The 288,358-nt window shown below is 41.0% G+C and overlaps 1 protein-coding gene across 7 annotated transcripts; it reads left to right on the forward strand.

Moving 5' to 3' along the window:
* The first annotated feature begins 3,799 nt into the window (after positions 1 to 3,799).
* Positions 3,800 to 233,834, forward strand: IQSEC3 (IQ motif and Sec7 domain ArfGEF 3). 7 transcript variants are annotated; one of them, XM_087968569.1, is made up of 15 exons: positions 3,800 to 4,527; positions 89,820 to 89,900; positions 141,023 to 141,311; positions 163,840 to 164,933; positions 174,917 to 175,078; positions 203,616 to 203,738; positions 205,829 to 205,995; positions 209,867 to 210,006; positions 213,331 to 213,456; positions 217,235 to 217,334; positions 221,784 to 221,990; positions 226,321 to 226,413; positions 227,808 to 227,851; positions 227,935 to 228,014; positions 230,076 to 230,190. In XM_087968569.1, the coding sequence occupies exons 1-14, from the start codon at positions 3,962 to 3,964 to the stop codon at positions 228,007 to 228,009; spliced, it is 3,267 nt and encodes a 1,088-aa protein (XP_087824695.1). In that variant the 5' UTR covers positions 3,800 to 3,961; the 3' UTR covers positions 228,010 to 228,014; positions 230,076 to 230,190. The 7 variants fall into 7 exon arrangements, with proteins under 7 accessions (XP_087824695.1, XP_026549305.2, XP_087824696.1 ...); XM_026693520.2 differs by having other exon boundaries at positions 221,784 to 221,945; XM_087968570.1 differs by having other exon boundaries at positions 230,093 to 230,180.
* The last annotated feature ends 54,524 nt before the right edge of the window (positions 233,835 to 288,358 follow it).

A 288,358-nucleotide genomic window follows, 5' to 3' on the forward strand; every position in this document is an offset into this window, starting at 1 on the left:
CTGGTCATCGGGTCTCTGCTGTGCATGCACGGGGGTGTGTGTATATGCCCCCCCATGCGCATTGCATTTTGGGGTTAGGGTTAGGGCATGCATGGGGACAAGGCACATGTATGGGGGCTGCATGCACATTGCATTTTGGGGGTTCAGGCACCCGCTTTGGGCACTCAGTCTGGAAAAGATTAGCCATCATTGTTCTATAAGTTCCCTTTTTTCCCCTGATGATAACTGGACCTTTCTGCTTCATTTCTCCACTTCCTTCTCTTTGCCTTCCTGAGCTTTTTCCCGAATCTTCCTTTTATTTCTTAGTTAGATAAATCTCCTATCTTTCAGTCAAGATCTGTTAGGATATTGAATTTAATAGTAAAGGGTACTATGGGCCAAAACACACACAGTTGTAGTTGATTGATTGGAGAGTGCTGGCTCATGCATGAGGCAATCTATGTTATGATTGGTTGCTGTGTGTGGAGGGGGAGTTTCCCTATTTTCCCGCCTTTTTCTTCTGGGTGTTTTGTCTGATTTACCTCATGATGCTCCTACATTCCTGACTATCTTGTCTGGTGTAAATATAAATGAAAAAATATTTTTATTTGTATAAAACTACAATTTCATGTCAGCCTCTCTGACTTCATAAGGACATCTGCTGTGCAACTCTATGACAAGATCTCACAGCAACATACATAATACTCCTTCCTCCAATTTTCTCTACAATCCTATGAGTTACGATAATCTGAGAAGGGTGGGGGGAAGAGAGAGGACAATTGTCCCAAAGTAATCAGTGATCTTCTGTAGCTATGGATCAACTTGAGCTTGGATATCTCCAGTTCCAACCCAGTACCTTACCCACTACATCCCACTGTCTCAATCCCTCCTTATCCCATTATCAATACTTCCCCTCAATATTTCAAGGAGAAGAATGTCTGTTTTGCAGACAGATTTTAGTCTGAAGTTATAAGCTTTCTTGAACTGTAGCTCATTTCATCAGAACATGGACTAATCTGCTATAGGACGTAAACTGGGGTAAGGGAGAGGGTTTGGAAGGACGGATACTGAAGCTGAGGCTCAAATACTTTGATCACCAAATAAGAAGAGAGAACTCATTAAAAAAGACTCCGATGTTGGGAAAGATTGAAGGCCAAAGGAGAAAGGGATGGCAGAGGATGAGATGATTAGATAGTGTCATTGATGCAATGAATATGAACTTGGGAAAACTCTGGGAGACAGTGGAGGGCAGGGAAGCCTGGCATGCTATGGTCCATGAAGTCAGACACAACTTAGCAAATGAATAACAAAAGGGTGGGGGAGAGACAGATGATTATGCAGACCCAGGTTATGTGTGAGACATATTGTGACGGTATTAAATTATAATTGTATTAAAACTGAGTGTGTTTGTTAAAACCTTCTGAGGTAGCCTGAAATCTTTTCAAGTATGTGAGTTCAACAAAGGAGGTTTTTTTTCATACTTGACAACTGGGCTTTTTTGTTTTTGTTTTTTCCCTTGAAAACATTTTATTTCTCATCCAAGGAACTTCTTCAGTTCTGAGGTCTTGGATGAAAAGCAAAATGTTTTCAAGAAAAACAAACAAACAAGAAAAGTCCAGTTGCCTTTTGAAAAACCACCTTTGGGATAACCATGACCGAGAATCTCCATAGACATGTGAGTTTGACCTTTTATTGTTCCAACTGTCTTGGTGAAATTTATTTGTTCAACAGCTCCTTTGAAATCTGAGAAGAAGTGTCCTGGGATGTTACAATGCTCTGCTTTTGTATTACTTTATTGATTGGGATTCTGGTGTCAAATGTGTCCATTAATTCTTTTGCGCAAAGTCTGGCCTGTTTGCCTTATGCAAAATCCATAGGGGCATGGCTGGAAGATGTTGGCATAGATCACCTTGGAGGAAGAGCATATGAAATGCCTCTAATCTTATATGTGAAGTTGCTGAAATGATAATGCTATTGAGGTAAATGCTTTTAGAGTGGGGAGGGAGAGTAGATATCTAGATCTTTTTACAAGATCTGGTTCCCATTTTAGCATTAGTTTCTGGTTGCTTGTGAGAACTAACTTTAGATTAGGTGCTTTATATGCAAGTATGGGTCTGCCACCTAATGCCTGAGAAAGCTCAGGGTCCTTGTCCATAGGGGTTGTAGCTTATCAATATGCATTTGAGTGACTTGAGCTATGAGTTTTTAATAGGTCTTCTCTGGGAACCAATCTGGCACTCTGTTGATTCTGCTGAGTGGGTAGTTCAGTCTTCTGAAAGCCTAGTTTAATTCCATCAGTTTAACATCACTGTCAAGTGAATCCAATCAAATGCAGTTGTAGTGTGGATCCTGTTTGTAGACGAAAATGTGATTAATGTGTTCTGGGTGGAATCTGGAAACATTTTAGTATGCATGGGAACTGTAGGTTTTTTGTGCAATGTGATACGTATGTGTCTGTTATGCACTCTGACATCAAGAAGTGGGCTTGTTCTGCAAATACATTGAGGTTAAAGTTTATGGTCAGATGGAAGTTGTTGAAATCTTGGTGAAGTTTGTTAAGAGATACTTTTCCACGGGTCCAGATAATTCATTGTCGTCAGTGAATGTCAAGTAAAGGAAGGGGTTTCAGGAGGTAAGTATTGTTGAGGAAACATTGTTCTAGGTTAGCCACAAAAATGTTAGCATGTTGTGGAGCCATGTGAATATTCTATATGCTTTGCTACTGATCTGCAAGTATACGCTGTCACCAAAATTAAGTAGTCACAGGTGAGGACAGGTGATAAGAGTTGGATGGTAAAAAACGGTGCTCTTAATCTGTTTCACATTTTCTTGCATTTGCATATCCATCCCAACTTCTCCTCTTGTTTGTACTTTGCCTCATTCCAGTTTACCTTTGCATCAGAAAGGCTAAAATTGAGTCTGATGAAATGAACAGTAGTTCACGAAAGCTTGCCTTTTCATGAAACGCATGAATTAGAAGCCAGTTTTGGTGTAGAGCTTAAGGCACAAGGCTGGAAATGAGGAAACAGTGAGTTTCTAGTCTTTCCTCAGGCACAAAGCCACCTGGTCAGTTCCCCCCTCTTTCAGCCCGAGGCAGGAAGCAATGGCAAACCACTTCTGAAATCTTGTCAAGAAAACGTTAGGGACTGGGGCACCAAACAAAACCAAACCTAAAAAAACGAACAAAAAAACAAAACAAAACTCTGCCACCAGATTCCTCTTGACTTTGGCTAATCACAGCTCTCTTCGTACAATGTTTGCTTTGAGAAGTACCAATTTCTCTTGTGTCTCTTTCTGTTTCTACCCTCTCCGGTCGCCCAATTTCCAACTCTGTTGTTCTACTCTTAACACAAAAGAGCACTGCTGAATGAGTCTAATGGCAATTATTTGATATTCTATTCTCTTTCTATTATTCTCCGTAAGAATGCCACATTTCCCAGGCCCCGCGATCCTTCTTCCTAAGCGGCAAAGAGACAAGGCGCGCAGCGGCCAGGGAAGCCCTGCTCCCTCGGCTGAGCGGAAGGCTTGAGTTCTCCCCAGGATCGCACCCTTCTGCCGTGGTATCTATCGCGCCACGGCTCATTTGATCCCACCAGGCAACGATGGTCAGCGCCTCGCCGTTCTTTCCTTTCATTTTGAACGCTCTGCCTTTACTCGCCCGGTTTTTCTACCCCTTTCTTTTCTCAAGCGCTTCTGCTCCCCCCTCCCCCGGTTCGGCACAGCGAGGGCCCTTGGGAAGAGGATGGAGGGGCGGTCTTTCTCAGACAAGGGGCGGAGCCTGTCTGCCCCGCCCCCGCTTGTGCGTGACGTGAGGAAACGAGGCTGGCGCCAGCCGCCTTTCCTGCGCGTGTAGGCTTTTGCGCGTGTGTACATACAAGCGAGGGAGCGAGAGGCGAAGCAAGCGCACGCGTGCGGAGGAGTCTCCCGCGAGGCTCGCCGAAGCCCAGCGCAGCAGGCGGGTGCCGGGGTCCGGCCGCGGGGCATGGAGAGCCTGCTGGAGAATCCGGTGCGCGCCGTGCTCTACCTGAAGGAGCTCACCGCCATCGTCCAGAACCAGCAGAGCCTCATCCACACCCAGCGTCAGCGCATCGACGAGCTGGAGAAGCGCCTGGACGAGCTCAGCACCGAGAACCGCAGCCTCCGCGAGCAGTACGCGCTCCCGGCGGAAGCCCCGCCGCCGCCGCCGCCGCTGCTGCAGCCGAGGGTTCCCCCTGCTGCCTCCTTGCCTTGCCGAGCTCCGCCTCAGGGCCAGCAGCAGCAGCAGCCGGCGGCGGCGGCGGCTGAGCAGGAGGAGTTTCAGCACCACAAACAGCTCCCGGCGCTCCAGCCGCCGCCGCGGCACCCGCCGCCGCCGCCACCTCCCAGCAGTAGCAAGCAGGCTCAGGCCGGCCCCAGCGGCACCCGGACGCCGATCTCACACCAGCACCCTTCCCTCCAGCCCCACCAGCACCACCACGAGGACAGCCGGGAAAAGACCTGTTGCCCTGCCCTCCTTCCGCACAAAAGCCCACCAGCCCTCGGCAAAGGCGTCTTAGTCAGAAGGCTAGAGTAAGTCGATGGGGGGAGGGCGGAGGGAGAGCGGGAGGAAGGGGCTGGGATGCCCAGACCCCCCCCATAAGTAAATAAGTAAAACGGATCTAAAGTATCCTTCATTTGGGAGCAAAGATTGATCCTTCCCCCTCCCATCCTGTGCAACCGACCGCTGCAATCGAATCGAGTGGGCGGGTGGGGAATCCCTTCCCAAGTGAATTGTATAGTTTTCCATAGGATCACGGAGGGGCAAAAGCTGCCCAGCCACAGGGGTATCATCTAGCTGATTCCAAACTGGCTTCCTCATGACTGCCCGGTGGCTGGAGGGTACAGTTTTATCAAATTTCGCCACCCATTCACTCGCGGAGTCTTCTTTTGAAAGCATGCGGTGGTGATAGCGACGGGTTTTTCCACCGTCCTTGCTATTTTGTAGGTTGTATGTTTGTGATGAAAATCCAGAAGCAAAGACAAATTTGAATGAAGGAGAGAAAGAGCTGAGCTGTGCGCCTTGTTTTGTACGCCTCTCTGTGTGTAATGTAAAATCTCTTATTACACAACTAGGGTTTCCCTTCCATTAAGGTAGTATGGACATGTTACAGATGCTTAGTGCCATTCAGATGAATCTTGTTTTTATATTTTTGTGAAGACTCAGGTTAGCTTTGTCTGCAGGCTTTATGCTATGCAGTGATGACTTCCAGCTGCTAAAGAATCAAACAATCTTTTTAAAGGATTCTCTTTGGCATAGAAAGTGTGGTTTTCTGTAGTGTGGTCTGGGGAAGCATCACTCTATTGTAAGGAATGCTCTAAAACAGTACTAGTTATTTTTTTCAGGGTGGACACAAACTGCATTTAAATTAGCCAACCACTTAGTCAATGGATCAAGCTAATGATATCTACCCATCACTTCAAGATATTTTCAGGAAGTGATCTTACAATATTGTGTGTGTGTGCTTGCCCAGGAAATTAAAATAACTACACCAACAGAGAAAGATAAAAAAATAAATAAAGCTTAGCTGTGTCTATTTCATTGTGTACAAGTAAAGTTCAAAAATTGGAATCTAGCCTTCGGTTTTGATTTTTAATAGTACAGATGAAAGCTAAAGCTACCATTATCACTAATGATAAGAATTTGTCACTTGCTTTTTGTTTAAAAAGCAGATGGTCTCTTGAAAGAAGGACTATATTTTTAGTTGGCTGCCACAGAATTAGCCATTATGCAATTTGGAGAGGTAGCCCCTTTTCTCTCGGAATCAGACAATATAACACATGGTGGGTGGCTTTCTTTTCCTGAATGTAAAATGTATGTTTTCCTAGCAGCATATAATCAGAATTTTTAAAGTTTTGCATATTGAACTCATAGTAATAAGTGCTTTTTGCGTAACAATTATTGGTATATTGGGCCCATTTATCCTCCCCAAAATGCTGTAGAAGCTCTTCTGTATTCAGTTGTACGTTCAAAGTCTGAAAAGGCATTCATTGGTGCTGTATCAGAGTAAAAGCTAAACAGGAAATTTAGAAGTCTGTGAAAACAACAGCAACAAATCTTAGTTTATTTATAATAGGAAAAAAATGTTACAAAAATAGTATTGCCAAGATTTTTTTTCCATCTCATTCTCATTTCTCACATATGTTTCAAGATTGAGCATGCATATGCTTTAAATGCATTAAATTGAAAATCTGTTTCCTCTTACCAACATTTTGATTCATTAATGTTTTTTCAAACACTGAAGTGGGAGAAAAAGTTGGGGTAGTTCTCATCCAAATGTCCTCTCAAGGGATACATTAAGACTATGGCATGTGTTGTCCCGGGACAGCATTAAGCTCTATATCCTCAGCAAGGTTAAATTAACCTCCTGTTTTATTCTGAAGGTTTGCCAAAGCAATTTTTAAGCTAAAAATGCAGTACTGTATACAACGTGCCTACTAGGTCAGCTTTCCATAATATGACATGTCTATAGATATGTTGGAGCTGCAATATAGTATTTTGCATAATATTTTTGGGAAAGGATAAGCATTTTTGAAAGCCAAGGACTCTATCATCTTAACGTCTTTAAAATATGTCCATCATATTGGAACCTCCAAATGCAGTTTTTTTTTATACTACTGATCCCAAACTGTTTGATTGGAGTGATAATCAAGAGATAAATGTACCATTTTCAAATGGCAATCATGTGAGCTGCCATTTGAAATTGGAAGAGGTTTGAAGGGCCCTTCCTTTCAAAAAGGCTAAGTGTGAATTGTGTGGCTTTGCAATTGCAAACCAAAGAGCAGAAGCAGACGATGGTTATTTTTTTTTGCAATGTATACACATGAATTCTCAACTCAAAATCACTCAGAATATGCGTGTAATAGAAGAAGATCAGGGGAATTTGTACTTTTGTTGGCAAAACCTGAATGAAGATTTTTTCCAGACCTGGAAGCCTTATAGAAAGGTGTTCATTAACTTGTATGCAATTAACAAAAAATAAATAAAAAATAAAAAATCCTGTAGCAGAATAGTGCTTTTATGTGATTATACAGGAGAATGTCCTGATAGCTTGTATCTTAGGCTGTATTCTCTAAAACACTTGAACTTATTGTTTTGAATAGATCAGATGAGAACACTAATTTCAAATGGGTTTGTCTATCAAAAGGAATTTGGGATGAGGGATTACAAAATCCTTTTATTGGTTACACTGTGTGTGTACAGTGGCAATATTGTGTTTGATAAAGGTGATCCGGTGTCATTCTTGACATTGTACATCCTATCCACTTCATATTTTACCAAACTTTTAGAAACAGAGAGTTATTCTTTCTGCAGAGAAAGTAGTTTCAAATGGGAATATTTTTTTTAAATATTCTTCTTGAAACTAGTATTTTGATATGCAAAAAGAGCAAAGTATATAATAGCCAAATATACTGAAAGACATTATCAGCATAAACAGACAGTAGCTTCTCTGTGCCAGTTCTGTGATGTAACGAATTCCTGCTTAAATTAGAGAGTAATCCTCCTTTGCAACTGCATGCTTTCTAAAGATGGTAAAAGATGGCCTTTGATATTGTTTTCCAGGGAGAGAATTAACTTGACTGTTCTAAAAACTGTGGCTCTTTTCCTCAACATGCTTAACAGTATCAATTCACTCTCCCAGATAAATCTCTAGCAGTAGTTCTAGCAGCACACTTACTGGGTCAAAAATCACATTCTGAGAAATACAGTCTCCATTCCGCTTCTCCAGGAAGTGCCTAACATTTGAAGAGTATTTGTAAGAATACATCACTGTAATGGAGAAGCTTCATTACATCACTATCTTCTTTCACATTGGTTAGATAAATGCATAATTATAACACAAGGCAAGAGAGACATTTTTTTAAAAAGCACATGGTATGCTTTTAAAAATAGAAGAGCAAGCAGGTCATAATTTTTAATGACTAGATAAGCAAGCCCCTTGTGTTCATAAAAGATAAATAGATGATAGCTAGATAGATGATAGCTTGATAGATGATAGGCAGGCAGGCAGGCAGGCAGGCAGATAGATAGATTTTTGTGGTTTGGAGAAGTAATTAAAGTAAGGAAATAATTGGAAATGCCCACCCATGTCTCTTCATTAGCAAAGATTTCCCAATCTTTGGAGTATAGTGAGTACATTTGAATGTTGAGTATTTGCCATAAGCAGTTTCAGAAATGGCTGCAATTATAGCATGGATGGACATAAAATTCCTATTTTCCAGAAGGCAAATCAAGCTCTCAGCTTCAGGTCTCCACTATTTTATTTTCTGAGAATATCTCTGAGACATGCATGTGGTCCAGAAGTTTTGTTAGACTATTCATTATTTCTGATTGGTTTGTAGCATGCTAGCATCTCATTCCTTTTTTACTTAAACTAATCTAATAGAAAAAAACACTATATAAGGCAAACAGTTTGGGGAAGATCAGAGAACATTTGGGCAAGCATATTGCCTTCAGGACTTCATTAGGATTTTCTGAAAGAGGAACTACTCCTTGTGGGTAGATTCCTTCTTATGAGTAGATCACTCCTTAGTTGCATGCAATATTTCTGTTCCTCAACTCCAGTCACTTGCACGCTCAGCCTGGGGAAACATGAGCTAGCATTCCAAAACAGATAGCTGAATCTGCATCTTTTAATTGTCTGAGAAGGACCAAATCCATGGTTGTTGATCAGGCTCCTTTAAAAAAGGCTTTTTCCAGGAGAGGCAAATCAATCCCAGGGGATTATCACTTAGTTTATTTTGGAGATGCCAAGATTGAATATGAGCTCTGGGTAATAGAAATAAATATGAAGCGGTATATACAGTATTTATATTTCCCACTAAACATCTGGTTTAACTCTAAATTAGACAACATGTGACCCACTAGGTCATCATTTCAGAGATACTTATCTAAACAGAGAAATAGCATGGCCATAAGCAGCCAAAAATGCATGGGAGTGGGAGCAATTTTCCCTTTCCTGCCAGTTTCCTGATTGACTTCCCTTGCAGGAAGCTGGCAGGGAGTATTGGAAATGCTGATCCCATGGAATGGTAGTGCAGCAGCACTGAAGTGGCAACAACTTTGCCAAATTTCAATCCCATGGAGTCATGGATCCTGGATTTTGGATACATTCTTTAAGTTAGTCTCTTTGAGGTATGTTGATTCAAAAAATGTTGATCTATAGTGCACCATTTCATCCAATTGAAGGTGACAAACTATAAAACAGATGTAGGAGTTTTAGTACTATATAGATTCATATTCTTACATTGGAGGTATGTGCAATTACATTGGTACACCTTTATAATGTATTACACTTATTTCTTTCAGGGGTTGCTCCATTATAGCCATGCAGTTTAAATGATCTTTTCCAAGTGACAATGATGTTCATTCAGAGATATTGTTCCTGTGAAGCATCATGTACAATGATGTGTTATGTACAGTAATGTTCCTAACCATCCTACCAAGGCAGTTTTCCTTCAGTCCCAGTATGCATTTCTAACATTATGATAATTATACCTCACATTCTCAATGATGAAACAGATGACTTATGAAGAGATTTGTTTGCCATTGCAAAAGAAAGAACATGGCTGAGGGCAACTATGGATGGAAGTTTAGATGGAGGAAATACATGGTCCTAATAATTTTGCTATAGAAGTTTATTGTTTTCAGGCATCATTCTTTGTCTTTGAAAATTGCTTATATTAAAAAATTGTGATGATAGTCCAACCCACTTTAAAAAGGGTAAATTGTTTTGGAATATTTAAGCTCTATTCACTAGTTCCGTTCCATAAAAGATTTTTGCATTTAGATGTAGCAGACAGAGGTGCAAAGGCAACCTTGATTGGACAAAAACATCTTGCAAGAATCAACTTCAAAATATTGCTGGATGTATTGATCACAATTTCTGCCCCTGTACCAATTTGGGAGTAAGCAAAGCCATCATATTTCCCTCTCTTATTACATTCTTCCTGTTCCTCAAGGCCTCCTTTATGATAGAATTGTGACAAAGAAAGAATTAAGCTTTCTGTCCCACAATTTGGTGTGTCCCAGATGTGACGGGCTATAACCCTGGATTGCATATGATAGGAGTTGTATGGGAGATACAGAATTGTAACTAGAGTGGAATAATTTAGGAAGGGTTCATCAAACCCTATAACTGAATCTAAATAAGCACCACTCTGGTTTCCTTCATATGCAAGCAGATAAATTTCAAAAACTAAAATTTATAGGATGCAATCATTCATAAACAACTAGGGATGAGTTTGAGGCATAAAATATAACAATACAGTCGAACCTCGGGTCACAAATGCTTCTGTTCGCGACCAAATCAGGTGACAACAAAAAATTTGGGAAAATTGTTGCTTCTGGTTGCAAACATCCTCGGGTGCTGATCAAATACAGCCACGGTGATTTCCCTTTCTGTACATGCAAAGAATTGTAGGCGCATGCGCAGTCAGTCTCGCTTCTGTTCATGACCAAATCGGTTTGTGACCGAAGTCCTGGAATGGTTCCACCATATTATAATTGCTTTGCTTGAAAATAGCCTATTGTGGTCAGAGCAAATAGAGATTGTTACTCTGAATTATTTAAAGTCCCTGTTAAATTCAAATAATGATTGAGGAAAAATAATACTGATTGTTCATCTAGTAAAACATAAATGGCCAATATTAAAGGAGATCAGTGAGACTTAGTTGTCATCTGACTATGTAATACTTGTGGGTATAAAGATGGGGAAAGCCAACAAACCTTCCCGTAACTTGCGTCTGAGTCAAATGTTGAAAGTGGCTCTTATAAACACAAATACTTTTACAAATACATATTTGGAAGATTTTGAATAAAGGAACAGATTGAAAGATAGCAGATGCTGGAGAAGAAAAACCCTACTGGGGAAAAGATTAAACATTGCTTTCTTGGGTCAAAATGATTCCCATTTTAATTCATTTGTGCATAGCATGCTGTTTGCCCCTCAGCTGTTGATGTTGCTGCATCTTTATTTATGACTTGGATATATTTAGGATGTCAATGCAAAAATTAGATGTGTGGACCATGTGGTCTTTTGCTAAGGGTTGAGGCTATTATATCTTGATTTTGTTCAATAAACCAATTATGTAAGTTTCAGATCAAAAGATTGCATTGCAGGAGGTTTTGTTTTCCTACATCTACTCCATGCATCTGTTCTTACCAGAATGGATTTTTTTTCTGAGATAAAATCATTACACAATCCCATGCCACTAGTTTCTTTAGGCACTAAAAATAAATATTATGGGTTATTAGTCATGTTAAAATAATATTTGCTATATTTGCCCATTGCACCAGCAAAATACAATAGGCAGTGATCCTTGCAATCTCATAACTCTAATGGTTTGATGAAAGAGGGGCAGAAATGAATATGTGGGGGGGAAAAGAACTGCATTTCTTCAATCAGAACCTTTTCTTTCTTAGAATTAGTCAGGATTCTTCGACAGTTATTGTTCAGCTTCACTCAATAACATTTACCTGAAAAGAATGTCATAATGCCAGTTATAAAATAAATGTAATTTATCACCATGATAGCTTCCTTTATTCACCTGTGTGGTGGTGTTCCTGCTTTATGGTCCTGTCTTCGAGTCCTAAGTGTAGAAACATGTCTTTCTTTCCAGATGTGAACTTTCAAATAATGATGCAATGGAAATTTAATTCTGGAACAGGATAGTTGGCAACACATTGTTTCAGAACCATGGACAGCAGCAAACATCCAGTTGCTAACAGAAACTGGATGTTGTTGTCTCTTTTTTCATTACTTCAGTCTATAACACGAATGTTTTCAACGACTACTTCAACCATACAAGACCTCTCAGCCACTAGTGTAATGTTCAATTACTACTTTAATACACCTATAGATCTAAAATGAGTACTTGAAACCTGGCAAATGTTGATCAATATTTCCATTCTCTTTCCATATTTTATGAATGAGAAATTCTAAATTCTGAATTTAATTTAAAAGAAGAAATGAAATTGAAATTGAAGAAATGAAATTCTGAATTTAATTTAAAAGAAGAAATGAAATTTAATTTAAAAGAAGAAATGAAATTAAGTTTTCATAATCCTCTAATAATTTTTGCAGGAGATAAAATACAAAATCTCAAGTAATATACCTTGTCATAAACTAATCAATCATCCTAAAAATCTTATTAAATATTACTATGGCATACATATTAAATAAATTATAAATTACCATTACATATGAATCATTAAATGAGACTTGCTGTTACCAAATATTGAAGTAAAATATTATTAAATACCAGGGCCTCATATTTTAAATTTGCATTGGAAAGAATTAAGAATTCGTTCTGATAGCTGTGATCAAATTTATCTTATTTAACAATACCAACTTTTTATATATTTTAATTGGCATTTCTAATATGTGTGTGTGTGTGTGTGTGTGTGTGTATTCGTCCATGGTGGGAATCAAAATATCCTTCCATTTTGGTGCATAAAATAGTCTTGCTGCTTTCAATATATAATATATAGTATAGAAGTAGTTGTTGTAACCTGTCTCACAGAGAGCCATTGTGAGGATAAGTTATTCATAGACAGAATCAGACAAGCTACTTTAAAGTTCCTTGCAGGAAGCAGGGGATTTATAAATGTAATAAATACGCAATACCCTTAATTAACATCATAGTGAAAACAAAAAAGATGCATGGAAATAGCTGAGCTTGTGCCACATGAAATGGTGTCAGAGCCCAAGAAATATGCTTTGGTGAAGAGAGATGAGTAGACCACAGCATGGATGCTGGGTGAAAAACCAGGCAGTGCAACAATGAATCACAGGCCAAAGAATGATCTTGCTGTGAAAATCTAACTGGACCGCAGGAGACCTGAAATCATAGCCAAAGACACTGCATCTTATGCAGGCAATTGTGTTATCTGACATTGCTGAGAAATATTGCTCTAATAAAGCAAACTTAAGGACTTTGTTAATGCACTCAGTGTTCTCCTTCTGAGGCCAACAGGACCTTGTAGACTTGTCAGGCTGATCTTAGTAGCAATGCTTACTACTAATCCCGATCGTTCTTCTAATAATCTCCTATCCGGTTTGTGCATATACTCCAAAGAAGAGAGAACTACAGTACACCAAATTGCACATGAAGATGTTGACCACTTCTTGAGGGGAATATAGGGTTAGAGTAAGCCAAGGTATTAGCTCAACTATTTCCCTGATGTGTGTTACTTTTCTATTTGGGAACAATTTCTCCCACATTCTAGTGCAGTGTTTCTCAACTTTAAGCTGTGTGGACTTCAACTCCCAGAATTCCCCAGCCAGCCAAATAATAGAGCGAAGAATCTGTGGGAGTTCTGGATCCAGAAGGACAGGCAGGCATTAGATAATCAACCAGACACTGTAGTAATAGATGCATTAATAGACAAAGACCAGAAGAAGTTCTCGGGAGGCCAGGCAAGTGGGGCGAGGCAAGGCGCCCCTTGACATGAATGATGTGGAGTTGGCCACGCCCACCTAGTCAATGACCACCCAGCCATGAAAACCCAGTTACATAACCACCAAGCCACGTCCACCAAGCCACGCCCACAGAACTGGTAGTAAAATGTTTTGACTCTCACCACTGGTTGAAGACCACACAGCTTAAAGTTGCTAAGGTTGAGAAATACTCTTCTAGTATGTTATCCTCCACAATAAAAGTTGTTTCCTAACAGTAGAAGAAGATTCAGTATGTGTGAATGTGGCAGCTGGGTGACCCCACTACATGGGAGGCATCTGACGCCTGCAGGTGAATAGCAAATCACAGGTTATTCAAACATAATTCATACATTAAAAGAATATGACATTTCACCTAGAGAGATTATTACTCAATTAATCCTTCTACCGTATTTAGACACTTTGTTATCTTTAATGATGATAATGATAACTTTCCCACCACAGAGATGGGAGAGTTTGAATATGTGACCGTCTGCATTCAGAGTGTAAATTATTGCTCTTTGGAAGTTAATATAAATCTAATTAGTTTAGCTAATATATTGAAATAATGCAGATTTATGTTTTTGTACTCATTTTTGCTTTTCTATTTTATTTGGCTAGGCTTGGAGAGAGGGACAAGGAATTAAATGAAGTATTGGTGCACAGGGCCAATCCCAAATCATTTGTTGTCTAAAGTAGAGCACAGAAGGGCATCTCTCCTCCAATCCAGAGGCATAGTAACCAAGACCAACTAAGCTGTTCTGTTAGTTGGAATATATAAATGCTCACTTTTCCTGGAGTATAAATACAATGAATTGGGTATGAACTCATTTTATTTAATTTCAGTTGGCATATTCTGAGTGTAGAGTCCTTAGTGCTCTTGAGCTGGGTTGTTTGCTTGCAGATGCTTCATCATCCGACTAGGTACAGGTAGTCCTTGACTTACAACAGTTCATTTAGTGACCATTCAAAGTTAAACCGGGGGTGATGACCCAGGGTGTAACAAAACGTAACAATATCCAAAACATAAATAAATGTCCTTTAATGCCTCCAACTTGGCCCCACTGTTCAATAATTCTCAGTTGGACATAAAATGTACTCAAAAATAGTCTTCAAAAGAAAGCAATATAGAACGAACTTAATGAGCAGATAGAAGTTAAATAAAAAACCAAACAAACTGCAATGACGACATTTCCACAACGGAACAAGACAAGAATTTACCAAATTCAAGGAGATAACAAGGCACAGTCTGTTGGAAGGACGCCAGCCAAGATAACTTCAGACCAAAATAAAACACGCTTTGTTTCCAGCGTTTGCCAGTACGCAGGTCCAAACTTTTATTCAGTTCTCACACCTGCAACCCATGAAGAGAATCAAGGCCCTCTCCTCCCAAGTAGACCCCATCTCTCCCTTATCCTCTCCTCCCTGCGTACCCTAGGATGTAGAGGGGATGGGCCTGGGTCCTCCTCTGACTGCTCAACCAGCCTCTGCCCTTCCCCAGCCTCCTCCACAACCTCCAGAGTCACACTTCCACTCCCTGTTGGCTGTTCCTCCTCTTCCTCAGAGTCAGTCTCCATCAGGGACATGACGCCAGGATTGAAAAAAGCGATTTATGACTGTTTTTCGCACTTACAACCATTGCAGCATCCTCATGATCACATGATCAAAATCCAGATGCTTGGAAACTGACTCATACTTATGACCGTTGCAGTGTCCCGAGGTCATGTGATCACCTTCTGTGACCTTCTGACAAGCAAAGTCAACGAGGAAGCCAGATTCCCTTAACAACAGTGTTAGTAGCTTGATGACTTCAGTGATTCACTGAACAACGGTGGCAAGAAAAATTGTAAAATGGGACAAAACTCACTTAACAAATGTTTCACTTAACAACATAAAGGTTGGGCTCAATTGTGTTCGTAAGTCGAGGACTACCTGTAATGTCATCAGTGTTAGTGAGTGTGGGATTTACTCCCTGTTTATATATGGTAGCTTGCCTGCCAGTGTTGCCCTATTTTCTCTTTGGTAGTTCTTTGATTAGGGTGTTTGTGTTCTGCGTCATTGTTTGCTTGGTGTTAATCCCTGCTTATCTGGGTGTTGTCTGCTGGAGAGGATGCATTCTAGTCTTTTTGCTTCCTTTTTAGCTTTTAGATTGTCTCTTTTGAATGGTGTTTGAATATGGTTTATTTGTATTCATCTGTTGATGGCTGGTTTATCTGAATGCCAAGCTTCCAGGAATTCCCTAGCATTTTTGGATTTAGCTTGGTCTAGAATGTTCTCAGTTTCTCAGTTGAAACTATGGTTGAGTCTGTCCATGTGTTGTGACATTAAGTGGTTTTCATTGTGTCTTCTGACTAGTTGTTCTTCATGGATAGTCTTTGCTAATCTTCCTCTTATCCATCTTATATCTTACATCATGGCTTACACAGTGCCTATACTGTATGCTGTAGATGACTCTTGATTATTTGCCTAGCGTTAATCCCTGTTTATCTGGGTGTCATCTGCTGGAAAGGATGTACTCTGATCTCGCTGTTTCCTTCTTAGCTTTTTTTAAAATTGTCTCTTTTGAGCGGCTCAATTAAAAAGCAATGCCCCCATCAGATTCTCAGTCATGCAGATATTGGTTGTCCCCAAATTGCTTTTTTGGGAGGCAACTGGACTTCCTTGGTTTTTTTTTCTTTTGAAGATGTTTCGTTTCTCATCCAAGAAGCTTCTTCAGCTCCTTCCATTCCCTACTATCCCATCAGAGTTGAAGAAGCTTTTTGGATGAGAAGTGAAACGTCTTCAAAAGAAAAATGAGGAAGTCCAGTTGCCTCCTGAAAAAGTAACTTTGGGACAACCAAGGAACCCTCCCATCAAACCTGGCAGGGCAAGCTACTGCATATAAACAGGGAACAAACCCCATACTCACTTGCATGGATGGCAGTGTACCGGGGGGGGGGGGGGGGGGGGGGGGGGCGGCGGGCTTTTTGGGGGGGGGGTTAAGTTGGGTAGTTGGGTAATGAACCATCAGCAAACAAACAAAGAGAGAACCGAGTACAGAGGTGGTATTCAGTAGGTTCTGACCAGTTCTGGAGAACCGGTAGCGGAAATTTTGAGTAGTTTAAAGAACCAGCAAATACCACCTCTGACTGGCCCCACCCCCATCTATTCTCTGCCTCCCGAGTCCCAGCTGATTGGCTGGGTCTTCTTTTGTTGCCCTGCACAGGAGAACGGAGCTGGAAAGCAGGTTAGTGGGCTGGGGAGGGAATGGGAATTTTGCAGTAACCTTCCCCTGCCACATCTACCAAGCCACACCCACCAAGCCACACCATGCTCACCAAGCCATGCCCACAGAACTGGTTGTACATTTTTTTGAGTCCCACCACTGACCGAGTACTCCACCATTCAACCCTGAACCTTACCTCTCACAGCACCTGAATCTAATGTCACTGCTTAAAACCAGAGATGATCCTATTTTTCTTAGCTGTTACTAAAAAGACTGTCAGATTCTTCTCCATTCAAGGCCACCTTCATGCCCGATATGAAAACACTGGGGTTTTCTGATTCGTAAATTCTGCATCAAGTGTTAATTTCTTCCACTGTTAATCTGTAGAGTAATGGGATAGACACATTTATGCTCAACAGTATTCACACACTGTATTAGGCATTCTACTAATATCCAGATGTGCATTTCTACATGGGGTGTGATGAGAATTATCATTTCACAAAGTTGCTTATTTGTTTATTTGACAGTTAATTAAAATTAATATTGGGTTTACCAATAATTGACTTCAGGCTGGCTGGAGGAAGTCTATTTTTATTGTAATAATATTAATTTACTAGGACTATGAGAGATAACAAGTTACTCTCGACTTATTGATTGAATACTCACTTCCTTGCATAATCTCTTATTTTGCTATCTCTGTTTTGTTGTTCAAATTCTTTGGTTATTTTTCATTGTTTCTTTCTCATTATAGTTTCCTTTCCAGACTTTTTCCTCTCAGTATTCACTGATGGGATTGTTTTTTTGTTTTATCTACTCCCAGCAAACATCTTTTATTTTCCTTTTGGCAGGAAAAAGCTACAAGGAAGAGCAGAAAAGAATGTTTTCAGTGCAACAGATGGGAAAAAAATACTTGATTTGTTATAAAATTATCTCCATTCTGTTGTCTTTACTTAGGCCACAGCTGGAGCACAATAGGAAAAATAAAGAAAATAGAAAGAGATAGTACATGACAGATTTATCAGCTTTAGGAAGGATGTGTCAGTTTTTTGTATTATATACACCCAGCACATTGTTGATTAGTTGCTAAATAACTAAGGGATGCTGATTGACAACCAGGAATTTATTATCAAATATGAGTTAGGGCTATCACATAGAGTCCTCCTTTCCTCTCCTCTCTCTTCCCCTCCTTGCCTGTATTGATAATATTTATTGAATATAAACATTGATAACAGGATAATATGATATAGAAGCAGTAACTGCCATGTGTAGTTTGAAATCAATAGTTTGGAGCAAGGTACTGCAATCAGGTATCAGATAATTTAAAATATTATTGTTCAAAGGCTGCACTTCAAAAAAAAAACCCCAATAATGTATGGAAAAGGGCTTCATGGCTGCATCCAACACTGGAATCATAGCTTATCCTGGATGTCATATATATATGTGAGAATAGATTGGGGCAAGGGGAAGACACTCAACCACTCTTATCATTAATGCTTGATCCTTTGCAAACTCCCAAGTTGGTCGTTGTACATCTGAACTCAAGTTAACTGAAAGCAAAAAGACATTTTAAAATTTAATCTTGAACATACATTCCTGAGCCCCTACGCCCTAACATCCCCCTATTCTTGCTTTGGGAAAGCAAAGGCTTTGTTTGGTGTGTAATGCACGGCTTAATTGATTCAGCATGGCAACTTTAGTTTTCAATGATAGGTTGATTGTTTTGCCCCTTCTCTTTGAGGCACTGCATTAATGCCATGAAACATTTTATGCACTCATTGTGATTTGCAGTGACCAGTTATTAACACTCAGGGGCAAGGTTCTCTTTTATACTTCAGACTTCTAATGAGGCTAAACACGACTTTGCCTATTAATTTCATTAAGCACAAGATGCATCTTGTGAACAGCATTTAACTTTGAGCTGAGGATCTACACTGTGTTGTCACACTGATGGCATTTTTTTTTTTGGCAGCGTAGATCCAGGTGCACTTTATTTGATTGCAGCACCTACAGCACTGGAATCTTTTCAACTGAATTGCAGGCCCAGTTCATACATGGAAATTAAATAATAATCGGAATAGATTTTGTACTCCCTTCACGTTACGCACCTGGTAGCTTTTTCTTTGTAAGAAGTGATGACAGAAATGGGTAATGGTTTGGAATATGCAATAATGTCCAGGTGGATCAATATTCCATTGGTGTCCCCAACCTGGTGCCCTTCAGATGCATTTCAGTTCTCCAAAGAAGTCTATTCTAGATTGGCCAACCACAACTAAGAGGAATTCTGACAGCTGCACTCCCTGTTCATCTAGAGGGCACCAGGCTGGAGAAGATTGACATAAAAGTAACTGCATTGTGTGGCAAAGACAATTCAGCCTATCTGGTCTTACTGAAATTTAGATTGTTTTTTTTTAACCTTATTCATAAAAAGAATATGTTTATTTATTTGCCCCATCCCTGTGCATAGGTAGTATAGAAAGCACTTATAACACAGGTGTCTGCCCTGGAGAACTTATAGTCTAAAACCCAACACAGAGAAAATAACAAAAGGATGGAATACAAAGAGATAGGCAGAGTGAAAATGTTTATTTGGTTGAATAACAAGCATGGAGAACCAAAATAGGTATGAATGCAATTAGTTTCAACCCATTTGATGGCAGGTATGGAGAAGGAAAGGGACCTGGTGGCTCAGCGGCTAAAATGCTGAGCTTGTTGATCAGAAAAGTCGGCAGTTGGTGGTTTGAATCCCTAGCACCGTGTAATGGAGTGAGCTCCCATTACTTGTCTCAGCTTCTGCCAACCTAGCATGTAAAAATGCAAGTAGAAAAATAGGGACCACTTTGGTGGGAAGGTTCCGTGCACCTTCAGCATTTAGTCATGCTGGCCACATGACCATGGAGACGTCTTCGGACAGTGCTGGCTCTTCAGCTTTGTAATGGAGATGAGCACCATCCCCTAGAGCCGGAAATGACTAGCACGTATATGGAAGGGGGACCTTTACCTTTACCTTATCGAAAGGGAAAGAATGGTTCCAATCCAGAATAACCTGAACTCTTAAAAAATGGCTATTTCTCCTTGGTTCTCCTCAACTCATAACCACAAAACTGAGCCCAAAATTTCTGTTGCTAAGCAAGACAGTTAAGTAAATTTTGCTGCATTTTACGACCTTTCTTGCCACCGTTGTTAAGTGAGTCACTGTAGTTGTTAAGTTAGTTCTTAAGCGAATCTGGCATCCCCATTGATTTTGCTTGTCAGAAGATTGCAAGAGGGGATCCCAGTCATGTGACCCCGGGACACTGCACCCATCATAAACACGAGTCAGTTGCCAAGCTTCTGAATTTTGAACACATGACCACACAGTCATGTGGAGATGCTGCAGCGGTTGTAAGTGTGAAAACCAGTCCTAAGTCACTTTTTGCAGTGCTGTTGTAATTTCGGATGGTCACCAAATGAACTGTTGTAAGTCAGGGACTATCTGTATATGTGAAGATCTAATAATGACAATAAGGGCATTGTTTGGATTACATCTCATTATTTCAGTGTAGGACAATGTAGAACAGCGTACTCCTTTAGTAAATTAAATATAGGCTTCTATGAGCCGGTTGCACGCTTACATCCACATCTTTAATGCATATACACATGCTACTTATTGCAATCTTTTCTGCACCCTGCCAAACAAGCTTATTTGAAGCTCGAAGGGTAGGAAACAGGCCACAGACTGCTGACACCTGTGAGGTTATGCCTCTTCCTTTATTTTTCTGCTATAGACTAAAGGATAGGTGACACAAGTATTCTCCTGGCCAAAGTATTATTTCTTTTCTAGCTGACACTCACTACCTTGGGGGTACTGTACATCAGTCCTGCCTTATTGAATTGGTCTCATTTCTATCGTGGTTCCTTCTCCAAACCTTGACATTTCCCTTCTGTGTTTCATGGCCCTGTTTTGATTCTAATTTTGTTGGCATTCAACCTCCCTGAAGTCAGTATTGGGACTAATGATTGAAGGGTAGCATGATACAAATATTGGGGAGATGCATTAGTAATTTTTTTTCAGTTGAGATACCTTTTCTTGTCCTGTAATTTAAAGGTATGCAGAAGAGGTTACTGGACTGTGATGGGTACTGAAAAAGGTAACTGCTCCACTGGACTGAATGTCTGTCATGACCCGGGGTGGCACAAAGGCAACACAGTCAGATAAGCAATAAGAGTCCCTTTATTATCTCCAACTTTGCCCCCAATGTCCAGGTTACCTTCAGGCTGGAGAAAAACTCTCCCAGGAACAGCCTTTGACTGCAGAAAATTAAACCCAAAACATGGTCAACACAAACTGTAACTTGAAGTCCAAACAAGCCAAACTGAAGTAATTAGTTTGGCAGGGTAGGAGCAAGAATTTCAGACTTGAAGGCACGGCAAAACTCACACAGTTGGGAAGATGCCAGGAACACAGATAAGCCATGACAACACAGGATAAAGTCACATTTACTTCCAACAACCTGCTGCGTGCAGCCTGCCTTTCTTATCAACTGTCTTCCCAGCTGTGGCTAATGAAGGGAATCAGGGCCCTCTCCTCCCTTGTAAGCCACGCAACCCACATTGCTCTCTTCTCCGTTCTTCCCTGCATGCCCTAGGATGAAGAGATTGTTCCTCTGAACTCCCTCTCCCTTGTTCTATCTATTCCCTGCTCTGCCCAGCTGGACTTTGCCCTTCCCCAGCCTCCTCCACAGCCAACGGAGCTACACTCCCACTCCCTGTCAGCTGTTCATCTTCATCTTCCTCCTCAGACTCAGACTGTGACAGGGGCGTGACACTGAGGATCTCAGATTATCTACCCCAGACCTTCTAATAGAGACACTATTTATTTGTATCACCATTGTGGCTACTTTTTGAACTGAATAAAGATACCACCAGTGTCGGGCAGCACTGAGTTGTTAAGTTAGTAGTACAGTTGTTAAGCGAATCTGCCCCCCCCTATTGACTTCTCTTGTTGGAAGATCACCAAAAGTGATTGATCACATGATTTCTGCAACCATCATAAATATGAGTCAGTTGCCAAGAGTCTGAATTTTGATCACGTTACCATGTGTGAAAAAGGGTTATATTCAGTATTGTAACTTTGAATGGTCACTAAATGTCAAGGGCTATACGTATAAGCCCTAGGCTGGAAGAAAAAGAGCAGCTGTGCTGTGTTTGTTGCCTTAGTTGGCTGAACTGGGGTAGAGAACATCAAAAGTAGAAAATTATACCCTGCCAGTGTTGTGGCAAGCGGCATCATTTTAAAGGCATTTCACAGAGATAAGGGCATTCTTCTTTCTTTTTTCTTTCACTTTTGCTGCCTTCAAAATGAAAGCCAGATTTTAGACATTATGCAAAAGTAAGCAAAGCTGTCTTTCACCTGAAAAATACAGTTTGGCTTTTATTTGTGTGGTTTGGGTTTCTTTTTGCTTATTTACAATGAAATGATTTATTTTAAACGGTTGTAAGCTTCAGTCCTTGCTTTATTAGTGTCGAATCATTAAAAAGAAAATAATTAAAAGCAATAATTAAAATCTAATTCTTAAAACAAGTGAAGTGGCATGTTTCTTTCTTGCCCAACCCTAGCCCAACAAAGAAATCCTAGTCTGAGAACCCCTTTTTTGAGAATGCTAAACTAGGGTGATATTTTTTTTAAAAAATATTCTACTCAATTAATAAAGAATGCAATAAAGACAACACATCAAGCCAAGGAGAAATGGCCACCAAGGATGAATCCATCAATAAGAAATGCATTCAACTCAAGAGCACAAGCCTCTTCCAAGCCCCATGTGTCAGCTTTGGAAGCCATATTGAAACCAGATGCCCCCACGCTGCCACATTTTGAGCCTGGGAACGTGGAAGTTCTTGCGGTATATGTAGTTAGACAAAATAACATTCTTTTTGTAGTTCACGGTCAGGCTATTGTGCGGGGAAGTCATCAGATGGGATGGATGATGATTGGGGCATGTGATGTGATGATGGGTGTAGGGGGTTGGATTTGTAGTTTTGATTATTGCAAGGAAGTCAGGAAGTTTCAGATTCGGGATTCCCCCAGCTGTGCCAGTTACTATCTAATTAAAAGAGAACTTTTGAGGGATAACGAAGAGTTATTGGTTGGAGTGGAGGTTTGCTGGAATGCTGACATTATGCTTGAGAGAGAGAAAAGCTAAATCTTCAGGCAGGAGTGCGATTCAATGGGTGTAACAACCGGTTTGGTGAGCGTGCACTCCCAGCATTTAGAAAAGACCTTTTTTTAGTTATAATACTTACCTTCTGCTGCAGCCCCAGTGAGTAAAACAGCTGAGGCGCGGCAAACTGCTCTGCTGTGAGAATCAGCTGTGTCAAAAACAAGGAAAGAAAGCACAGGAAAAGGGCAGGGGTGGGTGGATGGGGCCAAATGCTCATCGGAACCACCAGTTCTCCCAAACCGGTAGAATCCCACCCCTGTCTTTACGGCCTCGTAAAAGGGCAGCAGGTCAGGGATAATCTAATTTTGGAAGGAATAATATTCTGTAGAGAAGATACTGCTACAGAAAAAGTCTGCTTGGGTCCCGCCAGACGACACTCTTTAATCAACAAGACCTGACCATACTCTTCCCAAATCTGATCAAATGAGTAGAAACAATTGATATAATAGCATGTAGGAATAACCTTGGGATATGTGGGGGGGAAAGAGATGCTGCATAGGTAATTTATCAGAGAAGAGAACCATAGCCCACAGTTGCATAATAGAGAGAGAAAACAAAAGTCAGAAAGGGATCTCCCCAACTTCTCAGGGCTGTAAAAGAGCCGGCTGAAGATTTGTACTACCAGACTTGCAAGACTGATATCAGCTTTGCCAGGGAGACCAGATAGAAAACATGACTAGATCAGCTAATTCTACTTTATCTAATTCTGCATTAACAAAATCTTGCAAGTCTGAGTTCTTTCTGAGTTTTGTCTTTCTTTTTCACACAATGCCCTCCCTTATCTGATCATTCACTGGGCAGATCTTTTCCCTTCTCCTCTCCCAGGATAATACCCACAAACTATCACAGGTGGAGGTAGCTAGTTCTTCAAATAACCTATGAAATGCTGTGAAGGGTTCTATAGGTGACATCTTGAATTCCACTGGGTTCACTTCTTCTTACTCTCCTTCAACTCTCTATGCATCTTAGTTCATTTTATTTCCTTCAGTGCTGCTGTAAACCATCATGCTCTGTGAACTAGGCCAACATAATACAATATTATGTGTATTTCTTTGGATATGGCATATCCAAAGTGGTTTTATTAACTCAGGACTAATCCATTGTGTTAACCCAACCATTGGATGATCTTGATTTGGGTAGTCAAGCTCTCCCAACATATTACACAAGATTGCTATGAGCATAAAATAAGAGAAGAATTTGGGACATGTTTTAAAGAAATAAAATATGGTCTAAAAAGTGAGCAGCCTTGAGCCCAAGTTTTCTTATAAGATTATCTTCCTTCCTTCCTTCCTTCCTTCCTTCCTTCCTTCCTTCCTTCCTTCCTTCCTTCCTTCCTTCCTTCCTTCCTTCCTCCCTCCCTCCCTCCCTCCCTCCCTCCCTCCCTCCCTCCCTCTCTGCAGTTTTTATATTGTATGACAGTTGCAATGGATAGAGTGCTACATCCTTGCAAACAATGTTCTTGGTTCTATTTGTATCTTGTAAACATTTAAACTGACCTTGAACAGAAATGATTGATGTGGTTTCAGCCTCTTTCCCAGGGAATATTATGGTATGCATCTTGTGAGTCAGGTCAAATTTATTAGTTGCTTTTGCTGAACTGATAAGATAAGAAATTTAAATTTAACATAAGAAATTTTGAGAAAGTTGCTTCTGATATTTGGTAGGCTGCAGGAATATGCCAAAGTTTGTTAGAAGTCAACGTCTGTCTTCTCAGGATATGTCGTTGCTACATTACTGAAGTTTTATGGCTTGTGAGAAGAGAAGTAGGAAGAAACAGTATGTAAACTTAAAAAAAAAAAACACAGGGGAAAGAAAAGTGGACCTCACCCCTGGGGCTCAGACATGTTTTAAGCATTCTGTGAAAGGCCAAAACTAAAATAATCTCCAACAGTGGAACTGGCCAAAAGTGTATTGATAGACGTCTCTACATGACAGGTGTTACATAAAAGTGAAGCAATGATTATCAGAAATCATATGTTTAATGAGATCACGATGGTCCCTGTTTGTTTTTCTTTCTTTTAATAAGTAATAATTACTTAATACAAGCATGCTTATTTTGCATCAGTATATAATCTCATTTAGGTGAAAAATTGCATTTTAATCAACATATGGAGGTTCCCATCAGGAGATGTTACAAGGAACAATATGAAACACATGAAATGGTGTCCTTCATTCCCATCAGGAATTGCATAGTTCCAAACAATAATTCAGTTAAAAATAGAGATCTTGTTTACAGTGGTACCTTGGTACTCTGCTGCTTTGAAACTCATAGAACTTGGTACTCAAGTCATTTTGCCATGAAAATTTTGTCCCGGTACTCATCATTTGTTTGATACTCAACATACAACTTGTTGGTGTTGGCCGCCTTGTGACTCACTACATTATTCCTTAAGGGAAAAAGTTGTTTGGTACTCATCATTTTTGATACTCATCGTGTCTCCCAGAACCAATTAACAAGTAGCGAGATACCACTGTACTTGTATGAAACATTTCAAAGCAGTTTGCAGTAAAATAGTTACTTATAATGAATAGGTTATTTATAGGGTAATGACCTGGTTAAGGTGTCAGGCTTCTTGGCAGCAGCCTAAATTTGAAAGCGATTCTTTCTCAGCAAGATGATTATAGAACTTTCTTTAGAAAAAAGAAATATTAAATAAATAAAAGGATTGCTTTACAAGAATTCTAACAACTGAACTCTGAACTCACATGCAGTACTAACATATTCCCACATATCTATCTATCTATCTATCTATCTATCTATCTATCTATCTATCTATCTATCTATTTATTTGTATCCCGCCTTTATTATTTTTACAAATAAGTGAAAGCAGCGAAGATGTCTAACACAACTTTCTCCTTCTCCAAAAATCCAAAGATCACCAAATAATCCAAATACACGCAAGCTGTTTCTTTTTTGCTCTTTTTTTTCTCCACTTTCTCTTCCTGGGGTTACTATTTAGTTACTATTTAGTTACTTTAGATTCTTTTTAATTCCAGGCAGTCTCCTCCCTCTTCCAGATCCTGCCCTTATTCTTTTTCTCTCCCTTCCTGCTTATGAAAAAGAAAGTTTTTAATGTCCAGAAATCTTTATTATCCCTTTGGCATTTTGTTTTATTTTCAGCTTAATTGCCTATTGATGTCAAAGCGGATTTTTCCGATTTCTTATTTAAGTCTCTTAGTTGTCAGTATAGGGAAGGAGAGAGAAGGAAAAAAAAAGCCAAACCTTTCCCTTTTCACTTTCCTTCGCTGCTTCCGACTCTTCTTTGGGAGCGATGTTATTTTTTGTAAGTTTAAATTCCAGGGTATCTTGGTTGTTGCTTTTACAATTTAACCTGGTCAGCCAAAACTTTCACTTCTTATCTTCCTCCTGCACATTCTTTTCCGGTCGAGTTCTTCTTTGTGGTGGCCATTTCTGACAACCGCCTTTGGGAAAGGGAGTAATGGCCAGCTGAGGAGAATATATATTTTCAATGGTCTTAGGAACCGAGCCATAATTTTATGGTTGGGGGTCACCACAACATGAGGAACTGTATTAAAGGGTCGTGGCATTAGGAAGGTTGAGAACCACTGCTGTAAGGTGAGGTGAGCTGAGAGAGAGTGACTGGCCTAAGAACACTCCACTGACTTTCATGGCTAAGGTGGAACCTGACCTCACAATCTCCTGCTTTCTAGTCCGGTATCTTAAGCACTAGACCAAAACTGGCTTATTGGCCAATCTATTATAGGATTTTAAAAAAAAACCTTTCTAACTACTTTCTTGTGATTCAATGAGCAGCTTTTGGCTGGCTATTTATAAAATAATCTCCTGAAATCTCAGTTTGGGAATCAACCATTACCTAACGTCTCTGTTCCCTACTTGTAGTCATCCTTAACCATGGAATTCATTCAGTGGTGGGATTATTTTTTTTTTACCACCGGTTCTGTAGGCGTGACTTGGTGGGTGTGCTTTGCGCATGCACGTGTGCTTTCCACACACGTGTGTCAAATACGTGTTTCACCCACGCACAGAGGGTTTGCCACTGACCTTCTCCTGCAATCCTGCACTCTCCCTGCGTGCTGAACAGCTGACACGCAGCAATCCACTGTGCCGCATGAGGCAGCTGAGCTTCAAAACAGGAAATAAAGGTCAGTATAAAGCCAGGGAGGGTGGATGGGCCCAGCAGTTGATCGTGGGAGCAAACTGGTTTGCTCACAGATGATCCTTAGAGCTATCGGTCTGGCTGAACCAGGCCGAACCAGTAGAATACCACCCCTGAATTCATTGGTTAAGTCTTTACCTATCTCTCTTATGTGTCCAGTCTATCCCAGAATGGTTTTGATTGCTTGGAACAACAGTAAAGCAGGAGGACTCTCTCTCCTTCTTACCACCCAGCCCACTAATCAGATGCTTGTCATCTTGTTTTGAGTTCAGTTTTTAAATCTGTTCTGGAATTTACTGTTTGGTAAAGTGGGAGATATCTCCTATTTAGCTTGCGTAGGATAGATATGCTGAACAAGTGATTGCTGGATTTGTTTGGGGCAGTAATGATTTAATATTCTTTCAAAAATACTCTTTGATGCTTAGTTAAGAGGAGATCCATCAAATTTTAGATTTAAAAAATCAACAACTGTATACCAGGAGCTCTGTTCTCCTTCATTCTTTGATAAAAGTAACAGCTCCTCCCACGAGGGCAAATCATCTGTATTATCTTTGGATTTGTTCATTCTACTCCATGCTTGTCCTCTCATATCTGAACTGCAGTGCTCTGGTAGTTTAGATAAAAGTCTTTCTATCTCAAGCAAATAGAAACCATTTTGGGGAAATGAAGGACAGCAATATGTGAGCACCTTGTGTCACTTGATTTCTAAACATTTCAATTTGTTTTATTTTTTCCATTTTTTTCTTTTTTGTATCCTCAATGTATGTAGAAGCAGCAATAAGTTGGTCGCATGGTAGTTTCTATTAATAGATGCACGCGAATATGGGACGAGTTAAAAAGCACGATTAATTGAATTGTTTTTGATGAAAGATTGGAGGATTAGTGAAAGATACAAGAGTGATGAGAGGTCTGAATACGAGACAAGCTTTTGTTTGGTAGTATTAAGAGTGTCTCTTAAGGCAAATGGAAATGGAAGACAAGGAAAGAAGAGAAACAAGCTAGAATGAAAGTAGAACTGCAGAAGATAGAGTATGAATCCTGTATGGAAAAAAGACAAAGAAAAGAGGCAAATTAATCTCCCAACAAAATGAATGGGTAGTGGAGTTATATGAGCTAATTTGAACATTTGAAAAAAAAATTTAGGGGATGATCAGGGTGAGCCTGAAAGAAGGATCAAACACATCATTAGTCATGAGTCTCTTCAGACCCATAAGAGATTTGAGTCCAGTCCAATGTGAATTCCTTATTTACCACCAAATTACTTTAACTGTTAGTAGTTCAGATTCTTGTAGAGAGTTTAAGTTTACCATAAACCTTTTATATCTATTCGATCTGCCTGGATCTCCTGATTTCCCTGGGGCTTGACCATTTTGAAGTCTTAAGAAATGTGTGATATAATTGAAAAGATAAAAATGGTTGGTGGAAAGACGAAGTGAAAGAATTGTGGATAATATACATAGAGGAACAAAAATAGTTGTAAAGAATGTAATCAAGGAGGGAATGGAAATTAAGAATAAAAGAGGCAGAAGAAAGAGAATGAATTCAAACACTCCAGATGTAATAATTGTCAATAAGAATGACAAAAAATAGTGGAGATGAAATATCTGGAGATAGCCAGGGCTGGGATTCTACCAGTTCGCACCTATTCTCTAGAACCGGTTGTTAATATTCTAAGCAGTTCAGAGAACCGGTTGTTAGAAGAAATTACTGGCCTAATCCTGTAAGGAAGGCAGGAAGGAAACATTCTGGTGTTGCTTACAGAAATTGCCTCTCTGTTAACTCTTATTACATTCTGGCCAGGACTAGACTTCCTGTCTCTGGAACATCTCTGGAGTTTTCCCCCTCTCTTTTGCTGGTACTTTGCTTGTGTGGAGTGACCATTCAAAGTTACAATGGCACTGAAAAAAGTAACTTATGACCATTTTACACACTTACAACTGTTGCAGCATCCCCACAGTCATGAGAGGCTAGGCGAGGAGATGCGTGCCTCAATGTGAATGATGTTGAGTTGGCCACGCCCAGCCAGTTACATGACCACCAAGCCACGCCCACCACCTAAGCCATGCCCACAGAACTGGTTGTTAAAAATTTTGAATCCCACCCCTGGTGATAGCAGAATAGAAGGGAAAGAACAGGAGAAAATCATAAAAGCCTGTAAGTAGAAGTAGAACAATTGTGGCAAAAGGAAGCAAAGATAATACCAATAGTGATAGATGCCTTGGATGCAATTCCAAAACATTTGGAGCACCATCAGTCAATTGCAAAAGGCAGCTTTACTTGGAACAGCTTACATCCTGAGGTGAAACATTTCATATTATTAAGCAACAACATTTGCCTATCCAGATCTTGCTAAGGATTCACTAGGTGGACAAAAACGCCAAACCCAGTCTAAACATAAGATTAAGATCCTTATGGGATATGAAAATCCAGAAACACGGGTACTTTGTTCATAGTGTACCAGATATAATAACCATTGAAAAGAAAAGAAAAAAGTCTGGTTCATTGATGCTAGGACTGAGGAAAAGTAATCCAAAATAATTATGAAATATCAGGACTTGCACATCAAAGCTGAATACATTACCAATTGTGATTGGAGCCCCTGAACACCCTAAAAAAAGTCGGTCCCATACTTGGAACTGTTTATATCCTCAGACACTACCTTAATAATTCTTAGGTTCTTGGTCAGGTTTTAAATTCTTAAGTTTTTACCAGTCTTTGGCTGTGAATCTAATTGTAGATTACCCATATAATAATAAGTGTATATTATGCCTCCTCTCTCAATGACTCTGGGTGGCTCACAACACTCAAACAAAGAAATTAGAATAAAAACAATAAAACATATAAGATGGCAAGCACGATAAAGTGAGGGGTCTTTAATTGTTCAATATCTAATAAATATCTAATTGTCATCTCAGTCCCCATCTCTTTTAAATAAAAAACCACTGCTATAAAGGAAGAGCAACAGGGCAGCAAGGAAAATCCAGCCGGTGCTTATTTATTTGTTCATTTATGAAACTTAATTAGACTCCAAATTACCTATTCCTCTTGGCAGGTTTACAGTATGAAAAGTAAAATAGAACTTAAAAACAATTAGAATTAACAATAAAAATGTCTTGAGGGTGCCGAGGCAGCCTTTAAAGAGCGACCTCCAGGCCCAGAAGAATAATTAGATCTGTCTGCCCTGTCTGAAGATATATTCCTGAACACTCACACCCTTTTCGAGCTGGCAAGACACTGAAATAAAATACTAAGATAATTCAATCCAAATAGAGCTGCAAGGACCTTGGTCTTCTAGTCCAACCAGTAAACTTTTCTGCTGTCCTCACCACTTTCTGCATAGCCTTCCTATCTGAAACCAGTGATGGTATTCAGCAGGTTCTGACCAGTTCTGGAGAACCGGTAGTGGAAATTTTGAGTAGTTTGAAGAAATGGCAAAAACCACCTCTGACTGGCCCCGCCCCCATCTATTCTCTGCTTCCTGAGTTCCAGCTGATTGGCTGGGTCTTCTTTTGTTGCCTTGCATAGGAGAACGGAGCTGGAAAGCAGGTTAGTGGGGTGGGGAGGGAATGGGGATTTTGCAGTAACCTTCCCCCAGGAGTGGGAAGGGAATGGAGGTTTTACAGTATTTTTCCCCTGCCACGCCCACCAAGCCACGCCCACCAAGCCACACCCACCAAGCCATGCCCACAGAACCGGTAATAAATTTTTTTGAATCCCACCACTGTCCAAAACAGTAATACCTCCAAACCACAAAGTAGTACAATATGACAGGATGCTGTTCTGACCCAAACCTTGTTCCAAGGAAACAAACACCAAACAGAGGTAAAAGCAAAACCTTTTATTGCTTCTTTGCAAATTCCGTTCATTCACAGTTAAAAGTCTATGAAAACTAATTGTCTCTGATAAGAACGAACCTTGCCAAGGTTGTGCAAGGCTGCCAAGGACACTAGATTAAGTTGCCAAGAAATATTCAAAACAAAAAGTCTCCAAACACAAACCAGAATAGTCCGAACGTCCAGCAAGGCTTGAACTGCAAGAACTTCTTTGCTTCCTGCAAAAAATCCTGGTCTCTCAGACTGGCTTTTATCTCTTGAGGGAGGGGCCATTACCTTGCAGCCTTATTCCTGAGTCGCCCATGCTGCTGCAGCTGCTCTTTTCTTCAAGCAGCCCTGCGTGCATGCGCACTGGGCACAGGCTCCTCGGGGTCCTCTTCATCGCTGCTGCCAGCCTCCACAATCTCTGAAGGCAGCACCCCACTCTCTGATAATCCTGGCCCCATCCCTACATCACACGCAGGCCCCTCATCTGAGTCTTCACTCTCCGAGGCCTCAGCCGTCCGTACCTGCTGCCGGCGAACCACAACAGATGCTTTTGATTGTCTAAAGAAAGTGGTAAGAACAGAGGAAGGAAGATGTGCTCTTCTCATACAAGAAGATGGCTCCCAAATTCACTAGAGATTTAAAAAAATATTTTATGTCTTTATTATTAAAGATTTTAATTTAAAAAAAAAAAAAATTAATTTTTTTTTACAGATAGCCTTTGACTTATGACCAAAATGGAGCCCAAACTTTCTGTTGCTAAGTGAAACATTTGTTAAGTGAGTTTTGCCTCATTTTATGGCTTTTCTTGCCACATTTGTTAAGTGAAGCACTATACTTGCTAAATTAGTAATACGGTTGTTAAGTGAATCCGGCTTCCCCATTGACTTTGCTTGTCAGAATGTTGCAAAAGGTGATTACGTGACCCTGGGACACTGCAATGGTCATAAATATGAGCCAATTGCCGAGCACCTGAATGTTTGATCACACGACCATGGGGATGCTACGATAGTTGTAAATGGGGAAAAGGGTGATAGATCACTTTTTTCAGTGCTGTTGTAACTTCAAGAGGTCACTAGACGAACTGTGGTAAGTTGAGCACTTACCAATATTTCCTGTCTCAAAATTACCTCCTTTCTTTTTTTCCGAATTGATCAATGATCATATGGAAAGTATTGATTTACTGATGAATTAAAAAAGGCCAACAAAGAGACTCATTTGACAAAGAGGCTATTGCTCCCACAAAGCTGACAGAAGCTTGACTCTAACTTGTCATGGGAGTCAACTTGTCCGGGCGGGGGGGGAGGGGGGGGCAAAAACGTCAAGATGGCAACCAGGACCTGTGTGACGTCTGACCCTTTGTTGGTAGGGATCATACTGAAAGTGGAATTCTGCACGTAATCCAGACCCAAGCCAAAGAAGCTTTAAAAGCAATAACTAGTACTTTATATTTCAGTCTAAAATAAATTCCACAAGCTGCCAATCACTGTGTTACGTGCAGATGCGATAATGGTGTGAATTTTTTTTATTTTTTATTTTTGCAAAGACCACGCTGAGCACTGAGTTCTGTGGACTAATTGTAGTTCTGGACTACAAAATAAAAGCAGCCATTTGTAAAATTTATTACTAAGGCATCCACCCCCAATTTTAAGGTTACTTTCTTCCAGGTTTATCAGCTGAAGCAGATGAAAGGTGGGCTTGTTAAGGCACTTAAAGACACGTATAAATGCATGTCTTTATCAGCAGAACAATTATTTTTAAAAAAATAGAGAACGGGAACTCAGAACATTAGCAGAGGTGAATATCTGGTTTGTTGTAGGGGAAGCAGCAGATTGCCAGGAGAGGGTGGAAAAGTTTGGTCTTTGTGGATGCAAAACCTGTCGGCTACTCAGAGCCATTAATCTCCCTTCACTTGAAAGTTCGTATAAATAATGAAAAGAAAGTTTTCTAAAACATCATAGAAGGCACCCTTTAACCCGTTTCATATTTATTAACTTATATCGATGAGGACTTGTTACTGTATGAATCTAGAAATATGGCATCTCAGTTTTATCTTGCCCATCAAAATGATGAGTGGAGGACAATTACTAGAGACTGACCTGACTGTTTTAATGCTCTGTTTATCCAGGGAGCTACGTGGTGCAATTCTCTCTCTGCAGCACAGCTTGTTCTCAGCCAGCTACTTTCAGTGATGATTCTCAGATAATATAAGTTAACAAAACCCGTTAATGGAATTTCTAGCAAATAATACCAGCCCTGGTTTCAAGGATTATGTCAGCCTTCTTCATAAATGGATTGTTGAGATAGTTATCTCAGAACAAAAACTGCATTAACGTCAAACTCAGATGAAAAATTAAGAGGGGTTTTATATTGGAAATATGTTATTGCAGCCAGAAAACAATATTGTGCACACAGACACAAAAATCCCTTCGTGTCTGTTGGAAAGGGTCAGCTAGGGCTGAAATAAAATAAAGAGCAAACTTTGCACCCAGGTCTGCTGCAGATATTCAGTGGTACCTTGGTACTCATTATTGCTTGGTTCCGGGAATTGTGATGAGTACTGAAAATTATGAGTACCAAGCAATTTTTTCCCATCAGGAATAATGTAGTGAGTCACTAGGCAGCCGACAATGATAAGTTCTAGCTTGTGTGTTGAGTACCAAGCAAATGATGAGTACTGGGACAAAATTCCCCTATCAAAATTCGTTGAGTACCAAATTCGATGAGTTTCAAAGCAGTGGAGTGCAGGTAGTGCTTGATATGCAACCACAATTGAGACCAACAGTTCTGTTGCTAAGCGAGACATTTGCTAAGTGAATTTTGCCCTATTTTACCATTTTTCTTGGCACCGTCATTAAGGGAATCCACTGCAGTTGTTAAATTAGTAACACAGTTGTTCAGTGAATCTGGCTTCCCCATTGACTTTGCTTCTTAGCAGGTGGCAAAAGGTGACCTGGAGACACTGCAAAGGTCATAAATATGAACCAGTTGCCAAGCGTCTGAATTTTGATCACATCGCCAAGAAGTGTGAAAAATGATCACAACTCACTTTTTTTTCAGTACAACAATCACTAAATGAACTGTTGTAAGTCAAGGACTGCCTATACCAAGATACAGGGGTGGGATTTTACCTGGTCGGACCAGTTCTATAGAACCGGTTGTTATGATTCTGCTCAGTTTGGAAAACCGAGAAATCAGGACGCCACGGTCCTGCTCCCCCCTCCCCGCCTACTCACTCCTTACCTGGCATGTGAGCCATCAAACTTGCCTGCGTTTGGTAAGTTGCTATTTTTCCTCCCCCCCCAAGCATCAGCTGTTCTGCTGTGCCAGGAGATTTAGAGTAGCTAGAAAGCAGGAAATTGTTGGATTTCTTGCTTTCTAGCTAATCTAAAAGCAGAGCTGAAACTTCCTTAAGACTGAAGCTTCTGTTTTTCAGTGCAGACTCAGGCAGCAGATTTCAGAAAGATAGATCTCTAAGTGAATCTGTGATTCTGCGAGCAACTCAATCTGCCTGCCTGCTTTGCCTGATTTTAGGTAAAAGTTGCTTTTTTATAAAAAAATAATAATATTTACATAAATATTTATAATATTTACATACAAGCCACACCCAGCCAGTCACATGACCACTAAGCCACACCCACAAATTAGGGCACACCCACAGAACTGGTTGTTAAGAAATTTGAATCCTACCCCTGCCAAGGTACCACTGTAGATCATTGATCTATTTAGCCCACTTTGCTGAATCCAACTTTTCATCCTATCTGGTATTTATAGCAGGCATAAAAAAAAATTAAGAGCTGCCCCCAAATGATCCTGTTTTCTTTTCCTTCCCATGCACTTTTCCTTCTATGTCATGTCTTTTTATGTAGTTCAGTTATTCAGCAGAGATTCTGATTTCTATTATTTCATAAGCTATTCTGGGACCCTTTCAGGTTGAAGAATGGCATATAATTACCTTCAATTAATCATCAAATTGGTAATAACTTTCCAAAGTCTTGCTGTCGGCTTAGCCGAAACAGGTAATTGAACAAAAAGTGCATTCTATTGTATTCTGCTCTACAGGAGAGTACCTTATGAGTGGAAAATAAAATGAATGGGTGCAAACACTGCATTTAAACCCTGGCTTGCTTTATTGTTCGTAATCATTCCCCATGAATCTCAATTCCCACATTGTTCCAAACAAAAATAAAAGTAACTTTTATGTGAAGTGAGTTCCAGCTATCATGACAAAGAGAAGAATGTTCACCTTTTTGTTTTATTTTGAAGGGTTAGCCAATATCTGTTCTGTGCTACTGACTACATTCAAACACCTCGTTCTGTTGATACTTGAATTTATTCTAAGCATCCTTCCCACTCAAATCTTTGCAATGGGACTGATTCTTTTCCCAGAAGTGTTCTGAATGTAGGAGGAAATCATACAGAGGAAGTCAACCAGTTGGCTTCTAGCTCTGCCGAACTACCGTTCCCAATCTCTAGGACGCTTGGCCGGTGTTGGATGATCCTGGACATTGTTGTTCCACTACAACTGGAGTAATACATGTTGTCTGTCTCTGATCTAATACAGCTAGTCCTTGACTTCCAACAGTTCATTTAGTGACCATTTGAAGTTACGACGGCACTGAACCAAAATGACCGATGACTATTTTTTTGCACCCTGGTCACATGATCAGAATTAAGATGCTTGGCAGCCAGCTCATACTTATGATGGTTGCAGTGTCCCAGGGCTATGTTATCCCCTTTTGCGACCTTCTGACCAGCAAAGTTAATGGGGAATCCCGATTGACCTAAGAACTGTGTTACTAACTTAACAACTTAGCAACTGTGGCAAGGAAGGATGTGAAACTCACTTAACAAATGTCTCACTTAGCAGCAGAAATTTTAGGTTCAATTGTGGTCATAATTTGAGGACTACCTGTATGTCTCACCCAAGAAGATAGGCTCAAGATCCAGATGGATCTTGACAGATTAGAATACTGGGCCGTATTTACCAAAATGAAATTCAATGTAGAGAAAAGTAAAGTCCTACACTTAGGCAAGAAAAACCCAAAGTACACATATAGACTGGGTGAAACCAGGCTCAATAGCAGTAACTGTGAGAGGGATCTTGGAGTATTAGTGGACAGCCAGCTAAATGTGAGCCAGCAGTGTGCAGCAGCCACCAAAAAAGCTAATGCAATCCTAAGTTGTATTAACAGAGGGATACAATCAAGATCAAGGGAGGTACTAATACCACTTTATAAAGCCTTAGTGAGACTTCACCTAGAGTACTGCATCCAGTTTTGGTCACCTCACTATAAAAAAAGATGTTGAGACTCTAGAAAAAGTACAGAGAAGAGCAACCAGGATGATTAGGGGACTGGAGACTAAAACATATGAAGAAAGGTTGCAGGAACTGGGTATGTCTAATCTAGTGAAAAGAAGGACCAGGGGAGACATGATAGCAGTCTTCCAATATTTGAGGGGCTGCCACAGAGCGGAAGAGGTCAAGCTATTTTCTAAAGCGCCTGTAGGCCAGACAAGGAATAATGGATGGAAACTGAACAAGGAGAGATTTAACCTGGAAACAAGGAGAAACTTTCTGACAGTGAGAACAACCAATGGAACAGCTTTCCCTCGGAAGTTGTGGGAGCGCCATCACTTGAGACTTTCAAGAAGAGATTGGACTGCCATTTGTCAGAAATGGTGTAGGGTCTCCCGCTTGGGTGGGGGGTTGGACTAGATGACCTATAAGGTCCCTTCCAACTCTGTCTCAGCCAAGGAACCTATCAAGTTTCAAGAAGAAGGCTCTACCAGTACCTTTCCACCTCTGCAAACGTATCACCAAGCTTGGGAGCTAGTGCCACTTAGGAGGACTAAATATTATACTGGTAGATCAGGGGTATCAAACTCGATTTCATTGAGGGCTGTATCAGAATTGTGTTTGAACTTGGGGGGGGGGGGCAGTTGGGCATGGCCAGCTCGATATCACTCGTGTCGGGGGCGCCTGTGGTGACCTGAACGCTCTGCCAGCAAAAACGGGCTACGTTTTCAGCTGCAACAGCCTCCTGAAACCCTCTACCAGCGAAAAAGGAACCCGGGAGGGCCACGTGCGGCTTTTCCGAGCACCATTTTAGCTGGCAGAAGCATCCTGGGCCGGTCCTTTGCTATTTCCAGGGTAGCCCCATGGGCCAGATCTAAGCACTCCACAGGCAAGATCCAGCCTTTGAGTTTGACACTCCTGTGGTAGGTTCATCTATTTATTACTTGTAGAATTCCCAGGCTGTAAGATTAAGGCTTCCAGAACTAAAACGAACACTACATGACCTCAAAGCAATTCAAAAAAAGTTTTAACTGTTTTCTGCCATCTAGTGGTTCTCTGGAGTTTTGCAGCCCACATCTGGTAGTTGGTAAATTCATCATCTGCTTTATTAGCTTGGCTTGGTGCAAAGCAGGTATAGAAGAGATGCAGTCTTTTTTCTGAGCACCCAATTAATGATACCGTACCAGCCCCCTTTTTAAAAAAGAAATTACAAATGAGTATCAATCTTACAGTATGAAATGGATGTCATATCACATATTTTTACAATATTGGCATCTTGCTTAGGGAAAGATCCAAAAAGTTTGTGCTCTCACTTACTCATGGAATATGCTTGGTTGAGAGATGGCTAAACATGGAACTGATGAAATTAGTTCATCCTCAGTTCTTGTAGAGAGTCAGGGAGATGACCTTAAACAGAAATATGCAAGAATTATTGCATAAGCAAAGAGGACCCCCCCCCCCAAAAAAAAAATCTCCAAGCCTTGAGAAGCAATATAGTACTTGGAAGTAATTCGGGCAGACTTTTTTCCTGATTTATTGGTGTGCAATATAAGAAGAAGGTGAGGTAAAGCATCACCAGCCTTGCAAGATTTTATTATTATAGCCTAACTCAATAAAGTATAATTCTAATCTTCTTGTGGAGTTGGGTTTTTTTTTTTGGCCTGATGTATCTAGGCCTGACAGTTCTCTAGCTCCTGTATTGCAGAGCTAGCCCCACGTTTGAATGGACTGTGGGTAGCCACAATAGCATCTGGGGATCCCATTTACCCCATCTGGCAAGACTATTGGGAGATACTCTGGAAAGATTATCAAATTTGATGGAGAATCTCTGTCCTTCTAGATTTTATTTTAAAGAACAGCTGTGGTAGTTAGTTTAGTTTAAAGAACCCCTGTGTTAGGTTCATCTATTTCTTACTTGTAGAATTCCCAGGCTGTAAAATTAAGGCTTCCAGAACTAAAATGAGCATGACTATATGACCTCAAAGCAATTCAAAAAAAGTTTAACTGTTTTCTGCCATCTAGTGGAATTCTCTGGAGTTTTGCAGCCCACATCTGGTAGTTGATAAATTCATTAACTGCTTCATCATTGCTAAGTCATTTCTGACTCTTCATGACCCCATGGACCACAGCATGCTAGTTCCCCCATTGCCCTCCACCATCTCCTGAAGTCTGGCCAAACTCATGCCTACTGCATCAATCATGCTATCTAACTATCTTATCCTCTGCCTTTCCCTTTTCCTTTTGCCTTCAGTCTTTCCCAACATCAAGGTCTTTTCCAATGATTGAAGAACAGCTGCCATCATGCTATTTAGGGCTGATGAAAGTTTAATTCCAACCTCTGGATTTAAAGCCAGATTGAAAGCCACCAATGAGCCATGGTGGCGCAGTGGTGAGAATGCAGCACTGCAAACTACTTCTGTTGATTTCCAGCTGCCAGCAGTTCGGCAATTCAATTCTCACTGGTTCAAGGTTGACTCATCCTTCTGAGGTCGGTAAAAAGAGGACCCAGATTGTTGAAACCAATATGTTGACTCTGTAAACCGCTTAGAGGGGGCTGTAAAGCACTGTGAAGTGATATATAAGTCTAAGTGCTATTGCTGTTGCTATCTGAAGAGCCATACTTAGACTATAATTTCCATGGTTCTATAAAATAAGACACAATTGTCATAAGATCTTTTGATTTTAAAGTGTTTTGATTTGTTTGCATATTATCCTCTCTATTACAAGTGAAGATCTGCAGGTCACCTGCACATCATTCAGAAATAGGATGATGACGAAAAAGGACACCTGGGCAAGAGCTTGTTCAATCAAGAGAAAATTTGACAAAATAAGTATATTTATGACTGCCTTTCTCAGATGCTGGCAATGTCCATTAGCCGTTTTGTTGAGAGGCAATGTTAAATAGAAGGGTAATGGAAGTTTACTTTTTCGTTCAGATATCCGAGTTAATTAAAACAAAGGTCACAGCAGGGTGTTTGGAATAAAATCACCAAGATGGTGTGATGGATCGCTGTTCAGTTATCAGCTTTGTTGCAATGCCAATTGCAGTCAAAAGCTATAAAACTACACTTGAAGTTTGTGTTTGGTGCCTTCTAGATATGCATATATATTCAGCAAAACTAAGCTGCCCGTGAGTATATTTTAAAGGATGCTAAGTCATGCTAAATGGATAATGTAAGTATGCAGACCTTCCATTTTATCTCTTCCCTTTGGCCCTTTGCCATGATCAATGGCTTTTCTATGATGATGTATCTTGTTGAGCCTGGAGTATCATGTCTCGTTAGCACTAGCTGGAATAGGAAGCTGTGATTAATTTTTTATTTCAATTAGTGAAATCATTTGGCTAATGCTATCAGAAATAAGGGGTGTGATGACTCAGTGGTTAAAGACGCAGAACTTGTCAGATGGGGAACTGGCAGTCTGGTTTCAAGTCTCAAGCACCACATGACGGGGTGAGCTTACGTTATTTGCCCCAGCTCTTCCAAACCTAGCAATTTGAAAGCATGCAGACACACGAGAAGATAAATAGATATCACTTCAATGAGAAGGCAACAGTGTTCCGTGTGCCTTGGCATGTAGACATGCTGGCCACATGATCACAGAAGTGTCTTTGGACAACAGTGGCTCCCTTGGCTAAAAAAACAGAGATGGGCATTGCCCCCTAGAGTTGGATACAACAGGACAGAGGAAATGTTTCTTTTCCCCCCCTTTTTATCAGAAATATTGCCAAGTTAGAGTTCAAATGGCATGAGTAAACATTGGAAGAGCTACCAACTAATGTACAGGAACTGCACAATATACAGGTAAGTTCGTAGTGCACATATTCATGCTAATTATCCAGTATAGCTTAATGGGTCATGCAAATATGTTTATTGGTCCTTCTGAAAGCAAACCTTTTCATTTCATAATCAAGGTAGTTTAATCCTTTATTTGGCTTGCAGCGAATGGACAGCATCTTGTCAAACTAAAGCTATAACAATCTAACCTATTAGATATATCCTGAGAGATTCTATGACTCTCCTGAACTTCATCCTCCACCCTCTGTCCAACACGGGACTTCGCAGCATCTTCGTTTTGGACTGCTTTCAGGGTAGGCTAAGAATGGCCAAATCTTCCCCATTTTCTGCCCACAAGTGCACATTCCATCACATTTTTCTGAAGAAGGTACATTCCAAAATCCAAAAGTCTGCAAGATCTATTTTTTCCAGAAATATTAAAGGAAACATAATTGAGACACTAGGGGTTGTGAAGTTTCTACTAAAGTTACTAGTGTCAAGGAATAAAGCTTCCTGTATTTCAGTAGTACTCAGGATGGACTAATGTATCTTAGGGCTTCCAGTTGATCATCATCTTTCCTCAAGCTTTGTATGAAATAAAATATTTCATGAGAGCATTCTCATGTTTCCTTCTTTTTTTTTTTTTCTTGATAAGCTTCTGTTCGGTTGATTGATCTCTTTTACCCATTTTTGTTACATTTCACTTTTGTTCTAGTCACAAGTTAGATGCTTTAAAATGTAAATTGTAACCTCAAAATTTAGAAGCAGAGCATCTTTGAAAAACCAAGAGATTCAGGCAGCCACCAATTGTCACTCAGCCTTCATAGAGTTCCTACTGCTTTTCTAAACTATGTCTGCGGATACCTAAAATGGAATGAAGATAAATATGATTTTTAAAGGACCAGAATCTCATTGTTATTTCTTGCTTTATCCAGTCTAGTAAAGTTGTTCTGAAGTCTTTATGTTAGCAGTTCCTGTTAGGAATAACAAGGTTACCTAACGTAGTTTGGGTAAAATAATATATATAAACTATGATAGTAAGTTTAAGTGTGTGTCACTTTAAACTGCAAAGCATGTAATTTTGGGTGCGGTTGTAAAACCGCCATAAGAGGGAGCAAGAGAACCTGCTGGATTGCTTGCTTGCTGGATTGCTGGATTGATGGTTTGCTAACTGCGTATTCCCTGCTGCTGAGTTTTTGAACGTCGAAGGAAGAAAGGAGGTTTGACTTCTTTATATCTCTACTGCGAAAAGATATATTACTGGATTGATATTTGTAAGTTTACTGACCTCTTTTTCGACACTGGACTTTGCAACTGAATAATCCCCGAACGGACTGAACTATTGAATGATATATGGACTGTTTGACTATGCTAAAACTCTTACTGGAATAAACTATTTAACTAGCACAGTGTATCTGTTTTACTGAGTGTAAGCTACAAAAACGTTTATCTCACATATTTGCCTGCCTGCCTGACTGCCGTGCACATTCTGCTAGGGTGTATCCCTAACAGTTCCCATGAAATTGAATCCATCCTGAGCAGCGTTTGGCCACTTTAAGATATGTGGGCTTCAACTCCCAGAGTTCCTCAGCCAGCAAGGTTGAGAAACACTGATTTAGAATAAGGTCAATTTGCATCGAAAAGCTTATTGAGCTTCTTGGGAAGATCTGCAGAATTTCATTCCATCAAATTGAGGACTTTAGGACAGATAAAAGGTTGGCTTTTGATGCAATATGCACGGTTAATTTATGGAATTAACACCAGAAGTGTTAGCTTGGATGGCTTTAATGGGGAATTAGTGTCATGGAAAATAAATGCATTCAAGGCAATCACTTAGTGACCAAAATTCCAGTCCCAGTTCTTGTCATAAGTTGAGGACTACTTGTATCACCAGCTGAATATAAAAGAGGAAACCCTGAAATTGCTATTATTGCATTATAGCAATATCTGCCTACTGTAGGAATGAGAAGCAGAATAGAGCTGGAAGGGACTTTGGAGGTCTTCTAGTTTCCTGCTCAAGCAGGAGATCCTATATCCGTGACGGCAAACCTATGGCACGTGTTCCACAAGTGGCATACAGAGCCATTTGTGCCAGAATGCGAGCTGCAGGAAAATTTACCTCACTCACAGCTGATTTTTCAGCTGGTTTCAGGCCTTTTTCGGTCTCCCAGAGGCTTAGAAAAAGCCTCTGCAAGGCTTTTTAGGACGAGTAGGCCCGTTTCGTCACTTCCTGTAATACTGGAAGTGACGAAATGGGCATATTATTCGTCCTGAAAAGCCTTGCAGAGGCTTTTTCCAAGCCTGAAACCAGCTGAAAAATCAGCTGTGAGGTGCAGTGTAGGTAAGGGGGTGGCGGGGGGGGGGGGAATTGTGTATGCATGCACAGGAGTATGGGGCGTGGGGTAGGGACACATTGCATTCTGGGTGCTGGCACGCAAGTGCGCACATACTAATGCACGCGCAATTTTTGGCACAGGAGCCCAAAAAGGTTAGCCACCACTGCCCTTTACCATTTCAGTCCAGTGGTGGGTTTCAAATTTTTTTACCACCAGTTCTGTGGGCGTGGCTTGGTGGGAGCACTTTGTGCACACATGTGCAGAGGGTTTCCTCCTAACCTTCTCCTGCAATCCTGCACTCTCCCTGTGTCTTCAACAGCCGATGCACGGCAATCTGCTGTGCCGTGCAAAACAGCCGAGGTTGAAAAGCAGGAAATATAGTTCAGTACAGAGCCCAGGTGAGTGGGAGGGCCCAGCAGCTGATCGTTGGAGCAAAAATGTTTGCTCACAGATGATCATTGGAGCTACTGGTTCAGCCGAACTGGTAGAATACCATCACTGGTCCAGTCTCGTCTGAAAAACTTCCAGTTGTGAAGCACCCACAACTTCTGAAAGCAAATCAAAACCTATTGTCAGATTGGACTGGACTAGTGTTTTGGGGGAATTGAGCAATACTTTCTTTTATTCATCATTTATTTAATGCTGGAATAAGTCCTGAAGTGTCTTTCCCTACTCTAAAAGGACACTTTAAATAATGGAAGTAGAAGGTTAATTAAACTATTCAGGGTGTGCCGATAGGCAGGAGGTGGTCAAAAAATGGTCAAAAAGCTCAGCTCTAGCTCGAGAATTAAAGTATTTTTTTAGAGGCTTGGGAGAATAAAATGTTTTTGCCCGGGGCTGGAAAATTAAGGGAAAAAAGGCCAGCCCTGCATTATCAGAGAAGGCAAACCAGCAGGGAGAATTAAGTACTTAGATACAGTCAGGACAAACAAGGAGAGACATTATTTCAAATACTGTGGTCCCAAGCCATGAAGTACATTTTTATTTTAAGAGCAGCATCCTGAATTCTACCTTGTGCTGGATTAATCTTGGTCTTTGATTTTGTGCTAAGAAAATTATCATGCCTGCTGTCTTCATCTCCTTTAGCTGATATTCTTCCCCCCCACATTCATGTCAAAACTTTCCACTTCTTAACATTAATCTGCATCCCTCTTCTCCAACTTTCCTAAGGCCCCTTTCCTAATGCATTTAACATATATTGATATATTGCTTTTTTAATGCTATCATCCTAGAGCAGCAGGGAGGGGTTGCTTTCAATTAGATAAAAGAGAATGCCTGTCCAATCAAATGGCTTCCCTCTTGTCCTCAAGGTCCCTTTGCTAAGATATGGAATATATTACATTACTTTTTAAAAAATACCCTGTCTTTTGCCTCAAAGCAAGCCAATCAACGGATAATATTCTTTTCCTCCAAAGCAATCAATTTGGTATTATGTAAGTTAAAAAGATTATCCTTTGCCCCACCTTTTCCTTCAGTGCTCCTCTCTTTTGGAATTGATGAGTCGAAAAGCTAGGACTGACCTGTTTTTATTACTCTATTTGCCTTCCTGCATGGCAACCCATTGAGGGCTCTAGGCCTTCCTACAACCATCAAAACCAGCCAACGTAACTCCTAGGATGTTCTCACCGAGATGATTTGCTTCTGGCTGGCAGGCAACCGTCCCCCTCAAACCGCAGAGCAACACAGGAACAAACCTGCTTCTGACTTGGATGCAGAGGGATTTCAAAGACTTGATTTCTCTGGGAGGGCCCTTTAAGAAGATCTGCAGTGTGTTGTTATCGCTTGGCTGCCAACCTTGTGGAACTGCCTAAGCCACCACTGATTTTAAATGTGGAATTTATTTATTTATTTTGGCTAGTCATTAATTGCCTTCAGATTCTTTCAGGCTGAAGAAGGCAATTGTCAGACTGTGCTCCTTCTAAATCCCAAGAAAGAAATACTCAGACTCCATGATGTAGAGCAGAATTTATCTTTTACTGGGAAATGAATGGTAGCAAACAGAATCAATTCCGAAACTAAATTATTGGCGGGTAAAATGCTTATACAAAGGGATAGAATTGCTCCCCCCCTCCAGAGATCAAATGATTCTTCCAATTAAAACTTCTGAATAGGATCATGTGGTCATCTCTAGGTGATGATGAGGCTACTGTCAGTGACCTTGACATATTTTGATAAAAGTTTGCAGTTGCGCAGAAAAAAGGACAGAGGTTAGTAAGAAATGGAAAGTTACCACAAAGAATCCCCCTTCCCTTTCTTTACCCAGCAAAGGAATGCAAAACACCTCCTGCCTTCTTCCCCTCCAAGATTCCCCCCTCCCACCGTTTCATGACAGCCGAAAGAGGAGTAAAGAGCATAGCAACAAATAAGTCATAATTAGGGGCCGAAGATATCTTGATAGATAGGGATGATTATCTCTTGAGGCTGACATTCGGACCCCCTAGAAAAAGGACATTTGTCCCTGTAAGAGAAAACAATCATGTATTAACATTGGCATACATTTCTATGGTTTATCAGGATATTTGGCATAAAACTCCTTAAGCAAGGCAGGGGCCCTAATGTCTTTCTCATTAACCCATTCAGCCTGGGAAGGAGGAAAATGTTTCCACGCTACAAGATATTGGACACGACCCCTCCATTTCCTAGAATCTAGAATCTCTTTAATCTCAAAATGTTGCTCCCCCTCGATCAACAGGGGTACGGGTGGATCAGACTGGGTCGGCCGCAAAGTACTGGTATGTTCTGGTTTCAACAAACTGATGTGGAAAACTGGATGAATACGACGAAGAGTCTTTGGTAAAGTCAGTTGAACAGTCACCGGATTTACAATCCTCTCAATGAGAAAAGGTCCCACGTACTTAGGACCCAACTTCTTCGACTTCTGAGTAGTCTGCAAATATCTGGTTGAGAGGAAAACTTTATCGCCCACCTTATACATCATCTGTGGGGCTCGCTTTCTGTCAGCAAATTTCTTATGAGATTGGTGTGCCTCGTCCAGAGCTTTGCGAACGACCGGCCAATTTTGTTGGAGTTTAGATATCCAGTCGTCCAACGATTGGACAGTGGGGTTTTCTCGAGGCAGTTCAGGTATGGGCACAAAATCTTGTCCCGTGGCTACTTTGAAAGGAGTAAACCCCGTGCTACTGTGTACAGAGTTATTATACGCCACCTCCGCAAAAGGCAGTAAGTCCACCCAATTGTCTTGCTGATAGTTTATATAACATCTGAGGTACTGTTCTAACACCCCGTTTGTCCTCTCACAGGCTCCATTAGTTTGGGGGTGATGGGCGGAGCTTAGGCTCTGGGTGGAGCCTATCAACTTCAAGAATTCTCTCCAAAAGTTCGAGGTAAATTGGACCCCCCGATCAGAAACTACACGCTCAGGAACGCCGTGCAACCTGTAGACATGTATAATGAACATTCTGGCCAATGATTTCGCTGAAGGAATCTTAGAGCAAGGGATGAAATGGGCTTGTTTGGAAAACAAATCAGTCACTACCCAAATGACAGTGTGTCCAACACTCTCGGGTAGATCTACTATAAAGTCCATGGAAATTTCCTTCCAAGGTGCCGTTGGCCTGGCCACATTCTGCAACAAACCTGGTGGTTTACCAGGCGGCCGTTTCGCTGAAGCACACACTGGACAACTCGCCACATAAGTCTCAATGTCCTTTTTCAGCGAAGGCCACCAGAACTGTCGTTTCACCAAATGTAGAGTTTTCACAAATCCAAAATGACCAGCCGCTTTAGAATCATGAGTTTGTTGTAAAACTTGGCTTCTCAGGATTTGGGGTACATACAATCATCGGACAGCAATATAAAAGATTAAATTAGATAAGAATAAATCAAGCAGGGGCTACAGTCCATCCACATTCTTTAAGGCGAGAGAAAAATGCAATGTTACAACAACCTTTTCCCCAAACACAATAGCCCAACTTCCTCCGTTCTTTCATCGGTACTGGGAGTAAAATGGGTGAAAGGGGGCAAGTATCCCACAAGAAATTGCTTGTCCTTTCCTTATCTTGGAAGTTTGGTTTCTTCAAGAAAAAAAAAAACATGTTTGCAATACACATTATATAAGGGCCAGGCCATGTCTGGTACTCCACAAACTGCTCTTGGTTCAGAGGAGTAAATTCTGGTAGGTCTTTGAACCAAATGTACTTTTTGCAAAAAGCAATTGGACTTTGTTTTTCCTTGAAGATGTTTCTCTTCTCATCCAAGAAGCTTCTTCAGTTCTAACTGACAGGTGGGGAATAGAAGGATTTATATTCTTTGCAGTCATCTGGTCATTAGCACTCTCAGGGTCAGTTGTCAACCTATTCTCCAAAGCATCTGAAGGCAGGACAAGAAGCAATGGGTGGAAACTAATCAAGGAGAGAAGCAACCTAGAACTAAGGAGGAATTTTCTGACAGTGAGAACAATTGACCAGTGGAACGGCTTGCCTCCAGAAGGCGTGGGTGCTCCATCACTGGAGGTTTTCAAGAAAAGATTGGACAGCCATTTGTCCAAAATGGTATAGGGTCTCATGTTTGAGCAGGGGATTGGACTAGAAGACCTCCAAGGTCCCTTCCAATTCTGTGCTGACCCAGGGTAGGATACAAAACCAACACAGTCACAGAAAACAGGTGAAGCCCCTTTTATTTGTTCACTTTGCTTCCAAGCTCCGAATATTCTTGACAGAAGACAAAAAAACTCCCACACAAACAGTTACAAGAAGAAGGAAAAAAGCAACACAAATCAGGCAAGATAAGGGCTGGAGGACGTCCACAGATAACACACACTGGGAAGGACACCAAACTCAGAGAGGAACCATAAACTAGAGATATTTCCACACTTTGTTTCCAGCGTTCGCCCGTACGCAAGTCCATACTCTTATTCAGTTGTCACACCTGCAGCCCATGAAGAGGATGAAGGCCCTCTCTTCCCAAGGAGACCACGTCTCTCCCTTATCCTCTCCTCTCTGCGTGCCCTAGGATGGATAGGGGATGGGCCTGGGTCCTCCTCTGGCTGCTCAGCTGGCCTCAGCCCTTCCCCAGCCTCCTCCACAACCTCTGGAGCCACACTTCCACTCCCTGTCGGCTGTTCCTCCTCTCCCTCAGAGTCAGTCTCCACCAGGGGCATGACAAATTCTGTTATTCTGTTCGAATGATTCTAAAGGTACATCAGAGCAAGATTCATTTGCAAGTACCTTGAAAGCAATGCAGTAATTACCAGATACCAACATGGATTTAACAATTCTTGCAAACTAACCATATCTCATTTAAAAAAACAACAACAGGGTACGTTTCTGAATAGATTGTGGGACTGCTATAAACATACCATATCTTGATTTTAGCAAAGCATTTGCTGAATGCAACATGCCATAGGACACGTTGGTTAGCTGGCTAGGCAGTCTCAGAATTCATACTCAAAAGAGTTTTCATCAATAATTCTTTTGCAAAGAGTCAAAGCATTTAAGAGATATCGAAAGAGAGGCCCAAGTATGCATCCTCGGTCTTCTGCTCTTCAATATTTTTATTAATCATTTGGATGAGAGGGAAAGATTTATCAGATTTGCAGATGACCCAAAATTGAGTAGCATATCTAACACTCTAGAAGACAGACCTAAAATTTGAAATGATCTTGTTGTGAACTAAAGAAATGTAATTAATAAAGATTCATTTGCCTAGCAGGATCGTAATCCTGCATGTCCTATTGGCCCATATAATGGCAAGTTATGATTGGTTCATTCCGAGCAATCTGACTGGCTGTTGGCAGGCCGCGCCAAGATTCAAACGCTATAACACTATCCATTGGTTATCCGGATAGCAGCTTACTCTATAAAAGAGTGACTGCTAGCCGGGGGTTTTTGTCTCTGTTATGCTTGTGAATAAAGAGCTGAAGTTCAAGGTTTACAGTTTGGTCTCTGTTCATTAAACCCATGCCTCAAACTTAACACTGGCGACAAAGGTGGGATGCGAAGACAAAAGAGCTGACTAAACCCTACAGAGCACCAACTGAAGCACGTGGCTGAGAGCGCATCTACATCGGCAGGATGTCAGGTGGCGCTATACCACCCGCTCCTTTTGACCCGGAAAAGGAAGACTGGGAGTTGTATATGGATCGGTTTCAAATGTTTCTAGAAACCAACAATTTGAAAGACGCAACACCCGGAAAGAAGCGGGCGGTGTTCTTGACCCATTGTGGACCAGCCATTTTTAGGATGGCGAAGGCGCTCGCGAAACCGGCTGAGGTGAAATCAATGGATTGGGACAACCTCGAACCTATCCTACGGGCTCACTATGCCCCCGCCGTACCAACGTTGGTCCGGAGACACGAATTTTATCAACGGGATCAGCGGAAGGGTGAAAGTATTGCAGACTTCATCGCTGACCTTAGAAACCTGGGAGGCCTCTGTGGTTTTTCAGACCTAGAAGAAGCTATGTGAGACCGCATAGTTCTGGGATTAGATGACCACACAGTACAGAGCAAGATTATGGCAAAAGGGGACATCGATCTTGCAGATGCCATTGCTGACGCTACTGCAGCAGAGGCAACCAAGAAGTCGGCCGCTCGAATGCGCCGCACCAACGCACCGCTCCGTCAATTCGCCCGTGAAGCCTCGCCTCAACTAGAAAGACACTCAGCAACAGCGCACCATGAGGACCTCGAGTCCCAATCCGAGAGTGATGAAGAAGAGGTTAACAGACTTGGGCCGAACGAGATCAACAAACTCTAAAACTTCAGCGCCCATGTGCGGGTTGTGGGAAACCACCCGCGATCCGGTTGCAAATTCCTCAACGCAATCTGCCGTTCCTGTGGGAAGAGAGGCCACATCGCACGGGTCTGCAGAAGTAAGAGGGAATCCAACACAAACAGAAAGGAGAACAACCTCCGCCAAACCACAGGGAACCTCCCTGCAAATCGGGATCGTTTGAATAACCAATGGAACAACCATGCCTACAGCAGCAAAACATCTGCTCTTCCAGCACGACGAGAAGAGACACACCAGACTATTATTATCGGCCACGCTTCGTCATTAGACAAACAAAAGATCCGAGTGGAAGTGGCCATCGAGAACAAACCTTGCCTGATGGAAGTCGACTCTGGATCGTCCCTCTCGATGGTTTTCTGGAAGACCCTTAAACAGCTGATCCCTGCCATCCGTCGTCAAGACCTCAGGACACAGAAAATCATCCTCAGAGATTACCAGGGGAACACGATCCTGGTCGTCGGAGTGAGTCAAGTCCAAGTATCTTTTAAAAATTGTGCCGTGTCACTCCCATTAACTGTCGTTGATGGTGACCGGCCCAGCTTACTAGACCTACAATGGTTCGCCCCACTCGGGATCGAGGTGGCCGGCATTCACCAGGCCGGAAGCGACGATTGGGAAGAGAGCATTGTCTAGGAATTCCACGACGTGTTTTCGGACAACTTAGGCAAGTACAAGGGGACCCCTATATCATTTAGCCTCAATCCAGAAGTAGCCCCTATCCGCCTTAAGCCTCGTTGGGTGCCGTTCGCCCTTAAACCCAAGATTGACGAGCAACTTGATAAGTTAATAGCCCAAGGGGTGTTGGAGCCTATTGACCATGCCCGTTGGGAAACCCCAATCGTAACCCCCATCAAACCGGATGGATCGATCAGAATTTGTGGAGACTACCGTGCCACTCTGAACCACGCACTCCAACAGAGCACTTATCCAGTGCCGGTGGTTCAACATCTTCTCCACTCCCTGGGCGGCGGGAAGATCTTTGCAAAGTTAGACTTAGCGCAAGCATATCAACAACTACCCGTTGATGCGGAAACCGCAGAGGCACAGACTATCGTTACACACCGAGGTGCCTTTAAATGCAACAGACTCCAGTTCGGAGTGAGTGTAGCCCCCGGGATATTTCAGAGTCTAATGGAGAGACTTTTACAGGGAATAAAAGGGGTTGTACCATACTTCGATGACGTGTTAATTGCTGCCCCAAATAGAGAAGAGCTTGAAAGGCGTCTCAGATTGGTTTTACATAGATTTAAGGACGCCGGTCTCAAGGTTAAAAAAAATAAATGTCAACTATGCACTGAAAGGGTAGAGTTTCTCGGATACCTCCTCGATAAACACGGTATTCACCCTACCAAAAACAAACTCAGGGCAATCAAGAACGCCCCAAGACCTAAAAATAAGACTGATCTCCAGGCTTTCCTGGGACTTATTAACTTTTACAACATCTTCTTGTCCCAGAAGGCAACCGTAGCTGAGCCCCTACATAGACTTCTCGACAAGAAAGCCACCTGGGTCTGGGGACATCGAGAAGAACGCTCTTTTCAAAAAGTGAAAGACTTATTAACATCCGATGCTGTTCTAATGCAGTACAACGAGACTTTGCCATTAAATATTACGTGCGACGCATCACCATTTGGGGTTGGAGCCATTTTGAGTCACGTGTTACCAAGCGGGCATGAAGCCCCCATTGCGTACTTTTCGCGGACATTATCGAAGGCTGAACGGAACTATAGCCAACTTGACAAAGAGGCTCTTGCTATTGTATCGGCTGTGAAGCGATTCCACGAATATGTGTACGGGCGGCCCTTTACTCTAATTACAGACCACAAGCCTTTACTTGGCATTTTAGCAGGTGATAAACCAACCCCGCATATATTATCGCCTAGAATGACTCGCTGGTCAGAATTCCTAGCAGCCTACAACTACGTACTGCAGCATCGCCCGGGGAAAGCCATTCCCCACGCTGACGCTTTGAGCCATTCCCCATTTCCGGAAACCGTCAGCGACCCAGCTCCAACCCTCACCACGCTGCAAATTGAAACCCTCAACTCGCCGCCACTAACGGCAAGAGATATCGCTGCCGGCACAAAACAAGACTATCCTCGCAAAAGTTCTCAGTTGGGTCGAACGTGGGTGGCCAGTCGAAGAAACCCCCGCCACTTTTGCGCCGTTCAAGCACCGGCAAACGGAACTATTCTCCCAGAAGGGCTGCATCCTATGGGGAGATAGAGTCGTCGTGCCAGAGAGACTACAGCGACTCGTGTTGCAAACCCTGCACGAAGGACATCTGGGCATCGTCCGCATGAAGGCTCTCACTCGAAGCTACGCGTGGTGTCCAGGCCTCGATAAACAAATTGAAGCCTGGGTAACCACGTGTAGAAACTGCCAAGAGGTCAGCAACGCCCCACCGAGAGCAACCCCCACCGAATGGGAAACTCCTCGAGGCCCGTGGTCCCGCATCCACATTGATTTCGTGGGACCCACGAAAGGACACACTTTTCTCCTAACCGTGGATGCTTACTCCAACTGGCTCGAAATCCACAAGATGAAAAGCACGACTACTGACTCCGTTATTAAAAAACTAGATAGATTATTTGCAACACACGGTTTCCCGGACGTTCTAGTTTCCGACAACGGACCCCAGTTTACTGCTCTCACCTTCGAACAATACTTGGCGGACCGGGGCATCCGCCATGCCTTAACTTCGCCGGCTCACCCTGCGGCAAACGGTAGGGCGGAATGGATGGTCCAATTCCTTAAAAAGACACTACCAAAAAGCCAAACTTTTAATGGGGCGGAAGCTTTGCTCCCACCTCGACCGATTACACCCGTCTTATTCGCCAGAGAAACCTTGTGGATCCAGCGGAACGTATCGCCAATTCAAGGTAGGCGACTTGGTCTACGCCAAAAACCTTTCCGGTAAACCGTTGTGGGTCCCAGCCACCGTAGTCTACCTCACTGGCCCTAGATCTTACCACCTTAAGACGACAGACGGCAAGATATGGAAACGCCACATAGATCAACTTTGATCTAGTTTACAACCAAATATCTGCGACCCCCTGGACTTCCAAATTCAGGGGGGAGGGAATGCTGAGGGGGACGAAGACCGTATAGACGACGACGTAATCGAGGACAGACGGCCGCTAAACCAAGTGCTCGCGCCACCTGAAGAAGGTCCGGGATCGGGGGCATCCTCCCCGCAGAGGAACACCGTAGCGGAAACATGCCCGCCCGATCCAGGAATGGACTTAAGGGACCCTGATAGTGTCGCGGAATCAACCCCGTGCAAAAACGAGCCTTGCGTTCCACCGGAACTGAACTTTAAACAAAAACCGGTGGAACAGCGGAAATCAAATAGGCAGGTAAAACGACCTGCATACCTGCGTGATTACGTCACCACGGCCGTCAAACGGAACCCAGGGGGGAGGGGTGTTGTGAACTAAAGAAATGTAATTAATAAAGATTCATTTGCCTAGCAGGATCGTAATCCTGCACGTCCTATTGGCCCATATAATGGCAAGTTATGATTGGTTCATTCCGAGCAATCTGACTGGCTGTTGGCAGGCCGCGCCAAGATTCAAACGCTATAACACTATCCATTGGTTATCCGGATAGCAGCTTACTCTATAAAAGAGTGACTGCTAGCCGGGGTTTTTTGTCTCTGTTATGCTTGTGAATAAAGAGCTGAAGTTCAAGGTTTACAGTCTGGTCTCCGTTCATTAAACCCATGCCTCAAACTTAACAGATCTTAATAATTTTTTTAAAAAATGATATCAGAATAAAATGTAAATGGTTCTTCCCATTCTATGATTCTGTGTTACCCCATGCTGCCTGAATGGTATCTTAATAGCAAAATTTGATGGCAAATAGCAAAATCTGATTTGTCTATGAAATCGGCTTCTCTGTGAAAGAATAGGATTTGTTTTCTTTGTTGACGGGACACGATATTGTCTGCATAGGATACAATAAAGGACAATAAGATGTTTTATTCAACCTTTCTTTTTTATAGGTGCTGTATTTATGATCAAAGGTCTTTCTGGCCTTCCCAAAATGTGTGCAGTTTTCCAGTGCAAATTGCTAGCAGAAGCACATATCCTTAACTGATGTCAGTAAAGCAAAGAATGATTTTTGTCTTGGGAGCATAGATCTTGGTGTGTTACACCAAAGGAACTGAAGGCATTTTAATGGGATGGTTTCAAACCAAATACTGAATGCTGGCACACAGCTCCTGCTGCTTGATAGGGAAGACAACCGTTGTGAATTTGTATTGATTTCCTTTCTCCCCAGACATTTCATGGTTTACCATCCCTTTTTTGATTCATGGCTTGTTCTCATTTGAGATGTATTTTGAGTAGATCTAAGAACATTCAGCAGTTAGCGCTGAATTGGGAATTCATGCTATTCATGCACTATCCAACATTAGAGCATATAACTACTGGCACAAAGTCAGTGAAATAGAGACGGATAGACTCCCCAAGTTAGGTCTACTAGAGCAAATAAAATCACAACCACAAATCTCCTGAATCACCAAACTAACAAATTTTGTAAGAAGCTGTGGCCCTCCTGTCTCTTGCATAACAGGAGAATGATGTAAAAAAAGTGCTGCCCAAAGAATGAAGGATATAGAAGCACAATATGATACAGGTATTCAGGGGTGGGATTCAATTTTTTTAACAACTGGTTCTGTGGGCGTGGCTTAGTTGGTGGGTGTGGCTTGGTGGTAATGTGACTGGCTGGGCGTGGCCAACTCAACTTCATTCACATCGAGGCACACATCTCCTTGCCTGGCCCCTCATGACTGTGGGGATGTTGCAACAGTCCTAAGTGTGAAAAATGGTCATAAGTCACTTTTTTCAGTGCCATTGTAACTTTGAATGGTCACTCCACACAAGCAAAATTCCAGCAAAGGAGGAAAAAAAAACTCCAGAGAAGTTCCAGAGACAGGAAGTCTAGTTCTGCCAAGAATGTAATAAGGGTTAACGGAGAGGCAGTTTCTGTAAGCAACACCAGAATGTTTCCTTCCTGCCTTCCTTACAGGATTAGGCCAGTAATTTCTTCTAACAACCAGTTCTCCGAACTGCTTAGAATGTTAACAACCGGTTCTAGCAAATAGGTGTGAACTGGTAGAATCCCACCCCTGCAGGTATTCTTAATAAAGCGGGTAATTTGTAATGGCTGATCAAATACAAACATACTTTTCAAATAGACAGCTATTTGAAGTTACTACTGCCAAAACATTTTTGGGAGATATTTACGCGAGTGAGATTTGAACAGCTCAGCACAATGGTCAGATATGGGAGATTCCATTCTATACCCTACAATGGACTTTTTTGCATTTGCGGAGTGGCAGAGGTAGAAGACTTGGCTCACAAATTATTAGACTGTTGCCTGTATAAGAGAGTGAGAGACAGTTATCTCGGTCTATATACCAAACAAATGACCCATTGGGACGCCCATATCAAAACAACTTACCTTATGTGTGGCCAGAATCTGAAAATAACATTTAACACAGCACAGTACTTAAGCAAAATGCCATGTGTCTCTGCGCATACGTGCATGACCCCACCACACACGCCGCGTGTCTCTGCACATATGCACGTGTGCATGTGCAGTAGACCTTCTCTGGGTGAGGGCTTGCATGACAGCAGTAATGACTGTGTGCCATTTCCGGCATGCATGCCGTAGGGTCGCCATCATGGACCTATACCATCAGCGAAACTCTACAGTTCTCTTGAAAGAGAGATGCTCCAGAGATTTTCTAGAGATGGAGATTTAATATCCATGCCACCCAAATCTCAAGTTATGTCCTTCAAAAATTTTTTTTTAATTTCTCATCAACATCCACTCTTTCATCAGCAAAGAGCAAAATTGTGTATTTAATTTTCTTCTCTTTCCATTCATCTTGTAACTTGTGGTTTCTTCCCCTGGCATACAAATTTAGGCATATCTTTTAGCCATTGTTTAAATGGAGTATCAGGTATTGAAATAAAAACATTTTAGGCAAAACATTCATTTTTATCACAGACATTTTTACCAGCAGTGACAGTAGTAGTTTTTCCCATTTTAGTATGTCTTTTTAAAACTTCATTCCATGTCTTTACCTGTTATTTTGAAATAACTTACAGTTCATATTTGTCATAGTGATATCAAGATATATTACTTTCTTCTTAATCTTAAAATCAGTTTTATTCATCAGTTGTGTTTGATCTTCTTTCGTGTTTTTGTTAACATCTTTGTCTTCTATTTGTTGACCATAAAATCTGTTAATGCATCAAATTATTTTAGTTTTTCCATTAATGTTTTAATTCCCTTTATGGGATCTTCCAAAACCAACACTAAGTCATCTGCAAAATCCCTTAACTTAAAAGCTTCTTTTAAATTTTTTACTCCCACGATCTTCTAATCTTGTCTTACATCTCTATTTAGTATTTCAAGAACTAAAATAAGCAAAAGAGGGGATAGTGGGTATCCTGTCTTATTCCTTTTTATTTCCCACAATGTTTTTGTTAGATCTGCATTAATAATTATCTATGTGTTCCATGAAGTAGGAATCATCTTACCCATTTTACAAACTTATCTCTAAGTTCATATCTTTCAAAACTTTGAACAAGAAAGCCCAGTTGATATTGTCAAAGGCCTTCTCTGCATTTAAGAAAATCGATGCAGTTCATTTGTTTTTATTATGTTGCTCCAAATATTCCAAAATGTTCAACACATTTTTATGTCTTTTCCTTTTAACGTATCCCTGAACACATCAACAAGAATGTTAGGTTAGTTTTCTTCTTTATGTAGTAATTTTGTTTTTATTTGATCAAAAATTAACAATTAAACGTAATATATTGTGGTAAACATCATATTTCCTAACTTATTCTTTTCTCCACTGTTTTCATCCCAAACCTTCATTTCTTGATCACATAATACAATAACTTATTGGATAGTATTGTTCTCTTATTGCTTGAAACTGCCTAACAGGAAGTGATGCTTAAATGGTAGGCTGTGATTTCAGAACTGGTTATATCAGGTCTTGATTGTGAATAATAGCTGAAACACATCTAACTATAAGTAATGGCTTGCATCTTTGAGACTATGGGCTATGGTTTTTTTTGTGTGTGTGGATCACCTCAGCTACAAGAATTAATTTTAGTCTTTAGCCGAGCAGGGCACTTTTTTTGGGGGGGGGGGAGGGGAAACTCAGTTTCATCTAGTGTTTAAGGTACCTGGCTAGAAACCAGACGAGTGTAAGTTCTAGTTCTGTCTTAGGCATGAAAGCTGGCTGGCTGTCATTCTCTCTCAGCTCAACTCACCTCAAAGGGTTGTTGTTGTGGTGGAAGAAATAGGACGGAGGAGAATTAGGTATGCTCACCACCTTTAATTATTTAGTAAAACATAATAAAGGCAAGATTTTTTTAAAAAATCTAAAAATCATGAATGCTTCACAGGACTGTATGAATATAAAAGGGGTGAAGAAACATACTAAGCTGAGTTGCATAGGATATGTAAGAACTTGAACACTCAACTCCTATTGCATATACCAGTTTTCTCCAGCCTAGGTACCCTACCCTTCAGATGCATGGACATTAGCTCCCAGCATTCTCCAGTTAGCATGGCCATTGCTAGAAGAAATTGGCATTAAAGATTATACATTTAGAAGAAACATGATTAGAAGGAAAATAAGATTTTCATATTCTCTCCCACAGCTAGATAAACCTTCTCCAACTGATGCCTTCCAAGGGTCTGAGAATACATAGCCACTAAAATTTCTCCTTTGGGTTATTATGGCCATTATCTAGTAAATGTTCCTTTTTTCTATTGAAACTGTGTCAACCATTTGGGGGCTGATAGAATATTATTATAGATGCTGCTTTTTCCTGCACGGAGCCTGGTTATTAGTTGAATTCAGGACCTGCTTTGTGAAATCCTATTGATTTGCAAATGTCATCTTTTGGCACACTGGCTTTTCCCTGACATTGCCATCCTAAGTGCCAGCCTGAAATTTTTCTTGTTCTTCCTAGCCTTTCATGGACAATAGATTTCATATTTCAATGTTCACTGTTTTTAACTCACATTCGTATGCTTCAAGTTGCAATTATTTTAAGTTGCATTGTGCTTTGGAAAAATATAATCCATATAGTTGTCAAGGGGTTTGACCTCAAAAGGAGTCACTAATAAAACAGGGAGGAATAATGAGGGCACAGAAAGATAGAAGGAGCAAATGGAATTTCTTTTTAATACACTTACCAGTTAATCTACACTTCTGAGATATAAAAGCATTCTATGCTACCTCAAAGGACCCAAGAAAAACATCTCCAGATACTTAAATAAAATTGTGGTGTGTCCCATTGTAATTACAGAAGAGGAGTGCAATGAGTGAGGGTTAGTAAACCCTTCCCATCCTGTCCAGGAGTTTCCAAGACTACTGACGCAGAAAGGGGCAAAAATATTCTATGTAATGACATAGCATTCTTCCTTTCATTTTTATTGCACAGCATAGCTTCACCCTTTTTTTATTATGGCTTGTTGCCCGCAGTCAGTCAGAAGTTCAGACTAGATGTGGCATTTTTATCCACTTATCAAGTCCTCTTCAAGAACCTGAAACAAGCAAATGTGGATGTTTGATGGTGTTAAAGGTATTGTCCAAGATGTAAGCTGTTCTAAGTAAAGCAATTGACTGATTTGCAATTGACTGATGGTGATGTTGTCAATGCCAATGATGTTCAAGTGGTGCTCCAGCTATTTTGGGATTGCACCCAAGCAGCCTATTACTATTGGTACTAATTTTGCTTTCTTTTGCCTCAGTTGTTCTATTTCTATTTGCAATGTCTTCTCTGGTTCTTTCTCTTCTACTTTGCTGTTTCCAGGTTCTGCAAAATTCACTATCCAGACTTTTTTTGTCTTTCTTATCAACAATTGGTTAGTCTGGGAAGTTATTTGCTGTCCATCTCATGACTCAAGGTGACTCTGAATTCTTCTTTTGCCTGGCAAGGGAGATTGGTTTGCTTGCAAAGGGAGTTGCTTAGACATGGGGGGCTGAACCTTGGGGCAATGTGTGAGTGTCAGTGTCTCAATGCTGGCTGGGAAATTCTGGGAATTGAAGTCTACAAATTCTACAGTTGTCAAGTTTGAAAAACACTGGCTTAAACATAATATGAGACCCAGAGGTGATATTCAGCAGGTTCTGACCAGTTCTGGAGAACTGGTAGCGGAATTTTTGAGTAGTTCAGAGAACCAGCAAATCCCACCTCTGACTGGCCCTGCCCCCATCTATTCTCCGCCTCCCGAGTTCCAGCTGATTGGCTGGGTCTTCTTTGGTTGCCCTGCACAGGAGAACGGAGCTGGAAAGCAGGCTAGTGGTGTGGGGAGGGAATTGGGATTTTGCAGTAACTTTCCCCAGGAGTGGGGAGGGAATGAAGATTTTATAATATCCTTCCCCTGCCAGGCCCACCAAGCCACGCCTACAAAGCCATGCAATGCCCACCAAGCCACATCCACAGAACCGGTATAAAAAAAAATTGAGTCCCACCACTGATGTGACCCAATACCATGCTTTCATCTTACAATCATGTCCTGCAAGATATGATTAAACATGTAAATCTGTGATGGTCATTCATTGTTTTTGCCATTATTTGAATAGTCTTATTTGAATAATCCCAGCTCCCTCTGGGATTTAGCCGTTTCTTCTTCCTAAGAATGGAATTCAGATTGACGTTTTGGTAGACTTTTAATCCTAAATGACTCAGCAAAGATTGCTACCTGATTTGACATGCTACAAAGGGCGACACAATGTTTGAAGATTACAGACCAAACTTGGTCTTTGGTTGAATGCTGGGGTTAAAAAGCAAACCATTCCAGAACAAATAAACAAGTATTGTCAAACTTATATTTAAATTTAATTAAAGCCTTCTACTGTAAGACTTGTTCTCTGGAACAATATCTCTTGTTCTTCCTCTCCTCTGCTTTCCTTTAAACTAGACTTGAGTTGGGATGGTTGCTAGACACTTTAGACAGGGCATTGTATGGGAAAGGGGGGTGTTATGTATAGTCTTCTTAAGTGACTTGGCTTTCTTTCTACTGACACATTTCTCCTTATTTTAATTTTACAAGCTGCCTAGGCTCCTTCTGGAGTCAGGTGGCTCTAGAAAGGTGTTTTATAAAATAAAAATAAAATAGACTTTATACAGATAGAAGATAATATTTGTAGCTCAGAGTTGAACTGTGAGGTCCTTGGGTGCTCTCTGAGTTGGAGCTATCTCACCAAGCTGTGAGAGCACCAAGGACCTCACAGACTATATAATTTAGCATGCTGAAGATAGATGATCCCAGACTAATGCAAGCTAAATAAACTGGAGGAAGCTAATATCTTTCCTACTTTTTGTGACCAGAATTCTCTTGTGCTCATCTATTATTTCATGTTTGTGCCAGGATAACAAGGGTGCTCCCCACTAGCTGCCTTGCTTGCAGGAATGTGTAAATCAGAACTTTAAGCTCTTAGCCCCATTAATACAGGCTTTCCTTCCCCCCTCCTTCATGTCAACCAGAATTGCACTGTAGAGGCAGTATAATAAATGGAAGCTAACCAAAGGTAATAAATAGTGTACACATCTTAATGTGTATTTAATTCTCTCTGACTGGAGAAGAAGAATGGCTGTAGTTTTAAGGCAAAAGACAAATAGGAATGGCAGTGGTTGCTTGTGGTCTCATCACTTTCCTCAAACCCCCCCCCCCCTTTTTTTTTGTAGCAAAAGTTTTCAGAGTAAAATATTCTGTAGGCAGATTTGGGAATATAAAAGGAAAATGAGACTGAATATATAATCCCATGTGTAGAATAGTTCATGGAGTAGGCAGTTGATAGCTTTTAGGGCCAGCCTAACCCTATAATCACTGGAACAGCTTGCTTTTAGAAGTTGTGGGTGTTCCAGCACTGGAAGTTTTTAAGAAGAGATTGAACAACCATTTGTCTAACATGCTATGGGGTCTCCTGCTTGGGGTTGGACTAGAGCAATAGCAATAGCACTTAGATTTATATACCACTTTACGGTGCTGTAAGCAGTTTACAGAGTCAGCCTATTGCCTCCAACAATCTGGGTCCTCATTTTACCCACCTCGGAGGAATGGAAGGCTGAGTCAACTTTGAGCCTGAACTGCCAAATTGCAGTCAGTCGGCAGTCAGCAGAAGTAGCCTGCAGTACTGCACTCTCACCACTGCGCCACCATGGCTTATGAGGACCTCCAAGGTCCCTTCCAATTCTGTTTTTTGCTATTTGTGGTTTCAAGTTCCCACTGCAGAAACCTGCAGACAAAAAGAATACATTCTATTCTACAACACTTTTCCCCCCAAAAGGGCCAAAAATGTGTCCCTTCAAAGGGCCAGATTTTTATTTCTATTCTCTCTGATAATATCATTGCTTCTTCATCAGTTCCCTGCTATTCCTGCCCTTTAGAGATCAGAGAAGGTAGGCAGAAATGCAGCTCCTGATCAAGAATTTTTCCTGCTTCGGGTTTATAAGTTACTTATAAAAATAATAATGGCAGGATAGAGAAAGGAATTCAGTGGAAACGATGATCTGGATGAGCAAAGAATGGACAGAGCCATAGTTTTGTGGTACAGGCCTATGATTTGAAACAAAAGGTTCCAAGTTTAATCTCCTGGTGTCTTTAATGGAACTGAAAGAGCCTTGTTTGAAATCTTAGAAGCAGTATCAACAGTACTGAGCTAGATGGATCCATGGATTGATTTATAGTAAGATAGGTAACTCATGTGTTGCACCTTTTGTTATTACAATGAATCAAGTATTTTTGTGGGTATAACACATAGATATCTACCAACAAAGCATAAGAATAAGAATAATATTCTTATTCTTAGAATAAGTGGCACAGTGGTTAGAATGTAGTACTGCAGGCTACTTCTGCTGATCACCAGCTGCCAACAGTTTGGCAGTTCAGGTCTCACCAGGCTCAAGGTTGACTCAGCCTTCCTGTCAACTAAAAAAATACTTCTTTGGTCTTTTTAGTTGCCAGCAGAAAGGGAGGTGGGGGAAAGTAGTGCATTCCTCAAATGCTTCAAATAATTGCTAGGCAGTCGAAGATGTTGGCATGCAAGATTATTACTGGAGAGCATGATTGATGACTCTTGGCTATGGATGTGTCCCATTGGAGAACATACATCCAGGGGATGGGGGGAAAACCAGGGTCAAGGGGGAAGTGAATGATGTATCTTAGTGTCGGCTGCACCCAGGTAACACCGACATGGTCACTCCTAATACATCAAGTTTTTTTTTACTCTGAGAGATGCGGCTAGAGACTTATGATTTGAATGGGGGTGGATTTGACACTTCCATCCTTCTGAGGTCAGTAAAATGAGGACCCAGATTGTTGGGGGAAATAGGCTGACTCTGTAAACCAGTTAGAGAGGGCTGTGAAGCATTATGAAGCGGTATATAAGTCTAAGTGCTATTGCTATTGCTATACTAGAGTTGGAAGGGACTTTGGAGGTCTTTTACTCCAACCTCCTGCTTGAGCGGAAGACCCTGTTCCATTTCAGATAAATGGTTGTCCAGCCTCTTTTTGAAAGCCTCCAGCAACGGAGCACCCACAACTTCTGAAGACAATGAATACTTCAGCTTCAACCATAACAATACAAGAGCACACAATAGATACAAACTCAAGGTAAACCGCACCAAACTTGATTGCAGGAAATACGACTTCAGCAACAGAGTGGTCAATGTCTGGAATACTCTACCTGACTCTGTGGTTTCTTCCCCAAACCCCAAAAACTTTAACCTTAGACTGTCTACTATTGACCTCACCCCTTTCCTAAGAGGTCTGTAGCGGGCGTGCATAAGCGCACCAACGTGCCTACCGTCCCTGCCCTATTGTTTCTTTTTATTTTTCTTATATGTATCCATTTCATGTATTCATAACTATGTTTATACTTATACCTGTTATCTTATAATCGCTTGACAAAATAAATAAATAAAAATAAAACAAGCTCTTCCATTGGTTAATTACTTTCACCGTTAGGAAATTTCTCCTTCATTCTAGGTTGCTTCTTTCCTAGAGAATGGATTACAATGGGTTAAAATAGGATGGGCTAGCCAGAACTGGGCAAGAAAGTTAAAGTTCCCAAATGAAATATTTTATTATTTCCAGGAAGAGTAAACAGGATCTCTTTATTTATGCAGAAGCAAGGAGATGGCCCTTAAGACCGACACCACAGTAGCATTTAAATTTATTTGCTGTTTCCAGGATTCTAATCTAATGAGGGCCAAGCTTTTTAATTTTCAATTATGTGTCCATGATGATTCCATATATCTGATGGGATTTCTGGAATTGCATGGGTATATATATATATACCTATACTGGGTTTGCATACACATACACAGAGGATGGGAGAAAATGCTTTGTTATTTAGAGAGGCAAAAGTAATTGCTGCCTTTCTCTGAAAGGAAGAGTAGGGTTTTTCCTCCCTTGAATAATTTACAGTTGAAAGGTTATTTGGGATTAATTGAGGAAAAGATGCTGGAGGCAGATAAAACAAATATTTTCTGGTTTAATCTTCTCTTCTTTTTTGATGTGGGCCTCCTGAAGGTTATCTTATTTTTAGGCAAATGTCATGGTCCTAAAGGTTCTATAAAGGCTGGATTAAACCCTAGATTAAGTGTGACCTGGAATAGAGATGGAGAGCTGGGAAAATAGTCTGTTGTAGAAACATATGGTCTGAATGGATTATGCATGACCAGGACTATTGTGTTAAAGTATAATACTTCTTTTTGTGTGCATGGAATATTATGTGAGCAGAACAGCTGTGTTTTTGCTAACCTGAGTTTAGGGTTTAGCTTATTGTATAAACAAAGTGTCTTGTATTGACTTGATTACGGCTTTAACATTAATAGAGTTGATTGTAGTCCATGAAAATAGAGTGATTCAAAAAGAGCAGTCCAGTAGAAATGCTGAATGACACTCTCTCTCCTCCCTCCCTCCCTTGAAGTCTCAAATAAATAGTATGTACTAAGAAAGGAGAAGTTCCGGATAAAATAGTAAGCTCTTGAGAAGTCCAGACAAAAGTCAGAGTTTCCAAATACTTAGGCCAAGGATATACACAAACACTTTTCTATTCCCAAGCAGAAGTTAATCTGCCAACACCTCTGCTCAAGCATGTGATGACCCGTAGTCTCTCAAAATAACCCCAAACCCAAAACATACATTAAAGTCTGGTAATGCCTTCAACTTAACTTCACTCTTTTATTAGGCACAGTTTAAAGTCACAAAAGTAAATAATGAGGCAAAAAGAAAACCAAAACAAACCGCATTGACAAGAGTTCTGAAGCAAGCCAAGATAATTAATCATACATTCCAGGAAGATAACCGAGGAGAGTCCATGGGAAGAACGCCAGCAAAGGTAAACCTCTTTCAAAGTAAACGCTAAACTTTGACTCCAGCAATTCTGACTACGCAGTTACAAACTTATATACATAGCTCCCAGCTGCAAGCCACGAGGAGGATCATGGTAATCTCCTCTTGAGTAGACCTCGCTTTTCCCTGATCCTCTCCTCCCTGCATGACCTAGGATTGATAGGGGATGGGCCTGGATCCTCCTCTGATTGCTCAGCTGGCCTCTGCCCTTCCCCAGCCTCCTCCACCACCTCTGGAGCCACACTCCCACTCCCTGTTGGCTGTTCCTCCTCTTCCTCAGAGTCAGTCTCCACCAGGGGCATGACAAAGCATAACTACCACTGGTCAATCCTGATTGCGAAAATGGTCTATTGGAGAACAATAACTATTCCTAGATAGACCCTAATTCCTAACGTATTCTCTCAAGAGATAATGGAACCTCTTTATCTCTCCTGCTTTGGCTCTTTGAATGATAACATTTACATTCTAGTGGCCTGGTGTCCAGGTTTGCAGATCAAACTCAATCCGTGGGTCAGGACAGTTGTGGGATTCAATTTTTTTTTACTAAAGGCTCTGTGGGCAAGGCTTGGTGACTGTGGCTTGGTGGGCATGGCAGGGGAAGGATACTGCAAAATCCCCATTCCCTCCGCACTTCAGGGGAAGGATATTGTAAAATCCCCATTCCCTCCCCACCCCACTAACCTGCTTTCCAGCTCCGTTCTCCTGTGTAGGACAACAAAAGAAGACCTAGCCGATCAGCAGGGACTCGGGAGGCAGAGAATAGATGGGGGCGAGGCCAGTCAGAGGTGGTGTTTGCTGGTTCTCCAGACTACTCAAAATTTCCGCTATCAGTTCCCCCAGAACTGGTCCAAACCAGCTGAATACCACCTCTGAGTCAGGAGTTGTGGCTCACGGGCCTGCCTTGTGATGGTATCAGGGCCTGGCTCCAACTCACCATGACCAACTCACCACAGCCAAGTTACCCTTACATCACGAGATACTAATGATGATGATGATGATAATAATAATAATAATAATAATAAAATTACTAATAATATTAAGAAAGGAATGAGTCTAGAGTACAGCCATCTCATGTTAAGTTGTCCCACAGTTAGTTGGCAGGTGCAAGTTGTCCTAGACCAGGGGTGTCAAACTCAAGGCCCGCGGGCAGAATCTAGCCTGCAGGGTGCTTAGATCTGGCCCGTGGGGCCACCCTGGAAACAGCGAGGGACTGGTCTGCGGTGCCTCTGCCAGTGAAAACAGAGCTCAGGTTTTTCTGGCGGAGGATTGCAGAAGGCCGTTGCAGCTGGGAATGGAGATCAGGACTCTGTTTTTGCTGGTCTTAGAGCCCTTAGGCCACCAAAGGGCCCCCAGATATGAGTGACATTGAGCTGGCTACACCCACCCTGGCCACATCCACCTTAGCCCTCCCCAGGTCAAACACAACCCTGATGTGGCCCTCAATGGAATTTGACACCCCTGTCCTAGACCCAGGTGGGACTGCATTATACTTTGCCAGGCTCTTGATCTTTTCTTTGGTGAATTTCCATCAGAGAAGCTCAGACAACCAGGAAATAATAGTTCATCAGTTGCAGAAACATGCTCTGAATTTCCTCAATCCATGTTACATGTACACGATTTCTAAAACACGGATGAACAAGGAAAAGCTGCATATCGACTATACCTCACTGCTCTTGTTTCAAGAAGTTCTGCACTCTGTTCAGTGCATGAATTCGTGACGGGATCCCCTGCTTCTTTGTCCCTGTGGATCTCTAGGATTCTCTGACCACAGACCACACTGCTGCGTTAGAGGAATCCAAAACGATTTTAATTCTGTAATCCTCTGGGTTTTGACACTTCTCCCGAGTGCAAAAGTTAACCGCTGGGCCGATGCCATCTCTTTCCCGTGGGCAGAGAAGTGTCATATCCCTGTTCAGTCACACAGCCAAGGTGCTTTTTCTTTGCAGGTGGGGTGAGAAGGCAGAAATAGCATCTTCTGGTCCTTGGGAACAATGGCATTTCCTCCCTGGTGCTGAGTCACTAGCAGAGAGAACAGGATTGAATTCTAGATCAAGCAAGTATATGGATGGAGCATTAACAGCCCTTTCTCTCTGTTTCTTTGAAAGACAAAGATTCGTGTAAAGAAGAAAGTCTCACCACTGTGCTGCCATGCTGGCCCTTTCCAAATAAATGGAGAATGCCAACGTAATTGTGCCAAATTAAAATGGACGTTATTTTATCCCAAAGGTACTTTTTCAAGAGGCAACTGAACTTTTTTGGGCAACCATGACCTGGTTGAATCTCCATAGAGATTATTTTATATTCAGCCTCATCCATTTATTTATTTAATAAATTTACATTCCCCCCTCCAACACACACACTCCATCACATATACAGCTAGTCCTCAACGTATAGCCACAATTGAGCCCACAATTTATGCTGCTAAGGGAGAAGTTTGTGAAGTGAGTTTTGCCTCATTTTATGACTTTTCTTGCCACGTTTGTTAAAGTGAATCACTGCAGTTGTTAAATTAGTAATACTGTTGTTAGGTGAATCTGGCTTCCCTATTGACTTTGTTTCTTAGAAAGTCGCAAAAGGTGATCACATGACCCTGGGACATTGCAACCGTCATAAGTATTAACTAAATATATTTGCTTATCAATGTCCAAACCAAATTCTTCCATGCCCCACCACAGTGTGATATATTGATTAAAGTTTTGTAGTTGAAACTTCTGAAAATCAGGGTCAAGTCCACCTTCAACCACAAAGAGCTCTTTGGCTAGCCACTGGGAGGATGTCATTCCTTCAAGGTAGACAAGAAGCACAATCCATAAATACGAACACTACCTGTATTGTATGATTATGGTAACAGAGCCTCACATTTCCCTGCTTGCTCCACCCACCTTTCTGGTCCAGAGATCTAGGGAGGGCCAGTTCTGAGATGCTTCCTATGTCCTTTTTGCATCTGTAGGGTGACATACCTTGTGTGCAATGACTGTCTAGGCTGTGACTCTTCTTCCTGTCTCCCATGGTCACTGTCATAAACTATTACAGAGCTGTGATCTGTCAACTCATAAAATTTTTGTTTGCTCTTTTAGAGTTGCCAACAGAAAGGGAGCGGGGAGTAGTGTAGCAGCTGCAAACCTGAAACTGCATTCCAGGGATGTTTTCATAGATAGTTTCCAGGTGACCGAAGTTTCTGCCCCGCAAAATTCTAACTGGAGAGTATGATTGATGACTCCTGGCTATGGATGTGTCCCATTGGAGAATATGAATTATGATACACTCAGGGGGTGGGGGGAAAATCAGGGTCAAGAGTGACAATGAATGATGTGTCTCAGAGTCGGCTACACCTAGGCAGCTCCAGCATGTCTTCTCCTAATAAATCTTCTTTGAGCTTTGAAAACCGGGCTAGAGACTCATGATTTAAATGGGGGTGACTACCGGAGCCCCAACATGGGGTTGCCACTGAAAGAAAAACTGGAGGATGTAGTGCCATGTAAACCATTTGATACCTAAGAGGAAAAGCATGACATAAGCCCAACAAGCAAATACACGAAAAGAACGAAAGGCAATAGCTTGAACTCTTGGGTGCGAAGTGTACATTGCATTGCAATATTGCTACAACTGCTGCTGCCTTTCTGCTTCTGTTTCTGCCAGTGGGCCTGAAAAAAAATGAGAACGGATGCCTGGAAATGTCTCAATTTTGTTTTCAGTGTTGCATGTCTTCACCAAAAGGGAAACAGGCCATCCACGAGTAGTTTAAAGCAAATACTCGGGAATATCTTTTGTATAAGCCACACGGGCATATTGACTGGGCCAGGGGCCAGGCAGGAGAGTCCGTATTGAGTTCTGTTCACCCTCGGGGAACTTGTTCAACTGCCAGGCCCTAAATTAAGAAGAAGGTTCACTTATTTTTCAGGAAAGCATTTGCTGCATCATTGGATGGTTGAGTGCTTAAGGATACAGATGGGTTTGAAATGTAACTGGAAGGCTACACTATATTGTTAGAAGATTGAGTGCCTCTGGATGGTTGAGCACTTATGGATGTTGATGGATTTATGATGTGACTGGAATAGTGTAACCTCCTGCTGTTTCTGTTGTCATTTATGATGTGTTTTAAGAAAAAAAATTGTTAAGGAAAGTCTACTGTATAAAATATGTATGGTGGTGGAACCTTTTTGTCTGAATATGTAGAAATTATTCCTCCTTCTTTTTTGCTCTGAGCCACTACGAGAATCTTACTGGCTAAAGAAAGACATCTTACAAATAAGCCATCGGAGAGACTTAGTGCTCGAAATGCCCACAGATACATTATCAGCAAGCTAATGTTTCTGTTTTTCTTTTGAACCCCCAATTCCCTTCTGTGCTGGCCAGGAACATTAAAATATGCAAAGATCGGTATATTAACAAGAAGAGACACAAAACTTAGGAATAACCACTTTGCCACTTGTTGGACTCTCCACAGAGACCTGTCCCATATGTGCAGAATTAACTTGGCCTACGTTCAAAGCTTGCAGAGTACTTTGTTTTATCCTCTGCATGCAGTAAGGATTCATGAATAAATGAGAGCTACATTTGTAACTTCGAGAGAGGCCAGCAAGCTGAGATGCAAAAAAAGCCACAGTTCTATTGCCTGCTTACATGCACACACACACACACACACACACACACACAGAGAGAAAGACAGAGAGAGACGAGAGAGAGACAGAGAGAGAGAGAGAGAGAGACAGAGAGAGACACAGACACACACACACAGAGAGAGAGAGAGACAAAGAGAGTGACAGAGACAAAGAGAGAGACACAGAGAGACAGAGAGAGAGACACAGAGAGAGACACAGAAAGAGAGACAGAGAGAGAGCAACAAAGAGAGAGAGACAGAGAGAGAGAGAGAAAGGGAGACAGAGAAAGACATAGAGAGAGAAAGACAGAGAGAGACACAGAGGGACACAGAGAGACAGAGAGACACACACAGAGAGAGACAGAGACAGAGAGAGACAGAGAGAGAGACAGAGAGAGAGACAGAGAGAGAGCGACAAATATATATATGTGTGTGTGTGTGTGTGTGTGTGTGTGTGTGTGTGTACAGAGAGGGAGAGAGAGAGACAGAGAGAGAAAGGGAGACAAAGAGACAGAGAGAGAGAGAGAAAGACAGAGACAGAGACAGAGAGAGAGACAGAGACAGAGAGACAGAGAGAGAGCGACAAAGATATATATATATAACCCTAGCCACAGAATCATCAGAGAAGCCATAGAGATTGAAAAAAGACCAGAAAGCATGAATAGAAGAGATGATTCCACCAGGCTGTCAATCATTTGGAAGCCTGCACTCACAAACAAAAAAATCTCCACACCACAAGCCAGGCAAACACCTGGGCACAAACAGATCCCCCCTGATACCTCCAGCTCAAACACACCCCAACCAGGCACCCAGATGAAACCCAGCTTCCTAACTAATGATAGCCGTCCATTTACCCGAAGCCAAGCTGCACTAAAGGCCTCCAATAAAGTAACACAATGCTGACAGCCAATCAAGATACAAAAAGAGCCAAAAACAGACAGAAGATATTAGAGACACCAATCAAGCAGAACACAGCAAACTCCGAGACCAATAAACACAGACCAAGACTCCCAACCAATCAGGATGAAGAAAAACCATTCTGGCACAGCAATAGGCTGCCCCAAATTTAAATCTGAAACCACTGTAAAAGTCTGACCCACAGACGGACACAATACAGAAGCCTGATGATGGCAGATGAGATTCTGTTGAAACGTTGCTACAACTTTAAAGAACAACTACAATGACGTGGGAAAATACCCGAACCAAGCCGAATACCATATATATGGTATATATATATATACCATATATATGGTATATATATATACCATATATACCATATATATGGTATATATATATATATATTGTTCGGGTATTTTCCCACGTCATTGTAGTTGTTCTTTTAAAGTTGTAGCAAGATAGATAGATAGATAGATAGATAGATAGATAGATAGATAGATAGATAGATAGATAGAGAGAGAGAGAGAGAGAGAGAAAGGAGACAGACAGACAGACAGACAGACACACAGAGAGAGACACACAGAGAGACACACAGAGAGAGAGACACACAGAGAGACACAGAGAGAGACACACACAGAGAGAGAGACACACAGAGAGACACACACAGAGAGAGAGACACAGAGAAGAGAGGGACAGACAGACAGACAGACAGACACACACACACACAGAGACAGAGAGAGAGAAAGACAGAGAGATAGGGGAGCTTCTGACAGATGTAATGCTTCCCACAGGTACTACTCCTAGCAAGAGGTATCACTGTTGTCTTCACATAGGCTTGCAATGCCATTCACTTGAGAGACAGTGTGCTACCTCAAGCTTCTCCATATGACAGTATGAGTCAGGGTTGAACAATTCACAGTAACTGGTTGGATGCTGCCCTACAAGGCAGTTGATCTACTCGCACCTGTGTGGTAGACAATCCTCTGGAGCAGGATCAGCCAGGCATCTCCCCCCTTCTCAGTCAGTCTTGAAAAGACTATAACTTCTTCCACTCCTTTACTAGCTCTGGGAAAATGAGACTTCCTCTCCATCCTCCCAAATGGAGAAGAACTAAACTTTCCAGCAAACGTCTTCAAGTCCTTTCAAGAAACATTGGATCCAATTGTTTCAATTGAATTGAATTCAATTATTTCAATTCAACTCAAGAAACAATGGGTGGAAACTCATCAAGGAGACAAATAATCAGGAATTAAAGAAAAACTTTCTGACAGTGAGAACTATCAACCAGTGGAACAGCTTGCCTTCAGAAGTTGTAGGTACTTCATCACTGGAAGTTTTAAAGAAAAGATTGGACATCCAACTGTCTGAAATGGTACAGGGTCCCCTGATTGAGCAGGGGATTCTTCTAGAAGACCTCCAAGGTCCCTTCCAGCTCTATTCTGATTGATCTTTTGAGTTTCATGCTGCTAATAGTATCAAAGAGCCAGCATTCTGTCCAAGGAACACTTGGAGGGACAAATACAAGGATAGCAATAAGCAATAGCAATAGCTATATAGACTTATATACTGCTTTATAGTCTCTAAGTGGTTTACAGAAAGCCTATTGCCCCCAACCATCTGGGTCCTCATTTTACCCACCTCAGAAGGATGGAAGGCTGAGTCAGATAACAGATAATCAGAGTTGGAAAGGACCTTGTAGGTCATCTAGTCCAACCCCCCCGCCCAAGCAGGAGACCCTACACCATTTCTGACAAATGGCGGTCCAATCTCTTCTTGAAGGTCTGAAGTGATGGCGCTCCCACAACTTCCGAGGGCAAGCTATTCCATTGGTTGATTGTTCTCACTGTCAGAAAGTTTCTCCTTATTTCCAGGTTAAATCTCTCCTTGTTCAGTCAACCTTGAGCCTGATGGGATTCGAACTGCCACATTGCAGGCAGCCAGCAGGCAGCAGAAGTAGCTTGCAGCCCTGCACTCTAACCATTGCGCCACCAAGGATGCTTTTTCATCTCCTAACATTCTGATCAAAATGGATGAAACCCGCCATGAGGAATGCACATGGCTGCATGGTTGTGAGTGCACCTCTTTACAGGCAGTCCTCGACTTACAACAGTTCACTTAGTAACTGTTCAAAGTTACGATGACACTGTAAAAAAGGCGACTTATGACCGTTTCACATTTCCAACCATTGCAGCATCCCCACGATCAGGTGATTCAAATTCAGACACTTGGCAACGGATTCATATTTATGACGGTTGCAGTGTCCTGGGGTCATGTGATCCCTTTTGCAACCTTTTGATCAGCAAAGTGAATGGGGAAGCCAGATTTACTTAACCCACCATGTTATTAGCTTAACAACGGCAGTGATTCACTTAACAACGGTGGCAAGAAAGGTCGTAAAATGGGGCAAAACGTAACAACTGTCTTGCTTAGCAACAAAAATGTTCAGCTCAGCTATGGATGAAAACTGAGGGTTACCTGTATATCTACATCTTTAGCCCAACTCATACTTAGCACTATGTAGCGTGCCTGAAAAAAAAAAGTGTATTCTCTGGTAGTGACACAAATGCAGGGGTGGTATGCTACTGGTTCTAGAACCAGTAGCTCTGAAGAGCAGCAGACACCGAACTGGTTCTGTGTCTGCTGCTTTTGGCCCACCCGCCTGCCCGGGCTCTTACCTGACCTTTATTTCCTGCTTTATCAACCTCAGCTGCTTTGTGCGGCACAGCTGTGGTTGAAAAAGCAGGAAAAAAGAGGCTTTTCAAACGCTGTGCACCTGTGTGCAGCGCTTTTCAGCTGTCCGGATGGCACAGCTTAAGGTTTTTTACACGCGCGTGCAGCAAAATGTAGTAACTGGTAGTAACACTGGTTGAATCCTACCCTTGCACAAATGCTATATATCTCTAATATTTGCTTGTCCAGGGAATGTCTCGTTATATTTTGGATAAATAAATATGGATCTATATCCACAATGAGGCACTATTCATATTTCTTACAGAATAAGAAATACCCCTTTGTGAGTGAGCATCTCTGCAAGAAGCTTATGGTATAATGAAATTCCCTTTTGTAGGAATATCTGACCTAGCTTTATACATTAATAGCGAAACCATGAATTACTAAGAGAGGCCATGACATTTCCTAATTAAACAGAGCTAGATAAATAATCCACTGAAAGCACTATATAATTTATTGAGGAAATATTACAAAATTCATTACATACTGCCCGTAGTAATGTTCGCTTGGTTACTTCATTCAGCTGTACAGTTAGCTTAATAATAAAGAAATAAAATTGCTTCTATCAATTATTCAAAGGGATTACTGAACCAGTTTTGCAGAACCAGAAAACCAAGTCATCAGGGCTGATATCGGGGAGAAGCAGCGATTAATTCTGACACAATGAATCCCTTCTTTAAAACTTGGCCCAAACCTTTAATTCAACCATTTATTATGCATTGTTTGAAGCTTCCCCCCCTGTTTTTTTGCATTCCAGGAGATGTATGGTGAGGCACATGCTTGCCATGCAAGCAGCCTTAGAATCAGTCTCAGGAACTTCCCTTTCAAACATTCTCTGATAAAAGGACAAGAAAACAAATGTTGAATCTCTACTTGTTTAGTTATGGACCCAATATATTATTAATTAATGAGGCAACTTCAAGAACTAAAAAAACTACCTCAGCAACCATTCAGAGTTATGACAGTGATGAAAAAGTAACTTTATTTTTATTTATTTATTTGATTTGTCAATCGGTTTCAAGATAATAGGTATAAGTATAAACATGAGTAAGAATACAGGAAATAGAAATAAATGGGGACAAAAGGACAGGGACAGTAGGCATGATGGCGCACTTATGCATGCCCCTTACAGACCTCTTAGGATTAGATTTACAACTCTTAATGCCTTTTTGGCAATGCTGTTATAGTGAGCTCTGGCGCATAGGTGATTTGATATGAGTACATACTTTATGACCAATGTCCATGTTTAGGACCTTTCCAGTCTCTCTCTCTCTCTCTCTCTCCATCTCCCTCCCTCCCTCCCTCCCCCTCTCTCTCTTTCTCTCTCCCTCCCTCCCCTCTCTCTCTTCTCTCCCTCTCTCTCCCTCCCTCCTCTCTCTCGTCCTCTCTCCCTCTCCCTCCCCTCTCTCTCTTTCTCTCTCCCTCTCCCTCCCTCCCTCCCTCTCTCTTTCTCTCTCCCTCTCCCTCCCTCCCTCTCTCTTGTCCTCTCTCCCTCTCCCTCCCTCCCTCCCTCCCTCCCTCTCTCTCTTTCTCTCTCCCTCTCCCTCCCTCCCTCCCTCTCTCTCTTTCTCTCTCCCTCTCCCTCCCTCCCTCCCTCCCTCTCTCTTGTCCTCTCTCCCTCTCCCTCCCTCCCTCCCTCCCTCTCTCTCTTTCTCTCTCCCTCTCCCTCCCTCCCTCTCTCTCTCTTGTCCTCTCTCCCTCTCCCTCCCTCCCTCCCTCCCTCCCTCCCCCTCTCTCCCTCTCTCCCTCCCTCCCTCTCTCTCTCTTTCTCTCTCCCTCTCCCTCCCTCCCTCTCTCTCTTTCTCTCTCCCTCTCCCTCCCTCCCTCCCTCCCTCTCTCTTGTCCTCTCTCCCTCTCCCTCCCTCCCTCCCTCCCTCTCTCTCTTTCTCTCTCCCTCTCCCTCCCTCCCTCTCTCTCTCTTGTCCTCTCTCCTCTCCCTCCCTCCCTCCCTCCCTCCCCCCTCTCTCCCTCTCTCCCTCCCTCCTCTCTCTCTCTTTCTCTCTCCCTCTCCCTCCCTCCCTCTCTCTCTCTTTCTCTCTCCCTCTCCCTCCCTCCCTCCCTCCCTCTCTCTTGTCCTCTCTCCCTCTCCCTCCCTCCCTCCCTCCCCCCCTCTCTCCCTCCCTCCCTCCCTCCCTCTCTCTCTTTCTCTCTCCCTCTCCCTCCCTCCCTCCCTCTCTCTCTTTCTTCTCTCCCTCTCTCCCTCCCCCCTCCCCCCTCTCTCTCTCTCTCTCTCTCACACACACAGGTTAGCCACTATGATCAATTTCATGATTCAGAATAGTGCTGGAAGAGACTGTTGAGGTCTTCTAGTCCAACCCCCTGCTCCTACAGGAGACCCTATCCCATTTCAGACAAGTGGCTGTCCAGTCTCTTCTTAAAAACCTCCGGTGATGAAGCACCCACAACTTCTGAAGGCCAGCTGCTCCACTGGTTTAATTGTCCTCACTGTTAGGAAGTTTCTTCTTAATTCCAGTTTGCTTCTCTCCTTGATTAATTTCCGTCCATTGGTTCTTGTCCTGCCCTCTGATGCTTTGGACAATAAGTTGTCCCTTTCTTCTTTGGGGCAGCCCCTCAAATACTGGAATACCACTATCATGTCACTCCTAGTCCTTCTTTTCTCTGGACTAGCTATATCCTAATCAGTGGTGGGATTCAAATTGTTTTACCACCGGTTTGGTGAGCGTGGCTTGGTGGGCCTGCTTTGCCTAATGCAGGCAAAGTGCAGATTTCCCCACACCAGCGGAGGCCTGCAGCGCAGCTGAGAGGATAAAGAAGAGAAAAGCGCACGGGCGGGTGCAGGATCGGCCCTCCCACCCGCCCGTGCGCTTTTCTCTTCTTTATCCTCTCAGATGATTGTCCTGGCTTTTTTTCCCCTCCTCTCAGCTGATCATTTGAGGCATTTTTTTTTTACTACCAGTTCGATTGAACCGATTTGAACCACCAACTACCCTAATCCTGCAACCGTTCTTCATATGTTTTAGTCTTCGGACTTTTAATCTTAGTTGCTCTTCTCTGCACTTTTTCCAAAGTCTCAATATCTTTTCTGTGATGTGGTGAGTTAGTGCTGTATCATGTTGTCCTTGTCAGCGATGCTATTATAGCAATGTATTGTAGTGTAATAGCAGCAATGCTACACTGGGCAGGTGCTTGGACCAGATTATCTCCAAGGTCCCTTCCAACTTTCCATTGTGTGATTTCAAAAGAACATGGCCAGTGAAATTATTTATTCATTTGACCCACTCTTTTTTCTCGTCAGTCATGTCTGGTTTTTGGAGAATGGGCAGTTTTCTTGGCAAGGTTTTTCAGAAGTGGTAGATAACAGTCCTATGCTTTGGAACTCTGCACAACCTTCTGTCCCTTGGCATTATATAAAATAGTCAAAACAATCCATAGGCTTTTAATCCTAGTTATTTGGTGGTGTTGATTTATGGATGAATTGATTAATTAAGTTACACGTTTGTTTTGTCTCTGCTGCATGCTCTCCAGTGTCACTGGATTTGGGCAGGCTATAAAGTGAATGAATGAATCAATAAATCAATGAATGAATGTTGATGCAAAAAAATTGATGAAAAGCTTAGAGTGCACTCATCATTTAAAAGCTCAAAGTTCACAGATATCATGAGGTGACTATTTAGAATGGTGTGACAAAACACTAATACAAATAATATATCAACATCCTTTTCTATAATATGACTCTCTCCCTTTGCTTACACATTTATTTACCTTCCAGCAAAAATAGCCTTGAGAAACTTTTACTTATTCCATAGAAATATTCCTCAATCCTCCTTAATTGTCTGGAGTTTGAAGTCCCAACATCTAATGGTATTGAATCGAATGAATGATGTGAAAGGCAAAGATGGTAACTTTTACAACACGAAAAATCTTTTCTATCACAAAAAAGGGAACAATTGTTCTTGGAAGCAAGTTATCTCTAGAAGGGGAATTTCGTTGATGATTTATTTTCTTTTATAATATAGACATAACCATTTTTTTAGCACTTGCCTTCTTAATGTTTCAAATGAGACATTTGAAATTAAAAACAAAGCATCCATTCCAATGATGTGGTCACGTAATGTTTTGCATCTATTTTCTTTGTCAGGAAGTTTTATGATAAATGCTAATATAATAAAGAAGCTTTATAGATTCCTCTGCTATTCCATTGGACATCGAAAAATAATTCAAAGGAAGAAATAACAGTTGTATAATTCTTGAACATTCTTGCTATTTTGGATGGGTAAATGGACATATGAAGAGAAGAGAGAATGGAATGGAATGGAATGGAATGGAGTAGAGTAGAGTAGAGTAGAGTAGAGTAGAGTAGAGTAGAGTAGAGTAGAGTAGAGTAGAGTAGAATAGAACAGAACAGAACAGAATAGAATAGAATTGAATTGAATAGCTTTATTGGTCAGGTGTGATTGGACAACAAGGAACTTGTCTGTGATACATAACTCTATAAAGGGAAACATTCAAATATGATGACAGACTTGGAATCCTCAGTTTCTAGTCCAAAAGCTTAATTTACCAGAGCCGACAAAAGTCCAATTCTCCCCATCTTGTTCGATCTCCATGGCACATTAAGCATTCTCAAGTCAGCTCCATTTCATCTGCAGTGAGACAAAACATTGCACTGATGAACTATTCCCAGAGCTCGTTTGCTACGGTGTCTTTGTGATTTATTATTTTCAGAATAAAATGAAGAAATACGAGGGGAAGCATTCCATTTAAACAGTAGTTAGTCGATTGAAATATTCAGGCATAAGTATTTAATAAAAAATTTAAAAGGCTGCTGGGAGTGAAGAGAGATTATGATCTGACTGACTTGTCTCCTAACAAGACATGAGGTAGACAAATATTAATTTAAAAAATAGTTGATCACATCAAATAAGAGTTGGGGAGGCCAAAATGTTCCTAAAATTTGGTAGATTTATGGGTCTCCTTACCGCGGATACTCCTGTGTTAGTGCCTCTTCTATTTCTAGCCAGAGATGTTCACATATATGATTAGTTTATATTGCTTTTCTTTTCCAGTCTGCAGAGTTCTTCAGGCAGGAAGTGAAGCTTGGTTGTAATAATCTTTAGAATACCTTTCAGCTTTTTAATTTATCTGCTGTAGCCCTTTCGGTCATTGCTAGTATTCCTTTCCTTTCCTTTCCTTTCCTTTCCTTTCCTTTCCTTTCCTTTCCTTTCCTTTCCTTTCCTTTCCTTTCCTTTCCTTTCCTTTTATTTTTTAAAAAATGTGATCAGCAAGCCTGGAAGAAAAAGGAAATAAATTCAACAAATTAAGGAATATCTCCCAATAAATGTACTGTTTGTTGAAACCAGAGACATAGTCCTCTGGGCTTTAATCAAGGACATTCTTATTCAAATAATGCAACCTTGCTCTGAAGGAAGCCTATGGGCTAGTGAAGCTCATACGTCCCTGCAGGTCTTTTTCAGAGATAAAAATCTTAGTCTTTTCACAAGGTTTTATTAAGTAAGTGATGTGCAGAAGGCCTGGCTTTGTTTAGTTATTTATTTATTTTACTGCGCTAAGCACCATGTAGTCTTAGGTTGTTACTTCTCCCCCCCAGCCCCCATGGGGTGAATCCATATTCAAAGGTATCAGTATGACAAACTATAATTAACACCCAAAGAATTGAAGAGGATTTAGAGAAGGTTCATCAGCATAATTAAAAGTGAGCGTTTGACTGTTACTAATGTCTTTTGTAATTAAAATGGCTGAGCAGACAAAGGGGGGAAAGAGTTGTTTGGAAGGTACCGGGAGAGGCGGGGAATGTATCTGATGGAAGAGGATACTTTCAGTTTTCTTACCCTGGTGATCTTCCAATGATTGGGATCTCAATGTCCATATTTTCCAAGCAACCTGGCTCATTAATCCGGGAGTTAACGAGTAATCCTGGTTAGTGGTTACCCTTAGGAACTGTCCAATAATTCTGGGGATGCATCATATTGAGAGTACAGTTCAGAGGTGGTATTCAGCAGGTTCTGACCAGTTCTGGAGAACCAGTAGCGGAAATTTTGAGTAGTTCAGAGAATTGGCCAATACCACCTCTGACTAGAGATTTTACAGTATCCTTCCCCTGCCACACCCACCAAGCCATGCCCATGGACCCAGTAGTAAAAAAAAATTGAATCCCACCACTGGTACAGTTACATATTGTTTCTAAAACCTAGTCCCCAACATTTCTTTTTAGTGGACTGAAGGCATATTGTTCATTTGGAGCTCCTATCCCTCATTCTTTGAGCATTTTCAGGAGGGCAAGCAATGCCATGGATCAGATTGCCAGAATCAAAAATGACATAGAAGACTAACTTAATAATATTTCACTAAACCCTATTTTCTTAATTGAAATAAGATGTTTCTGAATAGTGATATTTCTGTAGCAGAAATAATGCACCACCAGGAGCTGATAGATTTTTTTCCCAGTGCTTTTGACAAGAAATATAAATACAAATTAGGCCATTATTTATGTAAAGCATATAATGATATCCTTATAGATGGAAAAGTGCCTGACACTTGGCAAGACTTGAGAATTGTGCTCATTTTGAAACCACATAGAGAGCTGACCAAGGTAGCTAATTATAGACCAATTTCTCTGCTAAACCAAGATGTAAAGTCATTTGTGTCTACATTAGCTATGAGTTTGAAAAAAAATTAATAAAAGAACAGACTAATTTAGATCAATATGAGCTGTGAAAAAGGAAGCAAGTTTCAGATCTTATTAGAAAAATGTTAAATCTTAATAGAATAAAAAATGCAGATCATCTTTGGTTTTTATTACCCGCTTGATGTACATAAAGCCTTTGATAAGTTATAATGTTTTTTTCCTAGGAAAAATCTTGAATAAATATCATTTGGGTCATAATTTTTGCTCAGCTATACTTGAATTAAATCATACCATAAGCACTACCTTAAAACTAATAATTTTGAGTCAGAAAATTCCAGATCTATGAAGGGACAAGGCAGAGATGTCCTTTAGCACATTTATTGCACATACTATAAGTAGAGATGCTTTTATGGAGAATACAGAATAATGAATAGTTGCAAAATAATAGTTTCATGTGAACAAAATGTGAATGCATATGTTGATGATATTGTGCTTTTTTATCCAACAAAAGAACTGCCACTTATTATTTAAGACATTGACAATTGTGGAAAAACTAGAAGATTTAACATTAACTATGCAAAACAGAAGTATGTAGCTGTAAGATCCAGAAATGGAGACTAAGTGGCTGACAAATCAAAACACAGAAGTGATACTTTTTCTGATAGCAAGCGATATAAAATGAGTAAAGTCAACATATATCGGTGGTTTTCTTAAATGTTCTTTGAAGATTTGGAAATAAATTAGCAGGGCTACTTAATAAATGGTAGAGACAGCAAAACCTTCTTAGGTTCAAGACTCTAATTGATTGACTGCTGAAGGCCTTTTTGCCTCCAAAGCAGCTTGCAAGAGCAAGTGTCAACTTGTAAATCATCCCTAAGCCTGTTTCCGAGTTAACATTAAGAAAAGGGGGGGGGAAAGGCCTGAGGGAGCAGTGCGGCTGATGAAGGGCAGAAACACACTTCACGCTTATCTTGTGGAGATTGTAGCGTAGACCAGGGGTCCCCAACCACTGGGCCGCGGACTGGTACCGGTCCGTGGAACATTTCCTACCGGGCCGCCGGTTTGCTGGGCGCCGCCATCTTGTTTGACGAGAAAGTGCTTCCGGGTGAGCTTTTCCGGTTGGAAAGCGGCGTTTGGGTGCTGAAAGAATCCTCGTGCCTTAGTTTCATCGAAGGGGGGGGGGGCTTTGAACGAGACTAAGGCGCGAGGATTCTTTCAGCACCCAAGGCAAGGTGAGCCGAGCGACCGTCCCGAAGCCGTCCCGAAGCGAAGCCCATTGACAAAGGTACAAAGGAGGAGTTGAAGGTGGCGGGGAGAAGCGGGGGATGGCTGGCTGGCCGGTCGCTCAGCTCGCCTTGCCTTGTCATGCGTGCTGATGCTGGTACCGGGCCGCGGATCATTTTGTGATGCCGGTACCGGGCCGTGGCACAAAAAAGGTTGGGGGCCACTGGCGTAGACTACTGGATCTTCTGCCCCCGAAAATCCTTCATTGCAGAGTGTGATTGATGACACTCAGCCTGTGAATGTGTTTTGCTGGAAAGTCTGATTTGTGACGTACCCAGGGGGTTGGGGGAAAACAGGGTTATAGGTCATAGTAAATCACGTGTCTCAGAGTTTGCCTCATATGGGTTAATGCCGGGCATGTTGCTCCTAATAAATCTTTTGGATTCTTTTGAAGCTTGACTCAAGGCTCATGATTTAATTAGGGCAATTGTTGGAACCCTGAAGCAAGTGCAAGTAACCAGTATTTAGCATGTCCTTTTCATGTGCAGTCTTCATTCTGTGTCTGTTTACTCTCTTGTAATCCCTTCCTCTCCAATAAATGAGAGTAGAATAGAATAAAATACTTTATTTGGCCAAGTATGGTTAGATACATAAGGAATTTGTGTCCGGCACAAAAGCACTCGGTGTAGTTGCAAAACACAATAAAGGAAATAATAATAATGCTAAAAGTGTGCAACCAATAGAAAAGGGAAATAAGTGGTAATAAAAAGAATAAATAAACAATTCCCTTCTTATTAACTACCCCAGCACTGGGGTAAGCAGCATTCCCAAAGGTGGGAGTGTGGGAAAAAAAGAGCTACAAGATATGCCCTTTTAATCATTATTTTTATCTTTACTTCCTCATTAATCAAGTTCAGGAAACCCTCCCTGCTGTTTGGGTTCACTCGACTGTTTGGAGGTCATATCCTTCTCTAAGCTGTCAAACTCGTGGCCCACGGGACAGATTCATCATGTGCTGGCCACGCTGGTTTAGCAAAGGGGGGGGAAAAGTCCTGATATGTCACGTGATGCCACCGTGACGGTGTGAGTTTGACACCCCAGCTCTGAGCAAAGGAAAGCTGAAGTAAAATCACCATTGTAGTCATGTAATTTTTCACATAATGTACACATTGCTTAATGATCAGGTTGTCAGTCCTAATTACAGTCACTAAACAAGGACTATCTGTAATTGTTCAATTCATAATGGTTGCAGCAAGGCTGGCAATGGCATAGTATTGGAGAAATCCAAAGCTCCATCATTACTTCCCTGCTATGAAAAAGTATGAAAATGGTTCATAGTGGAAAAATCAACACAGAAAAATGAGAAGCGCTGGGATGTACTAGAAAAGTTACTTCTGACTCAATTTAGGGATTCTTTTTTGCAAAGTCGGCTAGGCCACATTCCTCCTTTTGTTTACTTCAGTAAATACAAATGTTGCTATTGAATCTGAAGATCTTTTAAATAAGTTTGCTGACTTTTAAATTAATAAAGTATAATTTCAGGAAAAAAAGAATTAGCAGATTCACTAACAGCAGAATTTTTTTTTAGAAATAAATGCAGAATTGAAAATATTATTCACAACTAGCCAGCATGGCCAATAGCAAGTACTGTTGGAGAACTGTAATTTAACAACATCTGGATTTCCCCATTTGTGGAATAGCAAAGCAAATTTGAGAGACTGAGCTAGCCGATGGCAGATAGATAGATCACTGAATGATTCTGTGAGCAACTGAATCTACCTGCCTGATTTGCCTGATTTTGGGTAAAAGTTTCTCTTTTTTTAATAAAAAATTCAATATTTACATACACTGTGTGTTGTGAGTTAATTTTGTGAGTTTGCTTGCAAGCAAATTTTATGAGTTTGCTTGCAAGCAAATTTTATGAGTTTGCTTGCAAGCAAATTTTATGTGACAGACTGAGCTAGCCAATGGCAGATAGATAGATTTCTGAATGAATCTGTGATTATGTGAGCAACTCAATGTGCCTGCCTGCTTTGCCTGATTTTGGGTAAAGGTTGCTCTTTTTTATATAAAAAAATTCAATATTTATATAAATATTTATAATATTTACATACAAACCATGCCCAACCAGTCACATGACCACCAAGCCACACCCACAAATTAGGCCACACCCACAGAACCAGTTAGTGGTCCCTGAGATTTAAAATTATGAGTTTGGTGGTTCTGGAGGTCCAAAAGGTTGGCAACCCCTGGAATTGAAGACACTGTTTTGGGTGAATTAGGGATATTATATCTGGGGTGCCAAAATCAAGATGTCTGCTAGGTGACAGAAAAGATCCAGAAACTTCTCCTTGCTATGTGACTGAGATTTCATCTTTGACTACAACCTATGTTGTAGGTCTGTGTTGGTGAACCTATGGCATGTGTGCCGGAAGTGGCACGCAGAGCCACTTCTGCTGGCACATGAGAGGTCACCGGGAAGAGCCACACTGTGCATGCGCATGCCGCCAATCGACAGCTGATTGTCAGGTATCTGGCGCACATGTGCGGGGGCAGGGGTGCGCGGCAGGGGTGCGCGCATGCGCAGAGATGTGCAGCACACATGGGGGATTGCATGTGTATGTGCAGAGATGCATGGCACGTGGGGGGATAGTGTGTGCATGCACAGAGATGTGCTCTGTGGGGGGGGTCACATGCGCATGCGCAGGGGGTGGGGGTGGGGCCCAGCACGCATTGCCTTCTGGGTGCTGGCATGCAAGTGGGCGTGAGCGAGCGCATGCAAAATTTTCGACCCGCGAGCTGAAAAAGGTTAGCCACCACTGTTGTAGGTCAATAGAGTTTTCACATGTTTCTTGCCTAAAAATGATCATTACTGCTGATTTGCAGTAATCACGCTGTTGAATTTTGGCAAGGGCTTGGATTGTGATACAGCTCTGAGGCACAAGCTGTCTATCCTTGGCTTAATGACTTAATATGCTGACATTAGCTGGTGATCATTTCTCTGGCTATGCTTTGTAAAGCTTTTGCTCATAAAATCTACAAATGTTATTCAACTAGCAGTCCTTGCAGAATTACCAGATTCGCAACCTCCAAGAACAAGCTGCTCATTATTACCCTAAAGTCACACACAGCTTTTCTACATGCTGATTCTTTTTTTAGCCTATTAACTACATAGACCACACAGAAGAATGGAGTCCCATTCTCAAAGTTTTCAAAGTTGACCAAAGGTCTTTAAACTTTCAAAGTACTCTAGTGAAGACCAGCTTGGGCTCATATTGTCTTTTACAGTTATTTGACTTGAAAAAACATGAATGACCACAAGAGGGTGCCCAAGAGAGAAAAAATAATCCAACTCTTTGCTGCCATTTAGTGGTGGCTTGGATTTTGCCACATCTGCCTATTTAATCATAATATGTCAATTAATAGCTATATGTAATACTCATACGCATATACTACAGAGGTGGTATTCAGTAGGTTCTGACCAGTTCTGGAGAACTGGTAGTGGAAATTTTGGGTAGTTCGGAGAACCGGCAAATACCACCTCTGACTGGCCCCTCCCCCATCTATTCTCTGTCTCCTGAGTCCCAGCTGATCGGCTGGGTTTTCTTTTGTTGCCCTGCACAGGAGAACGGAACTGGAAAGCAGGTTAGCAGGGTGGGAAGGGAATGGAGATTTTGCAGTATCCTTCCCCTGCCACACCCACCAAGCCATGCCCTCAGAATTGGTAGTAAACATTTTTGAATCCCACCACTGATATGTTACACACATTTTAAAAAAATGAATGAATATGACCATGCACTACATTTACATGGGTTCTTCTGAAAATCGCTTATACCCACTTTTGGTTTGTGTTCTTTATTGTGATTGTGTTTTTGGGAAATAGGCAACCGTAGAGAAATTAATAGAGATTTAGGACTTAGACTTGCCCAGAGCCTCATAGCAAGTCCACACTGGCTTACATTCGCAATCTGTGCGTAAGCAACTGCTTGCTGTGGGTAGATTATGGCACTTGATGTATTAGAAATGATTGTTAAATGTGCAAACCAAATGCAGTCTTTGAGTATGTAATTAATACCCTCACTTTCCAGATTTCATTTACGGTACTTAGTATTTCTTAATGATTGAAACATTTCATGTAATGCTACTTCAGTCATTCTAATGACAATATGTAATTTAAATCCTTATCATCAGTACATTGTAGATGTAACAGATTATTATCAAATTCTCATCATTATCTTTATGTTACAAGGGAAATTTAATGGCTTGCCTAAAGCCACTTAGTAAAGGAGATCTTACATATCATGCTAAATTGTGATGCAGTTTGTCTTTCTTGCACGGTGTTTCTGAACCTGGGCAATTTTTAAGATGGGTGGACTGTAACTCCCAGAATTCTGGAATTCTAGGAGTTGCAGTCCACCTGTCTTAAAGTTGTCAAGGTTCACAAACACTGCTTTAACATCAGAGGTGGTATTCAGGAGGTTCTGACCAGTTCTGGAGAACTGGTAGGAGAAATTTTGAGTAGTTTGGAGAACCGGCAGATACCACCTCTGACTGGAGATTTTACAGTATCCTTCCCCACGCCCAGAGAACCGGTAGTAAAAAAAAGTTGAATCCCACCACTGTTTAACATGTTATGTGAACTCAACTGCGAATTGATAAAACGGTATGATGTGTGAACCTAAACATAATGCCTGAAGATTAGGATGCAAATAAAGGAACAAAAGAATATCCAAGCTAACATTGGGTAGCTTTGCTCTTGGTTAGGATTTTCTTTTTTAGAATTAGCACGATGTATTGCAAATCCAGTTACTTTATGGTTCAATAAATTCAGAAAACTAGCCGCTATGGTGTGCCTGGTAAGCTCATTTGGATCAGGGAATCTTGTCTCCTAGCAATGCAAGATTTTAAAATCAGGCACTTCTACTTTGAACTGCATCTGGAAACATAAATATTTTCCCAATGGTAGGCTGGATTTAATTACCACAGTAGCCTAGCAGCTGTGTATTGAAATCCTGGCATATTCTAAAGAGTCTCCCAAACAAATCTAATCCTTAAATTTTGGGGACAGGATTAAAATTAGCCAATGTCTCATGGTGCCCAAAGATATTTTGTACCTTGGAGATCATGGGAGTCTCCGGTGACAAAGCAAGATGTAGGAACAACTTTGAGTGGTCATCCTGCATCCATCATGTGGTTCCACTGGGATCCATCCTAAGCTTATTTGGGTATCCTCATTATTCATTAAAACATAGTATCTTAGCACAGCTGTTTTGCTGGGACTGTTCCCAAGAAACCTATTTAGTGCTAATGCCATTGAATGGGAAATAGCGGTTGCTTAACCAAGAAGGCGTTTGCATTTAGTTGTACTGGTGCCAGGTGGCTTAATGGTGATTAAAGCCCATGCTAAAATAAGTGTCAGGTTGCAAACTTTGATCTCTTCATATGCAATATGCCAAGGAAAGTGTCTGATGATGAATATTTTTTTTCAGAGTGAGCCATACTACTATCTATCCAGAGAGTCATGTTGTCAATTAAGAAGTTTCTTCTGATTTTCACTGAAAGCAGAATAAAAGGAGACATGGACAGCTGTACACTTTCCAGTTTCTGAAGGAACTGTATAGCTATTTTCACCTAAGACTCTGGATCATAGTTCACCTAGGCATGATTGACTGAATTTATTCCAGGCACTTGTTTAAAAAGCTACGGGGGGTGGGGGGAACCCTCTCTACACAATATAGCATTTCAGGAAATAAAAATTGTTAACTGAATAAAACGTGCATAAATAGCTCTCTGTTTGCTCTCTGTTGCATTTGGAACAAAATGGAGAGAGTCCAGAATGCAGCACATATTGCAAAGGAAGATTCCCATTCAGTTTGGGAGAGGCTATGGAAAAATAAGCAAACAAAATGATTTAAGTGCCGTATCTTGCCCTCTCTTGCTAAAGGAGACCTGCCAAAGGTGATACTCAGATATGGTGCTCAACTCTGAAGTTTGAATCTCAGTGTCTTATGATATGGGGTACCACAGTGGTTAAAATGCAGCAGTGTTGCAGGCTAACTCTGCCCACAGCCAGGAGTTCAATCCTGACCAGCTCAGTGTTGACCCAGCCTTCCATCTTTCTGAGATCAGCAAAATGAGGACTTTTGTAAACCACTCAGTCTGTAAAGCACTATGGAGCGGTATATAAGTCTCAGTGCTATTGCTGTTGCCTTATACATTTCATTAGGATTGTCTAGTCGCTTGGCAACATTAAGATGTGTGAACTTCAGCTCGCAGAATTCTGGCTGGGGAATTCTTGGACTTGAAATTCACACACCTTGAAGTTGCCAAATTCAACTGGCCTGGGTGAGTCATACTAAGATTATGTGACCTTCTTTTGTACAATGGCTTTTTATAAAATATGATTGTCCATTTTATACAAAAAATTCTGGGGTGGAATTGTTTGAACAGCCTGCTTCCAATCCTGTTGGGATTAGTTACCATTTCCCCCAACCGTCCCAGTGATGGCATTTAATAATAATACTGTATAAAGCTTATTGCTGTCTGACTCTTAGTGGCTCTGGGTGGCTTACAACAATCAAACAAAGAAATGGCAATAAAATCAATAAAAACGTAAAAGATGAAGATAAAAGATGGCATGTGCAAGAGACTTGTAACAGTGTGTGCCAATGACCTTGGGAGAAAGGAGAAACAGATGAAGATTAGAAGAGGGTCAGGTAAGAGGCCGCTGAGTCTGCAGAAGGAATGTGGGTAGATATTTCAAAAGGGACCCTCCCTTATTTTTTAGACAGTAAGTCACGATAGCAATAGCAGTAGCACTTGGACTTATATACCAATTCTCAGGGCTTTACGGCCCTCTCTAAGCGGTTTTACAGAGTCAGCCTATTGCCCCCAAACAATCTGAGTCCTCATTTCACTGACCTCGGAGGAGAGAGATGTACTTTTAGACTTGCAACGTTCTGTTAAAGTAATCTTGCAATATAGTTAGAGCTAGTACTTCTGGGTGTGTTTCTTTTCCAGAGACTACCTTGCAAGGTTGACATCAATAGTTTTCATCCATTGCTTCTTGTCCTGCCTTCAGGGGCTTTGGAAATAGGTTGACTCCCTCTTCTTTGTGGCAACCCTTTAGATATTGGAACACTGCTGCTATCATGTCACCCTTTGTCTTTCTTTTCATTAAACTAGGCAGACCCATTTCCAGTAACTTTTCTTCATATGTTTTAGCTTCCAGTCCCCTAATAACCTTTGTCCCCTAATCATCATCTGTACGTTCTAGAGTCTCAACATCTTTTTTTACATTGTGGCGACCAAAACTGGATGCAGTATTCCAAGTCTGGCCTTACCAAGGTATTATAAAGTGATATTAACACTTCTAATGATCTTGATTTTATCCTTCTGTTAACGCAGCCTAGGACTGCATTGGAAGAGATCAAAAGAGGCCACATTGCTTCCTTTGCAGGCTTATGAGCCCGTCTTATCTGCAGCCACAGACCTTGCCATTTAAGTGACTGAGCTCAAAAATTGAAAATAATATAGGGAAAACCTGGAGTAGCAGAGAATAACAAAAGCCACTCTCCCTTGAAATAACAAGGCAGCTTGGAGTTTATAGATGCTGGAGGAAAATTACAGCTGAAAGGCGAGTTGGCCAAGCAGAACTTGCAAAATTGCTTACAGGTAGAAACTTTTATATCGCTGATAAGTAGGAAGGATTAATATTTAGGTCCACGCTTCCTTGCAGAGTTGGGTGTTCTGCAATGGAGCTGGTGGTTTGACTGAAGATACCCTCCAAGTCATAGCACCCTATAATCTGTGAAATGCAGTCCTGGATTTCTCAGCTTGCAGAGAATTATGAGGCCAAAGATTTTTTTTTTTTTTTGGCACAACATGTTTATTCAGGGCTAACCAATCTGTGGCTTATATTATGAATTCATTTTTCTGAGTTCATGCAATATAAGGAGTCATAAAGTAACCCTACCTGCTAGATTTTCATAAGGTGTGGTTGTGTATAAACACAAACAATGCTTGGGATGCAAGAATACAAACTTAAGGTTTTGCTGAAATGTTCAGGTGCCATTAAGAAGGAGCTTGGAATTCTTTTCTAAGAGTAATGTTTGCTTCACTGATGCTACAATAAGGAATGGCTGGAAGAAATGTTTGGCTGCTTATTTGAGGCTTCAATTAATTGTACAAGACACATAAAGGCTGGCAAGGATTCTGTTCTAGTTCTCAGGAAATCAATCTACAACCTAATTTAAACAAACTGTAGTTTGTTATATACTTTCTGGTCTTAGCAAATGGTTCAAGTTACAGTTTATGGAAATAGGCCAAGATCAACCTCAGGGTTTTAGATCTCATGTTCATTAACTGCACTTCTTGGACCATTTCTTGATTCTTCTTCTATCAGACAGGTCTTACAGTACCTAAAGCCAATATTGAAATATTAAAATCTTGACTCACATATATGAATTGAGCTTGTCATTCAGAATGGAGGGACAGTGAAGAACTGGGAAGGTCTTGAAACATGAGATAGGAGTTATGGTGATGTACTTCATGTATTTAAACATTGTGTTGCTCTGAATTATGCTGATGTACTTAAGGCACTTAAACATTGTGTTGCACTGAGGAGTAACCAGCAAAAATAAGACATTCTGGAAGAGCAGTATAATGGGCATTATGAATAAAACTCTGTCAAACCTCACAGTTCTGGTGTGATAGAATTCAATTTCCTAAATCTTAGACGGATTATGGGAGCAACAAGAATTGAGATCTCAAAATATCTGGAGGACAGGGGCTTGGGAGAGACACATTGGATATGCTGAATGACACATATCTTATTAGAACAACTGAACCAAATCTGTCTCTTCTTCAGGATCCAGGGCACAGAATAATGCAGCAGAAAAAGCTTCTTGTGCCTGGAATAGGGTTAGCCTTTGGTGGGTACAATTTAAGAAAGGTGGGAACGTCAAGTAGTTTCAAACCTACAGGAATGCTCTTATCTTCATGTCTGAATCATTGTGTTGTGGTCTGTCGGCTACCGGCCCCTCCAGCAGCCGAATCAGATGAGGAGGAGGCATGGGAGGCAGGGTTACCATCAAGGCAACCTGAAAGCTCCAAGGAGGAAGAAGGAATGGAGCTGTCAGAGAGAGAGAGAGACAAAGGCGGAGCCTGGGCTATCCATCAGCCCTCAGATGGAGAGTCAACAACCCTCAATTCTGGAGGTGGCTGATGAAGAAGAGGGGGAACAGTGGGTCCAGTGCAGGGGTGGGATTCAAATTTTTTAACAACCAGTTCTGTGGGCGTGGCTTAGTTGGTGGGCGTGGCTTGGTGGTCATGTGACTGGCTGGGCATGGCCAACTCAACTTCATTCACATCGAGGCACACATCTCCTTGCCTGGCCTCTCGTGACTGTGGAGATGCTGCAACAGTCATAAGTGTGAAAAATGGTCATAAGTCACTTTTTTCAGTGCCATTGTAACCTTGAATGGTCACTCCACACAAGCAAAATACCAGCAAAGGAGGGGAAAAAAACTCCAGAGATGTTCCTGAGACAGGAAGTCTAGTCCTGCCAAGAATGTAATGAGAGTTAATGGAGAGGCAGTTTCTGTAAGCAACACCAGAATGTTTCCTTCCTGCCTTCCTTACAGGATTAGGCCAGTAATTTCTTTTAACAACCGGTTCTCCAAACTGCTTAGAATGTTAACAACCGGTTCTAGCGAATAGGTGCGAACCTGTAGAATCCCACCCCTGTTTACAGCCCCCTCTAAGTAGTTTACAGAGTTAGCATATTGCCCCCAACAATTTGGGTCCTCATTTTACCCAACTTGGGAGGTTGGAAGGCTGAGTCAACCTTGAGCCTGGTGGGATTTGACCTGCCAAACTGTAGGCAGCTGGCTGATGAAGTAGCTTGCAGTACTGCACTCTAACCACTGCGCCACAGAGGCTCCTAATGAGAGGGAGGGAGGGTCTCAAGGAAGTTCTACCTTAGCACTTGGCCACCACAGGTGCCCCCAACATGAGTACTGTGTCACACCCACATGGCCATGCCCACCCCTGGCCATGCTCATCCAGCCCTCAATGAAATTTACTTTGACACCCCTGCACTAGAGATGTTAACATAGAGGAAGGCTCAAAGCCTCAAACATTTGGTCTAGCAGAGTGAAACAGTCTTCTATCAAGTTCTCAATACACTTTACACACCATTCATGCCAATCCTCAGTTTTAGATAGTGGATCACTTGGAATTGTACAGTGAATATATTTAAAAACAAAACAAAACCAAAGTTTTCCTTTACTTTTGTAAGGACTGGCACTACCAATAAGAACCACTGGCCAGGAATGGACATAAATGAGAGTCAATGAGCTGAATTCTCATCTGCCACTTGTCTGTCTTTTTTTTTACAGGAATGAGACTGTTTTACACCAATTCTGCTGCCCGGCTGCGGATGCAGAGCAAAAGCCTTCATCTGCAGAGTCTTCTTCAAGGTGGGAAAATCCTCAGTTCATGTCCTCTTTGGGTTCTTCTCCCCCCCCCCTTTTCTTGCTCTGCTTCTCCTTGCACATTCAAAGTGTGTCTTTTCACCCAGACTTTAATCCCCATAACAGCCTTTATGGCAAAGTTGTCAGATCTGACAGCTGCTAGCATTAGTCTCAAGGAATTTTCTCCCTCCAGTCTATTTTTTTGGAGCATGGGGTGGTTGTGCCATCTGTAGATAGTGTCCTTGGAACTTCAAAATGATATTTTAAAAAGAAGAGGAAAACAGTTTAAAGCAAACGACCAAAATTTATGGTACCATCCAATCTGGTGAGACGGTGGTGGTACTGCATGAGAAGATCTTCAGTTTTTAGCATTCTCACCTGACTTGGTAAGAGATCCTGCAGGTGAGATTGCTTACCTGGCCATTTTTAAAATACATGTACAGGTAGTCCTTAACTTACAATCACAATTGGGATCAGAATGTCTGTTGCTAAGCAAGGCAGTTGTTGGATGAGTTGTGTCCGATTTTATGATCTTTATTGCTATGGCTGTTAAGTGAATCACTCCAGCTGTTATGTGAATCATGCAGTCATTAAGCAAATCCAGCTTCCCCCATTGACTTTGCTTATTGAAAGCCAGCTGGGAAGATTGCAAAATGGTAAAAATAAAATGACTCCAGGATGTTGCAACCATTATAAATGCATGACTGTGGCCAAACACCTGGATTTTGATGATGTGATCATGGGGATGCTATGACAGTTGTTAAGTGTGATAACTGGTCATTTTTTTTCAGTGCCATTGTAACTTCTAACACTCCCTAAACAAGTAATTGTAAGTCAAGGACTACCTGTATTTATATTGTGGCACTTGCCCTCACACAATGGTGCAAATCTTCATATGTAGTGGCACATGAAAAGGTTACTGAGGCCCATGTTGGTGTATTAAAGAGAAAGGGATGAAAACATAGAAGGGACAGACAAAAAATAATGGGAATTTTTAATCAATTACTCAAAACATTGCTCCCTTTTAAGGAGTTTGGTCACCATCTGTTTAACACTGATGACATGTACATTCTCAATATCATGATTTATAAGAAGAAGAAAAGAGAGAGCATGAACTGGTAGCATTATTAGTTTTATTTTTGTCTTCATTCTGACTTGGCTTCATGGCAAAGCCAATGAAGTACATTTTCCACTACCAGGAAAATGGAGGGATTCGGGGTCAGAGTTAATTAATAATATAGTCTGGTAAATATCACAAGTTCATGAAGGTATGCTGCCCAAAAGTTTGGGCGGGAAGAGAAGAAGTTCTCAAAGTCAAAACAGGAAGTGAAAGGTTATGATTGGGAATAGTAAGAAGCTAGAGCCAGGTGGTGCTATGGTTAGAATGCAGTATTGCAGGTTAACTCTGCTCACTGCCAGGAGTTCGATTCTGTCCAGCTGAATTCAACCTTCCATCCTTCCAAGGTCGGTAAAATGAGGACCCAGATTGTTGGGGGGCAATATGTTGACTTTGTAAACCACTTAGAGGGCTGTAAAGTACTGTGAAGCGGTATATATAAGTGCTATTGCTACCATAATAAATGTCATAGCAAGGTGATCAAATACCTTTTCCAGTGTCTGATCTTCTTTGTCACCTAACACCAGCTTAATGTTATGCAAGAAGCTTTATGGATGTGGAATTTACCCTGTAGTTGCCTCTTTTGTCAAAGCAAAAAATCTATATCTACCTCTGTATGTTGCAGACTCCCATTACATCAATTTTCAGTTCAGGAAAAAACGTGGAGAATTTCCACTCTGATGCCTACTAGCTGCCTTGGCAAGATAACGTTTAAAAAAAAAAAGGGCTTGCAAAATTAAAAAGTCAAGTATAACGGCTGAGGAGGAGTTATCAGAGCCTCAGGCTTCTAGTTCTGCAGTGGAGTAAATACTCAACTTCTGAGCCATCACGCCCCTATCCATTGTTATAAAATATCTGTTTTGTAATAATGGATAAGGGGGTGTGATGGCTCCATGGTTAAAGATTCTGAGTTTGTCATCTGGAAAGCGGACAGCCCGGTTCGAGGCCTAAATGCCACGTAATGGGTGAGCTCCTGTTGCACGCCTCAGTTGCTGCCAACCTAGCAGTTCAAAATAAGAGGTGCCACTTTGGTGGAATAGTAACAGTATTCTGTTTGCCTCAATCCATAGTCATGCTGATCACATGACCATGGAAGTATTTTCAAACAACGCTAGCACCCTAGGCTAAGAAACGGAGTTGAGCACCACTGCCTAGAGTTGGACTTGATTGGACAGATTGGACACCTTTATAATAATGGGTAGGATTAGAACAGGGCAATTTTCACAAGGGAGGGAATGTGCACAGCAGTGATATAATAATATTCACCAAGGTTATTTTCCTCAATCACCCCCAAGCTATTTACCCTAAAAATGGCATTTTTCCTGAGACCAATTAATGTGAGAAGGAACATACTTATCCAGTGATACAAAAGTAAGACCTACAAAATGAAATCATGAAAATGATATTATAAGCAGGAGACTACTTAAGAAGAAATGGAGAAAACAAAATAGAAGGACAAAAAGTGGTTCCCATAATTCCTATCATTTGAACAGATGATAGCAGTGAAAAACCCAAATGAAAATAGAATGGTTTTTTTTCTGAAACTTTTTAAATTCCTCTCCTCCTCCAACAAACTTTTCATTCAAAAGATCTTTTAAGAATCACAATATGTCCTTTTCTTTCTTGTTTTCTTTATGCATGGGCAAATTTTGTATCTGCTTTGTGCTGGATCTGCTGTTCAATTCAGTTTTCTAAGTATGCACCTGAAAAATGTGCCTATCTGAGAATCTTTTTTAAAAAAAATACTATGTATTTTAATTAACTCTATTATGGCGCATCTACACTGTATTTACATTTCTCACTAGGGTATTTACTGTGTTGGCACATGTATAGGTTTGCAAATAGCAATAGTAATAATGCTTAGATTTACATACCACTTCATATTGCTTTATAGCCACTCTAAGCAGATTACAGAATCGACATACTGCCCTCAATAATCTGAGTTCTCATTTTACCAACCTTGGAAGGATAGAAGGCTGAGTCAACCTTGAGTCTGTCAGGATCAAACTCCAGACTGTGGGCACAATTAGCCTGCAATACTGCATTCTAACCACTGTGCTACCAGTGATCAATTCTGGGTCAATATACATACATACATACATACATACATACATACATACATACATACATACCTGCATACATACATTCCCCTTGGGAGTTTCTTAGCATTCTCAAGGAATATCTAAAATAACGTAATAAGTTAATAATTTTCGGGCGTTGTGAAAATGAGAGAATTTTCTGAGAATTCATGTCTGTCTAATGGTCCTTTGTGGACATCACTCAGAAAAAGGGTTTTTTTTCTCTTTTTTAAAATGGTGATCCATAGGTGGGAATTATACTTCCAGAAGTTCCAAGCAGCATGGTAAATTGGAATTCTTGGAGTTTGAAATCTTAAGATTATTAGGTTGGGGAAGACTGTCCTAGATGGCAAGATGATAAGAGGGTGTATGGGAACTCAGAGAAAGCAAGCACAAGTAATCTTGTAAGTGATACAAGAGAAAGAACCCTGTAAAAGCCGAGTTGCAATTGCCATATCATGGAGGAAAATTAATGAAACTAATGACAACATATATTAGAAGTAATTTGCACTGAATTTGCATCATAAAAAGCTGGGGGTGTTGTTACAATAGATATCTGCAAGAACTATCCAACTTGGGTTCTTTGCAATTTTTTTATTTGCTTAATTATTATATTTCCAATTTGTACATTGACCAAAGTCCTCTGGTTGGATTGCAAAGTTAAAAAAGTTTTTTTTTTAAAGATTAAAGCAAAAGAGCAACGTGGGATGAAAGTAACTGATAATTAATGAATAGCACAGGAAAGAAAATGAAAACAAAAGAGCTAAATATACTAACCCAGCACAGAATGGTCACTTAAAATCAAACTGATTATAAAACTATAAAAATGCCTGGAAGAAAAGGAATATTTTAGCCTGATGCTCAAAGGACATCAGTATAGATACCAGATTGGTCTTAGAGAGAGTATTTTATAACCAGAGCCTCACATACATACACATACATACATACATACATACATACATACATACCCATTACAATAAGCAGTGATGTATGGAGTATTGTATAGCAGTTGAAGTTTTTCACATAGTACTTTTAGAAAGATCAATAGAGGTAATTCTCACTTAACGATGGTAATTGAAACTGGCAATTCTGTCACAATGTGACATATTCATGAAATGCGATGTTACATGACCGCATTGATTTATGATAGTTGCAGCACTTCTAGTTGCTGTCATTAAGTAAATCCTGCATGGTCGATCATTAAGCATGATGCCATGCCATCACCATTTGCAACCTTCTGCCAGTTTCCCCACTGACTTTGCTTGCTGGAAGCTGGCAAACAGGAATTGCATGTGATTACAGGGTGCTGCAACTGTCAAAATCACAAGCTGGTTACCAGGCACTCAGATTGCAACCACGCACATGTGTGTGTGTGTGTCACAGGATGTAGCGATGACCACAACTAAAATAAGCGGTTAGAAGTCTCATTGTCCAGTGCCATCATAACCAGGGGTGGGATTCTACCAGTTCGCACCTATTCGCTAGAACCGGTTGTTAACATTCTAAGCAGTTCAGAGAACCGGTTGTTAGAAAAAATTACTGGCCTAATCCTGTAAAGAAGGCAGGAAGGAAACATTCTGGTGTTGCTTACAGAAACTGCCTCTCCGTTAACCCTTATTACATTCTTGGCAGGACTAGACTTCCTGTCTCAGGAACATCTCTGAAGTTTTTTCCCCCTCCTTTGCTGGTACTTTGCTTGTGTGGAATGACCATTCAAAGTTACAATGGCACTGAAAAAAGTGACTTATGACCATTTTTCACACTTATGACTGTTGCAGCATCCCCACAGTCATGAGAGGCCAGGCGAGGAGATGCATGCCTCGATGTGAGTGATATTGAGTTGGCCACGCCCAGCCAATAACATGACCACCAAGCCACATCCACCAACTTAGCCACGCCCACAGAACTGGTTGTTAAAAAATTTGAATCCCACCCCTGATCATAACTGAGAGTGTTGTTAAGTAAGGGCTACCTGTAAGGTTTTCAGCCTTAGCTGTATTTGTGCCCCATGTAGAATTTCCTGTTAAAAATATGGACAATGCCAATAAATTCTCATAGATTTCCACCAATATGCCATAAGACTAAGGCCCAGGTTTACTCTGTGTGCTTGCTTGTGCTAGTCTAGGTAAGCTAGGAAGTTCCCTAGTCAACCTGCCTTGCAAATCTACATCCCACTAATTGAATGTCTATGTGATGATCCTGTTGGAAGAAATATCATTCTGGGTTCAGTTCCAATTGGGGAAAAAGACACTGGAAACATGGAGGCTGTTTGGAAAGATGGTTTAATGGTGGACAGGACCAAATGGCTTGGAGCTCCAAAGAGAAAAGGACAATCACATGCCTCAAAATGTTGGCTGAAGGAAAAGAAGGGCCAAGATGCTGAGAGACCTTTAGTTTTATACCCTCTGTTGGGCCCCACCTTAGTGTTTCCTGTTCCTGTGTAAGAAATGTATCCCATTGGTTGTTAGACTCCCAGGGGTGGGGGTCTTAGCTAACTTTGTAGGCTTTGTCTGGGCCACATGGCTTCACCTGGGTGCTGGCTGATGCAATCTTCCCAGGCCAGGTGGTGAGATGGCCTTTGTTATGTAGAATACTTTGGCCCAGGCCTTAATGGCCAGTCCATTAACAAAGGTGGGGGTGAGCGTCTGCTTCTGAGTTTCTATTTCTCTTTTTAGGGGAAATATTCTGCCTTTTTAGTATTTCCTAAAATATTTCATTTTCCTAGGAGAGGGGTGGGTTGTAACTTCCAACAATCCGATGCAGAAATTGCTAAGTAGCATATTGTTTCATTATTTTACTGTTTTTCTAGTGTTTTAAACAACTTAATTTGTAGTAACTTTGGCCCTAATACAAGGAACCGGATCCTTTAGAAATAGATCCTTTAACAAGGGACTGGATCTTTTAGAAATAGATCCTTTAACAAGGAACCAGATCCTTTAGAAATAGTTCCTTTAAAATAGCATCTCTTTTAAGACCTGTCTGAGTACACTCAGCTAGAGAGAAAGCAGCCTCTCCATCTTGTGTGGTTTCAGTGCGTTGGCCCTAATAGACTCCTTTACTGCAAGCATCTCTAATTAAGCATTTCCAACTCCTTTCTCTGGGTTTGGCGAATAGGTAAGCAAGTCAGCTAATGATGCCTTCCACTAAACCTTCAAATGATCTCACTCCCCAAATTCAGATAGCTGTTTAAACAGAATAGGGGGACAAGGCAGGATCTTGTGAGATCCCATACCTGAATGTTTTGGGCCAACTCACTAGATGAGATAAGTCAGTAACTCAGTTAAGCGTGTTGTAAGAATCCGGAGTTTTCATGGTGGCCAAGGTTATCTGCATGGATAAGGTCAGAAAAGTCAAGCTGAAAAGCACAACCGTGCAATTCAATTCCTTCCTCTTTTTTTGTGTGCATTGCAATGAACGTCGAAAAAGATTTGATCACGCAGTTGCAACGGCCATTTGTTTCTGGCCCTGTTGGACAGGACCTCAAATGAGGAAAAGGCGGAGAAAGTAGAAACAGGGTCAACCAGGGACAATAAACTTGGCATAGATGATGCCAACAATGGTGGACTCACAACCAACAGACTCACAAGCTTCCAAGATATCTTGCTTGCACCCTCAGACAGCCTTTTGGCCTCAGAAGTCCAGCTACCAGTGTGATAAAAAACCAACAATGGAATGCTGAGCTCCATAGATTAGACAGGGTTGCCAAAAAGCTTGCCAACTGAAGAGAAGACTCTAAAGCAGGGGTCTCCAACCTTGGCAGTTTTAAGACTTGTGGACTTCAACTCCCAGAATTTGCTGGCTGAGTTGAAGTCCAGAAGTCTTAAAGTTGCCAAGGTTAGAGACTCCTGTTCTAAAGAGTCTGCTTCTGTTGTGTATTGGGTGAAGGTTCAGCATGGCTGATTTATTAGTTGCATATCCAGGGACAAAATGCTGAAAACAACTTTTCCAACCTCGGCTCTGTTGGGTTTACCTTTTTGTGCTGTACTTGGAATTCTGGTTTCTACCTTTCAGGTCTCCTTTCCCTCTCTTGGGCTTCATAGCCTGGTTCTTGGTCTTGACCTTACCAAGTCTATTAACTGTTCAGAATTGCCATCTTTGAAGTCTGAGAAATGGACTCTATTCCTGCATATGTTTTTCCTGAGCTTAGCCTGTCCCTGGATTGTGGTAGGCATCCAGCTTGCGATCTGGTTGCCTGGCAGCCAATAATACCAGCCTAGAAGAGCCATCTTGATTTTTTGACCTTCCTGTGGAGATCCCTGAGTAATTTGTGGTTACTTCAGAATGACAGTTAATAGATGGCGAGCTCAGTAGTGTTTTTATTGCTGTTGCATGTTACATGAGAAGAATGAGAGGCCCAGATTTTCCTCTTGCTTCAGGCAAGGGGGTCATTTCAGACCATCCTTGACCCAGAAAGAGATACAGAATAACAGAGTTAGAAGGGATCTTGGTGGTCTTGTAGTCCAACCTCCTGCTCAAGCAGGAAAGCCTATACCATTTCATACAAATGGTTGTTCAACCTCTTCTTGGAACACCCACAACTTCTGGAGGCAAGAACTCATTAATAATTCTGTCAGGAAATTTCTCCTTAGTTCTAGATTGGTTCTCTCCTTGATTACTTTTCATCCATTGCTTCTTGTCCTGCCTTCAGATGCTTTGGAGAATAGCTTGACTCCCTCTTCTTTGTGGCAGCCCCTGAGATATTGGAACACTGCTGTCATGTCTCCCCTAGTCATTCTTTTCATTAAACTAGACATACTCGCTTCTCTGATTGCTGTCATTTTCTAGAATATATACAGGGGTGGGATTCTACCAGTTTGCATCTATTTGCTTGAACCAGTTGTTAACATTCTAAGCAGTTCGGAGAACCGGTTGTTAGAAGAAATTACTGGCCTAATCCTGTAAGAAAGGCAGGAAGGAAACATTCTGGTGTTGCTTACAGAAACTGCCTCTCCGTTAACCCTTATTACATTCTTGGCAGGACTAGACTTCCTGTCTCAGGAACGTCTTTGGAGTTTTTTTCCCCTCCATTGCTGGTACTTTGCTTGTGTGGAGTGACCATTCAAAGTTACAATGGCACTGAAAAAAGTGGCTTAAGACCATTTTTCACACTTACGACTGTTGCTGCATCCCCACAGTCATGAGAGCCCAGGCGAGGAGATGCGTGTCTCGATGTGAGTGATATTGAGTTGGCCACAGCCAGCCAATAACATGACCACCAAGCCATGTCCACCCAGTCACACGACCACCAAGCCACGCCCACAGAACCGGTTGTTAAACATTTGAATCCCACCCCTGTGTGTGTATGTATGTGTGTCTGTGTGTCTGTGTATGTATGTATATATGTTTTCATAGATTTTCACGGGTACAGGTATGTAGGTCTAGGCGTGTTCGGGTCTTTTCCCATGTAAGATTGGGAGTATCTTCCCAAGAGATGCGTGCAAGAAAGGATCCGCGAGAAGCGGAGTTTGAGCAAGGAAGAGAGCCACCTCTTTCCTATTGAAAGCCAGACCCTCTCATGGCCTTGTCTTCATGTCCTGGAACCTCAGTTCTTTGTAGTGGAGGATCAACAGCGGCTGAGCTTCCAATGCAGGATTTGGTATCATTTGAGGATATAGCTGTGTTGTTCTCTGTGGAGGAATGGGCCCTGCTGGATCCTGAGCAAAAAGCCCTGTACCAGGAGGTCATGCTGGAAAACAAGAAGAACGTGGCCTCCTTAGGTAAGGGATTCTATTATGATACTATAGTGCAATATATATATATAATAAACGGGATGATACCTCCCACCTATCAGACATCTGGAAATTAGCCCTTATCAACAAATGAGTCCCAGCCACGAAAACCAGCACCGGACCCAAAACAACACATGACACCACCACCAATCTCCCTCACCAGACTCAAACCCAAACCCACCCCATAGACAAAAGGCAACCACCATCCAGAAACCAGACCACGGCTGCATCACCAGCTGCCACACACCCCGACCCCAAAACCAAGCAAACTGACACACACCATGAACACATAGCCAGGCCTCAAACTCGGAGCCAAACCAAAACCCGGAACATTACATCACAGCCACCCGCTCAGGACATCACATCATGGAACTCAGGAGGTTACACCACAAAACCTCAGGATGTTACAACACAGCCAACAAACCAGGAGATTACAGCACAAGACCCAGGATGTCACAACAATAGAACTCAGAAGGTCATTGCACAACCCCTGACCCAGTACATTACAACCCAGGAGATTACAGCACAAGACCCAGGATGTCAAAACAATAGAACTGAAAAGGTCATCACACAGCCCATTACCCAGGTCGTTACAACACAGGAGGCTGATAGATACACAGCCAATACCTCAGCCACACATGTTCTTATGAAAAAGCCAGCCAATCTGCAAACATCAACTCCATCAACCAATCAAGAAATGACAACACAGCCAACCTCCCCACCAGTATTTATAGAGAGACGGCAGCTCTGATCATGCTTTGCTCACACAAGCGCAAAGCCGAAAGCACCAGCCTGAAGATGGCGAGTGGGACCTCATCGAAACGTTGCCAAGATACTCTCAATCTTACACGGGAAAAGACCCGAACACACGAAGACCTGCATATATATATATATATATATATAAATAAAAAGAGGCCTCTGTGATGAATTCAGACACAAGGGAAACTAATCAGGGCTTCACTGAACCTGCCTGATGTTCTAAATTGACAACCAACCAAATCGACTCACTGTGGGCCAATCAGATCTTTAGCATCAGTCTCCCCGAACTCATGCTGAGACAGCCATATTTCCAGATGAGTCAAGCTGGGTTTTCTGATGAGCATCACTCCAGCTTTGGAGACTGGCGTCTTTTTCCTCCCCACCTTCTCATTCCAAATACATCTCCTATTACATCATCCAGGTTGAGTTCTTCCCTCTTTTCACTTTCTTTTCTCCTGATCGGGCATTTTCTGTGTCAACGAGGGACCTTGTCAGAAGTGATGCTGCTAATAACTGCCAGCCATCTAGTTTTAATTAGAGTTTTCTTCATTAATGCCTCCGCTCCACTCCACACGGTGGATTAAATAATGTACTCATAGCTCGTTTACAGAAACCCCCAAACTGCAGGGCTGAGCTGCAATCCTTTAATTAAACAGCTTGGCTGATCCTTGTGCTACTTGCCTTGCCTCATCAGTCTAAGCCGATTAAACAGAATAGGGAATAATAAGGAGAATAAACAGGGAAGGGACTCTTATCTATTTGAGAGAGTTGGAGGCCTCCGTGGCTGATACCTCCTCTTACAGGAGATATGTGACTGAAGCCACTTTTAATACACAAGGATTTGCTGGACTTGCAAACATTTTAGCAATAACTAAAAAAAGAAAAAAAAAGAGCATGTTGCCCAATTTGCCAGCATTGTGTTAAACAAATGCTTGTCTTTTCTTCTGCAAAATTACTGTCAGATGCTCCATCTTAAGCTCTAAGTATGACTAAGCAAGTGGCTTGATAGCCATTAAAGTGGTTTAATAGCCAGTTTTCACCGACAAGGGAAGCTGTGAACTGTAATTATATAAAATCACTAGGTAGTAGACCATTAAGAAGCAAGAACAGAAGCAGGTTGTTTTTTTGTTTTGGAAGATGTGACTGAAATCACATTTTGTTCAATGCTCTCTCGAAGTCTTCCCAGTATATCTCCATTCTTGACTAAGCAGAAGACTTGGTGGGAATCTTGACTCCTGATCTATTTTAGAGGTTGTTTGGGACTGATCGGAAGAAAATGCGTTCAGAGATGCTCAGTTGAGGCACAACAGAGTGGCTGCTGGTTCAGAAAACAACTAACTCCAGAACGCTTTGATATGTAACTCTGGATGCAGCTGCACTCCTCATAAAAACGAAGGTCTATAATCAGGGGGATTCTTGTAGACTTCTGTTTGTACAGAGTTGAAATCCGTTGTGCCAGCTTGCATGGAGTTAAATTCCTTTATACCTGCTTACATGAAGCTGAAATCCTTCAGCAGGCAGCATGAAGGATTTCAGCTCTGTGCAAGTAGGCAGCCCTCAAGTAGCTCTTTTCAGCCAGCCCTCTTGAGATGAGAGGGAGCTGAAATCCAAGCAGGATTTTCAATTCTAAATGGAGAGGCAGAGTGGTAAGGTAGAGAGTATGGGGTGTGTCGGGGAGGTAGGGGAAGAGCTGTGATAGATGGTGACCAGGAAGGGGAGATGGAGTGATGGACAAGAATGAAGAGGCGCTTTTCCAGGGAGCAGATTCTATGGAGGAGGACAAGACAAAATGCAATACAGCCTGGAGCTGGATCAGACTCAGAGGAAGAGAGTTATGATGGCCTTTCTCTCTAGAATCTCCCTATATCCCTTCAAGTGAGGCTAGTATTGGTTTAGTCTGGCAAAGTTTTTGTCCATTGGGTGTGATCAAATAGAGAACTGAACGTTGGGTAGATTGTTCTATGTCATTCTTGGGCTGCTGGTCTGATAGGCCCTGGAAGGCCCAGCACAGGCTACGCAAGAGTGTCTCCCTGCTTAGGGGATGAAAATTGTGCTTGGATTTTGGCAGACAGAGAACGAACTCCACTCCACAATATCAGACCACTTTCATTCATGTCTATTATGGCCTTCCCGTTTTTGTTAGTTTTACTAGGATGCACTGCAACTTTTTTTTTCTTGTGTTTAATTCAGTCACTCTTAGACTTTTCTATTCTTATTGTCAAGTTGCAAAATTTCATGTGTCATGGCCATCAGATAGGATAATAGATACTAGTTTCTGCTGCCATCAGGGCATTTAAAGGGCCTTCTCTACTGTGGGGCCTGCATTATGGAACATTTTCTCTTCTGAAATTAGATTAGCTGCTAGTATGTCTGTGTTATATGCCTTGAGGCTCCCAGGGAACTAAAGATGTGTTTAAATGGCTCCATTGTTGAGGTGGTTGTTTTTAATCCTCTCTTCGCCTAGGGATTGTACATTTTTTAATATCATTTAATTCTTATTCTTAATGTAGACTTTTACATGTTTTATGTATTGCAGTTGTGTGCCACACAGAGTTGCTTTGGGTGAGATGGGTGCCAGATTTGATTGATAAATAAAATAAAAGAATAACAGAGTTTCAAGGGACCTTGGAGGTCTTCTAATCCAACTCCCTGCTCAAGCAGCGACCCCATACCATTTTAGACAAATGGTTGTCCAGCCCTTCTTAAAAAGCCTCCAGTGTTGGAGTCCCCACAACTTTGGAAGCCAAGTTGTTCCACTGGTTGATTGTTCTTACTGTCAGAAAATTTCTCCTTAGTTCTAAATTGCTAATAATAAACAATAAATAAATAAGTAAGTAAGTAAATAAGATATTGCACATAAAATCAACTGCACTCTACCTTGCAATGAGCCTATTAGTGCCTGTATCCTATCTACCTATATATATAAAAGCAAAATACTCCTCACGCATCATCACAAAATCTCCAGAACCGTAAAGCCTACAAACTTGAAATTTGGCACATATGTCCCTCTTGGCTTCTAGGTGCTCGCTAAGAAAGGATTTTTCAAAACGACCATCAGAGCATTAGTATTTTATATATTATTATTATTATTAACACGCTCTGATGCTAAGGAGTTCTACTCCCCCTCCCCACCTGAAAAGAAATCTGGGAGTGGGCGGGGAGAGTCCCTGCAAAGCGACCTCAGTTTTCAGCTAGGAAAACTACACAAAATTGGGCTTTATTTAAAAAAAAAAATACTTAAGCTGCCAGATATAGACTATTATTTGTCCCAACCCATGATTTCAGGAACGGTTGCACCTATTTTTCCTGCTGGTTTTATCTGTTAATGATAGGCAGGCATTCAGGGATTTGAATAGGCCTGTAATTGCTTCACCATTTCTCCCAGTCTCCTGGCAGAGTTTTTAGATTTCCAGAACAATAATCTTTAAAATTGGCCTTGTTGAAAACCTTCCCTGACAGGGCTGCATCATACGTTTCCTTCTGTGCAAGTTAATGGGACTGAGATGACAGAACTTCTTTTCTGTTCCAATAATGAAGGGGAAATCTGAAATTACCGTAGGGGAGGAAGCACTTAGGTGTCTCTTACATGGGTTTTTCACAGTCTATTGTGGAATCTGGGTTGGCGGGGAAAACTTGACGTTTTGTTCCTATGTGTAGGAGAAACGTTTTCTATAATAGGTGAAGCCAAGCAAGCAGGGAGGGAGATTTACTCAGAGCTGCCCAAGGTGATGAAAAATCCCAATATGTCAAGCTCTGCCAAGGAACCTTTTAGCATTATGCTTTTGAGTCCACAAGCTTTTAAAAATACATTAAATACAATAATATAAACGCACATCCACTGCAACCATAAGGAAAATGTGAAACTTATTGCAAAATATTTGTAGTGGGCAGGGTTCCTGTTATAATGCCAGCTGATTATTCTGTTATTCGGAAGGCCTCATGCTTTCCATTTAAACAGATAAACAGATAATCAGATAATCAGAGTTGGAAGGGACCTTGTTGGTCATCTAGTCCAACCTCTCGCCCAAGTGGGAGACCCTACACCATTTCTGACAAATGGCAGTCCCATCTCTTCTTGAAAGTCTTAAGTGATGGTGCTCCCACAGCTTCTGAGGGCAAGATGTTCCATTGGTTGATTGTTCTTACTGTCAGAAAGTTTCTCCTTATTTCCAGGTTAAATCTCTCCTTATTCAGTTTCCACCCATTGTTCCTTGTCTGCCCTACAGGTGCTTTAGAAAATAGCTTGACCCCTTCCGCTCTGTGGCAGCCCCTCAAATATTGAAAGACCGCTATCATGTCTCCCCTGGTCTTTCTCTTTACTAGACTAGCCAAGCCCAGTTCCTGCAACTGTTCGTTGTATGTTTTAGCCTCCAGTCCCCTAATCATCCTGGTTGCTCTTCTCTGTACTTTTTCTAGAGTCTCAACATCTTTTTATAGTGTGGTGACCACAACTGGATGCAGTACTCTAGGTGTGGCCTTACTAAGGCTTTATAGAGTGGTATTAGTACCTCCCTTGATCTTGATGGTATCCCTCTGTTAATGCAATTTAGGATTGCATTAGCTTTTTTGGCTGCTGCTGCACACTGCTGGCTCATATTTAGCTGGTTGTCCACTAAGACTCCAAGATCCCTCTCACAGTTACTGCTATTGAGCCTGGTTTCACCCAGTCTATATGTGTACTTTGGGTTTTTCTTGCCTAAGTGTAGGACTTTACTTTTGAATTTCATTTTGTTAGATACGGTCCAGTGTTCTAGTCTGTCAAGACCCACCTGGATCTTGAGCCTATCTTCTTGGGTGTTAGTTATTCCTGTCTGCTTTAGTATCATCTACAAATTTGTTAATTATTAAGTACAGATAGTCCTCGACTTACAAGAGTTCTTTTAGTAACCGTTCAAAGTTAAAGCGGCACAGAAAAATGTGACTTAACGACTGTTTTTCACAATCATGTTGCTTGCTCTTTAGTGACAGTTGGCAAATCACCTTTATGAATGCAAGTTCCTCTCTTGGTCAGAATTCACTTTAAGTACACACAGTGTGCCTTCCTTTTTTTAATACATTCACTACTTGTTACTTATTTGCAGCTCCCAGTTCTTAATGATGTGTGTTAAGAAGCTCTCTGAGTGGCTCTTCGTTTGGTAGTTGATAACAAGACATCTCAGTATAGTTGCAGGGGGCGAATTAGCAATTTCTCAGCAGCCTTCAGCAGTTCCTATAAAAATAAATTGGCTGCTTTCCTAGAATTTTGGACAGTTGCCTTCTGGTGTTTTCTAGTTGGCTTTTGTAAAAATCAGGTTGTTGGGCTGAGAGGCTTTTGATCTAACCCAACAGTTTTCTTCTTATGCCTGCAATGCTGTGAGCTGCCTAGATTCATTATGTGAAATAGGCGGCCATGTAAGTCCTGTAAATAGATAGATGATAATTAGATAGATAGATAGATAGATAGATAGATAGATAGATAGATAGATGATAACTAGATAGATAGATAGATAGATAGATAGATAGATTGATAGATAGATAGATTGATAGATAGATTATAGATAGATAGATGATAGATAGATAGATAGATAGATAGATAGATAGATAGATAGAGATAGAGATAGAGATAGAGATAGAGATAGAGATAGAGATAGAGATAGGTAGTCATTTTTAAATCTGAGATCAGTGCTCACTGGTTGAAGATAACATATTTTAAAAATGATTTTATTAAAACAATACCAATAAAACAATTCCTAAAAAGATAACACAAACAAAAATAGTAACACCTAAGGTGATCAGATTAAATATTGGGCCATACTATTCCATACCCCTGAGGAATCCTATCTTTAATATCTTCAATAATACCATTAATAAAAAGATGCCATACATCATACAAATCTTTTGGATCTGCATATCCCTTAATATATTTTAATATAATTCTTTAGAATTCTTTATTGGCTAAGTATGATTGGACACACAAGGATTTTGTCTTGGTGCAAATGCTCTCATTGTACATAAAAGAAAAGATACATTTGTCAAGAATCAAAGCATACTAGGAAACAGTTAATATAAATCGTAAGGATACAAGCGACAAAGTTACAGTCATAGAGTCACAAGTAGGAGGGGATGGGTGATAAGGAGGGTTGAGAAGATTAATAGTAATAGTAGTGCAGACTTTGTAAATAGTTGGATGTACTGTAATGTGCCCTTTTTTCTGTAGACACCATACTTTATTTAACCCTACTGTATGTTGTGTGATGGAGAAGAGTCTGATTTCTACTAGTGATCAATAAACCGTGTTCTTGTTAGATTACAAATAAGAACACACTTTACGATGTGACCATATTGCTTATAATTTGTAAGATTCCAGGCTGAGGGACTCCAACACCATTTGACTCTGACTCTTGTCTATTGTTTGCACATGCTCAGTGAATATTCATAATGTACCATTTTTCTCACTTCCTTAACATCTTCCTCAATAATTTTGCTCCTCATTCTCATAATCTTGTTAAGTCTGAAAAGCTCACTTTCCCCTTCCTAACATTAGCTGTCTGTCCCTGGCTTCCTTTCCTTGTAATACTTGTTCTACACTTAGCTACAAGCCATAAAATTTAGTCCGGGGAGCTGTATAATATGACTTATCTCATAGAGTCTGATGAGGAATGGAGAGGGCAATTTATTTCTGGTTTTCATTACTTCAGCCATGGGCAGCATGATGCCTCAGTAGATAAGATGCTGGGCTTGTTGACTGGAAATCTGACAGCCTGGGTTTGAGACCTGAGCATCATGCAGGGTGTGCTCTGTTCTTGCCCCAGTTCCTGCCCACATAGCAATTCAAAGCATGCAAATGCAAGTAGATAAATAGGTACCACTTCAGTGGGGAAGAAACAGCATTCCACAGCATCACGCTGGTCACATGACTGGGGAAATGTCTTTGGACACAGCTGGCTCAATGGCCCTTGAAATGGAGATGAGTGTCACGCCCTTTGGTCGGTTACGATAACTGGAGGAAAACCGCAGGGACTGCTTTCCTTTCTCATTACTTCTGAATGTGTTCCTTTCTATGTCATTCTGTACTTGAAATCTGCATTAATACATACAGTATGTTTATAAATTCTGGGGGGAAAAGCAGAGACTATTGTAGAGGCAAGAAGAAAATCAGTACAGCATCAACTGCACTGCTAATGATGCCATCATCTACTGTGGTCAATATCATTGGTTGTTCACCATAAAGAAAGCCAAGTTTTGGAAAAAATATTTAACATTTCCAAATACCCTTCAGAGTATGATTTAGATATAAAAAAGATGTTGAGGACCCTAGAAAGAGGGCAGAAAAGAGGAACAAAGATGATATGGTGTGTGGCGGCTAAACCACAGGATGAGAACTAGCTTTGTCTAGCCTAATAAAGAGAAGGACTCGGGTTATATGATAGCAGTCTTCCAGTACTTGAGGGGCTGTCACAGAGAAGAAGGGGTCAGCCTATTCTCCAAAGCACCTAGGACAGGACAAACAATAATGGGTGGAAGATCATCAAAGAGAGATCCAACCTAGAACTAAGGAGGCATTTCCTGACATTGAACAATCAATCAGTGGAACAATCAATTGAACAATCAATCAGTGGAACAGCTTGGACAAGAAGATCTCAAGTTTCCTTCCAACCCTATTATTCTGTGTTCTATAAGAAACCAGTGTGGTGGCATAGTACTAAAGTTGATGAACTCAGGAGAAATCTTTGGAGATCAGTAGTAATGGAGCTCTAGGCTTCAATTGGCTTAGAGCAGATCAGTAGACCAGCACCTTTATATAACATTTTAACTGTGGCTCCAAAAGGGCACTTTGCTTGTGTAGCCTGTTTTGTGTGAGAGAAAAGAGAAAAAGAGAGAGAGAGAAAGAGAGAGAGAGAGGGAGGTAGAGAGAAATGGAATGTTGACCTTAGAGAAGGGTGAATGCAGGTCTACTAGGAGGACAATATTTTCCATTGATAACTAGAAACCAGAACTTCTGCCAGCAACATTTGCTTCATCAAAGGAAGTGGGTGGAGAGGGGCAGCTGCTGAATCAGTTTCACAAGATATGGAAAGAAATGCAGGGCAGGACTTAAAAGCACAGAGTGCTTTTTAAAAAGTTGTAGCCATGCTGGCTAAAAAAACCCAGTTAGAAACCACAATTCCCCAGGCAGTTTGCCTTCTCCCTTTAATAAGCAGGCTAGGAAGGCAAAATACCCCCCCACACGACAGCTTGATATCTGAACTCTGCCACACATTCAAGACGATGATTGCTTGTTGGTTTTTCTGCCAGATAATACTGGGTAGGAAGACTAAGGGATCTGGGAACCCACAGTTCCAGCTGTCCCATTTATATTCTGATTGTTGGACTATATCATTGAAGTGCAATGAAATAGAGATGGTGGAGACAGCCCTTTCCTCCTGACATACTCAGGGGTGGCCTGCTGGGGGTTCGCAGGGGTTTGGGAGAGCCCCTAGCTAAGGTTCTGTGCAATTCAGAGAACCCCCAAATCCCACTCCTGGCTGGCCCTGCCCACCCCACCTCTCCCAGGAGTCCCCATGTGGCCCATTTTGGATGCAGGTAAGTGCAGGGTGCACACACAGGCTCAGGGAGGGTGAAAAAATGGGTCTCCTAGAAGTTCAGGAAGGCCGGAAATGGGCCTGTTTCCAGCTTCCAGAGAGCCTCCGGAATCCGGGGAGGTTGTTTTCACCCTCCTAGAGGCTCGAGGGAAGCCTCCGGAGCCCGGGGACAGCAAAAACAACCCCCTGCCATGGTGCAGGAGACCGACTAGGTGACACCCACCATGTCCACGCTCACCCAGCAACTGGGCAGAGAACCCGTTGCTGAACCCCTGGACATACTGTCCTCCTATCTCAAGGATGAGAGGAAAGCACATTACCCTCCTCCATTATTCCCATTTTCTCTTAATAAATCCCTGGATTTCCTGTTTGCTTTTCTTTATGTAGGTGCCTTGCTCAACGTTTGTAGCTGAAGCTGATCATTATGGGAGCAACATTTATTGGGAGCCACCCAGCGTATGGTATCAGATGGATGGCCATATAAATGTTTAAAATAAAATAATATTAATAAAAATTATTATCATTTTGTAAAGTGCGAAGGACCACATGTTAAGTTCCAGTTAAGGAAATTTATTGCTCATTGCCTACATACAAAAATCTAGTCAACTAATGGTCATCACTAAATTGGCCCAAGATAAAACTCAACAGCATTCAAGAGGGGCTGGATTTGGATCACTTGAAGCGTAATGACTCCAGACTTATTCCTTCCTTGACTCTACTCCCAGTCTCTGCTCCTTCTACATAATTCTCCTGTAAAGATTTTGAAGTGAAGTTTCATCATCCTGAAACTTGAGGGATTGTCTCATCCCACTGGGATTGGTCTGCTCCACCTGTGCCGACAGAGGAGGCATGCTGTGGGCCTCATCTGCCCAATTATTCTGGCTCGCCATATCCAGGAAAAAGGCCTTACCTGCCATTGCACCTGCCCTCTGGAACTGTTCTGACCACCGCTTCGTAAGACACCAACAAACACACATAATACTCAAAACTCTTTTATTTTAGTTCAATGGCTGTGAATTATTGCCATTCACAGCCCGGAATGAGTCTTAACCAGTTATAATTAGTCCCAGGGGCATCTGCCAAAGTTCTTCAAGAGACGTCTGACAAGAACGCACCTTATGTTACTTGAGGTGTTGCCAACGACTAAAGTCCCAATTAGTCTTTCCACAAACAAACAAAGAACAAATGAACCGCAGAGCTTTCAGAGTCCAAACCATTCAGAGCGAACGACGTTGCTTCCTGCAAAGGTTTTCCTACCTTTGCACTTCCTTTATATCTTATGGGAAGGGCAATCACCTCCAAGCCTTACTCCTGAGTCGCCTCTTTTGTCTTAGCTGCTCTTGCCTTCTGGCAACTCTGCGCATACGTGCACTGGGAACAGGCTCCCCTTGTTCCTCTGCCTCACTGTTGCCAGATTCTGGGGGCTCCAGAGTCAGCATATAATTCCCGGATGGTCCTGGTCCCATCTCTGTATCGGATGCAGGACCCTCGTCCAAGTCCTTCCCAGGCTCCTGGACTGGTTCTTGTTCTTCCCCACTGTCCGATTCTGCTGCCGTCTGCATAGGGCTGCTGGCGAACCACAACAGGAACATCTTGCCCCCAGAGTGAAGTTGGCTCCAACCCTCCTGATTTTCCATATAAGAGCCTGAAGACCTGGCTATGCCAGTTACCTTTGGGCTCCAATGGGGGAGCATCACATTGGAGATGGTTGACCACTTAACAACAGATCCCTCTTTCACCCCATCCTGCTTCCGCCCTCCCCATCTTTTAATCAGGATGCAGTATTTAGCTTTTGTATTAGTTTATATAGTGTTTTTAATCTTTTATCATTGAAAGCCCCTGAAGTAAGATGGGTAGCCTATAAATTTTACAATTAATTAATTAATTAATTAATTAATTCATTATTAATAAATCCCAGTTGTCAACAACTCCATAAGGCTGCTGCGTTTGAGCGACCCTCATTTTCACCGAGCTTCAATTTGAATCATGAGATTTCCAGTAAAAGGTTATTTATTCTTACAGTAACATCACTCTGCTTTTCAGTTCTTGCTTCTTTCCTTCTTCAGCATCCCTGCAAGTTAAATGTATGGCATTTTGCCCATATACTTCAACTGTTATATGCTAAACATTAAGGTGCTTCACAGAGCTTTCTCCAGGCCATTCCTGCTGAGGTATGTGTCATTGGTCATATATTCACCCTATTGCCTTGTTAAATAAATACAGTGAGAGCTACTGCAAAATCAACAATTGCAATAAACTGTTATTAAATGCAGGAATAAGTGAATGGGATTTTGAGTGGCGAGTCTCATTAAAAACAGAAAATCAATCAAATGCCGGGTTTTATGCTTGATTGGAGGCTGTATTCTTCCTCCTTGTTTATCCTGCTGAAGTATATTTAATAAGGGAAGCAACAGCTTTAAGAGGAGCACTTTCCACCCACACCTATCATACGAAATGTCAGAAGGAGGGTTGTTATAACACCTGCAATGTGTTATTGCGAAGAACAGAAAGAAGCAGGTTTTACATATTTTTTTGCTCACTTTCTGAACAAAAAGCTACATACATATAAGCTTGTAGGCATACAGTACCTGTCCATCATGAAGTGTAGCTGGCTAGCTTCAGCTGGAACTCCAGAACAATTAAGATAGGAAAGCCTTGATTTGCTTGATGGCTTCAAACACTTGGCCAGAAAAATAATAGTTTTCTCATTCTTCTGAGTACCTTTTCCATTTGAGGACCATTGCCTCATCCAGTTTAGATGGAGTTTATAGCTTGATTTGGGAATCATTAATGTTTTGGGAATGATTTTTTTTTTAATTCTAAGAATCATATTTTGTTGCAAATTCTTAGAAGTGCTTATTCTGGAATTTTTCTACATGTTGCATATAAGGAATCCTACTGCCTCTATGTCCTGCTTTGGGTGATCTCATATTCTGTCTTTATATGTCTGTCTGTCTGTCTCTCTGTGTACATACATGTCTACCTTCACATAAACACGCAGAATAAGATACATATATAGAAACTAAATAGATACGAATCAGTATCTATGGAAAGCTGCATAAGTATACTTGTGGAGGTATGCAGTTTTCAGATGTGAAGTAGAAAACTGGCTTCAGTTCCATAGATCAACCACATCATTCATGCTTTGGATTCAAATACTGAACCTTTTTAAAGGGTGATGACATGGTGACATGCCTAGAAAATTTTCCAGAAATTAAAACTGACAGAAACAAATATTTAAATGACTGTAAGGAAGAGAAAGGAGTGGGATATTCCTCCCTTGGGTTTTGCATGTGCTAACTTCCTTTTGAAGTTTACTTTTCTCATGTATGAAGTGTTGCTTAGATCAGAGTTGAAACATGCTTAGTGCAACTGTCAAGTGTTTGCTCTGTGATTATGGAGCAATTAAATTCCAATTCAATACAGTTTAGGCATCATACAGCTGCACTCTCATTTCTAAGTGCCCACTAGATTATTCATCTCAACAACAGACGGCTGCCTGCTACCTCAGAACCAATTAGTGGTTAGAAAACTTAACCTAATCAATCTTTTGGGGCCTCATCCTCATTCCAATTTAGAGCTTCCTGAATATAGTTTTGGCCTGGGACATGCTTCTAATATGAGACTGCAATCCCATTGTCTTGTAGCTGGGGAAAGTTGGTTTTGATCCTTCAAGGAATTTGGAGTTACAAATGTTCATGGAGATTCTCAGTCAACCAGGTCATGGTTGTCTCAAAGGTGTTTTTTCCACAAGGCAGCTGGTTTTTCTTGGTTTGTTTTCTTTGACAATGTTTCGCTTCTCATCCAAGAAACGTCTTCAGTTCAACTAGTTCTCTGAACTGAAATTCTTGGATGAGAAGCGAAAGGTTTTCAAACCAAAAGAATCAAGAAAGTCCAGCTGCCTTTTGGAAAAAGCGCCTTTAGGATACAAGCCACCTAAAGGTGACACGTGAGGTGAGAAGCAAAAATAAAATATCAATACTCCAGATTCCCAGAAGAATAAGATGGATCTGATGTGTGCCCACCAGCCCAACAGCAGGTTCATCTTTCATTAATGGAGTGAAAAGGTATTACTATTAAAAGGTATTATCATCAAAAGGGATGCGGTGGCTCAGTGGCTAAAATGCTGAGCTTGTCGATCAGAAAGGTCGGCCGTTCGAATCCCTAGCACTGCATAATTGAGTGAGCTCCTGTTGTCCCAGCTTCTGCCAATCTAGTATTTCAAAAGCATGTAAAAATGCAAGTAGAAAAATAGAAACCACTTTGGTGGGAAGGTAACAGTGTTCCGTGCGCCTTCGGCGTTTATTCATGCCAGCCACATGACTACGGAGACGTCTTTGGGCAGCGCTGGCCCTTCAGCTTTGTAACTGAGATGAGCACCACCCCCTAGATCTGGAAATGATTAGCATGTATGTGCGAGGGGAACCTTTACCCTTTACCTAAGGTATTACTACATTCAAAAGGGTTAAACCCCTAAGACTGAACTGAAATGACTCCATTTTAATACGTCCCATTTGGTTATATTTTAGTTGGAGGCAAATTATTTTTTCCAAATTAATTGAGAAGAGATATTTTCCTGTCTCTTCCCTTGAGTAATTTATAAAGTACAGCATGTCAAAATTTCACTTTAACGGAGCAATAGTCATCAGTTCCCCTAAATAGTAGACTCTATCTCTTGCTGTGTAGGGATGCTGAAGGTACATGTTAAACTTAGGGGCGAGAGTACAAAGGTACTTAATAGTAAACAGGCAGTCCTTGACTTACAGCCATTTGTTTAGTAACCTTTCAAAGTTACAACAACACTGAAAAAAAAGTGACTTATGGCCATTTTCACACTTAATGACTTTTGCAGCATCTCCATGGTCACATGATCAAGATTAGGAAGCTTGGCAACTGATTCATATTTACGACGGTTGCAGTGTCCCGAGTCATGTGCTCACCTTTTGTGACCTTCTGCCAATCACAGTCAATGGTGAACCAGATTCAGCCATGCAGTGATTCACCTAACAACTGTGGCAAGAAAAGTCATAAAATGGCAAAAACTCACTTAACAACTCTCTCGCTTAACAGCAGATATTTTGGGCTCAGTTGCGATCGTAAGTTGAGGACTACCTGTATGACTCAGTGAAATGGTTTATGGGAAGTCCTCAATGAGTCTTCTCTCACATCAATGTCATTGTTTTTAAACCACCCAGTGACACCGCTCTGCGTCCCCAACTCTCTGGTTCAGTTTGATTCATCCAACTGCCATTGTTATTGCCATTTTTGTATGCTTCCGCTGAGGCAAAACGTTGCAGCCATTTCACAATCCCTTGCATTGAGTCATGGAAGAAATTAGTCTGGATGCTCACTTTTGGAAAGAGCGTTTTCAGTTACTTTTATCCAAGCCGTAATTCTTCTGCTTTCTGGGTAGTGATATGTGATTGGCAGGACTTGGCAGCCAGCAAGCTCAATCCGTTAGCAGCTGGTGTGCCACCATATGTGCTCATTTTTGCAAGAGACAGAGACAACACGGGAACAGTGAAATGAAAACATGCTTCACACTCTTTCACAACTCCAGCAGGGAACAGCTAAGAGGAAAGGGCAATAGGGAGGACATCAATAGAGGCATACCAAGCACCATCATGTGTCCTACTTCTGTTGCATCTTTCTCTTTCCACATTCATGCACTTGCAGCACTCCCGAAGTAACCAACACCGTACTTCCACCAATGGGGAGTGGGTCTTTCGTGATTATTTATTGTTTTCTTTTCCTTTTTGCAAGAGTACTTGCTAAGTGCTTTACTGTACATTCATTACCAAGAATCTGTGACTAGTGAACTGTAAACCTTGAGTTGGTCTGAAAGGTTCTTTGTCTGGTAAATCAGCTGCAAATTATTGAAGAGGCTGCTCCCCCACCTCACTTTAGAATAATGCTCTCCCCGCTCCCCATTTCATGCATCATCGTACTGATGCTGTTTTTAATTTTCTAATTCTCCGGTGGAAAATTGTACATTGGTTCTTCTTAAGCCAATTAATACCTGCCTGTTTTCTATACAGTTTAGCTAAAGGCTATCAATATTTTTAACCAATTAAAACACATTAGGGCACAGGATTTTTTAGACAAGGAATTCCAAAAAGGCCTGCCTGGTAAATCCTCCATGACACTGTAGTTACTTCTTTTCAAAAGGCAAACAACACCCAATTGCTCTGGAGGTCAGTCCAGACAGCGGCTTTGTTTCACTACAGCCTGTGGCCCATAGAAGTATTTCCAAATCTTAGGAATAAACAGCGGTGGTCCCACAGAGTGTGTTGTGCAGTGGTGGGATTCAATTTTTTTTACTACTAGTTCAATGGGCATGGCTTGGTAGGCATGGCAGGGGAAGGATACTGTAAAATCTCCATTCCCTCCCCACTCCTGAGAGAAGATTACTGCAAAATTCTCATTCCCTCCCCACCCCACTAACCTGCTTTCCAGCTCCATTCTCCTGTGCAGGGCAACAAAAGAAGACCCAGCCGATCAGCTGGGACTCAGGAGGCAGAGAATAGAAGTGGGCAGGGCCAGTCAGAGGTGGTATTTGCCGGTTCTTCGAACTATTCAAAATTTCCGCTACCAGTTCTCCAGAACTGGTCAAAACTTGCTGAATACCACCCCAGGTGTTGTGGCCCGGATGCATAATCTTGATAAAAAAAAACTCTTCTTAATTTTTTTGGTCTTTATTTATTTATTTAATTTATATCCTGCCTTTTTTATTGTTAAAAATAACTTAAGGCGGCAAACATATCCAACACATCTTTTATTATTTTCCCCACAGCAACAACCCTGCGAGGTGGGTTGGGTTGAGAAAAAGTAGTTGGCCCAAAGTCAACCAGCTGATTTTCATGGCCATGATGGGACTTGAACTCATGGTCACCCACTTTCTAGCCCGGTGCATCCTTAACTGCTAGACCAAACTGGCTCTATTAGATCAAACTGGCTCTTAAAACAAGCATCTTCATTCCAGGCATGCTAAATGTTTTTAGAAATAATATTTTCTGTAAAAAAGATCTCAATACAAAATTATATTTCTCTTTTTCTGTCTTTTGGCAATAAATTAACGTGCTTAATGGTTACTGCTGTAATGTTAAAGGATGGGATAAAATGTTGACGTAAGAAATAAGGACATGTTTAAGTATATATCCTGAATTATCAACTGAGCTGAAATTTAAATGTGAATCTCTCAGGACAAAGTTCAGCTCCCGAAAGAGATTTTTAAAACAGGCTGATGTCTATTTTTTAATTGCTAAAGACACTGTCTTCTTTACAATTTTAGTATATCTATCTTGTATGGATTGGTATTAGGTTACAAATCACTAATATCGTTTAATTTTTCCTTGTAGGGATTCAAGACAAGAATTCTGAGGGGTGGCTATATCCTTATTAGTATTTAAGAGAGCCAAGATGATATGCCAGTTCTGAATGTTTTTGTTTCTTAGATTGGCTTTTTGCATGAAAATGATTTTAGCTAATAGCTGTGCCTTAATATGTATATTTTAGATTTAATTGCTTATGATTCATATTATGAAGGACTTTGCGGGTGAAGGATGTTGCTTCTTCGCCAACCATTTTAAGCCACATTTTATTCCCAAAGGTAGTTTGTTACATTTTGAAATCCATACATATAGCTCACACATAAAAAGTGTGCTCTTTCTGAAGCTGTTTTGGACCAAGCTAGATTTGTGATATCGTTGGCTTTGACCAACAGCAAATCTCAGGCACAAACATCCAAGAAAGCCATGATGAGGGTGGAGGGAATGATAACAGGAGGCATAAACCCTGTCCTTACATCTTACTTACATCCTGAGGTTTGACACAAGTATGTAAATCATGGCGTTTAGATCATGAAACCATGACATCCTTGTCATCACTTGTTGCTCTTTTGTGCCCCTTCGAAGCCTCTGATCTTGAGGGCTTGTGTTTTTATTGGGTCCTTGGTAGGCTTGGTTGCAGGGGTGGGCTGCTGGGGGTTCACAGGAGTTCAGGAGAGCCCCTGGCTAAGATTCTGTGCAGTTCGGAGAACCCCCAAATCCCACTCATGGTTGGCCCTGCCCACCCTACCCTGCTCCTCCCCGGAGTCCCCACGTGGCCTGTTTTGGATGCAGTTATGTGCAGGGTGTGCATGGACACTTGGGGAGGGCAAAAAATGGGCCTCCCGGAAGTTTAGGAAGGCCGGAAATGGGCTCGTTTCCGGCTTCCAGATAGCCTCTAGAGTCCGGGGAGGCTGTTTTCACCCTCCTGGATGCTCAAGGAAAGCCTCTGGAGCCCGGGAAGGGCAAAAATACCCCCCCACACACCATGGTGCAGGAGGCCGACTAGGCCACACCCACCATGGCCATGCCCAACCAGCAACCGGGCAGAGAACCCTTTGCTAAAATTTTTGAAGCCCACCCTTGCTTAGTTGTTTTCTTGCAGATGTTTCATTACCAGACTAGATAATATCATCAGTCCTTGGGAGAGTAGAGCTTGAAGCCAAGACCCAACCAACTCCAGTTTCTCACATACTGATGATGTTACCAGGCATGGTCATGAAATATCCTCACAAAACAGCCAAAGCTAAGGAACACCAAGGACTTAACTACATCTACACACATTTTGTACTATTAGAAATCATAGTACGTTTTATTTTGAAGGAGAGAGAATTTGGCATGCCACAAAGCAAAGCATGAAAAATGAGCTTTCCTAGAAAATAAAAAAAAAATAACGGATGCTTACAGATGGGTGGTAGGAGGCCTCCTACAACGGGAATGGGGCCAGAGGAGATGGCAGTAAAAAAACATTCAGAGTGAAGTAGAACTTTTTTGCTAGATCTGCCTCCCTTGGGAGCCAGTTTGCCAGAATTCCCACAGCTGTTTCTAAATTCTGCTTGTTTTCATTTCCCCCAAGACGCTTTCGGAGTCCAGGGCTCCACTTTGATTCTCATCTATTCCATCTTGATGCTATCGGATACAAAATTCAGCAGAAATCTACTTCCCGAAGTTCTTCTTAATAAGCAGATTTAATTGTCCTGCCTCCTTTTTTTCCCCTGACCAGAAAGAGTTGAAATTACATATTTATTTACCTACTCTTGTATTCTGCCTCTTCTAGCAAATTTGGGCGATTTGCAATAAAGGCAGCTAAAAACACACATAAAATCATCATAAAAACAATCCGCAATAAATAAACCCATAAATACTCTTAATAAAAATGATTGCTGCCAGTTACGTTTATGTAAAATCCCATCAAAAGTGCATAATTTGTACTGATTGAAAGATCCAGCTTTTCTTGGTATGAATGGGCTCCTTCAGAGAATGTTAAAACGTGGTACATGTAGCACATTGGATATAAACTCCTGCAGATGGCTAACCTGCAAATCGCTGTTTGATAAGTTTCTACGGGAAGCTGTGAAACTGCTTTTGGGGGGGGGGGGGGGGGGGGGGGGGGGGGGGGGGGGGGGGGGGGGGGGGGGGGGGGGGGGGGGGGGGGGGGGGGGGGGGGGGGGGGGGGGGGGGGGGGGGGGGGGGGGGGGGGGGGGGGGGGGGGGGGGGGGGGGGGGGGGGGGGGGGGGGGGGGGGGGGGGGGGGGGGGGGGGGGGGGGGGGGGGGGGGGGGGGGGGGGGGGGGGGGGGGGGGGGGGGTGGGTGGGTGGGGGGGGGGGTGGGGGAGGGGGGGGGGGGGGGGGTTGTGGTTGGTGGAGGGGGGGGTGGTGGGGGTTTTTTTTTTTTTTTTTTTTTTTTTTTTTTTTTTTTTTTTTTTTTTTTTTTTTTTTTTTTTTTTTTTTTTTTTTTTTTTTTTTTTTTTTTTTTTTTTTTTTTTTTTTTTTTTTTTTTTTTTTATTTGAAGTTTTTTGATAGTTTTCTTGATCCAACAGGGTTAACTACTGGTTCGGTCGGTGATCTTTGTCAGCTTGCTGCCTGGACAGCTGAGCAGCGCTGCATGCAGGAAGCAGCATTTGAAAACGCACTTTGTTCCTGCATTTTCAACTGCAGCTGTGCCTTGCATGGCAGCTGAGGTTGAAAAAGCAGGAAATAAAGGTCAGGTAAGAGCCCGGGCAGGCGGCTGGGCCAAAAGCAGCAGACACAGAACCGGTTCTGTGTCTGCTGCTCTTCAGAGCTACCGGTTCTACAGAGCCAGACAGAACCGGTAGAATCCCACCCCTGCACCCACCCCTTATTTTTTCCTAGATTGGTCTGCATTATTATATGTTCTGCGATGCTGTTATGGGTCCCAGAAATACTCATATAAATGAAGATGATGTCAAAAGCTGGTACTTTGCTTTGCACTATGCCAGCATCTCATTTCATTATTCTAAAAGTTGGATGGAACTGGAAGACGAGGCCAGAGGATATGACCCAGGAGATTTTATGTCCATGGACACCTCATTGCCTACCCAAATGTACTGGATTCCATCACTTAATGTCTGTGGGGAAATTACTGTGGCTAATTTCCAGTCCAGTTTGCATCCAGCAACTCTAGTGAATTCCTGTACCCACATTAGGTCAAACAACCCCGCCACAAAAAACTCTCTTCTGTTAGGAAAGATATAGATCAATGTTTAATTTATCAAATAACAGCAAACATCAAAACACTGAAGTGGCACAAACAGTACATAAGACGCGGAGAACAAAAGACATGAACAAGAGGCAAAAAAAATTGTGTTACTTATATATGGATCTGTATGAAAAGGCATGGAATTTTCCAGAGCCACTGGAAATAATACTGGATGGTATTGCATGCATACAATGGCCAGCATTGCAATCTGAGCATGGATGGTGGTTTTATGTACTTTTATAGAGGTACTACTAGGTACTAGCTCGATACCTGTGCTTCGTTACAAAGCTACGTGGTCAGGCTTAGTTTTTGGGGAGGAAAATAAGGGGAAAAAAATACCACCTCTGCTTACCAGCATCCATCAGTATTCATCTGGCTGGTGTCCTGTCAGTGTGTGAAAGAGTTGAGAGCTGTTTGGAAACTGAAACAGTATTTGCTGTGTGAGCAAGAAGGAGATAGCAAGGAGCCTGGGCTTGGCTTAGCTGAGCTGTTCTGTACTAAAGCTGGTTGCTGCTATGAAACTAAAACTGAAACTCCTCTGCTTGTGCTTTGAATTTAGAACAGATTTCTTTTCAGGTGGGGAGGAGGAGTACAACTCCTTAGCATCAGAGCATGTTAATAATAATATATGAAATACTAATGCTCTGATGGTCATTTCAAAAAATCATTTCTTAGTGAGCACCTAGAAGCCAAGAGGAACATATGTACCAAATCTCAAGTTTGTAGGCTTTATGGTTCTGGAGATTTTGTGATGATGTGTGAGTGGTATTTTGCTTTTATATATATATCTATATAAAGTAGGCCTCCAGATGACCCTTCCTGTATTCTTTCCCATGAGGAAGCCATTGAATGGCAGAGTTGATGCCAAGCCACCACACCCTGAAGACCTTTTTACTGTATTTTCTTTTGTGCATGTGTCTTTGAGTCATTTTTTCTGAAATAAATTAAGTTCGAAAGAGTGACTAGGAAAGGAACCAGTTATTTGAGGCTGGAGCAGCAGGGTACCCAGGGAGCTGAGTAAGTCACTGAATCATAAATAGGGGGATGTGCATATATAGTTTGATTACCACTGTGCATCACCTAGCGATTTGCCAGTAGACAAGGTTGCCTGTAATTGATATTTCAGCACAATATTATGTAAGGAGCTTGCATCATCACATTCATATAAGCAGTTCCCTTAAGATCAAGCCAGAGGATGCAAGTTAATGTGTTTCTTGGTTGCCATTAAATTAATATGAATGCCATACATTTGTGTGTGCTCACTCATACCCACAGCCCTACTTATTTCCGAAAGATTTTGCTTTGCTGCAAAGAAAGTCTTTGCGGATCTCGATCAGTGGTAGGATTCAATTTTTTTTTACTACCAGTTCTGTGGGCGTGGCTTGGTGGGCGTGGCGAGGGTAGGATACTGTAAAATCTCCATTCCGTCCCCACTCCTGTGGGAAGGATACTGTAAAAATCCCCATTCACTCCCCACCCCACTAACCTGCTTTGCAGCTTCGTTCTCCTGTGCAGGGCAACAAAAGAAGACCCAGCTGGGATTCGGTGGGCAGAGAATAGATGGGGGCAGGATCAGTCAGAGGTGGTATTTGCTGGTTCTCCAAACTACTCAAAATTTCCGCTACTGGCTCTCCAGAATTGGTCAGAACCTGCTGAATACTGCCTGTGATTTCAATTCTCATCTCTTTGAGGCCATATGTCCAAAATACCAAAAAAAAAACCACTCCACTTTTTTTTAAGGAGTACATCTTTTTTAAAAAAATTATGCTTTCCTCATTCTTGCAGATGTCATAATCACAGTTTTTACAGATGTATTTTTTTCTTTGCATGGGTGCCGTTTACACATAACCATAGGGTCAGCCCATCAAATGAAGAATTTCCCCCAAGGCCAATTATGTATATTTTCCCGATGCCAAGAGAACCGGAATGTAAAACCTCAGTTAGGATAATCTTTCTAGAGCCACAGCAACATCTGACCTATAATAGCTCAAATTGTCTAACTATTTTGTCTGGGTTGATAGGCTTTTCCAATTACCTGCTACTTGACTGCCATCACTGCAGATGTCAGAGCAGAATGCCTTGGTGTTTCTGCATGCAAATCAAATGCAGTCGAACTTATGTGGTTATGATCCGTTCGGTTGTCTCCTCATTTTGTCACGATTGTTATGCTGCATTAGCTGTACTACTGGCAGTCTAAATCAATGGCTTATATGGGAAGTGTGGTGGTCTCTGAGCTTGGTTGTTTTCCCACAGACATTTCATTACCCAACTAGATAACATCATCAAGAACAGTGGTAACCAACTGGTGGTCCACGAGAAAATTTGGGTGGTCTGCAGAAAAATTATTTGCATTTTTTAAATATTGTACTAAATCAGGGACCCCCAAACTACAGCCCCTGGGCCTGATACTTGCAATGAACGTGTTGCTGCAGAGTCTCCTCCCTCTGGGTCTTTTTAGGCGGGTTGGAGGGGGCCAGAAATTCTGACTTGGGGTCTGCTTCAGCCTCCTGGTGTGAAGCTTTGGGTGAAGGCTGGAGGGAAGCACCACTGGTGGTGAAGAGCCGGAAAGCCTCGTTCCAGTGGGACTGCATCATGGCCTGGAACTGGCTGACCATCCCAGCCCACTGAGCCTCCAGGTGCCGGGATCTGGCCTTGCACTCCCACAGGTCTTCCCTCTGCTTGGAAAGCCTATGCTCGTAGTCCTCAGTGAGGTGCTTCTGCTGAGCCTCCTCGGTCAGATCCAATTTGAACTGAGCCAGCTGTTTTGCCAACTGTTTCTCGTGGTGGCTGCTTAGCTCCAACAAATGCTTCCTGCTAGGGCCCTAAGGAGCCTGGGAGGGCAGGCAAGGAGGGGCTGGGAGGGGAGGGGCGAGTAGAGCTCGGTGAGGCGCCCCTCGCTGTGTGACATCGAGTTGGCCACGCCCATCCATCACCTGACCACCTAGCCACGCCCACCCAGCTGGTCATTAGGCAGATCATATTAGTGGTCTGAGGGATTTAAAAATATGAATTTAGTGGTCCCCGAGATCCGAAAGGTTGGTGACCTGTGATCAAGAACATCTGCAGAAAGATCTGCAAGAAAGCAATCAAGCTCTGAAAGCACCAAAAGTCCTACAGTTCAACCCTGAACTACAACTATTCTTTAAGGTGAAACTTTCTGACAGCGAGAACAATCAACCAAAGGAACAGCTTGCCCTCGGAAGTTGTGGGAGCGCCATCCCTTGAAACTTTCAAGAAGAGATTGGACTGCCATCTGTCAGAAATGGTGTAGGGTCTCCCACTTGGGCGGGGGGTTGGACTAGATGAGCTATAAGGTCTCTTACAACTCTGATTATCTGTTATCTGTTATTTTCTATTGTTACTTGAGAGAGATAGATACTAATAGCATGCAGGAATATGTCCACCATGCCAGAATTTGTTCTACGGTTTTAATGGATGAGCCTGAGATCTAATATTTTGAGCATGAGCAAAATTTCTCACCAGGCATTGTTTTATATACTTCAGATGTCTTTTCTTGGCCACTTTCCTTCCAATCTATTAGTCTCTTGTAGCCCCTGATTTATTTATTTACTTTTGCATCCTTTTAAGCTCCATCCTCCCTTTATTGAGTGATCAATAATTGTTTCAACTTGATTATAGTAATTCATTGTAAGGTACAGATAGTCCTCAACTTACAACAGTTCATTTAATGATCGTTCAAGGTTAAAACGGTACTGAAAAAAGTGACTTATGACCGTTTTCCCATAGTTAAGACCTTTCTGGCATCCCCATGGTCATGTGATCAAAATTTAACCACTTGGCAACGGGTTCATATTTATGACCATTGCTGTGTCCCAAAGTCACATGATCCCCTGTTTGTCTGACAAGCAAAGACAATGGAGAAGCCAGATTCACTGAACAGCCATGTTACTAACTTATCAACTGCAGTGATTCACTTAACAACGGAGGCAGGAAAGGTTGTAAGAAACTCACGTAACAAATGTCTCACTTAACAACAGCAATTGTGGTTGTACATCGAGGACATCTGTATTTCCAAAGTACTTTTAATTAAGAGTAGTGGCAGCGGTGGTAGGAAAAACACTTTCTTTGTCTGTCTAAAGATTAGGACTCATGTGCTCTGCCTGAGAGAACCTTTGTACCTTTTCTGTTCCGCTGCAGAAATAGTTGAAGCTATTTTCATCCAACCTGCTAAAGAATTCAGTGCCTGCCCTCAGGGAATAGAAAGAGGCTTGTGAACAAGCTAAGGAGTTTTAAACAGGAAAGAAAAAGAGAGAGGCTTGTCAACAACTGGTTGCAGGCAGCGTTCAGTAGCATCCTCAAAAGTGAAGTGGAGTTTCTTACTGGTAAAGGAGACAAATTTCAAAGAAAGTCAGAACACGTTAAGAATTGCACTTCGAATTATGGCTCTGATCAGATAGTATTTGTCTCTCATTAGCAACTCAGGTCAAAAGCTGCAGGCTGATGAACAGAGGAAAAAAACACGTTGTGCCTTTGAGTTTGATCCTCTTTTCACTGTTATCCTCCTTTCCCTGGTTGAAGGTTTTAACATCTCTGTGCTCTAATTTTGGGGATAATCTATTCTGTATTCTTTCCCATCTCACGATTTCTACTTTATTTGGGTGCCCGCCAACTTGTCAGTCAAAATTTGTCCACGTAGGTTATGCAGTTATACGTTATAAATTACGTACAAGATAGATTTGTTCTGTCCCCCCCCACCCTCTTATGGCTACAACTTAAAAAAAAAAAAAATCATTCTGTGCTTTTAAGTCCTGTCCTGCATTTCTTTTGAGAAACTGGTTCAGCAGCTTCCCCTCTCCACCCACATCCTTTGATGAAGCAAATGTTGCTGACAGAAATTCTGGTTTCTAGTTACCAATACTGTTCTCCTAGTAGACTTGCATTCACTCTTTTCTAAGGCCAATATTCTCATTTTCTCTCTCTCTCTCCCTCCATCCATTCCCCCCTCCCTCTCATGTTATTTGTATAAAGGTCTACCCAATCCCTTAAAATAAGAGGAGAAAGAAGCAGACATGCTGCTGCACTGTGAACAGTTTAATCAGATTAATCCAATTAAATACAAATTGATGGAGTCTAAAAACAAGGTCAATCTTCCTATTAGGATGGATGGACCTGTCAGCACGTTATAGACATCTGAAAAGGAACTGGTGTTTTTTTTTTTTTTGGGGGGGTTATTGCTCAAGTTTGAAGAAAAGAACATGTAGTGGTTGGATAATATGCACATTGATATCAATGGGAAGATGATGTCCTGTATCTTGTTTTGCCTCAGGCAGTAACATGTCTTGGGGCCCATTTTTTTTTTTTAAAAAAAGATCTCATTAACTCATTGGCAAGTTTTCAAATGATTTTCAATTAAAGAGCTGCAGATGAAGTTCAGGCAAATATAGGCAACGTGGCAAGCAGTAGACACTTTCTAAGAGCGAGTATCTTTACAGAAATGCTTTCCCCAGAGAGACTCACCAGATATCCACATGGTCTTTATTTCTGTTGGAAGAAATATTCTTCTGGGTTCAATTCCAAGCGGGAAGAAAGACACTGGAAACATGGTGACTGCTTGGGAAGATGGTTTAATGGTGGACAGGACCACATGGCTTGGAGATCCTGGGTGAAAAGGGAAGAGATGCTGAGAGTCCCTGAGTTTTATGCCCTCTTTCGGTTTGGGCTTTCGGTTTCCTGGGGCACAGGAAGAGTATCCTGATTGGTTACTGTCAGAGGTCATAGCTAGGTTGTCATAGCTAGGTTTGTAGGTCATAGCTAGGTTTGTAGGTTGTCTGTGTGCTAAGTTTGGTTGAAACTTGGTGGATGGTGCAATGAAGGGCAATTCAATGGCTTTGCCTGAAGGAGGTAGATCTTTGTTATGTAGAATAGACTGGCCCAGGCCTTAATGGCCCATTAGCAAAGGTGGTGGTGGTAGTGGGGCTGAGTTTCTGCCTCTCTGAGTTTCTACTTCCCTTTTAAGGGAAATATTCTGCCTCTTTAGTATATCCTAAAATACTTCATTTTTCTAGGAGAGGGGGTGGGTTTTAACTTCCAACAATTCTGAGGATAATTTCTTTTCCTGAAGGTTATTTCTCCATTAAGTATTGCAAGTACCCTTGTTGTCTGCAGACTGAGATTACTTTGGCCAATTGTTTTCACTGCAGTAGAATTAATTTCTATGGAGGTGCATGAAATGAATGAATATTTAATTTCAGATGGGTATCACTTTATCTAGTACTGGGTGCAATAGCATAGTTAAAAACTCACCACAATCTCACAGAGGCAAACAAATCAGGGTGTACAGATCCTTAGCTACATGTGAAATGTGGCCAAAATCATTTAGACAGCTATGAATGTCCCTTTAAAAAAAAAAAAAATCTCTCTTTTTCTCTTCCAGGCTTATCCGGAGGATAAAAAACTTGCAGAAATCATATATAGACATTCCTGTTTTGTATGCTTACGGTTCATTGCCAAGCTTTGGCATCTGTGTCTAAGGCCAAATTAAATTTAAATTTGGCATTAAATGAGTTATTAGGATGCTTTTCAGGTTTTCTCGAAAATTAATTGCAGATGAGCCTGGAGTGATTTTTATTAGACTACTTTCCTCGGGAAAAGGAAAACTTCACTCGTCCCTTCCTATTCTCATTTCTGTTGAAAATGGCCTCATCCCTTTGGGAGAAAAAGCTCTGATTGTCAACCCCAGTGGTCTGGGATTGGTGTGGTTAGAAAAGAGAGATTTGGCATTTCCTTGGGTAAAGTGGTTAGAATGCAGTACTGCAGGCTACTTCTGCTGACTGCTGTCTGCCTACAATTTGGCAGTTCGAATCTCACCGGGCTCAAGGCTGACTCAGCCTTCCATTCTTCTGAGGTCACGTGAGATTTTGTTCACATGACTGTGGGGATGCTGCAAAGGTTAGAAGGGAAAACAGTCATAAGTCCCTTGTTTCTGTGCTGTTGTAATTTTGAACGGTCACTAAATGAATTGTCGTAAGTCAAGGACTACTTGTACACCCAATATTGTGTGTAGTTTGATCTAAAAGAGGCACATGGTGGCTCAGAAATATATAACCTGCTACCCTAGGAGGACAGTAAGTCTCTAATAGCCTTGGCTGATGCCACCAGGAAGGTCCATAACGTTGATATCAACGGGTAATTTTTAATGGGATAGAAAATGATTAAATGCATGACTGAGGATTAATCACATTAACTCTCTTTAATTTTGATGAAATTTAAATGTAAATGAAGAGGAATTTAATTTAATTTTTGTCCTGCTCTTGTTACTTTTTCTTGGAATGCAACCCGTGGCATAGGCCAAATCTTTCACCCAGGAAAAGTCGAGCATTCCTCTGGTAAATAATATTAAAAACAAAACAAAACAAAATTAAAACTCATTAATTAAAATTTGGGGCTAGATTCTTGACTGACAAATATTAAGAGCAGCACCGAAGCATCTTCTTTTATTCTATGTTCATCTCAGTTACAGAAAGCCAGTTTCAGAAAGATTCAGTTTTCCCTAACTGAAAGTATTTCATTGATTACAGAAATTTAGCACTTTGAAAAGAACTATCTTCTTCCTCTTCCTCTTCCTCTTCCTCTTCCTCTCCTCTCCTCCCCCCCTCCCCCTCCTAATCTTTCTCCTCCTCCTCCTCCTCTCTCTTCTCCGTCTTCGCCTTCTGCCTCCGCTCCTCCTCCTCCTCTAATTTATTACTGTATATTAGGTACAGTATTAGAGAGTCAGTTTGGTGTAGTAACTAAGGTGCTGGCCTAGAAGCCAGGGGACTTCGAATTCTATCTCTAGCTGACTGGGTAACGTTGGGCCAATTACTCCCTCTCTCTCTCTGCCCAACCCATCTCACAGGGTTGCTATTGTGTGGAAAATTGGGGGACCAAGCAATATTAGGTATATTTGCTGCCTTGAATGGGATAACAATCATATAACACTAATCATACTACTAATAATTAGTTTTTTACTGAGCGTCGAAAGGAAAAGAAGATATCCAGAAAATTAGGTATCTACTGGGGCCAGACAGTGCTAAGTTTTGAAATAGCATATCTTATTTTCCTAGCCTCCATTTTCTCTGTGAAATATAAAGGGCAGTAATAATGCTATGCAGGCTGCTATGTGAAAGAGGTTGAGAAGTTCATTAAAACATGAAAGAAAAGGACCTTTGAGATGGTGCGATGTGTTTTAGATGTAAATATATCTCTTTGTCAGATTGAATATATTTCCTCCCCCACAGCTTTCAGCTTACTCAGGGTAACCTGGCAGGCTTTCGTCTCTCTGCAGCTTCACCAACCACAAAAACTGAGGTAAAGTGGCAAAAAGGCTCCTGCTGCAAATCCTGGAGCAGGATTTTCTTTCCTGGAGCACCTAGCAGGCGGTTAACGTTAATTCGGGTTGCCATCTGTTTCTTCCTTCTGTGAAGGGTTTACCAAACCAAGGAAAGGCAAGAAGAGTTTGGTGCTACAGGGAAAGCAATTAAAGTTCACAGCAAGGAATAGAAGGTCTTCCGCCTCTTTGTTGGAAGGAAAATCCAGTTCCAATTCCAAGCCGAGAATAAAATGGAGGCTGATTGGAAAGAAAGTTGGTTTATTGATGAACAGCAGTTTATTGATGAACAGCAAATCACCAACGGCATGTGATTTTGGGACATCTGACAAAATGGAGTTGAGAGTAGGTGGGTTTTATATCTTCTGGATTCCTTTGGGGTCACGTAGGGGTCATGGCTGGCTCTATAGGCAAAAAGGGAAATGCAAATCCTAGGTGTTCATCTGAGCTAATTTTGTCAACTTTTGGCTTGATTGTGTTGCTTATTGTGTTGCTTATCTGAAGTTTCTGTCTTGGCCCAGTCTTTCTGAATAGATTACCAAATCAGCATTTCTAAAAGTTGGCCTTTTCATTTTCTGCTTGGAGCAGGGAAACTGGAGCTGGTTTCTGCCTCCCTTAAGATTTTTTTTTCCATTTCTCCTTTAGGGGAAATATTTTATCCTGCCTTTTTTAATATTCCCCAAAATATTTCATTCTTCTAGGAGGGAGGGGCTTCCCACAGTTTCTCCGCATTTTTGAAATCTTGTTGTGTATCTATTGCTGTACACCCTTGTGAAAACTCTTCAGCGAAGTCTAGCACAATAGGCTGGCCTATCGGGAACCAGAGAGATTCTGGGTTGAAATAATCCAAGTTCTGCAGAGATGAATAATCAGTTCAGCAAACCTGGCTAAGTTATGGCTGCCAAACCAGGACCACTCCAAACTACTGTCCAATGGACAACCTTCGATTAGTTTACTTTAATAAAAATGAATGGGAAGCTATTATGGTTTATAACAATGTGTTAGCCTGAAGCCTGTCAGCATTCCTTACAATAATAGGATGGCTGGGTGCAATCCAATGTCTTGTTGGTATCCCAGTATATAGTTATGATTGACTTCCCCCAGCATGGCAGTCAAGTCTCTGAAAATGTTCATGTATCAATATAAATAGTCCTTGACTGGCAACTGGCTGCTTAGCAACTGTCTGAAGTTATGATGAATTTCCTTGGAGTTATATTGTGGACAATAAATTCTCTTAACAATAGTTTACTTAACAACCACGGCGTTGGCTTAATGACCGATGCAAAAAAAAGAGAGTAAAATTGTAGTAAAACTGGTGACCCATTTAATGGCCAGCGTGACTTGCAAGTCATAGAGTCATAGAGTGGTGTGGTGGCCTAGAGGTGGCGCTCTCACCTCACAATCAGGAGGCTGTGAGTTGGATCCTAGGTTGAGGTAAATATTTCTCTCTCTGGGCACAATGAGAATATATCTGCTGAACAAAACTCTGCACTGGCAACAGGAAGGGCATCCGGCCAGTAAACACTCAGCTCCATTTAGTTGCCCAGATTCCACCCCGCAAGGGATTATAGGGTCATTAAATGAAGAAGATAGCTTACAGTCATAATTCCGGACTCAATTATATTGTAAGTCAAGGACTACCTGAATCCCAAACGTGCTCTCCTATGGGAGAAGAAAAAAAGGTCAATTTAAGGAAAAGTAACTGTTTAAAGAATCAGAAACAGACCCAGACAATTTTTAATTTTGCTGTTGCTTTTTGTTGCCTATAGCATGGCAGACCAAATATGCTCTGCCTGTGCTAACCCCTTAGCATGTTGTTCAAATGCAGTTTCTAGATTCAAATGCAGTTTCTAGATATCCTGACCTAGGGAAGTATGTTGTGTGAACACAGCTTCTATAGGATTAAGAGATCAGGACTGAAAATGCCATAAATGTTTAACTCTGTCCTTTAAGATCCTAAAAATCCCAACTTCTTGCCTTTGTAGTTTCGGGGCATCCTTTTGATAAATGGCTTCTTTGGAAGAGGAATGTTGGCCAGGAATGTAGCAGGAGGTGAATGGTTTTATTTTCATGGTTTGTCGGTTGCTATTTTGATATCGCCCTCCCCTCCCCACAGTTGGTTTTTGGCTGCTAAATGCATTTTATTTAAAAAATGAGCACACATTTAGTATCATATCTATTCCCCTGAATGGCAGGCTCTACTTTAAGTAGTTTAGCCCTTTCAAGCATTGTTTTCTCTGTGCAATTAATACCGCTTTCGTTCCAATGATTCCTCTCCATTTCTGCACATGAATAATCCAAGTAATGAAATCATGGCCTTAAGTGATAGAAAAGCAGATTCCTGTGGGCCAGAAGGAAAACAAAATTCTTAAGATCAGACTGACAGCAGAACTGGTTACTAAGGGAGATGATGGGCTTCCCTTCCCTTGATGTCCTTAAACAAAAATAAGATAGATATCTACTGAGGAGGCTTAAATTTGAATTCCTGTGTTAAGCAGATCTAAATGGCCCCTGGATTCTAAGTCTACAGAAGATCTAACACTCCTGCTTTCTTGCTAGGTGATATGAATTAATTATACGGAGAAAGGAACATCCAAATAAGGTTTCTTTCTCAGACGGGCAGTAGGAGGAAAGAGAACAAACAGGTAAAAGTAGCCAGCTATGGATGGTAAATGAATGCAAACTGGGTAAGAGAGTGGCCTGCTGCACTTATAAAATTGGATTGCAGTCAGAAAGCACCGTTGATTTCTTAGCATTATTCCCTATGTCTGTTTCTCATAAACGTGAAATATTCTCTCTGACAATGTGTAAATAATGCTGCCTATTTGAAATGAGCAATAGTTTTGTATTTCAATACAGGGCTGGCTTGTTGCTTAATGGGTACCATGGATTTTTAATAGCGCTGTGATTGACAAAGCTAGTCCTCGCTATTCACCAATAAATGTAGATCAGAAATAATCAATTTCTTGAAAAACACTTCTAAGGTACCCAAATCAAGAGGACTTTGTTCATTATTTGTGGTTATTCATAATCATTCATGAAGATGATGGTTTAGATTTTCAAACATTGACTTTTAAAGTGAACATTGAAACCAGAGAAAACTTGAGAGTTGCTTCTAGAAGAAACACAATGTATAATTTATACCTTGGGGGGAAAAAGGAATTCCCCCTTAGCAATGAACATAAATGACAGATGCAGGAACCCGTGTGTTTTTCTGACTTTTTCCAAGGGAGTACAAAATAAAATCACCGCTGATTATTTCTGTAAGAGATGTGGAACCTTTGCCTGAAAGAATCTGTGACAAAATTAATGTTAAGTAGAAGCAAAATCTTCTATTCATTCTTGCTTTTAAAAATAGTGTCGAGGAATTGATGGAATTTCACTTAACTTTAAAAACATAACACAAGTTTGAAGAATCTCTTCCATTTTAAAAAAAACAAACAAACCTCGGGATATTCCCACAATGCCTCAGAATGGTAAAACTCCAGAGCCTTATGGGAAATTAAAGGGCCACCTTCCTTTAGAATGTGAATGTTAGGTAATTTTGGAGAAGTGAATTCAGAGTGAATTCAGAGTGAATCCCAGAGTGAATTCAGCCGAGATGCCTCAGAGCTAGATATAGGAAGGTATATACTGTATACATCGTAATATTGACTTTCATTCATCTGGCCTGGAGATTTTTGTCACGTGGCTTGAGTCTGCAGATTTTGCTTGGATGAAAACAATTGTGGTAGATATAGTTGACTTTTTTTGTCTTTGTAATTGATACCGGTAGTTATCTTGATTTTTAAGAGAAGTGAGGACAATCACTGATTAATTTCAGCCTAGTTAGGTTTTTGGGGGAAATGAGCAAAAAATTGCATTCTCTTCTATGAACCAGGGATAAATGCATTCCTCTCTTCCAGAGAGAAAAAGAATGTATTTGAGCAATCCTGGAATAATATATAGAACTGCATTATAACTACCCAGATTTGTTTATTAGACAAAGAGGTTAGCAGACATTATGAAAGAATGCTGGAATTTATTGTAATTTAAAGAGAGGAAGTGAAAGCATACTATCTATCTATCCGTCTGTCCATCTACCCATCTACCCATCTACCCATCTACCCATCTACCCATCTACCCATCTACCCATCTATCCATCTATCCATCTATCCATCTATCCATCTATCCATCTATCTATCTATCTATCTATCTATCTATCTATCTATCTATCTATCTATCTATCTATCTATCTATCTATCTTATGTGACAGGGGTGTTTGTAGTCTTTCAATATTGGAATACTAAATGAGAGATAGGAGAGAAAAGAGTTGTTAGTATTTTACATATGAAATGCTGTATAGTTTGCTATACTAAACTATTGTAAGTTTTATGCTATTTCAGTATCTCCAATAAAATATATATTTTAACGCAAGAACTCTTATGGCATGGCTTCAACTCACAATTTACATTAACTTGAGTCCGTTATCCAGCTTCATAGATAGACCTCCTTGTTAAGAAAAAAAGATGAAGATTTATTGGACGTAGATTCCTAGAAGTAGAAGTCTCCTTGGCAAATTTCCACAACTGATTTAAAATAGGAGTTCTGTATACGGCTGGGGGATCCATAGCGCCATGCCAATCTTGATAAAGAATAATGGGGTAGAGTAAATATGTTCTATGGGCTGGATGGATACTGCATATCCAATATCTTGTTTCCAGTGATGAGCAATTTATAAACACTTTTTTCATCTTACCCAGAAAATGTTAAAGAGTTTTCAATTATTTCTCATGCCTGTCATAATTGATTCCACCTCATGCCATTGAACTTCAAAAGTATGGATTGTTAGGCAATGTTCACTTGATCCAGAATCAGCTGTCCTTTAGTATCACAGTTTGCTTCTAATTCCACAGAAGGAGAAATAGAATATCCACATCAACACAGGCAAACACAGGTTGTCCTCGACTTATAACAATTCATTTAGTGACCATTTGAAGTAACGGCGCTGAAAAAAAAGTGACTTATGACCATTTTTCACACTTACAACCTTTGATCACATGATTTACAATTTGGATGCTTGACAACTGATTCCTATTTATGACCATTGCAGTGTCCTGGGGTCATGTGATTATCCTTTACGACGTTCTAACAAGCAAAGTCAATGGGGGAGCCAGATTCATTTAATAACTGTGTTATTAATTTAACAACTGCTGTGAGTCACTTAACAAATGTTGCAAGAAAAGTTGTAAAATGGGGCAAAAACTCACTTCACAAATTGCTCACTTAGCAATATAAATTCTGGGCTCAATTGTGGTCGTAAGTCAAGGACTACCTGTACCCTTTATCTACTCCCTGCATTTTTGGTGTGAGAAAGGTGTTACAAGGTATTGTTTTATTTATATATTTCCTTTAAATTGATTATAGCAGCCCAATCTAATAGACTGTTCAATTCCTTGACGTGCATTGTTTCCATCTTATACTTTAACCCTAACCTTAACCCTATTGGGAAACCTATTTTATCAATGTGGCATCAGTTTATGCTGTCAACCTTTGTTAATTTTATATGTATTTTAAACTTAACATGTATTTAAGAACCACGGTGGTGCAGTGGTTAGAGTACAGTACTGCTGGCTGCTGCCTGCCTGTAATTTGGCAGTTCAAAGCTCACCAGGCTCAAGGTTGACTCAGCTTTCCATCCTTCCAAGGTCACTAAAATGAGGACCCAGATTGTTGGGGGCAATAGGCTGACTCTATAAACAGCTTAGAGAGGGCTGTAAAGCACTGTGAAGCAGTATATAAGTCTAAGTATAATTGCTATTTAGAGATTGAGCCCAACTGTTTGGATAGTTTATAGGTCAATATATTTTGTACAACACAATGTACTAAACAATTCACTACCCAGTTTAAGGATAGTATAGTATGCAAACACACCCAAACCATAGTTAAAATAAGCTAGGTTTGATAAAGTGGGATGATAGCTTTAAACCAAATTTTATTCCTAAATTCTTAGTATAAATTTAACTGTTCAAACAAAAGCCTCTTAGGCTACATGTATCCCTGTTTAACATCATATGCACACCAGGACACCCTTAGTAGCAGATCACTTCAGCTATATTTTTTAAAAGTACCAAGAAACCATCCCATTAAATTCTGCTCTACTATTAAAAATCACAGGGCATCTTCAATCTGATTGCATCTTTATGCTTTTTGGTCCTGGGTTTCAGAAGCAGCCTATTGGCTTAGAAATGTCTTAGCAATAGGACAACCCATCTCTGGTGATGTTGCTCTCTATACTCCCAAAATTTTGGTTGTGTTCCTATTGCTTATACACCTAAGCAGCTTTCATAAGATGACTTCTCCAGATAAAATATAATCATCCTCTTAGGACATTCTCAGATGTAATGCAGGAAGCAAAATGAGCTCTTCCTTCACCAGTCATCAAATGCTCTGGTTGGTTGCTTTCCATCACTCAGGTTTCTGGATGTCACCTGTTGTGGTAGAAATGTTTTGTACCAAGCCATCACTACAGCAGGTAGAAGATAGGACCTAGCAAATGTGGAGGCTTCAGCTCAGGTCTATGTGAATTGCAAATACCCTTAGACAGAGAGCCTGGTACACTATTATATATTTCATCTGCAAACCATGCCAAACGCATCCTGGATTTAATCCAGGATGGCCACAAGTAGGGCACTGTAAGCCTCCACATGGGATAAATATACTAAACAACTCAATTTCATCTGGTGAAGGTAGTCCAGAAGTTTGTCAGAAGCCAAGTCTCATGTGAGGCTTAAGTTAAAGCCAATCCTTTGAATTCCACCTGAAACTACCTGGGTGCCAATATTGTATATGCTATAATAGTTGTCATTCTCCCCATATGCAGTTCAAAATGGCCTTCAAAGACATTGCCATATAAAGCATACAGTGGTGCCTTTTGATGGTGAAAAGAGTGTGAACCACTGCCATGGGGACTTGCTGTTCCAGAAAGAGTCACAACTGATGCACCACCCAAAGCTGGGCAAAGACTATCCAAGCTGTGGTATCTATCTGTGCATCCAACAGTAGCCATGAGTCCAGGGTAACTCCCAAATTGTGAGATGAGAGCTAGAGTTAAAACAACATTTTTTTAAAAAAGAACCAGATGATTACTGGGCAGGAACCACATTTTGTTAGGATTCAAAGCAATGTCATTTCTTCTATTCACGCCCTTACATCCTCTGAACCACGGGTGTCAAACTCGAGTTCATTGAGGGCCACCTCAGGGTTGCATCTGACCTTGGGGGGCTGGGATGGGCATGGCCAAGGTGGGCATGGCCAGTTCGACGTCACTCATGTTCGGTGGCCTGAGCTCTGCAAGCGAAAACGGGCTCCCAAGCTCTGTTTTCAGCTACAACGGCCTCCTGCAACCCTCTGCCAGTGAAAACGGAGCTCGCGAGGGCCTCACGCAGCCCTCCTCAGCTCCATTTTCATTGGCAGAGGCACTGCGGGATGGTCCATCACTGTTTCCAGGGCAGCCCCACGGGCCAGAGCTAAGCACCCCATGGTCCGGATCCGCCCCCCGGGCCTTGAGTTTGACATCTCTGCTGTTTCAAACTTGACTATTTTAAGATGTGCAGACTTCAGTTCCCAGAATGTCCTCACATTCCCATGCTGATTGGAGAATTCTGGGAATTGAAGTGGCCATGGTTGAGAAGCACTGCCTAGACACTCAATCAGGATTCGCATGGCATCTTTTTGTCCAGCTCTGAAGTACAGATATACAACTTTGTTTCATTCGCATACTGTAGATATTTAAACCTGAACTGATAGCAGCTCCTTTAAAGAGTAAAAAGGGGAGGTTTCAATTCTGTAGCATTCCAGAAGGAAGTGCCCAACAGTCTGACTTTTCTTCCCCCACCAATACCATAAAGGAAGAAGAAATGGAACTACTGCAAAACAGTGTCCCCAATCCTCAAGTGGTCCAAAAGAATGTCATGCCCGTTAGTATTAAATGCCACTGAAGGGTCAAGAAGAACTAGGAGGCGACACACTTCCTATCTAAGTCATGACATCATGACAAAGGTGATGTCGAAGGAAAATACCAACACAAACCCAGTCCTCACTTTGGGCACTGCCTATGCAAAATCCAGACTGAAGTAAATCTGGACAACTTCACCAGAAAAGATTTATGCAAGTGCATCACATTGGTCCAATGGCAGATCTTCCTGTCCATCCTTCTCTAATAGGCCAACTTAGCAGAATGTTGACTTAAATCCTGTGATAGAAGAAAAATGAAAATTGAATGGATGGTACTAGGTGGTAAGAAAAGCCATGTGGGAAGTCCTATACCTTCAGAATATTCTGTTGCTACCAGATAGAGTATGAAGAAGTTTATTGTCAGTGTCAACACCAGAGTCAGTTTCTAACCTGATAGCTTCTGTATATAATGGAAGGCTTATAATTTCATTCTGTGTCTTTGGTAGCAAAGTGCCTATTGCAAGATGGGGCCAATCAAATATTAGGAGGAAAGAAATATATGTGTATCTGTGGGAGGTGAACAAATGGACCAACTGAAAATATCACCTAAGCAGTCTAGTAATTTGGAACTCCTGCATGCATCATATGCATTTATCTGTCAAACTTTGACCCTTTTATTCACTATTTCTGTGGTGACGCAGTGGTTAGAATGCAGTACTGCAGGCTACTTCTGCTGACTGCCAGCTGACTTGAAATTTGGCAGTTCGAATCTCACCAGGCTCAAGGTTGACTCAGCCTTCCATCCTTCCAAGGTCAGTAAAATGAGGACCCAGATTGTTGGGGGGCAATAGGCTGACTCTGTAAACCACTTAGAGAGGCCTGTAAAAGCACTGTGAAGCGGTATATAGGTCTAAGTGCTATTGCTATTTCAGAATGTCATAAACATATGCCTTCCCTGAGGTTTGTGAATGTTGCTGCTTCTAGCAAATTCTGAATGAAAATAGCATCAGATGTCCCTTCTCCACACTCTACAAGGAATAATACTACGGGACTTTGTCCCTATAATTCCTGCGCTAAATATAAATATCATAACCATCCTCCAGTCATACAGACAAGTTGAAAGGATTGGGGATTAGGAAGCTTAAATAACACCTACTGAAAAATGTTTCACAGTGTAAGGTAAATATTCTTCCTCCCCTTAAAACTAATTAGTGAGGGAGGAGCATTAGCTCATTAGGATGTCCCAATAAAGTAGCAGCTGACAGTGGACATAAAATCCTTACCCCAAACTGTAGGCTGAAATCTTCCTGGGTCTCAGTAGGTGTACTAAGTAATTAGAAAGCAGCATTAGGATTTGATTTGCATGTGCTCAAAGGAAGCCTTGAAATTTCTTTCAAAACTAGTTTTTTCCCTGAGGCGTAATCGCTACCTTGGACAGTTCCTTCCTCTACTCCATACCATCTGAAGTTTAATCCTTCTCTTTAAGTCTAATACACAGTATTTTCTCTGCTGCAGTGTGTTTTTAATATATGACATTGGGGGAGAGGAAGGTAGCTAAAAATATAACATGGAGGGTGCAACTGTGTGTATCCAATACCCCGTCCCTTTACTATATGTTTAGCACAGGGCAGCATTCTCCCAATTAAAATCATTTACATATTTCTACATCAACATAAGTAAAAGGCTTGACAAATCTATTTGAACTACATATTAATCAAAGACTAAAGGCCTTTTCCATTCCAGATAATTGACTTCAGCACCTGTCTCTTTTTATATTCATAATCTAACACTTACTTAATCATTCGTATCTCATCTTTGACAGATATTTATGGGCATAGAACCTGCAAAAGCATCACCTTCTCTCTCCAATTGTGAACTATTATTGTGTCAATTGGGTGGGGGGGGATGTGTGTGAGTCATTGTTACCTCCTGGAAACTGCTTGGACTAGCTCTTACAGTTTTCTTTTGGAAGTCGTTTGCCCTTGCTTCCTTCCTAGGGCTCAGAGAGATCGACTGGTCCAAGATCACCCAGCTGGCTTTGTGCCTAAGAATCCATAGTCTCCCTTTTTCTCCAATTTGCGGGACCCACCTTTTTGTGGCATGCAATCCAATTTAAATGTGATTTTCAGGATCTATCAAATTAGAGATCTGTGAGGGGAAAAAAGATACACGCGATTAAGACTAATTCTATGCATCTACATCTTGGAGTAAATTTTGTTTGCTTCTTTCTCTTCACTTCTGAGTAAACATACATTTAGTAGGGTTTCATGCTGTGAACCATAGATAGAATATGCAAGTAAATTCATGCTTAGAGAATAAGCAATATATACAGTACAAAGACAGCATCAGACTAATTTAGGATTAATTTCAGTTGGGAAATGAATTAGCACATAGCAGCATTTCCCTATTTTTCTCTCTCTTTTTCTTTCTTGTTACTCCATTCCTTTGAGTCAGTATTGACTCTGGACTAGTCTCTGCAGTTTTGTTGGCAATATTTCAGAAGTGCCTTCTCCTTACTAGGACTGAAAATTGAATCACAGCTTTCCATCAGCTTTAAAGTTGTCCATAAAAATAAGAGTTCCTACCCAAAAGAAACAATAAGTCCCTCCCCCTCACAAAAAAACTATAATCACAATGCCTATGTTGTCCCACAAAGAAAGATATATAAATCCATTGATAACTCATACACTACACTCTTCTGGGCTAAGACCAATGGTACAACATCCTTTCAGCCCAGGGCATTCATGTTGTCTTTCTATCCCATCTGCAGAAAAACAAGAGGTCATTTATGTGAACGAAGCTGAAATTATTGGTCCTTTTGGGGGGGGAAGGATAGGGTTTGCCTTGTAATTGGTTAGAACATTCACCTAAGCCTTAAACTAACAAACAAAGTTACTTAGCAACTTTAAGGAATGCTTTGGGTGGCTTTAGACCTACACGTTCAGGATCAAACTGGGAAGTTGCATAAATATACCATTTTGTGGTATTAGAACTTCCCATAAACAAAAAGTTAAATTCCTCCCTCCCCCACATCCAATGTGGATGGGCTCTGGGGCTCAAAAGTAGGAGATAGGTAGACTGCAGTTGTGTATGCCAATATTTGTAAAATTTGCCTTATCTTTCATTTCTTTTTAATGTCTTCTCCCACCATTTTCAATTGGGTGTCCTCTGAATAGATGTATTTGACCCAAACCTTGTTCTAAGGAAACAAATACGAACCAGAGATAACAGCAAAATCTTGTAATGATTCTTTACTAATTCCGTTTCTTCATGGTTAAAAGGCTGTTTCAAGCTAATTGTCTCTGATAAGGACGAGCCTTGCCAAGGTTGTGCAAGGCTGCCAAGAATACTAGATAAAGTGACTAAGAAATATTTCAAACAAAAGAGTCTCCAAACACCAACCAAGATACTCCAAACATCCACAAGGCTTGAGTGCAAAAAATTCTTTGCTTCCTGCAAAGAACTCCATTTTCTCAGCTGACTTTTATTTCTTAAGGGAGGGGCCATTACCTTGCAGCCTTACTCCCGAGTCGCCCGTGCTGCTGCTGCTGCTCTTTCCTTCGAGCGGCCCTGCGCACACGTGCACTAGGCACAGGCTCCTTGGGGACCTCTTCATCACTGCTGCCAGCTTCCACAATCTCCGAAGGCAGAATTCCACTCCCTGTTTGGTCCTGGCCCCATCCCTTCATCACACGCAGGCCCCTCATCTGAGTCCTCAATCTCTGAGACCTCAGCCATCCACACCTGCTGCCGGTGAACCACAACAGCTACAATGCTGGAGAAAACTATTGCAGTACATTGTTTTATGAGTCTAGATGGCAGCATTTGCAATATGAATGGAGGTTAGTATAGTAACAAAATATAGTATAGTATAGTATTAGTAATAGTAATAGTACGGGTGTCAGCAACCTGCAGCTCTGGAGTCACATGCAGCTCTTTGAGCCCTCTGCTGTGGCTCCCTGTTGGGTGATCCCACCACTGGTTGGCCACGCCCCTCGCCCTCCCCTCCCAGTCACTTCTCACCTGGCCTGAGAAGATAAAACACAAAAAACAGAAATTAGAGGGAGGGAGGGAGAGACCCATTTCCCACAGAAAACACGGGGAGCCACAAAGCCTGGGTAGGCATGGGGTGAGTGTCATGTGACTGGGTGGGAGGGATGTTGAGTTGGCCACGCCCACCCAGGTTTTGTGGCTCCCAATTTTTTCTTTTCTGTGGGGAACAGGTCCAAATGGCTCTTTGAGTGTTTAAGGTTGCAGATCCCTGGTATAGTATCAGTACAATGTACAACCTATACAATACAAAGCTGACATTCATCTCACATGTTCTGGGATATGTAATGGGATCTTCCTAATTCCTAGCCAAGAGTGTCTGTGATCTACTTACAGACATCTGCCTCACATGGTGGTCTTGTAGAACTCGACCTTCAGTATCTGCATTTCCTGAAAAGGACTAAAAGGGAGCTAAAAAGTTCTCAAGCCACAGTGCTTTATTGCCTTTGGCTCACTAAATTATAGGTTATGTCAATGTATTCTCATTCTGTAATCTGACTTGCCATATCCAGTGTCCTTGCGATGAGTTAGAGTTCAATTTGCATAATTTCCCGCTGACTTGGGATTTTAGAAATTGAAGTCCAATGACTGTTGAGGGTAGTGGACTGGGAAGTTTGTTATAATGCCTTTGAAATGCCTTCAGTATAGCCAGAACTGGGCAACTTTGATTTTATCGGAAAAATAATTGTTTCTGGGGACTTTGATTCTGGAGTTTGAGGCAGTGAGATGATGATACCAATGGAGGAAGTGGGACAAGTTTCAACCATAATTTGAGGGGTTTGGGAACTTCTCTGCCCATTTAAAATCTTCTTAGAGGCTTAGCATACCTATTTTAAGTGTTTATGGAAAACCTATAAGTGCAAATGCACTGGTAAGAATCATTAATTTTGCTGCTGAATTTTGACAATGATCTCGGGGAGTCTTGGGAGGTAATTCCATGGAGGTTGGGGACTGTCGGTGACTCATCAGCCATAGGTTGCTCCCTCCTGCCATACTGTTGTGACTGTTGCCTAGGAAAGGCCTACAGTTTTGCCCTGCCTGACTCTCTCATGACAATGGCTCCACTAATGGTTAACTTTAGTTTAGCTTACTTTATTGTCATTGCACCTCGTACAATGAAATTAAATATCATCTTCAGTGTACATTATGACTATGAAAATAAACACACATATCCTTCACATTCTATACATTGAATTGGAAACCCCTGATATTGCATTAATATTGCACAGTACAGTAGAATTCAATAGAGTTACTGCCCTGGGATAGGAGCTGTTTTTCAGCCTATTTGTTCTTGTTTTTATTATCCTGTACTGTCTGCCAGATGGTAATAGTTAAAAAAAGGGGTGCCCAGGATGAGATGGATCTTTGAGAATGTTTTGAACTTTCTTAAGGCAGTGGGAGCTATAAAACTCTTCCAAAGAGGGGAGAGGGCAACCAATGATCTTCTGGGCAATGACGTTAACCCTCTGGAGTGCTGTCCTATCTGCCACTGTGCAATCGGCAAACCATACAGAGGTGCAGTATGTTAAAATGCTCTTTCTGGTGCAGCAGTAGAAGGTCACCAGCAGTTTCTCATTCAATTGTTGTTTTCTGAGAAGCCTCAGGTAGTATAATCTCTGCAGGGCCCTTTTGACCAGGGCTGCAATGTGAGCACCCCAGGTCAGGTTCTCTTTTAGGGTAACACCCAGAAACTTAAAACTGGCCACTTGCTCCACTCGGTCCATTGATAAGCAAGGGCTGGATGTCTGATCTATTCCTTCTATAGTCCACTATAAGCTGCTTGGTCTTATTGGTGTTGAGGACCAACTTATTGTCTCTACACCACAAAAGCAACCAGTTAACTTTCCCTCCGCTTCCAGGAGCTTTCTAAAACCTGTCCTATTACAGCCTGTGCTCTGTGGATTTTTGCAAAGCCAGTTAGTTACGTAGAGGTAGAAACTTAAACCGACCGACCAACCAACCAACCAACCAACCAACAAAACAAAAAAAAACCAAATAAAAAAAGAGAAACGTTGCGTTTTGTTCACAGTGACGATCCCTGCGGTTCAGCCAGCAAGAAAACCGGGTGTGACGTGGAGGAACCGAAGGAGTCCGGCAGAGGCAGTGGCCAGGAAGGCAGGTCCGACACCTTGAAGTTAAAAGCCCAGCATGAGGAGCTACAGGAAGAGCAGGCAGCGGGGTCCTCCCTTTTGGTGCAGAAGGCCAGCCTCCACCACACAGGTTCCCCCGTCAGAGGGCAGCGCAGCAAAGGGGCAGCTACCTGTTCCCATGCGGCTGCATCCAATTATGAGCTCTCCCTTGACTTAAAGAATAAACAGGTACGCCTGCTTCTCCTCATGCCTTGGGAGAGAGGGCTGGGGCGGGGCGGGGCCATTTCTCCATCCATCATTTAGCTTAGTTCCTTTTCATGTGCACTCCCAGCCTGCTGACCATCACCAGGGAGGGGGCTGGGACTGGGCGAATATATTTCGGGGAAGAACCATAGGGAGTATTTTGCATGAAGAGGGCCCCTTCATCGTAATCCACCAGGTAGGAAGAGATGGGAAATATCTGTATTTTTTGCGGGGTGGGCAGTGGTCTGGAAAGAACTGTTGTCTATCAGAATAGACAGTATAGACCAAGAATAGTCTGATGGAGTATAAGGCAAAATTCCTGATGTACAACTTAGCCAGGGATGAGAAAATTGTGATAGGAATGCTGATCCATCACAGAATAAATGTATATTTCTGTTATATTGAGGCATCAGAGAGAAACGTGGTTATTTCTTTTTTTTTAATACAAGCTTATTGAATTCACACCCCCTGAATTTATACTTACCGTGCCAATGTGTGAGCCAAATCAGAACTATATCTCAAGAATCATATGTGCACCGTCATGCATGCACAATTTTCAATCTGTTCAGAAAAGGGATATATTAGGGAGAAGGGCACACAATAAAAATATGAGTGTTAAGGAAAAAGTTATGTACAAGTAATATGGCTAGAAGGGAAAACACACACAAAATATTCACTGACGTTTTATGCAATTATAAAGTGTAGCAAAACAAATGAATGAAACAAATTTAAGATTTCAATCCATGTTTTCTTAATTCTTTTTGGCTCACTGTATGTAATTAACACAAACCTTTCCATGAGCTCCAAGCCATATTATGCAAATGAAAAGATTTTTCCTAAATAAGGTAGAGTGTATATCTATAGAATGTATCTAAAGTACGGCCCCATAGAGAAAGTCAGTTTTGAAAGAGAATTTAGTATATACATTAAATGTTCAAATGGTTTAGCATTTTCTTCTCAGCACTTCCTTATTTATTTAACACATGACTGTTGAACATTCCTTAATATAACAACATTTTCTCTGAAAAAAGATAATGAAACATATTGTGGTTAGCCTATGAGGTCCGACTTTTGGTATAACTGCATTTTGCCTCTTTGTCACTACTGTTATCTGATACATTAAAATGGATGCCTGGCTGCAACTTGTATATGAGTTGTCATTTGTATGCAACTCTTAAATCCCCCCCACTGCCTATGTCTTTAACTAGGCATTTTATATTTGGGCTGTTGATGAAAGCAAAGAGATGCAGAAGATTCTTTACTGCCCTTTAGTGGTTCTCTGTGGTTTTGCAGCCCAGGTGTAGCACCTTGCTTTAACCATAAAGGTAAAGGTTCCCCTTGCACATACATGCTAGTTGTTTCCGGCTCTAGGGGGTGGTGCTCATCTCCGTTACAAAGCCGAAAAGCCAGTGCTGTCCGAAGATGTCTCCATGGTCATGTGGCCGGCATGACTAAATGCCGAAGGCACACAGAACACTGTTACCTTCCCACCAAAGTGGGTCCCTATTTTTCTACTTGCATTTTTACATGCTTTTGTAACTGCTAGGTTGGCAGAAGCTGAGACAAGTAACGGGAGCTCACTCCATTACGCAAGGCTAGGGATTCGAACCGCCGAATTGTCCAACCTTTCTGATTGACAAGCTTAGCATCTTTGCCACTGAGCCACCGCGTCCCTTGTGCTTTAACCATACCAAGGCTGAAATATTTCTTCCTGCAGGCAGGTCAGGGAATTCAGGCCCTTCTGCCTTTTTGAAAGAAAGTGTTGAAATTAGACATTCCTAAATTTATTAGCTTATTATTAAGGCCTGCTCCCAATGGATGCAGAGATGGAGAGAATGGCGTTTTCTGAAGAATTCTTAGAGCAAGGGCCTACATCAGTGTTTCTCAACTTCAGCCGTTTTTAGAGGTGTGGACCTCAACTCCCAGAATTCCCCAGCCAGCATACTCCAGTAGGGAATTCTGGGAGTTTAAGTCAATTTGCCAAGGCTGAGGAACATTGGCCTTCAGCATTTGGCCTTTGATATGTTGCCCTATTAAATCTTAGGTATGGCTAGGAAAAATAAAAATAAAATATTTTTGTTGTTGTTGTTGTTAGTTGCGAAGTCGTATCCGACCCATTGTGACCCCATGGACAATGTTCCTCCAGATCTTCCTGTCCTCTACCATCTTCCTTCCAGAGTCCATTTAAGCTCACGGCGACTGCTTCAGCGACTCCATCTAGCCACCTCATTCTCTGACGTCCCCTTCTTCTTCTTTTGCCCTCAACCTTTCCCAGCATTAGGCTCTTCTCCGGTCAGTCCTTCCTTCTCATTAGATGGCCAAAGTATTTGAGTTTCATCTTCAGGATCTAGCCTTCTAAAGAGCAGTCAAGATTGATCTCCTCCCTGTGGACAGTACCAAAAGGCAAAAAACTCCAACAACTTTACATTAAAAGCAGTTATGATTGGTTCACTGCAGTTAATGTGATTCCTCCCTATACAGTTAATAAATCCTTCCTTCTTTAATCTTTACATTTGGTAAGAACTTTTACAGAGACTTTCAAGAAAATCTTGAGATCCTTGAAGGTTTCTTCCCATTGCAGATTCTCTATCTTGAAAGCATGGGAGCTGCCTTATCCTCCAATTGGATAGAATAGAATAGAATAGAATAGAATAGAATAGAATAGAATAGAATAGAATAGAATAGAATACTTTATTGGCCAAGTGTGATTGGACACAAGGAATTTGTCTTGGTGTAAATACTCTCAGTATACATAAAGAAAAGATACATTCATTAAGAATCAAGAATCATAAGGTACAACATTTAATGATAGTCATAGGGTACAATCAACAATCAAATCATACTAGGAAACAGTCAATATAAATCATAAGGATACAAGTGACAAAGTTACAGTCCTACAATCACAAGTGGGAGGGGATGGGCGATAAGGAGTGGTGAGAATAGTAACAGTCATGGTAGTGCAGACTTTGTAAATAGCTTAACAGTGTTGAGGGAATTATTTGTTTAGCAGAGTGATGGCTTTCGGGAAAAAACTGTTCTTGTGTCTAGTTGTTCTGGTGTGCATAGATTTTGCTTTAATGAACCTGAAACAGAATTATGATAAAATTAGTTATTGTACAAAATAATTTTAAAATACTGCAGGTTTTATTTTTGCTAGCTTGTCAGTCTTTTTTTAATGTTCACCGTCTGCCACAAAATATTTGGCTTCAGATCTTGTTTCTCATCTCACCATGTGTTTCTATGTGTGTTTTTATTCTTCACCCAGCTAAATATTTTCACTCTGGTGAGATAAGGATACTTTTAGTATGCAGTTCAAGTTATAATATTTACCAATGTGCATTTTCAGAAATGCATCAGAGATATGAATCTACTGATGCACTGGAAAAAAAATGCCTCAAAAGTATGTCGGCTTTTCGCCACATTTCTATTATATCAACCATTTTTGAACCCTCCCCCCGTTTTCTTAATCTCTGAATAGTTGCATGTAAATAGCATTCAGACTTAATGTGAATCTGAATCTAAACCGAGAAAATGAAATTAGAATTCTCAAGTTTGGCTCAGAATAATACAGGCTGGGAATACATGTCTAGTAGAATCCAAACAGAATGAATGGAAGTGGGGATATCTGTGTCGAGCAGAGCCAAATCTAATGTGACTGATTAATGAATGATTTTTCATAAATCAGGAGACAAATAGAAGACCCTTTTACTAATCATATCAGTAAAATACCCTGCCAGTAGAGCAAGGCATCTAAAAAAGAACCTTTGAAAAATACTGCCTTGTTTGGAGGGACTGCAATAAATACAAAACAGGTTTATTCAGAAAGAACTCTCTAAAAGTCTTAACATTTTTGTCAAAAAATGAGTTAAGGAGAGCTAGCTCCTCATAACCTGAATTTTAGCCACAGACTATTTGTGTTTGATGTGTTTGGTAGTTTCTGTACATCATCTCCATGACTTCTCCCAGATTTAGGTTGAGAAAGAGAGAACCCCAGCCACTTAAATGATATGGGTGCTTCAGCCTCTTTTTCTATAAACTTTGGAAAGTGCCTAGTTGAAAATCAACAGCCAACTCCTGAAAAAAATAGTACATTTTACATACAAGGACAATAGGGAGTATTCCTATTTTGTTTTTAATCGTTGTCCAATTATTTTGTAAAAAGTTGCTGTTAATTTGTACGTTTGTTTGTACACTGATTATATTTCTTTATTGTTGTATGTACATTGAGAGTTTATGCACTGGAATCAAATTCCTTGTGTGTCCAATCACACTTGGCCAATAAAACCATTCCATTCCTATTCCTATTCCTATTCCTATTCCTATTCCTATTCTATTCTATTCTATTCTATTCTATTCTATTCTATTCTATTCTATTCTATTCTATTCTATTCTATTCCATTCCATTCCATTCCATTCCATTCTTAGTCCTAGTTCTGTCCTATCCTATCCTAATCTATCCGCTTCTAATGATGTCACTGCTATGCCACCATTAGCCTTTGATCCTTGATTGTGAAAAATGGTAGAAAAGATAGATATGTTTCCTGGCTATTAAATTGCCTTTCTTTGCTAAATTTCTGTCTTGAGACAATAGAAAGTATTGCATGGTTTTACTCAGTAAAGAACTCTGTTGAAAATTGCAACAGAAGAAAAGAAAACGATGACAATGTGTTTGCTTGATAGATTAGATGCAAAATTGTGTTATTTAGGGAATAGTTGTACAGATAGTTAGATATCAATGTATCACAGATGTCAACATAGCCTGTTTAAAGTCCTCAAAGAACTTTAAATTGATTGGCCTGTATCTAATATTTCAATATACAAGCACCCCAGATTTTGTAATTTAAAGCCGTCTAAATTCATCCTTGGAATGTTTAAAGATTTTAAAAATTGTATTTTTTCTTAGGAAGTAGCATCTGGCTCCCTTTTTAAAATGATTCATATAATCCTTGACAACCTCTTAGTTGGATAAATACAGTCATATGCTATGTGACAGCATAAGTAATCTCTTTCCCCCGCCTATATTATTTGCAGGCAATCTATTATTGTACTAATTTCTTGACACAAAAGCCCAAATTACACATTTTACTCTTGCATTGCTTTCTAGCACATGGCGTTTGCATGAAGCACTTTTAGTCCCATCACACATGCATGTTAGATACTCCTGATTCCTGGTATCAATGTACAGGTAACAGCTGCATCTTTTCAGACATTTATGTTGCAAATGCAAATGCCAGCAATTGGGTTTGTACTGACTTAATTTTGCTGGCGTGAGGTTTCCACTCATCTTCAGGTAGAACACCTGAGTGGAACACCTGAATAAGGCTTACATAGAGAATTTCCATCACACAGAATTGCTATTGCTATGAAAGATATAGGGCCTGGGGCAACCTGTTAAGGAGGGCTCTCCAACAAGCTTTGGATGATTCATGAATGGTCAACCTATGGTTCCAGAATTGTAGGCAGCCTTTAAATCCCATTCATTTCTTTACTTAGTTATTCAGTTACTCAGTTATTTACATACACGTAGTCCTGTATGTAAACAGTTCATTTAGTGGCTGTTCAAAGTTACAATGGCACTGAAAAAAGGTGGCTTATGACCCTTTTTCACACTTATGACCATTGCAGCATCTCCATGGTCACGTGATCAAAATATGAATGCTTGACAACTGACTCATATGTATGACGATTGCAGTGTCCCTTCTTACAAGTAATTCAGAGGGAAAGCTAGATTCATTTAACAACCGTGTTACTAGCTTAACAACGGCAGTGATCTACTTGGCAACTGTAGCATGAAAAGTTGTAAAATGGGGCAAAATTCACTTAGCAAATGTTTCATGTCGAAACAAAAATTTTGGGCTTAGTTGTGGTCACAAGCCAAGGCTTACCTGTACTAACTAAACAGCCATAGACCTAAAAGAATCTCATTTTTTGCAGTCTTCTCATCATCTGCTGAAAAGGGTTGATAGGTTTCTTGCCATTTTGAGATGGGGCATAGAAGAAAAGCATAGTACAGGCCCTAAAGCAGGAGTGTGAAACTCGATTTCATTGAGGGCCGCATTAGGGTTCTGTTTGACCGGGGCAGGGGAGGGTGGCCAGGGTGTCTGTGGCCAGCTCAACCTCACTCATGGTGGCCCAAGTGCTCTGCCAGTGAAACCGGGCTCCCGAGGTCTGTTTTCGGCTGCAACAGCTTCCTGCAACCCTCTGCCAGAGAAAATGGAGCTTGGGAGGACCGCTCCAATTTCGCTGGCAGAGGTGGGCCAGATCAAAGCACCCTGCGGGCCAGATCCGGTCCATGGACACCCCTGCCCTAAAGTAATCCAATTATATCAACTCCTTTGCACAAATTCCTTCAGACTAATCCAACATCCCTCTGCTCTGAGGGTGTCCATGCTAAGCAGGGAGTTCTAAGCATTACAGTCTCATCTGCTCTGAAAATGTCAGGTTGGCAAGGGCTATTTTACAGGTTTACTTCCATAAGAATTACCAACATGATTCACTTTCCTGCCATTATTCATTAGACTCCATGTAAACCTTTTTGAAAGCACTTGGGTCACTGATGTGACAAATGCCTTCAAAGAGGCAGAATAGCCACTGGCATACTGGCCTTAGTTTATGGAAGTTCAAGTCAAACATGTCTAAAAAGAGTGAGAACACAAGTCTTAGAGAGATCTAGATATATTTAATCCTTCCAGGTCCAGGTCTCTCTTGGAGTCAAATGCCCAGAAGGTACAATAGCAGATATAAGGGGTAATAAAAGTCCTTAATAGTAGTACAGAACCTGTGGCACCACTCTGACATAAAAAACATCTGTCCAGCTTTCCTTTATATTCCCAACAGTTCTCAAGTGCATCTGTGTAAATGGCCAGCTTGTAACTCGCCTTCTTAAAAACCAATACAAGTCAACATCTGCTTGAAAAATTAATCTGGTAATATGCAAGAAGAAAACTCTGGCCTGATTTAGCAATCAAGAAAAAGTCTCAGCAAGTTTACAGGTCTCTCCTCCTAGCAATCTTCTGGTGTGAGGAGGGAGGGATTCGGAAACATTATTTTCCTTTTGCTGTTGACCATCTGAACATGGACAGACTGAAACTGAGGTTTGCACATGGTTTTAACCAGGTTTTGTCATACATATGGCACAGCAGTTAAGCAGTTAAGTTCACCTAATGCTAAACCAATGCTAAATCAAACCATAATGGCTGGGTTCATGCTATATGCTAAGCTGAATTCAAGTCGACCACCTTTCTGAGACAATGTGATGTATGAATTAGCCCGTCTTAATTATGGTTAAGAGAAAGAACTTGGCCCCAAAGCACAAAGTTTATGGAGCTAATTTATATTCACAAGTTATGTTTAAAATTTATTTAAGACAATTTATATAGCTGCCCAACTCACTCTCAGTGACTCTGAGCAGCTTACAAGGATAAAATGCCAATACAGAAACAATAAAAAAACAATACCCCACCCCCCCATCCTGCCCAATCAAATGAGCTATTTGATGGGCTCAGTGGTGGGATTCCACGTTTTTTCCTATCAGTTCTATGAGAGGACACTTCACATACGCACACCTGATTCGTGCGTGCGCACACAGCACTCAAAAACCTCCCTCTCTGTCAGCGATAGTGAGGTGAGCTGTTTTTTTAGCTCAGCTAAGGTGTGGCAATCTGCTCTGCCGCATGAATCAGCTGAGGTAAAAAACAAGGTAATACAGGACAGGAAAGGGCGGGGGTGGGTGGGTGGGTTGGGCCAGGCAGAGGTGGTATTTGCCAGTTCTCTAACTACTCAAAATTTCTGCTACCGGTACACCAGAACCTGTCCAAACTGGCTGGATACCACCTCTGGATGAGCTCCATCCCACTCTGAGATCCCCAAGCCTGTTGGCAAAACCAGGTCTTCAGGGCCTTGCAAAAGAGTTTCAAAATGGGGGTGGTGGTGGCTAATCTTATTTCTGCAAGGATGATGTTCCGCAGGGAGGAGCCATCACAGAGAAGGCCCTACTTCTTGTTTCCACTAGATGGATTTCCTTAGGAGAGGGGACTGGTCACATTCCCTGCCTCCCTGCAGTGATGGGTTGAGTACATGTAAAATTAGCGTTCTTAAATTGCTATTGATCTAAAAATGTAATGAGATAGTTTGGGTCTCTTCCACCTATGTAGAAGAAGAGGAGAGGTGAGAGTCAGCAGGAGAACTTGGCTATGGACTTAGTACTGTATCTAAATCCAATCTCTGTGTTTTAAGTACTTTAACATAAAATACAATCTGGATTCAAGCCGTAGTCTGGAGAGCCATGAAATCGCTCCCTGTGAAGGAAAAGTTTCTCTTTGAGAGAACCTCCTAGCAGAACAAAAGAAAAAAAAAATCACTCTAGCACATTACCTTGTTATTAATTTTTCTCTGAGTGAGACATTTGTAAAAGTTCAAATGATTTCTTTTCCTCCAGAGAAAGGTAAAATATTGATACAAAGAGTAGTTGGAAATATATTGCATGGAAATTAAATTAAGAAAACTATGAAATCAAGCAAACCCACTCTGAGTCCAGGAGAATACAATGCAATTAAATTTAGAGTAAGAGCAAAAAAGGAAAAAAAAAAGCTAAAGCAATAACTGAGCAAGTATTCCAATAGACAACCATACACTGAAAATGATTAGCCCCATATCTTTAGGTATATATATTTGAAAAAAAAAAAAGTGCTGCATTTTTGAACCATACAGAGCTATCATGGAGGTTGTAATGTTTTGGCTTAGTATGTTATGTAAATCCAGCCATTTCTGTTTACCAGTATTGGTTTCTGTCTTATAACTATCAGTAAACTCAGTCATTTGTGCCTTAAAAGGTAAAGGTTTCCCTTGCACCTACGTGCTAGTTGTTTCCGGCTCTAGGGGGAGGTGCTCATCTCCATTTCAAAACCGAAGAGCTGTCCAAAGACGTCTCTGTAGTTGTGTGGCCAGCATGACTAAACACCAAAGGCGCACGGAACGCTGTTACCTTCCCACCAAAGTGGTCCCTATTTTTCTACTTGCATTTTTACATGCTTTCAAACTGCTAGGTTGGCAGAAGCCGGGACAAGTAACGGGAGCTCCCTCCGTTATGCACTGCTAGGGATTCGAACCACCAAACTGCCGACCTTTCTCATCGACAAGCTCAGCGTCTTAGCCACTGATCCACTACGTCCCCTATTTGTGGCTTAGTGAAGAAAATATTGTTAAACATTGTTTGTGGTGACATGTAAACCCAACCATTCAAATGGAACTTCTGAGTAGAGCAATCATATGTTAAAGATGGTCTTCAAAAACCTTGTGATTGTAGCATGACAAGGTTGAAATGTGACCAGAGAAATATTTCCATCTCCCAGTTCTCCCTGAATTTGGAAGTTGGAAAGACTGTAGGGAATTCTCTGCTATTCTTTGGTCCACCAACGCATCCTGATTGGTCACTGTTAGCATGCCATCGTTTTAGATCACCATTGTTAAAAAGCTCATCTCTCATCATAGAAGAAAGTGCCTCAAATGACAAACTGCACAGGCACAAACTTGCTTCAGAACTATTGTTTTTACCCCTATGCAAACATATGCAAATCTATTCGGCAGCTGCATATATTAAACAACCCAAGCTTATATGATTGATTGGTTTCTTTGAATCGGTTGACAGGCATGCAAAGTAGGTAATTCCAAGCTTCCTTCCGAGGAAACATGGGATGGGGAAGTTTTTAGCAGACAGCATGTGCTGAAGCCCCACTAAGATTATGAAAGACAATTCCTCCCGCTTCTTCATAATTGTGGTATCATTTTTGACTGCCCTCATCAACTCATTGATAGCAACTGGGACAGATGTTTCTTTTCTATAGCTGCGCTTAAATTTATTTTATCCTGCTTTTCAATCCAGAAATCTTCAAGGTGGCTCAACGTGTAAATTAAACAGTCAACGATGGATTAAACACTCAGTGGCTGTCATACATTTAACTGGGTCATGAGCAAGGTTAGTGTATTTTGCAAATACCATAAGCCCATCAGCAGCAGAGTAGATTAGTTTTAGCTCAACATAGCTCTGGATCTCTTTGGGCTATATTAACCTCCCCCAATTAGCTATATTATGCACAGAGGGACAAGAGGGGTAATGGAGTATAAACCATGCTTTCCTGCTGTCGGCAGGTAAATAACATCCTCAAATAGCCTCTGAACTGAGGAAAATCAGGTTTCCTAGAATGCCAAACCTTCTCACTTTTAACTTCCATCTTAGCAATCCCTTAAAGGAAGTCCCTTGGATTGCAAGGCAATCAAACCGGTCAGTCCTAGAGGAGATCACATTACGTATCTGATATTAACACAGTTGAGAAAGTCCAGAAATATTTCACAAGAAGAGTTCTCCACTCCTCTACTCGTTGCAGAATACCTTATGCCACCAGACTTGAAATTCTACACCTAGAAAACATAGAACTATGCTGCCTTTGGTCCAATCTAAGTATAGTATATAAAATCATACATTGTAATGTCCTACCTGTCAATGAATACTTCAGCTTCAACCATAACAACACAAGAGCAAACAATAGATACAAACTCAAGGGAAACCGCACCAAACTTGATTGCAGGAAATACGACTTCAACAACAGAGTGGTCAATGTGTAGAATACTCTACCTGACTCTGTGGTTTCTTCCCCAAATCCCAAAAACTTTAACCTTAGACTGTCTACTATTGACCTCATCCCTTTCCTAAGAGGTCTGTAGGGGGCGTGCATAAGCGCACCAACGTGCCTACTGTCCCTGTCCTATTGTTTCTTTTTATTTCTCTTATATGTATCCATTTCATGTATTCATAACTATGTTTATACTTATACCTGTTATCTTATAATCGCTTGACAAATAAGTAAGTAAGTAAGTAAATAAATAAATAAATAAATAAATAAATCCTGACTGCTCTTTAGAAGGCCAGCTCCTGAAGATGAAACTCAAATACTTTGGCCACCTAATGAGAAGGAAGGACTCACTGGAGAAGAGCCTAATGCTGGGAAAGATTGAGGGCAATAGAAGAAGGGGATGACAGAGAATGAGGTGGCTGGATGGAGTCACTGAAGCAGTCAGCATGAGCTTAAATGGACTCCAGAAGATGGTAGAGGACAGGAAGGTTTGGAGGAACATTGTCCATGGGGTCGTGATGGGTCAGACACGACTTTGCAACTAACAACAAAGGAAGAGGGATTGGATAGGTAGAAAAGGTAGAAAAAACACGAGAGATGAGTAAACTGTGCTTAACTGTGTACAACTGGATCATTGCAATTGTTATTCCTCCTCTCCCATCCCTAATATCAAGGCTGTGAAATATAGCAGGGGTCTCTCCAGCCCCTGACCTGTGGCCCCATGCCAGGCTGCAGCTCATTTAGAATTGGGCCACACAACGAGTGAACATGCAAGCGCATGAAACTGCATTTGCGCAAGCAGTGTGTGTGTGCAGAACCATCCCCTCTCTCCCTCAACATTGCTGCCAGTCCTCAGAGCCAAAAAAGCTTGGAGACTGCTGAAATATAGCAATTCCTCAGTTGGAATATTTGCAACAGATGTGAGCAGTTTTCCCAAGTGGCAGCTGGCTAGTCAACCATGTTGTTCAAATATATCCAATAATAAAATCAGAGTTGGCACCGAAGTTGGCATTGTTGACAACTGCAGAAGCCCAAATTTCAGCAGAGTCATGCTATGGTGCTACCCCATTATTTCCAAAGGTGCTTTTCCAAAAATCAACTGGACTTTCTTGTTGTTTTTTTCCTTGAAATTTTTTTTGCATCTCTTCCAAGAAGCTTCTTCAGAGCTTTGATTTTCAAGGGGGAAAAAATCCAAGAAAAGCCAGTTGCCTTTTGGAAAGAATATCTTTGGGACAACCATGACCTGGATGACTGAGAATCTTTGTAGATATGGCTCCATGATTAGTTTTGTTCTTGTCTTCCCCCAAACAAGTGAATATTGGTATAACTAAAGAGAAGGTTTGACTTTCCTTGAATGTACAGATTATGCCTGTGTTTCTCAACCTCAACCTCTTTAAGATGCGTGGAATTCATCTCCCAGAATTCCACAGTCAACATGATGAAGAAACTGATTCAGAACGTTTTTGATTGAAGAGTCTTGAAATTCTAGAGCTGACACAAATTTTGAATCTCTTCTGACCTTGGAGTGGGGAGGCGTCAACTCCCAGAATTCCTCACTTGGAAAGGTCATGCTGAGAATTCTAAGAACCAAAGTCATCTAAGTTTAAGGAAAGTGGCAATAAAACATAAAAGAAGGTAAAATGAAAATAGACAATATAACCAAAACAAAGTAGGAATATAATGCAAAAGGGAGCCAAATCTGGATAAAGCTTAGTGGAATTGTTTGTCTAAATGCCAGCAATCTAAGAAAGAGAATTCCATTATCTGGTTAGACGACTCTATCTGATGCCCTATCTCTCTAGTGGCAATGAAACATAAAATAGGAACTCTAGTGACGAAAGCAAAGACAGATAAGTTGAAATGAAATGAAATGAAAGAAAACCTACATCCGAATTTGATATTATTCTTACGTTAAACTGTAACCAGTTCTGCTACATTCCATCTAGAATCTCATAATTCTTCTTCTTGTCTTCAGAGATAATGGGCATGCTTGTATATTTAAGATATTTAGAATTTATCTACAGGGATCCAGGACTGGTGCTTCTTTTTATTTTGTTCCGTTGGCCTGAATCTTTTATAACAGCCTCTTGACAAAGTCTTTCATCTTAACTAGAGCGATTCCCCAGTCGCCTCCATTTTCTTTTAGACTTTCAAGTTGGGATCCAGAAATATATTGAGTTTAATCATTATTTTCAGAAGAAAATTCCAGGAAGGGGAGTTTTTAAGTAGTAGGCAATTACTTTCATTAGTCTGTTACTCAATTAGATGTCAGACACTCCAGTTTCTTTCCTTAAAAAAATGGAAAAGGGGTTCTTCTTCCAAATTGGGCCTGTAATCTAGGCTATTTCTTATACAGTATTCATTTTTTGTAAAAAAAAAAAAAAGTACAGGGGAAGCAACAGTATTTTTTTTAAATGTCACTGCTCAGAGGCATGCTTCCTACATAAATAAATAGATCGATTATAGCACACTGGTTTATTTGGAATATACTCAATTGCCTATAAAAAGAGATAAGCCAGGAGTGGACACAGGTAAAGAAAGTCCTGAGGAGCTACGGGTGTGGGGAATAAGGATCTTGGGGAAATGGGGGGGGGGGGAAGGGCAGCTGAACGTAGCTCTACCAATTTGGTTTATGGTAAAATTATTTTTTGTGTATGTGTATGTGGTTGGTCACACCACCAATGAGCTATCTTGTAAATCAGGGATGTCAAACTTGATTTCATTGAGGACTGCATCAGCATTGTGTTTGACCTCAGGAGGCCGGGATGGGCGTGGCCAGAGTGAGTATAGCCAGCTCGAAGTCACTCGTGTCAGGGGCAGCTGTGGTGGCCAAGTGCTAAGGCAGGACTTCCCTCAGATCCTCCCTCCCTCTCATTATAATCTTCCTTCCTTCCTTCCTTCCTTCCTTCCTTCCTTCCTTCCTTCCTTCCTTCCTTCCTTCCTTCCTTCCTTCCTTCCTTCCTTCCTTCCTTCCTCCCTTCCTTCCTTCCTCCCTCCCTTCTCTTTTTTCCTTCTCTCTTCCTTCTCCTTTCTTCTTCCTTCCCCTCTTTCCTTATTTTTCCTTCCTTTCTCTCTTCCCATCTTCCCTTCTTTTTTTTTTGTCTTTCCTCTTTCCCCTTCTCCTTTCCTGTCCATTCTTGGATGCTCAAATGCAAAAGGGGAAACATGTCTCCTTTTGTTTTGTTTTGCTTTTAGTTTGTTTTGCTAGCCCTCTGCCAGCGAAAACAGAGCCTGGGGGAGGCCACACATGCCCCCCCCATGCCCCATTTTTGGCAGCAATGGCCTCCTGCAGCCCTCTGCCAGCGAAAATGGAGCCCAGACCTCCCAAGGTCCATTTTCTCCGGCAAAGGCACTGCGGGGTGGTTCTTTGCTGTTTCCAGGGTGGCCCTGTGGGCCTTGAGTTTGACACCCCTGTTATAAATAAGTAAACCCATGTTGTGAAACGATTGTCAAAAAATTCCAAAGCTACTCTATGGCCCAAAAGGAACGCCTTTTTCTCCTACAAAGCAAAACAGACAAGATAATATACTTCTATTGCAGGGGTGGGATTCTACCAGTTCGGACCAGTTCTATAGAACCGGTTGTTACGAGTTAGGAGAACCGGAAAATTGTGCCCCTGGCTGGCCCCTCCCCTCTCCCCCTGCCTCTCCCTTCCCCTCCCAGTCAGTCCTGATCGCGCATGCCCAACATCACTGACTGCATTCTCCCCTGTATTTCTTTTTTCCCCCTCCCGACGATCAGCTGTTCCGATGATGAGCTGTGCTGGGATCCCCCTTGCTGTCTTACTGCTTTGCCCAGGAGGCTTCCCTGAGATCCAGGAGGCAAAAAGGGGTGCAGGGGGGTTGGGGGGTTGGGAGCAGGGTTGGGGTGGGGTGGATGCTGTGCCCCCCCCCCCATGCACCATTTTTACCTTCCTGGGCCCCAAGGAAATCTTCTGGGAGCAAAAACGCCACCCCCAGGAGGCTTCCCTGAGGCTCAGAAGGCAAAAAATGGGGGGGGGGGTTTGATGCCCCTCCCAAAAGAGCCACACCCACCTAGCCATGCCCACAGAACAGGTTGTTAAAAAATTTGAATCCCTCACCTGTTCTATTGGTTCTTTTTCTTCTTCTGATAGTTTCTAAGAAGAACTGCATTTGGCTTGTTACATGATAACTAGCCAGTGCAGTTCCACCTATTGGATCAAATTGGACTGGCAGCTGAATTTAACTGAAGCTGTGCAATGTTTCTAGGGCACCCAAAGACAATATTGTTTGGAAAAAAGGCATAAGACAGGAATACAATAGAGAGCTATCACTCCACGCCATCCAGCTTCTGCCTCCTCAGACAACTTCCCAGTTTGAATACTGAATGGTAACACTGGCTTTAAACGAGAAAAGTTCAAAATTGAAATTTCAAATAAGGTAGTAAGAGTAGAATCCTAGAAGGAACTAGTCCAGAAAAGTCACTAGCTTAAAAAAAGGGGCTATTTATTTGTGGGCTTTAAAAATCCAGCCTACCACTAGATGATAGAAAAGTTTGGTCTCCTCTGTCTGTTGGCCGCCATCTGGAATTGTGCATCAAATGGAAACCTTGCTCTGTTTCAGATCTGGGGAAAAACCAAAAGTCCAGACTAAACATTCTGTCTTGGACATGGCTTGGTAGAAATAATGGCAGAAACATATTTTGGTTGTTACAAATATTGGAAGAAACATAAATCCAGAAGGATTCATGGACTGAGTAGGGTAAGGCTAGACCATGTGGTCCCCACTTTCCAGCTCCCAGCCGAGTATATTCCTCTGGCCAGCCTACCCCTGATCTTCTTAGCACCCAACCCTCCTCTCAGGAACTGCACTCATGTCTTTGTCCTTTTTTTGTTTTTCACCCCTGCTAAAACTGCTGTGATGACCCGGGGCGTGGCACAAAGGCAACACAGTCAAATAAGCAATGAGTCCCTTTATTATCTCCAACTTTGCCCCCAATGTCCAGGTTACCTTCGGCTGGAGAAAAACTCTCCCAGGAACAGCCTTTAACTGTAGAAAATTGAGTCCAAAACAAGGTACATACAAACTGTAACTAAAAATCCAAACATACCAAGCTGAAGTAATTAATTTGACAGGGCAGGAGAAGGAATTTCAGACTTGAAAGCATGGCAAAACTCACATAGTTGGGAAGATGCCAGGAACACAGATAAGCCACGACACATTTGCATCCAACAGATATGCGCAGCTTCCTTTTTTATACACTGTGTTCCCAGCTGCAGCTAATGAAGGGAATCAGGGCCCTTTCCTCCCCCATAAGCCATGCAACTCATGTTGCTCCCTTCCCCGTTCCTCCCTGCGTGCCCTAGGATGAAGAGAGGGTAGGCCTGGATCTTCCTCTGAATTCCCTCTCCCTTGCTCTACCTCTCCCCTCCTCTGCCCAGCCGAACTTTGCCCTTCCTCAGTTTCTTCCACACCCAACAGAGCCACACTCCCACTTCCTGTCAGCTGTTCTGCTTCCCCCTCCGAGTCAAGTTCCAACAGGGTCATGACAACTGCTTTCACACACAATGCCTGTGCTTTGATCCATTCCTGGATCAAAACACCCCAGTTTCATACTGGATATGAATCAAAACAACTGGTTTTGTCCTTCACACTAACTGCAAAATAGGTGTTTGTGTCCCCAAGACTGCCTAGTTGTTATGAAGAGATGTTCTATTGAATCCAACATCTCCCCACACAACCTCAGATACTCAAAATCTTTCCAGCTTTTGCCTTTAGTTTTATGATTGTTGTGTGAAAATAAAATAGCAGCTAACTAGGACATTGTGCTACCAAGTCAAAATGCACACAACTGTCTCCTCCCAAAGCCTGGATTATGGCTTGTAACAGCCCTTCCAAGAGACACTATTATTCTGAAATTTTATGTGCCAGAAGAGGAAAATTGTTAAATATATGGAGCATAATATTGCTAGATTGGATTAAATTTGATTTAAATTAAATCAATTACAATTATAGTTTTCATTCTTTTTCTCCTTGCCCTGCTTACTTCTTATAATATAATTCTTGGCATTCTACCAAGACCAAAAGTGCCTTATCCAGAATAGAGAAGCCATCCTTGAAATGAGTCAGTAAAGATTTCTTCCAGTGAAGTATATCAGGAAATGTCTTTAAAGTTCAGTTTAGATCGCATCTAATCAAGAGAAACACACAGTGTGACAATAGCATGCTTTTCAATCAATTTATTAGAATTCCTTCCTCAGCTTATATGGGAGTCCCTGTTAATATTATTCCCCAATAACTGTGTGAAGTAATTTAGACTGAGGAAGAGTCACCGTCAAAGCTAAAGGTGGAATCATCCAATGAGATTCTATGCATGCCAGAAAAGTTGAACTTGGATTTCCCCACTCTAGTATATAGGTAGTCCTTGACTTAATGACCACAATTGAGCCCAAAATTTCTGTTGCTAAGTGACATGGTTGTTAAGTGAGTTTTGCTCCATTTTACAACCTTTCTTGCCACTGTTGTTTAGTGAAATCACTGCTGCTGTTAAAGTAGTAATGTGGTTTTAACGTGAATCTGGCTTCTCCATAGACTTTGCTTGTCAGAAGGTCGCAAAAGTTGACCCCATGACCCTGGGATCATATGACCCTTCATAAATACATGCCAGTTGCCAAGTGGCCAAATTTTGATCCCATGACCATCAGGAGGCTACAAAGGTCATACATGTGAAAAACGGCCATAAATCATTTTTTTCCCCAGTGCCGCTGTAAATTTGAACGGTCAGTAAATAAAAGATTGTAAATCAAGAACTACTGGTAGTGTTTAAGATTTTGGACTAGATCTGGGGAAATTCAGATTCGAATATGCTGGCATCTGTAGAAGCTCACTGGGTGATTTTAAGGAAGGAACTTTCCTCACAAGAGGAATTGGAGAAAGTAGTCTGAAATAGACTACTTTGATAAAGTGAGACCTAAATCTAACAAATCATAATAACCTCAGTAACATGAGCTGTGGCTAACATAATGTGTGTTGCTTTTTTCTCAGCTGACAGGCATAGTTGATTCTGCAGAAAATAGCAAATGTGTCTGTTAAGCCATATCTATTGGAAAAGTGTATATCACAAGAGGTCATTGACTCAAATTCATCAAGTTGCACTGCCAAGGTTGATAACTTGATTGGCAATTTTTGCACTGCTTTTTATTAAAGGGCACTTTTTCTGTTCTTTCAAGTTAGTAATGATATCTTCCTACACCTAGCATGAGCGATTGAAGGATTCTGCACATACCTTCCTAGAAAAGGTCTCGTTTCATTAGAAACCTCAGCTAATGACACAGGTGGCAATTTCTCTCAGTATTATGAACACAGTGACATGATGATTTTTATTGACACCTGCCTATGAATTTTGTAAGAATAAGGCCCTCAAGGAGAGTATTCAAAGCTATCTGTAAACTACTTGTGATATTAGGCCTGTAGTCAAATAAATGTATTATAAATTGCACACTACTACAGTGTTCTAGGAAAATCATGTTTTGAATTCAAAACAACTATTTTAAGCTCCAAGTGGAGAGGTTTGGATCAGGATTTGTAGTAATTTTGTCCTAAAATATAAATACCTGGTCAAATTAAATGTGTGATGGCTTATTATGTTTCTTCAGAGCGTAGCTCGAAAAATAGAATGTAATCTGTTTCTCAAAATATTTTTACAACACGAGAATCAGTAATAGTGACATGTGGAAAATTGTATATTGAACCATTTTAAAAACCAATATAACTAAAAGAAAAAAATGCACCACATTCATTTCAGCAGTTGTAAATGATTATAATTAATTTATAAAGCTATTACTTCTATCTCAAATGCTGGAAGAAGGGAGCAGTCCTTGGCTGTATAAGAACCCTGAGACTGTTTTCACAGCTGCTTTGATCATAAATACTCAAAATCAGCAGCTCAGCTCCTCACTGTTTTGAGGCAAGAGATATACAAAGCTATAACATATGCCCTAAAATAAATTCAATACAGTTAAATCTACTGAACAATTCCGGGACAAAATCCTTGGCCTACCCACATGCATAAAAGCCTCCCCAAGGTCCAATTCTGGTCACCACTGTACAAAAAAGATGATGAAACTCTAGAAAGAGTGCAGAGGAGAGCAGCTAAGATGATAAGGGATCTGCAGGATTAATTGTATGAGGAAAAACTAAGAGAACGGGGCATGTGCAGCTTAACAAAGAAAAGAATTGGGGTGACATGATAGCTGTCTTCTGATACTTGAGGGGCTGCCACAGAGAAGAGAGGGTCCACTTATTCTCCAAAGCTCCTGAATGTTCTAGGAAAATCATGTTTTGAACCCAAAACAACTATTTTAAGTTCCAAGTAGAGAGGTTTGGATCAGGATTTATAGTAATTTTGTCCTAAAATATAAATACCTGGTCAAATTAAATGTGTGATGACTTATTATGTTTCTTCAGAGCGTAGCTCGAAAAATATAATGTAATCTGTTTCTCAAAATATTTTTAGAACACAAGAATCAGTAATAGGGACAAAAAAAAAAGCAATGGGTGTAAGCTTATCAAAGAAAGATACAATCTAGAATTAAGGAGAAACTTCATGACATTAACAATTAACCCATGGAACCTCCTGGAGTTGTGTGTGCACCATCACTGGAGGTTTTCAAGAAAAGATTGGACAATCATTTGTCTGGGATAATGTAAGGTCTCCTGCCATGGGCAGGAGGGTGGACTAGAATACTTCCAAGGTCCCTTCCAACCTGATGATTTGATGATTTGGCATCATTTCCTTGTTCGGTGCAGGTCTTCGCTTTCCTCACCAATAGTACTTAGGCTATTTGGAAAATATAGCTTATTTTTTCTTATAGATGAAAATTTTCTCCACATCTATCGTGTGTGTGTGTGTGTGTGTGTGTGTGTGTGTGTGTTTCTGTTTGTGTTTGTGTTTGTGTTTGTATTTGTGTATTCATGCAGAGAAGCAAATAACTGAGCTGGGATGGAGAAAGGCATGTGAATCCCTCTGAAGTATTCCTTAAAAAAGCAAAGTTAAGGCTCACAGAAGATTTTTATTTTTTATCCCAATAAAGATTTCAGTAAGGAGGTGATTAGTAACGGTGGAGAGCAGTGCTCGCTCCTATTTCTGGAGGATCAATTCTATGCCTGCTTATTAATGCAAAGCTGACCTCTGTGGCTTATATCTCCTCCAATTTTCTTGCTTTACATTGTAATTTGGTGGGCAGAAGTTTCCATCAGAACTTGGAAGGAAAAAAGCCCTTTATCAGGAGAAGCAAGAAACTGCTCCAGTCTCAATAAACACAAGCTGTAAATCTCTAGGGGAATAATTAGTGTTTATCCTTTCTGCTTTTTTCTCCATTGCTATCTATCCTTCACATCACTGCAGTCATCACCATTGTTACTTAATGAACATTTGGGGGACCAATCCTGGGATGATATAGGGTGAGGGTAGAGAGATCCTTCCATGGTTCCCTTTTTAAGCCTTTTTGATCAAGATACGAAGAAAAAAACTATTTGTACAAAGATCCTCTAAGGCAGGGGTGTCAAAATCACAGCTCGAGGGTTGAATGTGTCATGCGCTGGCCATGCCTGGTTTAGCGAAGGGGGAAAGGTCATGATACGTCACATGACTATGGCATGACAACATGAGTTTGACACCCCTGCTCTAAGGGATGAGGTAGGTACAATCAATTCTAATACAGTGGTACTTCGGTAGTCACTGTTAATTGGTTCCAGGAGGTGCAAAGAATATCAAAAATAATGACTACCAAACAATTTTTTCCCATAAGGAATAATGTAGTAAGTCACAAGGCAGCTGATACCAAGTTCTAGCTTGTTGGTTGAGTACCAAACAAATGATGAGTACCAGGACAAAATTTTCATGACAAAATGCATTGAGTACCATATTTGATAAGTTTCAAAGCAGTTGAGTACCAAGAAACCACTGTATAAGAAGTCTAGTTTGATTGTTGTCACTGAGTAAGTGCCATTATTGGTCCAGTTATGGCCCTTTTATAGGCTCGCTCACTTGATTGTCATGGTTTATCTTACTATTGGTTTGATGGTTCATATGTTGTTTTTTTATTGCCCCCAATTGAAATTTATCCAGCACTGATGATTGTTTAGAAAAACAAATTATCCTCTAAGGGATGAAACGATTCTTTAGGACACAGTCAATCAAAATCCATGTTGGATTTATGCCATCACTGGGAAATAACATTGTTTAACCCAGCCCTTCTCACTTAAAGAATGTTGCTCTGCTGTATATATCTAGAGCTTTCAAATGTGGGTGAAAGAATCTGAATATCCAGGAGATGGCAGCAGAGAGTTGGGGTTTCTGTATCTTTTGGAGGTTGCCCATATCTTTGCAGCCCAGATGATAACACAGCCTCTAAAACAGTTCTTATTTGTTCTGATAGCAGTAATCCTAAAACATCTGAAAACACCACATGCAGGCACATACAGTTCTTGAAATAACTCAGTCTTAGATCATTCAGACATTAGTAGACCTAAGAACCTGATGACGAACTACATTGTTTTTAGATTACCATTTTTAGACATTAAAATTATAGAGACAAAGCTCAAAATAATTCTCCTCTATACTATGAGTTTCGGATAACATTACTTTAGAGACTAAGTCTCAGCTGTTGCTTTATAATCCATTTTTATGTAAAAGCAAAATACCACTCGCGCATCATCACAAAATCTCCAGAACCGTAAAGCTTAGAAACTTGAAATTTGGCACATATGTTCCTCTTGGCTTCTAGGTGCTCACTAAGAAAGGATTTTTCAAAATGACCATCAGAGCTTTAGTATTTCATATATTATTATTAACACGCTCTGATGCTAAGGAGTTCTACTCCCCCTCCCCACCTGAAAAGAAATCTGTTCCAGATGCAAAACACAAGCAGAGGAGAGGAGTTTCAGTTTTAGTTTCACAGCACCAAGCAGCTTTAGTACAGAACAGTTGAGCTAAGCCATGCCCAGGCTCCTTGCTGTCTCCTTCTTGCTCACACAGCAAATACTATTTCAGTTTCCATGTTTCAGTTTCCAAACAGCCCTCAACTCTCTCACACACTGACAGGACGCTAGCCAGATGAATACCGATGGATGCTGATAGGCAGAGGCAGAATTCCCACCCACCCCTTATTTTCCTCCCCCAAAACTAAGCCTGGTGACATAGTTTCGTAGCAAAGCATGGGTATCCAGCTATTCCTATAATAAGTAGATACTCTTCACTGAATAACCTTAAATATTTTTGAAAGATGTGAGAACCATTTGGTGTAGTGGTTAAGTCACCAAGGTAGAAACCAAAAGACCGTGAGTTCTAGGCACAAAGCCAGTGAGTGAATTGGAGCCAGACATTATCTCTCAGCCCTAGGAAAATGGCAATGGCTAACCTCCTCTGAAAATTACAAGGACTAATCCAAGTAGTTGCCAGGGGTCAAAACTGATTCATAGGTTTGCATATATAAAGTTTTTGCAACATACAGAGTTGCTTCATCGAACATTGTACAATAGAAACTGTGATATTTCCCAGTTTTCAACATAAGCAAAGAAAACTTGTATATGTAATTCATGATGTATTAATCTATAATTGATTAAATATCTGCCAGTTAGATTTTTAATCTAACAGTTAGATTGTAAAATCTAACAGTTAGTTAGATTTTTAAAAGAATTAGTTTAATTTAATTTAATTTATGCAATCAGCCATCATATTTATATAGCTAACCATCTCACCAACATGACTCTGGGCAGTGTACAATAAAAAAAAAAAGAACTGTAGCAAAAGCATTCCACAATTAGAAGAATATCAATATTATTCAAAGACCAGGAGAGTATTAGAAAGTAGCCAATGCAAACTCTTCACCAATCATTTTTCAAAATCTTGTTTGTGTGTTTCAGATCGAAATGCTAGAGCACAAATATGGGGGCCACTTGGTCTCTCGGAGAGCAGCCTGCACGATCCAGACTGCCTTCCGCCAGTACCAGCTAAGCAAAAACTTTGAGAAGATCCGGAACTCTCTACTGGAGAGCCGCATGCCCCGGCGGATTTCCTTGAGGAAACTCCGAGTCCAGAACTCTGAAAATTTTTCTGCTGAGAAAGCTCTAGTGGAAGGCTATAACTTTGTTGGCATCCCCTTGGTAAGATCTCCCTCTTTGCCAGTAACCATTAGTGGGGCACTGACCGAACTGGAAGACTCGTTCACTGAGCAAGTTCAGTCTTTGGCTAAATCGATTGACGACGCGCTCAGCACATGGAGCCTGAAAACGATGTGCTCCCTTCAAGACGGCAGTTCCTATCAGATAAGAGAGACTTTCAGTACGACCGCCATGCCACCAAACCAAGACTCGGACATGGAACTGAAAGACCAAGAGAAGGAGGAAGGGCTGCTGCCAGATACATTGCCAAAGAGCAGCAGCACACTCATGATGGCCTTTAGGGATGTCACTGTCCAAATAGACAACAAGAATATCTCCGTCTCCTCATCTACCTCGGTGTCTATGGCAAACTGCCTGGCTAACAGTAGCCAGGCTGGGATTTCTCCAGCTGCCAAAATAGAAGAAATCCCCGTGGAAGGGGAGAAAGAGGATAAAGATCTCCAAGTTGTTTCAGAAGGGCAGCCTGATGCTGGAGCCCTCCAGAATAGTCACCCAATAACTGAGGAGAATCTCAACACCAACGGTTTGGAGAAAGGGGAGCCCGAGCAAGACCAAATGATGATGCCGAAACTTGACTTTGGCTCTGAAAATGGGACTGGGCAGCACAAGGGATCGGAAGCTGAAAATGTAGACAATTTGGAACAACTGAGCAGCAGCAGTACGTCCACCTCAGCGAAGTCTGCTTCAGAGTTATCCTCAAAGGAAGCCCTGCAAGCCATGATTTTGAGCCTGCCACGGTACCACTGTGAGAATCCAGCCGTCTGCAAATCCCCCACGCTTTCTACGGACACCATGAGGAAACGGCTGTACCGCATTGGGCTGAATCTCTTTAACATGTAAGTGACTTAACGAGAACATCTCTTTAAAATCTCTTGTAGCTTTCCTGAGTTCATCAAAACAAGAGACTATCAGAAACAATTAGGCTTATCCCAGCAGCAGGGTTTTCTGGTTTGGAGGTTCGGTCTTCAAAGCACTGAGGGTTCTGCATGGACATTTGGTTGCAAATATAGGAATAAAAATAATCTAGAACCACATGGTTAGACAGATGCCAGAGAGCTGTAGACAGGTAACCAACTACATTCCAACAAGGTTTGTTGTAATGTTCAGGGATATTGTAAGAATGTGTATGTCTTAAAAGATGTCGATGGAGATTCTCAGTCATCCAGGTCATGGTTATCCCAAAGGTGCTTTTTCAAGAGGCAACTGGACTGCTCTGAGAAGCAAAACGTCTTCAAAGAAAAACCAGAAACTCCAGTTGCCTCTTGAAAAAACACCTTGGGATGTCTTAAAAGAGCTTGAAAGAAAAATATCCTGTATTTTCAGATATTTTGGGCAGAGATTAATCTCTCAGACCTAAAGATTTTAGCAGCTGTTTTTTTCCCCTTAATGGGATGGGATTTGTGAATTTTGTTGGAGGCTGTGGCTTACATTGGTGGACACTAATGCTACCGAAGGGAGAAAAACGCATTTATGCACAACAGTTTTGAAAAGTGGAGGCAGAACCATTGGATTAGTAGAAGTGCACTCTGCCCTTGCATTATGGATGCTTACTTGATTGACTTCTGAATTTCAGTGAACCACAGTGTCATTTTTGCCAAGGATCCTCTTAGTTTCCTCCCCTCCCCCAATGATTATAGGCTAGGATGCTTGTAGACTATTTTGACTGTGGAAAATATAAAAGCCTGGCCCTGCTACAACGAGGCCTAGATGGCATGACACTCACTGTACTCTAAATATAGGTGACTCAAACATTGTACTCAGGGAATGTTCATGAGCAAGTCTTCATCAAATTGGCAAAAGGGATTAGGTGGAATGCTACAAAATTAATTCCTGAGCCTAATAATTCTTAACTTTTTTTATTAATAGAGGTAGAAGGATTTTTTCCCAGGTTTGCCATTGACACAAAATTGGATGCCTGGCTTATTTATTTATTCAGCATAAGGCATATCGTACATTTAATAATAATATATAGTACATAAACACAATAAAATATAAATGTTAAAATGATCTAAGTTCAAATACCAATGTCTAGGTTTATATTTTTAAAAACCATATGTTGGAGCGGTATATGCCCTTAGCTTGCAGCCGTTCATGATGTGTTCTACAGCTAATATCCTAGAAGTCAGAGATAAAATTTGAAACAATCTCAATAGCCTAAATTTAAAAAAATAAAAAATAACACCAGAATGAGATAGAGACGAATGGCAAGTTCTTTACGTAGGAGAGAAGTTAAATGAGCTTCTCAGTTAAACGGCATCTCTGTACTGGTGATAGTACTTATGCAAAACATCTTGGAATGGCAGCTGATTACAACTTGAATATGAGTTTTAAAGAGAAGTAATGGCTTCACTATATTCTGCTCTGACTAGACTCAGTCTAGAATAATTGTGCCACTTCTGAGAATGACACTTAAAAAGAATTTAAACAAATGGAATTCAAGGGATCTGGAGACTAGAAATAAGGGATACAGGTAGTCCTCAACTTATGACCACACTTAAGCCCAAAATTTATGTTGCTAAGTGAGACCATTGTTAAGTGAGTTTTGCCCCATTTGATGACTTTTCTTGACACATTTGTTAAGTGAATCACTGCAGTTGTTAAATTAGTAACACGGTTGTTAAATGAATCTGGTTTCCTCATTAATTTTGCTTGTCGGAAGATTGCATAAGAAGATCACATGACTCTGGGACATTGCAACCGTCATAAATGTGAGTTCCAACTCATAAAACTTATTGTATACACATTTTATAGTTGTCAACAGAAAGGCGGGGAGTTTCAAAGAGCAGGCAGCAGTGTGGAATCAAAAGTACATTCCATTCATATTTTCTTCAGAGACTGATTGGATGACTGAAGCTTCTGCTGTACAAAAATCTAATTGGAGAGCATGATTGATGACTCTTGGCTATGGACGTGTTTTGTGGATGATACACCCAGAGGGGTGGGGATAAAAGCAGGATCAAGAGTGACAGTGAATTACGTGTCTCAGAGTCGTCTACGCTCAGGCAAATGCCAGCATGTTAACTTCTAATAAAAGAAAAGTTTTGGGAGTGTGGCTTGAGGCTCATGATTTAATTGGAGTAACTGCCAGAATCCTGAGAGTGAGTCACTAGTCAGGCATTTGAATGTAAATCATGTGACCATGGGGAAGCTGCAATGGTCATGAATATGAAAAATGGTCATAAGTCACTTTTTTCAGTGCTGTTGTAACTTTGAACAGTCACTAAATGAAATGTTGTAAGTCAAGGACCACTTATACTAATGGAAATTGATGGAACTTTGAATCTTTAGTTCAGAGTAGAGAAAGGGAATAAACGATAGCTATGTTTGTGCAAAGATGTGGCCCACAAAAGATATGACCCAGAGAGTCAGAATTTAGAATACTGGTTTTAAATTACAGAATGGTGGATTTCAAGGAAAAGTTTGTGGGGAAAAAAATATTGTTAGACCAATTTAATAGGAGAGCCAGTTATTCAGAGAAGTGTTGGAGTTTTCTTCCTTGAATAGATTCAAGTAGAATTAACAGGGAGGTGTGAAGTCCAAAATATCTGGGTGTGATGACCCGAGGCGTGGCACAAAGGCAACACAGTCAGATAATCAGTAGGAGTCTCTTTATTAGCTCCAACTTTGCCCCCAGTGTCCTGGTTACCTTCTGGCTGAGAAAAACTCTCCCAGGAAAAGCCTTTGGCTGCAGAGAATCAAGTCCAAAACGTGGTCAACAAAAACTGTAACTATAACTCCAATCAAGGCAAAATGAGGTAAGTAGTCTGACAAGGCAGGAGCAAGAAGTCCAGACGTGAAGGCACGGCAATAACTCAACATGGTTGGGAAGATGCCAGGAACACAGATAACTAACGTCAACATAAGATAAACTCGCGTTTGCTCCCAGCAGCTGCCACACTCAACATGCATCTCTTTTAAACTCTCATTCCCAGGTGTGGCTAATGAAGGGAATCAGGGCCCTTTCCTCCCCCGTAAGCCACACAACTCACATTGCTCTCTTCTCCATTCCTCCCTGTGTGCCCTAGGATGAACAGCAGAGTCTTCCTCTGAACTCCCTCTCCCTTGTTCTACCTCTTCCCTGCTCTGCCCAGCTGGACTTTGCCCTTCCCCAGTTTCCTCCACAGACAACGGAGCCACACTCCCACTCCCTGTCAGCTGTTCGTCTTCCTCCTCGGACTCAGACTCTGACAGGGGGATGACACTCGGGATCTCAGATCATCTACCCCTGACCTTCTAATAGCGTCACTATTTATTTGTATCACCATTGTGGCTACTTTTTGAACTGAATAAAGATACCACCAGTGTCGGACAGCACTGAGTTTCAGAGTTTAGTGACCATGATTAGGTAACAGATTTCCTGATGTTTTGCTTGCAGCTGTGGCTGGTATCTTCAGAGGCAAGGCAATCTGCTAGTATCTCTTATAACACTTGCTTAATGAGATGTTATTTTGCATGCCCAAATAACTCTACAGGGGATGCTTTGAAGAATTTGAATGAATGGCTGGATGAATAAATAAATAAATGACCTACTTACTCGTTTTAATGGGCTTAGGTGCAAATTCATCTTTGCTCATTGTTTAATATCCCTTTAAAAGGCAGCCTTAAGAAAGAAGCCATTCAGAATGCCGCAGCTAGAATAATCAGCAATGGCAATAATACCATTTGTCCCTATTTAAAATCCTATATATAATCCCTTTAATTTAGTTTAGTCACCAGTGACTTGACCTATGACTTATGCATGCTGAGGCACATAATGAATTTACGGTAAATGTTTAGAACTGGCAATATCCCACTACTTTTCACCATATGGACATGCTTCTTATTTTTTATCGCAATGGCAGTCTTGCGTTTTCTCCTGCTTTCCCATTGGAATTAATTACCTCTTGTGCAATACCCTTGGTGATAATAATAATTAAAAAAAAATGACTTCGGGTTGCCAAATGGTTCTAATGCTATTCCTTTCCTCCGTAAGGCTGTGTGCACGAGGCCTCAGTTAATAGGAAACTGCTCCCCACAGAGCAACAAACTTTATTGCTTTCCCTAATAAATGGTAACATGTGGGGTGATATAAAGCTTCCCGACGGGATTTAATAAAACCAATGGCTTACCATCTACCTACAGTAGATATTCCCAAGGGAGAGTTTTCCAAATATGTGGAAGCCAGCTCCTAGAATTCCTAGGCATTATGGATGGGAATGATAGATGTAACCCTTCCTATCTCGTAAGCCTCATGTTGGAGAAGGTTGGCCCATTGCAGGTCATCCTCAACTTACAACAGTTCATTTAGTGATTGTTCACTAAGTTACGACAGCACTGGGGGAAAAAAAGTGACTTATGACCCATTTTTAACACTTACAGCCACCGCTGCATCTCCATGATCCTGTGATCAAAATTCGGATGCTTGGCAACTGACTCGTATTTAGGATGGTTGCAGTGTGGCGGGGGGTCATGGGATCCCCTTTAACGTCCTTCTGAAGAGCAAAGTCAATGGGAGAAGCCAAATTCACTTAACAACCATGTTACAAACTTAACAACTGTAGTGATTCACTTAACAATAGCGGCAAGAACAGTGACAGGGTCGTACAATGGGCCAAAATTCACTTAACAGTCGTTTTGCTTAGCCACAGAAGTTTGGGGCTCCACTGTGATCATAAGTCTAGGATTACCTGGATATTGTAAGGTGCTTGGTCCCTGATCTTTTGTATGGCCTTTGCCAAGTGTTCGGTTGTGTAATTCCCGTAGGAGCAATTGCTGGCTAATATTCGGAATTCTGGCAACCTTCTGTGCATTGGTTGAATGTACTTATGAGTCAGCACTTCAGGCAGCAGCAGCAGCAGCAACCCATGCCTTGGCGAACGGGTGGAATCCCTGGAACAGAGAAAGCCTCATTATGCAGCGTTGCTTTCATAGTGGCAATGTGTGGGCGGCCATCTCTGTAGGCAGAGGGGGAAGCCAAGAGAAAGGAAGAAATTCCACAGCATAACAACCAACTTGCTTAACTTCTCAGGGGGTGGGGGGAGAAAAGCTGCCGAATTAAATCTAGAAGCAATACCGGCTGCTAATTGCTATTCTTATCACAGCATAATGCTGCAGGAATGCTGGGGAACATTACCATGTGGCAACCTACCAATACCTACTGCACATTCGCCACGTTCGGACCAGCCAAGTAAATATCACCATGAACAAATGCTTCAAGCGACAGTCATCTAATAACAATCAAGTGAAACCTTCAGCTTCAATCTACTAGGAATATAAATGAGGACCTATCACATTTTAATAGTCATTATTCTGTGGAATGAACATGTTGAATCAACTTAATGGTTGGCAATTATGTCACCACTCTTGGGTTGGCTTGACTAGGAGGGGGTGAGGGAGGGAGAGAGAGAGAGAAAAGAAAGAGAGAGATAGACAAATAGATAAATGATAGATAGATAGATAGATAGATAGATAGATAGATAGATAAGAGAAAGAATAGAATAGAATAGAATAGAATAGAATAGAATAGAATAGAATAGAATAGAATAGAATAGAATAGAATAGAATAGAATAGAATACTTTATTGGCCAAGTGTGATTAGGCACACAAGGAATTTATCTTGGTGCAAATGCTCTCAGTGTACATGAAAGAAAAGATACATTCGTCAAGAGTTGAGAATCTTAAGGTATGACACTTAATGATAGTCATAAGGTACATAAATATATAGATAAATATATAGAGACGTAAATAGATAGATAGATAGATAGATAGATAGATAGATAGATAGATAGATAGATAGATAGATAAATAGATAGATAGATAGACAGACAGACAGCCCTTCATTTGTATTCCATCTTTCTATCAAGGTAATTTATGGTAATTTATAGTTTAAAACAGGAAGGATAAGAAAAAAAACAAGCAAATATGTCAGAAATGAATTTCATTTCATAGATCATTTCATAGATCATCATCAAGGTATTTGATGGAATAACTATGGTAACTGGCAGTTCGGGGTGAGGAAGAATAGTTTCAGCTACAACCTATGGCAAACTTTTACTCATTCATCTCTTGTTCAGAAGCAATCAAATGCAAGTAGTCCTTGTTTAGCCGCTGCCTTGTTTAGCAACCGTTCACAGTTGCAAAGTCGATGAAAAAAGTATTTTTATGGCCGATCCTTCTATTTACAAATTTCACAGGTTGTAAAACAAAGGTAAACTGTAAGATTGTAAACACACACTTGTGATTTCACTTAGTCATCATTTTGCTAAATGAAGGAGTGGTCGCTAAATGAGAATTGTATGTACCTAATGGAAGTTGTTTAAGGAAAGAAAGAGATTAAAAAAAATGATTTATCTCAGCCCAAGCAGGCTGATATCAATTTCCTTGTTTCTTTAAGACATTGGAACATGTTTTTTTAGCACCCAAAATAACAAAGCTGGAAGGGACCTTGGAGGTCTTCTAGTCCAACCCCTGCTCAAGCAGGAGACCCTATACCATTTCAGACAAATGGCTGTCCAGTCTCTTCTTAAAAGCCTCCAGTGATGCATCAAATAGATACATATATCATGAATACATGAAATAGATAAATGTTTGGTCTTACTGAAGTTGTCATAGATTGTGTGGGGGTAAAGGCTGCATAAACAGGCTGCATAAACAGAGGGATGGAATTCAAGATCACATGAAGTCTTAATACCACTTTATAATGCCTTGGTAAGGCCACACTTGGAATACTGCATCTAGTTTTGTTCGCCACACACGTAAAACAGATGTTGAGACTGTAGAAAGAGTGCAGAGAAGAGCAACAAAGATGATTAGGGGACTGGAGGCTAAAACATATGAAGAACGGTTGCAGGAACTGGGTATGTCTAGTCTAATGAAAAGAAGGACTAGGGGAGACATGACAGCACTGTTCCAATATCTCAGGGGTTGCCACAAAGAAGAGGGAGTCAAGCTATTCTCCAAAGCACCTGAGGGCAAGACAAGAAGTGATGGGTGGAAACTCATCAAGGAGAGAAGCAACCTAGAACTAAGGAGGAATTTCCCAACAGTTAGAACAATTAATCAATGGAACAACTTGCCTCCAGAAGTTGTGAATTCTCCAACACTGGAGGCTTTTAAGAAGAGATTAGATAATCATTTGTCTGAAATGATATAGGGTTTCCTATATCATGATATAGGGGTTGGACTCGAAGACCTCCAAGTTCCCTTCCAACTCTTCTCTTCTCTTCTCTTCTCTTCTCTTCTCTTCTCTTCTCTTCTCTTCTCTTCTCTTCTCTTCTCTATTCTATTCTATTCTATTCTATTCTATTCTATTCTATTCTATTCTATTCTATTCCATTCCATTCCATTCCATTCCATTCCATTCCATTCCATTCTATTCCAAGGTGGTATTCAGCAGGTTCTGACCACTTCTGGAGAACCGGTAGTGGAAACTTTGAGTAGTTCAGAGAACCGGCAAATACCACCTCTGACTGGCTCCCATCTATTCTCTGCCACCCAAGTCCCAGCTGATTGGCTGGGTCTTCTTTTGTTGCCCTGCACAGGAGAACGGAGCTCGAAAGTAGGTTAGTGGAGTGGGGAAGGAATGGGATTTTGCAGTAACTTTCTCCCAGGAGTGGGAAGGGAATGGAGATTTTACAGTATCCTTCCCCTGTCACGACCACCAAGCCACGCCCACCAAACCACTCCATGCCCACCAAGCCACGCCCACAGAATCAGTAGTAAAAAAAATTGAATCCTACCACTGATATACTACAGAGTATGATCAAGGAGGACAATAGTCCTGCCAAAGTCACATGGTTCAGCCATTTAATGTTGTAATCTCTCACAGCATATCTGGCCTTGAAATCACTGGTTTTCATTTTAAAAGCTGTTAGAAATTGATGGCAGCAGAAGGGAATGCTAGGAGCCACACAAAAATGTTTAGGAAGGGGATCACAAATAGATTTTCAAATGCAGCTGGTCACCCATAGTTAGCCAAAACTCAGAAGCTTGTTAGCACCTTTTCCAAGTAATAAATTTCACCGAAAGGCATATTTCTTTTTCTTTTTGTGTGTGAACTGTAGCTCATTCATCCAAAACGTCTCACGATCAACTGTAGCTCACAAATGTTTATGCCTTTTCATAAAGCATATTAAGTGCCAGACTCCTGAGCATGAGAAGAAAAGGGAAGAGAAAGTTGTAAGAATTAAATCATTGTACCTCTTCAATAAGAAATAGCTAGTTTGATTATTTCAGCCTGAGAAAACTGTATATAAGTACTTCCTAAAGCAGAAGAGCCTGTATAAGGTGTTTTTTTTTTCCCCCTTCAGTGGATTTTCTAGTATTTACTCTCTTTTTCCCCCCCCTAACCTTATGACACTTCCAGATGTTCTGATTTCAGAACTGAAATGAAGCAAGGCTTCAGTGGGCTTTTTTTTCACCATTTAGTTTTCCATCTACTACAAGTATTGTACATGGACGTCTATAGTGCTTGTTGAAATCCAACAGCAGTTAGAACAAGCCCCATCTGCTCAACCTGTGAGCAGTGATATCAGTGCCTGGCTATTTAGGAGTTAACTGAGTGCCTCACTCTACCCCTCTAATAAAAATACATATGAACATGAGCTTCTTTTCATCTCCTAAGTAAGAGAGAGTTAGTTAGCTGAATCTCCTCTGCTCACCAAGATGGCATACTTCCAGCCATGACAATTCTGTATTTTAGCTCTCAGTCCTGCCCTTTTGGGCATTATGTCAAGAAGCCAAAATCAGGGCATCACAGTTGTCTGCTCCCATGGTTGCATTGTCCACACACTGTTCCTCGCTAGCCACCAAAATTCCCTGTTTGAAGAAGAAGAAGAAGAAGAAGAAGAAGAAGAAGAAGAAGAAGAAGAAGAAGAAGAAGAAGAAGAAGAAGAAGAAGAAGAAGAAGAAGAAGAAGAAGAAGAAGAAGAAGAAGAAGAGGAGGAGGAAGAGGAGGAGAAGGAGGAGGGAGGAGGAGGAGGAGGAGGAGGAGGAGGAGGAGGAGGAGGAGGAGGAGGAGGAGGAGGTGATGATGATGATAATGCCCTCCTGGAGCAAAAGGAAGATGGAGTGGATTGGCATCCATGGGTGGTACTGTCATCTATTGTGCAGCTGTGGAAGACTAAAAAGACTAAATAAAAATGAGATCCAGACAGCTGTGAGAAAAAAAGAAATACTTATTCCTAAAAGCAAAGAGTTTGCCTTTAGGGGCACCTGTAGAAAAATGGGGTACAGTGACACAGTTATATAAGGGAATGTGTCCTGGGTGTGGAAATGTCTAGGGCAGGGGTCCCCAAACTTGGCAACGTTAAGACTTGTGGACTTCAACTCCCAGAATTCTCCAGCCAGCATAGCATAGAGTTGAAGTCCACAAGTCTTAAAAGTTGCCAAGTTTGGAGACCTCTGGTCTAGGATGACACTTGATGTGTGTGTGTGTGTGTGTGTGTGTGTGTGTGTGTGTGTTTGTGTATTCTTGTGAACATGCAGTTCTGCTGGGAGACCTAATTTAATTAACCGTATTTGTGTCTACAGACCTTATTCTTTGATATGTGGATTAGGTCTGGATAATGGGGTTTAAGGAAGTTTAAGTAAATGATCCCCCCCACCCCTTAGCTATTTTTACTTGATTAATTTACTTTCAGCTTGATGGTCAATTATCTAGTGGAGACTCTGATTCTCAGCCCATTGTGGATTCTGGTCATGTTTAAGGAAAGATGGAAACAGTATAAAGAGTAAAATATATTTGGATATCAAACTTCCCACAGCCTCTTCTCAGACAAGAATTGTGTTCTGAGCAAAATGGGAAGGATCCGTCTCACCTTTATTTCCCTGCTCTCTGCAGAAATCCAGACAAGGGGATCCAGTTCCTGATCTCTCGGGGCTTCATACCAGACACACCGATTGGAGTGGCCCATTTCCTGTTGCAGCGTAAGGGTCTCAGCCGACAAATGATCGGGGAATTTCTGGGAAACAGCAAGAAACAATTCAACCGGGATATCCTGGAGTAAGTGTCTATCACCTGCTTCCTCTACCCATCAGCCACCCTTTCTGCAATTAACCATGATTAAGAATGTTCCTATAGATCAGACCTGGGTATTTTATGGCCCCTGGAGCAGATCTGGCTCTTTGGCTGTCCCTGTCTGGCCTGCATGAATTCATTGGAAATTAGAACTCAAGTGTAAATAACTTTGTGCCATGCACGCAACATACATTGCTTTTATTTTGAAGGTGACTGCTTTTTTTCTTTTCAATTTATATACGTGTGTGCATGCATCCCTATCCACCTTCACAGCCCTATTGGTTCGGCCCTCCATAACAGTGTGGCCCCTTTGAAAAATGAATTGCCCACCCCTGCTATAGATACATACTTCAGTTGCTACCCGCTTCCCTACTAGCTCCTGTTTTTCCAGAAACCTCGTAAGATCTGCTGATCGTTTTCATCTGGGGAACGTGGAGAACAATCCAACTGAATCAGCACTGCAGAAAGAATATGAGAGAAGCTCATCACAGGAGGAATAAGCTGGCTATACAGTTTGTTTTACAAAAATGAATTAAGGGAGGCACATGAAGGGAGGGGGTGGAGGAAAGGATGTGTGCTTGCCGCAGGACAGTGAACAGGCTGGCTTCTTGGTTGTCCTCTTGCAAAAATCTACTCCAAAATTTATTATAGAGTTCGGAGCATTTTAGCTCTTTCTCTGCAAGTTAAATAAGGATTCAATGCTGGTAAATCACATACTCAGAGCAACTATGACATTGCAGAGAAGGGAAACCCTGTGAAGAATTGAAATACAGGGTAGTTGTAGTTCTGTTTACAAGCTTATCTCCTTATAATAGTAAACTGAATCTTTATCCTCCTGCTTCCAGGTTTTCTTTTTGTCTGTATATTGATCTGCATCCAGCTGGAGGACATCACCCTAGTGATATTCTTGTATAGAGACATATATTTGAAAGAATTTAAGTCAGAAACAGTAGAGGCAGCAAAGGAATATGGGGAAGACCGGAAGCGTCATTTTTACTACTAGGTAGACGCTAAGCAGCTCTAACAAAAGTAGAACATGCTTTCCATCAAACCCACGGCTGTGCTCAATTGCTCCATGATTAACAAGGCAAAAGGAAGGAGCGAAGTGTCCTTAGGTGGCTCCAGGCAGCACAAATCTTTAAGCAAGGAGAACATCCGCTCATTGTCAACCAGTTATAAATGGCCATTAGCAACCTGTTTGCCTGATCTTGTCAAACTGATTTTCCCTCTCTCTCACTCTTCTCCACTTCGTTCCCACCTGCAAAATAATCAGGCTGAAGACAAAAAAGATTGCTCAGATCTGAGTCCTTATGGGGAAGGGTTTTACTTCACTTGCTCTCCTCCTGGGGTAGATGCAAGGGTGGGATTCTACCAGTTCGGCCCAGGTCAGGCAAACCGATAGCTCCGAAGATCAGCTGTCTAGCCTGTGCTTTATTTTTGGGTTTTCCAGCTCAGCTGCTTCACGCGGCACAGCAGATTTCCGTGCATCAGCTGTTTTATACACAGGGATTGCAGCAGAAATTGCAAACACTCTGCTTGCGCGAAGCACACACTAACTGAACCGATTGTTACACCGGTTAAATTTCACCCCTGGTAGATGTACCTGCTTGAGTCTGAGATTTCTTGTTTGGGCTTTTCCTTGCTTTTCTCCCTTCCTCTCCTTCTAACTGGGTTTTGGCATTGTGCTAAGCCAGGATAGGGTTGGCCTGTTTGCTTAGTGTATATGGTTTGTAATCATGGTTATGGCTTAATGTGATACATGATTCTGATTAGTTGGGGCTAATTCAACCAACCATGATTAATATAGTTTTATTTATTTATTTTATTTTTATTTATTTTTTATTTGTCAATTGCTTACAAAATAATAGGTATAAGTAAAAAGTTATGAATACATGGATACATATAAGAAAAAAATATATATAAAAGAAACAATAGGACAGGGACGGTAGGCACGTTGGTGCACTTATGCACGCCCCCTCTTAGGAAAGGGGTGAGGTCAACAGTAGACAGTCTAAGGTTAACATTTTTGGGGTTTGGGGAAAAAAACCAGAGAGTCAGGTAGAATATTCCAGACATTGACCACTCTGTTGCTGAAGACGTATTTCCTGCAAACAAGTTTGGTGCGATTAACCTTGAGTTTGTATCTATTGTTTGCTCTTGTGTTGTTATGGTTGAAGCTGAAGTATTCATGACAGGTAGGACATTGCAATGTACGATTTTATATACTATACTTAGATAGGACCGAAGGCGGCATAGTTCTAGGTTTTCTAGGTCTAGAATTTCGAGTCTGGTGGTTGGTAGTTGAAGTTTAGCTCAGTATATTAATTTAGTCTCCACTCACTTTCCATTTCTTTCTTTCTGAGTGAGAGGAGTGAAGATTGCATTATTTAGTAGATCTGCAAGAAGTAAAGATTTAGTACCTGGCATGCTTCAGTCTTGCCTCTAGCTGTTCTACTTGTCATAATATAGCTATTATTTTCCTCCATGGTGAGGACAGTCTGGTTCAAAATGAGCAACATTTGAATTAATTTCTTTTTTTTAAAATGATTGCTAAGATATGGGTTCTACCAGTCCCAGGTAGAACCTCAGTTGCACAGAAAAAATAGAAGGTATTAAAACAGTGATGAATGTATATATTTCATTTTAAATACTGACCTCTGATAACTTAATAGCATTCAATGCTATTGGACCTTTGAGATTAAGTCAGTAATTTCATTAAGTCTGTAATTTCATAGAACAGAACAGAATAGGATAGGATAGGATAGAGTACAGTGGAGTGGATTGGATTGGAGTGGAGTGGAATGGAATAGAATAGAATAGAATAGAATAGAATAGAATAGAATAGAATAGAATAGAATAGAATAGAATAGAATAGAATAGAATAGAATAGAATAGAATAGTTCTTTATTGGTCAAGTGTGATTGCACACACAAGGAATTTGTCTCCAGTGCAGAAGCTTTCAGTGTACATGGAAAGCAACTGAGTAATAAAAATCATAATAATGATAATAATAAGTGTAGGTAGTAGAGAAGATGAGAAGGATAATAATAATACTACAACCATACAACATGCACAAATATACTTAGACATAAGACAGTACTGTGAGAATTTCCTCTTATCCCAATACAATCAAACTTAAAGTCCTTAGGCAGGGGTGTCAAACTCACATCATCACGGCGGTGTCACATGATGTATCGGGACTTTCCCCCCCTTCACTAAACCGGGCGTACACATGGCCAGCACACGACACATCTGGCCTGCGGACCAGGAGTTTGATAGCCCTTAAGGTAAAGTGAAGAGTCTAATTACCATGCTTAGAAGCAGTGTATAACAGTTACAATTCCAAAAGAGAACCAGGATTTTTTTAAAATCACAGTTTGTTAGGAAGTAGGAGGAGAAAACACATATAACAGTAAGCCAAAATAACAAGGGATCACAGTTCATAAATAATGGGCTAGCAGATCCCACTAAACTAAAAACATACAAATCACATTTGCATTGAATTACATGTGGGTACCACACTTGAATGTTGTAATAGAAGAGGAAGAAATACATATTGGAGAAGAAAACAGTGGCATGCAAACTCCTTTGAAGCTTTTTTTTAAAAAAATAGAAATAATGCTTGTGACATGAATGGCATCATTATGTCTGCCTCTGCTATCTTTATCTCTTTACCCCCTTCCTTTTGTTTGTCCTTGCGTGCCATCATTTTGCCCTGATTCCATTTAACTTTTGTTCCTTTCATTATGTCCTGAAAATGTCGTATTCTTTGCATTCATTCATAAACTGTAAGGAGTGGATGACTTGTGCCATGAACGGAGTTGGTAAAGTCAGATGCAACTGTCTGCTTCAATTTCTATTCAGCGTAGGGTTATCTTTTCAAATGCAAGAGACATTCTGGTTAATGGGAGCAGGCTGCTTTTCAGATTGGGGCAATCTTTTCTGATGGTTTTTCTTGGAGGACTGGTCCACTCATCATCTGGAATTGGTAACTCCTCTGGAAAATTGGCTGAAAGGAGTCAATCTGGTTTATAGAAAATGACCCTGAATCTTGCTGTTTATGTGCAGGAAGAAGAAGGGTCAACTTAAAAAGCGGGTACTGAGTGTTCATTCTCAGAACATCATGATCACAACAACAGGGTGCACTTTGTGTCTCTAGCTATTAAGCTTTACAGCTCACATTTGTCTGCAGTGCCTTGCCTAAATTGGTTGAGTTGCACTGAGTTGAACATGAACTCATCTGCTCTCCTATTTTCAAACACGCGCACACCCAGAGAGAGAGAGAAAGAGAGACAGACAGAGAGACAGAGACAGAGAGACAGAGACAGAGAGAAAGAGAAACAGACAGACAGACAGACACAAACACACACGCACACACACACACAGAGACAGACAGAGAGACAGAGAGACAGAGAGAGAGACAGAGAGACAGAAACAGAGAGGTAGAGAATGAGAGAGAGATGACTTGGTTTTCCTTTTAAATTCACACATCAAACTTTATGATGCTCTTAGCTAATCAAAACAAATGGCTTTTAAGGAGAAAACTATAAAATCTGCTACTTAGGGGAAATGGTTTGCAAATCTTCCACTATGGACAAAATGACGATAAAAAATAATATGGAAGGGGGGGAATAAAAAAATATCAGTTTGGGGGGAATGATGTTCCAAAAGATGCCATCAGAAAATGCTCTCTCTTGCGTTTTGTCAAATGAGGCTCTTTGGCTGATTGGATCTGCAAAATGCCCCTCCCTGCCAGACCTAATGGGATGAGAGGCAGTCCCTCAACCAGGCCCCAGACTATGAGCAGCTTTAAACAGGGGTGATGGATCACAGCAACTTTAAGACTTGTGGACTTCAATTCCCAGAATTCCCCAGCCAGCCATGTTGGAGGTTGGATGACTTCTCCTCCCACCAACATCCACCCATTTCTATTTCCTAGCATTCTTCTTTCATCAGAAGTTTTTAAGTAGTCATGCTGTTATTGACAGTCATGTTGAAAACTGAATAAATGCCATTTTTAAGTTACCCAAGTGACAGGCTACCAGTGCCTAGGAGCTGTGTGATGGTGAGTCTCACTTTGTTGAGTGTTGAACATGTGCAGTGCTATTTAGAAGAGAGGTATATAGGTGTCCACAAGGAAAGCCATGTTCATTGGTTAGGGATATAGTGAAAGGGTGTGGGGCAAAGTTAGATGGAGCACAGGGACAGTATCCAGGGATGGGATTCTACCAGTTTGGACCAGTTCGGGAAAACCGGATGTTAAATTTGCATCTGGTTCACCGAACCGGTATTTGAACTGACTGACTGGCCCTGCCCCCTCTACCCTGCCTCTCCCAGGAGTCTCCATGTGGCCCATTTTTGATGCAGGTAAGTTCGGGGTCCACGCAGAGACTCTGGAAGGGGGAAAACAGGCCTTCCAGAAGTACCGGAAGTCATGAAATGGGCCTGATTTCAGCTTCCAGAGGGCCTCCAGAGCCCAGGGGAGGCCATTTTGTCCCTCCCAGAGGTAGCCTTGGGAAGCCTTGGGAAGGCAAAACACGGCCCTCCCAGAAGTTCCAGTAGGTCACACCCACCCTGGACACGCCCTTCCAGCAACTGGGCAGTGAACCGGTTGCTGGGATGTTTCAATCCCACCCTTGATAGTATCAGCTATCCTATACATGTCTTTTTTTGACACACAACAAAGACCAACAGAAAGATTGTTACAAAGATTGATAGCCATCATTGCTCATCCTGCATTCAACCAGAATGGTGGTAGAGCATGATCTTCATAATGATCTGGTTGATATTTATGGTGTATCTGAGTAGGGTTTCTTGTGAGTTGTGCTGTTAGTGAGAAAGAGTAACCAGGATTCCTATGTTGGAATGGCAGCATTCATAGGAATGGCAGGGCCACTAAAGCTGAAATGCAAAAGCCCAGACAGTGAATGACCAATAAGCATGTGTGCTAGTCAAAATGGCTTCCCCAAAGAAAAGCAGTCTGCAATCTGCATTGCCAAAAGCATTGCCTTTCCCAGGGAAATGGATCTGCATTGCAAGCTACTCTTGCTCTTTTAAATGGTATGTACTGGATGGTGATGTGGGAGAAGAATATGTGTGTAATAAAGGAGAGTTCTAGCTATCTCTTGCTGAACATGCACTTTGAAAGAGGCACTGAAGAAAGAAGGCGGAGCCTCCTCGCTGACAGATCGTACTGTGGTAAGAGTACTGTGGTACTCTTACCACAGTAAGAGACTGTCATGTTTACCGATCAGATCGTGAAAATCGTCGAGGAGGTGGTGTTGCTATCTTCTATAAAAATCCTTACATCTAAAAATATCCAAGTTACCCAGGAGCTTGCTCTTCCTGAGACCATCATCTGTGAACTATCCTTAAATATCACAATTTGATTCTTACTATGTTACAGAGCACCTGATTATGACATCGAACATGTAAACAAGCTAAATACATTACTAACATGGGCTGCATCCTGCCCATACCCTTTTATCTTTCTTGGTGATTTCAATCTACCTCATATTGACTGGACCCTAAATGATTGTACAACTGAAATCATACACACAACCTTCTACAATGCTACTACAAATCTGGGACTGGAACAACTAGTAACCAACAACACTAGACTAAACAACTGCCTCGATCTCATCTTCTGCAATAGTTTGAATTTAATTTACGGAATACAAACTAAAGAACCCTTTTCCAATAGTGACCACAATATGATTGACTTTTGTCTCAACATACGTCCACACAAAAATCACCACAATGATGTAATTCCCAATTGTAACTTCAAAAAGGCAACTATGATCTTATACACAACGATCTCTCATCCCTTGATTGGCAATCTCTATTCACTGGATGCAATACTGTTGAAGACCATTACAACATATTTTTACTTGAAGTCAAAAGAGTCATCAAACTATATGTACCAACAACAACTCCCAAAACAAAACAAAAAGCAGATTACCCATATCAATAAGGAAACTTCAATCCAAAAAGAGATCACTCTGGCGGAAAAACAAATCTGGTCACGTTGCCAATTTCAAAACCGATACAAAAATTTATGCCACCAGATAAAGACCGAATGCACCAATTATCACATTAAACAAGAGGAAAACCTTCTAAGCACCAATTCCACCCGTGCTTTTTACAATTTTGTAAACAACAAACTAAAAGACTCAAGGTCCATCCCTCCCTTGATAGGACCTGATGGTAAAGACTGCAACGACGACACCATTAAAGCCAACATCTTTAACACATTCTTCGCTCAGTATTTGTAAACAGCAATGGATCATGCCCAGTATTTCCTAGCCGTACCACAGATAACAACAATGATCTAATACATATCGATTTCACAGAAGACAATGTTGAAAAAGCACTACGCAACCTAAAACCATCTCTATCTATTGGACCGATGGAATATGTGCCTACTTCTTAAGAAAGCTATCCACTGCCATAGCCAAACCTCTAAGCATAATCTTTGAAAATCTTTCAGAACCAGCTCCTTGCCTAACCTATGGTCACAAGCCACAGTCATCCCCATCTTCAAAAAGGGAGACCCAAGCCTAGTTGAAAATTACAGGCCAATCTCCTTATGCTGCGTCACCTGTAAAGTCATGGAATCAATTATTAACCAATCCATCATCCTTCACTTAGAGACAAATAACCTACTCTCCAATAAACAATTTGGTTTCAGAAAAAACTATCCTGTAATCTGCAACTCTTACACTGCAAAAACATATGGACGACACAACTCGACCAGGGCAAAGCAATAGACGCAATCTACATAGACTTCTGTAAAGCCTTGATTCAGTGGTACACGACAAACTACTCCTAAAAATAAAATCCTATGGTATCTCTGGACAACTGAATAACTGGATAGAAGCATTCCTGTCAAACAGACAACAAATGGTCAAAATCGGGAGCGTACTATCAAATCCAGTACCTGTCAATAGTGGTGTTCCCCAGGGCAGTGTTCTAGGACCAACTCTCTTCATACTCTACATAAACGACCTCTGTGATCATATTAAGAGCAATTGCTTCTTCGCTGATGATGTAAAGCTGTTCAATACCACAGACAATACTGCTACCCTACAAAAAGATCTTGACTATGTATCAGAGTGGTCAAACAAATGGCAACTTCAAATCTCAACAAATAAATGCTCTGTCTTACATATTGGCAAAAAAATCAGAAAATAAAATACAAGCTGAATAGTCAAGATCTTGTTGATGACCCAAGCTCTGTAAAGGACCTTGGAATACTCACCTCTAATGATCTAAGTGCTAGAGCCCACTGCAACTACATAGCCAAAAAGGCATTAAGAGTTGTTAACCTAATCCTACGTAGCTTTTTCTCTGGTAATATCACACTACTAACCAGAGCATACAAAACATTTGCTAGACCAATACTCGAATACAGTTCATCAGTCTGGAACCCACACTACGTATCTGATATTAGCACAATTGAGAAAGTCCAGAAATATTTCACAAGAAGAGTTCTCCACTCCTCTACTCGTTGTAGAATACCTTATGCCACCAGACTTGAAATTCTAGAACTTGAAAACCTTGAATTACGCCGTCTTCGGTCTGACTTAAGCATGGTATATAAAATCATACATTGCAATGTCCTACCTGTCAATGAATACTTCAGCTTCAACCATAACAACACAAGAGCACACAATAGATACAAACTCAAAGTAAACCGCACCAAACTTGATTGCAGGAAATACGACTTCAGCAATAGAGTGGTCAATGTCTGGAATACTCACCCGACTCTGTAGTTTCTTCCCCAAACCCCAAAAACTTTAACCTTAGACTGTCTACTATTGACCTCACCCCTTTCCTAAGAGGTCTGTAGGGGGCGTGCATAAGCGCACCAACGTGCCTACCGTCCCTGTCCTATTGTTTCTCTTATTCTTTTATTTTTCTTATATGTACCCATTTCATGTATTCACAACTATGTATACATTTATACTTATTATCTTGTAAACAATTGGCAAATCAAATAAATAAAATAAATAAATAAATAGATCGCGACTCTGCGGCTATGGTCCGTGCTCTTTCGTTGGAGAGCCCCGATCATTACGATTAGGGACTGAAGCTGCCTTGGAAGGGAGGCGGAGTAAGGGGAAGCCGCAAGCCAGGTTGAGGGGAGCCGCATCTCCCCCCACGATCTTGGTCTTTTTCCCCCCTGAAGACAACTGCAGCAGTGGTTTAAAATGGCTACCCCGAAGAGGAGGACTCAGCTGGATTAAGTTTTGTGCAGGAGGGAAGAAAGAGGTGGATAACATCTGAACCGGGACAACTGGGCAATACAACTAAACAAAGGTACCCCAGGATTAAGGTAACATGGAATTTTTAAGAGAAGAAAAGTGAGCAGCGAAATTACAAAGGGACAGGAAAAAAGAAAAGAAAATATTTTTGACAGCTAAGCGGGGCTTCGAACCAGGAAAGAAAGAAGTCGGAACTAAAGATTTAACTAAATTGGACTAAAATATCTTGGCAATAAACAGGCATAAAATAAAGCTGGACTTAAGATTGTCAAAAAATAATAACAATAAAGTTTACAAATTGGAGACTGGACTGTGCTAGAATACTGAGGTTCGAAAAACCCTAAATAAAAAAATAGGGGGAAAAGGTGAAGACTTTGTATAATGGAAAGTGCCACCTTTTGACAAAAACTTGAGCTTAAACAAAACGGAAAGCATCCTGTTTCTGAATGAACTTGTGTGGATATAACATTAAAGAAATATTGAAACAAAGTAAGAATCTTAGAAAGTGAAAGCAGAACCAGAATAAAGAAAAAAGCAAGGAAAGACTGACTGTGGGATTGATTGATGTATAGATTGATGGTATAGACCCTGGGCTGGAATAATTGAGAACTTTAGAAAATTGAAAGAAGAAAGAAGGAAAGTAAAAGTGTTTTTTTTTTCTTGTGTGGACTTTAACGATCATAAAATACAAGAGTGTATAATGATGATATCTCTTCGGGAATTAAAAATGGAACTTAAAAATATGAGAGAATTACTACAGGAAAGAGGTGAATCACTTTGCTCTGTGTTAGAAAAAATGGAAATGGCGATTGAAGAACAAGAAGAAAGAGCTTCAGAGGAGGAGGAGACGACTCAAGGAGAAGACATTTTAAATAGACAATTAACACAAAGAACACTACAAAGAAGTGGGGAAAGAAGAAAGGTTAAAAAGTTGAGATTTAAGAAGGCAATCAAAAGGGGGAATACCTGTGAAGTCGGGAAAGGCAGAAAGACCCAGCAGAAAAGGGGAAAGGAAGATATTAAGAAAGAGGGATATAAATTGGAATGAGAAAAGATATGGGGAAAAGAGGGGGAGGAGAAGCAGTAAGAAACAGGTGCATGAAATAAAGAAATACGGAAATAGTAAAATGTTGAAAAGAAATTGTTTTTTCAGAGGTAAATGGTTAATGAATTAAAAAGGGGATTCTGCAGGGTGACAAGGGCTAATAAGAATATTTCTGCAATTAAAAATATTTAGAAAATAGGATAATATAGATACTGGTAACCCTTATTAAAAATTAAGGGGGGGGAAATATGCTGTGGAATCCAAATGAAAAGATGTAATGATTATTATTGTAACTTCTTAAAAATAATGGTTTATTGGGAATCAAGATGAGGGAATACAGGTATATTTTAATCATTGAGGTGTCACACTCAAAACAGTAAAAGGGGAGAAACCTATACTTGTTTTTTTTTCTTTAGTGTTAAACTTTGTATTAATCTAGAATTTATAAAAAGAATGTGTAATGGAAAGGGAATATGACAGACTAAAGAACCAACTAAATTAATAAGTTAATATAGACTATTAAAAGCAAGGAGAGACATTGGTAACCTTTTTAATTATTATCATCATTATTATTATTAGACAAGCACATAATGTTTATCTTTATTTTTAAAATAAATATTAAAGGATTATATTTGAAATAATTGAAATGAAACAAAAAGATGTTTCGATTGAGATTAATGAAAGAGGCTAGAATTAATGTGTTTGTTTCTCTCCTTACTGAAAATTTGGAATGGAAAAGGTAATAATATAATTAAGTATGCATATATGAATGTATAATTGCTGTCATATTTGTATGTAAAGGTGATGACCTGGAAATATGTTGTCCACTAAAAAGAGATTTTTGTTTTTGATGTGAAAAACTGAATAAAATTTGTTTAAAAAAGAAAAGAAAGAGGCACTGATAAGGATCTCATATGTACCAGGTATTTCTTAAGCGTCTATTTTCAGAAGCCAAATGCCAGACTCAAAAGCAGCTGGCAGGAGCTGGGCAGATCACCATTGTTGCTGCTAGCTGGGCAGAAATCATGCATACAACTAGTCTTGGAGCAGGGCAAGCTAGAAACCACCACTTCACCTCCAGTATAAAGCCAGGTGGTCTGTGGCAGTGGTGGGTTTCAAAAAAAATTTCTACTGGTTCGGTGTGAGCATGCGCTTTGCATGTGTGCAGCATTTGCAACTCATCTTCTGCTGCAAGCCCTGTGTGTAAAACAGCTGATGTGCAGCAATCGGCTGTGCCGCACGAAGCAGCTGAGGTTGAAAAGCAGGAAATAAAGTATAGAGCCAGGGTGGGTGGGAGAGCCCAGCAGCTGATCGTCGGAGCGAACCGGTTTGCTCACAGATGATCCTTGGAGCTACCGGTTTACCCAAACAGGGCCGAACTGGTAGAATACAACCACTGGTCTGGGGTATATATTTGGCTAAAATATAGGCAGTATTGTGAACAAAACTTCTTGTAAAGATGTAAACCAATTTGATGACCAAGATGCTAACCTAGAAACCAGGAGACAATGATTTCTAACCTCCCCTTAGGTGTGGAAGTTGAATTTTGAACAAGTCATCCTCTCTTGGTGCAAAATTCTGTCAGGGTGGCCTCAAAGGTGCTTTTTCAGGAGGCAACTGGACTGTTTTTTTGTTTTTTTTTTGTCTTTTGAAGACATTTTGCTTCCCATCCAAGAAGCTTCTTCAGCTCTGACAGGATAGCGTGGAATGGAAGGATTTATTCCTTGCAGACAGCCGGCCATTTGCATACTTTTAGAGGGTCCTTAAAGCACTAGGAGGTTTATCTGTGTCCTCAGCATTCCTGCAGTTGGCAATTTTTCTCTGGAAATCCATTCCTACTCCGGTACCATTCAAAGGCTATTCATCCCAAATTGTATAGTGAAAAGTCTGTACAGATTCATTATGTGTGTGTGTGTTTATGTGTGTGTGTGTGTGTGTGTGTGTGTGTGTGTGTGATAAGCATATGACAATAACCATGTCAATGCATCCTGGTTTTTTACATTTAAAAAAATAACTAAATAAAAATAATGCAGAGAAAGAGTATCAAAATTATAAAGGAAGGGAAAAGAAAAAAGAATCAGGATTGTATCTTTAGTTTTCCTTGTCCTGCTTCTATCCAATACTTTGAGATATCTATCTCTGATCCTTTTTTACATCCTGTCTATAGGTCTCTGATTCTGTAACATTTTATATAAGGAGAGTAACATGCATGGTCAAAGTGCTTGGTGAACATAAATTGTCGGTATTCCCCGTGGGGGATTGGTTGGTGAGTAAGGATTTGACCAATGTGAGAGCACTTCTTCACATCACTTCTTCCCCCCCTTCTCTTGCTATCTGGAGAGAAGAAAGTGCTACTTATTAATATGCTTGTGTCTTGTGGTTTTAAGAGTTTACACCTGGTTGCCTCTCCTCTGTTCTCTCTCTCTGAGCGTGGGCTGCAAGTCCATTACAGATGCTTTTAGTTGGAAGACATCTCCTGCTGCATTATCACCTGAGCGGAAAAAGCTTGAAAATAGGTCACGCTGAGCAGCTCCTCCATCCATATGAATACAGCTGCTTCCTGCCTTCCGCAAACCTTTTGCCTCAGTCTCTGGTGCAGGGATGAGCCCGGCTCTAGGTGCTTTGTGACGGAATAGATAGCAGGACGATGCTTTTTTGCTGGTGGGACGAAAGTTCTCCCTGCTTGCACCATTAGTGGAAACAAAGGGCAGGAACTGAAACTGCAGAAAAAGTGGCCCCAGGAAGACAGTTTTGGACTCCATTCCTCTTCAAAAGGAATAAATCTTTGGGTGACCTTTTATTTATTTTTTTTGCATTCCCTGTGAAATCGGAAAGTTAAAGGGATATGCTGAATGAAAGAGATCTTCTCAAAGTTATGGTAGAGGAACTTCAACCGTCAGTCAATAGCTATCGAACATGTATGCTTTTCCAGGGGTGAATATTCTATGGATATAATTCCACAGCAGTCACTTGGTTCCTTTTTAAAATATAAAAAAGACAGTACAGTGGTGGTGGTGGTGGTATGCTACCGGTTCGGACCGGTTCAGTCAACCCGATAGTAAAACAAGCCTCTGACGATCAGCTGAGAGGAGGGAAAAAAGCCTCCTGTGATCAGCTGAGGCGATAAAGAAGAGAAAAACGCAGGATCAGCCCTTCCACCCACACCTGCGCTTTTCTCTTCTTTATCCCCTCAGTTGATTGGCACTGCGGGCCTCAGCTGGCGTGTGGAAAGCTGTGCGCATGCACACGCACAATCACCAAACTGGCAGTGGAACAGGTAGGATCCCACTGCTGCAGTACAGGTAGTCCTCAACTTACAACCATTTATTGAGTGACTTTTCAAAGTTACAACAGCATTGAAAAGTGTGACTTTACAACCAGTTTTCATGCTTATGACCATTGTAACACCCCCATGGTCATGTGATCAAGCAAAGTCAATGAGGGAAGACAGATTCACTTAAAGACCACATGATTCACTTAACAACTCAGCGATTTGCTTAGCAACTTTGGCAGAAAGATGGCAACATGGAGCAAGTCTTATTTAACCACTGCCTTGCTTAGCAATGGAATTTTTTTGGATCAAGTGTCTTTGTAAGTCAAAGACTGCTGGTATCATAATTTGCCTTCCAATTTGCTGTTTGCAGCTTTTCTTTCTCTGTGAAAGACACCCTTAGTTGGCCTTGTTCTTTTTTTTAAAAAAAATTGCATTCTTAGAGTGATTTAGAATTTTTTTGAGTTTAGATTCTAGAATACACCGGTGGTCCTCACTTAGCCATCACAATTGGTATAATGTTTTATTAAGAGCTTATTTATTAAAATATTAAATATTAATAAAATATTTTATTAAAATATTAAAAACTAGCAAGAACTAATAAAAGTAAAAGAAAGGGGGAGAAGGAAAAAGATAGAAAGGAAATCCCACAATCTCTGTGATCCAGAGAGTCTGCCCCCCAGCCAGTATTCTCCATTATAATATTTCTTTGCTCCTCTGGAGATGTCAGTCCACTATAATTCTTCACCAAAATCTTAGCAACCACAATTGGGATGAGCAACTCATCTGCTAAGTGACATGGTAGCTAAGTGGAAAATCACATGATCCCAATTGAGCTTATGACTTTACTTCCCCTTTGGCTGGTGAACAAGGGGACTCAGTTGTTAAACAGAATATTCCTTCATTTACTGTACACACACACACACGCACACACAGGAAAAGTAAAGATTTTTTTAAAAGTGAAAGATAGGGAAAAAAAATTAAGATGTATAAAACATGATTCCCCATTTCCTCCAGACAAGTATAAACAATTTGGACAACTTAAAAATTTATCTACTACTTATTCAATTTTTAAAAAATCCCTCTTCTTCCCAGATCTTATCTCTTATCAATAATCAAATTGCAAAAACACACCACTCAGTTGTAAACAGCAAAAGTCTATTAAAAGCTACCAGAAATGTTAATGTATATATTTTAATCTTAATCAAAAAATTCAATGTTATATTCCAAACCTATTACTTTCTCTGAAAAATAAACCAAAAGAAATTTCTCCCACCTATAAACCTATCTTTAAGGTCTTATTATTCAGCCCTAGTCAAAAGCAAATCCCATTTACAGCTACCATAAACCACAACACATATATTTTAACCTTAACTCCTAACAGCCTTAATCTTTACTTCACTCAAATATTGTAGGATTTGATTTCTGCTTTGTCCCATCACACAAAGTTCTTCAAGGCTTTTAACAAGCCTCTTTTGTAAATCCAATAGGAAAACAATTATCCAGGTCACTCTCTTGGTTTGTCATTTGTATTTCCTTTTTAAATTTAAAACTGTAGCCAATTTCTTTTGTAGGCACAGTGAAGCATCCTCTTCTAAATCATTCCTGTGGCCTGTCAGCTGTAAATTCACTTTCGATACCATCTCTATCTTGTCAGATAAAATTTGTTCTATATCTGACATTTCTTCAATAACATCTTTTGGACATAGGCTGTCCACGGAAACAGATATTATGACTGATATATACTTGGAACTGTTTGCGACTTCTTTCTTTTTCTCTTTCCTCTTTCAAACTGTGGGAGATTCCTATGGCCCACTCACTGGCACTTTTCAGATCTGGGCCTCGGTCATTTCACAGATTTAACAGATTAACAGAGTTGGATGGGACCTTATAGGTCATTTAGTCCAATCCCCCCTCTCCCTGCCCAAGCGAGAGGCCCTACACCATTTCTGACAGATGACAGTCCAGTCTTTTTTTGAAAGCCTCCACTGATGGCGCTCCCACAACTTCCAAGGGCAAGCTGTTCCATTGGTTGATTGTTCTCACTGTCAGAAATTTTCTCCTTATTTCCTGGTTGAATTTCTCCTTGATCAGTTTCCATCTGTTATTCCTTGTCTGGCCTTCAGGTGCTTTGGAAAATAGCTTGACCATTTGATACGGTGTCACATAATATGCGATTATTAGATTAGACAAACAATTTATTTCCAGTGCAAGAGAATGGATTATGTACAAAACATTCTGCATCCTGTATGTTCTATTCCAACCATACCACCAAGTTTAATTTGTCCTTGTCTTTCATGCAGATAATAGCTGCAGCAAATCAACCTCAATTCCTGGTCACTGCAGAGACACCATTCACATGGCTTTCCTGACAACTGAAGGGATTTGACCTATTTTTTTCAACTTTCCAGTGTAGTCTTTAGCCCTAGGCTTTTCCCGTTAATCTTCTATCCAGATATAAAACAGATTTAGCCTGCTTAACTTTTTTCAAGTTTAGCCAAGTTTGGCTACATGCAGTCACCTGCTGTGACACTTTTCCATGAAAATACATTGTCATTCATGATTAAAAGCAGCAACAAGAAGGACAGAATTGCATAGAGAAATAAAACCTACACAGATACTAAATGGCACAACTTCAGGAATGAAGAAAGAGAAAAGTCTCTGAATAAGTTTCTACTTCTAAAGCTCCTTCCTCTTCCTCCTTCACTGACCTCTGATCAGGAGCCTGGGTGGTACAGGGGTTAGAATGCAGTAGTACAGGCTAACTGTTCCCACAGTCTGGAGTTCAATCCTGACTAGCTCAAGGTTGACTCAGCCTTTCATCCTTCCAAGGTAGGTTAAATGAGGACCCAGGTTTTTGGGACAATTAGCTAATATTGTAAACTGCCCAGAGAGTACTGTAAAGACTATAAGTTGAAGGGCTATTGCTTTCATCAACAAGAGGGATAATTTTTGTTAATAATCACTGAAAGATAATTCCATCTCTTGATCATGCCAGACTCTTCATTTATCATGATGCACCAAAGTGGGTAAGAATTGTGGAGACAGAAGTAGAAATGTAAAGCAAAAATCCTTTTAGATGTATAATTGGGTATGTTGAACCAGTGTCTCTAATGGATGCACAACTTTCAAAAATTAAAGAAATAAAAATGAAGAGAGCACAGATACATTTCTTCTCCATTTTGTTCTTTAACGTAAATAGCGTTGGATGTGTTTCTCTACATAGCTAGGTGAAGTTGATCAGAAAGTGCATCCAAGCATCACTGATAATAAAGAGATTTGCTTTTAAATGAAATGGCAGAAACCCTCACTTTCCTTACCTTTTTCCTCTTGCTCTTGCATTTTTCAGCCAAGTTTGGTTGAAAAACAGGGAAGAAATTGCTCATTTCTCTGATTATTGCTGTAAGTCTTGATTAGACCAATATATAAATTGGGAAAAAAAAATCCTAAGCAGAGCAAAATGTGATGGGGTGGACTTTGTCTACTAGCATCATTCCTGAGAGTTAAGGGGGAAAAAGAAATTTCAAGAAACCCTTTGCCTACAAGACTGAAATTGTTCTATCTTTCAAGAATCTATGCTGGCTTATGAAATGTAGTCTCAGGTCTTCTCTTGGTGGAAAAGGAAAGATCTGGAGTTGGTAAAGCATCCAGATTTATTTTTATTTATTTATTTGTCAAAAGCTTACAATATAACAGAAATAAGAATAAACATAAGTTTAAACACAAGAAATAGGAACTAATAATTGGGGACAATAGGACAGGGATGGTAGGCATGATTGTGTGCTTATGCATGCCCCTTACAGACCTCTTAGGAATGATGTGAGGTCAATAGAGGTTAGTTTGAGGGTAAAGGAGTGGGAGTTTGAGCAGGTGACAACACAATCAGATAGTGAGTTCCAGACATTGACCACTCTGTTGCTGAAATTGTACTTCCTGCAATCGAGTTTGGAGTGGTTTACATTTAGTTTATATCTGTTGTGTGCTCTTGTGTTGTTGTGGTTACAGCTGAAATATTCATTAACTGGTAAGAGGTTGTAACATATGATTTTAGGTACTATGCTTAGGTCCAATCTTAGCCGGCATAGTTCAAGGTTGTCGAAGCCTAGAATCTCAAGTCTGGTGCTATAAGGTATTATGTTGTGAACAGAGGAATGTAGTACTCGTCTGGTAAAATACTTCTGGACTCGCTCAATTGTATTTATGTCTGATATACAGTGTGGATTCCAGACAGCAGAGCTGAATTCAAGTATTGGTCTGCACAAAGAACACTACAAAGAAGTGGGGAGAGAAGGAAGGTTAAAAAGTTGAAATTTAAGAAGGCAATCAAAAGCTGTGAAGTCAGGAAAGGCAGAAAGACCCAGCAGAAAAGGGGAAAGGAAGATATTAAGAAAGAGAGGGATATAAACTGGAATGAGAAAAGATATGGGGAAAAGAGGGGGAGGAGAAGCAGTAAGAAACAGGTGCATGAAATAAAGAAATACGGAAATAGTAAAATGTTGAAAAGAAATTGTTTTTTCAGAGATAATGGTTGATGAATTAAAAAGGGGATTCTGCAGGGTGACAAGGGGTAATAAGAATATTTCTGCAATTAAAAATATTTAGAAAATAGGGTAATATAGATACTGATAACCCTTATTAAAAATTAAGGGGGGGAAATATGCTGTGGAATCCAAATGAAAAGATGTAATGATTATTATTGTAACTTCTTAAAAATAATGGTTTATTGGGAATCAAGATGAGGGAATAAAGGTATATTTTAATCATTGAGGTGTCACACTCAAAACAGTAAAAGGGGGGAAACCTATACTTGTTTTATTTTTTAGTGTTAAAATTTGTATTAATCTAGAATTTATAAAAAGAACCAACTAAATTAATAAGTTAATATAGACTATTAAAAGCAAGGAGAGACATTGGTAACTTTTTTTATTATTATCATTATTATTAGGCAAACACATATTGTTTATCTTTATTTTTAAAATAAATATTAAAGGATTATATTAGAAATAATTGAAATGAAACAAAAAGATGTTTTGATTGAGATTAATGAAAGAGGCTAGAATTAATGTGTTTGTTTCTCTCCTTACTGAAAATTTGGAATGGAAAAGGTAATAATATAATTAAGTATGCATATATGAATGTATAATTGCTGTCATATTTGTATGTAAAGCTGATGACCCGGAAATATGCTGTCCACTAAGAAGAGATTTTTGTTTTTAATGTGAAAAACTGAATAAAATTTGTTTTAAAAAAAAAGTATTGGTCTAGTAAAGGTTTTGAATGCCCTAGTTTGCAAATCAGTATTACCAGAGGAGAAGCTTCGTAAAATTAAATTTACAACTCTTAAAGCCTTTTTGGAAATACTGTTGCAGTGAGCTTTGGCGCTTAGATCATTTGATATGAGAACTCCAGGGTCCTTGACAAAGTGAGGATCATCAACAAGGTGATATCCACCTAGCTTGTATTTTGTATAATGTTTTTTTTTTTTACCAAGATGTAAAGATCTTAAAGGTAAAGGTTTCCCATGTCCAGTCATGTCCGATTCAAGGGGGCAGACCTCATATCCGTTCCCTAACTAAGCAGTGGTGGGTTTCCTACCGGTTTGGTGTGAGCACGTGCTTTATGTGTGCATTCGCGCTTTGCACGCACCCCAAGCACACACTTGGTGCATGCGCAGCATTTGCAGCTCACCTTCTGCTGCAAGTCCTGTGTGTAAAACAGCTGATGTGCGGCAGTTGGCTGTGCCGCACAAAATGGCTGATGTTGTGGAGTGGCGGAATAACCTGAGGCAAACACGGAGCAAACTTCAGCTTTTACTTTATTGTAGCAATAAAGGGTTGCCGCGGCTGCCACGCTAACAAGGTAGCCAGCCGGCAGACAACAGCTGATGCCGTTTGACAGCTCCCTTTTATAGCCGGCTGTCAAACGGCATCAGCCAATAGGAACGGTCCGTGTTTCCAGCGGGAGTGAAGACTTCAGCTCAGTCCTTTCCAAACGCCACAGCTGAGGTAGAAAAGCAGGAAATAAAGGTCAGTATAGAACTGGGGCAAGTGGGAGGGCCCAGCAGCTGATCGTCAGAGTGAACCAGTTTGCCCACAGGTGATCGTCGGAGCTACCGATTCAGGTGAACCAGGCCGAATTGATAGAATACCACCACTGTAATTAAGGGAGCCAGCGTTGTCTGAAGACACCTTTGTGATCATGTGGCCAGTATGGCTATATGCCAAGGTGCACGGAATGCTGTTACCTCCCCGCTGCAGTGGTAGTACCTATTTATCTACTTGCATTTGCATGCTTTAGAACTGCAACGTTTTCAGGAGTTGGGGAAAATAACAAGAGCTCACCCTGTCACGCAATACTCAGGCCTTGAACCCAGGCTGTCAGCAATCTCAGCATCTTTAACTGCTGAGCCATCATGCCCCCTTTATAAAGATTCTAGAGGAAAGTAATGGAGTAAAAGCAGTGGTTTCTCCCAGGCTTAAATGCTTCAGTGGTGTCTGCCATGATAAAATGGGTATTGATTAAGCAGAAAATGTTTTGCAGTTGTCAAAGCTAAACAAAGAAAATCCTTGATTTGGTCCCCTGGAATTAAGAAATGCATATATTAGTAAATTAAAAATAACACAGGTGAAAGGAGGGGGAGGAGAAGAGTATGTTCGTTAGGCCTTTTTCTTCTTCTGCAAAATCCTTTAGTCTGCCCTTTAAAGAGGGAGAGAGAAAAAATAACAACTGCCTTCGGAGACAAGTCAGATTAATTTTTCTCCCTTTAATCTTGGGTCCAGTACAAATGATTCCTCTGCCAGATGACATGGATTATATCTCCTTTCCTTCCCCAGAATTAATGTGGGTTTGAAAGATGGAGAGCTATTTTGGATGGTTGTGTTTATCCTGCTTATCCTTAGGTTAAAATATTCATGCGTAGAAGACTGAGGGATTGTCCAATGTTAATGTCTCACCAGAGATACCACAGAGGAGACCAAGTAGAGGACATTTGTGATGTGAACTTCTGGCTGAGCCCAGAATTTATCATCCCCTGCATCCCACACCACCACACACAAATCTGGATAATCTCTATGCACACCCCACGCACAACAAATCACTTCCACCCAACCGCAGCCCTAAATGATTATCCAACCCTAACTATGCCCTTCTGACATTGTTGTTTGTTATTTCAGAGGAAGAAAATGTGCTATGGATGTGATCTGGCACAAATCACTGATAATGTGGTTGCTGATATTATCGGGGACGAGGATCTGCCTTGCTCATATATATTAACTTATTTTAGGTTTCTGTGAACAATCCCGCTCTCTTTTAGCTGCCAGGCACTTCATGGCCATTATGGGTTGAGAGAAACTATGGGAGAAACTAGATCCTTGTCTTCCCCAGAGGCATAATGTCTGATATTTTCCAAATAATTCTGAAAGAGCTCTCAACGTTTTTTCCCCTCCAAATGGAATTTAATCCTTTTGGGGGGAAAAAATACTATTCTGTGTTGCATAAAATGTCCCTTCAGGCCAGGAAAGAGTGGAGGTTCTGTCAGCTATGTGTTGCTAGTTCTGTCATCTCTGGATACATTACAGATTTTCTGCTACTGCTGTTCATAAGGTTACCAGATGTCCAGCAAAAGGAGAATATGTCCTCCTTTTTGTGCTCATGTCCTCCATCTGGCAGGCATAGCTGTAAAATCCAATATTGTCCTGCTTTTTGTCTTAGTTTTAATTACTATTATAATAGGCTGTTTTCATAACAGTGATAATTGAAACGTCATGTATTTGAGACCTTGTCAATTGCTTCGTTGTTTCCCTCACCATCAAAAACATTTAAATAGCCTAGATTTGCATTATTTATTTTCTGATTCCAGCAGTTGCCTTCTACTTAGTCCCTTCAAATCTATGATTATTGTAGTATGTAGATCAGGGGTGTCAAACTCGCATTGTCACGACGGCATCATGTGACGTATCGGGATTATTTTCCCCTTTGCTAAACCAGGTGTGGCCATGGCCACAGGGCACGAGTTTGACAGCCCTGATGTAGATCATATAACACTTCGTGCATTTCTATGGTGGCATTGTCAATTTTTTGTTATTTCAAGCAAATGTTCTTGGAAATATTTGTTTGAAAAATATTGCACTTGAAATCCCAGCCTTTCTGATGCTGGACAAGGTAATTCCATATATATGTAGGTCAAGTACATTTTTTTTAAAAGTTGTTTGCTGTGAATTTTGTGGTGGGTGCCAAAAATTAAGGTTTCCTTGTTTACCCCAATTTGTCTTCCTTTCCAATTGTCCATATCCTCCTTTGCCTGTTTAGATATCAGGCACATAGAGGTAAACCACATTTACACATAATTCAAAAAAGAAAATAAAAAGCTAGGAAGGAAACAAAAAGGCCAGAATACATTCTGACCAGAAACCAACATCCAGATAAGCAGAATCAAGACCAGACAAACAATAAAACAAACAAACAAAAACACCACAATACCTTAATCAAACAACTACCAAGGAGAATACCACATCCCCACCAAAATCGGCAGGACAGGCTATTGTATATGAACAGGGAGCAAACACCACCCTCACCAGCATTGATAATGTTACCAAGCTCAGAGACTCCACAGTTCAACTCTGAGCTACATTTTTCTCTTCTATTAGATATCCGATAACACTAACTGATAGGGAATTTTATGAAGCTATCGTTTTCTGCTGTTTTTATAACTTTGGTAGAGACAGAGGGCTTTTCTGTCCACTCTATTCTAACCAGGCAGTTTCAGATGTTATGGGCTGGAACTTATTATTATGGGCTGATTGCAAATTGCATGTTCCCCCTGGTCATCCATTAACTACTCCTGGGTGTTGCCAACCTCAGAGTCAAAACTGGATAGCTTTGTCTCTCTCATTGCTAATATTTTCCTACCCTCCCAGTATTAGTAAAGGGGGTCCTTGCTTATCATTGTTATCCCCAGCTTCCTTCCACGTTCATCCTCTGATTTGTTACCTGTCAAGCAGGGAATATTGGAACATGAATTTAGCACTTTTTCAGAAGAACGCCATTCCTAAAGTCAGAAATAGCCAACTCATAATGTAGAGGATGGGCTGTGCTGAACAGAAGCACTGGGGTCTCCCTCCCACTTTCTCTCATGATTTTCTTTCATGTCTGAGATATATCACACAGGTTTATCACTCTTTCAGAAGAGCAGTAAATATATGTTGCAGGATCCAATCTGGATCAGTCACCGGGACCAGAAGTTTACTCTTCTGAGCTATCAGACTCCAGGGGTGGGATGCTATTGGTTCTGCCCGGTTCTATAGAGCCGGTAGCTCTGAACAGGAGCAGACACTGAACTGGTTCTGTGTTTGCTGCTTTTTGGCCCGCCCGCCCACCCGCCCGCCCGCCCAGGATCTTACTTGTCCTTTATTTCCTGCTTTTTCAACCTCAGCTATTTTGTGCAGCACAGCTGAGGTTGAAAAAGCAGTAAAAAGTGGCTTTTCAAATCCTGTGCACCTGTGCGCAGAGCTTTTCAGCTGTCCAGCTGGTAACCAGCTGTCCAACTGGTTGATGACATGCACTCGCAAAATATAATCACCAAACTGGTAATAACACCGGTTGAATCCCACCCCTGTCGGACTCATGCTGGAACGCATCCTCAGAGAATTTTTCTCTCAACAGATGGTAGAAGTTCCCTGAGAATGGGCTCCAGCACAGCCTGGTCCCAGTGACCGACCCAGATTGGATCCTGCAACATTATCCTGGGATCCATATATTTGCCTTCATTTGTAGTAGATATATGTTTACAAGTCGTCAAAGAGACCTGTCAGGAAGGAACCGTTGCATTGAATGCTTCCTGCTTAAATTTGAACTCTCCTAATGCAACCTATGAACGGAGGAATTTGATTGGTGGCTAATTTGAGATTGTAAGCAGCCTTTGTGGTCATTCAATTCCACCCCATCCCAAGTGAGGGGGAGAGGTGGGTGTTTTCCCGCTGGCAGGTGGGAAGCAAAATGAATCTGGTGGAAACCACTAATTCTTTAATTGGGCCTACAAGAGGCGCATTAGAACAGTTGCTTTTGGCAGGCTCACTAATGCTGTATAAGAGGGAGCTTGTTTTATGCCAACATACTTTTCTGAATAGGTTTTTACATTTGCCACCTGAGACAGCCATAAGGTAAAGAGGAAGGATCTAAGATATCTCGAATAATGGGAGCCTTCAAAAGAGTGACTGAAATTAAAGGAAATAATGAAAATGTTTCGAATGAATGTGTTGTGATGAAATAATTTATAGAGATTTATCTGGAAAGGATAGTGATACATCAGCAAGCAGAATTGAAACAAGTGTTGTAAGTCTTAGTGTCTAAGAAAAAAAATGATGGAAATCATAAATACAGTGGGAATATCAAAAAAAAAAAAAAAAAGTGAAGCTGCAAGATTACACAACTCAGTATTTCCCAAACCTGGCACTTTTAAGTTGTGTGGACTTCTACTCTGGCTGGGGAATGCTGGTCCACATGTCTTAACATTTCAAGTTTGAAAAACTGGAGGAAAGTATGAGAATATAATCTGCCTATAAAGTTGCTGTATAAGCTTGTTTAATGTCTATAAGCCCCCAGCTATATTTGAAGATGATAAAATGTTATTATTTTTTCTCTATGAAAAGGGAATGGCAGCAAGAGCGAATGCAACATTTAAAGGGTAATTAATTTGTTCTGTGTGGCTTGGAAAGTATTTGGCAAAATTGTGGCTAAAAGGGTAGGAAAGGTGACCCTGAATAAATTTTAGGGTGCACAATTCAACTTTTTGCCAGGCAGATAGTATACACAGTAAGCTAGGTTTTTGCTCTTCAGGAGTTTATTGAAAAAATGTGAGAAAGGAAGTTTATTGTTCCTTTTTTGATTTTTTGAAAAAGCATGTGATAAAGTGAGCATGTTTGGGTTATGATTTTTGTGCAAATGCAGAGTTAACATTTGGTTGCTGCTTGTGGTCTGTGACAGAAATAAAGCATGTATGGGAATGAAGTGGATGATTAGCAAATGGTTCAACATTGACCAAGGATAGTGATGTCATAGGTTTATGGGAGTTGATCCAAGACATGGCACAAAACATCTCTTGTGATTTATTTTTTTTAAAAATATCTCTTTTATTAAGACCTCCAACAGCATCTACTTCCAACTTTTACAGCCTTTCGGGACTAGAGGTGTTTACAGTTAGATACCCATATTCCATTCTCTACTTGACTGATCACCAGTTTGAGTTTTAAAATGCACCATGAAGTAGACATTTGCCTCTTTTGAATATTATGAAGACTTAAGTGTTCTGTACCTGTGCATTCATGCATTCTATAATGTTCGCTTACTGTATAAGTACGCTGCATGGTTTTCAAAATCCTAGCTATACTTTCTACTTGGATGTAAGTAACGGGCTAAGAATACTGGATGGCATTCCCTCTGGAGAAAAGAAGGAGTCTTTCTACACGTTTGGTAGAACCTTCTAATTGTCATCACTTCAGCCTTACCCAGATTCTTCTATCTGTGAAAGATGGAAAAAAATGCCTTGTAGTCTTCTTTCTCCTTGTCTTTGGAGTGTCTTCCCTAGATCTCACCCAGCTCCACTTGGGAATTTTATCTTCTTTCTCCTTGTCTTTGGAGTGTCTTCCCTAGATCTCACCCAGCTCCACTTGGGAATTTTATCTAACCATCAATCTTTCAGTGGTGTAACACTGCCTAGACCAAGGGTGTCAAGCTCAATTTCATTGAGGGCCGCATCGGGGTTGTGTTTGACTTTGGGGTGTGTGGCCAGGGTGTGTGTGGCCAGCTTGACAGTGCTTGTGTTGGGGTGTGTGTGCCTGTGGTGGCCCGAGCACTCTGCCAGCAAAAAAGGGGGGTCTGTTTTTGGCTGCCACAGCCTTGCAACCCTCTGCCAGCAAAAACAGAGCTTGGGACAGCTGCCTGCAGCCCTCGCGTTCTCCATTTTTGGCTGCGATGGCCTCCCACAACCCTCTGCCAGAGAAAATGGAGCTCAGGAGGGCTGCCCACGACCTTCCCAAGCTCCATTTTCACTGGTAGAGGCACCACAGGCCTGTCCTTCATTGTTTCCAGGACAGTCCCATGGGCCGGATCTAAGCACCCTGCGGGCCGGATCTGGGTCGTGGGCCTTGAGTTTGACACCCCTGGCCTAGACCATCTCAAGAGCACCAATTATCAATGTTCTTTACTAAAGCCAATAGCAGCCAGTCCCGTTGAGGTCTATCTGAGGTTGCCAGCTATCACAGTTCTAAAAGTTCTCCTTCTCAAGCCCCTTTTTTATTTTTCAAGTTGTCTGTCACCTTAGCAGTTCTGCAACGATTCCTTCCTTTTCCTATAGGAAAAATCTTCCTGTGGTAAAATAAAAGTCACCTTTCCGACTCTAAAGTTCAGCTACGAAAAAAACAAAATCTATTTAGCTTCTTGCATGCATAGGTGACAAACTTAAGAGAAAAGCATGAACTCCTTCCTGCCTGTTGTCCTAGTCCCTTTGGTTGCTTAAGGTATTTATAGATAAAAATGTATAAGGAATCTGTATGGCTATGGTAAGAATTGTGTGGCTTGAGATATGTGAATGTATGTCATGTTGTTGGCTGAGAACCCCAATGATTTACAGGAATATTAGGCATCTGGATCTAAAAATTAATGTACCAAAAGATTAAGGATGTTATTGTTGATTGGGAAAATATGTTGAATATTGATTAGTTATGCATAAAAGAAGCAAAAGAATACATCGTTGTGCACCCTGATAGAACAGTGAATGTTTACTCAAGATTGGAAAATGGATAGAGAAATGTTAGTATTTGCAAATGCTGATTCAAAGTTAGTGGAAAGTACCGCAAGTGGTTTCTTGAGAGGAATATCTGCTAAAAGAAATGAAAATGTCTGTGTCTAAGAATGTGGGGGACCAAAGTCAAACACTAGGAACTCAAGATCAGAAAACAACAATCCACAGATATCACTTTCCATCCATTGGCCCACTCATGGAGAAGCAACTATCTTTCAGGCTGTTAGGCTGCACAGATGAAGAGCAGAGACATAGACTTTGAAGCCAGGAAGTTATGAGCCATCTCCTTGAATCTCTACCTGCTAGCTTCTGAGGATGAGTAATGAATTCGGTATAGCCTGACAAAAGACGGTGCTTTCCCCACTGTTTTATGGAAGTGAAAGTTGGGTCTGTCAAGCAAAGTATAAGTAAGATAAATGTAGTGGTATTAGGTAAGAACTTTGTGCACTTGAACTAGAAGATATAGGATTAATAATGAATGGATCTGAATGCATACATGAATGGCCCTACAGAAGAAGTACTGTACACACAGGTGGCTCGGTTATATAGACAGAATGAATAACGATTGAATTGCAAAGCAAATATATGAAGGCTGAGTGAATGGGTTGAGAAGAATGGAAAGTTATGGTTGGATGGAGTTGATGACCTCCTCAAAAAGAAAGAGGTGAAATCCAAAAGGTACTACATGAAGTACCATGTTCCCATTTTTATTTATTTATTTATTTATTTATTTATTTATTTATTTATTTATTTATTTATTTATTTATTTATTTATTTATTTATTTATTTATTTATTTTTGTCAATTGTTTACAAGATAATAGGTATAAGTTAAAACATAGTTATGAATACATGGATACATATAAGAAAAATAAAAGAAACAATAGGACAGGGACGGTAGACATGTTGGTGCGCTTATGCACGCCCCTACAGACCTCTTAGCAAAGGGGTGCGGTCAATAGTAGAAAGTCTAAGGTTAAAGTTTTTGGGGTTTGGGGAAAAACCCACAGAGTCAGGTAGAGTATTCCAGACATTGACCACTCTGTTGCTGAAGTCGTATTTCCTACAATCAAGTTTGGTGCGGTTTACCTTGAGTTTGTATCTATTGTGTGCTCTAGTGTTGTTATGGTTGAAGCTGAAGTATTCATTGACAGGTAGGACATTGCAATGTATGATTTTATATACTATACTTAGATCGGACCGAAGGCAGCGTAGTTCTAGCTTTTCTAGGTCTAGAATTTCGAGTCTAGTGGCATAAGTTATTCTGCAATGAGTAGAGGAGTGGAGAACTCTTCTTGTGAAATATTTCTGGACTTTCTCAACTGTGTTAATATCAGATAGGTAATGTGGGTTCCAGACTGATGAGCTGTATTCAAGTTTTAGTCTAGCAAATGTTTTGTATGCTCTAGTTAGTAGTGTGATATTACCAGAGAAAAAGCTACGTAAGATTAGGTTAACAACTCATAACACCTTTTTGGTTATTTTTGTAAAATGAAGAATTGTTAGCATGGATAGAAATGCATGGAAGGTTACATTGAATGATATTGATATATACTAGATAATGTACATTTCTTTTTCTTTTTTTTCCTGTCCCACACCTTATATTTATTTGACTTACTATTTCTTATTCCTTTTCTGTCTTTTGCATAATTCTGCTTATCCAGAAAGGGTATATTGTGATGACTGAATTCAAAAATGTGTATCTGTGTGTATGCATTGATCCTCTACTGCCTACTTCGTACTTTCCCTGGGAGTTTGGTGGCTTCATTGCTCTTTTAGAATGAGAATCAGAGGAAATAAGCCCCACATATCAAGGAGCTGAGCTCCAAAGTGTTTCCCCTGAAATATTATGATATATGGATAAAATGTGGCAATTGCAAATCATATAAATAACAGTGAACTCAATGGAGGAAAGGTGAGATGAAATATACAGTAAGTAATACATCTAAAACTCATCAATCAGATTTTCCAAAACAGAAACAGTGTTTATGAATCTAGAAAGATGCAAGTTGGGTAGCATTCAGATCTTGCTTGATTGGAAAAGAAACAAATCAATATGATTAGCTTATTTCTCCCTTATGTTTCTTGATACGTACCTCTCCATAAGTTTGATAGTCAAGGAGTTTTTTTTCTTTTTTCTTTTTAGCTGTGTAGTGGATGAGATGGACTTCTCTGGCATGGAGCTTGATGAAGCTTTGCGGAAATTTCAGGCCCATATCCGGGTGCAGGGAGAAGCCCAGAAAGTGGAACGACTAATTGAAGCCTTCAGGTAAATGTTGTGCTGATGTGAGGCTACTTTGTCAATTTCTTCATTCTGTGTCCAGTATGGAGAAGAAGAGATTAAAGGGTGAAGCAAATAAGAAAGAACCTAAAAATAAGTTAACTAGGATTTGTTGTCTTCTAAATGTTCTTTCATTACAACTTGCATAATTCTTATTATTAACATTTTAAGGATCACATTGTTCTGACCCAGCATTTGCAAGTAAGTAGTGATAAGATGTTTACTCGCAAGTAAAACAACCCCCTTTTTATAACAGGGCAGTAGCAGTCATTTATTCATAGGGATAAACAAAAAAATCAAATGTAATTAGTCCCAACAAACCTGGGTTTAGTCAAGAAATCCAAATTGCTTGCTGTATACTAGAAACAAATGGTTGTCTGTGACAACCGGCCATTCCCAAACCACTCCTATTTATTTCCCAGGCAGGGAGGGCTGGCTATCATCTGCATCTGCCTCACCTTGAGAGCCAGCTTAATGGTTTCCTTTGCTCTCCTCTCCTTTCCTCTCTGCGCACATGCACATCTGGGATGGGTCCCATCTGTTCCTCCCCCTCACTCAGCTCAGGCCCCAAAGACAGCTGCCTCTCCACCCGGGGGAGGGTCAGAAGTGGTATTCAGTAGGTTCTGACCAGTTCTGGAGAACCGGTAGCAGAAATTTTGAGTAGTTCAGGGAACTGGCAAATACCACCTCTGACTGGCTCCACCCCCACCTATTCTCTGCCTCCCAAGTCCCAGCTGATTGGCTGGGTCTTCTTTTGTTGCCCTGCACAGGAGAACGGAGCTGTAAATCAGGTTAATGGGGTGGGGAGGGAATGGAGATTTTACAGTAACCTTCCCCCAGGAGTGAGGAGAGAATGGGGATTTTTCAGTATCCTTCCCCTGCCATGCCCCCCAAGCTAAACCCTCAGAACTGGTAGTAATTTTTTTGAAACCCACCACTGGGGAGGATGGAAGGCCCAGGTTCTGCCTCTGTCTCTGATGCTGTTTCCTTATCAGAGCCTTGTCAAAGGCTCCGAAGCTGGCTCAGACTCTTCCCCCCCCCCACCTCCTCCACATCTGACTCTGCAACTATCTCTGCTGGCAGCCACAACACATATTTGCACATTTTTATTTTTAAAGAAAGCACTTCTTTTGGCATGATTAAAAGTTATTGCACAGCAAAGGAGTTAAAACACATAGAACAGGGGGTCCCCAAGCCCTGGTCCATGGATCCGTACCAGGCCACAGCATGCTAACAACCGGACCATGCAAACAAGGAAAGCCCCATCTGTGGGATGCAGGCAGCGTGCAAAACTATTCCTGCTCCGATCCCTGGAAAAAGCTTTCTGCACAGAAGTGGTCTCAGGTGCCCAAAAGGTTGGGGGTTCTAATGATGTAGAATATACTTCTTTAAGAAAAAGGAGAAATCATTTAAAAATAATTAAAATGAATAAAATTGAAATTACCAACAACTAAAGATGTTTCAAAGGGTGACCAACAACGAGACAGATGGACTCATGCATAGTGGCAATGAGTGCAACACTTGAAGGGCCAGGTTGGAGACAGATCATTCTGGATTAAGTCTATTTATATAATTGATAAGATTTGACACCAATCTGATACCTAATTCATTCAATCAATGTACTTCTCTTATAATCTGTCCAATTTTCTGTTGTGATCTTCCTTAATTACACGCACATATTTTATTTATTCTTTATCGACTCATAAGAACAGCTCTGAATAAAATCAAATTAAGGTTTGTTTGAGAATTGCAAATTTAATAAGTTTGCATTAACACAAATTTCCCAATCCTTTTTGTGAAAAAGTACATGTTCTCTGAAGTTTTATGGTGCATCTATTCTTTATAGCGTCCTCTCCACAATATTTGTGACACAATTAGAAACATAATCCTTCGACCTGGGAAGATTATTTCTCACATGGATTCAGACAATTAATTAATTTATACAACTGTGGTATTATCCTAGTGAAATGTGAATGTAAATAATTTTACCACCTGTAAAACTGGGGTGGAGTCATTTAGTAATGGATAATTTTAAATTTCCCTTATTATATATTGACTTTGTCTCCCTCCCTCTGCAGCCAGAGGTACTGCATGTGTAATCCAGATGTAGTCCAACAGTTCCATAATCCAGACACCATTTTCATCTTGGCTTTTGCCATCATCCTTCTTAATACGGATATGTACAGTCCTAATATTAAACCTGACAGGAAGATGATGCTGGAGGACTTCATTCGGAACCTGAGAGGTGAGGGCATTGCTTGGCTGTATTGTTCCTTATTCCAAATCCTGAACAAGGAAGTATTCAAATAAATAATGTTGTAGATGATATTAAAAGAGCTAAAATATATGCTGGTTGTGACATTTGAGCTAATAGATTAATAGTGAAAATGGAATAAAACTTTTGAACTGTCCCTGGTTTGATGGCAGCCATATTGACTGACTGCTGTTGCGCCTCTTCTTCAGATGGGTTTTTTTTTCCAAGTCAGGGAGGAGAGATGCAGCTCTCCTCAACCTGCAAGGTGCCCCCCCTTTACTTCACCACCCCTACAGGGTGGCTATGGTTACTTTTGGAGCCCTCCAATGGGGAGAGCTTGGAACAGGGCCACAAAGCACACAGTCCTTGCCTCCAATGCTACCAGAAGCATAGCCAGAAGTCAGTAAAAAGGAGTAAAACTTTTAACAACATCAGATAAAGCATGTTTGCAGATCTAGACCACGAGTGTCAAACTCAATTTCATTGAGGGCCGCATCAAGGTTGTGTTTGACCAGGTGTGTGAGGACAGGGTGGACATGACCAGCTTGACGTCACTTGTGTCGGGGCACCTGTGGTGGTCTAAGCACTCTGCCAGTGAAAACAGGCTCCCGAGCTCTGTTTTTGGCTGCATCAGCCACCTGCAACCCTCTGCCAGAAAAAATGGAGCTCAGGAGAGCCATACACAGACCCCCAAGCTCGGTTTTCAATGACAGAGACACAGTAGGCCAGTCTTTCGCTGTTTCCTGTAGCCCCGTGGGCCAGATCTAAGTACCCCATGGGACAGATCCGGCCTGCGGGCCTTGAGTTTGACACCTTTGATCTAGATCAAATACAGGCAATTGTCTGGTGTACTGGGTGTTGAGTTTAGCCTTTTGGGGTTAGTTGAAGGGCACAGAAAATAGAATAATAAAGCAAAGGGAATGAGACCGTCAGACTTTGGACTTGGGGCTGCTTTTTATTGCAGTTAAGTCTATTTTAGGATTTACACTGCAATTTTCAATTATATTTTGATTATATAACAGCTGTACAAACAATTATATTTTGCAATTTCAAATTAAGTTTATTGTACACACACATGCATGTGTCTGTATAATATGCCATTTACACCTTTGGCTGTAGACTATCATGTAGATAGCTGACTGCTGTTTGCATTGTTAAGAGTATTTTATAAAATCATACCACACAGAAAAATATATATACTTCTTTCTTATTTTTTTGAACTGGTTTCAGCATTTATGTTAACCTTTAATTAAAGTAAAAGACTAACTTTATCATGCCTGTTTTGGTTTTGGTTTTGATTTGTTAAGGCCAAACTCAAAGGTTACAAAAAAAAAAAAAAGATCTGGGTTGCTTAAAATATTTTTTTTATTCCTTTCTTGATGTTATCAGTATTTTGTTATTGACTAATCTAGTAGCCATTAATATAAAATATAAGCAGAGTTGGCGTTAGACTCCCTGACTGGAAACTCTATTACAATGCAGCAGCATTGATATGGATCAAAGAATGGATCAACTTGAGTAATAAAAGGATATTAACCCTAGAAGATCATGATCTACAGATGGGGAGGCATGCCTTTCTATGGGAAATGAAAAGTGAGAATCAACATATTTTTATAAAAATTATAAGAGCGATTCATTGATACAGATTTGGAATAAAATTAGGAGAAAACATTATATAAAAATACTGGCCTGGTTATCCACTATGGAAGCAATGATATACCCCAACACATTGGATTTAAATAAAATAATTAGATACAAAGAAATATTGGATAATCAGGGACAATTAAAAACAAATCAGGAATTAAAAGAGCAGGGTATAACCATAGACTGGTGGCCATATCTCCAGCTGCAAACCAGATATAAAAAAGATGTAGAAGAATTTGGAATCCATACTGAACTGCAACAATTAGACAAAATTTTATTAGGCCCCGAATATAAAATATAATAGTACTTTTCAAATTTAAAACTGTACCAGAAATTATTATGACAACATCAATCAATCAGAATAGAGGTGGAAGAGACCTTGGAGGTCTTCTAGTCCAGCCCCCTGCTCCAGCAAGAGATTCTATGCCATTTCACATAAGTGACTGTCCAGTCTCTTAAAAACCTCCAGTGATGAAGCACCCACAACTTCTGAAGGCAAGCTGTTCCACTGGTTAATTGTTCTCATTGTTAAGAAGTTTCTCCTTAATTCCAGGTTGCTTCTCTCCTTGATTAGTTTCCATCCATTGTCTCCCACCTAAATATGCTATATCTCTAATCTTTAATTAGTAATTAATGCAATTTTATGAAATATCTTATCCCCAAATTTACTATGGGATATGACTCTCACATTTGCAAAAAGTTATCATTGCTTTTTATGCAAACTTGAAGATTGATTTGTTTCTTTTTATTCTTTATGACATTTTAACTGGGATAAGATGCCAACAATATAAAATCTTGTGTTTCCTACAAAGATTTTGAATGGATTTTTCCATATTTGCTTTTTTTTCAGATATTCTAATAAATATTCAGGGTCTAATCTCTATTATCTCGTTTAAAAATGTTGTATCTCTGATTTCTGATTATATTCAAAATTTGCATTGTTAATACAACAATTTAACACTTTTAACAAATGTAATTTATTAATGTAATTTAAGAAATTTTTGAAGAATATCTTTCTGTACCATTAAAATATATGCTAAGATATATTTCAACAGGCTCTTGACTTGGATAAAAACCCTGATTTTTTAAAAAGGAAAGTCTCATTCAGCCTGCATTGCAAAGAATTTAATTCTGTTCTGCCATAACTTTAATAAAAATGAATTTATCTAGAAACATTTTTATATGTCCAGCCAACATATAGTTTCATTCTCTGTGTTAAAAATAGAGGATTAATTAATATACCTCTGAGGAGCATTAAAAGAGCCATATTTGACTTTCATGTCATTTAATATGGTTCATTAACTCTTTAAAATATTTAATACTGGACCATTTTTGTGTGTTTTCCACCTTAATGTGATAGGAAACCATAATTCCAATCTTCTTCCAATCTAAGATTCTCCAAGGGCCAAGTCAAGGTCTGGGGCAACAGGCAGTGTTCAAACCTCAGGTTGCTGACCTCTAAATTAAACTGAATTTAAGTGTAAACTCAAGTGTACATTGTAGTAGAAATTATTGTTCTATGTAATTATGGGCAGTTATGGCTGTAGCTTGGAAATCTCCAGCATGGAATTTGCTGCAGCTAATGGTCCCAGTTCCATACTTATCCTGCTCTTTTACATTTTTCAACCAGTATTTTTTGTATATATGCACTCAAACCTATCCTCTTCAGGTTAAGCACCATCAGGCAAAGCTCAGAACACTTTTTAAGCACAGAACAAAATTTAAAAGGAAGCTGGGACAGTAAAAGTAAAATACTACCTTCAGCTTTGCTCCTAAGGATGATATTTGGTTCTACATTTATTTCCATATGGATGTTAAGACTGAAAAATGGTATTGGATACAGCTAAGTACTTTGCTTGTAAATGTGTCCGCTTGTCCATAGAAAAAAATAATGTTAGCCTTGAACCTCTGTAGAGCTGGAGAGAATGGCAAGGAGCCATTTCAACATTTCAGATTAATTTGTGATTGGTCCCATCCACATTGATAGTTATTTGATGAAGGAGGGTAACTCCTCCAAGGGCATCCATTATCTTTGCATCATTTCTCAAACTTTCAAGGACATTGACTGACCACAAATGGGAGGAAATCATTTGTACACGTCCATAATCTCTGGAGGGGAAAACAGCATGTAAGCTGTTACTTTTGTATGTTAAGAATTCTTGAAGAATGATGATTGAATTAAAAAAAAAAGAATGTTTATATTGTTTTGACTTAACAGGAGTGGATGATGGAGCTGATATTCCCCGTGACTTGGTGGTGGGAATTTATGAAAGGATTCAGCAGAGAGAGCTCAAATCCAATGAGGACCATGTGACTTATGTCACTAAAGTAGAAAAATCGATTGTTGGAATGAAAACGGTGAGGCTTTGCACATCATTAGTAGATATCTATTGTATTATAGCAATAGCACTTAGACTCATATACTGCTTTATAGTGCTTTACAGCCCTCTCTAAGTGGTTTACAGAGTCGGCCTATTGCCCCCAACAATTTGGGTCTTCATTGTACACACCTCAAAAGGATGGAAGACTGAATCAACCTTGAACCTGGTGGGATTTGAACTGCCAAATTGTAGGCAGCTGGCTGTAGCAGAAGTAGCTTGCAGTACTGCACTCTAACCACTGCGCCACAGAGGCTCCTGTGATGAAAATGCTGATGACAACTGTAGTTTTATGCAGATACTTTTATTTTAAGAAAAAAGGATACTATCTTAATATTGTCTACTTCAGCAGTAATTCTGCATGTTCTCAGAGTTCTCACAGGGCATGGACAAAGAATTCAAGGTGGAAGTTACAATGGTGTAATCAGAGTTTTGCCTCTGTTCTTTGTGTCTCATCTTGATATGTTTTTAGCCATAAATGGGGATTCCCCTGCCTCTAGCCATGAAGGTCTTTCTCATTATTCACTGAATCCTTCCTGATTGGAGATGCCAGCAAGGGCTGAACCTGGGAACATCCCCATGGAAACCAATTACTCTGTCACAAACTACACTTCCATTAGATCAGGAGCCTCCAAACTTGACAACTTTAAGGCTTGTGGACTTCCAGAAATCCCTATTCTAGCTGGGCAATTCTGGCAGTTGAAGTCCACAAGTTTTAAAGTTGGCAAATTTGGGGACCCCTGCATTAGATCAGTGCTTTTCCAATGTAGTAACTTTAAAATGTATGGACTTCAACTCCCAGAATTCCCCAACCAACATGGGAGTTGAAATCCATACATCTTAAAGTTACTACTTTCTTGTGCTGCTTCCCTCCTATTTTTTTTTCTTCATTTATATCTAATATTCCTACCTATGTGAATCTGCTTTTCTTTGATCCCACATCCTTTTTAAAATTAATACTTTGCTCATGAAGTTGGACGAATGGATATGTTTGATTTTTTCCCTAGCAAGGATAATTTTTATACCATTCTTATCACTTGGGAACATATGCACCATGGCCCTACATAGAAGACAAAGTTACAAAGTGAAAGAATATTACATTTGAGTTTTTTCATGTTCACTTTACTAGAAGTAAGCCCAACATACAACCCTGTTTCCATATTATATTTTTCCTCTCTCTTTGCAACTTTTTGTGTCCTTCCAAGGTTTGCTCCCACTGAAATGTGGTCAGGTAGAGGTGCCCACAGGGAAAGGATAAAAAAAGTTAAAATTATGGCCTCAAGCATGCATTCAATGCTCTTTTCCTTTTTAATATGCATTATGATGTGTGTGTTGATGACATGGTTGACATTTTGACCCTTTTGAGTCATCAAAAGGGGGCATGGTAAATTCCTCCAGATGTGCTTGTAATGGAATTCCCTGAAGTTCAGATAATAAGTGCTTAGCTCTAACAAATGTACCCACTCAGAAAGACAGAACACTCTTTAAAAACAAGGTCCCAGAACATGGATGATTTAAACAATCCTATGAGAACAAAACCACCCAGTAATTCTGGAAGAATCAGTGTCTATTGGAAAATAAATTTCCGGGTGTTAAAATGACTGCAGTGCACTGCTTAAAAGGAATCTGGTGGCAGAAAGGTTCAACCAGACGCTCCTTTTACAAGAGATGCTGCAATATTTTCTTGCAGATCTCAAGACAATAACATGCCCTTTTGCTGTTCTCCATTGTTTGAATTAGCAATTTCCAGGTCCTCTCCAGAAATACACTTAGTAGCTTTAGGCCTTAGGCATGCATTGCTATATTCCATAATTGTGGTGCAGCTTCCTATGCCTTCTGTTTGATTGGGCAGGATAAAGAGAATTGATGAACAGAGAAAATCCTGACATGGTTCTCTTGGGCCTCTCACAGCTGCCAGAAAATAACTTGATATATTCCATGTTTGTCGTGGAGTGTACACATGATATATGTGAAAGCCTGCTGATTCCTTCCTGTAACACTGCTGTATCTTTCCTAAACTGCTGTTAAAAAGCTAAGTAGTGATGGGATTCAGCCAGTTCACACCGGTTCAGGTGAACTGGTTGTTATATTACACACACACACACACACACACACACACACTATCAAAGTGGATCCTGGCTGCTGTGCTGCAATGGAAAAACGGGCAATGGAGCAGCTGGTAGGAGGGAAAGAGAAGGCCGCTTTCCCTCTTCTCCCTGCTCTTCCCCCCGCCTGTGCTGGTTGCTCCGTTTCCTGTTTCTCCATTGCAGTGCAGTGCCCAGGATCCACTTTGGTAGCTGGGGGGGCGTTGGCGTTAATTTAACAACTGGTTCACCCAGGGCCAGGTTGGCCATCGCAGGAGGCTTGTCCCATATATGTGCAGAGCCGGAGGATGAGGATGGGCCACACCTCCTACGATGGCCAACCTGACCCTGGGCGAACCGGTTGTTAAATTATTTGAATCCCATCACTGGAGCTAAGTATAGACCACCAGCCATTTTATGCCAGAGAAAGCTTTCCAGATTTATCAGGGAAGAAATAAGTGACACCCCCTTCCTTCTGCAGCCTGATCCATTGGAGAGGCATGAGTTAAAGACTAAACCTGTTTCCCATAATGAGCATCACAGGTTTACTAAAAGATTTAAATCTTTATCACATCCAGCCAGGTCTGGGGGCTAGAAGAAAACTGAAAAAGAAACAAGTGTGGGGGGAAACAAACAGTTGCTTCCTGAAGAGATTGATCTTGGTCAGTTGTTCCCACTGGCAGGCTCTCACACAAACAGCACCCCTAAGGACAAATGCACACATCCCATATTCTATGTTGCCATTAGTCACTAATCCTAGTCACAGCATTTGCAGTGGGAATCTAAAAGAACCAAGATAGAGGTTGTGGAATGGTGACCGAAGCCCTTGTTCTTTGTATGTACATTTGTTTTTCTTGGAGTTCTACTTTCTCCATCCATTTCTGGCTGCATAGGCCAGTTGGTTTTCCTTGCAGAATCAGGAGTAGAATTTGCCTATCTTCACAACATCCAAAAAGTTGGAACATCCAACAATTGAAAAAAAGCTGTGCTTGACAGGATAACATGGAGGGCACTTGCCTATAAAGTCGCCAAGAGTAGAACACAACTAAATGGTTAAAAAACATCTTTACAACAGACATCCAAGGAGAACATCTCACGATGAAATTATATGTTCTAGGCCGTCGAAGTTGCCCAAAGGTCTTGAAACTGCATAAGATCATAAATGTTTGTTGTAATTGTGGTTATGGATGGAACCTTCCTACTCTGTCTCTTTCTTGCAGGTGCTGTCTGTGCCTCATCGCCGGTTGGTCTGTTGCAGCCGCCTTTATGAAGTGACAGACGTGAACAAAGTACAGAAACACGCTGCCCACCAGAGAGAAGTTTTTCTCTTCAATGACCTGCTGGTGGTGAGGGAATCTTTGACTTAAGAATCACTTCAATTTAGAAAATGCTCAGAGGACCTAGGAATTGGAGTTTAAATGCACCTCTCCTTACGAACCCCCCCCGAGTCAAAAGATAACACAGCATGAAGAACATTAGGTTTCCATTCCTGTTCTCTCTGACAAAGTCCTATGGATTGGATCTGGGAGAGGGAGGTTCAGGAGACCAGTCCTGTGACTTCCCACACATAGACAAACAAGTATGCAACGGTTTGCAGCCACCTAATATTTTATATGACAGAATACCTCAGTGCTTTCATGGCTGTATTGAGGCCATGGATCCACTAAGTCTCTGAGCCAATATCTGAGTAGCCTGAACAGTAGCTAATCAGTAGAAGTATTACAGAATCTGTGCGTTGAAGTGAGAGAGTGAGAGCCAAATCCTTTTGTAGGACTTCATGGTGCAATTCTTGCCATACCTGTCAACGGTTGTACAGACTGCTTTTGGACAAAGGTTAAACACCCTTCCTGAATGGGGCTGAACCCACTTCTAACATGAATCTGGCTACCAGCTGATATCACCCTATTGTTTTGGTTCAGACAACAGGTCTATTCAACCAAACCATGAAAAATGTGCAAAAGTAGATCAAATCATGATAAATGACTAATTCCCTCTATCAACTACGTATCAAAGCTCACTCCTCCACAGCACATAGCACCATCATACATGAGTGGATTGCTGATGGGTGACAGCATTTAACTTAGTCCATGCAACCTAGCCTCAGTTGGATGTTCATATATCCCAGATGGAATGGAGCCCATCAAATGGCTCATTTGACTGGGGGTGGGCATTGTTGTTTTTTATTTTTATTTTAATTTTATATACTGTGTTTTTTATTGCTTGAAAGCTGCCTAGAGTCACCATGAGCAAGTAGGCAGCCATATAAATTTCCCAAATATGAATCCTGAAGAATGGGAAATGGGAAATACTAAGACTAAGAAATGGGAAATACCATTCTACATCAGCATCACATTGACAAACTTGGCACTTTGATCTATCCTCCATTACCTTTGATGCCATACTAGTTGAGGCCAGAGACACATTTTTTGTAGAGCATAGTCTAAGCCAGAGACACTGAAATACTGTTTATAATACTCCCTGCTTCAGGGAGCCTAATGGTGTTTCTAATGAGTTGTTCACATTTTGTGGCCAATCTATAATTACTGCTGAGCTGATTTGTTTGTTTTCCTAATGAAATTTGAGAATTGGGTATTCCCAGATACAGTTTACATCAGTTCCCATATTCTGATGGCTGGGAAAATTGCAGCTACTACTGTACGTTAGAAGTTGTAAGTTTGTTGACTGAGAATAGTCATGTTGGCTCCCATTAGGGAAAAAGCATCTTGTCTGAGCAGATTAATTACCACCCAATTAAGGAGTCTTTGGAGAGTGGGATGATAAGTGCATACAGATTTAGAATCTGAGTGGGCAGAAGCCCCCTCTGAAGCACTGCTCTGAGACAGGACATTGATACCTAAAGCCAAGGCCTTAAATATACAATGCCAGCTGTTGATAAAGCCAGAGAAACCCAGGAAAACCAATTGCTACCTTTTGCTCATGCATCGCTCATTGTATCCTGAAAAGCGTAAGGAAAGAGTGAGTGGATCGAGCACCGAAAAGACCATCTTTACTGCCAAACTGGGTGTTTTCAGCAGCAAAAGGGACCGTAGAGAATCCAACCTATTTCATTTTAAAGAAAGGCAGGGAAACGGCTAAGATAAAACATCCGAGCAATTGACAAGTGTGATTTGACAGGACTCCCGCAGGAGGAGATAACAAAAGTCCACTCTTCAGCGTGGTTTTTCACTCAACTTCTCGACTCTCAGTCACAAGGCTGTAAGCTAAACAAATTTCTTCCAGGCAAGATGAACATGAAGTGGTTGTGCAATTTGCATCTGTGTGAATGTTTGAGGTGTTTTGTTTTTTTTAAAAAAGAACTGATATCTATGACATAACCCAGATAGAAGGAAGGATAAGGGGATTAACTCTTTAACTCACATATTGCAATCATTCTTCACACAAAATTGTCCTATTTTCCATCAACCCCACCCCACCCCACCCCGACTCTGACTGAGACTTACATTCAGGGGTAGGCTGCTGGGGGTTTGCAAGGATTCAGGAGAGCCCCTAGCTTAGATTTTGTGCCCCCAAATCCCACTCCTGGCTGGCCCCGCCAACCCCGCCTCGCCCCTCCCAGGAGTCTCCACACAACCTGTTTTGGATGTAGAGCAGGGGTGTCCAACCTTGGTAACGTTAAGCCTGGAGGACTTCAACTCCCAGAATTCCCCAGCCAGCAAAGCTGGCTGGGGAATTCTGGGAGTTGAAGTCCTCCAGGCTTAACGTTACCAAGGTTGGACACCCCTGATGTAGAGCGTGCCTGGAGGCTCAGGGAGGGTGAAAAACGGGCCTCAGGAAGGCCAGAAATGGGCCTGTTTCGTTTTTGCCCTCCCGGAGGCTCCGGAACCCAGGGAGGGCAAAAATGCCCCCTCCCACCATGGTGCATGAGGCTGACTAGGCCACACCCACCATGGCCACACCCACCCAATTCACATCCTCCTTCCAGTGCAAGGAGCTGATAGGCGATTAGTTTGATATGGCTTGAAAAAAACATAATTAGAAAAAAGAGTTCCAGCCCCTTCTCATAACAGATGTCAGAGTTCCAAGTAATAGATCCATTTCAAGCAAGAACTCCGAGGCAGGTTGATTCCTCAAAGAATAGCTTTATTGGAAATATCAAATTGGCAGATATCTGGTGAAAACCAACTCTGAGGGGGCCCTTGGTTTTCACCCAATTAAAAGTAAAAGTTTTTTCCCTGAACGCCAAACAATCAGTCAGATGGCCCAATCCCTGCAATGTCCTTTGGTCTGATGACATCATCCCTCCTTCCTTCAGCCAGGTGTGAGAATATCCTTGGTTCCCAGGAGAAAATTTTGAGAAAGTATTTTATTTTGACTATACAAGCCCACCTATCTCTAATCCCCCACTCCCTATCCCTCAGTCCAGCGTGACAACACTGAAGCTCCAAGATCGCTTCGCCCAGGTCAGTTTCAGTGTTGACAACAGGACTCCTAACCGGATTAGTCCACTGCAATTCCCAATTTTCTTTATTTCTAAATTTTAAAAATGCATGCAGATTGCTTGCACTACAACAGGGGCGTCCAACCTTGGCAATTTTAAGACTGTGGACTTCAGCTCCCAGAATTCCCCAGCCAGAATGCCTAGGTTTGGATATCCCTGTGTTACAACAAGGAGTGTGAAGGGTGACCCGTCTTAATAACTTAGACTAGGGGTGTGCAACGTAAGACCCTGGAGTTTCATTAATCTTAGATTTGGATGTGCAGCCCAATGTCCCTTCAGATTTTATCACCAAACTAAAGGCAAAATCAGAATGGACTGACTGTGTTAATTCATTTAGACCCAGCATGTGATAATACTTAGGGACCTGGCTGATCTTCAAAATCTAAGTAGGGTCAGACCTGATTATTGCTTGGACTGGATCCCACAAGGCATGTTTTTTAACCCTACTTTTTTTTCTTTTACCATGTTCCATCTTTTGGGGGGGGTATGGCCCCTCACACCATTCACATTCCCATTAGAAACTCGTTCTGACTACCATATTGTAGTTGAAGGGTGTTATTTGGACCTTAAACTTTCCAGTTGTCCTTTGTTGATCTTTCTGAAAGACTGTCTGTCTGTCTGTCTGTCTGTCTCTCTCTCTCTCTTCATCTGTGTCCTTTTAACAGATTCTCAAGCTTTGCCCCAAGAAGAAAAGCTCTTCAACCTACACATTTTGCAAGTCAGTTGGCCTCTTAGGAATGCAGTTCCATCTGTTTGAGAATGAATGTAAGTTTATCACAGTCTACTTGGCTCTTTGCCTGATGACACTGGAGGGGATAAGTGCGCCGTCTTTCATGGGTTATAGAAACAGGCTTTATTCAAGAGGGAGAGCAAATGTGGCATTCTGGTTATGGTGAACGTTAGCATTTAGAATCTGAACTGGGGAGACCCCAGTGTTAATTGAAACTCAGCCATGGTGACTTGGGCCACTCCTTCTCTTCAGCCCAACCAAATAGATAGGTGTCAAGCATCCAGAAAGTATCCATGATATCAATCACTCCGATCAATCACTCAATCTCTCCAATTGATTTATTAGCTTTGAAATTCAGCTGCCAATAGGATTGTTGATGGATGAACAATAAGAGAAGGGAGTGCAGCATATGCTACCTTATGTTCCTAGGGAAACATGAGGTATAAATGTCTATGGAGATTCAGGTCGTGGTTGACCCAACGGTGCTTTTTCAAGAGGCAACTGGACTTTCTGGTTTTTCTTTGAAGGTGTTTTGCTTCTCATCCAAGAATGTTAAGTGAATCTGGCTTCCCCATTGACTTTGCTTGTCAGAAGGTCACAAAAGTGGATCTCATGACCCCAGGACCAGTGGTGGGATTCAACCTTTTTTACTACTGGTTCTATGAGAGCGTGCTTTGTGCGCGCACGTGCATGTGCAGTGTTCAAAAACCACCGATTTTAAGCTTCAAAACTTACCTTCTATTCAGCGCTGGTGAGTAAAACAGCTGAGGCGTGGCCATCTGTGCTGCTGTGTGAATCAGCTGAGCTAAAAAAACAAGGATGTATAGGACAGGAAAAGGCGGGTGTGGGTGAGCAGGGCCAACTGTTCACCAGCGCTACCAGTTCGCTAGAACCGGTGCAAACCGGCAGCATCCCACCACTGCCCAGAACACTGCACCAGTCATAAATATGAGTCAATTGCCAAGCACTTGAACTTTGATCATGTGACCATGGGGATACTACAACAGTCCTAAGTGTGAAAAATGCTCAGAAGTCACATTTTTCAGTGCCATTGTAACTTTGAACAGTCACTAAATGAACTGTTGTGAGTCAAGGACTACCTGTACATACATAATTCCATACCATAGAAATCCGTTCACAGAAATCCGACAAACAAGCAAAAACAAACAAACAAACAAAAACCCACCCCAAACAGCCAAAGTTTTTAAAAGCCATATAATAACTTAGATAGACATCTTCAGTAGAACTGAAGACACATATAGTGGCTGTGGAATTCTGAATGGCTGGGCGGGATGAAAAGAGAATATTCAGAAAAGAAAGCATGCCTGGCAAATATTTTGTTGGGAACCTCAGTTATAGTCCTAAATCGGGAGTGTCAAACTCAAGGCCTGGGGCCAGATCCGGCCTGTGGGATGTTTAGATCTGGCCCATGGGGACGCCCTAGAAACAGTGAAGAAATGCCCCCAGTGCCACAGTCAGAGAAAACAGAGCTTGGGAGGGCTACATGTGGCCTTCCTGAACACCATTTCTGCTGGCAGAGGGTTACAGGAGGCTGTTGCAGCTGAAAACAGAGCTCGGGAGCCCATTTTCACTGGCAGAGCACTCGGGCCCCCATAGATGCCTCTGATATGAGTGACATTGACTGCCCATGCCCACCCTGGCCCCCCAAGGTCAAACACAACCCTGATGTGGCCCTCAATTAAATTGAGTTTGACAACCCTGGCCTAAATGAACAACAAACAGAAATGAAGAATCATCGACCAATAGTAGAATCCTAGGCTTGAAAAGGGAGCAAGAGTCACAAGAATTAGTTTTACTGCATAGCGATATCCCCCAAATCTTGAAACAGGAGTACCAATCATGGCAAATGATTCTTGAACTTGATGACCCTAAACTGGATAATTTGAAATCATGGAACGTGCAAGACTTCCAGAACAAAAGCTGTTTCTCAGAAGTTGTTTGGCATAAAAGAGGCCAAATCTGTCTCTATGAGTTAGGTTAAGTGCAGAAAGGAAATCTGCAAGGCAGCATTCCCTTTCTTCTCTTTAAACCTCATTGTGTACTTACTGCAAAGTGTCTTGTTATAGACACGGGTCCCACGCCTTCACCAAAATCCAAATCGGTTTTTTGTTCTCTGCTATTGATAGAAGATCCTTAAATCCTTGATTTAAAAAAAGGGGGGGAATCTAACGTACCCATTACACGTGCTTATGATCACGCTAACTGGAGGATGCAAAAGACAACTTGCCTTTAATCTAGGACAAATGAATTATATAGCATTGTTTACTCTGGCAATGGCTTGGTCACAGCAGAGATATCACCTGGTATCTGTCATTTTATCTAGAAACAACAGGGATATTTTGCCTGGAGACAACAGAAATAACAAACTGGATTTTTTTTAAAAAAAAAAAACTGCATTCACATAACATATTACAATGGGTTGGCTTTAAGTGATTATGATTATGTTAGCCCTTCAAGGTAAACCCGGACTAGGAAATTAAAGTTGTTAATTGTTGTGGCCTGTCAACCACTGGCCTCTCCAGCAGCCGAATCCGATGAGTAGGCAGTGTGGGAGTCAGAGGCAGCATCAAGGCAACCTGAGAGCTCCAAGGGGGAAGAGGGAATGGAGCTGCCAGAGAGAGAGGGAGGGAGGGAGGGAGGGAGGGAGGAGGAGGAGCTTGGGCCATCCGGCAGCCCTCAGATGGAGAGTCAACAGCCCCCAGGTCTGGAGGTGGCTGATGAGAAAGAGGAGGAACAGCTGGGTCCAGTCCCTGACGTGCAGATATGCAGAAGGCAGAGGAGAGGAGAGCAGTGGAAATCTATGGGCCGATCCTTGGGATGAAGAGCCACCACTGCTAGCAAAGCCCCACCCAGCTCTGGGGATAAAGGCAGGGGGGAGAGATGAGTAGATGTGGCAGACAACTATTCATCTCCCTGCTGGACAGACTTCTTAACCCTCTCTCTCTCTCTCTCTCTCTCTGTGTGTGTGTGTGTGTATCTGTGAAAGAGAGAGAGAGAGAGAGAGAGAGAGAGAGAGAGAGAGAGAGAGAGAAAGAAAGAAAGAAAGAAAGAAAGAAAGAAAGAAAGAAAGAAAGAAAGAAAGAAAGAAAGAAAGAAAGAGACTTTTTGCTGGGGCTGCTGGCGCTCCCAATAAAGGGAACCTTTGTTTAACTACAGAGGGTTTGCCATGTTTGGGAGCCGGGTCAGAACATAAATGCTAATACTGTACAGGCAGTTCTCGGCTTCCAACTGTTTTTTTTAGCGATTGTTGCAGAATTACAATTACATTGTCAATTACATTGACTTCTGAGCGGTCCTCACACTTACAATGGCTGCAGCATCCCCCGTAGTCACATGATCAGAATTTGAGCACTTGGCAACTGCCATGTATTTATGATGGTTGCAACATCTCGGGGGTCATGTGATCATCCTCTGCAACCTTCCCAGGAGGCTTCCAACAAGCAAAGTCTTTGGGAAGCCGGATTCACTTAATGACCCTGTGATTCACTTAACAACCATGACAAAAGGTTGCAATTGCCTTGCCTAGCAACAGACATTCTGGTCCAAAGTGTCCTAAATCAAGGACTACTTTTACTATAAGATCACTGTAACAGAGTCTGAATACACTTCCCCTCTCCTTCCTGTTACCTTTGGTAGAACTATTGAGCATCATGTCGGAGATGCTTTCCCAAATTACATATCTGCTCTAGAGTCAGATTTCGTTGATCTGACCATTGCCTTGGTTGTGGCTCCTCCTCCTATTCCTCAAGATTGTTCCTACTACTTTATAATGCCTTGGTAAGGCCACCCTTGGAATATTGCATCCAGTTTTGGTTGCCACGGTGTAAAAAAGATGTGGAGATTCTAGAAAGAGTGCAGAGAAGAGCAGTAAAGGTGAGTAGAGGACTGGAGGTTAAAACATATGAAGAACGGTTGTTGGAACTGGGTATGTCTAGTTTGATGAAAAGAAAGACTACAGGTGACATGATAGCAGTGTTCCAATATCTCAGGGATTGCCACAAAGAAGAGGGAATCAAGCTATTCTCCAAAGCACCCGAGGGCAGGACAAGAAGCGATGGGTGGAAATTAATGAAGGAGAGAATCAATGTAGAACTAAGGAGAAATTTCCTGACAGAACAATTAATCCGTGGAACAACCTGCCTCCAGAAGTTGTGAATGCTCCAACACTGGAAGTTTTTAAGAAGAGATTGGATAACCATTTGTCTGAAGTGGTGTAGGGTTTCCTGCCTTAAGCAGGGGGTTGGACTAGAAGACCTCCAAAGTCCCTCCCAACTCTTTTATTCTATCCTAAGATGCTCAATGCATGTGATGGTGATGATGAAGAAAGATTTATTATGGCCACCCACTCCAGTCAACTTTCTAATCCCTCCCAGATGTTTGGTTTTTTTTTTTTAAAAAAAATTAATATATGAAGCCAATACTAATATTTTCAGAGGTTTTTGTTTTCCTCTCCTTTTTCATAGACTATCCCCGTGGTATCACTTTGGTGATTCCAGTTTCAGGCTCAGAGAAGAAACAGGTGCTTCATTTCTGTGCTCCAAATGCCGAAGAGATGCAAAAGTTTGTGGAAGATCTCAAAGAATCAATAGCTGAGGTGATGGAGCTAGAACAGATTCGAATTGAATGTAAGACTCCCAGCGTGTTCCAGCCTCCATGCAGTCATTCTGTCTGTATGTACATATGTCCACGTCTTCTGTATTTTTATGTTTATCATTGATAGAGACGCCATTTCAGATTTTTAAAAAAATGGGCTGGGGGAACATTTCCAGGAAGGCAGAATGGTCATTGTTTTAAATTGTATTCATTCAGCTGCAGATATACATGGTTTAAGAGTATTCATTATAATTTCTAAGCCTCTCTTCTCTCCTCTCTCTTCTCTCTCCTCTCTCTTCTCTCCTCTCTTCTTTCTTCTCTCCTTTCTCCTTTTTCCTCTCTCCTCTCTCTCTTTTCTCTTCATAATAAATATAGGAATATAGGAATATTATTATCTTTCCCCGCTATTAAAAAAAAAAGTTATTATGAGTTACCGAGTCCACATCCCAGGTTCAAACTTTGGTCTAAGATATTATTTGTTTTAACTGTGGTTTATACACAGTGCTAAGTTGTAAACCATCATTTACGAATCATAGTGATTGAATTCAAACACCATATTAAACCAGAGTCAACCCTTATTATGACCTAATGTGGTATAATAAGGTACAGAATCCTTGAGCTTGCCGAAGATACAATGTTCCTATGTTCCTATCAATAATTCCACATGGAACCAGTAAATAAATTACTCCCTTGATTTGGGAAATGAGTAAGATGGATAAGAAAATAATGAGAATATTCTAAAACAAATGTATGCTGGATTAGTTCATATGCATCCAGTATGCCAACACAATAACATCAAGGACTTATGTGTATCAAAAAACTTGGCATCATTTTTGGAATGCTATATGGATTATGTGCTCCTAATGTGACTGCTAATTAATTGCTTGGCTGCACAATCCTGCGAGTTCCTCTTTTTTCATTACTTACTGAATAATACTTCCCTCAAATACACACAAATATTCCTTCCCTATATACTGTTGCATCCATTCAGTTGAAGAGCTCTCTAGATATGGCTACAGTTATTCACAGTGGGGTAAAGCAAAATTTGCAGAATCAAAATTCAACATGGAAACGGATATTTGCAAATTCAGAGAAGTAGCATTTCTGGATTTGTCATTCAATGCTTTTTGGCTCAAGGAGCATACACCAAATCCAGGGGAAAAAATATATATGTCATTTCCCTGATTGTGGGTATTTTACCCAATCTACTCCATTTGTGATATCTTAGCCTAAAATGTAGATAGCTTTCCTAGAATTCTTGATTGTTTGTCAAAGCATAAGTAGAAGTGAACCAAACTTTCATTCGTGTTTGTGGGTTTGTGTGTGTGTGTGTGTGTGTGTGTGCTCCCGCACGTACATGCACTTGGGTGGTATATTTTTCTATCTTTCCCAACTGGGTGCTTTCTCACTGTGGTAGACTATAGCTTCCTCATACCTAGCCGCTGTGTCAGAAGATGCCTGCTAGCACCTTTTCCCAACCAGCAAATTTTAATAAAAACTTTTCATGAGATGCAGCTCACTTCAACAGATGCCCAGAGTGGCTAGGCTGATGGAGAATTTAAATTGGGGGGTGGGGGGAGGAGGAGAAGGGAGGGGAAGACAGATTGGCTATGCAGATGCATGTTATGAATACTCTTGTCAATTAACAATTGTGCTAAAAAAACCTATTGTATTTGTTGAGACCTTCTGAGATGGTTTGAAATCTTTTGTTGGATGTGAGTCAGTGGGGAAATGTGACCAGTTTGATCCGGTTCAACTGAACCGGTAGCAAAAATTGCTACCAGTTCCAGTAGTAAAAAAAAAAGCTTTGATAATCAGTTGAGAGGAGAAAGAAGAGAAAAGCACAGGATTGGGCCGTCCCACCTGCTTTTCTCTCCCAGCTGATTGGCACGACAAAGCCTCAGCTGGTGTTTGGAAAGCTGCATGTGTGCATGCATGGACATGTGTACGCTAGGTGTGTGTGTGCGTGATTCTACCAGTAGTAAAACTGGTAGAATCCCACCACTGAGTCCAACAGTATCTCCTCCCCCAATGGTGCTGTTAAAGTTTCTTCCGCCCCTCCCAAATGGCTAGTTTGAAGTCTGTAATGGATTATCCTGGGAGGCTGAAATGCTCCGATATTGCTTTGTCCTTGTCTTGAGAGCTGACGTCAAACTTGTGCCCGTGCATTCTTTTGCACAAAGTTGGTCTGAGATGTACAGAATCCAGAGGGACATCGCTGGCAGATGATGGCATATATCACTCTGGAGGAGAAGCAAGTGAAGGCATCTTTAACCTTGTAGGTTAAGTGTTTTGGAGCCTGTGATGCTAGTGCTGTTGAAATGAATATGGGGGTCCAAACATCTGCTTCCCATCTTAATATCATTTTCTCCTTGTTTCTGAATACTGATGGAGAATCTGATTCAGGTTGGATGGTTTGTATGCAAGTGTGTATTTGCTACACTAGAGTTCCCCAACCTTTCTGGCTTTGCAGACCGGCTAGTGAGGGAGAGGGCATGGTTCACTGTGAGTGGTGGACAAATGCGTGTAGCTCCATTGGCGCAAGTACCAACCATACACACTCACTGCTTGCACAAGTGGGGATGCGCATGCACACACACACACACACGCCACTTCCGCGGCCCAGTTCCAAAGGGCTCAAGGCGTGGTAGTGGGCTACGGCTCAGGGGTTGAGGACCCCTGTGCTTCACAGTTCCCGAGAAAGCTGTCCAGCATTGGTTGTAATTTATTAATAATGTTTACCGATAAGCTGTTTGAGTGACTTGAGCAATGACAACCACTGGAATTCTGTTCTCTTTTTGTGATCTATCATTTAGCAGAACTGGGAATTGATCTGGCTGTGTTGATTTATCTGTTGATCTAGGTGAGTGGGTTTCAGTCTCTCGAGTGGCTGGCTTAATTTCATCGAACGAGCATCTCTTATTCCGTGTATTAGAACAAATGCAATTATAGCTCAGAGCCTAGCTATAGATGATAAACTTGAGAGTGTGTTATGGGTAGAAACCTGAAACATTTAGATACATAGGTGTTATGTCTCCCCTTTAATTTCAGGTGAGCAAAACAAAATTCAGCTGTTTCAGAATTAACTCAAATCAAAAACAAACCCACACAAGAGAACGGCTGAAGTAATTCCAAAACACAGCAATAAATCCACACTCTGTCCAGCAATCCTGGCGTGGCAGTAATTCACAAGCCTCAGAGAGTTTGCTTCATGTCTTCACTCCCATTAGTCACTTTGCTTCTGGCGAATTCCACCAGCCCAGCCGTGTCCTTTTATCCACTTATGGAGCGTGTTAATTTCCCTAATTAGTTACTGGCTCGACGCCTCCTTCCTAATTGAGATTGGCATCTCAGCCTCCTTCTATTTCTGACGTCAAGCCATAAGTTCTCCAAGTTGTCTTCTTCACTGGAAAACTCTCACATGCCTTCCTTGTTAGCCATTCCCGGCTGCTGTTCAGATAAAGAAACAGAGGAGGTTGAAGGTCCTGACATCTCTATTAAATCAGGTTTATCTCCCCTTGTTAAATCCATTTCCTCATCCTGGCTACTATCCAAGTCACTAAGCAATACCGGCTCATATTTTGCTGCCATATCCTCGTTGCTCGAACTCACATCTGCTACAGGAGCAGATTCCAAACCCGGAGTCACAACACATAGGTATCTATAGGCTTCATGTGTAATGTGCTATTTATATATCCTGTATTGTTACTAGGACATCAAGGAAACGGACTTGTTCTTCAAGTCCACTGCTGCTAAAGCTGATGGTGAGCTAGAAGTTGTTGTAGCTTTGATAAAACTTAATGAGCATTTTTTTTTTCCATAGGTCCATGTACTGAAAATGTCATAAGTGAATCTCAAGTAAAAGGAGGGGTTTCAGGAGGCAAGAACTGAGGAAGCATTATTTTAGATTGGCATGGAGAATTTGGCATATGACATGAGTGTTCATGCAGTGATGCTCATCTGCAAGTGTATGTTGTTGCCAAAGTTTAAGGAGTCAAGGGTGAAGACAGCTGGGTGATATGAATGGTACTGATAATCTGCTTCTCATCTGTCCTGCGTTTTCATAACCACCCTTCTTCCCTTCTTTTTTCTACCTTTTCCCACCCCAATTTAAATCCTACATTAGTTTAGCCACTTTGTGCATTAGATGAAGTGAGCTGCAGCTCCTGAAAACTTATGACTTTTAATAAAATGTGTACGACAGAAAAGTGCTACCAGATTCCTCCTGACCGTAGACTAACATGACTCTCCTCCTACAATATCTAGCAAACATGATTGGTCTTTTTCTTTGTCACGTCCCTCTGTTTTTATTGCTCTGTTTTTCTTTCGTTTTCATCTTTCTTTTTCTTTCTCTCCATTATATATCTATACCTTCCTCCTCTTCCCCCCATTCCCATGTCTTCTTAGGGGAGCTGGAGAAACAGCATGGGGCAAAGAATCTTTCCTTAAAAACCAATGGGGCTCAGATGGAAATGCAATTCAAGCAAGGATCTCCAGCAGGTTAGAATTTTCCTGGGTTCTTCCCTTCCTACCTAGAACAACAGTCAGCCTTTCTTTTCTCACCTCATAACAACAAGTAAGATAACAGGAAAAGGAAGGACAAAGCAACCTTGAGCAATAACATAACAGATCTTATCCTTGAAATGTCCTCAAGCTGAAGTCATTTCAAAATAACTATGTTTCTCAAAGAACCAAACCCACATGCCATGCCATTCCCCCACAATTGGGGATTTTCCAGATCAGAATTAAAAGCTTATCATCTCACCGTTTGGTTACCTGTTAATCTGAAAAAAAGAAAAGCCAAAGCGGCAGATCTCGTGCTGATTTCTATGATAAAATTGAATTAATAGCCAGCAAAAGCTCATTCTTTGAGCTATCCAGACATGTGCATCTGATTTCATAGTGCTGACGTTCTCCAAACTAGGTCATCCCTGAGTAGGGAAGAAGCAAAAAGGATAAACCTTACATTGAACTAGGTGTACTGGTTTGTAGCAAAGGACCTTTCACCAGTCTGGAAGTGCTGCCATATTGTCAGCAAATTATAAAACTAGGCGGGATATATGAAGACATCTATTTTAGGCTAAAAGAATGAAGGTTCTTAAATAGATTCAGTAATCATTCAATCATTTTTTTTTTGGAAAGGAAGATTAGGGAAATGATACTATCTTTACCAAACTATAGTTGAAGGAGGAGAGCTGAAATTTAAATTAGTATATACCCTGTTGATCTATATCATGGATAAACCAGTACTCAACCTATTTTATTTTATTTTCTCTCAAAATTATATTTTCAGTTCCAGGAAGTAATTTTCTTTTTAATATTTGACTAGGAAAGGAAGGATAGAAGCAGTACATCTGGGATCTAAGGCCTAAATAAACCAATATTGGTTAAAATGTTAGACTGAGAATGGAGAAGCCCAGGTTGAACTCAACCTCCCATCTGGGAAGCTCACAAAATGACTAGTTACTAACTAGCTAGTTACTCAATCATAGCTCAACATATCTCACAGGGGTTCTGTGATAGGACACAAATGGAGCCTCTCCTCAGGTGGAAAGTTTGGGTATGAACTCCAAATAAATAAGCAAACGGCGGTAAGTAGAAGAAGACACCTGTACCATGGATTTCATTAGGTTGATGTGACACAGCAAATATCTGACGGTGAATTATTTTATTGTTGCATTTTTGCTGCCAGGAAAGTGAACTTGTGGGTTTTTCTGCCTAGGGTGCCCAAAATAACTGACTTGCCTTGACGTAGATTGATTGAAGGTGTGCAGGGAGAGAAGCTTAGCAAGCCCAAAGAGTCTGGCCCAATGCAGAATACCAACAATTGTCCTAACTTATGGCAGAAAGAGTAGGTTGCACCACTGAAGGAAAGTCCTCTTTTATTTTCAAAGGCAAAAAAGATTTAGGAGAAAAAGGCCCGGAGAACACAGTGGAGGTAAGTAGAATGTGCAGCTGTGGAGGTAAGTAATTCTCCCTCAGTTCAGCCCTTCTTACATTCTCTGTTGTTTCTTTTCTCAGGTTTTAATCAATGCCTCCCCTGCCAGACTGACAATTTTACCAATTTCCAGAGATACAATAAAAAGTTACTGCTAGGACGGGTAATACAACTTTCAAATCCAGATTAAACTTCAAAGCATTTTTTTTCAAGCCGTTTTCTTCTAACTGTTAACACATCCTTCATGGAGCCAGCGGCCGAACTCTGGAAACTAACCCTGCTCCTTCCTCATCCCCACCCAGCACCCTTTCAGGAGAAATCAGAGACGGAGCTGAGACGACCCCACCCCCCTCCCGGCAGGGAATCTCCCCCGATCCTCACTGCTCACCCGATCTTTCCCTCATAGCTCTTCTGCCCAAGACACTGGTGCCACGTTGGTGGCGGGCTGGGCAAGATTTAACCAGGGGAGGTTGGAAGATTAGACCAGATGTTCCCCAACCTGGGAGGGATTACTAGGCAACAATGGCATTGTTTTTCCTTATATGGAAATAAATCTCCACAGTAAGAACCCTTCCAAGGACTCTCTCTCCTCAGACTCCTTCCCTCTCTCTGGAGATACCCCAACTACCTCTAAGGGCAGGGAATACTTTTCTCCACCAACCTCTTAACTGACACCAAGTTCCGTCACCTTATAATTACTTGGTTTGGGCCTTATTATCCAAGTTGTGCCTTTCAGCTTTCTCTTCCGCAGCCTTTGAGAAAACAGCCCTTCTGGGGGCATACTTGTTCCTCAGGCCATGCTCCTTATAGAGTGCTTCATAAAAACTAACTCATTACTCTGGCAGCATGGCTGCTAATGCTCTACAGGAACAGGCATCTGCATTTTGAGTCAAAACAGACACCTCTTCGTGGAAAGATCTTTACTTCAGGATCCCAAGGAAGCTGTTCATAAAGCTTTCTCCTGGTTGGAATTCCAGAATTAGGCAGACAGGGCACCCTATCCTCTCCAGAAGGGACCTCATTCTCCGACTCCTTGTTGGCCCTTTCTCTCCTGAATCTACTAGGTAGCTGTGCTTCTTTGAAACTCTTCCTCTTAACTTGTATCTATAGGCAGGCACCCTAGATTCCTTCCCTAGGGAACTCCAGTCCATCTTAGTTGCTGTTTACAAACTGAACTTGAGGAATTCTTTGGGGTTCTCTCGCTGAAGATCCTTCAAGCCTTCTTCCTCCCCTCCCCTCCTCAGCAGAAACCCAGCATCTCCATTTTCTCTGAGATTTACCTGATCTGCTGCCATTTCATCAGACTTCTTTTCTTTTAAACCATTGTACAAACTGGATGGATACTTTTTTTTTCTTTTCCTTTTGGGGGCCGATTTAAAAATCATTTCCTCTCACTTGCCACAACCATTGGGTGGATCAGAGCGAGTTGCAAGGTTGCTGAAAGATGTCAATTTGTGCTTGGTTTTCTTTTCTTTTTTTCCCCCTTCCCTTTTTAATTTTCTCCTTTTGTAAACAGAGTAGTGACTCATGTGTGCCACTTTCCTGCTCAGAAAGACAGGAGCTAGGAAGAGCTCAAGTCTTTCCTTGAATGTCAACAAATCTCATCTCCTGCCCACCCCACCACAAAGATGTACAACCTCAATTATCCTTTCTTCTTTCTGCCTTGTTAGCTTATGGACTGCAAGATGATGTAAGAGTTTCTGAGCGCTCCAGTTATGAAGCACAGCTTATCTGAAAATATGCCTGCATTAAGCAGAATTTGGAAAGACTTTATTCCCAGTTGCCTTTCTTCCAGCAAAAGACAAATAGGGGCATAAAAAAAATTTCTAAGCGAACATTTAAAACTCTGAGTAACAAGATGGTTTTTTTGATAGCGTGAGAGGAAGTGGACTCATGCCTTCAGCGTATATTAGGTCAAGCTTATGTCTTTTCATCCCACTTGCTCTGGGTGCCACTTGTATTGACTCCACCTGGATGGTTGAGGTTGTGCTGTCTGTGGATATAGCATCACTGCCTTCGCTGTTATGAGGCTGGGGAAGATGTGCCTGTGGGAGAGGGGGAATGAGGGCTCAAAGGAGGGGTGGGAGATTTTGGAGCAATGCTTAAGCTGGGCTATGGCTTTTGGAGGAAACCTTGGCGGTGGGGTGGGTGAAGGGCAGCCTGCAGAAGCAGCTGGGAAAAAGTCTTGTAACGTTTAATGCTTCTCTGACTGTTTCTAAACTAGGTGTCAATTCACAACAGGCTTCAAACGTACCAGCACAACTCTCTCCCGAGGCTCGAGAGTGGAGTGGAGCCCAGCACACATCCTAATGTGGCACGGGAAAGGCTGGAGGCAGCATTGGCACCCTCTTACCCTGCCTCTGCGGGGACCCTTGTACAGTGTCAGCAGATTGTCAAAGTTATAGTCTTGGACAAGCCTTGCCTTGCCCGAATGGAGCCAGCCCTCAACCAGACTTTGACGCGCTACGTGTCCTCCGATTCCTGCAACTCTACACCCTTGCACTGTCGAGGCAGCGAGCTCCAAGGGACCCCCGTGAAAATCATTCATCAGCCCCCACTTCCACCGCCTCCGCCACCCTACAACCACCCGCACCAGACCTGCCCCCCCAGTTCCTTGCTTCACAGACGCCGATGCTCCAGTGGCTCACGAAGTCTAGTGTAGCGGCCCTACCAGCAGTAGCCAAACAGCACAGACCTAGCCTGGGACATTTTTCTGTCTTCAGAAAATATCTAGTTTGTAATTTATTTTTTAGTAAAATGAGAAAGAGTGTACATGGGGAGGAGGAAGAGGAAGAAAGAAGAAGAAGAAGAAGAAGAAGAAGAAGAAGAAGAAGAAGAAGAAGAAGAAGAAGAAGAAGAAGAAGAAGAAGAAGAAGAAGAAGAAGAAGAAGAAGAAGAGGAGGAGGAGGAGGAGGAGGAGGAGGAGGAGGAGGAGGAGGAGGAGGAGGAGGAGGAGGAGGAGGAGGAGGAGGAGGAGGAGGAGGAGGAGGAGAGATTATGATGAAAACACACAAAATCTTTTGTTCTTTATTACCTCTTCTAAACTGATTCTATTTTGAAGGAGCCCTACGTAGAAACTGAGAGCTTCAGAAGATTTTTTTCCTTTCTAGCCTCTTCCCCATTCTGCTTCAAACACATACCTTTTCTGCCTGCTCTGCACTCCATCCTACTTCTGACAGCTTCATTGCCTTCCTCTTTCTTCTGCTTTCACTTGCCCTCCTGTCTCCTACTCTTTACTTTTTCCGATAGGAACTTTTCTCACCAGTACTGAATTTCATATGTTTCTGACCAAAACAGACCTGTCTATTGGGGGTGGTGGTATTGACTTTCATAGCCCATTTTGTTGAGGTTGAAGAACTGTAGCTGCTGCTATCAACGCTGTTGCCTCGTCACTGCAGCTTGCTAAGTTGGAGCTGAAAATCTGTGCCATTCACCGTGCTTTCTTCTTCACGCTGTCTTCGCAAGCAGAATGGAAGAGGAAGCAGAAGATGGAGGACCGCTCCTTCTTCCACCCCACCCTTGTGCTGCTAAACACAAATCCAGACTCATTTTTGGACAAGAATAAAAGTCTTCGTTGTAATGAGGGAGCTCTGTAAATACACACCTTTATAGCTGAATGTGGGTGGATCCTCCCTCCCCTGTTGGAGGAAATTGGAGGAAAAGATAGAGGCATAGCCACTTTCTGAAAGTATTGGACAATATGAAAGGCTCTTCAGATTTTTACTGAATTATTTTATACCCTGCATTTCAGTCTGTTCCAGACTTTAAAAAGTGATTACATTTTGAAAGAAGGAGCTAATTTCAGTCAAGATGTATGCTTTCTTCATGAAAGGCAGAAGTGGAGAATGATGACTTCTTTATGACTTGTGGACTTCAACTCCCAGAAATGCTGAGCCAGCATTGTTGCCTCAGGAATTTTTAGAATTGAAGTCCACAAGTCACAAAAGGGCCATCGTTATCCACCTTTGATGTATGGTAAGAATGTGCACCTCAAGTTATAATATAGGCTAAAGATTGCATTTTGAGTTGATGGACAGAAGTGAAATGTTGAAAACATGTAGGTGGATGTTCTAAAAAAATGCTGATGGAAGGAACTTCAAATCAATCGATTTTACTTCATACACCAGCACAGAACCAATAACATAACAATTACACTAAATAAAGTCATCTTGATAGAATAAAATAAGGCAAAGATAAAATTATTTTGGTAAAATTACTGAGCAGAGGTATTAAAACTCAAAAGAATTTACAATTTTACAATGAATAATCTAATTCTATAAATAACTAGGACAGATAATTATAAAGGGCCATAAAAGATACCATATAATATTACGAGAATGTAGAGCTATGCTAATTTATATTAAGTTTGATACCTGCCGAAGCTCTGCTAGGATTAGTTGGGATTAACGCTATTATGCTCCAAGCAACAATAACAAAGAAATGGCAAAATAAAACATAAAGTGATATGCTTATATTTAAAAGGAAAAGAAGGGGAAAGGTGAGGGGGGAAAGAAGGAAAGACAAAAATATTGAGTTATGGAAGTCTAGTTAAGGCTTAGCATCAATCACCTCACCTGGAGCAGATGTTTATGTTTAATCGTAGCTCTGACACAAAACTGGACTGTATTGTCTGAAATTCTTGCTACCTGGTCAGCTAGTGAGAGACTGAGGTAATCGACCACAGGCCTGCCCAGGTATTGTGTTATAAATGGGGAAATATACATTTCTCATCGATGTCTATAAAAAAGGCAATACATGTCCCACAGTTTTAATTTCCCACTCACCACACAAATGAAGCCACAGCACTTTTGATACATTAAAGATAATATAGAACTTTCCTTCAAGAGAGGAGGACATCACAGTGAGTAAAAACTCTTGTGATATTTTGAGGGACAATGTTGTAGAGGTGAAATGCAGGAGCAACACTTTTTTTGTGGGTTCACTGAATTAATCTTATGATGGGGCCTGACTAAAATCGTTTTACAGGGCCATGTACCTGGCACATTGTTTGAAAGATGCTTTGGCCTGATCAAATCCCACTGGAATCAATACATTGGAGAAAAATCCACAATGGATTAGGGTGGTGGCACCAAGTAATTTTTGCCAAGAAGTCTGGAATTTGTCTTGAAAGTCAAAGAAGCCAGACAAATTGGGTTGGAAATTATTTTGGACCAGTAACTAACAGGCATAAGTTTTTAAGTGGAACCATGTCAGCTTCAGTCCAAAGAGTTGAGTTAGGAACACAATAAGGAAACCAAATCAGATTCTTTAGGAAGATTGATTGTTCTAAAGGTTCTAAGTCCTTATATGTATATATTTGGAAGCTGTGGGACAGTGGGGTCCTTGGTGCTCTGAACTTGGTTGTTAGACATTTTTTTACTAGGTAAATGATGTTGTTACCTACTTTGATAATGAAACATCTGCAAGAAAACAACCAAGCTCAGAGAGCACCAAAGACCTCACAGTTCAGCCTTGAGCCACAAATATTCTCTTCTATCAGCTTTGGGGCAGCAGTGATATTAGTCCACCAAGTATAGAATTACCTCCTATCATGGGGGAAAAAATCTTAATAAGGCAGCTGCACTTTTGACCTTTTAGGGACTGAATCTGAGGCCTCAGTGAACTGATTGCATGAAAAACATTTCTGAGGTATTTGAAGGCCTGAACTTGTTCAACATCATTCCCATTTAATTGCTACCTATGACTATGTCTAGAAAGTTTCTTTGAAAAGGCCATAAGTTTTGTTTTTACATAATTAATAATTAAATCATTGTCTACACGGTAGGAGGCAATTGATTTTAGAGCTCTCCACCTATAAATTGAATCCCAGGAGAACAATGGTTAGTTAAAAAGTGCTAATTTACAGAATGCCCCTAGCTTCCCTATTATCAGATATTGGCTATTATCCTTGCTTACCTTTGGTAATTTTCAGTTTTTCAACCTAAGCATTTAGCATCAGTTGCCTATCCTTTGGATTTTTTTTTTTTTTTAAAAGCTGATTACATCTATTTGTGCCACAAAGATACTGTTGGAAATAACAAGTGAGCTTAGAGTTTGATTCTTTGCTTTATAACATTTCCTTCTTAACTTTTTTTAAAAGTGTACTAGGCTGGAAAACCTGTCAGCTATTAACACGTTGATACCCGTGGATGCCACACTAGGTAGGGAGACCTGCTTTAGGGTTTCCTCTATATTCAGAAAATTCCCTTTTGTGTCCATCTTGCATTCTGAGCTGTGTCAGATATGTGTTTAGGGCAATGTTTCTCAACCTTGCCAATCGAAGATGGGTGGACTTCAACTCCCAGAATTCTCCAACCAGCATGCTGCCTGGGGGACTCCAGGACTTGAGGTCCATCCATCTTCAAGTTTCCCAGGTTGAAAAATACTGGTTTAGGGCATAGTCCTGATTAAAAAATGCCTAAGTTTACATAAGGAGCGAAAATGTTGGGTTCATATTCCAGATGCTTCTGGTGTGCTTGATTTAGATTTATTAGGTTCACCTGCCTTAATATTTGCAACAGAAAGAAATGAAGCCTTTGTGGAGATGATAGAGAAAAGAGGGATGTTAGCCAGCACCTCATCATTCAAACTATTTGCCTTGCTTTTGTGAACTCGTAACAAATTGGATATATTGAGGTGAATGAAGAGGAAACGGTCACAGTTAACCAGCCATGTATGTACAACCCATAAGGTCAGGTTGATTATGGCGAGCCTGGGGAAAGCTCCAGAAAGATATGGAAGATTTCTAAGCTCCTTGGTCTTGTCGGTGATGCTGATCTGCATAATGATATTAAATTAGGCCATTACCATATTTTTTAAAGAAAAAATACAAGGGAGCAGCAGCATTAATTAAGAACTTTGTTCTTGGCTACTTCATCTCCCTGTGAGACCTAAGAAGATCAACTTTGGTGTTTTTGAAGGAAAAAAAATTAAATCTTTGACTTGTTTGTTTGCTTATGAAGAAATGGGTATGAGAAAAACAGCCGGTTTTCTTCTTTCCACATGAGACAGCAACAAAAATGTTCACTGATGTTGAACCAACACTGAATTATCTTATGCTGATAAGCCCAGGGCTGCTGTGGTATGGAAGTGTCAGTACTGTAGAGCTTGGTCAAGCTCAATAACACCTAGATCCATGCAGTCAAGACTTTTATTTTGCAATTGTTCTGCTTTGTTCATAAATGGGTCCAAGAGTCATTTTACACCCTTTGTGTTTTCCATGATATCTTTGTGGTAATGCAAGAGAAATCACACAATCTGTTCTAATTGATAGCACTATGACTTCTTCATCTGGAAGTCGCAACGATGCTTTTTCAAAAAGGCAACTGGACTGCCTTGTTACCGAAGAACCAGAAGTGAAATGTTTACAAAGGGGGGGAAAAACAAAGTCCAGTTTTGCTTTTTTGGAAAACTACTTTTGGGACAACCATTATTTGGATGAATGAGACTCTTCAAGGACATTTGTCCATCGGGAAATATAGTCCACCTTAGGTGGCTGCTAACAGCACTTCTGTTACAGTAATTCTGTCACTGTGAGTTGGCATTTGTTTCTCTAGAACTGTGTTCAAATCTGAAAAACCTTAGAGATAAAGCAAGTCATGAGACACAAATATTTGACTTGAAGATTCAATTTAAGTCAATTATACAGTTTCAACTTCTTAATCCAGAAGGATTCAGATCAGTTTTGGAGGATTTTGTGCATGTCCAAATATACCTTTTCCCAATTGCTCCCAAAGTTCAAATATAATTAATTTGAGAATTCAAATCCAATTAGAGTTGATAGCATGTCTCATTATATTTTTACAATGTTTAAAATGACTGCCAATATGACATCACCGGCTGCATTATGAATGAAATTCCATTCATGGTTGGTTTTATTTTTGAAAAAATCAATCCCATTTGCCATCTGCTAAGCTTTGTGTTTTCATCCCTCTTCCATTCAGTCGTGAAAAACTAGGTTTCGTGGAGAGCTAGACTTCATTACTTATGACCTTGAAGTGAAGTCTTGTGACTGACTGAGAACAGAGATTAACAATGGGGACAACACATTTCTTCCTAGCCCCAGGATGGATGGAAAACACTATAACTTGGTAGTAGGGAAAGCTCTTTATGAGACAATGATTTATTATTTCCACACAGTAAGTTATTTGCAACATGGGGAAAAAAAGAATGTGTTTAAGTAAATAAATTAGATTGCACTTGACACATGACACAAAGTGGAAGAAAAACATTAGTGGACTTGATGCAATGATTGCTTTTTTGATTAAATATTTAAGAGATTCTCTGGAATTCTTAGACAAGCAAGAGATCAAGGTGATTAATAATAGATTTGGGGTGATGTGAAAATATTCAATGTAAGGACTTTTAGCTGAAAAGTTGCCCTCCTCACTCCCCCTCCCCTCCACCATTCTATTTGCGTCACTTTGAAAATGAAAAATTTGGAGGGTCAAGAATGTTAAGATGAGATCTAGAGTTTCTGCTCTCCAAACCCAGCCTGTGCCATTTTGATGAAGTCAGTAATTAACAGGGTTAAGCAAATGGCCTGGGTATTTTGGGAGAATCTTCAGAAGAAAACTCAGGCTCGTCAAGATGACCTTCATTTAGAAAGATTCATTCTTGTGTGCTACACTTCAGTTTTCCCCATTTCTCTTGATTAAGTTTATACGTTCCCTGCCTAAAGTTCCCCAAATTTATATATATATATATATATATATATATATATATATATATATTTGTTTTCTTAAGTTTTGCAGTATTACATGTATGGTGTTCGGCTTGGTTCGGGTATTTTCCCACGTCATTGTAGTTCTTTTAAAGTTGTAGCAACGTTTCAGCAGAATCTCATCTGCCATCATCAGGCTTCTGTATTGTGTCCGGACACAATACAGAAGCCTGATGATGGCAGATGAGATTCTGCTGAAACGTTGCTACAACTTTAAAAGAACTACAATGACGTGGGAAAATACCCAACCAAGCCGAACACCATACATGTAAGTACCAACTTAAGAAAAATATATATATATATATATATATATATATATATATATATATATATATATATATATATATATATATATATATATATATTTAAAACAAGTTTTATTAATTTCAAAAACAAACAAATCATCATCAACCATTACATATTTGAACCTTTTTCCATTATAAATTTTACAAGTCAGATAAAACCTTATACAATACAATTCTATTTTAAACCATTTCTAAATGAACATAAAAACATCTCTTGTCCTCTATTTCTTTCTGACTTGATTATCGTCATTTTCTTTCTATGCTTCTAAAAGGTTTCACCAATACTTCTCAAAAACATAAACAGACACAAACAAACATATAAAAATCTTTTAGTAAAGTAACTTGGCCCCGGTACCTCTCTTTATATGGGCTTTAATTATATTCATGCTCATCTTACAGATCATTACCTATTTTATTTACCATTCTGTATCTTCTATATATACTTCTCCACACATTTCACTCTTCATAATTCTATCTTATTCAATCCATCTTAATTTAAATCATTATATTTGTATCTTTTGCCCATCCTTTATTATCACTCTATCTCATTCCTTATACTGAAAAAAAAAAGAATTTCTCCTGAAATCTCTAATCAGAGTATGATGCCTTTCTATCCTCTCCCTAAATATTAGATTAACATTTAAAATGACACCTAATATCCAATCTGATTCTGCTTGGTACATTCTATCAATTAATTTTTACTTTTAATAACAATAAAAACAGAGTAATAAATCAGAAATGTTTAAATACATAGTATCCTCCTAAATACGTAGTTAAATAATAAATCTAAATAATAAATCTTATAACATTCTAATTGCCTTTCCTTCAATATTTTATTACATTTTAAAAATCAATCATTATTAAACATTTCAACATTTTAACTTCTTATTAACTCTTAAACCATTCTAATTTTCTATTTCTAATACAAATATTACAATACCGTCTTATGTACCTTGCAAAATCTTTTTTAAGAAAATTTATACTTTACCCTTTATCCCTGAAAAGATTCCTCTTTTCCCATCCAATTTTAAAACTTTGTGGCTTTTCTCCGCCTTTCCCCTTTCTTTCTTCCCCCACCCGATCTTCCTACCCCCTTCTTCTAACCTCTGTCTTGCTGGCATCCCTTCTCTGTTGTATTCCCTTTTTCTCTTGTTTGCTATCATTATATTTATTTTGCATCATATTTTTCTCTTTCTTAAATGTTTTTTAGATCTTAAGTCCTTCATTTTCCTTGCTTTCTTCCTTCCTTCTTCCTTAGGTAAATTTTGGGATTCATTAAAGATGGTGTCTTCGTCTTCTTCTTGTTGTAATTCCATCTGTCGCATTGTCTGTTCATAGTTAACCAGCGCCATTTCTAAAAATAGAAAAGCTTTTTCCATACCATCTTTGCAGGCTGCTTTTGTTTGCTCATATTCATCCCTCAGTTCCTCAAGGGAGAAAGCCATTATAAATCTTTTCTTTTCTTTTTCTCTCTTTCTTCTTACTCCAACCAAAATATTCCAAAGAAAAGTAAGACAATCCCAAAGTCCACAATCCTCAATCAATCCAAGCCAAGCCAAAATTCCACTTTCTCTTCCAGGGTAGTATCAGACAAAGGAAAAAGAAAATCCAAATCTGTGTTTTGAAGCCTTATTAAAAAAAAATTCTGTCTCCAAATCCTTAAGGCATCTCCTCCAACAAAATCCAGCCAGATAAATATATTTTTGTCCTCTCCCTTCCGACTTATCCCATAAAGCTAGTTTTACCTGAAAAAAACAGGTTTCTCAATATCCGTTTGTTAATTCCGTCGGGAGGGAGAGTAAACTTTCCTTTCAGCACCTCAGAATTGCCGCTTACTTTCTCTTATGGAAAGAATCATCCAAAAAGCCATCACTTCCAGGAATTAAATTAAATATATCTCAGAGTCCTGGATCGACCAAGAAGACTTTCACTTTTAAAAACTTTCTCCTCTTCCTCCTGCGCATACTTGCCCAGCTGCGGCTTCTTTGTGGCGGCCATTACAGACCGCCGCTCACGCCGTCTTGGTAAAAGGAGGTTCTGTCGGCCAGGAGGGTCTGCAACACCCCCAAACCCTTTTCGGATCCCCCTACCTTCAGCTGCCCCTGCAGGCTGCAGCCTTGCTCCGCACCCTTTGGATCGGAGCCCCAAAAACGGCTAGCGTGGCAGGATCGCAGCTTCGCGAATCCCTACCGCTACGCAAAGCCGACAAACCGGAAACAAAAAATTTATATATTTTTGAGATCAGAGAGAAGGAGATTTTAAAAAAAAATCAGTTGGAAATATTTGCAAAAGTCAAGAGCTATCTACATTTCCTTCTAGTTTCAATAAAGGCTTCTGAGCACACTTAAATCAGTATTCATTGGTTAATTCGTCCATAGTTATTCTTTTTGCCACAATCCAAAGGTTTTAGGCAGGATAAAACGTTGAAAATTTGTAGTGCCCTTCCTTCCCCAAATTTAATAAATCTCAAAAAGTATAGAAACAGAGAAGCTGGTAGGGTTAATGCCAAGTTAGAATTGTAATGTAGATGTCAGTAGATCCGAGTTTCTCAACCCTGGTAACTGGAAGATATGTGGACTTGAACTCCCAGAATATGCATGCTGGTGAATTCTGGGAGTTGAAGTCCACACATTGTCAAATTGCCAAGGTTGAGAATCACTGCAGTAGATGAACAGGCATGGGTTGTAATGGCTAGGGCTGTTTTGAGTGGGTAAGTTATTTTCCTATTCTACTTAGAATAGTATGAGCTGGAAGGGACCCTGGAGGGCTTCTAGTCCAGCCCCCTGCTGAAGCAGGAGAACCTACACCATTTCAGATAAGTGACTGTCTAGAGACTCTTCTTAAAAACATCCAGTGATGGAGTGCCCACAATTTCTGGAGGTGAGCTATTCCTTCATCTGAAATCATTCTACATCTATTGCTGCTACTGTTACATTGTGAAGCATCCCAGTGTCGTGAAGCATTGTGTGTGTCTTTGGCTCAAATAACACCATTAAAAATAACACTGGGTTAACTTGAGTTTTAATAGCATCCCTTCACTATTTAACAAGTGTAACTGAAATGAAAAAGTTGCCTGCAGTTAGAGAGAGCTCTGCATTCAGTTACTAAATATTAGCCAAAATTATGCTGGGGGCAAGAATTTCCGTGCCATTTATTTATTGATTGATTTGATTTGATTTGTCAGTCGCTTATAAGATAATAGGTATAAGTATAAACATGAGTAAGAATACAGGAAATAGGTACAAATAAATGGGGACAATAGGACAAGGGCGGTAGGCACGATTGTGCACATGCACGCCCCTTAGGAATGGGGTGAGGTCAATAGTGGATAGTTTAAGGTTAAAGGAATGGGGGTTTGAGGATGTAACTACAGAGTCAGGTAGTGCATTCCAGGCATTGACCACTCTGTTGCTGAAGTCGTACTTCATATTCATTCACCATTCCCACCCCTAAGCGGATTCCTATTCTTTCAAATCTTCACATAGTTATTATTGCATTTTGGAAGGATTGTTTTCATAGGAGAGACCTATGGAAATATTAGACAGGGACGTACAAGAGCCTCTTAATTTTGTAAGATTAGCTAAACCTCTTCTTATAGTCAGATAGAATTTAATGTTACCAAGATGGGTAGCAAAGCAAAATGGGAGGAACACTGAAGATGGATCCCCTTGAATCAGCCTGTGTCTGTTGGGGTTCAAGAACTAAGCCAGGCACACTGGGACTGCAGTTGGACCACAAAGCAGAGATTTCGGGTAGGAAGAATGTGTAAGGAAGAACTATGAGAGGGCAGGTTCCTCGTTTCATGGCAATTTTATTTATTTATTTATTTAATTGATTTTCCACCCATCTCATCACAAGACTGGCAATGCCAATCACTTCAGTTGGTTGCGTCTAATTTGGGTCCAGAAGAATAGCAGGAAAGAAAATAAGAGGTGTCTTTGGTTTTTGTTTTTGTTTTTTTGAAAACTATAAAGACTTCTTATTCTGCCCCCATCACCACTGCTGGAGAAAGATAGTCTCTTTCAAACAGATTCGTAGGATACCCTTGACTTTGGAAACAGGTTACACCTGTATCTTTGCTCCCACCTCCTTTTAATTATTTCCCAACAGATCGTCTCAATTCTTCCCACTCTGGAGGACTGCATCATTAACGTATGGGCTCATAAACCTAAGCTGCAGGAATGTGGAATTTATACTGCTTTAATTTTTCATATTTGTACCCAGTTACTGGGGTGTAGGCCTCCCTGAATTCAACAGAGCTTTTTTTTCCTGAAGTCATAGGGAATGGTTATATCCTGGTTAAGTATTTTGTGGTCATCAAATGAACTAGGACTTATGACAATAGCAGTAACACTTAGACTTATATACCACCCCCTAGTATTTTACAGCACTCTCTGGGTGGTTTATAATGTCAGCATATTGCTCCCAACAATCTGGGCCTTCATTCCACCGATCACGGAAGAATGGAAGGCTGAGTCAATCTTGAGCTGGTCAGAATCGAACTGCTGGCAGTGAGCAGCGAGTTAACCTGCAATACTGCACTCTAACTACTGCACCACCACAACTGATTGCCTCCAGTCATAACTAGGCATTTTATATTGGCTTCTTGGAATCTTGGACCATTTCAAGATAAATTTCTTACCTAGGGATCTGTCATGCAAAGCCTTTTCAGGGGGCCAAAAATAGAATGTTAATTTAATTTCCCTTTCCCCACCTGTGGTTTTCTTCACCCCACCCCTAAAATCAATGGTCCTGTAAAAGAGATTGCACAGGGAAGACAAAGATACTGAAATGACACCTGGGATTCCATTTTAAATGATTAACTCTTTTTTCTTTGCATTAGTTACATTCAAGCATCTTATCATTTAAAATTTTGACAAGCACTTTGGATAGATTCTTTTGTAATTTCTTGTATTGACCTTTCCTAAAGAGATCCCATTTTTTCATAATGTGAGTGTATCTTACCATTTACTAAACAGTTCTGAAGCTAATCATTTCTTGTTGGTCAAGTCAGCCAAACATTATTTCCAATTAAGCTTAATATATCTTAAGAGAACAAGGGTTTTTAGATTCCAATATATTCATATTTTAGGACTACTCTACAACAGATACCGATTTATTTCAGGAAAAGCATAATAGCAAACATATATTTTCCATTACCATCAGGATTCAAAGCATGTTTACTGCTTAGCAATAAAATAAATCTGTTTAATACCGAGGTTCTTAGTTGCATGCTTTCCTCTGCAAAATGATTTAGTTGAAGTTTATTAATCAAGGAGCCCTTTTAAAAGTCAGCTTTAGGTAGACTAAGGAGTGTATTTCAATGCTGTTCTAAGTACCTCTGAACTCAGTGTGTTTTCAGAGAGAAGGATTTGGGGCTTATTAATCATTGAGCATTGAGCAGCTACTTTGCATTTTCTTCTGAACTTCTCTGCAAGGAAAAAAGATGAACTAATGGGTGGAAAGACAGATAGAAAGAAACATCCTCTGAACCATTATAAAATTGTTGAATAAGGCAGACCAATTGCACAGTTTAAACAAATCATGCACAATAAAAAGCTGATCTCCAAACACCACAATCTAAACTCAAGCTTGTGCTGTTGGAGAGACAATAACTTGGAAGTGAATTTCAAGTGTGATTATATCAGCCAGAGCAATTCACAGGCAAAGATTGTGGTATTTCTCCTGCTAAAAGAAGTTTCTGGCCATAGGTTAGAGCTGGAAATTTTGCTTCCAAAGAAAGCATTGCTAACTCCTCCTATTCTCTTTAGTTTCTCTATTTTAAGAGACAGAAAGAAAACCATAATGGATGGCTAGAGAAATGCCATAGCTATAGTATATATTCATGAAACCCTAAAGAACTGAGATCAAACAAAGGTACTTTCCATAAAGTAAAATAATAAAACACTCTGGTCATAAAGCAGCTCACCCAAAGTTCTTTCAATTGCAATGAAAAAATATTGCAATTAGACTAGTACTGCATTAGGATCTCTAAATCAAGTCATATTCTCCTGCATTAGATTTTCATTCTTCTTAGCCTTGTCTGAAAGTTTCCATAATCATTTCAGAAACGAAAATCTGTTAGAATAGTTTTTGTACACTATTAGAAATACAACTCCCAGAATCCTTCCTGAGAATAGCCAAAGACTAAATTATGGTCATTGAAATTCAGCATATCTGGAGAGCACCAGGTTTAAAACTCTTGTTCTAGAACAGTAGTGCTTGAAAAAAAATATGATTAAGTTTTGCAAACTCGCAAGGAAACTCTTCCCTTAACTAAAGAATGTCTATCTGCTCTAGAAGTATTTCTAAACTACAAACGTAATTGGATTTATCTTTCTAGAGAATTTTGTATTTTATAATTCTGTAGGTGCAGAGTGTGGGTAGATATCTATAGTAAAACACAACACAAACCACCTAAGTCGTATGTAGACTCTGAAATCCTTGGATGTTTCTCCCAGGCACTTCTAAAATATGTTTTCAAATTGAAATGCTTAACATAACAGAAGGAAAATGATAAAATGACTGGAGAGCGTGCTCATATTAACCATATTTGATGTTGATTAAATTTAAAGGCAAATTAAATCAAATCAGTGTTCTGGTCTCACCAACTGCTTCTTGGAACATGGCCACTCAAAACCGACTGCCCCCCCAAATATGGTACAGCTCTTAGGGAAAGCCATTATTTTTACACTGGTAAATGGCCGCAAGAATAGAGGGGCTGCTACAATTGTGATTATGATTGTCCATATTTGACAAATAGAATAGTTTGTATAATTTGAGTCATTGCTAAGTGCCAAAAAAAAAACAACAACCCACCCTCAAAAGAAGGCGGTTAGGGTTGTTGTTTTTTTCAAAATGCATTTTCGTCTCTCCCCCCTCCCCCTATTTTCTATACTGAAAGGTATATATTTAAGCTTCTAATAAAAACAGAAACATTTTGTCTGAAAGGGCATTCATCACTAATGGAGCAGTTTGTGACCCATGGTAACGCTTATAGATTACACTATTATAATCATCATGTAGCATTTTAAGCACTGACTCTTGGGAAATTTTATGAAACAAGAAGAGTATTCCCTAGATTTCTGGAATTGATGTCTGCTGGGAAGACTCTGTCTTTTTTTATTTTTATTTTTAAAAATATGTAACTTGTACGGGAAGGAAATGATTTGCATCAAATTGCTCTGCTGGGCGACCTAAGTATCTTCCATTTGTTGTAATTGAGGGCAGAGCCTTAGGACTGTTAATAGTAGCTCATGTCTGGCAGTCGTCTAACCCTTTGGCTTGTTACCTCTCCTTAACAATCACAGCTGGGTCAGAAGCTGTGTTGTTTCTTTCTGGTTTCTCTTTACTTGGTTATCGATCGACACATCCCACCAATATGTTTCTGTGTTATTTACTTACCGATGTGTGTGGACTGTTCAAGGACACCTGTTTTTTTCATCTGTCTGTTCTGGTTTCCTGCTGTATATAACTCTTAAGAGAAGTTTCCTTTGGGAACAGCAGTGTGCTCATATCTAGCAAAGATTCCAAATGGCTAACTTTTTTGTAACAGAAATAGACGAGATGTATTTTATCTGTTCAATTAATAGAGTTTTAGAAATTATATTGCATCACTTGTTCAAGTATGTCTTCTTTGTCTCTATGATGCCCAGCATCTCTACCCACACCATCACAGGCAGGTTGAATAAGGTTATGATGATCCTTATTGGATCAGGCAGCAGATTTATTTATGCACAATGGTCAATCAAATACCTTAAGAGGATGACAAAGCAGTTATCAGGGCAATAGAAGCAAATATAGTCAAGAATGCATGGATGATGAATGAAAGTAGATTAAATGCAGAAGTGAAACACTTTTGTCACATGGAGATTGAGGTTTGAATGGTACTAATTGAAGGAAAAGGCAATCTATCTATCGATATATATAGTCTCTCTCTCTCTCTCTCTCTATATATATATATATATATATATATATATATATATATATATATTATGTATGTATGTATGTATGTATGTATAAAGTGAAATACAACTCATGCATCATCACAAAATCTCCAGAACCGTAAAGCCTACAAACTTGAAATTTGGCACATATGTTCCTTTTGGCTTCTAGGTGCTCACTAAGAAAGGATTTTTCAAAATGACCATCAGAGCATTAGTATTTCGTATATTATTATTAACACACTCTGATGCTAAGGAGTTCTACTCCCCCTCCCCACCTAAAAAGAAATATGTTCCAAATACAAAACACAGGAGAGGATTTTCAGTTTCAGTTGCACAGCACCAAGCAGCTTTAGTACAGAACAGTTGAACTAAGCCACACCCAGGCTCCTTGCTGTCTCCTTCTTGCTCACGCAGCAAATACTGCTTCAGTTTCCAAACAGCCCTCAACTCTCTCACACACTGACAGGATGATAGCCAGATGAATACCGATGGATACTGGTAGACAGAGGCAGAATTTTCCCCCCTTCTTTTCCTCCCCAAAAACTAAGCCTGATCACATAGTTTCGTAGCGAAGCATGGGTATCGAGCTGGTAATGGAATAAGTCTCTAGAAAGAGTGCAGAGAAGAGCAACAAAGATGATTAGGAGACTAAAATCTATGAAGAATTGCATGAATTGGGCATGCCCAGTTTAATGAAAAGAAGGACTAGAGATGACATGATAGCAGTGTTCTAATATCTCAGGGACTGCCACAAAGAAGAAGGGGTCAACCTATTCTCCAAAGCACCTGAAGGCAGAAGAAGAAGCAATGGATGGAAACTAAACAAGGACAGAAGCAACTACAACTAAGGAGAAATTTCCTGATAATTAGAACAATTAATCAGTGGAACAACTTACCTCCAGAAGTTGTGGGTGCTCTAACACTGGAGGTTTTTAAGGAGAGATTGGACAACCATTTGTCTTAAATGGTATAGGGTTTCCTGCTTCAGCAGGGGGTTGGACTAGAAGACCTCCAAGGTTCCTCCCAACTGATATTCTGTTATGTTAAAGGAATGCAGAAAATAATGGAAAGACTCACAAAGTTGTGGCTGGGTGGAGTTAATAAGATCCTCAATAGAAGAAGAAATGTTCAAAGAGCAAAGATAATGTATGAATGCATAAACACACATGTGGTGGAAGTATGGACTATCTGCCAAGACAGAAATGCAAGGAATGGCATGATGGATGCTGTTGGTGTACTGATTTAGTTAGAGGTCTTCCTGTATTCTCTCCTCTTCTGCTCTCAATTTCTTTTGCTCAGTACTTCTGCTTTTCTGCTCTTTGAATAATGTCACCTAACCCCAAAAGGGGTGACACAACGGATATGTGTAATATATGTCATTCTCTTGCTACTTCTCCCAGCATTTTTAAAACAAAGTTATGCTGTCCTCAGTCCTAGAAATAACATAATAATCATAACTGGAAAGGTAAAGGTTCCCCTCACATAGGTGCTAGTTGTTTCCGGCTCTAGGGGGCAATGCTTATCTCCATTACAAAGCTGAAGAGCCAGCACTGTCCAAAGACATCTCCGTGGTCATGTGACCGGCATGACTAAATGCCGAAGGTGCATAGAACGCTGTTCCCTTCCCACCAAAGTGGTCCCTATTTTTCTACTTGCATTTTTACATGCTTTCGAACTGCTAGGTCGGGAGAAGCTGGGACAAGTAACGGGAGCTCCCTCTGTTATGCAGTGCTAGGGATTCGAACGGCCGAACTACCAACCTTTCTGATCGACAAGCTCAGCATCTTAGCCACTGAGCCACCACATCCCTATCCTAACTAACCTAACCTAACCTAACTGGTTATCATTGATTAATTTACCATGAATTTCTGGAGCTATAATTTGCTCAATATAACCCCTTTTTGTGGCAGTGAATTTCAAGTATGCAGCGGGGATGGTTCTGTCTGAATTTTTCATTATTGGGGATTCAGTCCAGAATTTTATTAGAGGATATATAGGGATGGGGTAAAATTTGCTGGCTGAGTTTTAAGAAAGGGGATGGAATAAAGGGAAGTTAAGAACATCACCACCATAATCATTTCAGAAACAAAGATCTGGTAGAATAGTTTTTATACACCATTACAATTACAACTCCCAGAATTCTTCCTCAGAATAGCCAAAGACTAGATTAAAGACTAGCATTCTATTCTCGTCTCCCTCTAGACAAAATTAACCCAGAATTGGAGGGGGGGAGAGGAAGAAGCTGTTATGTCCAGACTGAGAAAGAATGTCTTCATCAGCAGTTCCAAAGCCAAGGAGTGTTGCTCAGGTTTGCCAGAGACAAGGCATTTGGTTTCCAATATTTTCCACAAACTCCACCGGAAGCATCCTGCTGCTTTGAAAGGAAGCATTTTTCCTCCTTTCTTCCTTAGTCAATAAAGTTCAACTTGCGGGTTGATTTCACTTTGTCTGTCAGCACAGACTGAGGCACCTCTGTCCCTCCATCAGACTACCATGCAACATTTGGGGGTTATTGCTCCATATAGCTGCTGGTTGGGAATGTATTTTTCCTAACTTAGTTCCATCCTGTTCATGGTGCACTGAATAAAGATCTATATAATTACAGTATGAGAAATAGGGAAAGCATTTATCTGTTTAAGAATGTTAAAAATCAATGTAGAGAATGAAATTAAATGTAGAGAAAAATAAAGTCCTACACTTAGGCAAGAAAAACCAAAAGTACACATACAGATTGGGTGAAACCAGGCTCAATAGCAGTAACTGTGCAAGGGATCTTGGAGTCTTTGTGGACAACCAGCTAAATGTGAGCCAGCAGTGTGCAGCAGCAACCAAAAAAAGCCAATGTAATCCTAAGTTGCATTAACAGAGGGATACAACCAAGATCAAGTGAGGTACTAATACCACTCTATAAAGCCTTAGTAAGACCACACCTAGAGTACTGCATGCAGTTTTGGTCACCACATTGTAAAAAAGATGTTGAGACTCTAGCAAAAGTGCACAGAAGAGCAACCAGGATGATTAGGGGACTGGAGACTAAGGCATATATGAAGAACGGTTACAGGAACTGGGCTTGGCTAGTTTAGTAAAGAGAAGGACCGGGGAGACATGATATCAGTCTTCCAATATTTGAGGGGATGCAACAGAGAGAAAGGGGTCAAGCTATTTTCTAAATAGGCCAGACAAGGAATAATGGATGGAAACTGAACAAGGAGAGATTTTACCTGGAAATAAGGAGAAACTTTCTGACAGTGAGAACAATCAACCAATGGAACAGCTTGCCCTCGGAAGTTGTGGGAGCGCCATCACTTGAGACCTTCAAGAAGAGATTGGACTGCCATTTGTCAGAAATGGTGTAGGATCTCCCGCTTGGGTGGTGGGTTGGACTAGATGACCTACAAAATTCCTTCCAACTCTGATTATCTGTTATCTGTTAAGAAAGGAGACAGAGAGCCATTTAAATGTGGTTAAGGCATCAGGCTAGAAACCAGGAGATGGTAAGTTCTAGTCCTCCCTTAGGCACAAAGCCAGCTGGGTGACTTTGGCCCAATCATTCTCTCTCAGTCCTAGGCATTGCTGGGCTTCTACCAGTTTCACAACGGGTTCAGTGAGCGCATGTTTCAGTGAGCACATTACAAAACCACCATTTTGCAGCTTTAAAACTTACTTTCCACTGCAACACCGGTGGATAAAACAGCTGAGGCGTGGGTAATCTGCTGTGCCACACCTCAGCTGAGCTTCAAAACTGCAGAAATAAAGGACAGGTTAGAGCCGAGGCGGGTGGATGGGCCCAACCGATTGCCAGAGCAAAAGATTCACCTGAATCCATGCAAACTATAAGCAGCCCAGCCTTGGTCCTAGGAAAAAGAAGGCAAGGGAAAACCACTTCCAAAATCTTTTCAGGAAAACTGCATGGACTTGTCCAGGTAGACATCAGGTTACAAGATTGATTTGAGGGGGAAAAGGAAGGAAGGAAGGCAGGAAGGCAGGAAGGCAGGAAGGCAGGAAGGAAGGAAGGAAGGAAGGAAGGAAGGAAGGAAGGAAGGAAGGAAGGAAGGCATGGTGAGGGAAAACAGTGAACTCTGCCAAGCTGAAAATGGGACACAACCTAGACTCTAAAAAAAAATCACTTTCAGCATTTGAGCAGTTAAATTTTGGAAAAGTCCTCAATAAAAGTGTTAAAATCTTGGCTTACCAATCCTGTCACCATCACATAAATAAAAATGTTCACTGGAATTGCCACTCACTTGAGAAATCAAAATCTAGTCCTGCAATTTCAAGACTATTTGCCAATGGCAGCTTAGTAATTCCGAACATTACAGATTCATAGAGGAATTCCGCTTCAAAATATCCATTCTTATTTCACTGCAGATAACAAACTTCTGGCTAAGAATAATGAAAAGTGGAGATTGAGGAAAGATTGCAGCATTAATAGTTTTCCACGGGATGAAAGTGCCATTTAAAATTTTGGCTGCAGTCACACAGAATGCTAATCCGGAATGACTAATCATTTATTGAATTAAATAAATATTTCAGATTTAATAAAGACCTTATACTTTTATGACATCATAAAAATCCAGAAATGTTCTAAGCTAATTGTTTGAGTACATCCCAAACATCAGAACAAAGCATTCCTAAATAATAATGCAAATAATTATTTATTTAAAATAATTAAAAATATTTTTGAAAAGTACAGCTTTTTTTTTTTTAAAGGTGCTTGCAAATAAAAATGCTATTATATATTTGTATCTAATGATATCTTTGGGATACACACATTGTTTTCTCCAGGAGCTCAAATTGGCACGCTTAATGTCCCCTCCTCCTTTTCCCCCTAACAACAACCTTGTTCAGATTAGATCTGATTAACAGAGTTGGAAGGAACCTTGTAGGTCATCTAGTCCAACCTCCTGCCCAAGCAGGAGACCCTATCCAAGGGTCTTCAAACTTGGCAAGTTTAAGATTTGTGGACTTCAACTCCCAGAATTCCTGAGCTAACATGACTGGAGGAGGAATTCTGGGAGTTGAAGTCCACAAGTCTTAAAACTGTCAAGTTTGAAGACCCCTGTATACCATTTCCAACAGGTGGCAGTCCTGGTGGTCTCTTCTTGAAATCTTCCAGTGATGAAGCTCCCACAACTTCTGAAGGCAATCTGTTCCATTGGTTGATTGTTAAGCATGGTGGGCTGAAAGAGAGAGAGAGAGAAAAAACAAATTGACTGAAAGTCCCCTGATAAGTTTTCATGGCTGAGAATGGAGAAGAATCTAGGCATCTCTCTTTAGTCAACACCTTCACCACTATCCCATAATGGAATGGATAACATCACCCTAGATCAGAGGTGAGTAGATTTTCGATGGCTAGCCACCGTATGCAAGGGCACTGATGATGTTATCTAACTTGACAATGAAACATCTGTAAGAAAACCATCAGAGAACACTAAGGATCCCACATACAAAGGGGGGTATGCATGTCTCTGTGTGTATTTGTCTCTCTCTTTCTCTTTCTCTTTTGTGTGTGTGTGTATGTGTGTGTGTGTGTGTGTGTGCGTGTGTGTGCGTGTGTGTGTGTTTAGGAGAAAAATTGGTCTCTGCAGAGCTGATGCAAGATTGGAGTTTTTCTTCACTTCAGTTGTGTGTTCTCTCTAACATCAGTCATGTTATCTCTATTCTTTTTTAAAAAAAAATATTTATAGGGAGGAGTGGCCCTGACTCTACCCCGAAAAGGAACTACAGGGTCATAAAAAGGGAGCTTTTTTTCTAGGGAGAAATGAGTTACCTTTATGGTGTTTCTTTTTTAGACTTACAATACAGCTATTTTATCCTTCCTCCAACCAGCAGAACAAAACTTCGAGGAAACTTAATAATGCTATCATGATAAACCTGGGATTAGCAACAGCTGAAAAGAAAATGTATTTTGACACATATACATTGTAAACCTATATATAACTTCTGTATATAATCCATTGTGTACTTTCTTTCTCCTTTACACACGCACTCACATGCACTGCTTAATGCAACATATACCCCAAAGCAATGTAGCTTTTTACCAGCCTGAGTCACTTCCAATGATGTTCTGCCTTGCTTCTGCAAACAGAGAGGTTGACGCATCTTGAAAAATAACTCAGATGCATTCAAAGAAGCTCGAGAGTGAATGTATCTTTTGTTCTCTCTTCAAGGAAGAGCAAGGGGTCACGGTAAAAAAGAATAAAAGCTTCCAGTTTCACGCAAACATACACATACATACAAATCATTCTGCAGCCCTAATCAGGCTGTTAGTGGATTGAGCGAAAGAATCTAAAAATTCTAGTTTTTAACGTCCCATGACATCCACATGGAGTCCGATATCCTATTTCTGAGCAGATGAAAATTCCTAAAATTCTTACAGTAAACAGCCTGATCACGTCTCAAAAACAATGCAGTGTTGTGGAGTTTGAAAAGTGCAGAGAGTGGCAATAAAATGCTCAAGAGTTACACTGTTATGAATAAAAGCTATAATCTCAGGAGCTTTTTTTGATCAGAAAATAGGCACCCTAGAAGGGCAAAACAGAAGTATGTAAAATCATATGTAGTCCTGGAAAAAAAAAATGAAGAGAGATGGATATCTCTTCATTTCTTATAACATTAAAAGCCGGACATGCAATAGAACTGAAGTTGGAAGATTTCAGTAGAAATAAGGAAGGATTTCGCCACACAGAGCATTGCAGGTAGTCCTTGACGTATAACCACAACTGAGACCAGAATTTGTGTTTTAAGCCTCATAGTTGTTGTCTGAGTTGCACCCAGGGGTGGGATTCTATCAGTTCGCACCTATTTGCTAGAACTGGTTGTTAACATTCTAAGCAGTTTGGAGAACCGGTTGTTAGAAGAAATTACTGGCCTAATCCTGTAAGGAAGGCAGGAAGGAAACATTCTGGTGTTGCTTACAGAAACTGCCTCTCCGTTAACCCTTATTACATTCTTGGCAGGACTAGACTTCCTGTCTAAGGAACATCTCTGGAGTTTTTTTCCCCTCCTTTGCTGGTACTTTGCTTGTGTAGAGTGACCATTGAAAGTTACAATGACACTGAAAAAAGTGACTTATGACCCTTTTTCACACTTACGACTGTTGCAGCATCCCCACAGTCATGAGAGGCCAGGCGAGGAGATGTGTGCTTTGATGTGAGTGATATTGAGTTGGCCACGCCCAGCCAATAACATTACCATGAAGCCACGCCCACCAACTAAGCCATGCCCACAGAACCGGTTGTTAAAAAAATTGAATCCCACCCCTGGTTGCACCCTATTTACGAGATTTTTTTTTAATCATGATTGTTAAGCATGAATAACTTAAGAGTTGTTAAAGAGAATCATGCAGCTATTAACCGAATCTGGCTTCCCCTACTGACTTTGCTTGTGGAAATCACATGACCCTGGGATGCTGCATCCATCATACTGCAAATATATGCCAGTTGCTAAGTGCCCGGATTTTCATCACATGACCCTGGGGATGCTGCAACGGTTGTGAGTGCAAGGACCAGCCCTACGTCATTTTCCACCCCAATCCAATGTAACTTCAAATGGTCCCTAAATGAACAGATGTAAGTTGAGGACTATTTGTCATAAATTATGGACTTCACATATCCATTATAACAAAGGCCGCTGATCTGAACGATTTCAATCTGATAAAAGGGGAGCTGATTTCAAAGAAGTTTTTATAGGTGGGAAAATTCTTACGCATTTATTTAGTTTTTAAATAGTTTGTGGCTCCCTATTTTTCAATGTAATTAAGAGAAACTCTGTTTTGTTTCTCAGTGCTATGAAGCAAATCATGATATGCTGTCAGAAAGTATAGACCACCATGAGCCAATCCAGATAACCGAAAAACAAATGCAAAATGCCTTTTAGTTTACTTGATCAGTTATAGGGGAGGGGAAAAAAAACAGAACAGTTTCTATGAGGGGGAGCTGCAAAGCCATTACATCACCGTTCCTCAGTTGCATTTAAAAGACCCACGAAATAATAGCAGGTTAGCATAATATTAAGGCTTCTGGATCTGAACCCAAGAGAGGGCAGAAGTCAAAATATTCTACCTACCTACCTATATACCTAGATATGTTAAAGAAAAATGTATAAATAAAAATACTAAATCAAAAAGAAAATCTACCAATGAGAGAATGAACTGCTGGGCAAACTGCAATATTTCAGACAAAAAGACTATTTTGCTGTGGTTTCAGATATCGCCAGGAATAAATCAACTCAGTTTCGGATTGGAGTCCATGTTGAAAGATCAGTCTAGAACTGGTTCTAAACTGGTGAAAAGAACCAGTTTGGCAGTACTCCCAACCCTATCAGTACTGGTAGTTCCTTCTATGGGTTTTTTTTTTCTATAGGAGTGTTCTTGCTACAACAAAGGACAGTCTTGCACATGAGAAATTGTAGGAGAAGTTCTGACATCCTGACCAGAGGTGGTATTCAGCAGGTTCTGACCAGTTCTGGAGAACCGATAGAGAAAATTTTGACTAGTTTGGAGAACTGGCAAATACCACCTCTGACTGGCCCCACCCCCATCTATTCTCTGCCTCCCAAGTCCCAGCTGATCGGCTGGGTCTTCTTTTGTTGCCCTTCACAGGAGAACAGAACTGGAAAGCAGGTTAGTGGGGTGGAGAGGGAATAGAGATTTTACAGTATCCTTCCCCTGCCACGCCCACCAACCCACGCCCACGAAGCCACACCCACAGAACCAGTAGTAAAAAAAAATTGAATCCCCCCACTGATCCCGACCACATAATCTAAGATGGTGCCTCCTCTCAGGAACAGTCGCTCTGAAATTTTCTCCTCCCTCCCCATTCCACTTCACAAAGCTCCATTATCTAAAGGTTGCTGAGATTTATCCTGCCGGGACATTATACATGCAAAGCCCGCTATGAGCCACAGAAGACCAAAGGACTGTTCTTCCCATGGAAAATGCAATCAAGAGTCATTTGCAGAAGTTTTTTTTTTTTTAGTGTGAGAGCTTGTACAGAGAGCTGAATGTACCTGTATGAATTTCAGTGAGACCACAAAGCTGGAAGGCAGGAACGGGGAGAGAAGATTAACTCTTTCCCTCCAAATTATTTTGTTTTCTCCAAAGCTGCGATTTGTTTTGTAAAAGACAGATGGGCACAGGTTTTGCATAGGAGGAGTGGATTGTGTGTTGTTGTTTTTAAGGAAAATATAGAGGCGAGTTAATTCCACATTTCCTCATTATAGTGCTCTCGACCAAAGGTGTTCAGTTAAGCACATAAGTCGTCTTCCTTCTGCTATGGCTTTTCCCGTTTTTATGAAATCTGTGCAAAATAATAAAAAAGAGGGCAGGGAATAAATTTTGGTGCATTTAGCAATTGCTCAAAAAAGACAAATGTCTAACAGCTGTTCGTGTTGGCAGAAAAGCTGAAAACCTGCAAAGTTGCCACTTTGCTTTGGGAAAAAAATTGAGGAGGTACTTAGTTTAGTTTTGCCTGGTTTGACTGGCAGAGGTTTGTTGAGATTTCAAGCAAAGGCTATTTCCCCTTCTTCTTCTGATTCTGATTAGAACCAGATTAGAATTAATCTGGTTCTAATTAACTAGTTCCAGCCTTTTGTCCCTATTCCAGAAGTCCCGATGTCCTTTGACTGCCCATTTTAAATCTCTAACATTGATGGTACCCAGTTACCTCTTGCAAAAGGTCTCCTATTCTATAACCATGACACCTCCCAGCCTGGGATCACGCTGAGGGGAAGGAGATGCCCCTGAGTAATATATGATTTTATGCTGTGCAGAAATATAATCCTGATTTTTTTTCTACTAGGTCTCATCAGCTCAATAAAGAATGATTTATTTTCAGAAGTATTGCAAAAAAAAAGAGAGAGAGAAGAGAATCTCAAAGACATTACTTGGGTGGAATATGGTATTCTTGTAGCAATTTAATACTAATACTTCCATGTTGGAAGCAATGGAGTGCTTCCGTGGTAAAAAGATCACCCCGGTGACATCACTGGATGCCCAGTTGGAGACTCCTTTCACCCACCGAAGTAGTACCCATCTATCTACTTATGATCACCTGCTTTCAAACTGCTGGCGGTTTGGCAGGAGCTGGAGGAGATAATGGGAGCTCACTCCATCCTGTGGCAGCAGTAGGTCTCGAACGCATGCCTGCCAAGGTCAGTGTCCTAACCTCATGAGTCATTGCGCTCCTAGCAATCTAATCATAAGGTGGTTAAGAGGTTTGTGTGCATGTGTACATGTGTGTGTGTATGGCAGAGGGAGGGAGGGAGGGAGGAAGGAAGGGAGGGAGAGGCAGAGACAGAAAGAGACTTGTTTTCCAATGGATAATCATCTCTCCAGAGACCTATGTTTTTCTCGATTTTCTGCGTTTCCATTAAGTTCCAGGAAGATATCACAAATAATTCCCCCTTTCTCAAATTTATTTATTTATTTGATTTATTTGATTTGTCAATCGCTTACAGGATAATAGATATAATATAAACATGAGTAAGAGTACAAGAAATAGGTACAAATAAATGGGGACAATAGGACAGGGATGGTAGACATGATGGTTTCTAGAATTTCTAGAATTTCCTAGAAATCTCAGGACGATTGGCTAGACTGGGAGGTTTAAACCTCATCCTGGAAGAAGAAGAAGAAGATAGCCAAGAAAAGCCAAGCTTTTCAATAAAACTTCCAAGCCATGAAAAGATAAGTAACCGGATAAGAGTCCCAACAGTGACACAAACCTCCAAGAATAAACTCAAAAAAACAACAACAACCCAAACAAACCCAAGAGAGATTTGAAAATAATGATTAATAGCACATTCTACCTGAGATTAAGGTCAAAAAAGATAACCCTCTTTCATTGGAAGTCTGGGAGATCTTTTGAGAAATAGACATTGCAAGGTAAATTTCAACCCGTTATGATGATTCATGCAGCATATACAAAAAGTACATCTAGGGCTGATTTGTGCAATTTTCTTTCGTAGATCCAGGCAGATTTTTTTTTAAAAAAAATCAGTTCTGCAAGGTAACACTGCTTGGATGAAATTCTCTTCCCTAGGCCATTCTCACTTCATTCCCTTGTAGCAACTGACCAACCTTGTCTGGATTGGAAGCTAAGCACGCTCAACCTTAGACATTCAGAAATCCCAAGGCTGTAAACTAGAATGGGAAATTGAAAAAGCATCAGGATGAAAGTGGTGTCAAACAATTTCTCTACTGTTGCCAGTAAAATGACATGAGTTTGTCCATGAAATCACCAGGTATCAGACTTGATTTTAAGGAGACTTTACTTTTTAAACCTGCCTTTAACGGTCCATAGCTAGCAACTTGAGTCACCCTTCTGATGTATCTAAGAGGTGCTGTAGTTTTGTGATCTATTCTGGCTTTCTGCGCTTGCTTCTTGCTGCTATGAATATGTACTGAAGTAGCAGCAGCTCTGTGAGGAGAAAGGAGGAGAAGGTGGCAGAGGCAGGAGGCTGAGTGGCTCCTGGCTGAGAGATGCCTTCAAGAATCATCCATCAGTCACATCACAGAGCCAGCAAAAGGAAGTTTCTGAATCAATCACATTGCCAGTTTTAGGCAGGTCGACTGTAGTTCTGTAGAGAGCTACAGATGCTTCTCGAGTGCCTCCATTCCTATTGAAAGCTTATCCCAATATGTAGTGTGTGTGTATGTGTTTGTGTGTTTGTGTGTTTGTGTGTGTGTGTGTGTGTGTGTAAGAGAGAGAGAGAGAGAAACCATAATCACCTAGAAATTTCCTGACAGTGAGAACAATTAACCAGCGGAACAGCTTGCCTTCTCAAGTTGTGGATGCTCCATTACTGGAAGTTTTTAAGAAGAGACTGGACAGCCATTTGTCCAGAATGGCATAAGATCTCCTGCTTGTGCAGGGGTTTGGATTAGAAGACTCCCTCCCCCAAGGTCCCTCCCAACTCTGTTATTTTGTTCTGTTCTGTCCTGGAGAGAGATTGAGAGAAAGAGACAGAAAGAGGGACGGAGAGGGAGAGGGGGAGGGAGAGAGTGAAGGAGGGAGAGGAGGGAGAGGCAGAGGGAGATAGAGGGGGGAATGAGAGAGGGGGAGAGGGAGAGAGAGGGAAGAAGGAGGAGGGGAGGGAGATAATGAGGGAGGGAGGGAGAGGGAGGGAGAGGGAGGGAGAGGGAGAGGGGGAGGAATGAGAGAGGGGAAGAGGGGGAGGAAGAGGGAGAGGGAAGGGAGAGAGTGAGGGAGAGAGGGAGAGAGGCAGAGGGGAGGGAGAGAGGCAGAGGGAGACAGAGTGGGGGAAATGAGAGAGAGAGGGAGAGAGGGAGAGAGGGAGAGGAAGAGGCAGAGGGGGGGAAGAGAGGGAGGGAGGGAGAGAGGGAGGGAGAGAGGCAGAGGGAGAGAGGGGGGGAAATGAGGGAGAGAGGGAGAGTGTTAGGGTTTGGGAATTAACCCCTAAAAAAGTATTGCAGCAGTAGTCAAGCCAGGCAACCAAAGGAGAGCGGAAGGGCCCCAGAGTATACACACACTGAACACAAACACTGTTTGTAGTTTAAATAGTTTTTAATCCAGTTAGAGTTTAAGCATTGTCATTCAGTCCATTAAGTCATTCACAGTATTTCCATCCAGTAAGACTCACTAGTATAGTCCAAGTTAAGAGTCCTTGCAATATCTTTATCAGCCGATAAAGATATCTTCTCCTCCTCCGGTTTCACTCTCCAGAGAAACAAACGCTGGATATTCAGTAAACAGTAGCAAACAAAAACAGTTCAGTCACAGGCACTCACAGTCAGTAATCACAGTTAGTCGCAGCAGCACACAGTAACAGTTACAGCCAGCAAGCTTTCCAGCTTCTAATGCTTCCTTATATTGTAACTTCTAACCGCACCCTTAATCGGCTAATTGCCTGCTGCATTGTGCTTAAAGTGATAAGCACTTAAACCATGATATCTAAGTTTTATATATTTATTCACCCAAACCATATTTGGTATCAATGTTATACCTAACATACTCCCCTTTTGGGTGAAATAAATATATAATACCTTTACAATCTAACCCCATATTTTTCACAACTCTCCTGGTGCTTATTGGCACCTTGGGCTTTAGTAAAATTATCAGCTAAATTGTCCTCCGACATACAGTACTCTAGCTGAATCATCTTACTTCTTACAGATTGTCTCACGTTTAGATATCTTAGATCTGTATGCTTGCTCCTTGTTTTTACTCCAATATTTGTGGCCATTTGAATTGCTGCCTGATTATCTTCATGTATAATTATAGGATAATCTACAGTTATACCTATATCAATTAACATTTGTTTATACATTATTAATTCTGTACATAACAGTGATAAACAGGAGAATTCTGCCTCCATAGTAGACAAACTTATATGCTGTTGTCTTATTGACTTCCAGCCTATTAATGTATTACCCAGCATTATGGCTGTTCCTGAAGTCGACTTTCTAGTGTCTCTTTCTGATGCAAAACTAGCATCTGCATAAGCACTCAAAATTAAATCACCCTTTGGTTCTAAATACAATGAATAATTCATTGTCTTTTTAAGATATCTTAATATCCTCTTAGCTGCAATCCAGTGTCTTTCACACGGTGCAGAATTGAATCTAGCCAACTGATTCACGCAGTACGATATATCTGGTCTAGACCAATTACTAATATAACTCAAACTACCAATTAAAGATTGATAAATCACCTTATCAAACTCAGGGCTTTGTTCATCAGTGTTGCTAAACTCCTGACTCATTGGAGTCTTAGCTGGCTTACAAAGCTCCATCTTGTAATCTTTTAGTAATTTGCTTATCTTATCTTCCTGAGATATCTTAAAACCTTTTCGTGTTTTCTTTATATTCAAACCGAGATACTTCTTTATCTCCCCTAATTGCTTGATCTTTATTCTCTTTCCTAATGATGTTATTATTTTATTTGCTTCATCATTAGTTTCAGTTATCAAAGCAATATCATCTGTGAATAGTAATAATAATGATACTTTCCCATTTGTCTCCCTCTTAAACAGACATGGATCGGCTAAACCAGCTTTAAATCCTATATTGTCTAGTTCCTTTACAATATACTGGTTCCATTCATAGCCTGATTGTTTAAGACCATAGAGACTTTTCTTTAACAACCAACAATCATTATTATCCTTACTTTCACTTTTAATACCAACAGGTTTATTCATATAAATAGTATGTTTTAATGGGGCGTGCAAGTAAGCAGTTTCCACATCTAAATGGTTAACTATATAGTTTTTACTAGCTGCCCACACTAAAGCTGCCCTCAAGGTTGCTGCCTTAAGACTAGGTGCAAACACCTCATCGTAGTCATTAGCATTCTGCCTAAAACCTTGGGCTACTAACCTTGCCTTATGGATTAAATTACCATCCTTATCTGTTTTTACCTTAAATATCCATTTGCAGCCAATGGATTTCTTTCCTACAGGTAATTTGGCATTTTCATACACCTTCATATCACTTAATGAATTCAGTTCCTTATTCATTGCTGCATACCAACTTTCTTTTTCCTTAGTAGGATACTTTTTAATTTCTTCTACAGAATTAGGAACTTCATTAATCTGGCACACTGTGTTAGCCTGGTACCTATCAGGCGGTCTAGATACACGTGTAGTTCTTCTGGGAATTACAGGGCTTACAGGAGGACTTTGTTGAACTACTACCTGTTCATCTTCCTCATCCTGTTCAGCTATTGAATCTGTTTCTTCCTTTATGGGCACTATTTCATCCTGTATTTGTCTCTTTACTTTATTTTTAAAGTTACAGGGATAACTAATGGGATTTCTATAGGATTCAATAATTACATCTTTATTGGCATCCTGTTCTAATTTCTCCCATCCTTCATGTTCTAGAAATTGGGCACTAGCACTACATAACACTTTAGATGTGCCTTTCTCCCAAAATCTATATGCCCTATGGTTTGCCTGATAACCAACGAAGAAAAATCTTTTAGCTCTATGTTGCCCTTTTTTCCTGAGTTGTGCAGGAATATGCACCCATGCTGGTGCACCAAATGTGTGCAGGTAACTTAGGTCAGGTTTCCTGCCATGCCATCTGGTGAATGGAATTTCACCTGTTGTTGTATTAACAACGTTGTTCAATATGTTATTAGCACACATTGTAGCCTCCCCCCACAAAGAATCAGGTAACCCAGAATCAGTTAACATTGTTCTAACCATTGCCTGTAGTGTTTGGCCTCTTCTTTCAATAAAAGCGTTATGTTCTGGCCTGTATGGAGCAGACTTCTTATGCTCTATTCCAGCTACCTTAAGTCTGTTCTGGAATTTGTTATTAACAAATTCCGTACCATTATCTGTCACCAGGGTTATCAGTTGTCGTTTAGACTTTCTTTCAGCAAACCTAAGCCAATTGAAAAAATGTTGATATGTTTCAGTTTTGCTTTTCATTAAATAGCAAACCCATATCTAGAATAATGGTCCATAATGCTCAGTATATATCTAGCACCCCCCATACTGGGTTTCTTTGGACCTATGATGTCTGCAAATACCACTTCTAAAGGTTCTTTTGTTTTGAAACCATTTAGCCTATTTGCAGGCAATACTTTGCTCTTATCTTCACAGCAAACATTACAACGCAAATATTTATCACAAGGTTTTAACCTTATTCCTTCAGATAACTCAACTGTACGTTTTAGCATTTTAAAATTTACATGCCCCAAACGCCTATGCAATAAATGGATACATTCATCATGAGGTTTTATATTATTAAATACAGTTTGTGCCTCCCCTTTCTTACTATTATCTAAGACATATAATGTTCCATTTAAAGCTGCAGTTACCCTTTTTGTTATCTTTTTCAATTATGCAATTATTATCTTTAAAAGTAATTACATAACCTAATTTATCTAATACCCTTACTGAAAGCAAATTAAACTTTAGTTGCGGTACATACAACATTTTTATATCCTGGTTTATGTACGGACAACGTGCAAAACCTTGACCTTTCGCTTTCAGGTTCCAGCCATTGGCAAGAGATATATGTTGAGAACTTGTAGACATTTTTATAAATTTTGTCTTATCTCTTGTGATGCAGTGGGATGCGCCACTGTCAACCACCCATAAATTATTCTTCACATCAGAGTTGCTAAACGTGGCTAGTTCAAATGCTTTCTTTGGCTTTTTTACATTCTGGCTTTTTCTCTTTTTGCAGAATCTTGCCAAATGTCCTCTGCCTCCACAATTAAAACACTTTTTAATTGTGTATGCTGTTGAAGATAAATTCTCTTCTTCCATGTGCTGTATTTTGCTAAGCTGGTTTCTTTCAAGCTTTGAAGATAATTTCTCTTCTTTCTTATCTTCTCTCAGCTCGTCACGCTCACGCCTTCTTCTGGCTTCTTCTAGTAGCCTGCCTGTTATGTCGGTTAATGAGAGGCTTTCTTTTGGCAATACTTCCAACGAAGTCACATAGTCATCATAGCTTTGATCTAATGAAGATAATATTATGTAGACTTGTTGCAGTTCATTAAATATAAGCTCTTTTTCTTGCAATTCTTGAAAAATGCTCTTCATACAGTTTAAATGAACTAACATATCTCCATTCCTCTGAAGATGCGTTCGAAAAAGCTTCCGTGTAAGATTTATATGTGCTCCTACACTGTCCCGAACATAAATCTTCCTGAGGTTCTCCCAGCAGTTTGCAGCATTTTCTTCTTCACGAATATGGACAAGCTGCTGATCACAGAGAGTCAGTCCTATGATGCATAAAGCCTGCTCATTCTTCAGTTTAAAGTCTTGTAAGTTTTCTTTATCATCATCATTAGCAGGATCCCATCTACTCACATCTGGTGGGTTTGCTATAATGTCCCACAAACCTTCTCTGCGTAGAAGTAAACTACATTTCATTGACCATGAAACATAGTTTGTTCCATCCAGCCTGGATATCATGGACAGTTGTGACAAATTTACTTGTGCCATTACTCTTCAGATATTTTGCGCTTCGTTAGGGTTTTGACTATTTTAAACTAATTAAAACAGTTTGTTTTTACAGTAATGTGCAACTCACACCAACTCTCTCTGCTATATCCTGGTTAGTTAGACTATGCTGCTGGGCCCATAACCAATGTTAGGGTTTGGGAATTAACCCCTAAAAAAGTATTGCAGCAGTAGTCAAGCCAGGCAACCAAAGGAGAGCGGAAGGGCCCCAGAGTATACACACACTGAACACAAACACTGTTTGTAGTTTAAATAGTTTTTAATCCAGTTAGAGTTTAAGCATTGTCATTCAGTCCATTAAGTCATTCACAGTATTTCCATCCAGTAAGACTCACTAGTATAGTCCAAGTTAAGAGTCCTTGCAATATCTTTATCAGCCGATAAAGATATCTTCTCCTCCTCCGGTTTCACTCTCCAGAGAAACAAACGCTGGATATTCAGTAAACAGTAGCAAACAAAAACAGTTCAGTCACAGGCACTCACAGTCAGTAATCACAGTTAGTCGCAGCAGCACACAGTAACAGTTACAGCCAGCAAGCTTTCCAGCTTCTAATGCTTCCTTATATTGTAACTTCTAACCGCACCCTTAATCGGCTAATTGCCTGCTGCATTGTGCTTAAAGTGATAAGCACTTAAACCATGATATCTAAGTTTTATATATTTATTCACCCAAACCATATTTGGTATCAATGTTATACCTAACAGAGAGAGGGGGAGGAAGAGGTGGAGGGGGAGAGAGAGAGGGAGGGGAGGGAGGGAGAGGGGAGGGAGAGAGCCAGAGGGAGACAGAGTGGGGGAAATGAGAGAGAGAGAGACAGGGGAGAGGGAGAGAGTGGGAGGAAGAGGGAGAGGGGGAAGGGAGAGAGTGAGGGAGGGAGAGGGAGGGAGAGGGGGAGGAATGAAAGAGGGGGAGAGGGAGAGAGGGGGAGGAAGAGGGAGAGGGGGAGGGAGAGAGTGAGGGAGGGAGGAGAGGGAGGGAGGGAGGAAAGGGGAGGGAGAGGGGGAGGGAGAGAGGAGTGAGGGAGGGAGAGGGAGGGGGAGGAAGAGGGAGAGGGGGAGGGAGAGAGTGAGTCTAGGAGGGAGAGCGGGAGGGAGAGGGGGAGGGAGGAAGAGGGAAAGGGAAAGGGAGAGGGAGGGAGGGAGAGAGGGAGGGAGAGAGATATATATTTATAACTTTGCATAAATTCTTAAATAAATTGAGCACTCAAGTATCTTGATGAGGAACATCTTAGGAACCCCAGGGCTATTGGCTAGACCGGGAGGTTAAAAATTATTCTCTAAAAAGGAGAAAGCAAACCATTTCAATAGAACTGCCAAAAAATCTGCATGAATCACTGCAGTCGCTAGTCAAGGTGAACTTGAGGGGGTCTTTAATTGGCTGCCAACTGCTCTGGCTTTGCTCTTTTCAACAATGAATTTGATTATAAAAATAAGGAAGGGCAATTTTGCAGCCTTGAAAATAACCACTGTTGCCAATTGGGCTGTGTTACAAAATGGGAGAGGCTCCAGTTACCAAAAAAAAAAAAGGGAGGGTGTGTGTGTCAGCATTTGTACTCAAGGAACATCATGGTTTAAACTGAAACATTGCAATGAGATGGGCTCCGTCCAAACTCCCGAACTATGGTTTACAGAGAAGGTGGCTGGGATTTATGCAACAGGCTAAAGGTTGTGTTTTCCTTAACATGGCTGTGAGCTTAGCGTGACAGTGAGAACTATCAACCAGTGGAACGGCTAGCCTTCGGAAGTCATGGGTGCTCCATCACTGAAGATTTTAAAGAAAAGTTTGGACAGCCATTTGTCTGGAATGATATAGGGCAGAGGAGGTCCCCAAACTTGGCAATTTTAAGTCTTGCGGACTTCAACTCCCAGAATTCTCCAGCCAGCTTCAATTCTGGGAATTGAAGTCCACAAGTCTTAAAGTTGCCAAGTTTGGAGACCTCCGGTATAGGCAGGGCTGGGATTCTACCTGGTAGGACCAGCTCCATAGAACCAGTTATGATTCTGTGCAGTTTGGAGAACCGGCAAATCGCGCCACTGGCTGGCCCCTCCCTTCCTCACCCACTCACTCCTTACCTGGTATGCATACCATCAAACTTGCCTGCCCTCGGTAAGTTGCTATTTTTCCTTCGCCCCCCCCCGCCCCCAACCATCAACTGTTCTGCTGTGCTAGGAGATTTAGATGAGCTAGAAAGCAGGAAACCGTTGGATTTCTTGCTTTTTAGCTAATCTAAAAACAGAGCTGAAACTTCCTTAGGACTGAAGCTTCTACTTTTCAGTGAGGACTCAGGTAGCAGATTGCAGAATAGTAGATCTCTGAGTGAATCTGTGATTCTGTGAGCAACTCAATTTGCCTGCCTACTTTGCCTGATTTTCGGTAAAAGTTGCTCTTTTTTGTTTATAAAAAATTCAATATTTACAATACGTGTTGTGTTGTGAGTTAATTTTGTGAGTTTGCTTGCAAGCAAATTTTATGTGACAGACTCGGGTAGCAGATCACAGATAGATAGATCTCTAAGTGAATCTGTGATTCTGTGAGCAACTCAATCTGCCTGCCTGTTTTGCCTGATTTGGGGTAAAAGTTGCTTTTATTAATTAAAAAAATTAAATATTTACTTAAATATTTATAATATTTACATCAAGCCATGCCCAGCCAGTCACATGACCACCAAGCCACACCCACAAATTAGGCCACGCCCACAGAACCGGTTGATAAGAAATTTGAATCCCACCCCTGGGTATAGGGTCTCCTGTTTGAGCAGGGGGTTGGATTAGAAGACCTCCAAGAAGACCTTCCAACTCTGTGATTCTGTTAATAGCTAATTCTGTTAATACAATGTAAATTGCTTGAATGGACTGCATCAGCTTATCAGTTATTTGAACCATTATGGGCCTTCACTCACTGCTGCTGGTTCTCCTGCCCTCCGCAGCTCCTCCACGCCCCACTCCGCCTCTCAGAAGAGCATCTCAGGACATTCCAAAAAGTCCACCAACCCTCCGAGGAGACTTTTTCAAGGAGAGGCAAAGTAGTCCAAGGCATGGGAAATTCTGATCTCTGATTGGATTTCCAGTTGTGCATGGCTGGCACTGAGCCAAGGAGTATGCAAGAAATTCTTAAGCTAAGCTCCTTGAAGGAAAGACGTGCAGATGAAGAGCCCACAGCTTGGAATACATGGGGTGACTTCGTCCGGTGTCCTGAAACCCGTTCCCAAATTCTGCTTTCACGCAGAAAGATAACCAGCTCTTCATTTTTATTTGATTTTACTGGCTTCTTTGGACTTTGAAGCCATCATGGTTTTCTCCCTCTAGCAAATAATGGTGTCCTAGCATCCTGACAGCCCTAGGGTGCCCTAGAAATAGCCAAGAATTGAGAAGTAGTTCTGGAATAGAAACAACCTACCAGCAGGGACAGGTGTCTTCGCTGCAGTAACCGTGTAATGTTCTTGGCAGTTATTCAGTTCGGCATCGCAGCGATGAAGACAAGCAGTCCAGCTGCAGCAGCAGAGTTTTTCGCAGGGCTGCCAGATGTTTTATATAAGGCTGGCATTTTAGAGGATTATTCTAAAAGAAAAGTCAAATGCAGTTTGACCCGCAGGAAGCAATAGACAGATTTTCTTTAATGCTTAGCACCATGTTTTTCAACCTTGGGAACTTTCAGATGGGTGGACTTCAACACCCACAATTTATACTCTACTAAAACTTTCATTCTCACGACCTTTAACTAAGTGAAACAGTGCATCATAGAGCAACAATTTTTGAACCAAAACACCTCAAATGGGATAACCTACAGCATATGTCCAAAATCTATGACTCCCAAAGAAATGAAACCTCTCACAAACCCTGTACTCCCATTCATTCCTTTTGATTCATGCTAACCTCCATGCAACCTGACCTATGTGGCACCTCTTAGTCACTCCTGGAAACTCTACTTAGTTACTCCTGTGCCCTCCACATTCTTCTTGACATGTGCTGCCCCCCATGCAACTTATTTGATCTGTGTGGCATCTTTTACACAACCCTCATGATCCCCACACCCTTCTTGACTTGTGTCATCCCCTTGTCACCGATCAGACCCAAATTCCACCTCTTGGGAACCTGCAGGCACCCTTCTTGACCTTTGCCACCCACCTGTACCTTTCCCAACTGATGTGGCATCTCTAGCACACACCCACACTTTATTATCAACCTATGTGCACTCACAAGTACTATTCTCACACCCCATGCACTCTTTCTTCCCCCTCCCCCCTCCCAGCAGCAGCCATTTACCTCCTGCCTCGGTGCTGCAACTTCCTGCTGGCTTTCCAAAGATTTTGCTCTTTGCAAGCTTCCCACAAGCAAAGTAAATGGGAAAGCCGGCAGAAATTCAAGGAAGAAAGGAACGTGGGAGGGAGGGAGGGAGGGAAGGAGAGAGGGAGGGAGGAAGATTTCTGATGTTCTCTGCCAGCTTCCCACAAGGAAATGCAATGGGGAAGCTGGCAGGAAGTCAAAAGTCACTCCTGCTTCCACTTCCACCCTTGGCTATTTCATTTCTTTATTTTGATAAGGAAATATCTCTGAAATTATGATCAAATAGGCCATGGGTTCTCTAATGATGTATAAAAGTGAAGGTAGTAACAAGATTAACATATAAGCCATTATAATTCCCAATTGCACAATGAAAGGCAGGTTTATAACACAAGGAGTAGTATATGGATGTAACAATAATTCTTTTTTTTTTCCAAAGTGGTCTTTTAAGCCCATATATATGGATATAAGCTCATTTATAAGCAACTGATTCTATTCAATGAGTTGAAACAGAATGGAATATCAGGATGATTGTAGAACTTCACTCAAGCCAGAAATTTCATTTATTTCCTCAATGGTTGCTATGGCTTCTTTCTGTTGAATAGCAACAGAGGTAGGAAAATAGGATTTCCTACACACCAACTTGATAATGCGATTGGGGGTAGGAGAAGCATAAAATTGGAGGAGGGAGAGTTATGTATGCTACCAACCTCCAAGAGGAAAAGATGGGAATTCAATTTAGCAAATAAATCAACTGCACTGATATGATCATTAGACAAAAACAGTTTCTAAACTTTGCCATTCCTAACAGTTTTGAAGTTCTATAAAAATATATAGGGAAGAAAGTTACCCACCCCTCTTAGAAGAATGAAATATTTTAGGAAATATTTAAAAAAAGGGCAAAATATTATATTTCCCTGGATGAAAAAAGGAAAAACAGGTTTTTAAAGATAAAGAGCAGCCCCCTGGCCCCAGAAGGTATATGGTGCCCATTAAGACTGGGCCAGCCTATCTATAAAACAAAAGACCTCAGCTCCAGGGTGATGGGATTAAGATATGACCCTCCAGGACATAATAGGATTATATAGCTCACTACATGGCACAACCAAGCCCCTTCATTACATCACCCAGCAAGGTTCAACCAAACTCAATTCAGATAAACTTGACTCCACATAGGAGTCTGCAACCAACAGGATACATGGCCTTGCCATAGGAACAGGATGCTCAAGATCAAAGCCCAAGAGAGGGTATAAATAACACTCACTGTCCACTCCATGTGGTCAGCTATCCAGGATTTCAAACCAGTGGTGGGATTCAAATTTTTTTACTACCGGTTCTGTAGGCATGGCTTGGTGGGTGCAGCAGGAGAAGGATAGTGTAAAATCTCTAGTCAGAGGCGGTATTTGCCAGTTCTTTGAACTATTCAAAATTTCCGCTACCGGTTCTCCAGAACTGATCAGAACCTGCTGAATACCACCTCTGCTTCAAACTCATGTGGTCCTGTTCACCATTAAACCATCTTTCCAAGCAGGCTCCATGTTTCTAGTGTCTTTCTCCCCACTTGGAACTGAACCCAGATGGACATTTCTTCTGACAGTAGTATATCAGATCTAAGAAGGTTTGTTTCCAGGACCTTGGAGGGAAGCCAGCTTCTATCCCCAGACTGGGACAGGAGTCATAGAGGCAGGATAGGAGCAGCAATTGGGAATTTCATTTCAGTTGGTTCTCTGCTAACTCAACATTAGGTAGAGAGCACTTCAGCTGGGCAGCAGTGAAAGGTTTTCATTGAAATTGGGCAGCGCTCTGAGGACCAATTTGCCCTTCTCTATAAGTAATTCTCGATAAATGCAAAACAAAAAACAAAAAACCCATCTCCCTCTCGTCCCAAGTTTCCATATTCAGCTAGAATCTCTTCCATGTTTTCCTCTATTAGCAATTATGGTTAGCAGAACCATCAAGGCAACAGATGGTCTTAGTTTTATCTCTGAGTGCACTGGTTAATAAGGGCTCTTGGCAATGCTTCATTCCTTCTTGCGCATGTCTTTTCTCTGGCTACATATTGCCAGCTGTCGTTTTTGTTGCATTTGTCAAAGAGGAGCTTTTCATGAGTCAACTGATCAAGGCAAGGTTTAAAACCTGGCTTGATCCATGGATACTTAAAATGTAATCCTTGGATGTAGGTTCACAGCTGTTTGCATGGCCGTGTTCCTCCCCCCCCACCACCACCTTTAATGAATTGCAATTGGCTGGATTCACAAAACATTGGATGTTGTGGTAGCAAATTTTATTCTACATGAAGAGAACAGAACACCTTAAAGTTTACCAGATTTATTAGCTTTTGTGGAGAGGGCAATGCGCTTACATCCTAATGGATGACATGCATTGTGATCTGTAATAGATTACCTGCTAATAAGCTTCTTAATCTTGACAATGTCACAAGACTCCTTTTAATCCTCCCCTGTAAATGACCGAGAGGTCTATTCCATTGGATGGACTTCTGATGTTTTGCAAAGAAATATTTTCCTCGATGGTTTTCTTGTATCTTGCACAGGGAAGAAAAACCCCATACATCAATCATAATGTTATGCTTGCTCTCCCATTTTTCCAAGCTAAAATATCTTAAATATTGTAACCTTGCAACACCGTATCCTTCCTAAGGCAATTAATTGAACTAAAATTCTCGTGTTAAGAGTCATCTAATGTTGAGGGTCAGCAATTCCCACCTTTCTTCTCTCTCTTTCACCCACTTACGGTTTGCTATTATAAATGTTTGCGATTGTGGTCACTCCCTTGTAATACATCAGTTTTCTACATTTAGATCTGTATTCCTGGACATCCTTTTAAGGGAACTATGAAGATTCCAAGCTGGGCTTCAGTTTTTGATTAAAATAAATAAATAAATCAAATAAGCCTGCCGTTTTGTACAGGGATGAATCCCGAGTAAAAAAAATTCTGGCTGCTAAGAATAGGAAACATTATTTTTAGAACTAAGGGTGCCAGTCGAACAAAACACAGCCAAGTGAGAAACTCAATGGCTGTCAGCCATTTTCACAAAGATTAGAGATTTGGTTTTTTTTAAAAAAAAAGTGTGGAGCAGAAGAAAAAGAGATACCATCCTTGTGTATGTTTGTGGGGAGGGAGACACAAAGGGTCGGAATAAACTTAATCATTTTCTTTTTCATTCTTCTTTAGAAAAGCTTTTTGCTCTTTTAGAAATAATTTTGAGGAGAAAGTACCTTCTAGAGACCGCGTTGTAAAGAAAATGTATCATTCTTCCTTGCTCTCAAAGCAGGACATTTTATTGTCTTTTAATTGAAGATGTTGAGCATTTGATATTACTTTAAAAACAAATCTTATCTGGCACCTGCTTGCACTTTTCTATCTCTCCTGCTGGCTACGTTCACACAATACACTTAATCAGGTCAGTGAAAGACCTACTAGCTATATTTGTCCAATGTGCAAAAGCTTGAACAGTGGGAATAATGGTTTGTGTCTTAGCATATATGAAACCAGCCAGTCTGGTTAGTTTATAAAGCTTTTTCATTAAATTTTATTAAGGGTTTTATTCATGTTTTTTTTTTTTTTATTAAATTACATAAACCCAGATAATGAGTTAATTCAGTAACTGGGTGATGTATTGTGAGATGGCAGTGTTTTTGCAAGGGCTGAATCATAAATCAAGGAAGCCTCAAGGAACTTTCTAGTGACATCTGGCCAGCTATCACCGGAGCTGGAATGCTGAACAAAAATCTTTGCAAGCAAGAAACAATCATCATTAATTAATCCTTTACTTTATATGTGCCTGAGCCAAATCTTGGCACTGATATGTTCATTCTGAAAGCAATTTCAATTCTCACATTTTTTATGCATACATGCCCCATTGCTTTACAACACAGTTATGAAGAACAGGTATGAAGAAATATGTTTAGCCTTCTTTTTTTAAATAGAATAGAAGAGTTGGAAGAAACCTTGGAGGTCTTCTAGTCCAACCCCTGTCCAAGGTATAGGAAACCCCTGCTCAAGGTATAGGAAATTGTTCTGACTCCCCTTCAAAATTCAAGCGAGCAACACAGAAAGCAGCCGTTTCAAAAGTAAATCAAACAAAAAGGAGTCTCACAAGATAACTGCTGCCATAAATCACAGTCCACAGCAACAAGCTTTGCTCTGTTCGGCAAACCAGTCCTGGCAAAAATTCTCAAGCCTCAGAGCGTCGGCTGTAACTTCTCCACACAATCAGTCACTTTGTTCCTGGCAAATTTTACCAGCCCAGCTGTGTCCTTTTATAGTCATTGAGGCAACAGTTAATTTCCTTAATTACTGGCTCGCCCTCCTCCTTTGTTCCAGCTGAGTTTGCCTCCTCAAATGTCGTCTGTTCCTGACGTTTAACCATAAGTCTTCCAAGTTCTCATCTCCACTCGAAGACTCTCTCAAAACTTCCCTGTCAGCCATTCCCGGCTGATGATCAGATAAGGAACCAGAGGAGGTCAAAGGTCCTGACAATTCCAATACTTCAGGTCTGTCTTCCTTTGTCACATCCATCTCCTCATCCTGATTACTATTCCCATCACTGAGCAATGCCGGCTCACATTGCCCTGCCATGTCCTCCTCACTTGAACTCAGATCTTCCACAGAAGCTGAATCCAAGCCTGGAACCACAACAGGAAATGGTATAGGAAACCCTATACCATTTCATACAAATGCCCAGTCTCTTCATTAAAAACCTCCAGGGTTGGAGCACCCACAGCTTCTGGAAGCAAGTTGTTCCACTGATCAGCTGTTCTAACAGTAAGGAAATTTCTCCTTAGCTCTAGGTTGGCCTTCTCCTTGATTAGCTTCCATTCATTGCTGCTTGTCTTGCCTTCTGGTGCTTTGAAGAATAGCTTAACTTGATTATCCTTAGATTTCTTTGAAATCCTTAGTTTATTGGAACACTGCTATCATGTCATCCCTGGTCTTTCTTTTCATTAAACTAGACAATTCCTGCAACTGTTCTTCATAGCCTTTGGTCCCCTAACGTTTCAGGGACACCCACAAGAGGTTTTTAAAAAGTCAAGATAGTGGTCTCAACCTTGAGATTGAGGTCCCATGTCTTTTTTAACATGCAGAGCAGAGCTTTGATTTGGACTATCAATCAAATGATAGTTGGGACTATCATTTTGAGTTTTCTTTTAACCCTATTCCACTTCCTGTGGACACCCCTATATCCTTCAGAAAGACAGATAATAAGCCTATTCCTAATCTGCTGTGGTCCTGCTTGTTTCTCCTCCCCAAATATTAAGTATGACCTCAGTCACCAAAACATTATGAACTCCATCCTCACGATGGCCATGAGCCTGGATGAGAAAAAAATGTGCTCAGGCTGGTCCAGTACAGTTGATATGTAGAGGATAAGAAGATTTACAAGAGAAAGGAAGAGACTATTCAGATAAGGAACCAGGAAAATGTTCCCTTTGTAGATGAAATCTAAGAGGCATTTAGCACAACTTTCTTAGCATTGATTCCTCCCTCCAAAACTCCCCACCTCTTTACTCAGTAGGACTGAAGTGGCATATAATCTTCTGTATCTGTCAGGAGTACTTTATTCTGCATCACTCTCTAAATTTCCTCTGAGCTTCAATGGTTAAGAGAGATCCTCACCCACAAGAAGCCAGAGCTTCCTATGGAAATCTTCCTGCTGCCACCTGCTGTTGTCTATGAAGATGGTGAATCCAGGGATCAGGGCAAGTGGCTTTATGCAAATTAGCTGGCTTGAATTGGGGATCTGGGATTGGGGGAGAAGATGATTTGATACGGGGTTTTCACTTTGGAGCAGTGAAGATGGGGAATAAATGATTCAGTCTGAGTTTCTTCAAGATTTGCATTCTATACTTACGTAGATAGTGCGAAAGTATCAAAATGCCTGAAGCAACTTCATGTTTTGGCTGAATGGGATGGACGGAACAAGGGTTATCTGCTAAAAATTTAAACGGAGCTAAATCAATGCCCAAACTGTTCTACTTCAATAAAAGTGAAAAAGTGGCTTTAAATTATATTTTGACCTCTCTAGACTTTTTTTTCCAGGAGGATCATGCCAGAGGTGGTATTCAGCAGGTTCTGACCAGTTCTGGAGAACCAGTAGCGGAAATTTTGAGTCGTTCGGAGAACTGAACAAATACCACCTCTGACTGGCCGCGCCCCCATCTATTCTCTGCCTCCTGAGTCCCAGCTGATTGGCTGGATTTTCTTTTTTTTGCCCTGCACAGGAGAACGGAGCTGGAAAGCAGGTTAGTGGGGTGGGGTGGGAAAGGAGATTTTGCAGTATCCTTCCCCTGCTACGCCCACCAAGCCATGCCCATCAAGCCACACCACACCCACCAAGCCACGCCCACAAGAACCGGTAGTAAGAAAATTTGAATCCCAACATTGGATCATGCAATCTGGTTGGGCCATTTGACAAAAGACAGCTGAAACTTTGCCCATCCTCTTGGCAGGGTTGGGAGATTGCAAGGGAAGAGCAGGACTGACTCTCAACTTGCTTGGAGAACAATTCTTACAAGGAGAAGGACCTCCCTCCTTCAGAGCTGATCTCTGGGATTGGACTCCTGGTAAGTAAAGAGCAAACCCTTCTTCTCCCAGCTCTGTCAGCTGATTCCCCAGGCTGTTTGAGAGCAGCCCAAACAACATCTGACAGATGCAGTGGAGAAATTGCACCCAGAAGCATCGGGAGGTGGGGGCAACGGCTCTTTCTTCTACTTCACCTCACATCCCCCTGTCGCCACCACTGATCAGCCGCAGTTCAGGTTGATCTGCATCCTCAAGCTCTATGCATCACCAGAGTAGGAGCTTCTCAGCCAAAAGCAGCACTAGGGAAGGAACAGCTAGAAAGTATGGAAATCCCTTTACCAGGGAAACGCCTTTCATGCACATATAAAAAGCCATATATGAAGAACGGTTGCAGGACTTGGGTTTGGCTAGCTTAGAGAAATGAAGGACTCGGGGTTAATGTCAAGGATGTTAAATTTACATCTGGTTCAATGAACCTGTAGTTGAACCACCGGCTGGCCCCTCCCTCCCCCCCCGCACCGTCACATCCAGGAGTCTCCATGTGGCCCATTTTGGATGCAGGTAAGTGCAGGGTCCACACTGAGGTTCTGGGAGGGCAAAAAATGGGCCGAACCAGAAGTTCTGGAAGTCCAGAAATAGGCCTGTTTCCGACTTCTGAAGGCCCTCCGGAGCCTGGGGGAGGCCATTTTTGCCTTCCCAGGGGCCCAAGGGAAGCCTCCAGACTCTGGGGAAAGTGAAAAATGGTCAAACCAGAAGTTCTGGAAGTCCGGAAATGTAAGGTGACCAACTTTTTCACAATGAGAAGGAGGACACAAATAAATTGAAGAAAAAAAACAAAGCCACTTGCATGCGGCACACTCTTGCGCGCGGCACACTCTCTCAAAACAATTCTCCTGTGTGGAGCGCATGCGTCTCATAATCGCGTCTTGCCGCACTGCACCGAGCCTTGACGAATCGTCAGGTCAAATACAAATACGTCACATCACACACAACGGATCGAATCGGCATCGATCAAATAGGGAGATTTACAGATTAGTCTTCAAATATCAAAAAAGAGGACATGCAGGAGGACACTTTTCGAGAGAGGACAGAACTTACAAAAGAAAGACTGTCCTCCATAAAGGAGGATGGATGGTCACCTTAGGAAATGACCCTGTTTCTGGCTTCCAGAGGCCCTCTGGAGCCCTGGGGAGGCTGTTTTTGCCCTCCCAGAGGCCTGAAGGAATCCTCCGGATTCTGGGGAAGGCAAAAAATGGCCCTCCCAGAAATTCTGGTAGTCCATGCCCACCCAGCAACTGGGCAGAGAACCGGTTTCTAGGATTTTTGAATCCCACCCCGGGGTCAACTTATTTTCCAAAGCACCAGAGAGCATGACAAGAAACAATGGATGGAAACTAATCAAGGAGAGAAGCAACCTGGAATTAAGGAGATATTTCCTGACAGTGAGAACAATTGGTCAGTGGAACAACTTGCCTCCAGAAGTTGTGATAATAAATAATAAAAGCAGGCACAAATTAAATAAATGATAAAGATTAGGGACTAGATCAATATTCTGTAGGATGCAATGAGAAAGAACACACAAGGGACACATTGCAGATTCTTTGAATTATTCCCTAGCTTGGAGACAATGTTAGTTAGTTAGTTTACTTTATTGTCATTGCATCTCATACAATGAAATCAAACACCATCTTCAGTGCACATCATGACCATGACCATGAAAATACACACAAACACACATCCTTCACTCTCCACACATTGAACGAAAACCCCTGACACTGTACCAACACAGCAGAATTCAAAAGAGCTACTGCCTTGGGATAGAAGCTGTTTTTCAGCCTATTTGTCCTTGTTTTTATTATTCTGTACTGTCCACCAGATGGTAATAGTTAAAAAAAAAAAGGGTTCCCAGGATGAGATGGATCTTGGAGAATGCTTTGAACTTTCTTAAGGCAGCGGGAGTTATAAAGCTCTTCCAAAGAGGAGAGAGGGCAACCCATGATCTTCTGGGCAATGACGTTAACCCTCTGGAGTGCTTTCCTATCTGCCACTGTGCAATTGGCAAACCATACACAGGTGCAGTATGTTAAAATGCTCTCTGTGGTGCAGCGGTAGAAGGTCACCAGCAGTTTCTCATTCAGTTGTTGTTTTCTGAGAAGCCTCAGGTAGTATAATCTCTGCTGGGCCCTTTTGATCAGGGCTGCAATGTGGGCACATGTGAGATGAGGGAATCCTTGGTGCTCTCTGAGCTTGGTGGTTTTCTTGCAGACATTTCATTAGCCAAAATAAGTAAGGAGCACCAAGGACCTCTCATTTCAAACCCTGAGCTACAAATATTCTCCGCGATTGGTATTACATCTGAGAAGAATTTCTGACTTTTTTCTCACCCTCCCCAGTAGTAAACTCATGCTATAATTATTCATTATGTATATGGTACACACATCGTATAATTATTCATTATGTAAATAAGTTCTATTACCACTGTTTTCTCATATATTCCCTTCTTCCATCCAAGCCATCTGTTCTTCCATTTTATCTTCCAGCACTTTCTTAGCTCTAGCACTGGTACTTCAACAATAAGGACAAAGGTTTTCTGCCTTGGATGGAAGAAATAATCAAGCGGCCTTAGAAAAGTGTAGTTTTTTTCCCCATGGGCTTGTGCTATGTCACAAGTTGTCACGATGTCACAAAGACTTCCGCATGGGTCTTTGCATTGCTCCAGAACTGTGTGATCTCAGGCATTTATTTATTATTTCCAGCTCAGTTATAATGTATCTGAAATTGCACTGAAGGCAATCTTTCTGTTGGAAATGTTAAAGCTCTACACGGTTTGTAGGCAGGCCATTTCCCCATTGACAGGAGCCTTACCCTGCCTCCTGGGCTCAGATTAGCCTCTTTTTCTTCCTGCTAAGGGTTCAGCTGGGAGAATGCCATGCAGGAACATTTTCTCTGTGTTTTCCTGAGCTAATGTTACAGGAACAGCAAAAAGAGTAGTTCATCTTTCATTGAAGTTGATGCTATGACCTGTGGCTTTCATGTGTTCAATGGCACCAAAACCCTAGCCACTATAGAAAACCCCAGCCACAGAATTATCAGAGAAGCCATAGAGATTGAAAAAAGACCTGAAAGCATGAATAGAAGAGATGATTCCACCAGACTGTCAATTATTTGGAAGCCTGCACTCACAAACAAAAAAATCTCCACACCACAAGCCAGGCAAACACCTGGGCACAAACAGATCCCCCCTGATACCTCCAGCTCAAACACATCCCAACTAGGCACCCAGATGAAACCTAGCTTCCTAACAAATGATAGCCATCCATTTACTTGGAGCCAAGCTGCACTAAAAGCCTCCAATACAGGAACACAATGTTGCCAGCCAACCAAGACAAAAAAAGCCACAAAACAGACAGAAGATATTAGAAACACCAATCAAGCAGAGCACAGCAAACTCCAAGACCAATAAACACAGACCAAGACTTTCAACCAATCAGGATGAAGAAAAAAAAATTCTGGCACAGCAGTAGGCTAGCCCCAAATTTAAAACTGTGAAAACTTAAAAAACAACATAATATATATATATATATATGTTTTCTTAAGTTATCGTATATATATGTTTTTATCGGTACTTACATGTATGGTATTCAGCTTTGTTCGGTATTTTCCCATGTCATTATAGTTGTGCTTTTAAAGTTGTAGCAACGTTTGGCAGAATCTCATCTGCCATCATCAGGCTTCTGTATTGTGTTCGTCTGTATATATATATATGTATGTATGTATGTATGTATGTATGTATGTATGTATGTATGTGTGTGTGTATGTGTATGTGTGTGTACCTATCTATATCTATATCTATATGTCTGTCTATCTATCTATCTATCTATCTATCTATCTATCTATCTATCTATCTATCTATCATCTATCATCTATCATCTATCATCTATCATCTATCATCTATCTATCTATTGTGATGACCCAGGGTGGGTGTGGTAATATAATCTATTGATCATTTTATCATTTTCTGTAAGGCCTTTGTATAACTAGCAATAGGTCTAGGATATGTAGGCATTCTTGGTGGGGGGTAGGAGTACCTTGCTCATGAGTGTCTCATCCTGTTTTGATCTGCAAGTTTAAGAAGGAACAGGAAAATAGGTAAAAGTTCAAGGTACACAGTTGTGCTTTCTCATGGGACTTTCCAGACTTTCCCATGGGACTTTCCGTGGCTGTATGATCTCATCTAGTAGGTAACATCTAGGACTTTCCAAGATTGTGTGTTCTCATGCTGGTGAGGTAATTCTGTTAAGGTCATTGTTTTCTGAATATGCATACTGTATTTTTTGCTTGTGTTTTTTTCTCAATAAATACTGCTACCTGAGTTCACTCACCTAGGGCTGGCATTTCTCAGACATTTTCCCTGTGTCTCATTTCGATGCCAGACCACACAGGGTGGGATACAAAATAAACACAGTCACAAAAACAGGTGAAGCCCCTTTTATTCCTTCACTTTGCTTCAAAGCTCCAAATATTCTTGACTGGAGACAAAAAAAACTCCCCCACAAGCAATTACAAAAAGGAGGAAATGCCATTTAAACTAAAAATGCCTATACATTATAAAGAGTAAAAACAACACAAACCACACTGAAGCAATTAAGGGAACCAGGCAAGATAAGGGCTTAAAGAAGTCCACAGATATCAGAACACACACTGGGAAGGATGCCAAACTCAGAGAGGAACAACAGACTAGAGATATTTCCACGCTTTGTTTCCAGCACTGGCCCATACGCATGTCCATCCTTTAAAACAGTTCTCACAGCTGCAGCCCATGAAGAGGATCAAGGTCCTTTCCTCCCCCACAGACCACGCCATTCATGTGTCTCCCTTATCCTCTCCTCCCTTTATGCCCTAGGATGGAGACGGGATGGGCCTGGGTCTTCCTCTGACTGCCCAGCCTCTTCCACAGAGGCATTTTTTTTGTATTGATCCTTAAAAAAAGCAAATTTTCAAGTATCGGGAGGCTTGAAATTAACTACTTTTCAGTGAAAGCATGGATTTTGACTGGAAAAAGTTTGGAAATAATGCATTGTGCCTCTTCTCCAGGAGATTTGTATTTCAAGCCTATCTTTGTTAGGATCAAACAGATTTATTTCATTATTCAGGCAGTCGGCTGGAAAGGCCAAGAGTCTGATTAACCCCATAACTTTGCCTATCTTTCTTCTAGACACTCTTATTTATTGTCCTCACATTAGATCTTATTCAAATCTATCAGCACAGATGGTCACCTCAGCCACTAGCCTGAGACATACATTAAGAGTCGTTTGCATTGATCGGGACCAAATTATGAAAAATGAATAAGAAAAACCATGCCAAATAGTCTAATAAAGCTTATTTTGGCTGCAGGCAGTTATTGTTTTCCTATTTTTTGAACATCAGAGGCTACCAATCAGAGATAACTATATCGTGCTAGCTCTTCTATTCCACAAGATAGTGGAGGACATATCTGGCTGTAATTAGAAGGCTGATTTCATTTGAATGATGTAGTTCTCACATTATATTTGGTAATATCCTCAGTTCAGGTGAATTGAGCATTTGCTGCCAGTTTATATATAGTAGTATAACAGACACTGTGTAGGACAGTAGGCAGAAGATTAGCAGCCATGAATACCACCATCAGTCAAAAGATATGACAAAAACTCCTTAATCTACAACAGATGGACAGACTCAACTTACATTTCAATTAGGAAACTATTAGCATCTCCAAACCAAATCCAAAAATGCCAGTGAACTGGAAGTTTGGCATTCAGACAAATCTGTCATCAATAGACATCTAGATATAAGCTACATTTACATACCATTTTAAAAAGTCAATAAACCAAAAGAAGGAAGCAAAAAGACTACATCACAGCCTTTCCAGTGGCCAACATTCAGATAAGCAGGGGTTAACCCAAGACAAACATTCAGACAGAAAAAATAATCAAGGAATCACCAAGGAGTAAACCATACCTCCACCAAAACTGAGAGTGCAAATTGATGGCTATAAACCTGCAGCAAAACTCACACTTGCTCAAACTGAGGCAATTATCTAGTTGGGTAATGAAATGCCTTTGGACAAACAACCAAGTTTAGAGAGCACCAAGAACTCCATATGTATGTATACAACATTGTGTCTTCTTTCCACTCATCTAAAAAGTACACCCATTTTTCTAATTCTATGTCTGAGAGAAGGGAGGGAAATGTTGTTTTAAAATATTTGGATTCAAAACACTCATTAGCATCCCTGTTCAGGCATTAGGAAGATTAAGCATTTCCTCTCCAAACATTTTTCTTCAGGAATTACTTTTTGTCTAGCTGAATTAGAAACAAGAACCCCGCTCCTAGATGCCTTTGGAGTTTATTATTAATCCTTTTAAATTCTTCTGCAGGGAGAATCTATTAGTTCAACCTCCTCTTTTAACAATAAATGATAGCATTGCTCTCCCAGCCTTAGAGCTCAACGTGCCATTTAAACACAAAACCTCCAATACTTTTTCTATGTGTTTGAGAAGTGCGAAAACAAAAGATGATGGCCACAAAGAACAGGGCTCATTCACAAAATGTCATCTGTCTTCCCTCAGGACAACTGCATTGGCTTAGCTTCAATTCTGATTTCTCTTCTCACTGCCCTCCCTAAGATTGTACTAGTAGAATTCTGCCTTTGTATATCAGTTTTCCCATTCAATTTAGGAACAAGGAATTGGATTTCAAAAATTATTTCAGAGCGAAGATCCTTGATGAAATGTTCACAGATGAGGTATGAGGCTCTTGCCTTTATGGAATTGTGGTGGCCAAGGGATGTGTGCATTTTGTCTGTGGAGATTTGTCATCCAGGTTGCGGTTGTCCCACAGGTACTTTTTCAAGAGGCAATTGGACTTTCTGGTTTTTCTTTGAAGACGTTTCTCATCTTATCCAATCAGCATCTTCAGCTTCTTCAGAGCTCTTGGATGAGAAGTGAAACTTCTTCAAGGAAAAGCAAAGAAAAGTCCAACTGCCTTTTGAAAAAAACAACTTTGAGACAACCACAACCTGGATGACTGAGAATCTCCACAGCCTTCTTCAGTTCACTCTTCTCATTTTTCTCTCACTGGGCTCCTCTGTCCCTGGCAAAGAAGAATTCAACTATTTATTTTTTTTGTATCTGGCTTTTATTATTTTTTACAAATGACTCAGGGCAACAGACATGTCCAAAACACTTTCCTCCTCCTATTTTCAACCACAACAACAATCATGTGAGATAGTTTGGAAAGTGGGATAGTGACTGGCCTAAGATCATCCAGCTGGCTTTCATGTCTAAGGCGGGACTTGAACTCTTGGCCTCCTGCTTTCTAGCTTGGTGCCTTAACTGCTACTCCAAATCTGAGGTGGTATTTAGCAGGTTCTGACCAGTTCTGGAGAACTGGTAGCGGAAATTTTGAGTAGTTCGGAGAACCAGCAAATACCGCCTGGAGATTTTACAGTATCCTTCTCCTGCCATGCCCACCAAGCCACACCCACAGAACCGGTAGTAAAAAAAAATTGAATCCCACCACTGGATCACATGACCCTGAGACACTGCAACTGTCATAAATGTGAATCAATTGTGAAGTGTTTGAACTCTGCTTGATGGAAACATGAAGTAAAAAAGTGGAATCCCACCACTGCTCCAAACTACTAGAAAACTCTGAGAGTTTTCCTGAGAGAATCTCCCAGGAAATCAACCACTTAGTTTATCTACCTACAGATTAGATGGAGGTTTCCAAAGGGATATTTGTGCTTAGCTTGAAATGTTCCTTCAGTTCTGCTTTTTAAAGAATTAGATGCAATTTAAAAAGTATAACAAGAATGATTTTCAAGAATGATTCCTTCTATTACAAGTGGTAGATGACAATACTCCACCCTTATCAAATTCTAGTGTGATCTTGGATTCTAGAATAGACTCATTTGGAAATAGTCATAGTTATGGATTATTATTATTCATAAGCTAAATATGTGACCTTTAGATACAGTCTGATTTTAATATTCTTCCTTCTAATGACAGACTTAGGTGGTAACAAGCAAGTACTAATAGGATCATAGAGGTGTCAATAGGGCCACTGAAGAAGAAGAAAATTGAAAGGTATGAGCATGCTTGAAGCAATCCTATATTTGCAGCACAATAAGCCAAAGAAGGCAGACCAATCCTGCAAAAATAGACCGACCAGGGAGATCAGAGCAGAATAATCATAGAATGTAGATTAAGAGATGTAAAAAATGGAACATATTGAATAGTTTGGCGGTGAGGAAATAGAACACCTGTTTGGAAGGAAAAGAGGAAGGACAATTCTAGAGGGCTTGGCATGTAGATACCAGACACAAAAAAAGCAATTTAATCTGGCATTGTTGGTTTCCCACCATGTATTAACCCCTAGAAAAGTCTGTTCTGTTGAGTAGTATTTCCAGTAACTAACTGTCCTATTTTATTTCACATGTTATGAACAAATACACAAGGAATTTATTTCCGGTATGGTTTTCTGCTACTCTTTTGTTCTCTGTTTTTCTTTCTTTTTCCTGACCTGGAACACGACAATCATTGTATTAATAAATCTAGCTGCTTTCTCAGAGCTGTGGTCCATTCTTCATCTATGACATATACAACATCTGTATTTGCTTGATTTGCCAGTAATTTGGTAATATATTTGTTGAGTTCCTCAGTTGGTTCTTTTTTCTAAAAATAAGTAACTGGCTGTTTTTTATCCTGTTTGTCATTTTTCTTTTATATTATTGTATTTGCAAAAAAAAATGAAATAAAATATTTTATATTATATTTTGTTCAAACACCTTGCAAGCCATCTGTGCAGCAGGAAAAATTTGATGAAGTTTATGAACAAAGTTGTGAGAAAATGACGAAGGCAGGCAATCCTTAACTTACGACTGGAACTGAGTCCCAATTTTGGTTGCAAGTCCTGATAGTCGTAAAGCAAGTCGTCATGTGACAACGCCTGATTTTATAACTTTATGTGGCAATTGTTAAATAAAACTGTGGTTGCAAAGCAAACGCGATGGGTAAATGCCAGTTTCCTGGGGGAACAGTATAATAAATTGTGGTTGTATGACTGCAGATTGCTACAAACAGCTGTACACGATGGCCAATTGCCATCCATCCAAAATGCAGTCATGGTGGGTGGGGGAATATCAGAATTTTGATTCTGGGTTGTAAGTCCCTTTTTTCAGGGTTTGTCATAATTTTGGAAGGTCGCTAACCAACAGGAATAAATTCAGGGCTACCCAGTGGTGGTATTCTACCGGTTCGGCCCGGTTCGGCCGAGCCAGTAGCGGCGATGAGCAGCGGAGACCGAAACGGTTCTCTTCACCACTCTGCTGTTGGGCCCACCTGCCCACCCACCTGGGCTCCCGTACTCTGTTATCCTCTGCTTTTGAAGCGTAGCTGCTTTGCGCGGCACAGTAGAGTGCCGCGAGGCAGCTGCTGAAGCAACCAGGAGAGTGCAGCTTGCAGGAGGTGAGTTGGAATGCCTCTGTGCCTGGGCAAACACCTCTGCACCTGCGCAAAGTGCACATTTGGCATGTGCATGCATGCAAAGTGTGTGCGCACATGCCAAGCATGCCCACCAAGCCATCGAACCGGTGGTAAAACATTTTGAATCCTACCACTGGGACTACCTGTATTATTTTCAATGATCTGATAGTTTCATATGATGTTGCTAAGGCATATTCCAGTGTTTATACAACTACAGCATAGTATTTAAGACATTCTTGTAAATAAATGGCTCTTTACTGTCAAATTGTTGTTTTTTTTCACAATGAAAAATATACCTAGCATACTGTAAATCCTGGAAGAGGCTTGTAGAACAAAATGTCATGAGCCAACCAGTGGCTTTGACTACAAATAAAATGAAAGCATTTCCCAAGATATATGGGAGAGATCTCAGTCACACAGAAAAAGGAAATCTCCTGACACTCACACAGCCTCAACATCAGCGTGGGAAAAGATTTATTCTAGGTAATGATATTCATTACTTCTTCGCCATCTTTAACCCAGCCTAGTTCTCTGAACTCCCTAGAGTGGCGTTTCTCCACCTCAGCTGACTGGGGAATTCTGGGAGTTGAAGGCCACACATCTTAAAGTTACTGAGGTTGAGAAACATTACCCTAAGGAAAAGCTGTGTTTCATCCCAGTCCATTCCCATTCCAGTGCTATTTTTCACAATTGTCAGGCTTCAAAACCCAAGAAAGAGACATCAATAATCTAAGCAGTTTCCTTTATTGGTTCTCGCCTATGGGGAAAAAAAACCTTTTCCAAACAAACGCATTTATGTATGCCTATACATATACATACATATGTGCGCACGCGCGCCCACACAGAACTATTAGGGAGCATCAATTTACATCATTTTTCTCCCACACAAACTATCTAAACCAGGGGTGCCAAACTCAAGGCCCGGGGGCTGGATCTGGCCCATGAGGCTGTCCTGGCAACAGCAAAGGACTGGCCTGTGTTGCCTCTGCCAGTGAAAATGGAGCTTGGGAGGGCTGCCCTCCCGAGTTCCGTTTTCACTGGCAGAACGTTGCAGGAGGCTGTTGCAGCCGAAAATGGACCCCAGGAGCCCGTTTTCACTGGCAGAGTGCTCGGGCCACTACAGGCATCCCCGACATGAGTGATGTCGAGCTGGCCATGCCCACCCTGGCCATACCCACCCCAGCCCCCTGAAGTAAACACAACCCTGATGTGGCCCTCCATGAAACCGACTTTGACATCCCCTGATCTAAATGGCACTGTGTCTTGCTCCTTTGGAATGGACTCTTTCTTCTTGGGACTTTGGATGCTGTTCCATCATATAAATCATTAAACAAGCTTCCAGAAGGTAAGTTCATAAATAGACCAAACCGGAATCCGCATATTTACAGCTGCATTTTTGATCTTCTCCTGGGGGAAATGCAAGAACTCAGCTCCTGTGCTATTCTCCCTATTTTGTTTGTTCCCTGCCATAGCATAACCCAGTGTACCTCCCAATGTTCCAAGTGCCATTCTAAAGGGACAGCTCTTGGCTCATGAAATTCTGCTTTGGCATTAACATTTAAATGAAGTCACATCTTTTTTTATTATCACCTAGCATCGATTCTGGTTCAGGAATTCCTGCATGTGAATCTCAAGATGACAAAATAACAATGATAATAACATACCTCTGCTGAGCACCTCATTCCCACAGCACTGTCTTATGTCTAAGGATATTTACCCATGTAGTATAACTGTAGTATCATTATCCTTCTCACCTCTTCTACTACTTCTCCTATTGGTATCTTATGATTATATTACTTTGTTGTTTGTACGTACACTGAGAGCTTATGCACCAGAGACAATTTCCTTGTATGTTCAGACACACTTGGCCAATAAAGTATTCTATGCTAGTCTAATGCATATTTTGGAGTGTCTCTTTCAACAGCCGTAGATTTAGATGGCAATGAAATGAATGAAATGAAATGAAATTATTTGTGAAGGGGGAAATAAAACCCCAGTTTTATTCCCCTTGTAGCTCAGTGTAAAACAGGTGATCGTGAAGTCAGAACACAGGTCTATTCTGAGGTATTAGTTTTCTGTTTGAGGAAAGCCATCCAGCTCCAGTTCTTAATTTGTGATATTCTTCAAACAGCTAGCAGTTCTAACAAAGAAAATTGCAATATAATTCCCACATCTCATTATGCGGTTTAGGGAAACGTTCACAGGTTTTCTGTTAAGTGCTGACTGGGCGACCTGAACTCAGAATTGTGGTTAGCATTAAAAATTATTTTGTTTCGTTTTGTTTTGCACAAATGAATTTAGGAAGACATCTTTTGAATCTGCTGGTTTTTCTTTGCTTAATTAATATTACGCATGGGGACGTGATGGCTCAGTGGTTGAAGATGCCTGAGCTTGTCAGCTGGAGAGCTGATAGCCTGGATTGGAGACCTGAACTTCATGCAACAGAGTGAGCTCCCATTCCTGCCCCAGCTCCTGCCAACCTGGCAGTTTGCAAGCATGCAAATACATTAATAGGGTTAGGGTTAGGGAAGGTAACAGTGTTCTGTCTGCCTTTGGCATATAGTCATTCTAGCCACATGTCCATGGAAATTGTCTTCAGACAATGCTAGCTCCCTCGGCCAAGAATCGCCGATGAGCACCATGCCTTAGAGCAAGGGTGTCAAACTCGATTTCATTGAGGGCTGCATCAGGGTTGTGTTTGACCTCAGGTGGCCGGGGTGGGCTTGACCAGCTTGACGTCACTCATGTCAGCGGAACCTGTGGTGGCCAAATGCTAAGGCAGGACTTCCCTCAGACCCTCCCTCCCTCTCATTATCTCTCTCTCTCCTTCCTTCCTTCCTTCCTTCCTTCCTTCCTTCCTTCCTTCCTTCCTTCCTTCCTTCCTTCCTTCCTTCCTTCCCCTCTTTCCTTCCTTCCCCTCTTTCCTTCTTTTTCCTTCCTTGCTCTCTTCCCATCTTCCCATCTTTTTCTTTGCCTTTCCTCTTTCCCTTTCTCCTTTCCTGTCCCTTCTTGGATGCTCAAATGCAAAAGGGGAAACATTTCTCCTTTTCTTTTGTTTTGCTTATAGTTTGTTTTGCTAGCTCTCTGTCAACGAAAACAGAGCATGGGGGGGCACACACGCACGCACTCCTGGGCTCCGTTTTTGGCTGCAATAGCCTCCTGCAGCCCTCTGCCAGTGAAAACGGAGACCTGGAGGGCTGCATGTTGCCCTCCCAAGTTCCATTTTCTCTGGCAGAGGCATTGCAGGCTGGCCCTTTTCTGTTTCCAGGGTGGCACTGCAGGCCAGATCTGACCGTCCCATCTTTCTTTCTTTCTTTCTTTCTTTCTTTCTTTCTTTCTTTCTTTCTTTCTTTCTTTCTTTCTTTCTTTCTTTCTTTCTTTCTTTCTTTCTTTCTTTCTTTCTTTCTTACTGCTGCCTATTTGCCCATGGCAACTTGAGGTGGCTTACAGAATATAAAACCATATTTAAAATAAAAAAACAATAAAAACTAACAAAAATAATCAAACAAATTAATAAAGCACAGTAGAACAAAATCTGGAAATAAATAAGTAAAAAATCAGCCCCAACTCCCACCACCCGCTTCAACGACAGCACACAAACCATTTGATGGGCTCCATCCCACTCTGGGTTCCCTAGGCCCACTGGCAGAACCAGGTCTTCAACTCCTTCTGGAAGAGAATCAGAGTGGGGGCCATTCTAATCTCTGGGGGGATGATGTTCCAGAGAGAGGGAGCCACCACAGAGAAGGCCCTTCTTCTGGGTCCCACCTGGTGTATCTCCCTCAGGGATGGGGCCCACAACATTCCCTTCCTCCTCGCTCTGATGGGTCGGGTAGATGTGACCGGCAAGAGATGTTTTCTCAGATCACCTGGTCCCAAGCCGTGAAGGGCTTTAAAGGTGACAACCAGCACCTTGAATTGCACCCGGAAGCAAATCGGCAATCAATGCAGCTCCCGCAGGAGAGGTGAAACATGTGCACACTGGTGTCTGCACAAAACCATGCGGGCCACTGCATTTTGCACCAACTGGAGCTTCCGGATGTTCTTCAAGGGCAGCCCCATGTAGAGCGCATTGCAATAATCAAGATGGGAAGTGACTAGGGCATAGTTAGGCCAGATCCGGCCTGCAGGCCTTGAGTTTGACATGACTGCCAGGGAAGCCTTTTCTTTTTTTTTGGTAATTAATATTAAATATTATTTATCAGTTCAGATAGCAAAGCAAATGGAAATTAACCAAAAGAAAAAGAGGTTTCTGCAGTAATTCCAGTCATTAGATAACAGGAAAGGAGAGAGGGGAAGAGTCTAAGCTTCTAGGAAAAAGCTTGACATTCATATTTTTAAAGAAACTCATTTACTATGGTTTTCTCCAACTGATGCCTGCCAGGAATGTTATAACTATAAATGGACACCTACAGAAGAAGTCACACTGAATTGAAATTCTGGGATGTACTGTGTTAGCATCTCTGAAGAACACACCAGGGAAGACTAATTTAGCATAAGGTCAAAAAGCAGTTATTATCTTGATTTTACCAACAATGAGTATGAGATGTAATGAGAATATTGCATATGTCTCATTTCACTGTATTTCTTTGTTATTTCCCTGGTTGACTGAGTCATTTTGCAATGTTGTTTTGATTTCTGCTACCGTTTGCAGTGTGAATCCTCTATTGGGGGGGAAAAGTACCAGAATTCTGAGTCCCATAGTCTTGAATGGTGTAACTGCCTAATACATACAATTATACTAACTAAGCCCACTGTAACTACATAGCCAAAAAGGCGTTAAGAGTTGTTAGCCTAATCCTGCGTAGCTTTTTCTCCGGTAATATCACACTACTAACTAGAGCATACAAAACATTTGCTAGACCAATAGATGAATACAGCTCATCAGTCTGGAACCCGCATTACATATCGGATAGTAATACAGTCGAGAAAGTCCAGAAATATTTCATGAGAAGAGTTCTCCACTCCTCTACTCATAGCAGAATACCTTATGCCACCAGATTTAAAATTTTAGACCTAGACAACCTAGAACTACGCTGCCTTTGGTCTGATCTAAGTAGAGTACATAAAATTATCTACTGCAATGTCCTACCTGTCAATGAATACTTCAACTTCAACCACAACAAAACAAGAGCACGCAATAGATGTGTGCTATAGATACTCAAGGTAAACCGCACCAAACTTGATTGCGGGAAATACAACTTCACCAACAGAGTGGTCAATGTCTGGAATACTCTACCTGACTCTGTGGTTTCTTCCCCAAACCCCAAGAATGCTAACTTTAGACTGTCTACTATTGACCTCACCCCTTTCCTAAGAGGTCTGTAGGGGGCGTGCATAAGCGCACCAACGTGCCTACCGTCCCTGTCCTATTGTTTCTTTTTTATTCGTATCCATTTCATGTATTCATAACCATGTTTATACTTATACCTGTTATCTAATACTTGCTTGACAAAGAAAGAAAGAAAGAAAGAAAGAAAGAAAGAAAGAAAGAAAGAAAGAAAGAAAGAAAGAAAGAAAGAAAGAAAGAAAGAAAGAAAGAAAGTAAGTAAGTCTGGGCTACAAATATCCAAACAATGATTGGCAACAACAAAGGGAAAGAAAACGAAACTATATTTGCTGGTCATCTAGGGATTTTTCAACCTTAGCAACTTTAAAATGTGTGGATTTCAATTCCTATGGGAACCTGATGGTTGTGGAATTATGCAAATTGAAGACCACATGTTTAAAGTTGCCAAAGTTGAGAAACTTTCATCTAGAGTATTGCAGTTCAAACCTGGAACTCTAATCTTGTTTCTAAAGTACGATTATGGACTGTTCACAGATGTCACTCTTTAGAGTGCTCTTGAATGCATGCAGTGGGACACTTCAGTGCATCAGTCAATTAACAAGCAGCACTAAGAATAATTAATTTTAGATGTGTCTGAGAGGCTATAGAGAGCTGTCACTTTAAAAATACTTAGCAGCCACCTGGGATGAATAGAGAAACAAAACTAAAGTAAATCATGTAAAATTAAATGTTTTAAGGATGGTATTTAGTGGCACACAGAAGAATGATGACTGAAAAGTGCTCTTCGATCTATATCTGAATAATACTTACAAGGTCTCTGAACTATGATCAGGGTTAAATTCAACCTCCGTTGCAATTCCTATGAATGCTACCATGAAATAAATGGATATTATAGCTATTATACAATGGCCATATAAAATAATGTTATGATGTAACATAACCCAACACAATA

This window comes from Notechis scutatus, chromosome 6 (assembly GCF_049901735.1).
Source record: "Notechis scutatus isolate UNSWTSFEM ecotype Mainland chromosome 6, rNotScu1.2, whole genome shotgun sequence".
NCBI lineage: Eukaryota > Metazoa > Chordata > Lepidosauria > Squamata > Elapidae > Notechis > Notechis scutatus.

Excerpts from the sequence above, each read along its gene's own strand:
- IQSEC3 (XM_087968567.1), top strand. The coding sequence starts at position 3,962 with ATGGAGAGCCTGCTGGAGAATCCGGTGCGCGCCGTGCTCTACCTGAAG. Across the intron at positions 4,528-89,819 it reads GTCTTAGTCAGAAGGCTAGA|GAATGAGACTGTTTTACACC; the intron begins GTAAGTCGATGG and ends TTTTTTTTACAG. Across the intron at positions 175,079-203,615 it reads TTCAACCGGGATATCCTGGA|CTGTGTAGTGGATGAGATGG; the intron begins GTAAGTGTCTAT and ends TTTTCTTTTTAG.